Here is a 251,831-nt window from a genome sequence, read left to right as displayed (position 1 = left end):
AATTTCGCGTCTGTAGCACGTAATCTTCGTAGTGTAGCAATTTTAATGGCCTGTTGTGTATATAAAGGTTTCCGAGGTGATTATGTCTGAAAGACGGGGATTGACAGACTATGAGCGCAGAATGGTAGCTGGAGCTAGACGTGTGGGGCGTTCCATTTTAGAAATCGTCAGGGAATTCAACAGTCTGCCGAGAATACGAAATATCAGGCCTTACCTCTCACGACGGAAAACGCAGTGGCCGACGAGCTTCACCTAACAACTGAGAGCAGCAGCGTTAGTGCAGAGTTGTCAGTGCTAACAGACAAGCAACACTGCATGAAATAACCGCAAAAATCAAGATCGGACGCACGACGAACGTACCCATTAGGATACGGCGGCGAAGTTTGTCGTTAACGGTCTATGGTGGCAGACGAGTGACGCAAGTGCCTTTGCCACCAGCACGACATCGCGTGCAGCTCTTCTCCTGTGTTCGTGACCATATGAGTTGGATGTTAGACGACTGGAAAACCGTGGCTTGGTCAGCGGAGTCCCAGTTACAATTGGTTCAAATTGGCTCAAATTGCTCTGAGCACTATGGGACTCAACATCTGTGGTCATCAGTCCCCTAGAACTTAGGACTACTGAAACCTATAAGGACATCACACACATCCATGCTCGAGGCAGGATTCGAACCTGCGACCGTAGCGGTCACGCGGTTCCAGACTGACGCGCCTAGAACCGCACGGCCACACCGGCCGGCTTACAATTGGTAAGAGCTGATGTACGAGAGTGGTGCAGACGCAAGTAGCCATTGACCCATGATCTCAACAAGGGACTATAGACGCCGGTGGTGGCTCCATAATGGTGTGAACTCTGTTTACATGGAAGGACTGAGCCCTCTGGTCAAACGGAACCAATCACTGCCTGAAAATGGTTGTGTTAGGCTATTTGGAGACCATTTTCATCTTGAACGCTATTCGTCGACGAGACTCAGAGGGCCATAGACACGGGTTCCCAGGCAGATGCCATGTTTCTTGACTTCCGCAGTTCCCCACAGTCGTTCAATGAACAAAGTAAGAGCATATGGACTATCAGACCAATTGTGTGATTGGATTGAAGAGTTCCTAGATAACAGGACGCAGCATGCCATTCTCAATGGAGAGAAGTCTTCCGAAGTAAGAGTGATTTCAGGTGTGCCGCAGAGGAGTGTCGTAGGACGGTTGCTTTTCACAATACACATAAATGACCTTGTGGATGACATCGGAAGTTCACGGAGGCTTTTTGCGGATGATGCTGTGGTATATCGAGAGGTTGTAATAATGGAAAATTGTACCGAAATGCAGGAGGATATGCAGCGAATTGACGCATGGTGCAGGGAATGGCAATTGAATCTCAGTGTAGACAAGTGTAATGCGCTGCGAATACATAGAAAGAAAGATCCCTTATCATTTAGCTACAGTATAGCAGGTCAGCAACTGGAAGCAGTTAATTCCATAAATGATGTGGGAGTAGGCGTTAGGAGTGATTTAAAATGGGATGACCACATAAAGTTGATCGTCAGTAAAGCAGATGCCAGATTGAGATTCACTGGAAGAATCCTACGGAAATGCAATCCGAAAACAAAGGAAGTAGGTTACGGTACGCTTGTTCGCCCACTGCTTGAATACTGCTCAGCAGTCTGGGATCCGTACCAGATAGGGTTGATAGAAGAGATAGAGAAGGTCCAACGGAGAGCAGCGCGCTTCGTTACAGGATCATTTAGTAATTGCGAAAGCGTTACGGAGATGATAGATAAACTCCAGTGGAAGACTCTGCAGGAGAGACGCTCAGTATCTCGGTACGGGCTTTTGTTGAAGTTTCGAGAACGTACCTTCACCGAGGAGTCAAGCAGTATATTGCTCCCTTCTACGTATATCTCGCGAAGAGTCCATGAGGATAAAATCAGAGAGATTAGAGTCCACACAGAGGAATACCGACAGTCCTTCTTCCCACGAACGATACGAGAGTGGAATAGAAGGGAAAACCGACAGAGGTACTCAAGGTACCCTCCGCCACACACCCTCAGGTGGCTTGCGGAGTATGGATGTAGATTTAAATGTATATTCATGGGCTTAATGTTCCCAAAATACGATGGAATTTTTGTGAATGACAATGCGCCATAGCACTGGGTCACAGTTGTTCGTGGTCGATTTGGAGAACATTTTGGACAATTCGAGCGAACATTTTAGCCACCCAGATCGCCCGCATTAATCCCATCGAACATTTATGGGAGATAATCGGGAGGTCAGCTCGTGCACAAATTTCTTCATGGGCAACATCTTCGCAATACTACAGACGCAGCATGGATCAGTATATCTGCAGGGGACCTCGAAAAACTTGTTGATTCCATGCCATCTCGAGTTAGTGCCCAACGCCGGGAAAAAGGATGTCCGACGCGATTTTAGGAGATATCCCACGACTTCTGTCTCCTCGGTGTATTGTACTCTCCAATACACGACCATAAGTGTGCTCATATTATCACACCAGCATCGTCAATGATGATTGCACCGAATATGGGATCATCGGAACTAGGCCGTCGAACATTGGAAACGTGTCGCCTGGTCGTATGAACCATATTTCTTGTAACATCAGGTGCAGCAAGCAGAGAGACAGGTGAGCGTGGTATTATATGAAGGGAGGTATTCGCCTGATCTTCTGTGGTAGTAATCGAAGGGATCATGACAGCTGGGGAGTACGTAAACCTAATTTCTCACCACCTGAACCATTTTGTGCTTAATGTCTTTCCCGAAGGCGGTTACGTCTTGCAGCAGTATAACTGCCCATGCCGCAAGACCAAATTCGTTCTACAGTGTTTTTAGGAGCGTGATAGCGAACTCACCTTGGTGTCTCGGCTACCCATTCGCCCAACCTAAACATGACGGGGCACACGTGGGACTATTGAGATCCAGTTCCGAGGCCAAAACTACCGTTTCATGGTTGACGGCAGTTGCATTACGTGTCTGCAGACAACTCGTGCCACATACCCCAGGCAAAATATCATGGTCTTATCTAACCCATACCTCTTACGATCGCCGCTGAATTACGTTCCAAAGGTCGACCAATACTTTTATACGCTGTAAGCAGGTTTATTTAATCGTATGGCAGTAAGTGTCAGCACAATGCGCCTAATATGAAAAACGTGTGTTTTTTGGGTGTGTCCGGATACTTTTGATCACATATTGTACCTCCCATCTCAATATGGACGATGTAGAGGCGCTATGTCTGAATCATTATGTTTTGAATCATCAGCTTATGAAGTAAAAATAAATGCATTCAAATGGATTGAATGGATGTATTGGGATCAAATCAGTGAAAATGCGATCAAATGATGTGGTATCAGCTTAGCCGTGCTTAGGTAGCCGTTTTCGGGATAGTGAGGTATGCCGGCGCCGTGTAGAATCTGTCCTGCAGATAAACGACAAGGGTAGCTGCACCTACCAGTCAGGAGGCTGTTTTTAGGCAGTTTCCCGCATCCCACTGGGTTAATACCGGGCTGGATCACGTCTTCCGCTTCAGATACACGTCACGCCAACATATAACACTTGATCTCAGAATTTATACCCAGACAGATCAGGTAGAATACTTCTGTCCTGGGGGATAACTAGCAGACTGACGACCTACACAGTTTGGTCTCCTTAAACATTTACCCAACATCAGCCCTACTTGAGGAATACTGAACATGTTGTGTAATGGATGCGTAATAACTACTGAAAATTTATGGATGACCTTCAATTGAAAATATCTGAACAGTTTGTGTAATATCATTTCATGTCGGAATAGCTTCTTTGATTTCGTCCATGTCAATTCATTAATTTAATTTCAATGCATTTTACAATATGACGTCATTGAGGGTCCACAAAGAAAGTTGTGGCAGCGCTTAGCCAACCGCAAAGACATCCAGCTGGAAAACTGTGTGCACAACTTAAGCAGATATCACAAAGTTTTGTACCCAGTATGTGGTAAGTTTTTTTTTTTTTTTTAATGACGATGTGGCCTCAGGCATATGGAGCCTATGACGTGATGCAGCTGAAGCCACTGACGAATCATATCAGTGAGGATTCTGCTAATACTGGAAAGCTTCATTTTGGAAGATAATCAAGAATCCAAGTGACAGATGACTTTCGTCTGCATACAAACCACGATGGAAATTCAGATTGTTGTTTGTGATCTCTTTCTCTGGATTAGCGCCTTTGATTTTTAATCAAAACGTCCTCCGTCCCGGGTTCGAAACCCACCACCATTTTGATTACTAATCAGCAGTGGACGGCTGAAGACTTCCGGCATAGGAAGTCGCCCTCATTCTGCCAACCGCTTTGTCAAAGAGGGCGGAGAAACGGACAGGGGTGGGAAAATGCCCCTAAAGACGGAATAATCAGCAACGATCAAAGGCATGAGAACGCAGAAGATAATGGAAACCACTGCATTAAAGACACACAACGTGTATCCACAGGACATGTGACCTGTAATTGAAAATATTTCATGATGATCTCTCCATTGGCAATAGATTCCGTAGTATTCCCCCATTCGGAACTCTGGGCGGGGAGTTCGAAAGGGGAAGTGACTACGAGAAAAAGATTGAATAAGCAACGAAAGCATAACGTTCTACTAGTTGGGGCGTGGAATGTCAGAGGCTTGAACGTGGCAGAGAAGCTAGAAAATCTATAAAGAGAAATGCAAAGGGTCAATCTAGATATAGTAGGGTTCAGTGTAGTGAAATGGAAAGAAGACAAGGATTTCTGGTCAGATGAGTATAGGGTAATATCAACAACAACAGAAAATGGTGTAACAGGAGTAGGATTCCTTATAAATAGGATGGTAGGGCAGAGAGTGTGTTACTGTGAACAGTTCAGAGACAGAGTTGATTTTATCAGAATCGATGCAGACCAGCACCGACAACGATAGTTAAAGTACACATTCTGAAGTCGCAGGCTGAAGACGAAGAGATAGGGCTATTGAAAGAGTAATACAGTACGTAATCGGAGATGAAAATTTAATAGTCATGGGGGTCTGGAAAGCAGTTGTAGGGGAAGGAGTAGAAGAAGAGGTTACAGGAGAATATGGGCTTGGGAAAAGGAACGAGAGAGGAGAAAGAGAGAGTTCTGTAAAGAAAGTAATAGCGAATACTCTGTTCAAAAATCACAAGAGGAGGAGGTGTACTTGGAAAAGGCCGCGTGATACGGGAAATCAGATACTGGATTGTAAGGTGTACCCAGGGGCAGATAAGGCTCAGATCACAATTTAATAGTGATGAAGAGTAGGCTGAAGTTTAAGAGATTAGGCAGGAAGAATCAATAAGCAAAGAAGTGATACAGGAAACTAAGGAATGACGAGATACGCTTGAAGTTTCCGAACGCCACAGATACAGCAGCAAGGAATAGCTCAGTAGGCAGTCCAGTTGAAGAGGAATGGACATCTCTAAAATGGGCAGTCACAGAAGTTGGGAAGGACAACATAGGTATCAAGAAGGTAACTGCGAAGAAACCATGGGGAACAGAAGAAATACTTCAGTTGATCGATGAAAGAAGAAAGTACAAAAATGTTCAGGAAAATTCAGAAATACAAAAATACATGTCGCTGAAGAATGAAATAAACAGAAAGTGCAGGGAATCTAAAACGAAATGGCTGCAGGAAAAATCTGAAGAAATCGAAAAAGAGATGATTGTCGGAAGGACTGACTCAACACATAGAAAAGCGAAAACAACCTTCGGTGAAATTAAAATCATGGGTGATGACATTAAGACTGTAACGGAAATTCCCCTGTTAAATGCAGAAGACAGAGCGGATGGGTACAAACAGTTCATTGAAGGTCTCGACGAGGGGGAAGATTTCTCTGTTGCGATGGAAGAAGAAACAGGGTTCGATGTAGAAGGGATGGGGGATGCAGTATTAGAATCAGAATTTAAGACAGCTTTGAAGGACTTAAGATCAAATAAGGCAGAAGGGATCAGAATATCTAAAATCATTGGGGAAAGTGGCAACAAAACGAGTATTCACGTTTGATTTGTAGAATGTATAGGTATACCATTTGACGTTCAGAAATATATCATCAAAACAATTTTGAAGACTGCATGAGCTGACAAGAGCGAGAATCATTGCACAATCAGCTTAACAGCTCATGCATCCAAGTTACTGACAAGAATAATATGCAGAGGAATGGAAAAGAAAATTGAAGATGTGTTAGATGACGATCAGTTTGGCTTTAGTTAAGGTAAAGGCATCAGAGAGGCAAATCTGACGTTGCGGTTGAAATGCAAGCAAAACTAAACAAAACTCAAGACACCTTTACAGGATTTGTCGACCTGGAAAAAGGATTTTACAATGTAAAATGGTGCAAGATGTTGGAAATTCTGGAATAAAAAAAGGGTAAGCTGTAGAGGGGTAACGTATAATATGTACAAGAACCAAGAGGGAGCGATGTGACTGGAAGAGAAAGAACGAAATACTCGGATTACAAATGGTGTAAGAAAGGGCTGTAGTCTTTTACCCCTACTGTTGAATCTGTACATCGAAGAAGCAATGATGGAAATAAAAGAAAGGTTCAGGAATGGGATTAAAATTCACGGTGAAAGGATATCAATGAAACGATTCACTGATGACATTGCTATCCTGAGTGAAAGTGAAGAAGAATTACATGATGTACTGAATGGAGTCAACAGTCTAATGAAAACCAAATATGGATTGAGAGTAAATCAAGAAAGACGAAAGCAATGAGAAGAACCAGAAATGAGAACATGAGGACTGATGGTCACGAAGTAGACGAAGTTAAGGAATTCTACTACCTAGGCAGCAAAATAACCATGACGGACGGAGCAAGGAGGAAATCAAAACTAGACTAGCACTGGCAAAAAGGGATATCCTGACCTAGAGAAGTCTACTAGTACCAAACATAAGCCTCAATTTGAGGAAGAAATTTCGCAGAATGTACGTTTGGAGCACAGCATTGTGTGGCAGTGAAACATGGACTGTGGGAAAACCGAAACAGAAGAGAATCGAAGCATTTGAGATGTGGTGCTACAGACGAATGTTGAAAATTAGGTGGTCTGATGATGTGAGGAATAAGGAGTATCTGTGCAGAAACGGAGAGGAATGGAATATGTGGAAAACTCCGAGAAGGAGAACGGACAAGATGACAGGACATCTGTTCAGACATCAAGGAATGACTTCCATGGTCTTAGAGGGGGCTGTAGAGGGCAAAAACTGTTGAAGAGGACAGAGATTGGAATACATCCAGCAAATAATTGAGAACGTAGGTTGCAAGTGCTACTCGAGACGAGAAGGTTGGCACAGGAGAGGAATTGTATGTGAATTCGTAAGGGACCAAACTGCTGAGGTCATCGGCCCTTAGACTTACACACTACTTAAACTAACTTCTGCTAAGAACAACACACACAACCATGCCCGAGGGAGGACTCAAACCCCCGGCGGGAGGGGCCGCGCAATCCGCGACATAGCGCCTTAATCCCGCGGCCACTCCGCCCTGCGAGAGGAAGTCGTGGCGTCTTCGGTCAGAACCTGATGACTCAAAAAATTAGTTTGTCCATGAAGAACAAAAATTGTCAAGCACAGCTCTCGTTTTCCTTCATTTCTTCTGGAGTTATGTATGGTAACATTTGTGTATACGCTTATATTCTCCACTAGAGTTACAGTTTCAGAAAGTGGGCACCGTCTGGTCGACTTTGAAGCTTGTTACTCTTTTCGTGTCTACAATAAATAAAAATTGCATAAAGCGTACTATTTAGGGTCAGAAAACGTAATGAACGATTCAGTATCCTTGTTTGTATGGGTAGACTCAAGACATCTTATGGAATTCAGCTATTACAACTTTTATGGTTATACACTGCTGGCCATTAAAATTGCTGCACCAAGAAGAAATACAGATGATAAATGAGTATTCATTGGAAAATATATATCATACTAGAAGTGACATGTGATTACATTTTCACGCAATTTGGGTGCACAGATCCTGAGAAATCAGTACCCAGAACAACCACCTCTGACCTTAGTAACGGCTTAGATACGCTTGGGCATTGAGTCAAACAGAGCTTGGATGGCGTGTACAGGTACAGCTGCCCATGCAGCTTCAACACGATACCACAGTTCATTAAGAATAGTGACTGGCGTATTGTGACGAGCCAGTTGCTCGGCCACCATTGACCAGACGTTTTCAATTGGTGAGAGATCTGGAGAATGTGCTGGCCAGGGCAGCAGTCGAACATTTTCTGTATCCAGAAAGGCGCGTACAGGACCTGCAACATGCGGTCGTGCATTGTCCTATTGAAATGTAGGGTTTCGCAGGGATCGAATGAAGGGTAGAGCCACGGGTCGTAACACATCTGAAATGTAACGTCCACTGTTCAAAGCCCCGTCAATGCGAACAAGAGGTGACCGAGACGTGTAGCCAATGGCACCCCATACCATCACGCCGGATGATACGCCAGTATGGCGATCACGAATACACGCTTCCAATGTGCGTTCACCACAATGTCGCCAAACACGGATGCGACCATCATGCTGCTGTCAACAGAACCTGGATTCATCCGAAAAAATGACGTTTTGCCATTCGTGAACCCAGGTTCGTCGTTGAGTACACCATCGCAGGCGCTCCTGTCTGTGATGCAGCGTCAAGGGTAACCGCAGCCATGGTCTCCGAGGTGATAGTCCATGCTGCTCCAAACGTCGTCGAACTGTTCGTGTAGATGGCTGTTGTCTTGCAAATGTCTCCATCTGTTGACTCAGGGATCGATACGTGGCTGCACGATCTGTTACAGCCATGCGGATAAGATGCCTGTCATCTCGACTGCTAGTGATACGAGGCCGTTGGGATCCAGCACGGCGTTCCTTATTACCCTCCTGAAGCCACCGATTCCATATTCTGCTAACAGTCATTGGATCTCGACCAACGCGAACAGCAATGTCGCGATACGATAAACCGCAATCGCGATAGGCTACAATCCGACCTTTATCAAAGTCGGAAACGTGATGGTATGCATTTGTCCTCCTTACAGGAGGCATTACAACAACGTTTCATCAGGCGGGTGAACTGCTGTTTGTGTATGAGAAATCGCTTGGAAACTTTCCTCATGTCAGCACGTTGTAGGTGTCGTAACCGGCGCAAACCTTGTGTGAATGCTCTGAAAAGGTAATCATTTGCATATCACAGCACCTTTTTCCTGTCGGTTAAATTTCGCGCCTGTAGCATGTCATCTTCGTGGTGTAGCAATTTTATTGGCCAGTAGTGTACATTGGAAAACAAATGTCTTCTTTCAGTTCATGCCTTAAATAATTATTTCTCTAAATTAAAATAAAAACATTGCATATCCTTTTAATTCGAGATATTTTATTAAATATTTAAGGTCTTCTACATTCAGAACAATAAAAATTTCATAAAAACTGTTGCTTCATATTTGCACATCACTGAAATACAGAACTCATATATGTAAAAATGCAATAATTACGCAGATGGTTCCACCAGACGTCCGGCGAAGAGGATCGTCCGTCTGACGCGATCCAAGATGAAGATCATGAAGGGGTGGTCGGCTTTGAAGATGACAGGTGGTGGTGGTGGAAGCAGGGGAAAGCTCGCACCAAGAGGGAGGAGAACTGCAACAGCAGGAGCAGTCATTAGGTAACTTTTCTAGGAAATAATTTTATTAACGCTGTTCGTATACAAGACAGTTAAGAGTTCCGGGATTTCCAGATAGCGGAAGATGAGCAATGCTTACGAAATGCAGGAATCATATTTCGTGTCCTGCAACAACGTATTGCTTTAAATTACCATTATTTTGCCGAAAACATACGAAATTGCTCGATAAGTATGAAATGTGTGAGGCACTACCCGCACGCTGGTATCTCCAAAACAAACGTTTCTTCATTGGATGGTACGGTGGGTACCAACTCTGTGATAAATTACGCGAGATTAGTAGTGGTATGATCCGACTGGCTCCCTCAACAGGAACCAGTGCCCCAAATCTTCAGTTAGCCTCTTGTTATGTGTAACTGTACAAGGAAATTGAAAGTTTATCAGAGAAGAACAGTTCTAATTTTAAAGTTGTTTCAAACTTTCTACAAAACAGTTTGTGACACTTTCTACAGTTTGCTTCGCGTGTTTATTAATGTTCCAAAAATATCTCTTTGAAATATAGATGTACAAAGCTACAACATTTAATTGACAGAGGAAAATATCTTGGTGAGGGGGGGGGGGGGGGCGGGAGCGGGGGAGGGGGAGGGAGCGGGGGGGGGGGGGGGGGTAGGACCCATCAAACTGGCAAACTTGGGGCTGAAGAGGCACCACAGGACATTTTAATTTCCACTGCCTACACTTTTACAAATAAATTCATAAAACTTCGTCAGCATGGCCGTGAAGGATTCAGGATTCACACTCATAGCAGCGGAAGTTCACAAACAGCAAAATAAAACTTTTTTACATGTGAAATTTCATAATTTTTTTTCGCTTACTATTGGTTGCATTTGTTTCTATAGGCACACTTTTCTTCATAAGTAAGAGGAATTCTTCGATCAATTTTGCACAGCATAGAAAATATACTTCGAGATGTATGAAACTCTAGAATTTATTTAATGTATAAAAAAATGAATGAGCTGTTACATTTTAAACTTCATGTTGAAACCTTCCCGTCTCCTCTATATCTCTTTTGTTACGCAACCTTCCCTTTTACAATAACCTATGAAACCTTTACTTAGGATTTCTCTCTCTTGCTTAATAATAACAAATGAAATCTTCCCTTTCAAATTTATTCTCTTTCTCAATCATCGCATACAAATTTAACTGCTGCTTATTAAAAGTGATTTTCTGATTATTTCGACGAAACATAGAATGTGTCGTCGTCGTGTGGCCCTCAGTCGTTATCTGCAATAACCCAAAACTGTTCCTTACCTTTTTTACTGTTGCTGGATCGCCATCTGACTGCTACATCGAACTGCGACATGAATATACTTACTCTGGTTTACTATACTCTTTTAACTCCTGGTGGGCTGTCATAATAAGTGGCTGTGTTTATTACCAAAGCTGACGTTATTCTTTAATAGCAAAGCTGGCGTTATTCTTTAATTAATTTGACTGAAGTTACGTAATTCATAGGTACACTTTTTCTAGACAACAATAAAACTTTTGCAAAGTTTTACGTTGATGGTTTTTGGGATGGATTATAATCAGTAATGCACCATTGCTGGCAAAAATTAATTATATTCTGAAAACGTTTCTTCAAATATTTATTGCTGGTAATGAAATGATTTTACAAACGTTCAAATGGGACTTACTTTTTACAATAATCTTACAACTAGCGTTGCGCAAACGTACCTTCAGTAGTCTTCAGTTGCGCAAAGAAAATAATTCAATAATATTAGTTCCTCTTATGATAATAGTTAGCTGATGCGTCTGTACATCCGTTTATAATCTCTTGTAAATCATAGCTGGTGGCTGGCAGGCACACTGCTCCTCTCAACCTCTCGCTTCAGACCTGCTACCAACTCGCTTCACATCTCGCTTACTACTGACTTCCTACGAACGCTAAAGTGCTGTCTCTGCTGCCCACAATGCTTTCTAGTGCAGACAGTCCCTGCTACCATTACAAAATGTATCAGTGCGCGGTCTTTCCCGCTCTTTTCTTAAAATGTATCCATACGTGGTCTAGCCCCCCTTTTTAAAATTATATCACTTTGTGGTCTCTCTTGCCAACAATACTTTGGTGTAGACATTCCCTGCTACCACAATTATTTCCAACACGACAAATATTAATTATTCCTACTTAATCCTATTAATAAACATCTTTCAAAATTGTGGTTTGAAAATGGACAATAGAAATATACATGTCTTACAATATTTAGAAAAAACTCCAATTTTATAGTTAATTATCTCAATTTTTACCACAGTTTTTAATAGATTTGGAAACCAGGAGCTCCTTTTTACTAGGCGGGAGTGTCATCAAATGCGCCATACGGGACACAGTGTTAGCGCAACTGCCCAGACTATGTCGGCACGCCTCATGGCCGACCCACATTCCCACCGAGTGCCAGCTATCCGCAGTCCCTGTTCATTTCCTCCATGCTCACTACTGTGAGATTCCCGCAGGAGATCGGATGTACTTGTGCATCCGCAATGAAGAAGGTGTCCATTGCACATTTAGGCGAATCAATTATATGAATGCATGGTGTCCGTGCTTTTGGACATGTCCGAAAAAACAGACACCATTCATATAACAGACCGATGGCTGAAAATTTTACGACCACTGCCCGTGGTGATATTACATACTGGTTCGTGGTCCTGCTGGCACATGTCCCAGCGGGGAAAGTTGTAAGATGCCGTGGTCTCCTGACCTTCATTGCTTACACATTCCGCCCCCACAGTCAAATTCCACACATCAAGACGCTTCATTCGAACCCAATCTAGATAAGATAAAGTCAATGTTGTATGAATTCATGTAAACGATATGCAAATAACTAATAAATCGCAAGTGCGCACTGTGGTTGAAATACTCGAGGCTGGCGTACACACATACATTCCAGACACGACGGTCACAGGAGCTTTTAGTTCGAGAGAGGCAACCGCACGCCAGGAGGCCGGTCCCAAGTTTACCACGTCGGCCGGTGACCGCCCGTGGAGTGGACAGCGTTTGCCCGAGTGAAAGGAGGAACGACCCCGTGTTCGGCTTAAAAGCAAATTCCGCTACATTGTGTGGGAGCGCCCAGCCCGCACATTCTTTACAAACATAGCACGCAATTTCAGAGATTTTCACGGGGAGACAGCAAACGCCAAACGCCGATACTACAGATTTCTGGATTGGTCGCCTTAAACGAAACGTCATTCTCCCATTTTAGAAGAGCAATGCTGATTGACAGACCATATTTCTGACACCTTGAGCTGAAGAAGTAATGGAAGAGACCGAAAGATATACCCCTTCACGTCTGGCATGGAGAGGGGCCGTTCTGTTGTCGCTCTTGGAGCGAGAACACGTAACGAGAGCGTGCGCGCCCGTACGTGTACTCAAAGAGCGAGGAACAAGTCTCTCCTCAGTACTTCACTGGGAGAGCACCTCTGTCGGGAGCGAATCGAAGTGCGACTCTGTATTGAGTCCTTGCGATTAAGCGTTGTTCACTGTGTTGGCCGCCACACTTATTGTGTGGTGTGAACGGACAGAGTTATAGTTAAACGCCTGCGAGCGAATTTTTGAGTGGCATCGCGGTGGACTGGTTATCTGACCAGTGTACCACGCCAATAGTTAGACTAGGGGCCAGTAGGAGTCCTTGACTTCATCAAGGCGTAGGGAGAGTTTGGTTGGCGAAGGTTAATCCAGATAGAACGAGAGTTACCTTATTTGTCAGCAGCGAGTGGTGCAGACAGCTGTCATCGTAGCTTACGGTATTGTGCGCTACAGCTCTTGCGAGCCCCATATTTCCTCCACAACAGTACACTTCACTGCATTTCACACACGACAGCCTTGACCGTACCAAACAACATTCTAATGGATAATTATTCAAGTTGAGTAGGCGCAGCTATCAGCCTCTGCCAAGTCAATAACAATCTTAAACTTTGTGCAGAAATTTCATTAGCGAATCCTATCCTTGAGAGGTAACTTCACATTCCGAAAAGAACCTGGAAATAACATGTTAAATTCATAACTAAAAGTGCCATTGTGATTCCTCCGAATTTTTGGAAAAACAAATAATAATTTTCGTTAGTTTCATGTTCTTCTTACACTAACTAGCACTACTCCAGTATCCAAGTATCCCACTAGATACGTAAGATATTTTGTGAATTTTTGTGTCATTTCCTTACAGCGCACGACTCCAGAAGATATTTATTGCTGAAAGTTTTTCAGGCATTTCTCTTTAGAACGTTAGTAGCGTCTGTCTGATTTCTGTAGTAGTGTGGGGGTGGAAATTGCATCTTGCAGGAGCCACAGGGTAAAGTGTACATCTCAGATTAATCCGTTGCGCAGAATGACAGAATAAAAACCCCCGCCGCTCACAAAGTTTATAACCTGAGCAAAGACGAATGGGGAACCATTCTAGCGATGATAAGGATTGCAAATGGAGAAATCCACTGACTTAAGCCACTCTAACAAAGGACAGACTGTTATGGTCTGGCACCTGGATATCAGCATCTTGGATACGACAAAGTAGTTCGGTTGTTTGCATGCTGTTGTCGTGAGCGTCTGTGGAAGATGATTGAAGGACAGTCAAACCACAAGTAGGCGCCAGAGCGTTGGAGGTCCCTGCCCCAACACAGAACGTGGAGGTTGAAGGTTTGCACGGTATGTAAAGCAGGATGGACGGCGACCTGTGATAGACTTCTCGACACAGAATGAGGCTGCTGCAGCCACAAGGGCTTCAGAGAACACCGTTTAGCGCACGACATCATCAGAGATGATTACTGTAGGCACGGAATCGTCGAGACTGGACCATGGGTCAACGGAAACGTGTCGCGTGGTAGGATAAATCACGTTTCTTGTTACTTCAGGTCGATGAGCGAGTCCGAAAACGCTGTTATCCAGGAGAGCGGCTGCTCGAAAATTGCACTGCACCATGGACTGTAGTAAATTAACCTATAGTGGTAAGTCAGATCCAGTTGTATCTTGTACCTCTCTTACCGCTTAAAATCGTTGATATAATTTTCGCTATAGCACATACAGCCTCCTCCTTACCTTTGTTCCTCCGTCCGCCTTCCTGTAAAGCCGCATTTCTTTCTTACTTGTAATCGACGAATAGTAATGATAATATTTAAACCCATTTACACATCTACATCTACATAATAATTCTGCCGTTGACAATTAAGTACCTGGCAGAGGAGGCATCAAACCACCTTCAAGCTATTTCTCTACCGTTCCACTCTCGAACAACGCACAGGAAAAAGGACACTTCAATCTTTTCGCGAGAGCTCTGGTTTCTCTTATTTTGTTCTGATGATCATTCCTCCCTATTGACGGGCGCCAGCAAAATATTTTCACACTCTGAGGACTAAGTTACTAATTATGTGTTCAGTATTAGTGTCTGTTTAAGTTTTCTAATAACGTTGGGAAGGGATTGGTTTGGTGATGTGGTGTCACCGCCAGACACCACACTTGCTAGGTGGTAGCCTTTAAATCGGCCGCGGTCCGTTAGTATACGTCGGACCCGCGTGTCGCCACTATCAGTGATTGCAGACCGAGCGCCGCCACACGGCAGGTCTAGAGAGACTTCCTAGCACTCGCCCCAGTTGTACAGCCGACTTTGCTAGCGATGGTTCACTGACAAAATACGCTCTCATTTGCCGAGACGATAGTTGGCATAGCCTTCAGCTACGTCATTTGCTACGACCTAGCAAGGCGCCATTGCCAGTTACTGTTGATGCTGTAAAACAAGTACTGTCAAGAGCGATGTTCACCAATTATGGATTAAAGTTAAGTATTCCAGCAGCTACGTACGTTTTTTGTTAGTCTCATTTCCTTGACCTGTTCCAGACCTCACGCCAGCCTGCGTGAGCTAAAACGCGTGCCTTTCGGCTTCGTCTCATTGTGGGTTGGCTGTCTTGCCAAACCACAACAGGTGATATGTCAACTACGTGCCATCTGTGCGCCATTACATGCACATTTCCATTTTTCGTAAGTCGAACCTTGCAACCTAAACTTATTTGTGTAATGCACGATGTCCCATTGTATTATAGATCATATTGTATCGGTCTGCCGACACCAAGCTTTTTTGCGCCCCAACAACGACTCTGGATCTAAATAGAAAGAAAACAGGTATCACAGGAGTTTTAGAAAGTCATGCAGGAGATGCGAGTGTAATCAAAATGGAACTGATGGTGTACCTTTCTTTATTATGTTCCTCCAGTTGCCAGTGTGATGTATGACCCCTCTGGACAATTAACATTCGTAAGAATTAAGTACAGCATTATCAATTACCATTTCTTTCCTCTTTTTATTTTCATGAGGGATACATTACAAGACATAGTGAAGTGAGCACTGTATTATGATAAGAGAACATTCACCTGGGTTTCCTTCGGACTTGCATAGTCGACAAGGATACGGAGGTCGATGCGCAGTGACCAGTTTCAGTCCAAAGCGCTGGGTGAGCTCATTCGTTTGTTCAGAAGGGGAGGCTCACAAGTGTTTTCCACCTTTCGGCCGGTCGAAGATGACAGACGTTCTGCAGTCTTTTTCAAAAAATTTTACAGAAACTATTTGGTAAAATTTTTATTTTTGCTTTATTTATAGCTTTGTATGTCAGGTTTATGACGATGTGGCCATCATTTTGTTAATGGTCATGGTTATTGTGATATCTACGTGGAAGTAAAAAATGTCTCTGAGTACTATGAGACTTAACTTCTGAGGTCATCAGTCGTCAGTCCCCTAGAACTTAGAACTACTTAAACGTAACTAACCTATGGACATCACACACATCCATGCCCGAGGTAGGATTCGTACCTGCGACCGTAGCGGTCGCGCGGTTCCAGACTGTAGCACCTAGAACCACTCGGCCACTCGGCCACCCCGACCGGCCTACGTGGAAGTAAAACACTGCGAGAAATTCAGAAAAGTTTGCAATGAGAAACAGAGGTCGCTATGATTTTGCGTTTGGTGCATATTACATAATATATTGTTGCGTATGAAATTTAATAAGATATTGAATTTTTCTTTAGACTTGGGTAGAGGTATCTGTCTGTCATCAATCTTGAGAAAACTGATCTGATGTAGGAGACCCATTTGCGATTGCGCTGCACCAGCTATAAAGCTAGGATGAAACAACCACAACATTCCTCATATTTCATAAACGATTTCATATCTCGAAATGAGATTTCGGAAAATGATAGCGGGAAAAGAGGAAACTATTTTACGTTATTATGTAAAACGTCATTATCTACCGTATCATTCCACTAACTACAGATTTTTCGATGAAAGAATGTAATTTTTAAGGACCATTGATAGTTGGTGAAACGAGAAATGCTATGGGTTTTGGAACAACATGAGTGAAGACATTACACGTTTTTTTACCGAGGACGTGCTTTTTCATTAGCTAATGCCCTTTCCTTTCCTTCGTTCCTCACTTAATAAACCACTGTTTCAGAATTCTCTCACAGTTATCTCTGTACGACATATTAGTGAGCGGATACTATGTAAAATCCACTGTATTTTAGCAAAAGAAGCAAATTTTTAAAATGGCAACCAGAGAAATCTGTAGGTCTTACTCAAAATTCGCGACTGATGATGTTCGCTGAAAGTTGCAAATGGTTAACAATCTAGGCGAAAGTAAATCGCTGCATTTTAGGTGGAATTCTTTTTAGTTACTAACGAAAGCAAGGATGATAGTAGATCTTTCTGAATGGCCACGATGCAGCTGTGGGCATATGTACAAAACATGCGGGTGTAGGCTTCAGTTCAGAACGTACTTCTCCTCCGTTGCCCGGCTTTTATCATATAACGCCTGCCCATAATCTCCACCACTGTTCTCACCCCACATGCGCCTTGCTGTCTGTGCATCTACCGGCCATGGAGTTCTGTGCGGACTATAGTAGCTGAACCGTGGCATGGTCGACCCTGCTCCAGCTCTGATCTGGGTTTGTTATCTCGCGTTAAATCGCAGCTCGGATGGATAATCTGGCATGGCTAGTCTTAAATGGGCGCGCACGGTGGTGCTATTGGCTATTGGGATGGCAGGGAAGAACTCTGTCTGTGTGTGTGAGAGAGAGAGAGAGAGAGAGAGAGAGAGAGAGCGTCTTCGCGGAGATAAGAGGTGGAGCCATAGTGCAGAGCCGCTGTGTGTGATGTCCTGTGTGGAAGGGTGGTTGTATGTGCCGGCTGGGTCCTGCCAAGCTGAGTATGTACTGTCGCACAGTGTCTGCAAGCAGCGCGTGTCAGCTTGGCTCAGTTCCACGAGTGGACTGCACTCTCAGCATAGCAGTTTCTGTTGACTTTCCATTGAAGGCGACGTTCCGGAAATACCTTGTGGAACAAGTTATTGGTGCTAGTGTGTGCTAGGGCATTTCTCTAGTATCTGGACGTCATGAACGCGTAAGCGCATTTGTGCTGTTTGAAATTATAAGCACACAGTGTCATCAGAGATACTGTGTCGCCTGGAGGCTTGCTTAGACCATCTCTGCCTTGCAGGATCCATGGGAGATGATGCGCACTGTTGATCTTGACTAGAAGACACAGTAGTGGGCAGTGGTGTGCCGTCTGTAGTAGTACAACACAGGCCGAGTGGTACGGTTGCAGTTATATTGTGATGAAGAGGAACATGTTTGAGATGAGGAAAGAGATTCAAGTAGTGTTGAGAAGAATATTTTATTATGTTTATTTTGATCTACATCTACATCTACATTTATACTCCGCAAGCCAACCAACGGTGTGTGGCGGAGGGCACTTTACGTCCCACTGTCATTACCTCCCTTTCCTGTTCCAGTCGCGTATGGTTCGCGGGAAGAACGACTGTCTGAAAGCCTCCGTGCGCGCTCGAATCTCTCTAATTTTACATTCGTAATCTCCTCGGGAGGTATAAGTAGGGGGAAGCAATATATTCGATACCTCATCCAGAAACGCACCCTCTCGAAACCTGGCGAGCAACCTACACCGCGATGCAGAGCGCCTCTCTTGCAGAGTCTGCCACTTGAGTTTATTAAACATCTCCGTAACGCTATCACGGTTACCAAATAACCCTGTGACGAAACGCGCCGCTCTTCTTTGGATCTTCTCTATCTCCTCCGTCAAACCGATCTGGTACGCATCCCACACTGATGAGCAATACTCAAGTATAGATCGAACGAGTGTTTTGTAAGCCACCTCCTTTGTTGATGGACTACATTTTCTAAGCACTCTCCCAATGAATCTCAGCCTGGTACCCGCCTTACCAACAATTAATTTTATATGATCATTCCACTTCAAATCGTTCCGCACGCATACTCTCAGATATTTTACAGAAGTAACTGCTACCAGTGTTTGTTCCGCTATCATATAATCATACAATAAAGGATCCTTCTTTCTATGTATTCGCAATACATTACATCTGTCTATGTTAAGGGACAGTTGCCACTCCCTGCACCAGGTGCCTATCCGCTGCAGATCTTCCTGATGAGTAGTAGAAGATTATTTAATTTCAGGTAACTGATTTCGGATCTTGTTCTTCATTGTGGCAGTTTGTAATTACGCATTCCTGGTTCAGACACCCAGGGACTTGAGTATTGGGAAAGATAAACAGACATCCATAATTTACAATATGAATTTGGGGTTGGGATTAACTGTTGAATATTAGCTAAATGGCATTTTTATGAGTTGCATTTTTGAAAAGATGTCATGTGATGTTAAAGGTTACTTACGTTTGTCTACTCAAGAACTTTAACTTTTTTTAACGTGCGAAGAAATGAAAGAGATAATTATTCAATGTAGAACTGCTCTAATCAGAAAACTAATTACAGTTGCTGTAACAATTTGTCCCAAGTCACTGTCCGCATCCAAAGTTCTTGCCGGAATATGAATTATCATTTTGTACTTATTCATATTTATTATGAACCAAGTATCCTTTGCCTTTTTTTTTAAAAAAAAAAAAAGTGGAGAGCTCATTGCACGAGGAGGATCTCAGTAGTTGGTCGTAGCTCACAAATGTGAGGCGCTTTCAAGACAAGAGCAGTGTCACGACGTTCCCATTGTGCAGCAGGTAAGACAAAATAAAAAAATAAAAGATGGAAAAATTCATTTTTTTTTCCAGTGCCAGTTTATCAGTTCAACAGTTTAATACTTCACGGTGTTCAATTCAGACAGTACTCGTGCCACTGCGAATGTTTAAACATAACAGGGAACAAGAGTGGCACTTTAAAGTTACGAGGGTCAGTCAAAAAGTAATGCCTCCTATTTTTTTTTCTACGTTTAATTGTCAGGAAATTTAAATGCAATTACATAGGTTGAAAACCACAACATTGAGGATCATTTTGTCATTTTTCAATGTAATCTCCGCCCATCTCTACAGTTTTGGTCCATCTTTGAACAAGGGCATGTATCCCAGCACGGTAAAAATCACAGCTCTGCTTCCTAAGCCATTGACGCACGGATGTTTTGATGGCCTCCTCATCTTCAAAATGAATCCCACGATGAGCTTCTTTTAGTGGCCCGAACAGATGGAAGTCTGATGGTGCCAGGTCAGGGCTGTATGGGGGATGAGGCAAAACTTCCCATCCAATTTTGACAATCTCGTCAGAGGTGTGACGACTGGTGTGTGGTCTTGCATTGTCATGCAAAAGAAGAACATCTGCCATTGATTTTGTTGGGCGAACTCGCTGAAGACGTGCTTTAAGTTTGTTGAGGGTTGTGACGTATTGAACAGAATTTATTGTGCATCCCTGCTCCAAAAAATCAACCAGAATCACACCCTCTGTATCCCAGAAAACTGTTGCCATAACTTTCCCTGCCGATCGCACAGTTTTGAATTTTTTCTTCCTCGGCGAGCTTGTGTGACGCCACTCCATTGACTGCCTCTTTGATTCGGGTTCAAAAAAATGCACCCATGTTTCGTCCCCGGTCACAATTTTTTTCAGAAACTCATCTCCCTCCAAACGGAAGCGCTGCAAGTGTTGGGAGGCTATTGTTTTCCTTGCCTCTTTATTCTGATCGGTTAACATTCTTGGAACCCACCGTGCACAAACTTTTGAGTACCCCAATTGTTTAATAATCGTGATCACACTGCCTTTACTAAGAGAAATAATGCGACACACTTCATCTGCAGTCACCCGACGGTCACCACGAATGATGTCATCAACTTGCTGAATGTTGTGTGGAGTCACTGCACTCACCGGCCTGCCGCTCCGCTTTTCGTCAGTCAACGGTGTTTGCCCTTCAGCTTCCTTACAACGACGAACCCATCGTCTAACAGTGCTGACATCCACTGTCACAACACCATACACCTTCTTCAGTCTTTCATGAATGCGTATGGGCGTTTCACCTTCTGCATTCAAGAATTCAATCACACAACGCTGTCTCAAACGAACATCGATGTCGGCCATCTTACAAACTTCTGCTGTGCTGCCACCTGTTGACACAGAAAGTTACTACTGCAGTGGATTGCAGAAGAAGGTTTGAGGAATGGCGCCAAATTCAAATTTTTCACTTAACTTAATTTCTTTAAGTAGAAAAAAAATGGGAGGCATTACTTTTTGACCGACCCTCGTACTTTCTGGCATGTCAGATTTTGCTACACATTCTCACAGTCGATTTCTCATGTGCGGAGTTTACGTAACCTAACGGATAGCTTACACCGCCAGCAAGCAAAATTTTTGATGAAGTCATGTCATATTATTTGAATTAATATAACTTTCAGTGTGGGTAACATAATGGATATATAAAAAGGAATCGTCTGATTTGGCGCGTCTACGTTTCTGAAACTAATACACATTACAATCAATTTTGTTTTTTGATGAAGGGAAACTGAAAAAGTTACTTTTCATACCTCTTCATAGGTGTGCAATATGCCCCCTTGAGATGCACGACATATGTCAATGAGGTATTCGAATTTTTCCCACACTGCAAAGAGCATGTCTTGCGTCACAGCTTTCGCAGTTGCTGTTATGCGATGTCTCAGTTCATTTATTGTTGTTGGTGACGGAGGCACATAAACAGAATCTTTTATAAACCCCCACAATAAATAATCACATACATTCAGGTCCGATGACCTTGGAGGCCAGTAATGTAAGGCGAATCATTTGGTCCAGTGCGACCGATCCATCGTTCAGTAATCCTGATAAAATAAAATTCCCAGATGCCATTGCATCGGTGCCCAATTATGTTAGTAAATGACGTCGTTCGAATGACGTGGAAAAAGGAAGTTCTGAAGTATATCGAGATATGTACTTCCTATAACAGTGTTCTCGGTAATGAAAATGGACCATACGTCTTTTCCTGCGAAACTGCGCAAAAAACACTAAATTTCGGAGACTCCCTCTCATGTTGTAGAACTTAATGTGATTGTTCCGTACCGAATATTCACAATTTATGACGGTCCACTGTCCCATTTAAATGGAATGTTGCCTCATCACTAAACACTAAGCGTGGGAGAAAACTGTCATCCTCCATCTTACTAAGAACGAAATTACAGAACTTCTCACACGTTGTTCTTCGTCACCTTGACGAAGAGCTTGCAGTAGCTGAATTTTGGATGATTTAATGTGTAAACGTTGATGCAATACACGCCAGATGGACATCAGGGGCAGGCATGTTGAGCTGTCGAGCTGCACGGCGAACGGATTTCTGCGGACTCCTTGTGAAACTATGGCGGATGCGTTCGACGTATGTGTCAGACACTCTGGGACGGCCACCGATTTGCCATTTCACAGACGACCTGTTTCCCGGAATCGTTTATGCCATAGCCTAATGCTCTGTGCTGTAGGAGGATGTACACCATACCTAGTATGAAACCGAGCGACGTGGACTCGCATTCGGGAGGACGCGTTTCAAAACCGCGTCCGGCCATCTTGATATAGGTTTTCCGTGATTTCCCTAAATCGCTTCAGGCAAACGCCGGGATAGTCCCTTTGAAAGTGCACGGCTGACTTACTTGCCCAATCGGACGGGTCCGATGACTTCGCTGTTTGGTCCCCTCCCCCAGATCAGCCAACCAACCTAGTACGAAAGACACGCGAAACAGTTATTACTGACCCGCACTGCGCATGACGTAGAACACAAAACGCTTTCTGTTCTCCTGACACAACTTTACCAGAACTATAGTGGGCGCACACAGCTGCTACCTAGCGGGAACCATGTAAAACTCGAGAGTCTGCTCTTTCCAAAAGTAAGCTGTTCACGCACATATGTCAAATAACATAATAGTTACGATTTTTAAAATCGGATGATTGTTTTTGATACCCCCTGTATATGAAAATGGTATTGTAGGACTCGCGACGAAGGACGCGGTGATAGTTTTACATTTGGTAAGTACAGTACTTACGCAACCTTTGTGAAGGTCGCCATGCTGGTTGTCTGACATCGATTTGGATCCAGCGCCTGCGCAGTTACGCGACGCAAAAACGTCCTTAAATTTAAAGAGTGTAGTGCATCGGGCAAGTGAGGTGATGTTTATTCATATTTAAATTTGTCAGTCGAGTTTGCCTACCTTTTTTTCTTCTGACGTACATGTTTTGGTAATGTAAATTTCTTGCTTTAAATTTCACCAAGTAACTGAAATGCTGTGTTTGTTTTAATTTTTAAATTTGTCGGTCGGTTTGGCAATTAACTGGACTAGCTCCTTCTCTGGTTATGTAACAGTTTTTTGGCAAATTAACAGCCTTTTCTTTAAATCAGCTTTGTCAATCTCTGATGTTATTAAGGGGCAAGTTACTGTAAGCACTATATAGTTTCCGTGTTACAGCAGCTACCATAATTATGTGCGGAACTGTGTTGATGTAACGGTGAACTAACAGCCATAGAGGTGGCATGTTGAGTGGTACGGCCGACCACCTAATCTAAAGATAATCCGCCATGTAAACATCTTTTAGAAATGGGGAGCTTGACGTTCTCTTACTGCAAAAGGATTTGGCCTATTTGTAGTTGCATTGCTTACCTATCAAGTGATTTAATTTCTTGATGACTGTGAAAATTTGTTTTCCTAAAATTTATTGTTTAGCCAATGAAATTTTAAAAATCTTTGAAAGTTTAAAAGTTGATGTTTTAATCTCATTTAGAACTACTGAATTTTATTGACATTTGGTTTTATTGCAGAGTCTTGACTAGATATAAATTTAAATTGTCATGGTTTTGCAAACAAAGGAAAGCTTTACCTAGAGTCCAATATATGTCAGTAATTTTGATTTGAAATTGCCATCTTTTGGGTATTTAGTAAAATAAATAAGTTCTTCTTTTAGATAGTGCTTAACATTTCTTGTCCTAGCACCTCTCCTACACGACAGGGTTGGAACTTCCCATTTGGTTCAAAAATTAATTAGTATTTATCTGATTAAAGCTTTGTAGAATATAAATTATAATATATTCTAAAGTATGAGAGAATTAGAAATTGAAGGTATCACGACAATGAGGACAACGTGAATTTAATTGCTCGCTATATGTACAACTTCACGTTTGATTTGTTCTCTGATGGTGGAGACACCCTTCAGGAGAATAACTGTCATTGTCACAAGGCCAGAATCGTGCTACAATGGTTAGAGGAACATGGTAGTGAACTCACGCTGATATCTTGGCTGTCAATTGGTCGATCTGAAGACATCTGCGGCTGTCAGGCGTCAGATACGCGCCCACAATCCACCAGCCGGTAATTTATGGAAAATGTATGGCCAGTGTGAAGGCAGCTCATCCCATAAGCTACCGGAAAAACTATCATGGACTTGTCGAATCAATGCCCCAAATAATCGCTTCTGTTGCGCATTCCAAAAGTCGACCAATACGCTATTAAACAGATGGCCACAATGTTTTGATTCATCAGTCCGTGAAATAATTTAAATGCATTGAAATTAAATGAAAAGAAGTGCTGGGATCAATTCAGCAAAGGAGCAATAACATGAAATGGTATCGGTTCAAACAGTTGATGACCAAGAGCTCAGATGGAAAACTAGTCCCAATCAAAGAAAGGGAAACCAGAAAGGTGGAAGGAGTATATAGACGGGCTATATAAGGGAGATGTACATGCGGGCAATGTTATGGAAATGGAAGAGGACGTAGAGGAGGATGTGAAGAGAGATATGATACTGCACGAATAATTTGATAAAGCACTGAAAGAATTAATTCGAAACAACGTCCTGGGAGCGGGCAACATACCGTGAGAGCTACAGATAGCTTTGGGAGAGTCAGCCATAACAAAACTCTTCCATCTGGTGAGAAATGTGTATGAGACAGGTGAACTACCCTCAGACTTCAAGAAGAATATAATAATTCTGTTGTGTACATAGTTCCGTGTAGTCAGCACGCACACAACTTTCTCACTAGAGCGCGCCCCGCTAACCACAACAGCGCAGGCGCAGCGCTCGTCCATCTCCGCACTACGAGATGGCGCTGCCATAGAGACGGACCAATTCTGCTTCCGCCGATCCGTGTATTAATATGTAACGCTGCCAATGAGATTGCTGCTAACGTAGAACCTTTTCTCCTCACGGATCACACTCGCGCAGTGATACATGAACACGCGAGGTATTATAACCAGACCTCCGATTAGTCAGTCTGGACTAATCTGCATTAGTCTGCACCAGTCTATAGTCAAGTTTCAGTCTGCTTCTAATAAGATTATCATATTCCTGTACATAATCATGAACATAAATGTATAGACACTTTGTCAAGTATCAGAGATATGTGAGAATAAGATTAACGTACCAAGACCAAAGGAACTTCAGATTGTCAATTGTAAATAGCATCCAGAACCAAGTTAAGTAGTTTTTAGGCTTGTTATTATTTTAATAAATGTGTGTGAAAATTAATCAAGTTCTGTTCAAAGTTGGTCACCGTCAATCTGCTACTCTAAGCATGCAAGGTGGCATTTCTATCGTCTGACCTAACGGCAGAAGACAAACATGCCACGATAAGACGACGAGTCATATTGCTGACACTCGCCTACTCCGTTAGAGCGACAAGTCAAATAATCTGATGGTGTGTGTACTGAAGGTCTTACAGTACACTCATCACAAATTCCAATCCCAAAGAAAGGAGGTGCAGACAGGTGTGAAAACTACCGAACTATCAGTTTAATAAGTCACGGCTGCAAAATACTAACACGAATCCTTTACAGAAGAATGGAAGAAGTACTCGAAGCCGACCTTGGCGAAGATCAGTTTGGATTCCGGAAAAAAGTAGGAACACGCGAGGCAACACTGACCCTACGACTTCTCATAGAAGATAGGTTACGGAAAGGCACACCAACGTTTCTAGCATTTGTACACTTAGAGAAAACTTTTGACAGTGTTGACTATAATACTCTCTTTCAAATTCTAAAGGTGGCAAGGGTATAATAGAGGGAACGAAAGGCTATTTACAATTTGTACAGACGCCAGATGGCAGTTATAAGAGTCGAGGGTCATGAAAGGGAAGCAGTGGTTGGGAAGCGAGTGAGACAGGGTTGTAGCCCATCCCCGATTTTATTCAATCTAGCTGTAAAGGGAACAAAAGAAAAATTTGGAGTAGGAATTGAAATCCAGGGAGAAGAAATAAACACTTTGAGGTTTGCCGAGGACTCGGAAGAGCAGTTGAACGGAATGGACAGTGTCTTCAAAGGAGGAGATAAAATGACCATCAACAAAAGCCAAATGAGGATAATGGAATTTAGTCGAGTTAAATCAGGTGATGCTGAGGGGATTATATTAGGAAATAAGACACTTGTAGTAGATGAGTTTTGGTATGTGGGGAGCAAAATAACTGACGATGGTCGAAGTAGAGAGGATAAAAGATGTAGACTGGCAATTGCAAGAAAAGTGTTTCTGAAGAAGAGAAATTTGTTAACATCGAGTACAGATTAAGTGTAATGTAGTCTTTTCTGAAAGTATTTGTAAGGAGTGTAGCTATGTATGGCAATGAAACATAGACGATAAATAGTTTAGACAAGAAGAGAATAGAAGTTTTCGAAATGTGATGCTACAGAAGAATACTGATGATTAAATGGGTAGATTACGTAGCTAATGAGGAGATACTGAAGAGAATTGGGAAGAAGAGGAATTTGTGGCAGAACTTGACTAGAAGAAGGGATCGATTGATAGGACACGTTCTGAGGGACGAAGGGATCACCACTTAGTATTGGAGAGAAGCGTAGAGGGTAAAAATCCTAGAGGGAGACCAAGGGATGAATACAGTAAGCAGATTCAGAGGGATGTAGGTAGAGGTCGGAATGAGGAGGCTTGCACAGGACAGAATAGCATAAAGAGCTGCATCAAACCAAACTTTGGACTGAAGACCACAACAATAACCACAACACGAAATGGACATGCAGTAACAACTGAAAATTTGTGGCTGACTGGCTTCTTCAATTTCCAAATATCTAATAATTTTACCTGACATGTTGCATGTCGTAACCTCATTAATTTCACTACCTCACCCCATTAATTTAATTTCAGTTCATTTTATAATATCATGTAACTGAGGGTGCACAAACAACGTTTTGGTAGTACTTAGTTAAACACAAAGAAATCCAGCTGTCGAAATTGTTCACAACACAAGCAAATACCACAAAGTGACGTGAACAGTCTGTACTACAGCTTTTAACGACAGTGTGTAACAAGGTGTGTGGTGCATGTGACGAGCCACTATTGAAGATAGATGAGTCACACCCATGAGCACTCTGCTACATAGTGAAACCTTCAGCCTGGCAAATACTGTGTGTGTGTGTGTGCGTGTATTGTCGAACTGCTCACAACTTACGCCTGCTACTTTGTTCATGTCTACATGAAACAGAAAAAGAATTGTATAAAGTGTATTGTTCAGGACCAGCAGACAAAATATTCAAACGCAGGTACTTACTAGACGTTTCAACATCGTTGTTTGTCTGTATAGAAAAACATCTTACAGGATTAAGATATTTTAACTTTCAAAGGATATAAGTTGAGAAAGAAAAGCGTTTTTATTGTCGCACCATACAGATTTTCCTCAATTAAAAGAGAAATAGTTAAAAAATTTTGGATATGAAATATCTTTTATTAAATCTTTAAGGTCTTCCAGATTTCACCAGAATGAATAATAGCAATTTCATCAAAACTGTAGCTACAGAAGTATTTTCGCATCACTGGAATACACGACTCACATATTTCAAACATTCAATAATTGTCCAGAAGGTACAATACACAACTCACATTTTTCAAACATTCAATAATTACGCAGAAGGTTTCACTAAACGTCCAGCGAAGAGGATCGTCCCTGTGACCTCATCCACAATGAACAAGATGAAGGGGTGGTCAGCCTTGAAGATGACGGGCGGTGGGGGCGGAAACAGAGGGAAGCTCGCACCCTCTGTTATGAGAACTGCAACAGGAGGAGCAGACATGATATAACAGTCTTAGGAAACACACTGAGGTGGCAAAAGTCATGTGATATCTCCTAACATCGTGTCGGACATCCATTTATCCGGCGTAGTGCAGCAGCTCGACGTGGCAAGGATTCAACAAGTCGCTGGAAGTCCTCTGCAGAAATACTGAGCCATAATGCCTCTATGTTGTTGTTGTTGTGGTCTTCAGTCCTGAGACTGGTTTGATGCAGCTCTCCATGCTACTCTATCCTGTGCAAGCTTCTTGATCTCCCAGTACCTACTGGAACCTACGTCCTTCTGAATATGTTTAGTGTGTTCATCTCTTGGTCTCCCTCTACGATTTTTACCCTTCACGCTGCCCTCCAATACTAAATTGGTGATCCCTTGATGCCTCAAAACATGTCCTACCAACCGATCTCTTCTTCTAGTCAAGTTGTGCCACAAATTTCTCTTCTCCCCAATCCTATTCAATACCTCCTCATTAGTTACGTGATCTACCCACCTTATCTTCAGCATTCTTCTGTAGCACCACATTTCGAAAGCTTCTATTCTCTTCTTGTCCAAACTAGTTTTCGTCCATGTTTCACTTCCATACATGGCTACACTCCATACAAATACTTTCAGAAACGACTTCCTGACACTTAAATCTATACTCGATGTTAACAAATTTCTCTTCTTGAGAAACGCTTTCCTTGCCATTGCCAGTCTACATTTTATATCCTCTTTACTTCGACCATCGTCAGTTATTTTACTCCCTAAATAGCAAAACTCCTTTACTACTTTAAGTGTCTCATTTCCTAATCTAATTCCCTCAGCATCACCCGACTTAATTTGACTACATTCCATTATCCTCGTTTTGCTTTTGTTGATGTTCATCTTATATCCTCCTTTCAAGACACTGTCCATTCCGTTCAACTGCTCTTCCAAGTCCTTTGCTGTCTCTGACAGAATTACAATGTCATCGGCCAACCTCAAAGTTTTTACTTCTTGTCCATGAATTTTAATACCTACTCCGAATTTTTCTTTTGTTTCCTTTACTGCTTGCTCAATATACAGATTGAATAACATCGGGGAGAGGCTACAACCCTGTCTCACTCCTTTCCCAACCACTGCTTCCCTTTCATGCCCCTCGACTCTTATAACTGCCATCTGGTTTCTGTACAAATTGTAAATAGCCTTTCGCTCCCTGTATTTTACCCCTGCCACCTTCAGAATTTGAAAGAGAGTATTCCAGTTAACATTGTCAAAAGCTTTCTCTAATGCCTCTATAGCCGTCCATAAATGCGAAAGTGTTGCGAGTGCAGGATGTTGTGCACGAACTGACCTCTCCATTATGTTCCATAAACATTCGCTGGGACTGATGTCGGGCGATCTGTGTGGCCAAATCATTCGCTCGAATGGTCCAGAATATTCTTCAAACCAATCACGAAAAACTGTGGCCCAGTGACATGACATCGTTGTTTGGGAATATGACCCCCATGAATGCCTGCAAATGGTCTTCAAGTAGCGGAACATGACCATTTCCAGTCAATGATCGGTTCAGTTTTACCAGAGGACTCAATCCATTCCATGTAAACGCAGACCACACCATTAAGGAGCCACCACTAGCTTGCACATTGCCTTGCCAACCTGGATGTATATTTTTGCGGGGGGCTGCGCCAGACTAGAACCCTACCATCAGCTCTTACCAACTGAAATCGGGACTCACCTGACCATATCACAGTTTTCCAGTCGTCTAGGGTCCACCGATATGATCATGTGCCCAGGAAGGGCGCTGCAAGCAATGTCGTCCTATTAGCAAAGGTACACGCGTCGGTCGTCTGCTGCTATAAGCCAGATTAAGGCGTTCGATACAGTTCCCCACGCCGGCGGAAGTGGCCGTGCGGTTAAAGCCGCTGCAGTCTGGAACCGCAAGACCGCTACGGTCGCAGGTTCGAATCCTGCCTGGGGCATGGATGTTTGTGATGTCCTTAGGTTAGTTAGGTTTAACTACACTCCTGGAAATGGAAAAAAGAACACATTGACACCGGTGTGTCAGACCCACCATACTTGCTCCGGACACTGCGAGAGGGCTGTACAAGCAATGATCACACGCACGGCACAGCGGACACACCAGGAACCGAGGTGTTGGCCGTCGAATGGCGCTAGCTGCGCAGCATTTGTGCACCGCCGCCGTCAGTGTCAGCCAGTTTGCCGTGGCATACGGAGCTCCATCGCAGTCTTTAACACTGGTAGCATGCCGCGACAGCGTGGACGTGAACCGTATGTGCAGTTGACGGACTTTGAGCGAGGGCGTATAGTGGGCATGCGGGAGGCCGGGTGGACGTACCGCCGAATTGCTCAACACGTGGGGCGTGAGGTCTCCACAGTACATCGATGTGTCGCCAGTGGTCGGCGGAAGGTGCACGTGCCCGTCGACCTGGGACCGGACCGCAGCAACGCACGGATGCACGCCAAGACCGTAGGATCCTACGCAGTGCCGTAGGGGACCGCACCGCCACTTCCCAGCAAATTAGGGACACTGTTGCTCCTGGGGTATCGGCGAGGACCATTCGCAACCGTCTCCATGAAGCTGGGCTACGGTCCCGCACACAGTTAGGCCGTCTCCCGCTCACGCCCCAACATCGTGCAGCCCACCTCCAGTGGTGCCGCGACAGGCGTGAATGGAGGGACGAATGGAGACGTGGCGTCTTCAGCGATGAGAGTCGCTTCTGCCTTGGTGCCAATGATGGTCGTATGCGTGTTTGGCGCCGTGCAGGTGAGCGCCACAATCAGGACTGCATACGACCGAGGCACACAGGGCCAACACCCGGCATCATGGTGTGGGGAGCGATCTCCTACACTGGCCGTACACCACTCGTGGTCGTCGAGGGGACACTGAATAGTGCACGGTACATCCAAACCGTCATCGAACCCATCGTTCTACCATTCCTAGACCGGCAAGGGAACTTGCTGTTCCAACAGGACAATGCACGTCCGCATGTATCCCGTGCCACCCAACGTGCTCTAGAAGGTGTAAGTCAACTACCCTGGCCAGCAAGATCTCCGGATCTGTCCCCCATTGAGCATGTTTGGGACTGGATGAAGCGTCGTCTCACGCGGTCTGCACGTCCAGCACGAACGCTGGTCCAACTGAGGCGCCAGGTGGAAATGGCATGGCAAGCCGTTCCACAGGACTACATCCAGCATCTCTACGATCGTCTCCATGGGAGAATAGCAGCCTGCATTGCTGCGAAAGGTGGATATACACTGTACTAGTGCCGACATTGTGCATGCTCTGTTGCCTGTGTCTATGTGCCTGTGGTTCTGTCAGTGTGATCATGTGATGTATCTGACCCCAGGAATGTGTCAATAAAGTTTCCCCTTCCTGGGACAATGAATTCACGGTGTTCTTATTTCAATTTCCAGGAGTGTAGTTCTAAGTTCTAGGGGACTAATGACCACAGCAGTTGAGTCCCATAGTGCTCAGAGCCATTTAAACCATTTTAACAGTTCCCCATAGTCGTTTAATGAACAAAGTAAGAGCATATGGACTATCAGACCAATTGTGTGATTGGATTGAAGAGTTCCTAGACAGCAGAACGCAGCATGTCATTCTCAATGGAGAGACGTCTTCCGAAGTAAGGGTGATTTGAGGTGTGCCGCAGGGGAGTCTCGTAGGACCGTTGCTATTCACAATATACATAAATGACCTTGTGGATGACATCGGAATTTCAGTGAGGCTTTTTGCGGATGATGCTGTGGTATATCGAGAGGTTGTAACAATGGAAAATTGTACTGAAATGCAGGAGGATCTGCAGCGAATTGAGGCATGGTGCAGGGAATGGCAACTGAATTTCAATGTAGACAAGTGTAATGTGCTGCGAATACATACAAAGAGAGATCCCTTATCATTTAGTTACAATATAGCAGGTCAGCAACTGAAGCAGTTAATTCCATAAATTATCTGGGAGTACGCATTAGGAGTGATTTTAAATTGAATGATCATATAAAATAGATCGTCGGTAAAGCAGATGCCAGACTGAGATTCATTGGAAGAATCCTAAGGAAATGCAATCCGAAAACAAAGGAAGTAGGTTACAGTACGCTTGTTCGCCCACTGCTTGAGTACTGCTCAGCAGTGTGGAATCCGTACCAGATACGGTTGATAGAAGAGATAGGGAAGATCCAACGGAGAAAAAAATGGCTCTGAGCACTATGCGACTTAACTTCTGAGGTCATCAGTCGCCTAGAACTTAGAACTAATTAAACCTAACTAACCTAAGGACATCACACACATCCATGCCCGAGGCAGGATTCGAACCTGCGACCGTAGCGGTCGCTCGGCTCCAGACTGTAGCGCCTACAACCGCACGGCCACTCCGGCCGGCTCCAACGGAGAGCAGCGCGCTTCGTTACAGGATTATTTAGTAATCGCGGATGCGTTACGCAGATGATAGATAATCTCCAGTGGAAGACTCTGCAGGAGAGACGTTCAGTAACTCGGTACGGGCTTTTGTTGAAGCTTCGAGGACATACGTCCACCGAGTGGTCAAGCAGTATATTGCTCCCTCCTACGTATATCTCGTGAAGAGACCATGAGGATAAAATCAGAGAGATTAGAGCCCACACAGAGGCGTACCGACAGTCCTTCTTTCCACGAACAATACGAGACTGGAATAGAGGGGAGAACCGATAGAGGTACTCAAGGTACCTTCCGCCACACACCGTCAGGTGGCTTGCGGAGTATGGATGTAGATGTAGATGTAGATGTCTTAACAGATACGTTCGGTGTACGTCCCACATTGATTTCTGCGGTTATTTCAGTCTGTGTCGCTTGTCTGTTGGCACTGGCAACTATATGCAAACGCCGATGTTCTCGGTCGTTATTTGAAGGTCGTCGGCCTCTGCGTTATCCGTGGTGAGAGGTAATGCCTCAAATTTGGTATTCTCGGCACACTCTTGACACTGTGGATGTCGGTATGTTGTATTTCCTAACGATTTACGAAATGGAACGTTCCATGCGTCTGGCTCCGACTACCATTCCACGTTCAAAGTCTGTTAATTCGTGTCGTGGGCCATAAACACGTCGGAAACCTTTTCACATGAGTCACCTGAATAGAAATGGCAGCTGCTCCAACAGCTGCTCCAACGCACTACCCCTTTACACCTTGTGTACGAGCGCGATACTAGGGCCACCTGCATGTGTATGCATATCGCCATGATTCAAATTAGAGATGGGCAAACTAAAACACGTAACTGTTTCGAAACAAATGAAACAGTACAATGTAATGTTTCGATACGCTGTTTCGAAACAGTGAAACAGTTTGTGTTTTGTAATCTAATAAACCTACCACATTTTATCATCTTGAATGACACATTTTATCATCTTTAATGTCTACTGTATAAGTATGTCCACATAAACACAAATGAGTTGCGAGAGCGGTAATCATATCGCAGAAAGTATGAAATTATCACTTAGGCGTCTTGGCAGTTTCGTATTTCTGCAGAAAATGCGCTGCTTTCGTGTCGTGTGGCTTTCATACTTTTCAATTGGCTGGGGACAGCCATAGCTGAAGACAGAAAGGCCACCACGAACGGAACTGGAGGTGGGAGCAAACTGCAGAAACAACGGATATGCTACTGGGATTCCCACATTCCGTTAGTATGGGTAATACACCCATCCTGCTAATTGCCATGCACACAAAGGGAATCATTGAGGATAATAGGCACAGTGACTACAGACTCACAAATAACGCCAAATAATTCGAATAAATAACAAAATATAACAGAAAAAAATTTTGTCTTTCAAGGTGTTTCGAACCGTTACTATAAATTCACCATGCTTCCTAGTCCTTCCCGTTCACTATCACACTATCAGTGATATGTCAAACAGATTGCTTGCAATTATACCTACATCAGATTTATGTATATGCCTAATAACTGTCACTCTACGCCTTTTTTTATTCAAAATGTTGTAGGCTTACTTACGTTTCTTAATATGATTACTGTACATGAACAGAGAAGCGTATGTTATCAAAAAGTGTAATTTAACTAAATGATTTTCACGTATTTATTATTTTGAATGTGAATAGTATGCGTTGTTTATTGCTTGGTTAGTGTTTATAAAGCAGATGTTACGCCATTTCGGAATATGACAGTCAGCTAGAAACGAAGCTTTATTTTCGGATATCTTAAGCTTCATGCTATTGCTTGCCAAAAAGATTTTGACACTCTTGAAAGTGTTTCATGAAGTGGTATGTTAAATGTGTTTCAGTACCTGTGCCGAGCCCGAATCTCGTCCGACACAGAGGGGAATGAAACATCACTGTTTCGATACAATTAGTCCGTTCCAAGCACCGGTGGACTGAAACAGCCTTATTTTGAAACAACGATACAGTTTCTGTGTCTGGCTCGAGACCGAATCTGGCTCAGTTATCCGAGACAGGGGTGGAATGAAACACCACTGTTTCGAAACAGTGAGCCGTAGCCGTTCCGAAACACTGAAACAGTTCCACGTATCGATACACTGTATCGAAACATAGAAACAGTGGCCAAGCCTAGTTCAGATGGTTCAAATGGCTCTGAGCACTATGGGACTCAACTTCTGAGGTCATTAGTCCCCTACAACTTAGAACTAGTTAAACCTAACTAACCTAAGGACAGCACAAACATCCATGCCCGAGGCAGGATTCGAACCTGCGACCGTAGCGGTCTCGCGGTTCCAGACTGCAGCGCCTAGAACCGCACGGCCACTTCGGGAGGCCAAATCGCCATCCCATGGCTTTCGTCACCTCAGTGTAATTATATTATCAAACTTTTGTTAGTCCAACTTGACTGTAAAATCTCACACGTTAATGCCACGACCAGTCCAAGCCATTATACAAGCAACCTTCACCAACTAACTCATATCATCAGTGTGCCAAATGTATCACATAGATTTCTACCTTCACAGCACTTCTGTCGCAGTATATGTTGAACTAACCCACCTGGGTTAATTAATTTAACAGAAGGACACCCTCACGTTTTATAACTATGATAACTATAATTTTAAATATAAACTTGTATGCGCAACAGCGTGATGCTTTTGTTTTCATCGTCATAGTCAGTTTTGAGAGGAAAGAGGATTGTTGTATTTATAGCTTATCAACTTATGATTAGAATACCACTATGGAATCTGAATCCTCTCATTCACAGATTAAAACTATGACAAATACTGTCATTGAAACTACTATCCTCACAGGTCCAGCAGTTGGACAGAACTCTCCTGTACCCCTCATTTTAATGATCACAACGATTTTCTGCTCATCTTAAGTGACTTCATTTCCTAACCGATCTTCCGTTTGCAGTAACAGTAAAGGTTGAGGAGGAGATCGAGAGAGTTTGGGAGGGGGGAAAGGAGGAAAAGTACAAAGAGAGGGAAGAAGAAGAGGAGCTGGACAAAGAGAGCGGGAGGACGAGATGGACAGAGAGAGAGAGAGAGAGAGAGACGGGGGGGGGGGGGGGGGGGGAAGGAGATTAGGACGTATGTGTAATTCCCACACGTATTTAACAACTGCGAAGCGTTGCAGGATTCGTTAGTCTAATATATGTTCGTGGTCTTTGTCAGCATGCTGTGTCAGGTAATGTTTGCTAGGTTACATAACAACTACTACAACTAAGTTAGTTAGTAAACAATTTTGTGTAGCTTTGGAATAATATCCTGCCTCGATTTAATCTAATTAACTTATACATAGATTTTACGTAGCTGTAGAAAGAAATAACAGGCCACAATAATCTAATTATTAATCTTCTAAACACATATTTCTGCAGTAAGACTTAAATATCACCAAGTTGTCATGTCTCGACTTATCAGTGTATTTTCACGGCGTATTGACTCATCCATTATATTTCAGGCGTGCAGCTGCGTAAGCTCCATTTCTTCGACAGATATTTCGGTCAAATACTATAGTTCTACAGGTACAGGACTCGCATTTGCTACCTTAAAAACGAAAGTCGTGTTATTGCTCTTGCAGTCACAGAAAAGAGAATAGCCAGAGATGAAGCATGGTGGCAAGAATTTGTATGAACTAAATACGTAGTTAGAAGCTCGATTTATTCCGGGATATACGAGGTGTATTACTAGGACCTGTTCTGCAGCGATGTCTTTGCCAATTGAGCAAACAAAGTGGCTGATTGCATGATTTTTCCAGTGTGAAACTGCTATCTCTGTTAATTAAATCCTTTGCCAAACTAACTTACACCGTTTACTCACCACCGAGTCCCAGAATAAGAAAGCAGACAGTAGAATTTCGGCGTTGTCATTCGGCTTAGAGTGGTCAATGTCGGTTCACTGCTATGCCATAGCCGAGTAATGGGCTGTAAGAGCGGGGTATACTTTTGGTGCTCCGTGCATCCCTCCTGGAGCGTATGCGGCGTCTGATCAGCCTATAGAAGGCCACTTCAGCAGAGTAGCTCGTAAGCATCACATTATCGTTGACATTACCCAAAAGTGGCGCTGTCTTCTTTGGAAGGCGAAGAATCATTGTAACTTTATATGAACTATCTGAATTAATTTGACTATAAACTACTCATATATGATAGTGCAATTATGGATTTAAATTTTTCTAGTTCGTCTTCTCATTCATTAAGTTCACCTTCGGTGTTCAGGCTCGGTATTGATTATAGAATGAAGGCTTTCACGGCCGGATGACATAGCTTCTGGTAAATATTTCGGTATGTGAGGTCGTGGTCCAAGAAACTCTTCTGTGCCTGACGTTTCGTCCAAGACTGCGCTGGACATCCTCAGAAGCGCTCCTCCTCTGAGTCTAGCGACTGGCCGTTCGGACGTCCGAGAGCGACATATATACTGCAGGAGAGGGGTGGGGGGGGGGGGGTGGTCGAAGTAACGCGTGATGAGCAGAGATAATCCCTGTCAAAGCTAAAACTTAACTATCGATTGTTGTCTTGCCAACGTGTGGGACAGCGAGCGACAGCGACATCTGTTATTAGACATGTGTCCTAAATGAACGGCGGCGGCTCCACTTCCCTGTTTATGTGGTACAAGCAAGAGCGCAACACACCCAGTCTCGTTTACCCCTGGTAACCGCTACCTTAACAGAGAAGTACTGAGAAATGGCAGGTGCTGTGAAAAAGCAAAGGACGGGAGATCTATGTTCTCAGTCGTTTAAAAATTACTGGTAACTGCAATTCTTTTTTGTAGCCGTTGGTGAAAACTCACAGTGTTTGCTATGCCGCCGAATAATAGGCGGCCAGCGTAAGTTTTCAATTGAAAGACACTCAACAGTGAAGAACGGCAAGCAAAATTAAATGTCCTTAAGAAAATGGATGAGACACATCAACTCGATTATCATTTCTCATGGCCAGTGATAAACGTGTTTGGATTTATTCCTTTCATAATTAAAAATTATTGTTTACTAACTGTGTATTATTGCCTCATTCTGCTCCATGTTACATTATTATCAGGAAAGTTGGTCATTAAACCGATTGTTCCAATGTATACTTACATTTAGGGTTTTTTTTTTTAATGTGTGAAGGGGTACGCTCAGCTGAAGTCGATAAAACGTAACATTCATCTAATTGTCGGTTATTACGCAGATTTCAGACGGAACTGATGAAAGATGTAGCAATAATGGTATTGAAATAGCGGGTGATCATCGAGAGGTCTGCGGTTATCATTCTGTTCAGAGGTCAGTGAGACAGAAATTATGTGGGAGTAGCTAAGGGCACCGAGAATTAGTTATAGGAAACCTTGCATTAGTTTAATGTTATTTGAAATCATGAATAAGGTTCGTTGGAAGTCGCAAAGTGCTCTCTTTCTTAAATACTAGATCAAAAACATTACGCATATTTACGTGCCGTCAGTCAAGCTGCCTTAATAAAAACCCACGGTTGTTAACTATATTACTTGTCTTACTGGGTTAAACTGTTAACATAAAAGTAGACGTCTCAATGAGTAGACTGTTACAATATTTTAAATGTTTAATACACCAAATACCTTCCCATGGTTGGCTTGCAAGCTGTGGAAAGAGCACTAGAATGGGCCGGTACAGAGTATCCCAGCAAGTGGATAAAGCGATATCTGTGCGTAGAAACATGCACTACATGAACGCTGACGGCTGCGGCGTGCACGCTATGACCCGGAAGTTGCACATGTGCAGGAGCACCGCACGCGTGCAGAATTTCTGGCCGGCCCTGATGTAGCATAAGGAAGATCCCGTATTTTGAGCTGTGTGCCGTAAGCTGGCAAATCTCTTCTTGTGTCGGGGGACTGGCACACCTTGGAGGTGGGTGGGCTGGCCCGATCACGAGCGCCATAGGGATGTGGTGGCGGGAAGAGAGATGGGCTGGAAGGGGGTCAATTGGAACGAGCCCTCAGGAACACACATGAGCCCAGCATGATGTACGGCTGTTAAAAGGTTACCGAAAGGAGATGGCTGACAGATGGTACGCCCTGTGAATTTGAAGCATATTACCGGGTTGAAATCCGATGGTGTTTTGCACAATGATATACTGATACTAATGGCTTAAGGATCCGAAACAGCACAACTGTGGTGTACGGCTGGACACACAGGGGAACCAGTGAGTGTGCTGTTGTTGGTGAACATATTGCTGTTTATCGTACCTCGCCTTGCCTTGTTGGACGACCTGTGTATTCGAAACGATTCATAGCCACCACACATAATTTGTGTCCAGCGCCACGTTTTTATTAACGAAGTGCGTCAGTATTTGTTGTAGGTGCTTTTAGACAGCGGCGTTAATCTTTGTTCGTTCTTGCATTACGCTAGTTCGTTGGGTCACGTGCTTTTGTTGTGACCCTTAGGGCCCTGTTGCCAGCCTGTTATGTGTGCGCAAGTAAGCACCTGGATGTAGATAAGCTCGCACCAACCCTGTTATCATTTGTAGTAAACCTTACGGAGTTCAGCTGAGCTTTTATTGGTTCTTTTGTCGAACTGTTTGTTATTGTGCTGTAAGTGGCTACTGAGATCTGTCCCCAGAAGCTGAAATCTGGTTCTGGAAATTCTCCTAAAACTTTTGTTGTTTGATGAATGTTGTAACTGGTAGTATAGTTCAGGTTATAATTTATAGGTATATGGCATAGAAGTCGGCCAATTTTTAAATTCATGGTTTGGGTGTTAAAGGGAAAAGCGTTGGCACTATGAGCAAAGGAGTAGTTATTGAACGCTAATGTGGTCAAGTTTTAATATAGTTTCCGTTCCAGGTGAACCTGTTGTGATATCGTTTCTATTACTTGTGTCGGCCCGATTTCGGTGGCGTTCATGGACCGATACTTTCTATACAACTGAGGCGTCCACCTGCGTTGGTTGTGCTGTGTCGCCCAGCTGACTTGAGGAGATTACTATTAGATTAATTCATGTTACATACTGCGTATATGCCAACTAGCTCTGCAGATGACGAAGAAATTGATGAAATGTATGATGAGATAAAACAAATTATTCAGATACTGAAGGAAGACGAAAATGTAGTAGTCATGGGTGACTGGAATTCGATAGTAGGAAAAGGGAGAGAAGGAAATGTAGTAGGTGAATATAGATTGGGGGTAAGAAATGAAAGAGGAAGCCGCCTGGTAGAATTTTGCACAGAGCATAACTTAATCATAGCGAACACTTGCTTCAAGAATCATAAAAGAAGGTTGTACACATGGAAGAATCCTGGAAATACTAGAAGGTATCAGATAGATTATATAATGGTAAGACAGAGATTAAGGAACCAGGTATTAAATTGTAAGACATTTCCAGGGGCAGATGTGAACTCAGATCACAATCTATTGGCTACGAAATGTAGATTAAAACCGAAGAAATTGCAAAAAGGTGGGAATTTAAGGAGATGGGACCTGGATAAACTGACTAAACCAGAGGTTGTACAGTGTTTCAGGGAGAGCATAAGGGAAAAATTGACAGAAATGTGGGAAAGAAATACAGTAGAAGAGGAATGGGTAGGTTTGAGGGATGCAGTAGTGAAGGCAGCAGAGGATCAAGTAGGTAAAAAGGCGAGAGCTAGTAGAAATCCTTGGGTAACAGAAGAAATATTGAATTTAACTGATAAAAGGAGAAAATATAAAAATGCAGTAAATGAAGCAGGCAAAAAGGAATACAAACGTCTCAAAAATGAGATCGACAAGAAGTGCAAAATGGTTAAGCTGGGGTGGTTGGAGGACAAATCTAAGGATGTAAAGGCTTATCTCATTAGCAGTAAGATAGATACTGCCTACAGGAAAACTAAAGAGACCTATGGAGAAAAGAGAACCACTTGTATTAATATCAAGAGCTCAGATGGAAACCCAGTTCTAAGCAAAGAAGGGAAAGCGGAAAGGTGGAAGGAGTATAGACAGGGGTTATATAAGGGCGATGTACTTGAGGACAATATTATGGAAATGGAAGAGGATGTAAATGACGATGAAATGGGAGCTATGATCCTGCGTGATGAGTTTGACACAGCACTGAAAGACCTAACTCGGAACAAGGCCCCGGGAGTAGACAACATTCCATTGGAACTACTGTCGGCCGTCGGAGAGCCAGTCCTGACAAAACTCTACCATCTGCTTTCTTTACAGACGAAGGGAAAAACTGGTAGAATCCGACTTCGAGGAAGATCAGTTTGGTTTCCGTAGAAATACTGGAACACGTGAGGCAATACTGACCCTACGACTTATCTTAGAAAATAGATTAAGGAAAGGCAAACCTACGTTTCTAGCATTTGTAGACTTAGAGAAAGCTTTTGACAGTGTTGACTGGAATACTCTCTTTCAAATTCTGAAGGTGGCAGGGGTAAAATACAGGTAGCGAAAGGCTATTTACAATTTGTACAGAAACCAGATGGCAGTTATAAGCGTCAAGGGACATGAAAGGGAAACAGTGGTTTGGAAGGGAGTGAGACAGGGTTGTAGCCTCTTCCCGATGTTAAAATAATCTGTATATTGAGCAAGCAGTGAAGGAAACATAAAAACTCTGAGGTTCGCCGATGACATTGTAATTCTGTCAGAGACAGCAAAGGACCTGGAAGAGCAGTTGGACGGAATGGACAGTGTCTTGAAAGGAGGATATAAGATGAACATCAACAAAACCAAAACGAGGATAATGGAATGTAGTCGAATTAGGTCTGGTGATGCTGAGGGAATTAGGTTAGGAAATGAGACACTTAAAGTAGTAAAGGAGTTTTGCTATTTGGGGAGCAAAATAACTGATGATGGTCGAAGTTGAGAGGATGTAAAATGTAGACTGGTAATGCCAAGGAAAGCGTTTCTGAAGAAGAGAAATTTGTTAACATTGAGTATAGATTTTAGTGTCAGTAAGTCTTTTCTGGAAGTATTTGTATGGAGTGGGTGGAGGTTATACTTAACAGCCGAACTAAGTTAGTAATTGGCTCCTTCTACCGACCCCCAGTCTTCGATGATATAGTTGCTGAACAGTTCAGAGAAAATTTGAGTCTCGTAACAAATAAATACCCCACTCATACGGTTATAGTTGGTGGGGACTTCAACCTTCCCTCGATATGTTGGCAAAAATACTTGTTCAAAACCGGTGGTAGGCAGAAAACATCTTCCGAGATTGTTCTAAATGCTTTGTCCGAAAATTATTTCGAACAGTTAGTCCACGAACCCACGCGAATTGTAAATGGTTGCGAAAACACACTTGACCTCTTAGCCACAAACAATCCAGAGCTAATAGAGAGCATCATGACTGATGCAGGGATTAGTGATCACAAGGCCGTTGTAGCTGGGCTCAGTACCGTTTCTTCCAAAACCATCAGAAACAAACGCAAAATAATTTTATTAAAAAAAGCGGATAAACTGTCACTAGAAGCCTTCCTAAGAGACAATCAGCATTCCTTCCGAACTGACTATGCAAATGTAGACGAGATGTGGCTCAAATTCAAAATTATAGTAGCAACTGTAATTGAGAGATTCGTACCTCATAAATTGGTAAGAAATTGAACTGATCCCCCATGGTACACAAAACAGGTCCGAACGCTGTTGCAGAGGCAACGGAAAAAGCATGCGAAGTTCAGAAGAACGCGAAATCCCGAAGTTTGGCTAAAATTTACAGACGCGCGAAATTTGGCACGGACTTCAATGCGAGATGCCTTTAATAGGTTCCACAACGAAACATTGTCTCGAAATCTGGTAGAAAATCCGAAGAAATTCTGGTCGTATGTAAAGTACACAAGCGGCAAGACGCAGTCAATACCTTCGCTGCGTAGTGCCGATGGTACTGTTACCGACAACTGTGCCGCTAAAGCGGAGTTATTGAACGCAGTTTTCCGAAATTCCTTCACGTTGGAAGATGAATGGAATATTCCAGAATTTGAAACACGAACAGCTGCTAGCATGAGTTTCTTAGAAGTAGATACCTTAGGGGTTGCGAAGCAACTCAAATCGCTTGATACGGGCAAGTCTTCAGGTCCAGATTGTATACCGATTAGGTTCCTTTCAGATTATGCTGATACAATAGCTCCCTACTTAGCAATCATATACAACCGCTCGCTCACCGATAGATCTGTACCTGCAGATTGGAAAATTGCAGGTCGCACCAGTGTTTGAGAAGGGTAGTAGGAGTAATCCATCGAACTACAGACCTCTATCATTGACATCGGTTTGCAGTAGGGTTTTGGAGCATTTACTGTATTCAAACATTATGAATCACCTCGAAGGGAACGATCTGTTGATACGCAATCAGCATGGTTTCAGAGAACATCGTTCTTGTGCAACGCAGCTAGCTCTTTATTCGCACGAAGTAATGGCCGCTATCGACAGTGGATTTCAAGTTGATTCCGTATTTCTAGATTTCCGGAAAGCTTTTGACACCGTTCCTCACAAGCGACTTCTAATCAAGCTGCGGGCCTATGGGGTATCGTCTCAGTTGTGCGACTGGATCGTGATTTCCTGTCAGGAAAGTCGCAGTTCGTAGTAATAGACGGCAAATCATCGAGTAAAACTGAAGTGATATCAGGTGTTCCCCAGGGAAGCGTCCTGGGACCTCTGCTGTTCCTGATCTATATAAATGACCTGGGTGACAAACTGAGCAGTTCTCTTAGGTTGTTCGCAGATGATGCTGTAATTTACCGTCTAGTAAGGTCATCCGAAGACCAGTATCAGTTGCAAAGCGATTTAGAAAAGATTGCTGCATGGTGTGGCAGGTGGCAGTTGACGCTAAATAACGAACAGTGTGAGGTGATCCACATGAGTTCCAAAAGAAATCCGTTGGAATTCGATTACTCGATAAATAGTACAATTCTCAAGGCTGTCAATTCAACTAAGTACCAGGGTGTTAAAATTACGAACAACTTCAGTTGGAAAGACCTCATAGATAATATTGTGGGGAAGGCAAGCCAAAGGTTGCGTTTCATTGGCAGGACACTTAGAAGATGCAACAAGTCCACTAAAGAGACAGCTTACACTACACTCATTCGTCCTCTGTTAGAATATTGCTGCGCGGTGTGGGATCCTTACCAGGTGGGATTGACGGAGGACACCGAAAGGGTGCAAAGAAGGGCAGCTCGTTTAGTATTATCACGTAATAGGGGAGAGAGTGTGGCAGATATGAGACGCGAGTTGGGATGTAAATCATTAAAGCAAAGACGTTTTTCGTCGCGGCGAGATCTATTTACGAAATTTCAGTCACCAACTTTCTCTTCCGAATGCGAAAATATTTTGTTGAGCCCAACCTACATAGGTAGGAATGATCATCAAAATAAAATAAGAGAAATCAGAGCTCGAACAGAAAGGTTTAGGTGTTCGTTTTTACCGCGCGCTGTTCGGGAGTGGAATGGTAGAGAGATAGTATGATTGTGGTTCGATGAACCCTCTGCCAAGCACTTGAATGTGAATTGCAGAGTAGTCATGTAGACGTAGATGTAGAGCGTAGCCGTGTATGGAAGTGAAACGTGGATGATAAATAGTTCAGACAAGAAGAGAATAGAAGCTTTCCAAATGAGGTGCTACAGCAGGATGCTGAAGATTAGATGGGTAGATCACATAACTAATGAGGAGGTATTGAATAGAATAGGGGAGAAGGGGAGTTTGCGGCACAACTTGACTAGGAGAAGGGATCGGTTGGGAATACATGTTCTGAGGCATCAAGGGATTACCAGTTTAGTATTGGAGGGCAGCGCGGAGGGTAAAAATCGTAGTGGGAGACCAAGAGATGAATACACTTAGCAGATTCAGAAGGATGTAGGTTGCAGCAGGTACTGGGAGATGAAGGAGCTTGCACAGGATAGAGTAGGAAGGAGAGCTGGATCAAAGCAGTCTCAGAACTGAAAACCACAACAACAACAACTGTGTATATAGACGCTAACTGCGCTGGTAAAGATATGACTAAATGTTCAAAGAAATGCTTAAATTTCACATTGTTTTGAAAATTTATTTAATTTTTTTTTTTACTTAATAAATGCTTTAAAAGTTTGCGCTGCACTTATTGGACCCAGTTTCTGCTCCGTTTCTGCATGTGTAACAGTTGTGCCAACTATTTGTAATTAGTCACTACAAATGAATATTTGATTAAATAGTGAGTTACTTGTTTCATAGATGATCGAAGTGATGTGGAACGAGTCAATTTACAGGACACGATTAGTGTTACCATTAATGAACGCAACATCATTTTATTCCTACTCAAGCAACTTCAAAGACGGTGAAACTGACGGTTTCAAATGGCTCTGAGCACTATGGGACTTAACTACTGTGGTCATCAGTCCCCTAGAACTTAGAACTACTTAAACCTAACTAACCTAAGGACATCACACACATCCATGCCCGAGGCAGGATTCGAACCTGCGACCGTAGCAGTCGCGCGGTTCCGGACTGCGCGCCTAGAACCGCTAGACCACCGCGGCCGGCACTGACGGTTTCATCGAAGTTTCCATTATCGACATTTGAGATGCAAATTATATAGTGTGATATGTAGACCGAATTAATTTGATCTGAAAATAGTGTATTCCTTTATTTTCATTAAAGGTTGTACGATAGTGATTGCGAATACATGAAGTACTTGTAGGTGTTTTATTTCTTGAGAATTGCGTTTGGCGGGGCTGGGAGTCTCACACACAGACAACAGATCAAAGCATCACGACGAGCACCATTAACTTAACGCAGGTTGCAGAAGTGACGCCGATGCCAGGTAGGACAGCGTTCGGCTAAGGCTGTTGTGTGTACTGGACAGGGTGAGCTGACGCCCGTCGCGACCCGACACAATACTGACAGCAGTTATCGCAGTTGTTGAAATTCTGCATGAGATGACAGCCGCTGCCATGTTCCTAAAGTGTTTTTCGGCGGTGCGGACTTTGTGAAGTACAGTAAGGTCCCGGAAGGCGGGCAACAATGAGCCTTGGGCGGAGACTGCAGAGAAGACGGCGCCAGTCTGCCGACAGAAGAGCAATATACCGGTGGACGCTACGCAGGCTCCGTGAAAGCCACAGGTATTTATGGCTCCAGGCTCTCGGCAGAACAAGGCATGCAAGGTGTGAGGATTCTATAAAAGTGAGGCTTCAACTTTTTCTGCCCAAAGCATATAAAGCAGATACGAATCTGTGGTGAATCGTAGGAAACATGCTAACGCGTTCCTTTGAAGCACAGCTAAAACAAATACCTTTCCTTAGCTGTAGGGCTCCGGGCGTGAAAATGTGGGAATATCATCAGTCAGCCTGGTCTGACGTAGCTGTTTTGGAAAATTACTGAGAAGAAGGAGGATGCTACACGAGAATTGAGTCTTGTGATTGGATGACTGCTCGTGAGAGGCAAGGATTGGCTCTCGGAGATGGGCCGAATGCTACGAGGGAAGACAAAAGGAACTAAAGTGGCTCTTCGACCGCTGATAGCGAAAGAACCACTGGGAATTCTGCTCGCAGAAAGCGGTGTCAGAAGTACTCGTTTCACTTTGCAGATCCAACTGTAACTTGAAGTAAAGTTTGCGTCAGGTAGCTTTTCTGGATTCACAGGCACCGTCCGCAGTGGACGTCGACAGCAGCAGTGGAGGACAGCACAACGACGCTGTTAAACCGAGTGGTAATATCTGCAATCGGTTTAGACCTGTACAGGTCGCAATGTATTCACTAAACGTTAGAGTGTTAATGAGTGGGAGTATGACTTCCTTCTGGCATGCTTCGCTTTACGAACTCAAATTTTGGCAATCACTGTTGTCGGATCGCGAAAACAAATCAGTGTGCTAGTAATGTAGTAGCCTACCTATCGGTTCCCTGTCTTGAATCTCCCCTCGCGTTAGTCATTTGCAACTGTTTCATGTTCTTGTGATAATTTGTCAGTGGACAGGATATTGGTTCAAATGGCTCTGAGCACTATGGGACTTAACATCTGAGGTCATCAGTCCCCTAGAACGTAGAACTACTTAAACCTAACTAATCTAAGGACATCACTCACATCCATGCCCGAGGCAGGATTCGAACCTGCGACCGTAGCGGTCGCCCGGCTCCAGATTGTAGCGCCTAGAACCGCACGGCCACTCCGGCCGGCGAATAGGATATTACTAAACACGTTCGTTTATACTTCATTGCAACTATTGCATTCGTTTTGTGTAAGAATTTACAATAAACAATAGACCTTATAGCAACTTTGACTTTCATAGCATACGTACCTCACCTGGTCACAAAGTTAAATTACAGCCACTGTTCCATCACCCTTTTGACGTCTTCAGGGATATAATTTAGCCTTAATAAAAAAAACTGTGTAACACATGATAGTTTATAGTCTCTATTGGGCATATACATACCAATACAGGTTAAACATCTAAAGGTGCAGGCGGTGGGGCAGTACAAACTACACTTAAAAACAAGTTTTTTTTCTAATGAATATCGCGTGAGAATCAGTCCAGTGGGGTCGACATTAGACACCAGCAACACGACTAAAGGAATATCCTTGAGCGGCTGTTAACCATGTTCTGATTATGCATAATTTATTGTTAGACAGTAAAAAAAGCAAAACTGTATGTAAAAAATAGGCAAGTACCGCGAAATGATCTGACAAGATGGTATTCTTTCTTTTAATGAAAGAAGGCGCATGGGTCATATGGTCTACCACAGTTGTAAATGGCGAATCACGTCAGTGAGCTCTATGTTGCTGAGTGGAAGTTACATACTGGACACTAATTAAAGTGAGAGAGGACTTCATTCCGTATGCATACATTTAAAATGGTGATAGAATTACTTGCAATCTGCTTCACTTTACAGAACCTTGCAGTTCGTTATAAATGAACATTTTTGACTTGATTTTTCATGCAGAAACACGAACCACTAATATAAACACACCAAGGTTTCTAGCAATTTAAAACATGGTACTTTGTATTGGAGTTCATTCATAGCTAATTTACACTGCGGATCAGAGATGCATATACCGTAGCATTTATAAAATTATTTCTTTCTTTACAACATCTTATTAAAACTATTGCACTGCAAAATATATGGCAGTGACATAAAATAAAATAGATAACCTAAGAGAGAGAGAGAGAGAGAGAGGAAGTGGTACAAATATGGAATACCATTTTGCATTTTGTTTCTCATTCACAAATTTCTCCGTTTTTCAAGTTAAGAAAACAAAATATCTGTAGCACGTACTTTGGAAAATATTTTAATGCTCCCTATGTTTTCGAAAACATACTACATTAGGAACATTTCTAAATCAGGCTTAACCTAAAGTTTGACATTTTTGCCATTTTAGATTAGTCCATGTCACCCACACACACCCAAATTAACAGTCTATAGATCCATGTTGCACAGAGCACACACAATGCCATTAAGCAAACACAGGCTCCAATATGAAACTGAAGCCATCAAACAGATAGCAGCTGCAAATGGATTTCAACCTATACTCATTGAGAAAATATCTAAGAAAGTTAAGAAACGAATAGAGAGAAACATAAATAAGAACAACAAACAGACAGACACCAGAGCAGTATGCTTTCCCTACTTTGGTATCACTTTACAAAAAACGGCTAATGTGTTGAGACTATATAATGTAAGAGTTGTTTTCTCAATAAACAATAAATTAGGTAATAAACTGCCACACAATACAAAAACCAATAAAGATAAATTCTCCAACATAGGTGCATGTAAGATAAAATCCAATCTATACTCTATACACTATGCAGGTCAGACCAGCTGGAGCTTTCAAACTAGATTCAGAAAACACATTAATGCATTTAGATATAACACACCCAATAAATCAGTCATAGCTACACACATTCAGGACACAGGACATTTCTTTGACAACATAGAGGACAAACTAGTATTAATTCACAAAATGAACAAAGGTCACAAACTCAACATTTATGAAGAGCTGGAAATTTTTATTTCCAACAGAAAACATGGACAGAATGCTCTAAATGAAAAGCACTGAGACAGTGGCAATGAGCTTCTTTAAGAGTTTTGTAGGTGTACTACATGATGCATTGTAACTCTTTCTATCTTCTACTTCCCAAGTCGGTTATTAAAGAAAAATAAATAATCCCAAAGTACTAAACAGACGCAGTATATTCACAACTAAGTCAGTTATATATATGTATGTACTTAGTTTATCTATTTTATTTTATGTTCCTGTCACACGTATTGCAATACAGTACTTTAACAAGATGTTGTAAGGAAAAAAAATAATTATATAATTGCTATATGTATCTCTTATCCACAGTGTAAACTAGCTATGAATGCTCTGTGGGGCGAAGTACCGTATCTTTACATCACTACAACCTTTGGTGTGTTTATATTACTGGTTCATGTTTCTGTGTGATAAATCAAGCCAATGATGTTTTTATTTTATAATGAACTGAAGGGTTCTGTGCACTGGAACAGATTGTAAGTAACTCCATCACCATTTCAAATGTATGATCTTAGTGCTATATGACAACAAGTGCTTGTTATACTTTTCGTACCAAAATAAAAGAAAAAAATACTATTAGCTGCATTCAGATAACAAGTTATGCTGTTTTCCACCTGAAGATCAGAGATAAACTCTCAAAACGCGTCGTGGGAGAAAAAAAAGGCTGACCCAAAAACTGACCAAAAAAGACTGACCCCACTGACCCAAGATGAATTTGTTTTATTTGAACTTTTATTGTCAAAACAGTCGCAGTTTCCTCAGAAAAACACTCCAACATGGAGGACATAAAGTTCTGTTCCGACTGGTCAACTGCTACCTTAGGAGAAGCGATAAAGATCGTGGCACATGTGATTATCATGTCGCTAATCTCTACAGACGTTATTTTTGCAGATAAATCCAATTGGTGGTGCTGCTTCAGTACTGAAGCACTTGACCTCCCCACCTCATAAAAAAATCTTAGGAGTTAACAGGAACTGAACCGCGTTCTTTCGCTCCGAAGGCAGCGGCATTAACCATTTGTTTAACGAGGCGATGCGTTATAAAAACGATTATACAAAAAACGTCAAATTCGATATTGTGCTAACTGCATGGAGCAACTATAATGCTTCGAGTCTGCATCATGTTTCTGAATCGAAAGAACGACATTATGTCCATTAACAACAGTGATTTAGATGCATACATAATTCTTTTATTACTTCTTATTTTTTTCATAACAATATATGGTGACGCATATTCTGACACCCAACATAAGATGTCTCACCCAAAGTTTCTAACGACGACCAATCTATGGCGGAACCCACTCATGATTAGAAGGCTGTAATTATGTTTGTGTTTGGAGCAAATTAGAAAACGTTCTGACGTGAATTACCATCGCAAAGAGAGTAGTAAATATGGAACGTCCCCTTAGAAAAATTAATGAAATGACTGTGCTGATAAACCTCTTAGATTATTTGCTTTTCAAACAGCTGAGCAAAACTGAATGTACTCAGACATTACTCTATTTACTTATTCTGATCAACACTAAACTGACACACAATATTTTTAGCGCAACGCGATCTGTCTTTCAATAATCCCTACAAAAGAATGGCCCTGACTAACATTAACCTATACCCTTCACAAACCACTTACCTCACAAAAATCTTCGTTACTCGAACTACTGCAATACAGCGAGAGCCACTACTGCCAGCTAAATTAAAGATTCTAACTACTGAAGGCACTAACTACTGATAGGCATAGTTAGCAAATGAAAGATTTTGATAGAGAACAAACAATGTATTTACCTTAATATAGTTCAAAAGTCATAATATATATAGCAGTTCATGACATCCAGTCTTACAAATGTACTGTCTCTAATGGACACACGTCCAGATCATCCGCTCTCAAAACTCCGCCATTTCTCTCCCCACATGCACCACTGCTGGCGGCTCACCTTCAACTGCGCAACGCTATGCGCTGTTAACAGCCAACTGCCCAACACTATAATAGCCAACAACAATGCAAACCAGCCACAGATTGCACACAGCACAGCCAGTGATTTTCATACAGAGCGCTACGTGGCGTTACTAATAAAAAAAACCTAAACAGCCTGCTTACAAACAATCATTTCAAAATCTGACTCCCACTGGGAATTTTATCATCAGCCTTTGGATAGAAACACTTTTTCCGGAATTCAGGAATTACCGCTATTTAGGGGATGTAAGTTAGAAAACAAAAGTTTTCCTTGTGTTGGGCAACTGTTCTCAGTTTAAATAGAAATATTGTACATTCTTCGGGTATGAAAACACTTTTTATTAAATATCGTTTTTCAGCCAGATTTCAACACTAAGAAAAATAGCAATTTCACCAATTGTTTCTACAGGTTTCAGGATCATAAGAAATTAAACTTATACATTCTGACACCTCACTAATTATGCAGAAGGTGTCGCAACTCGTCCCGCGAAAAAAATCGTAGGGGTGACGTCATCCATAATGAAGAACAAGAAGGGGTGGTCGGCCTTGAAGATGACGTGTGGTGGTGGCGGAAACCGAGGAGCGCCTGCACCAAGCGCCACGAGAACTGCAACAGCAGGAACAGGCATTACTTTCTCTGTCCGAGGTGACAGTCCTACAACTTTTACTCGCACGCAAGTGTAAAACAGCATATCCAGGGCACTCAGACAGTGGGAGATAGAAAGATCGTTGCTCACGAAGCGCAAGACTCGGTGTTTGAGTCTAGTACAACACATTCTACTCACACAGTGGTGATGTATTCCAGTAACTTCAAAAATGGTTCAAATGGCTCTGGGCACTATGGGATTTAACTTCCGAGATCACCAATCCCCTAGAACTTAGAACTAGTTAAACCTAACTAACCTAAGGACATCACACACATCCATGCCCGAGGCAGGATTCGAACCTGCGACCGTAGCGGTCGCGCGGCACCAGACCGAAGAGCCTAGAGCCGCTCGGCCGCACCGGCCGGCAGGTTGTATTTGAGTTTAGGATAATGATGGTGGTGATGATGATGATGATGATGATCACGGAGAAATGAGGAGAGGCTCAAACCTTGTGCTGGCATAGAAGCCTAGAGCTTGCAACATTATGTGATTGCCTTATCATTTTAAATCATTCATTAATCGAGCAGTCGCTCGGCAACAGCTACAGTTAGCAAATAATGTTGCGAGAATGTACAAGGTGAACGACCTGTGACTTAACTTGTTTATTGTCGAAGCGCCGTCAGAGATGCTGTGAGTTATTGACTTTGAAAACCGCGGCGCGAAAAACGGACAGAAGAAGAACACTTTTTTACACATTTTTTTTAATGTATGAGATATTCTCGATGAACAGTTACTCATTCTTCTCTTGTCTCCTGTAACGTGTGTCGGACGCGCATGTCTTGCCGCCGTATTATTATTGTTAAAAATAATATTGTTCTAGTGTAAAGTAAATGTGTAATACTAAAAGTGCCTAGCAGTAGATTTATTGTGCGACGTGTATGTGAAAACGTCAAAGGAATTGTTTTCATTACGAGAAGTGCCAGTCAAAACGGCATCCATGTTAAATCCTTCATTGCAGTGTAAGTTCGTCTATTAATCGCCATAAATTCAGATTTAAATGGAACTGGTGTATGGACTATTTATTTAATATAGAATCTATGTCTCACTCCTTCATGAAGTTATTTAATTTTCTTTAGGTTTCTGCCAAATAGAGAGTTCACAGTCACGAATTCTTTCGTCGAAATCGGACGGAAGTTGTATGCGGCGAAACATTTTCTCCGCGCCATATTCTATTGGTAAATGCATGATAAACTACGGTCCCTTAGGAAATTCATGTTGAGCTATCCAAAAATAATTATATTTTGAATAGGCATTTACTCTCTTCCGCAATGCAACTTCCGACTGATCAGACGATCCAACAAGAAACAGCCGCACACGGTCGGCGTTCGCAAATATGTTTCCACCGCTGATTATGTTACAGCACAAAAGTAAACATATTGTTATAATTAGCGGCTACGAACGGGGACATTTATAACTGTATGTTTATGTATACACATTACGTAAACATATCGTTATAGGCTCTCGCATACAAGGCCGGCCGACCTTTTTGACCTCAACTCAGAGACAGTACAATAGTTTCTCTCCTTGAGCGAGGTATGTGATTCTATACAGGACATTGGTGCGTATTCTTATCTGCTGATGCTTCAGTACCCTTCCATCCGCTACCGTTGTCAACCAACATTTTCCATGAAAATTCGAAACAAACTTGTCCATCGTCTTCTGTCTTACCACCATCCTTCCGTCTCCACCTCGCTGCAGTCTTTCGCACGCAGCTATTCACTCTTTTTAACCACCAGTCTCTTGGTCTTCCTCTTCATACTTTTACTTTGCCTTTCACCTCATATATCGTTCTGGGTACCTTCTTCTCCTTCGCTGACACTCTTCATTCTTTAATCTTTCCGTTTTCGTCACTCCAATACTGTTTCTCAAGAATTTCACTCTCCTATTTCATTTTGCTTCTGTCTCTTCCTTTCATTATTCACATCTCCGAGGTACACATCGAGACTGGAACAGACTACACCCGATACATAACCATTTTATTGTTTTGCAGGACATCCTTGCTGCGTATCAGGCTGCTAATAATCTCCCAGAATGCTCTACTTCTCTTCCTCACTCATTTATTTCTTTATCGCTTCTTCCATTTTCCAGTACTAAGGTTTCCAGATACCTGAAGCTGTCCAATTTTCTCAGACGTCCTCACCCCCAATTCTTCTTCTTTGTTGAGATAATCATTTCACACTTACGTATGCTAAATTTCATCCGATATCCTTGTCCTGTTTGTTGCCAAACGTCCAACTGCCCCTGCACTATCTCCTTCTAGTTTCTGCAAATCATCAAATCCTCTGCAAACACCGTCGCTTTCGTGGAGTTATGTTCCATCTTGCAACTAATTGATAGTTTGTTTTTTGTCATACGCGTTTCGCTTCTTTCTTTTGTGAAGCATCTTCAGTGGTCTGTTCACATGCTTCTACTTCCAAAGTTACATTTTTCATGTTTTCTCTTGTTTTACAGATAAGGCAGAACTTTTGTAGCACAAGTTTCGTGAAGTTAAATTGCCTTTTGGTGTTACGATTTCCAGTGTTGCTATTCCACGTGTGAAGACCTGCAAACTTTCACTTTTCTTTGTGGGTTCAGTATGTGTGTATTTGCAATTTGTTGTGTTGCCAACTGTCGCTGGGTGTTTATTTTTCGTAATTCGTTTGTGTTGTGCATGTGGTTGGATATTTTATTTGTTTTGTTTTTGTCTGTATGTGTATGTGTCTGCTTGTGTGTTATGTTGTGTGTAAATGTGTCATTCCTGTTTTCTTTAAAAAATGTGTGGAAGCGTTATTCTTTGTGTGTGTGTATGTTTGTGTGTGTGCATGTGTTTGTGTGTGTATTTGCCATTCTTTGTGTTGTGTTAATGGAATAACCAAAGCCCTTAAAGTAATCACATCAAAAAATGACTTCCGATTTGGAAAGGATGTTTATTTACAAAAAGGTGGCCTTCCAATGGGATCCCCAATATCAGGATCAAAAAAATGGCTCTGAGCACTATGGGACTTAACATCTATGGTCATCAGTCCCCTAGAACTTAGAACTACTTAAACCTAACTAACCTAAGGACAGCACACAACACCCAGCCATCACGAGGCAGAGAAAATACCTGACCCCGCCGGGAATCGAACCCGGGAACCCGGGCGTGGGAAGCGAGAACGCTACCGCACGACCACAAGATGCGGGCCCAATATCAGGATCAATTGCAAACATATTCGTCAGCCATATAGAAAACGCGATCTTCGATACAGTCACCGCAAAGAAATATACAAAATTGTTTACTGGTACAAATATGCGGATGGTACGGTGGATGAACGAACAGAAAAAACAGATAAACTTCATACAGACATAAACAGTATACATGGAAACAGAATCACAAAAGCTAGTACATTTCTTGGATATGCCAAAAAGGGAGACAGCAATTAGCGCATATTTGACTTATTCAGGAAGCCAACAGCCCCAGATACAATCATACAGGCTACATTAAAAAGAGAAAAAAAAGAAACACATAACGCAGACTAAATAACATCCTACTCAGCAAAGAAAACTATGAAGAAGAATTACAAACAATACAGCTCATAGCCACAAACAATAGTTGTAACACCTATATAGTGCAAAGACTCAACCAAAAATTCAAAACACAGCTAAAGAAAATTGTAAACATGCAGAGAACACAAACGCCACAGAACCCCGCAGACACTACAGCTGACAACCAGAAACACAAAACAGTTACACTCATGGCATGACTGACTGAAGGAAACGGTATAATTTGAGCTAGAAACACATATCAACACATAGAATAGCAAATACACATTTTTTTTAAAAAAAAAGCAGTCTCACAAGGAATGACACATTCACGCATAACAAAACACATAGACAGACACATTCACACACACAGACATAACAAATGAAAATATCAAATGACAAGCACAACACAAACCAATGTCGAAAGGTAAACACACTACACACTGTAAAACACGCACGTTGAACACACAATGAAAATCGTAAGTGAAGTGTTATAATAAGTATGGGCGAAACAATGTTGGAAATCGGCCATCTGGGGTATGGGGACACGGACTAACAACATTGGAAATCGTAACACAAAACGATAATTTAATTTCACAAAACTTGTGCTACAAAAGTTGTTTCTAATCTGAAACACAAGAGAAAAACATGAGAAAACGTAACATATTTTGCACTACTAACTCTAAAGTATATACAGGGTGAGTCACCTAACATTACCGCTGGATATATTTCGTAAAACACATCAAATACTGACGAACCGATTCCACAGACCGAACGTGAGGAGAGGGGCTAGTATAATTGTTTAATACAAACCACAGAAAAATGCACGGAAGTATGTTTTTTAACACAAACCTACGTTTTTTTAAATGGAACCACGTTAGTTTTGTTAGCACATCTGAACATATAAACAAATACGTAATCAGTGCCGTTTGTTGCATTGTAAAATGTTAATTACATCCGGAGATATTGTAACCTAAAGTTGACGCTTGAAACATTGTCCCCACTTGATTGCAGGTTCCCAAACAGCTGCAACATACATCGCGTTTCTACAGAATGATCTGCCAACGTTGCTCGAAAATGTCCCACTGCAAACGCGTCGACGTATGTGGTATCAGCATGATGGTGCACCTGCACATTCCGCAATTAACATTAGGCTGACCCTTGACAGGATGTTCGACGGGCGTTTCATAGGACGCGGAGGACGCATAAATTGGCCAGCCCGTTCTCCTGATCTTACTCCTCTGGACTTCTTTATGTGGGGTAAGTTAAAGGAGAATGTGTACCGTGATGTGCCTACAACCCCAGAGGATATGAAACAACGTATTGTGGCAGCCTGCGGCGACATTACACCAGATCTACTGCGGCGTGTACAACATTCATTACGCCAGAGATTGCAATTGTGTGCAGCAAATGATGGCCACCACATTGAACATCTATTGGCCTGACATGTCGGGACACACTCTATTCCACTCCGTAATCGAAAACGTTTACCACGTCTGTACGTGTACCTCACCCCTCATCGTAATGTACATGTGCGTGAGTGAAAACAATAAAAAGGTGTTAGCATGTGGACGTAATGTGCTCTTCAAGTCTCTTCTGTACCTAAGGACCATCACCGTTGCCTTTGGATCCCTACGTAATTCGGTGCTCTCCGATACACACGATCGAACAGCGGAAGAGTGGTACTCAAGCGTAACTTTAGGTCACAATATCTCCGGATGTAATTAACATTTTACAATGCAACAAACGGCACTGATTACGTATTTGATTATATGTTCAGATGTGCTAACAAAACTAACGGGGTTCCATTTAAAAAAACGTAGGTTTGTGTTAAAAAACATACTTCCGTGCATTTTTTTTATGGTTTGTAGTAACCAATTACACTAGCCCCTCTCCTCACGTTCGGTCTGTGGAATCGATTCGTCAGTATTTGATGTGGTTTACGAAATATATCCAGCGGTAATGTTAGGTGACTCACCCTATATATATATATATATATATATATATATATACAGGGTTGTTTCAAAAATGACCGGTATATTTGAAACGGCAATAAAAACTAAACGAGCAGCGATAGAAATACACCGTTTGTTGCAATATGCTTGGGACAACAGTACATTTTCAGGCAGACAAACTTTCGAAATTACAGTAGTTACAATTTTCAACAACAGATGGCGCTGCGGTCTGGGAAACTCTATAGTACGATATTTTCCACATATCCACCATGCGTAGCAATAATATGGCGTAGTCTCTGAATGAAATTACCGGAACCTTTGACAACGTGTCTGGCGGAATGGCTTCACATGCAGATGAGATGTACTGCTTCAGCTGTTCAATTGTTTCTGGATTCTGGCGGTACACCTGGTCTTTCAAGTGTCCCCACAGAAAGAAGTCACAGGGGTTCATGTCTGGCGAATAGGGAGGCCAATCCACGCCGCCTCCTGTATGTTTCGGATATCCCATAGCAATCACACGATCATCGAAATATTCATTCAGGAAATTAAAGACGTCGGCCGTGCGATGTGGCCGGGCACCATCTTGCATAAACCACGAGGTGTTCGCAGTGTCGTCTAAGGCAGTTTGTACCGCCACAAATTCACGAAGAATGTCCAGATAACGTGATGCAGTAATCATTTCGGATCTGAAAAATGGGCCAATGATTCCTTTGGAAGAAATGGCGGCCCAGACCAGTACTTTTTGAGGATGCAGGGACGATGGGACTGCAACATGGGGCTTTTCGGTTCCCCATATGCGCCAGTTCTGTTTATTGACGAAGCCGTCCAGGTAAAAATAAGCTTCGTCAGTAAACCAAATGCTGCCCACATGCATATCACCGTCATCAATCCTGTGCACTATATCGTTAGCGAATGTCTCTCGTGCAGCAATGGTAGCGGCGCTGAGGGGTTGCCGCATTTGAATTTTGTATGGATAGAGGTGTAAACTCTGGCGCATGAGACGATACGTGGACGTTGGCGTCATTTGGACCGCAGCTGCAACACGGCGAACGAAAACCCGAGGCCGCTGTTGGATCACCTGCTGCACTAGCTGCGCGTTGCCCTCTTGGTTGCCGTACGCGGTCGCCCTACCTTTCCAGCACGTTCATCCGTCACGTTCCCAGTCCGTTGAAATTTTTCAAACAGATCCTTTATTGTATCGCTTTTCGGTCCTTTGGTTACATTAAACCTCCGTTGAAAACTTCGTCTTGTTGCAACAACACTGTGTTCTAGGCGGTGGAATTCCAACACCAGAAAAATCCTCTGTTCTAAGGAATAAACCATGTTGTCTACAGCACACTTGCACGTTGTGAACAGCACACGCTTACAGCAGAAAGACGACGTACAGAATGGCGCACCCACAGACTGCGTTGTCTTCTATATCTTTCACATCACTTGCAGCGCCATCTGTTGTTGAAAATTGTAACTACTGTAATTTCGAAAGTTTGTCCGCCTGAAAATGTACTGTTGCCCCAAGCATATTGCAACAAACGGTGTATTTCTATCGCTGCTCGTTTAGTTTTTATTGCCGTTTCAAATATACCGGTCATTTTTGAAACACCCTGTGTATATATATATGCGAAGACAGAACATACCTCCATGAATTTTTTAGCAACTAAGGAAGGTCGAAAAAAAGAAAACGTAACAACCGTTGCTTTCATCTATTCTTCACCAATTGCTTATGCCAATTTGGTCATTGCGTCATCCATCACTAGAAAGAAGAACAATGCCGAAAGTGCACGTCCCTGCCTCTAGGCATTCTTCTACTCCAGCCAATCTGTTCTCTCTTCCCAAAAGAGATTTTCACTCTGCAGCAGAGTGTGCACTGATATGAAACTTCCTGGCAGATTAAAACTGTGTGCCGGGCCGAGACTCGAACTCGGGACCTTTGCCTTTCGCGGGTAGCTCAGTTGGTAGAGCACTTTCCCGCAAGCAACAAATCGGATACATATATCATCACACATGTGGTACAATCCGAATTACTCACGAAGCAAAACAAGGAACGATATAGAACAATTTTACGAAACAACGGCAGTGGTATTGTGTGTCAGGCTTGTATGTTAAGATAAAACGTACAACTTAAGTTAACTACAGATCCTAATTACTGTTTGAGGTTAAGCTGAGGCTAATATGACACAGAGTACTCAGAGAAGATATAAAATTATGAAAGCTGAATGACATAACTGAAGAAATTAAGCCGAAGTGTTCTACAGGAGTACGACGCTTTTGCACAGCGTGTTATATTAGACAGACAGTTATCGGCAAATGTAAAAGTAACTTCAGGCTTTCCGCATGGAAGTGTAGTTTATCAGTCCTCGTAGTTGGTGAACATTAAGTTTTGAAATCACCCACCTGTTGCGGCTGCCGCTTCGGTGCCATTCTCGTTGACCTCTATGAACGCTTTGTGCAGGACCTTGCTTACTACAAACTTCTCATCGACGATGCCAGAGAAGTTCGCTTTGGCTGGATTAAACATGGACTCCATCCCGAGCTGAAATCGAAATTTGGAAATGCATGTAAATAAAAGTCTCTATTCAAGAGGTTATTTTAAACAGTGTTAAGACAGAACGTTCGCGGCGAACAGTAATACAATATTATTTCGTTGCTTCAAAGAATGAATTCACTTTGTGAAGCTACTAAAGATCACGTACGGTACTATTTACGTGTCTTCACCTGACTAATCTTTAATGAGGCGAATTATTCTAAACTAGTACGTGAAAAGCTTTCTTGAAAAATATTCTAAAGGCTGTATGACTTACGTCTTTTCACTGCTATTTAATGGAATTATTTTAAGCATTTCGTTTTATACAGCTATTACTAAATGCTTAAAATAATTCCATTATATTCAATTTTATACAGCTATTAAAGCCATTGATTGTGGTGTGCCGGCCGGAGTGGCCGAGCGGTTCTAGGCGCTACAGTCTGGAACTGCGCGACCACTACAGTCCCAGTTTCGAATCCTGCTTCGGGAATGGATGTGTGTGATGTCCTTAGGTTAGTTATGTTTAAGTAGTTCTTTAGTCCAGGGGACTGACGACCTCAGAAGTTAAGTCCCATAGAGCTCAGAGCCATTTGAACCATTTGATGGTGGCGCCATACACTATCATTAACCCGGCTCCAGGGTGGTTGGGTCCCCTTCCCTATTCCTCTAGTGGGGTAATTTCCGTTTGGGGCGTCCACGTCGCGGGGATGGGCATCCTACACTTCAACAGGCCAGAGTGATAAGATGGTTGAGTTCAGGCAGGGATCCAATCCCGTGGGGTATAACACGGAACCCTTGCCCAGCGTTACTGGTGAAGACCGTAATCGCAGCGACGGCGGAGAAGAAATACTTCGGAACGGCGTAGCTGGCAGATGAGGCAACCCTCCTTTCTGGGGATTAAATGAGAAGGGAACCACTGCCTCGTGGTGGAGGAGAAACTCCAAAGGCTAAGGGAGACAACCCCAACAGAAAATCCTTTCTTGCGTTAGGTCTGGAAAGCCAGTAGGAAAGGCTTCATATATTGCTTTCAAAACACAGACGAGCCTCGGAACGAACCACTCAGGATTTGACTCCATTGCTTCTTCAAGTACTCCTGGGAACGATGGGAATCCTGAGGATATTCATCAGTACAAGAAGATGAATCAAATGGACTAAAAAAATAGCCTAAATATTGGCACCCTTAATATATTAATCCTCAATGGAAAAATAGAAGAAATGACAGATGTACTAACAGGGAGAAAGTTAGATATTTTGAGATTAAACGAAACGAAGTGGAAGGGAAAAGATGAGAAGAATTTGGGAGGAGGAGGAAAACTGTACTGGAGTGGAAATAACAGGTTTGGAAGAAATGGTGAACAAGAATGTACAAAACTGTATTGAAAGTGTGAGATATATATCAGACAGGATCATAATCTTAAACCTGAGATTCCAAAAAGAAACACTAAAAGTTATTCTGATTTATGCGCCTCAATTGGGATGCAGCGAAGAAGAGAATATGGACTTTGAAAATGAGTTAGAGAACCATATAGAGAGTGCTAATATATAAATGTAATGTCGTGTGACTAGAGCGTCCCGTCGGGTAGACCGTTCGCCTGGTGCAACTCTTTCGATTTGACGCCACTTCGGCGAGTTGCGAGTCGATGGGGATGAAATGATGATGATTAGGACAACACAACATCCAGTCCCTGAGCAGAGAAAATCTGCGACTCAGCCGGGAATCGAACCCGGGCCCTTAGGATTAACATTCTCGCACTGACCACTCAGCTACCGGGAGCGGACGCTAATATACTGACGGGACATTTTAATGCACAGGTAGGCAAAGACAGAAAGGGATTTGAGCAAGTGTTGGGATGTTTTGGATATGGAGGCAGAAGTGAAGAAGGGGAAAGACTCCTGGATTTGTGCCAGAAGAATGGAATGAAAATAACAAACAGCTTGTTTGTGAAGAGAGAAAGTCATGTTATCACCAGATACAGTTGGGATGTAAGAAGCAAGAGTGCAAGTGATTATATTCTAGTAGATAGGAAATGGGGAGAGAAAGTAACAAATGTGAAGGTAATTTCAAGTGTGGGTGCAGATGGAGACCATGTATTACTGGTGGGAGAATGAAAAATGAATCAGTGTGTGAAAATTAGAAAACGGAAGAAAGTGATGAGGATACGGGATTGGAAACTGAAGGGGAGTGAAAGTGCTGAGAAGTATAGAGAGTTAATCACGCAAAAATTTCCAAAAGAAGTTTTCTGCGACGTAGAAAAAGACACTTTAGTTGAAGCAGCACAAAAGTAAGTGGTAGAACATTTGGAAAGAAAAAAGTAAGATAGACAAGTTGGTGGTATGATACCACAATCCAAGCAGTTAGAAGAACAATGAAGCATGAAGAAAGTGATGGAAAACTAAAAATAATGAGGACCATAAAAGATACATACAGGAAAAGAAGAAGTGCAAAGAAATAGTTGAAACAGCAAATAAAAAGGCATGGCAAGAGTTTACAAAAAAAACTTGAAGAAGATGTGAAGAGCAATAAGAATATGTTCTATAAAATGATGAAAAATAAAAGGAAGGCTTCTGAAGTACTAGTAAAGATGGAAACAGAGGATGGTACTGTAGATGAATATACAGGAAATATAAAAGATTTCTGGAAAGAACTTTTTAAGAAACTGTTAAACGCTGAGGAGCAGGCACACGAGGAGACAGCAAATAATGGAGAAACTGAGAGCAGTTGGGAAGCAGAATTAGGACAAATTACACGGGAAGAAATGGAAATAGCTGTGAAGAAGATGAATGGCGGGAAAGCCCCAGGATCTGATGTTGTATCAAATGGTACAAATGGCTCTGAGCACCATGGGACCTTAACATCTGAGGTCATCAGTCCCCTAGAACTTAGAACTAATTAAACCTAACTAACCTAAGGACTTCACACCCATCCATGCCCGAGGCACGATTCGAACCTGCGACCGTAGCGGTCGCGCGGTTCCAGACTGGAGCGCCTAGAACCGCATGGCCACTGCGGCCGGCCTGATGAAGTATCAGTGGACATGATAAGAGCAGCAGATCCAGTGGGAATGCAGTGACTGTATAGAGTTCTATTAAGTCTGTGGAGAACTAGTACAATACCTGACGACTGGAGAAGAGGACACATTTTTCCCATCTTCAATAAAGGCGATAAAAGCCTTTGTAAAAACTACAGAGGAATAACCCTTATGAGTCATACAGTCCGGAGCCGTGCGACTGCTACGGTCGCAGGTTCGAATCCTGCCTCGGGCATGGATGTGTGTGATGTCCTTAGGTTAGTTAGGTTTAAGTAGTTCTACATTCTAGGGGACTGATGACCACAGCAGTTGAGTCCCATAGTGCTCAGAGCCATTTCATACAGTCAAGATTTTTGAAAGAATTTTACTAAATCGAATGAGTGAAAAGATAGAAAAGGAGCTGAGTGAAGAAGAGCGACCGTAGTGGTCGCGCGGTTCCAGACTGAAGCGCCTAGAACCGCTCGACCACCACGGCCGGCGTCTAAGAATAGTTTATGGCAAGACAGCGTAAACAGTCTGTGCCACACACCTATTGGTATTTCATCAGCTGGCAAGAGCGAAAGACTGCTAATTAACTTAATGACCTCATCAATGGTATACAATAAAGTGATTAACTACACAGACGCACACAACAGCATGCAGCCGGCCGGAATGGCCGTGCGGTTCTAGGCGCTCCAGTCTGGAGCCGAGCGACCGCTACGGTCGCAGGTTCGAATCCTGCCTCGGGCATGGACGTGTGTGATGTCCTTAGGTTAGCTAGGTTTAATTAGTTCTAAGTTCTAGGCGACTGATGACCTCAGAAGTTAAGTCGCATAGTGCTCAGAGCCATTTGAACCATTTTGAACAGCATGCACTAGGGTAAAATGAAACTAGCTGAGGAATAGCTTTGAATCTTGCAGTTGCAATAGACAAGAATAAACATTTATAAATCAGGATCCTGATTAAAGTAATAACGGACAAACGATGTATGATGGAGTAATTGTGCACACACCAGTGTGAACAGAACGAAAAAGTCTGTGAGAGTAATAGCTTATGTGCCCATTTCGGGTTACGATTGTAAAGTTTCCTTTCTAGAATTTGTACACATCACGAAGTGCGATTCGTTTACTACACTATGCTTTTGGTAGTATTAATCGTAGAAAGAAGATAAAAGCTTGATTATAAAAGGCGCAGAATGACGCGTATTCTATGGTACAGATCAGCACTGTAGCCCATTTAGATTAGAGAATTAGATTAAAATTTGTGTATATTCGGACTATATCCAGCACGGCTAGAGTGAGGCAAGCTGTGGAAGGCTTCGGCGAGAAGGGCTCGAGATACGATGCATTCTACAGCTATCACTGTAGAGGCTGTTAAATGATAATTTAAAGTTCTATGGGAAAAACGGTGTAAAAATAATTGTAAACCAAAGTTCATCTTACGATAAACTGAGATTTTCTGGATTGTGAGCTGATTAACTTCTCCTCTTTATACAGAATATTTCAAGAGGAACTATTAATATTCAGGGATATGAACGGAATGGCCGTTCTGGTGAAAATATGTCTAGTAAACATGGTCTCTAAAATACGTACCCTAAGAGCTATGAGCACTTGTTGAGTTGAAGAGATCTGTTTCACAGTAACGAGGATGAACAAGCGCTTATACACTGAAGAGTGTGAGAGACGTCTACAGACGTTAAAGTAACCTCTGGCGTGCCACAGGGGAGCATTATGGGACCATTGCTTTTCACAATATGTATAAATGACCTAGTAGATAGTGTCGGAAGTTCTATGCGGATTTTCGCGGATGATGCTGTAGTATACAGAGAAGTTGCAGCATTAGAAAATTGCAGCGAAATACAGGAAGATTTGCAGCGGATAGGCACTTGGTGCAGGGAGTGACAACTGACCCTTAACATAGACAAAGGTAATGTATTGCGAATACATAGAAACAAGCATCCTTTATTGTATGATTATATGATAGTGGAACAAACACTGGTAGCAGTTACTTCTGTAAAATATCTGGGAGTATGCGTGCGGAACGATTTGAAGTGGAATGATCATATAAAATTAATAGTTGGTAAGATGGGTGCCAGGCTGAGATTCGTTGGGAGAGTCCTTAGAAAATGTAGTCCATCAACAAAGGAGATGGCTTACAAAACACTCGTTCGACCTATACTTGAGTATTGCTCATCAGTGTGGGATCCGTACCAGGTCGAGTTGACAGAGGAGATAGAGAAGGTCCAGAGAAGAGCGGCGTGTTTCGTCACAGGGTTGTTTGGTAACCGTGATAGCGTTACGGAGATGTTTAATAAACTCAAGTGGCAGACTCTGCAAGAGAGGCGCTCTGCATCGCGGTGTAGCTTGCTGTCCAGGTTTCGAGAGGGTACGTTTCTGGATGAGGTATCGAATATATTGCTTCCCCCTACTTATACCTCCCGAGGAGATCACGAATGTAAAATTAGAGAGATTCGAGCGCGCACGGAGGCTTTCCGGCAGTCGTTCTTCCCGCGAACCATACGCGACTGGAACATGAAAGGGTGGTAATGACAAGCCGGCCACTGTGGCCATGCGGTTCTAGGCGCTTCAGTCTGGAACCACGTGACCGCTAAGTCGCAGGTTCGAATCCTGCCTCGGGCATGGATGTGCGTGATGTCCTTAGGTTGGTTAGGTTTAAGTAGTTCTAAGTTCCGGGGATTGATGACCACCGATATTAAGTCCCATAGTGCTCAGGAGGTAATGACAGTGGCACGTAAAGTGCCCTCCGCCATACACCATTGGGTGGCTTGCGGGGTATAAATGTAGATGTAGGTGTAGATGTAGAAGAGTAAAAGAAACTGGTACACCTGCCTAACATCGTGTAGGGCCCTCGTGAGTGCGCGGAAATGCCGCTACACGATGTGGCATCGACTCGACTACTGTCTGAAGTAGTGCTGGAGGGAACCGACACCATGAAACCTGCAGGGCTGTTTATAAATCCGTAAGAGTACGGTGGAGTGGAGATCTCTCCTGAACAGTACGTTGCAAGTCATCCCAGTTATGCTAAATAATGTTCACATCCGGGGAGTTTGGTGGCCAGTGGAAGTACCCAAACTCAGAAGAGTGTTCCGGAACCACTCTATAGCAGTTCTGGATGTGTGGGGTCCTGCTGGAATTGCCCAAGTCTGTCGGAATGCACAATGGACACGTTGGATGCAGGTGATCAGACAGTATGCTTACGTACGTGTCTCCTGCCAGAGTTATAGCTAGACATATCAGGGGTCCCTTACCACTCCAACCGCACACACCCTACACCATTACAGAGCCTCCACCTGCTTGAACAGTCCGCTGCTGACATGCGGGTTCCATGGATTTATGAGGTTGTCTCCATACCCATACACGTCCAACCTCTCAATACAGTTTGTAATGAGACTCGTCCGACCAGGCAACATGTTTCAAGTCATCAACAGTTCAATGTCGGTGTTGACAGGCCCAGGCGAGGCGTAAAGCTTTGTGTCGTGCAATCATCAAGGGTACACGAGTGGGTCTTCTGCTCCGAAAGCCCATATCAATGATGTTTTGTTGAATGGTTCGCACGATGACACTTGTTGATAGCCCAGCATTGACATCTGCACCAATTTGCGGAAGGGTCGCACTTCTGTCACGAGGAACGATTATCTTCAGTCATCGTTGGTCCCGTTCTTGCAGGATCTTTTTTCAGCCGCAGAATTGTCGGAGATTTGATGTTTTGACCGATTCCTGATATTCGTGGTACACTCGTGAAATGGTCTTACGCGAAAATCTCCAACTCATCGCTATCTCGGAGACGCTGTGGCCCCTTCGCTGGTGCGCCGACTATAACACCATGTTCAGACTCACTGAAATCTTGCTAACCTGCTATTGTAGCAGCAGTAACCGATATAACAACTGCGACAGACACTTGTTGTCTTTTATGCAGGCGTTGTCGACCGCAGCGCCATATTCTGCTTCTTTACATACCTCAGTATTTGAATACGCTTGCCTATACCAGTTTCTTTGGAGCTTCAGTGTAGCTCTTAAGGTATGCACTTTAGAGCCCATGTCTACTTGACTTGTTTTTCTTCTTGCTTGAGTCTATACTACTATCTCTCAAAACATGCAGTAGAAAAGATTTGTTTCACAGTATCATAGCTGAAGAAGTGCTCATAGACTTCGTTGCAGGCCCTCTTCCAGTCTATAAAACAAATATATACCTCCTACTTCGTTTCCATCGCTTTTTCCCCAGTCATCTGGAGACAATCTACAGCATCTCTTGTTCTTTATCCTTTCTAAACACGAACTGGTCTAGCACAGTTTTTTCTTCAATTTGCTTTTCAGTTCTCCTTAGCTTAACTCTCGTTACAGCCTTAGTAAGATGTCTGATAAAAGTATTTGTCTTATAGTCTTTGCAGTCTTTTGCGTTGCACTATTAACGTAAAGATACTTGATGGTCTTAAGTCGATCTTGAACCTTGTGTCGTAAATTGTTTACTGTCTCAATCTGGCTATTGAATTCGGACCTAAGATTTCTATTACCTCAGATGGTATTCTGTGACAGTCCGATGCTTTCTTCTCCCACAGCTCCTGAACTGCATTCTCCAATTCTCATTGCACCTTCCAAAACTATTATGGTGTTCTCCCTCTGTGCACGATGTAATTCCTCCACACAACTCACCCAAACTGTCCTCTTTTATAAATACGATCCTCTTCCCATGTTTTTTAACATTCCTTCTTTGCTTAATTTCTTTACTACTCTTCTTGTTAAGTATATTGTGGTTTTGTACATTTCTTCCAATTTTCCTCTCTTTTTCAATTCTTCTATTTCCTCATATTGTGTTCTTATCCAATCCTCTCTAACCTGGTCATTTAACTTTTTTAGTTCATTGGTCAGTTTTCTTTGCTGTCTTATGCCTTCTTCTTAATTATCACTTCTGCATTTCCTGTTCTCATCCCTTTTACCCACTCTTTCTTAGTTCTTGTTCTCTTCACCTCTCCAGTCTATCTCTAATCCTTCAAACACTATGTTTCTAACGGTATTTCATTTTTGAGTGACTTCTACAGTTCTCCTTGCGTGTTCCAATTTATTTGTACTCTTACTTAAAGTTCTCATTCTTCAATTTCTCAGTGTGTCATTTGTTCATCTGCTGAGTTTTCTTAAAGTCCTTTAATCTTGTCCTTACACCTGCTGCGAGTAATTTATGATCTGCACCAACATCTGCACCTGTAAAGGGTTTTGCCGTCCTAATACTGTTTTTGAATCTACGATTGACTATAGCAAAGTCTATCTGGGCTATGCCAGCATATCTCTGGATACCGATATCAGAGAGCCTTGCCGCGAGTGTACTGTGAGGCTTGTTTTCTGCGGCCAAGGCGGAAGTGCAATAGCGTTGGCTGGTGCGGGTGTTCAGTCTGAGGTCGGCCTGCGAAAGAGGAATGGAACACACGGCCCGCTGGAGTGCTTTGGGTAGCAACCAGCCTGTGTACTGGAGCTGTAGCCGCGACCGTGAGCGGCGAGTGCGGGCTGTCTGTTTGTCTGCCACTTCTCAGAGGCGGGCGTGCTGTACGACACCCGTATGGATGTTGTTGTGTAACCAGTATTGTGGTTTTGTACATTTCTTCCAATTTTCCTCTCTTTTTCAACACGACGCTGTGACAGACGCTGGGGACTCACCAGCGACGAGTATAAGATGTCGACTTGCCATTTTCTCGCTGCTGTCGAGACTCTGTGTGGGCTGCGATGTACGAGTACATTCTACACCTGTCACGTACCTGTTGCTGTGGATGATACAGTGACAGAATCATGTTAGCCTGGTGCTCATCTGCCGCTACTAGAGGCCGACCATGTGGTGAGAGATGTAGTTTTGTCGTCCATTGTGGTTCGTACAGCATTGCGTTTTTTCTGGTGTCTTTGATGTCATGTTTGCCTAGTTCATTGAGTTGTGTTAGCGTGTCATGCTGTCCCTGAACTAGCGTTCTTGTTAAACTGTGTATCTCAGTGTGTGGGGTTTTGTACATGTGGGTAGTCTGTTTCTGAATATGAAACTTCTTTTCTCGTTTGCCCTGTTGGTTGAAGTTAGTGTCTAGCTTGGCTTCCCATTTATTTGTCCACCTGCGTCCTTATTCATATGTGTTACATGCTGCAGAGAACACTCATTCTAATACAGTTACAATTTTATTGCGGTGAGGTTGTGTGTGTGAAATTATTGACCTCGGGTGGGAAACCGTTCGATTTTACTCGGTTTAGTGCGCCAGTGGGGCAAGACTATATGAAGACTTTTATGGGCCTTAAATTATTTGATGTACATGTCGTGGATGTTCTTTTTCTGCGGAGTTTTGTACTGAATATTTATTCTAAATAATTTCTTGTCTGCTTGAAATGTTTCACCACTTACTTCTGTAAGGTTTATTGCCTGCCTTCTGCATCCTATACCGTTAGCTTCGTCGGGCTCGTAGGCATTTAGGAGTGCTTTCCCATGTCGAAGGCAAGGGAGTGCCTTCCAAAGAGGCTGTTGGCACTTGGCAGAAGAAGTCTCCATATACCGGGAGGTACTCAGCCCCTGCGCCGCGCTAAAGTTAATCTAACTGATATACGTGAGTTACATATGTTTTACTGAGTAAATTTTTTAACTGAACATTTATTTTAAAGTATTTGGTGATTGTTTGTAAATCCCTTTCACGATTCACAAGCAGAAAGTATCACTGGTTGCGAACTTGTAGTAACTGTAAATTTAAATATTCCTTACAACGATCTTTCTTTTTATATTGATCATTTACATTTAGTTTGTCATCATCTTTGGTTAAACAATGTGCCGTAATAGTATTGATCTTCGATGTTTATTGTGTTTTCTAGATGATGTACATGAAAAATTACAGCCACACACATTTTTCTATCAGTGGTAAGGGCGAATACTCATTTTCGTAAGTGTATTTCGACTTGAAGCCGTGTTGTTAACATTTCGTGCCTTATAGCCACATGTGATAAAGTATACTTTGGGATCAAACTTCTGTGATCAGCCAAGGTGAAGCCGCTCTTACAATTATGTTTAATGTTTGTATTTGGTCTTTTATTAATAAATGTTGACTTGAAATTTGCACAATAAAGCCACCAGCATCTGGTCCTCCCCCACTCCCACGTTTCTTGCCGCTTCACTATTTGATATCTATCAACATCACTGGAGTTTTCCAAGTGTATGATCTTCGTTGATGGTGCATAAACCTCGTACTAGCAACCCAGAGATTAAATCGTTCACAGAAGCTTATCAAGTTTTCTCCGATTTCTTTGGTCCTTTTCCATGTCTTAGTTTCCAACAACTTTTTCTTCTCTTCTTTTTTTCACTTTACTACTCGTCCCCCATGACAGTTCTTACTTATCCTTTCCCATTTTCTTCGTAGATTTCTTACATCTGCTCATGTATTTTGTCTGCTTTCTCTTCGTTTGTACCTGATGTTGACATAGAAACTTGAATAATCAGTGCATCCACAGGGTTACTGTTTAACTTCACTGCAGACACTCTGCCACTAGTGCAAACAACTTTGTGTTCTAATATGTAATTCCAACTCCGTTTTCCTTCGTTTCCGACCCAATGCAAATTACTTTGTATTGACTTGATTCAAATTCTTCTTCTCCTTTCCACTGAACTTCACTCAACCGTAAACGACTTAAGCTACGTCTCTCCAATTCTGCCTTCACGTTTTATAATTTTCGTTTACCGTCTTCACGTTCCATGCAGCAATCCTCAATAGAGATGTTTCCTTTTTGCTCCTTTTACCTTGATTTCAGCCCGCAGTTCTCCTGGGTATGAGCCCACCCGGAGATCAGATTGTGGGCCTATTGTGGAATATTTTTTTCTCAGGAACACCTGTACCTCAGAACACAGTCCAGAGGGACTAGGAACATTACGTGGGTCTTTAATACAGTGGTTTCCTTCTGCCTTCCGTATCCTATGCCATTGGCCCTGTCAGGCTCATCCGCATTTAGGAGTGTTTTCCTATTTCGAGGGCAAGAAAGGGCCCTCCAAGGAGGCTTTTGGCACTTGGCAGAAGGTGTCTCTTTACACCGGGAGATATTCAGTCCCTGCGTCGTTAGCCATTTGTGTGACAAGCGTTGCCCCTTATCATTTGGATGCTATGTCAGGATATCCTTTCATTGAGTTTATGACCAAATGTCTTCTCCTAGACTGGCTGAGAAGTATTGGCCTTAACGAACTAAAAAAGAAGTAAATCAAGGAAACAGAAGCCTAGGTGGTCACCGGGTAAAGTAATGTAGACAAACTAAATGATCAACTTTCATTTCATAGAATGGCAATAAAGGAGATAACGAACTTCAAAGTTCAGAGAGATCTCATGCTTAACTGTGGTCAATAGCCTTCCATGAATTTTATTCCTCTCAAGAAGACTGCGGATCGCAAAAACATTACTAAGAAACATGATGTGACCACACAAAATCAGACTAGAAAAATTGGACTGACGTTTCACTTGAGATTTCACAGGCGGTTAGCGCCACAATCCTGGCCGCTGCAAAACAAAATCACCGAGAGTAGAACGAAATCTGTGGCAATTCGCTGCCTCGAAGAAGAGTTGCCTGAAAAAACTGAGATTAGACCAAGGAACAATAAATCTTTGATGTTTTGAACAGCGAGGAGTGTTGCAGCCCGAGTGTTTCGAGCATACGAGAAATGACGCACGGAAATGGTCGATCGGGGTTTCTGTAAGAACAACATCAAAGGTTTTTATCACGCATTTTAGTCGATTCTAAAATGGTAACGACCTCCTAATTTGTGCTTTAGACATGAAATTGGAATGCTAAGCCTGAACACTTTTGAAAATAGCAACATTCTAGTTCCTTACTTCAGTAGGTTGCCTAAGTTAAATTTCATGGAGCCGCTCAGCAGTGAAGCGGCAACAGACTATCCACATCCCCTCCTGTTCAGTGTTTCTCTAACTTTCAGCCACCTTGTCACATGGAAACTGAACTAATCAGAGGTAACCTAAAAGACAATAAAGTAGCTTGTGGAGATTTTATTGTGTCGCAAGTATTACAGCTTGCGATTAATGACAACCTGTGCATACTACCTTGCCTCTTTCAAAAACGTTCGAGAACGGGTATAATCTTGGTTGAATAGCAGTCAAAAGCTAATCCATCCTCTCCATAGAAACGATGGCAATAAAGACGTCGACAGTTAAAGGGATATATCAGTCATGCTCGTTCTGTACAAGATTTTAAGCACATCTGTTTGGAATATAATTTCATCTTGATAAACAGATTGGCGAATACCGGCTGGTTACAGAAAATGCTGTCCTATCCAGAACAAATTTTGGATCTGAATGACATCATCAGATATATGTCAGCTGAGAGGTTTAACTGTTTGGTTGCGTTCGTTAAATTCAGAAAACAAAGGGCGTGATTAATCACGAGTCGTTATGGAAGTACGTGGGGTGGATGAGACGTTCATAAACGTGATTAAGCATACTGTCACTTACATAATAACAAAGATAAAATTAAAGAAAGAGATTTGAAAGCTCTTTGAGATAAAAATTGGGGTTTATGAAGGAATCTGAACGTCTCTGCGTCTTTCCAATAGTATCTTAGAACGTGTTGTTCGAGAATGGAGAAGTTCGCTATATAAAGTACAAAGGAAAGAAATCAGTTTCTCTTGGGTCCCAAACTCAAAGAAGCTTACGGGGACTATCTGGTTATCGCGATGATTTGGCCATTTTTGACAATTACATCGATTCAGCAATCAGGTAGATAAAAACTTAAAGAAACAACAAGAACGTAGAACAAATCTCCTATTGGAAAACGAAGTACATTATACATTTCAATGACGGGCCAGAATGGCTGATAACTGATCACTTGAAGATCACAAGGGTCAACAAGTGTAGGTATTCGGGTAAAGTATCCCAACACTATGGGCTAGAACAAGATGTGACTGGTATCCAGATCCGAAAACTAGAGTGAGAGTATCAATTGACTGAAAATATCTGTAAGAAGAATACGCTGAATATAGGAGACAAACTATTACAGCACTGTTATAAGATTAGAACGTTTGTAGGCGTGTGTGCTTCAGTGACACAGGGCTTGCACCGAAAAAGACAGTTACATAAAAGATGTTACGGAATATATTGGCGAGAGACGGAGTGTTTCGAATGAGATCTAGTAAAGAAGTATACGGCAAGAGGAAATTAATGACAATATCAGCTAAAATATTAATATTCCACGGGCACATTTGCCGCATTGCTAATAACAGTCTCGCAAGGAAAATCTAAAATTATCAAAATCTGATGTAATCTGAGCTAAGATGGTTGCAAGAATGTGAGAGAGATCTAAGAGAGACGGGCATTGTAGAAGGCAATATAACTGATACTAATGGTTTCGGAAAGATGGTAAAAGCTTTAAGGGTGATGGTGCAACCAGAATCCATAAGACGGAGAGGGCCTTTAGCTGAGGAGCAAAAAAAATGCGCTGATTGATGGGCTCGAAAGACATCGGTAGGATGTCAAAGATGGCCAACGAACAAAATTTAGACTATGAAAACGATATTTTTTACTAACAAAAGGAAAAAATTCGAAAAGAAAGACAGTCCGTCGGAAGTGGACATCTCTGTACATCTGTGAAATCGAAGTAAGCTGTTGGTTAATGCTCAGTATCATGTTGTTCCGCTTGTGCTTTCAACCACCACAAGGCGGCGAGACTTTCCCGCGCAAAACCGTCCTATTCTTGGATGCGATCTCTCGTGATATCATCCAGTATGTGAGGATGCCTCCAGTCACGATACACTGTAGATTTAAACTGGTCTCAAGTACGTTCAATCAGGTTCATCCCAGCAGATACCGGAGACTGTTTTGTTCGATTGATTACTTCATGTTCACGAAGTGGTCACAATACACTCGTGCACTACCGTCTTGAAAGACGAACCCATCGCCAAAATGTTTGACTGTAGGGGTCGACAGTGGTTGTACGATAGTGTTCCGATGCTGTGTAACCCTGATATCATTTTCTATCACGGCTAGAGATATCCAACTTTCGCACATTATATCGACACGAAACATGACTAAACTATCTTATACTCCCAACGTGCGTTGGTATCTTTCCTACGACAATCACGAGTTAAAAGAATCTTGCAGCCTTTGATTTATCTATTCTCGAGTCAGAGACATACGAGGGTGTACCCAAAAGAAACTGAACTCATATTTTGGTAGGCAGAGATTTTGTAGGGGCGCACAGAGCGAACATGGGTCGGAAAGCCGAGTACTGTTGCTGAAGAATGTCAGGACTAGTTTCGGCAGAGTTTATAGTGACAACTGTTTTGTGTAATTGTCGTTTTTGCAATGGCTGATTTTCATGAACAGCATGCGACGGTGAACTTTTGCTTTTTGCTCGAAAAAAGTGGAAGAGAAACACTTGAAACGTTAATAAAGGCGTACAAGGACGATGCTATGGGGAAAAGTCAAGTGTCTGAGTGGTTTTCCCGTCTAAAAATGGTAAAAGTTAGCTGATGACAAATCTCGTTCTGATCGTCCTTTCACGACCTGAACACATGAAAATGTTGAAAACATTGTTGCAGTCATCAATGAAGGTCGACGACGGACCATTGAAGAAATTGTAGAGCGGTCGGAAGTGACTTGGAGTTTGGGAATGTATAGGGTTGCTGTCAAATTCTTACTACTACTGCTGACTGCTTGAATGAAAACAAGGTCGTGCGGAAGTATGCTGTGCTTTGAAAGAAGAGTCCCGAAATGACCGAAACTTTAAAAAAAATTATCACACGTGACTAAACTTCGTGCTATGCTTATGGGCCTGAATCAAAGCAACAATAAAGCCAGTAGAACACTTAAAGTTCACCTCGCCCCAAGAAAACGCATCAGGTGAAATCATCATTAAAACCACGCTGATTTGTTTTTCCGATATGAGAGGAGCCGTCCATTCAGAGTTTGTTCCGCAGGGTCACACGGTTAACCAGGCTGTCTGCTTGGGAGTTTTGAAAATACTGTGCAACAATATGCGGCGGAAGCGGTCTGATTTGCGGCTGGGCGGTGACCCGTTTGTCTATCACGACAACGCCTTTGCTCACATTCACCTGTCTGTACGACAATTATTGACCAAAAATGGTGTTATACCTGTTTCTCACACCCATAATCACCCGACTTTGCCCCATGTGACTTTTCTTTTTCCTACAATGAAACAAGACATGAAAGGGAAGCATTTTGCAGGCATTGATGAGGTGAATAAAAAAAGATGGAGCCACTGTCTATCACCACAAAAGATGAATTTAACCAATGTTTTCTAAACTGGAATAAAAGATTAGAGAAGTTTATTATTGCAAGTGGAGAGTACTTTGAATGGTGCGAAAAGTGGCAGTTGACCCTAAATAACGAAAAGTGTGAGGTCATCCACATGAGTACTGAATGGAACTCGTTAAACTTCGGTTACATGATAAATCAGTCTAATGTAAAAGCCGTAAATTCATCTAAATACCTAGGTATTACAATTACCAACAACTTAATCGGAAAGAACACATAAAATGTTGTGGGAAAGGCTACCCAAAGGCTGCGTTTTATTGGCAGGACACTTAGAAAATGTAACAGACCTACTAAGGAGACTGCCTACACTACGCTTGTCCGTTCTCTTTTAGAATACTGCTGCGCGGTGTGGTATCCTTACCAGGTAGGACTGAGGGAGTACATCGAAAAAGTTCAAAGAAAGGCAGCACGTTTTGTATTATCGCGAAATATGGGAGAGTGTGTCACAGAAGTGATACAGGATTTGGGCTGGAAATCATTAAAAGAAAGGCGTTTTTCATTGCGACGGAATCTTTTCACGTAATTACAATCACCAACTTTCTCCTCCGAATGCGAAAATGTTTTGTTCACACCGACCTACATACGGCGGAACGATCACCACGATAAAATAAGGGAAATCAGAGCTCGTACGGAAAGATATAGATGCTCATTCTTCCCGCGCGCTTTACGATATTGGAATAATAGAGAATTGTGAAGGTGGTTCGATGAACCCTCTGCCAGGCACTTAAATGTGATTTGCAGAGTATCCATGTAGATGTAGATGAAGGGGACTGAAGGTTTGTGCATAAAACGTGAATTAAAAATTTCAGAAAAAGTACGTTCGCTTCCTTTAGGGCACCCCCTCGTAGAAATACACAGACTGACAATCAGATCAGAAAACAGATAACAGACTGGGAAAATATAACAGTTGTAGTGACCCTTTATCTTCACGTCACAACCTGTGAAGCGCTCAGCGTGGCATAGATTATCTCATGTTTTGTGCTGGATGTTTGGCACAGAAGACACTGAGCGATGCGGCTTATGGTTTACTCTTGCCGGCACCCAAAGTAAATGTCATCAAGTCCTATTTCTTCATACAGTCCTTGGATCTCCCCACTATGGAGGGTCATCCGTTTAGCGACTTCCGCACCTGCCAGCTCTTAATTTGCCCTCGGAGTTAGCTGCTAGGCTGCTATACCCACATGCGTCTTCCACAGTTCCAGTTTGCCTTTTACGGAGACTCGGTAAGCTATTTCGATGATCACAGAATCTGAACCGTTGAGGACGAGGGTTTGAGGCTGTGTCGATGCGACCAGTGGGCTCTGTTCTGGTCCACTGGAAGCCTCTCGTTATCACCACCAACTTCAGAAGGTGGCGCTAATCGAAGTGAGTAATAAGGTTTGTCGGAGTTGGCTTGAGGCAACCTGTAGTTAGCCTATATGTTTCATGTGCACCAGATCGGACAGGCATGTTCCACAGCAGAAGCACACAGCGCAGTCGTCAATGAAGCGATTGTTGAAGAGTGCTAGCCTCATATTTACCCTGCCTGTTTTCAAGTCAGACGTCCTAGTGTGGAGATTCCCATTTCGCTGTTCTTACAATGATATTGAATGTAAATGTTCTGTCAAGGTTATTCTCAGGTGCTTAGGAGCATAATAATACAGCACTCGGGTTCCTCCTCGTTCGGTATGTCGTAACTGCGACCGGGACGGTCGCGGGGTAGAAATGATGGAAAGCGCGGCGGGACCTGCGGAGTGGCCCGCGAACAACAACACAGCGCGAGACGACGGACACGACCAACGAAGGACAGAGCAAACAACAACGAGATCGAACAACGGAGTCACAAGGAAACCTAACAAACACGTCCACTCAGACACAGAACAAGTAAGTAAGCTGTCTAACGCGAGGCGATGTGTCAACAGACGTACGCGAGATTAGACTGGCTGGCTGAGCTTTTTTTTTCTTTCTTTATTTTGATTTTAAAACCTGTACAACAGGCAGACTGGCAGCAGCATTCTACTCTGCTCCTCAGCCGCAGAATAGACAATGAGAAAAAACATAAGAAATACACAGAAGTTACGTAACGGCGGATAATAAAACAGTAGACACATAAATACAAAACCACGGAGCCATTCACACTCGACGATAATCCACACTAAAAACTGTTGACACGACACACAAACACTGAAGATGTCGGTGGCACATGTGAACGATGGAATGTGACGGTGAACACTAAACACAAAACACGACGGCACACAAGAGAAACGGATGGCGATGATCTCCGGCGCGCTAATGTTCACGTAATGTGTGCGAGTTTGGGGACCTGCCAAGAGGGGGAGAAGGGTGAGGGGTAGGGAGAGGGGAGAGCAAAGATGCCAATGGCGGAGGAGATGGGAGGAGGAGTAGAGGGACAGGGGTAGGGGAAGCTCGGGGGAGGAGTGGGGAGATAGGGACGAGGGAGGGAAGGAGGAGAGAAGGGAGGGAGGGTGCCCAAAGGAAAAAAACACAGGAAGTGGGAAGGGAGGATCAAAGTTGATAGGAGGGGTAGATGGAGGGGAGGAGGGCATCAACAGGGAGAGGGAGCTGGCGGATGCCATCTTGGGAGAGGGTAAGGAGGTGGGGAGATGGAGACCGGGTGGGATGTGGAAATACAGGCGCGGCAGCGGGCGGGGCTGGGAGAGGATGGGCGAGACAAGCGGGTGAGGAGGATTGAGTTTGCGGGAGGTGTACAGGATCCGCATCCTTTCAAGGAAAAAGAGGAGGTGGGGAAATGGAATGAGATCGTACAGGATCTGTGTGGGGGAGGGGAGACGGATGCGATAGGCGAGGCAGGGCGTTCAAGGATTTGAAGGGATTTATAAAAGGTAGGGGGGGTCGGAGATCCAGGCTGGATGGGCATAACAAAGGATAGGGCGGATGAGGGATTTATAGGTGTGGAGTATGGCGGAGGAGTCCAGACACCACGTACCGCCGGAAAGGAGCTTGAGGAGACGGAGTCGGGAGCGTGCCTTGGCTTGGATTGTCCGGAGATGGGGGGTCCAGGAGAGTCGACGGTCAAGGGTGACGCCAAGGTACTTAAGGGTGGAGGTGAGGGCAATAGGACAGGCATAGATGGTGAGATAGAAATCAAGGAGGCAGAAGGAAGGGGTGGTTTTGCCTACAATGATCGCCCTGTTTTTGGAGGGATTGCAACTGGAAACACTCAACAGAGGAAAGACCACTGGACCTGACGGGATACCAATTCGATTCTACACAGATTATGCGAAAGAACTTGCCCCCCTTCTAACAGCCGTGTACCGCAAGTCCCTAGAGGAACGGAAGGTTCCAAATGATTGGAAAAGAGCACAGGTAGTCCCAGTCTTCAAGAAGGGTCGTCAAGCAGATGCGCAAAACTATAGACCTATATCTCTGACGTCGATCTGTTGTAGAATTTTAGAACATGTTTGCTCGAGTATCATGTCGTTTTTGGAAACCCAGAATCTACTATGTAGGAATCAACATGGATTCCGGAAACAGCGATCGTGTGAGACCCAACTCGCTTTATTTGTTCATGAGACCCAGAAAATATTAGATACAGGCTCCCTGGTAGATGCTATTTTTCTTGACTTCCGGAAGGCGATCGATACAGTTCCGCACTGTCGCCTGATAAACAAAGTAAGAGCCTACGGAATATCAGACCAGCTGTGTGGCTGGATTGAAGAGTTTTTAGCAAACAGAACACAGCATGTTGTTATCAATGGAGAGACGTCTACAGACGTTAAAGTAACCTCTGGCGTGCCACAGGGGAGTGTTATGGGACCATTGCTTTTCGCAATATATATAAATGACCTAGTAGATAGTGTCGGAAGTCCCATGCGGCTTTTCGCGGATGATGCTGTAGTATACTGAAAAGTTGCAGCATTAGAAAACTGTAGCGAAATGCAGGAAGATCTGCAGTGGATAGGCACTTGGTGCAGGGAGTGGCAACTGACCCTTAACATAGACAAATGTAATGTATTGCGAATACATAGAAAGAAGGATCCTTTATTGTATGATTATATGATAGCGGAACAAACACTGGTAGCAGTTACTTCTGTAAAATATCTGGGAGTATGCGTGCAGAACGATTTGAAGTGGAATGATCATATAAAATTAATTGTTGGTAAGGCGGGTACCAGGTTGAGATTCATTGGGAGAGTCCTTAGAAAATGTAGTCCATCAACAAAGGAGGTGGCTTACAAAACACTTGTTCGACCTATACTTGAGTATTGCTCATCAGTGTGGGATCCGTACCAGATCGGGTTGACGGAGGAGATAGAGAAGATCCAAAGAAGAGCGGCGCGTTTCGTCACAGGGTTATTTGGTAAGCGTGATAGCGTTACGGAGATGTTTAACGAAATCAGGTGGCAGACTCTGCAAGAGAGGCGCTCTGCATCGCGGTGTAGCTTGCTCGCCAGGTTTCGAGAGGGTGCGTTTCTGGATGAGGTATCGAATATATTGCTTCCCCCTACTTATACCGCCCGAGGAGATCACGAATGTAAAATTAGAGAGATTAGAGCGCGCACGGAGGCTTTCAGACAGTCGTTCTTGCCGCGAACCATACGCGACTGGAACAGGAAAGGGAGGTAATGACAGTGGCACGTAAAGTGCCCTCTGCCACACACCGTTGGGTGGCTTGCGGAGTATAAATGTATATGTAGATGTAGATGTAGAAGCAACCACTGGTTGCACCAAGCGGTGAACCGGTGAAGATGGGATTGGAGAAGGTGTTGGGAACGCTGCAGGGTGGGGGCAAGGGCAAGGAAGGCGGTGTCATCGGCAAACTGGAGAGGGTCGACGGGGGGTGACGGCGGCGGCATGTCCGCCGTATACAAAAGGTACAGAAGGGGAGAGAGAACGGAACCTTGGGGCACACTGGCGGAGGGAAAAAAAGTGTAGGAATCCGTGTTATGGATGGTGACGTAGGAAGGACGGTGGGAGAGAAAGGAGCCGATCAGACGGACGTAGTTAATGGGAAGGGCGAAGGTTTGGAGCTTGAAGAGGAGACCGGAATGCCATACGCGGTCATAGGCACGTTCGAGGTCCAGGGAGAGGAAGATTGCGGAGCGACGGGAATTAAGCTGTTCGGCAAGGAGATGAGTGAGGTGAAGGAGAAGGTCGTCGGAAGAGAAGGACGGCCGAAAGCCACACTGGGTAACGGGAAGGAGGCGGTGCTGGCGGAGATGCTGGTGGATGCGTCGGATGAGGATGGATTCCAGGACCTTGCTGAAGATCGAGGTAAAGCTGACGGGACGGCAGGAAGAGACGGCTGACGGCTGTTTACCGGGTTTAAGGAACATCAGGATGCGGGAGGTTTTCCACAGGTCGGGGTAGTAACCGGTGGACAGGACTACATTGTAGAGCCTGGCCAGGGTGGAAAGGAAAGAGACAGGAGCTTCACGTAGGTGGCGGTTGGTGACACGATCGTGACCAGGAGCGGTGTTGCGTTTTGTGCGGAATGTAGCAATGAGATCCTGTGTAGTGATAGGGGCATTGAGTTCCGTGTGTGCAATGTTGTTCAACTGGCTGAGCGAGAGGCAGGCGCTTAAGTATGCTATCGGGGGCGCCGCTATTGGCCGCTGGGACCACGTGTTCCGCCGTGGCGCCCCCACACTAAAAGCGGGCCAGGAGGCGCTCGCCGCCACAGCTTACGGCGCGATGGTGCAGAGACCTCTAGGGGTCTTCGATGTCCATGACGTGTAGCGCGGATTCAAATTCTGCTGCGCGCGGTACCAGACCGTATGTGGCTAACGACAACTTTATCTGTTCTGTAAATGATGCGCACTTCTCCCCACAGTGTCAAAGCTTTTCCGCTGTACAGCAAATGCTATGTCATCTGCATACATGAAGCTTCTTCTACCTTGAGTCGGCGATTGGTCATTCATGTAGATGTTGAATAGAAGATGAGCTGGAATACTTCTCTGAGGTAGGCAATTTTTCTGTGTTCTCTTGCAACTATGCTGTGTTTATAAGTCACAAAATCTTGAGATTTTTGTAGAAGGGCAATGAATAATTAAGTGAGATGGAAATCCTTGAGCAGGTTTAACAATGCTGCTGTGAATGTAAACGGACGCCATTGATCTAGGCAAATCAGGTATATTAAATCTTTTTCCGCTAAACCGTTGTTCGTAACAGGCGCCCAGAAAGCAAATTACACTACTGGCCATTAAAATTGTTACACCACGAAGATGACGTACTGCAGACGCGAAATTTAACCGGCAGGAAGAAGATGCTGTGATATGCAAATGATTAACTTTTCAGAGCATTCACACAAGACTGGTGCCGGTGGCGACACCTACAACGTGCTGACATGAGGAAAGTTTCCAACCGATTTCTCATACACAAACAGCAGTTGACCGGCGTTGCCTGGTGAAACGTTGTTGTGATGCCTCGTGTAAGGAGGAGAAATGCGTACCATCACGTTTCCGACTTTGATAGATGTCGGATTGTAGTCTATCGCGATTGCGACTTATCGTATCGCAACAGAGCTGCTCGCGTTGGTCGAGATCCAATGACTGTTAGAAGAATATGGAATCGGTGGGATCAGGAGGGTAATACGGAACGCTGTGCTGGATCCTAACGGCCTCGTATTATAGCAGTAGAGATGACAGGCATCTTATACGCATGGGTGTAACGGATCGTGCAGCCACGTCTCGATCCCTGAGTCAACAGATGGGGACGTTTGTAAGACAACAACCATCTGCACGAACAGTTCGACGACGTTTGGAGCAGCATGGACTATCAGCTCGGAGACCATGGCTGCGGTTACCCTTGACGTTGCATCCCAGACAGGAGCGCCTGTGTTGGTGTACTCAACGACGAACCTGGGTGCACGAAAGGCAAAACGTCATTTTTTCGGATGAATCCAGATTCTGTTTACAGGATCATGATGGTCGCATCCGTGTTTGGCGACGTCGCGATGAACGCACAATGGAAGCGTGTATTCGTCATCGCCATACTGGCGTATCGCCCGGAGTGATGGTAGGGGGTGCCATTGATTACATGTCTCGGTCACCTCTTGTTCGCAATGACGGCACTTTGAACAGTGGACGATACATTTCAGATAATATGACCCGTGGCTCTAACCTTCATTCGATTCCTGCGAAACCCTACATTTCAACAAGACAATGCACGAGCGCATGTTGCAGATCCTGTACGGACCGTTCAGGATTCAGAAAATGTTCGACTGCTGCCCTGGCCAGCACATTCTCCAAATCTCTCACCAACTGAAAACGTCTGGTTAATGGTGGCCGAGCAACTGTCTCGTCACAATACGCCAGTCACTACTCTTGATGAACTGTGGTATCGTGTTGAAGCTGCATGGGCAGCTGTACCTGTACACTCCATCCAAGCTCTGTTTGACTCAATGTCCAGGCGTATCAAGGCCGTTATTACGGTCAGAGGTGGTTATTCTGGGTACTGATTTCTCAGGATCTATGCACCCAAATTGCGTGAAAATGTAATCACATCTCAGTTTTAGTATAATATATTCATCCAATGAATACCCGTTTATCATCTGCATTTCTTCTTGGTGTAGCAATTTTAATGGTCAGTAGTGTATAGGATAGAGACTTGTATATTGCTTGAGTCGCTACAGCCTCCCCAGTTATCGTAAAAAGAAGAAACAACTGAGATTATGTAGTTCTGTTGTTGTTGTGGGGTGAACCTATACGATACGATAATTTGTAAGTGGCTGCCATCAGCAGGTGTTGCTGGCACAGACGACCCCTACAGGCAAATTCTTCAGGGTTTTGTAGAAAGTTGGAGTAATGTCGCTTCGAGAACACGGCCTCCTCCACGCGCTGGCAACACTTTTATTCCCAAAAAGCGACAATTCGTTCACACGCTGGTATTGACACGACCAGTCGAAGCATGTTGATAGAACAGCACACACAAGACGTACTGCCCTGTTAGCAACCACAGCGATTGCAAGTTTATTCTTACTTCCATTACACGTGTAGCTTTACGTAGTGATTCCCTGATGTCAAAAGAGTATGAAGAAAGCGGTTTCAGATTAATAAAACACGTCCTATGCAACAAAGGGTAGTGCGAACCACTTTCGGGCAGATTGTGTGACGTTATTACGAGGAAAAGTTTACGTTAAATATTACTTATTAAACATATCTGACTTACTATGAGTTTGAAAATATTAAACTTACTGTTATCAGAGTGTCTTTTAGAGACTTGGAGTATTCCATTTTGAATTTCGGTAAATATACAAAGACCTTGTTGTTGGTCATTCTCTTCAAAATGTCCGACACATCAACTTTGTCAAGATTTCTCTCGAGCTCTTGCAAACCATTCACTTCTTTTGGTAACAATACCACCATATTCAGATTCCAATCCTGAGGAAGAAAACGGAAACTGATTAGACCGAATTCAAACATAGTTGCAGCAAAATTTCCAAGCGATACAAGGAGATATTTATGTATTTTTACTCCAGTTACGGTTCATAAAATTTTTTTATACATCGAGTAAGTATTTCTGTCCACGATTACCATCTTCATACCCGAGTATACACAGTTTGCTAATCATATCGAGTCGGCATTGTGACTGCACCACTTTTACGTATGTCGGCTCGATATGATTAGGAAGTGTATGTACTCAGGTCTGAAGACCGTAATTATGGACCGAAATTAATTACCTGATGTCAAAAAAAAATTGTGATTCGCACCTGGAATATAATATGTATAAAATTGATTAGGTAATCAGAAAATATCTTTCCACTGTATCTTTTACTTGGGCCATGAAAAAAGATAATTTTACAATAAAAATTAAAATTTGTCCATTTAGAACTACAACATAAGGAGAAACAAGTTTCTAGTTGTGGGCATTTCCGTAACAGCTGCATATAACTTCCAGTAGTTCACAAGAGGAACGCCTTTTTTATTCTGAACATGAATTTTTTTTATTTAACTTAAGCACTCAGACGAGTTTCGCCTTAGTTACAATGCATCTCGAGAGAGCGACCTGGAACACAACACGATTTTTTTACATATAGGTTATCGTTTATACGTTCAGGCTATAGATTTAAAACTGTTCATTGAAGTTTTTACAGTAAAGTTTGCAAAAGGTGTTTTTCTTGTGGACTACAACAGTATAAGGAGTTTTCAAATGAAAAGGTACGCATTGTCGCAGCAACCAAACCAGCTGAAATTGACGTTAGCCGCTTTGGGATAACGTACTGAGACATCTATGGACGCGATGGAAGCGTCGTTACCTATCCCTAAAAAATTCAAAGTTGCGTTCTCAGCAGACAAGGTGCTGCTCTCCGTCTTTTTCGACGTCCGAGGTCTGATACTCATCGACTACATCGAGCTAGGAGAAACCATTAAGTCATTAAGAGTGACGTGTACTGTTAGATACTCCGTAGCCCACCCAAGTAATCAAGAGAAAACGGCCTGAGCTGCTTACCGGATAGTGACTGTGCTCGGAAAAAAAAGAAAAAAACAACTCAGAGAAGCCCTTCAACTCAAACGACGAACTGAAGGACACAGGGAACTCTTCGGCTCTTGAAAAAGTGAAATTGAAATTGTTGTGCTCAGACCCCTGTTGATTACTTTTCAATAAACACTTCAGTTATACCTACAGTAATGTTTCGTACCTTTTCTTTTGAACACACCTCATAATACTCATGAAATTTTTTGCAACTTAAAGCTCTGAAGTGCAAATGTAACTAGAGCTTGCGCTATAACCTCATTAAAATCCTGCAGGGTGTACAGCCTCGCGATCTTATGAAATGCTTAAAATACTGAAACTCTAAAATAACCTGCAGTTGCTTAGCACAAGCACTGAGAAGGGGTTTTAATGAGAGTGACACCGGCTGCAGAAACGTGGTTATTTTAACTCGTAACATTTCTGTCCTTTGAAATATTTATGCAAATTTTTATTTAATTCTCACTAGTAGTATTGCTCATTCCTAAAATTATATGAAGAATTAAATATGTGGAAAATTGTGAAGCAAATTACCTTGTAAGGAAGCATAAGCGCCTGCGTATTTAATTCAGTTAAGTCAGCATACTGGAAATCGCCCTCGACGTACATCATATCAACATCTTCCGTCGTTCCCGACGATAAATGGAAAGGTGTAGGCTTGGTTTCATCCTCGTAAAATACCTTAAGCCATGCACCCTTAAAGTAAATAGCGTTGACAAGCACCATGAGTGTTTCAGCATCCAAAACGCCTGTGAAAGTGGAACACCAAATGTAGAAAGGGAGAAAAATCGTTTTTATATTAGGATACAGGATTGCAACAAAAATTTCATTGATAATTTTACAAAATGGACTCGTAATGCATAAGAAATGACTGTTACAGGATAAAAACGAAGTACGATTCCATTGTTGTGATGTTCGCTCTACTAATAACATTTTTACTTGGACTCTGTCCAAATCATTGGTTACACGTGCCAACGATGGGAAAACATTTTTGCTGAAAATACCTTATTCTTATGTCTTTTAGGGCGGGAAATCCAACTATGATTCTTAAAAAACTGTATCAGCCACCATTTCTTCACATTCTACAGCTAAATTTATTAAATTAAGCGATTTTTTTTTTTAAAAAATTAACAGCTTTTATATAGTTAAAATAATTTTAAAAGGAGGTGTAATGAAGTAGATGACTTTGGCAGCACTGCTGAAAAACATTTTGTGGCAAAAAAATGTCAGTTATATTTCTGTGTTAACAGATGGTGTTTTGTTTACTGTCAGCCGAACCTCACTTTCCCGTTTCGTGTACCTGTGCTCAGTACAATGTGTAATCGTGGTTGTAAAAACTCTGCTGACAGTTTTTGTTGTATTTGTGGCGAATTTGTGATTACAAAAGACCAAAGAAACATTACAGACTTTGTGAAAAAGGTTTATCTATCATACTTTGGATCTAAACTTGGTGATCAAGAAAAATCTTGAGCGCCGCATAAGGTATGTTATGTGTGTGTTGAAGATCTGGTCCAGGAAGGAGAAAAAAGCCTTTAGATTGGCTGTTCATATGATATAGAAGGAGCCAAGAAATCATTCCGGTGATTTCTACTTTTGCATTGTTCATATTACTGGTCATAATTCGAAAAACAAGAAGGTAATAAGCTACCCTAACCTTCCGTCTGCCACCCGACCGGTAGGGCGTGGTGCAGATTTGCCATTTCCTGAACCACCAGATGATTTGCATTCTGTTCCAACAGAAATATTTTCTGACGTACAATGTGATTCAGATGAACCAGATAATGATGAATTCCATTGTAATACAGAAAGTGTAGAGCCCAAATTGTTTACTCAGACCAAGCTTAACGATTTGGTTCGGGATTTGGGCTTAACGAAATAAAAAGCTTAATTGCTTGGCTCTAGATTAAAAGAAAAGAAATTATTGACAGTTGGAACCGGCATATACATGTATAGAAGTGAGAGCAGCAATTTTCGAAGTTTTTTCAACAAGAAGGTAATTTAGTACACTGCTCATACATTCCCAGTCTGATGAATGAGTTTAGTATTGAACACAAAAAGGAAGACTGGAGGCTGTTTATTGATTCATCCAAAACTAGTTTAAAGGCTGTTTTATTACACAATGGTAACATGTATGCGTCTATACCTGTTCGACAATCTGTACATATGAAAGAAAGCTATGAAAACCAAGAAATAGTGCTAAATAAAATAGGCTACTCTGCTCATGGTTGGATGATATGTGGCGATCTAAAAGTAACATGCATGCTTCTTGGTAAACAAGATAGCTTTACCAAATTTCCATGTTTCTTGTGTGAATGGGATAGTTGGGCTAGGGATCAACACTGGTGCAGAAAGAACTGGCCTCAAAATATAAAGTTAGGCCTAATGAAACAGTTTCTAAAGGCTTTTGCCTAAAAAGGGACCAAGTTTTAAGTATCTCTGCCAAACGTTTCCACGCCTTTCAGAAGCTAAACGAAAAGAAGGCGTCTTTGTCGTATCTGACATTAGAAAATTGATGTTTGATGTTAATTTTGAATCCACAGTGACCTTAAATGAGAAAGGAGCATGGGTATCATTCAAGCAAGTCTTTGCAGAGTCAACTTTTTCATCTCATCTCACTTGCACCCTACATCCTCAATTATCTTTTGGATGTATTCCAGTCTATGTCCTCGCCTGAAGTTTTTATCCTCTACTGCTATCTAGTACTACACAAGTTATTCAGTGATATTTTAACACATGTCCTATTGTCCCTCCCGTCATCCTGTCAGTGCTTTCCATGTCTAAAAGTCTGGTGGTATTCCTCAAGTGTCATTTATTCTTCACTTCAACTTGAATAGCCGTTTGGTCCCCACTTCCACCAACGATTTTAGAAACTCCGAAGCAATATTATCTGTCCCTGGTGCGTTACCTGTGGTGTGCGTACTGTAAGACCTTCGGTACACACACCATCAGATTATTTGACTTGTCGCTCTAACGAAGTAGGCGAGTGTCAGCAATAGGTCTCGTGGTCTTATCGTGGCGTGTTTATCTTCTGCCGTTAGGTCAGACGATAGAAATGCCACTTGCACGCTTAGAGTAGCAGATTGACGGTGGCCAACTTTAAACAGAACTTGATTAATTTTCACACACATTTATTAAAATAATGACAATCATAAACCTTACTTAACTTGATTCTGGATGCTATTTACAATTGACAATCTGAAGTTCCTTTGGTCTCGGTACGTTAATCTTATTCTCCTGTATCTCTGATACTTGACAAAATGTCTATACATTTACGTTCATGGCAATGTACAGGAATATGATAATCTTATTAGGCGCAGACTGAAACTTGACTATAGACTGGTACAGACTAATGCAGACTGGTACAGACTGACGCAGACTGACTAATCGGAGATCTGTACACTCGTTATAATAACTCGAGCGTTCAGGTATCACTGCGCGAGTGTGATCCGCGAGGAGAAAAGGTTCTACGTTAGCAGCAATCTCATTGGCTGCGTGACATATTAATACGCGGATTGGCGGAAGCAGAATTTGGTCCGTCTCTAAGACAGCGCCATCTCGTAGTGCGGAGGCGGACGAACGCTGCGCCTACGCTGTTGTGCTTAGCGTGGCGCGCTCTAGTGGGAAAGTTGTGTACGCGCTGACTACGCGGAACTATGTACACAACATTACCTGATGCAGGTGTTGCAAACTCCGCCTCTAATACTGGATACCCTATGTCTTCTATATCAACTCACATTTATTGGTCTACCAGGGGATTTCTAAAACTAAGCTACATACATTATTGGATGATGAATTACGCTTCAGAATGACTCTGATACATTTCAGTGATTTGCAACATAGTCACCAAGTCTCTTTCAACGCAGATCGTAACAGTCTACCAATAGCTCATTTCCTTGACGATAGAAATCCGCGGCTTGGTTGGGAAACCATTCGAGAACAGCTATGTGAAGGTCCTCAGCGTTGAAAATTCTTTTTTTCTCTGTCCTGAAACATTCACTAGGCATTGTCGTTTGTGGTCGATGTCGACGGCCTTTCTTTTTTGTCCTTGCTTTCCGATCAGCAGCACCCACGTTCCTTCGGCCTAAGACAAAACGTTAGCGCCATTTAACGGCGGCTGAAAGCGAATCATAGCATTTGGTCCCTGTACCACCAGAATTTCACGACGATTTTGTGTGCAGTTTAGACGTTTTGCCAACAAGAAACGTACTGCTACATGTATTCCTACTTTCGAGTACGTTTCCAATTGCAGCACACATTCACTCGCACGGTGTGATGCTCCAGAACCTTGTCTGCAGGAAACCCGGAACATGTTCTCTCTTCTGACTACGCGCCATTCATATTGTGCATACTCGTAGCATGGGTCGACCTGAACACCTGATGTATCACGTCATTCGACCAGCCCAGCTCCATTTTCCACCGTCTTCCTCCATTACTAATATTTATTGGAAAGGAGAAATGTTCAAATGTCTGTGAAATCTTATGGGACTTAACTGCTCAGGTCATCAGTCCCTAAGCTTACACACTACTTAATCTAAATTATCCTAAGGACAAACACACACACCCATGCCCGATGGCGGACTCGAACCTCCGCCGGGACCAGCCGCACAGTCCATGACTGCAGCGCCGCAGACTGCTCGGCTAATCCCGCGCGACTGGAAAGGAGAATCACCGATCATTTGCTGTGGCATAAAATATTTTGTGGCGGACAGCTTTCATGAGCTTTTCCACTCCCTCATCTTGTTTGTCGACACATTATTTGAAAAGGATTTTAAAGCTATTGAGGTATCACAAGCAATAGTCGAAGTTAAAATACCACAGTACAGATAAATAATTCCAGCTAAGAGACGATATATGGTTAATATTAACTGATTGAAACACCAATACAAATGCATAGATGACTTACGAAATGTGTCAAAAAGATCTAGTCGAGAGTTGCAGTCTGTCAATTAAATCCAATATTTAGGGATACGTGTGTCAACCAAATTCGGGTAAAAAAAAAGTGGCTCTGAGTACTATGGGACTTAACATCTTAGGTCATCAGTCCCCTAGAACTTAGAACTACTTAAACCTAACTAACCTAAGGATATCACACATATTCACGCCCGAGGCAGGATTCGAACCTGCGACCGTAGCGGTCGCGCGGTTCCAGACTGAAGCGCCTAGAACCACTCGGCCATAAATTCGGATTGGAATGTAGACTGAAAACAGCTTTCAGCCATCTAAATTTCCGATTGTTATTTTATTGAGCAACCAGTTTCAGCGACGTACGAGATCTGTTCGAAAAGTTCCGGAACATTCGTAATTTCGCGCCAGTGGTGTGTTGAAGCGAAATGTGTTTGGCATCCCTGCTCACATTTGTGTTTAATGTGTAACTGCCGGAAGCTTCATCGTTGTATGTCTGTTAGTTATTTTTCAGTGCTGAGTTTGCCAATTTCGACATGGCAGAGTTACAAGAGCAACGCGTCTGAATTAATTTTTCGTGAAACGCAAGAAAACCTTTACAGAGACACGCCAAATAATGCAGGACGGCTACACTGATGAGTGCTCAAGCAGTATTCGGTTTTACGAATGGTTCACACAGTCCAAAAATGCCCGGACAGAATTTAAAGATGACTCTCCTTCAGGAGGTCCTTCGATGTCTTCAACGCTCATGTCATGACATCTTCAACTTTTGTAGTCCTGTCTTCCTCAGTTGCGTGTAATATTACGGTGTATTGATAATTTATACACACACACACACACACACACACACACACAGCACCCCCCCCCCCACCCAAAATAAAAAAAAAATACAAGTGCAAGAAAACTTCCACATCCAGAAAGCCATAGCAGAAAACAAACATGTGATAAATGAACAAACACACATGAGCACAGGCTCCCTACTACACTAAATAAAGGAAATGATAACATAAAACAAAAAAAAACTCTTGCCCACACCATCTGGACACACACACACACACACAGCCCCCCCCCACCCAAAAAAAAATTGTATAACACCAAAATACAGACAGACACACACACACACACACACACACACACACACACACAGAGCACAAAAATATATATATATATATCACATCAAAACACACACACACACACATACATAGGACAAAAACAAACAAAAAAAAAAACAAAAAAGCAAAAAAAAACAAAAAAATAAATAAATAAAATTAAATTAAATTAAATTAATATCACACCAAAAAACACTCTCTCTCTCTCTCACACACACACACACACATACACAAATGCATACACGAACAGACCACAGATACTTCAATAGTTACACTCATAAGGTTGGCAATAAGATTCGATCTTTGGCAAAAACATTTGACAGTCGGCAACAGAAACCAAAACATTGCATTAAAACAAGCGTTCAGTGCATAGTGCTGTGTAATGCGGAAAAAACCGCAAATTGGCGTTCATAAGAAGAAGAACAACACCAAAAATGCAACAAGAGCATAATATGTAAGAAACTGTCCACGCAACCTGTAAGTACAGTTCAAAACATTACTACTTAATAGGAAATACCAACCACCAGAACTGTTTATAACCTATAGGCACAGTGACAAAAATGTAAATAAAATAGCTAATATATGTACATATTCCAGGCCACTGATGATGCCTTACAGAAAATAAAGGCGAAACGCGTATGGCACTAAAATTGTGTTTTATTCAGTTGCTGTCAGACGGTCCATAAGTATAAATTATCAATATACCGCTCATGTCATGAACTTAAATGAAACAGTGCGTGCCAGTACGAAGACACATTGTCCGAAAAAGGGCAGAAGAATGTAACAATTCATTTGGATCATACCATGAAATCCTGACACGGCATCTTGGAATGCATTGTGTTGCCGCCAATTTCGTCCCATGGCTCATGAGTCAAGACCAGAAAGACCGTCGCCTCGCAATCTGTGAAGAAGTTTTGGTTCGCGCAAATGAGAACGAGATGTTCCTTAAGAGAATCATAACTGATAATGAGACGTGGTTCAACGGTTATGACGATAACACCAAGGTTCATTCTACACAGTGAGTCGGGAAAGGTTCTCCAAGACCAAAAGAGCTCGTCAGGTCAGATGTCAAAGCCATGCTGATAGTTTTCTTTGACTCTGAAGGATTAGTTCATCATGAATTCGTGCCACAGGAAAAACCGTTAATCTGTCTTACTATCGGGACGCGTTGCGACGCCTGCGAGAAAATGTGAGAAGGAAACTGCCTGAAATGTGGCAACTAATGGCTCTTGCATCACGATAACGCACTCGCGCATTCATCCCTGTTGGTAGGTGACTACTGCACAAAGGACGAAATCACTGTGCTGTCTCATCCTCCAGAACTCCCCCCTGCGGACATTTTTTTATTTCCAACGGTGAAAAGTCCGTTGAAAGATCCAAGATTTACAATGGTAGGCGAGATAAGAGAAAATTAGTAGACTGTGCTTCTTGCGATCCATCAAGAGGTGCTCCAAAGACTGCTTCCGGAAGTGGAAACGGTGTTGGGAGCGATGCATCAATTGTGCAGGAGAGTATTTCGATGGAGGCTATGCACAATAAAAAGCGTATAAAAATTTTGTGGACCACAAAGTTCCGTAATTTTTTGAACAGACCACGTATTACGCCATCTTCAGGCCCTCTGACCGACATGTAGGTAGATTCCCACCTCTGGTCCAATCAAAATGAGGGCCAGCATTCAATGACTGTTGTACGTAGGTTTTTGACACAGCGGTCGAAGGGACCGCTGTGTCAAAAATCTACGGATACCAGTCAATGAGCCGGCCGGAGTGTCCCAGCGGTTCTAGGCGCTACAGTGTGTAACCGCGCGACCGCTACGGCCGCAGGTTCGAATCCTGCCTCGGGCATGGATGTGTGTGATGTCCTTAGGTTAGTAAGGTTTAATTAGTTCTAAGTTCTAGGCGACTGATGAACTCAGAAGTTAAGTCGCATAGTGCTCAGAACCATTTGAACTATTTTTGAACCAGTCAATGAATTCTGGCCCCTATTTTGACTGGTATAAAGGTGGGAATCTGTTTACACGTCGGTCAGAAGCCGAAACTCGATGGTCAGTAAGATAACAACTGGAAATTTAGAAGGCTGAAAAGTGTTTTGTTTCGGCGTTCTGCGTTCTGTACAGAACAGCCGAGGTCCTGCAACCATCTGTGTAAAGATGGACATACAAAGACATTCCTCTGAGTTGTTGATTTGACCTTCCTGTACTGATTTCCGTACTTCTGTAGTTTTAAGCCTCCTATCCTCTAATCAACTCGTTCAAATTAATATACACCGACGGAAAAAATCCCAACACCAATAAATAATTAATGTACAGTAATGAAATTTCCGAAATAAATTTAAGTGATTAACGTTCCAAGTTCACGGCTTAATGTAAGTGCGAAATAAGCTATAACAAATGTGAAACGCTGGTACGATAATAACCGTTATAGCTGCCAGAATGCTCCGTGCATACGACGGCAAGTTAATTATTATCCGCAAAGTAGTTATAAAATTTTATTCTGATCAAATAGGAAACTTACAAGAACATCATTTTTCGACATGGTCTCCTTGTGTTTCAACGCATTTGGTCCATCGTTGTACAAGCTTCCTGATGCCCTCTTAAAAGAAGGTTCTCGGTTGAGCTGCGAGCCACGAATGCACCACATCTTTCACTGCTTCGTCCGAGGCAAATCGACGACCCCTTAATGCCTGTTTCAGTGGACCAAACGAGTGATAGTCAGAAGCGGCAAGATCGGGACTATTTGGAGGATGATCCAGTACTTCAAACTTGAGTTTCTCGAGCGTTTCAGCAGTGTGGGCAGCAGTATGAGGACGGACATTGTCGTGCAACAGCTCCCCTTTTCACAGCAAACCTCGGCGTTTGCTTCGAATTGCAGGCTTTAGCCTGGCAGTAAGCATCTCACTGTAGCGTACACTGTTTATTGTTGTGCCCCTTTCCCCACGATGTTCCAGTACTGCACCTTGTGCGTCCCAAAAAACCGTAAGCATCAGTTTTCCTGTGGACGGTTCGGTCTTGAACTTTTTCTTCCATGGGGAATTTGGATGATTCCATTCCATACTCTGCCGTTTACTGTCCGGCTCGTAATGATGGATCCACGTTTCGTCACCATTAATGATCCTGTCTAGGAAGTTGTCCCCTTCGTTACCATATCGACCCAAATGTTTTTTTTGCAGATGTCCAAGCGCGTTTGTTTATACAACCGTGTGATTTGTTTTGGAATCCATCTTGCACAAACTTTATGAAACCCAAGTCTCTTGAGGATGATTTCGTAGGCAGAACCCTGACTAATTTGCAGACGATGTGCCACATCGTCAATAGTTAATCGTCTGTCTAACGTAAGAGAATCATTTCACGTGAACGAACAATGGTTTCTTCATTTGTGGCGGTAAACGGTCGTCCGGCTCCTTCATCGTGCGTAAACTTTTGCGACCATTTCGGAATTTTTCAATCCATTCGTAGACACTCCGTTGTGGCAAAACACTGTTCCCGTATTGTACAGAAAGTCTTCGATGAATTTCGGCCCCTGATACGCACTCCGACCACAAAAAACGTATCACTGAACGTTGCTCTTCTTTGGTGCAAATAGACAGCGGAGCAGCCATTATTAATATCACGGCAGCGATAACGAAACTAACCTATCAGCTTGAGTATTGCCAACATATAACAACAAATAAATAAAGCATGCGTCATCAAAATAAAACGACAGTACTACCAAACCAAACAAAAATATAACTAAATTGCGGATAATAATTGACTTACCCTGGTACATTGTGTCGTACAGGTGCCAGATTTCAGATTGTGGAACGAAGTTTCGTGCCTGTTGCACATTCACTTACTCCGTCAATAAGGAGATCGTTAATGCTGTTTGTGGATGACGCTGGAATTGTCAAATGATTTCCCATACATGCCCGATTGGAGCAAACCAAGGTACACTACTGGCCATTAATATTGCTACACCAAGAAGAAATGCAGATGATAAACGGGTATTCATTGGACAAATATATTATACCAGAAATGACATATGATTACACTTTCACGCAATTTGGGTGCATACATCCTGAAAAATCAGTACCCAGAACAACCACCTCAGGCCTTAATAACGGCCTTGATACGCCTGGGCATTGAGTCAAACAGAGCTTGGATGGCGTGTACAGGTGCAGCTGCCCATGCAGCTTCAACACGATACCACAGTTCATCAAGAGTAGTGACTGGCGTATTGGTGCTCGGCCACCATTGACCAGACGTTTTAAACTGGTGAGAGATCTGGAGAATGTGCTGGCCAGGGCAGCAGTCGAACATTTTCTGTATCCAGAAATGTGGACGTGCATTATCCTGCTGAAATGTAGGGTTTCGCAGGAATCGAATGAAAGGTAGAGCCACGGGTAGTAACGCATCTCAAATGTAACGTCCGCTGTCTTCAAAGTGTCGTCAGCGCGAACAAGAGGTGACCGAGACGTGTAACCAATGGCACCCCATACTATTACGGCGGGTGATACGCCAGTATGGCGATGACGAATACACGCTTCCAATGTGCGTTCGCCGCGATATCGCCAAACACGGATGCGACCATCATGAAGCTGTAAACAGAACCTGGATTCATCCAAAACAATGACGTATCGCCATTCGTGCACCCAGGTTCGTCGTTGAGTACAGCATCACAGGCGCTCCTGTCTGTGATGCAGCGGCAAGGGTAACCACAGCCATGGTCTCCGAGCTAATAGTCCATGGTGCTGCAAACGTCGTCGAACTGTTCGTGCAGATGGTTGTTGTCTTACAAACGTCCCCATCTGTTGACTCAGGGATCGAGACGCGGCTGCACGATACGTTACAGCCATGCGGATAAGATGCATGTCATCTCGACTGCTAGTGATACGAGGCCGTTGGGATCCAGCACGGCGTTCCGTATTACCCTCCTGAACCCACCGATTCCATATTCTGCTAACAGTCATTGGATCTCGACCAACGCGAGCAGCTCTGTTGCGATACGATAAATCGCAATCGCGATAGGTTACAATCCGACATCTATCAAAGTCGGAAACTTGATGGTACGCATTTATCCTTACACGAGGCATCACAACAACATTTCACCAGGCAACGCCGGTCAACTGCTCTTTGTGTATCAGAAATCGGTTGGAAACTTTCCTCATGTCAGGACGCTGTAGGTGTCGCCACCGGTGCCAGCCTTGTGTGAATTCTCTGAAAAGCGATTCATTTGCATATCACAGCATCTTCTTCCTGTCGGTTAAATTTCGCGTCTGTAGCACGTCATCTTCGTGGTGTAGCAATTTTAATGGCCAGTAGTGTAATATGTTCTTAGTCTGTAGAAAATGTTGGGTCGCAGCAGCAGTAAGTTGGAAAACATCCCCTGGAACGCTGTTCATGAATAGCAGCACGACAGATCGAATCGCCAGACTGAAGTACATAGTTGAGGTCAGAGTGTGTGGGATAACCACGAGAGGACTCCTGCTGTCATATAAAATCACACCCCAGACCGTAACTTCAGTTGTAGGTCCAGTGTGTCTACCATGCACACAGGTTGGTTGCAGGCGCTTAACTGATCTCCTTCTACCCAACACACGGCCATCACTGGCACCGAGGCAGAACCATCTTTCATCAGAAAACACAACAATCCTGCACCCTGACCTCCAATGAGCTCTCGCTTGGAACCACTGAAGTCACAAATGGCGGTTGTTTGGTATCAGTGGAATGCATGCTATAAGGTATCTGGCTTACAGCTGTCCTTGAAGTAACCGATTAGTAACAGTTCGTTGTGTCACTGTGGTGCCAACTGGTGCTCAAATTGCTGCTGCAGATGCATTACCAATCGCCAGAGCCATACGCTGAACACGATAAGTCTACCCTCTCGGTAGTGCCACGTGATTGTCCGGAGCCCGGCCTTCTAGCGACCGTACATTCTCATGACTATTGCTGCCAGTAGTTACGTATAGTGGCTACATTCATGCAAAGTCTTTCTGCAGTGTCGCAGAAGGGACATCAAGCTTCTCATATATCTAGTATGTAAGGTGTCAGGCAAATCCAACACCTTCGATGAAAACCCTGACATGATAGCAATTCCGGCAGTATGTCACATAGCTCCGAATAAATCCTGACATTAAATTAACCAAAGTAATACGATCAACGAGTGAGCAAATGGAATACCACAGACTAACACAAGAACGTCTAAATGCATGTCATATCTTCCCACTGTGAAACAGACGCAGTTCCGAGGGAAGAAACGAGAACAGAAGCCGAGAGCAGAGTCGTGTAGGCTAGGAGGCCCTACGATAAGGGACGGACACTCACGTCGCCATCCGACCGCCAGGACCACCCCCCAGCCCATGTTAAAGGATAGAGCCCTCCAGAAAAACAGTATAGATCTTACGATAACACTAAAAGGACCACACCAGCTGAAAGTTTTAGCGTGAGACTATACGCGTCTCTGTTACATTGCAAACGTTAAAAACATTGCTCCACCACGGAAAGTATAATGTTTCTCATTGGATAGACAGAAGTTTTGTAGGCAGAGCTTAAGGTTAACATTGAGACCCTGATTGGTCAGTTGAATACACAGCCAGACAGCTTTTTTTAAACCAACTTCGGTAAATTGTAGTTAGGAGAAGTTAGGAGAGAGTTGCTTCCGAGACGGCGAGGTGCGTGGAGCTGCGCCGCCCGCCGTCTCCTGACGCTGCCTAAACACTGACAAGGTAATGAACACACGCGGTGCCGCCATAAGGCTTCACTCAGAACTGCAGAAGTCTGTTACATCCCCTTTTTACGTAATACTAGTGTCGATCGTCAATTAAACTTTGTGGTATTCACATTTGCTACTAGAAGTTAAAATCTGGAACGCGATGATTTTTCTGTTATATAATTATTGAGAAGCCACATCAGCCACTGTAATTTATGACAAGTGTACATAAGTAATTAAAGATAATTGAGGGTCACTGTAGACCATGTTGATAGTTTTCTCTTTTGTGAAACTTAATTTAAACCTAGATTGTAGATGTGATGTGGCACAGGTCATCCTTCGATCCATTGTAGAACTTGGAAACCCATTCAGGGAATATTCGTTCACATTTTTGTTGAACGCAGTCGGTTTTTATCATCCTGTATTAAAATATTTCCTTTTATCAATAGTGCAATTTATAAACAATGTTTTGTGAGTAGAATAAAAATTCCAATGGTAAATTTAACTACTTTTTCGACGTTATTCTACCAGCTAACTAAAAATAGGAAAGCCTTGAACCCCTTCCACTAAATTTAGTTAGTATTAAGATTCTTTTACAGGGAGTGCAGTGGAGCTGACGCTGAAATCATTAAGTATTTGATTATATCATCGCTAGTCTCACTGAACTCTTCTGAACTCTACATGCCATGTGTGGTCTGGCGTCTCCTTACCAGCAACAGGTCCCAGGTTCAAACTAGTCAATTCCCTAAAAAACACGCTCAGAGCGTCGTTGCGCGAAAGTCGCAGGGAGACACGACTTAGAACAAACAGACACCACGCAGAATGTTGGAAGTACACAATCTCGTACAAACTCAGTGAGGTGTTGCTTATTGTTTCTTCGTCATTTTAAAGTCATTATTAACTAACATTAATTCACTACGTTCAATCTCAAAGGTAACTAACGTTCGGGACCTTCACAGCCCGTGTTTAAAACAGACCTGATTTTCATCCTCATAATGACGGTACTAGCGAATTTTGAATGGACGTCATCTTTCAGTTGTAGAAACACATCTACCAACTTCCGTTTATTTCACACCATTCCTTCTTGGTGATGCACTTTTTTCCGTCAGTGTATTGTAAACACGATTTGAATGTGAAAAGTACTGGCAGTCTGTTAGGCGCCCTGATTTCCTTTCTGATCGACTGACTCACATCGAAATTTGGTCTTCAGCGTGACTAGAAATTATAAAAATGATAATTTGGTTCAAAAGAGAGTTCGTGCCTCTGACGTAAGGCTCGGTACACGGCACAAGACTGACGTCATACGCCTACGCTTGAAAAAAAAAAAAGCTACCACAGTTTTTATTTAGTTAAGTCGTTTGGACCGGACAGCTTCAGAAGGCACTTGGCACAACACTCCAAAAAATCATACTGAAAGCCGAGCAAATAGACAAATTTGTTGTCTGTTTTTTATTGCTCAGTATAATCTGAAACATCAGATGAATACTTAGACCTGCAACCCTCGACAAAGAAACGACTCCACAGCAATTATATTAAAAACGGCTCTGAGCACTGTGGGACTTAACTGCTGTGGTCATCAGTCCCCTGGAACTTAGAACTACTTAAACCTAACTAACCTAAGGACATCACACACATCCATGCCCGAGGCAGGATTCGAACCTGCGACCGTAGCAGTCTCGCGGTTCCAGACTGTAGCGCCTAGAACCGCACTGCCACTCCGGCCGGCGCAATTATATTAACGACAGTTGTGCACTTGAGCGACTAGTACTAGATGGGGCTGGATCTTTATGGCTAGAAATTTTTATATATATATATATATATATATATATATATATATATATATATATATATATATATATATGTGTGTGTGTGTGTGTGTGTGTGTGTGTGTGTGTGTGTGTGTAGTGGTAGCAGTAGCACACTGGCCTCGAAATGTTGGCATCTGGGCTAGAGTCTCTTTCCAGGATAGTATTTTGGTGCCGTACATTCCTCTTGTGCCATACTTAGAGCTATAACACATTTAATTTAATCCCCGTAATAACATTTCAGCACTTATCAAAGCTGATTTTAGAAGCTTCTGCTATCGCAAGAATACGAGGAGGCATTTAGAATGCATTACACGACTACAAGGAACAATGTAGTAATGAAACTACAAAACATCCGCTAATGAATGGATTCATTTTCTTTTGGTTTCCTAGGTGAGAGGTATTGTTAGGTCTTTATCACCTCCACTTAAATAGGCAAACAGTAAAAGTAAAATAATTTATAAAAATACGATTTTAAAAAAGCTCCATTACCCTCCTTAATTATATCTTTTATCTTTCCATTAGTTTTATTTTCAATCCAGTTGTTAATTGTTTTCCTGGCCTGTTCTGATTCGGCAAAGTTAATCTGCTCCACTCCAGCAAGGAACCTGTCAGCAGTTTTCTTGAATTCATTCTTGATTTCTGAACCAGTCCGAAGATATATTCTGTTCGCTATGTCAAGTAACACATTTTGAGATTCCTGGAACAAAAGTTTGCAATTTAGAACTACAAAAAAAAAGTTACTCAGTATTTAATAACCAGAATTTATTCGGACCTACTGATTACTGTATACAAACAATGACTACTATTATAACATCGATCGGAGTTAGTATTCAAGGTATCTGTATCTGTAATGACCTTCATTTATGTATAAGTTACTAACCAGCAGCAGATCAGTGTCGATGATAGCAATCAAGCGTTGTATAATAAAAGAAAAATTTCTCACTGCATTTTCCATTCTGTGCACAAGGTTTATTTTTGCTTGTCAAAGTGAGCTATTTGTGATCCGACCATTTGTTAACCGCGGTTGCTTTAAAACAAGGACGGCAATATTTTGTCTCACAGACCGTTACCGGGCACGAGTGCAAAGCACTCAGCCTCGCTGCCTCATTCCCCCCCCCCTCCCCCCCTCCCAGAACCAGGCATTTCTTTCGACAATGCCCGAGCGCGACGTGAGGGCAGAGAGAACGTTGAAGACATAATTTCTGTCTGGCACAAACTGCCAGCATATAGAGAGACGCAGACAACTTTACGATCAAGTAATCAAGTAATTGTGACTTATTTAGATTCATAGTCGAAAAAAGGTCTTTCACACAAATATACCCATCGAAATACACTCCTGGAAATTGAAATAAGAACACCGTGAATTCATTGTCCCAGGAAGGGGAAACTTTATTGACACATTCCTGGGGTCAGATACATCACATGATCACACTGACAGAACCACAGGCACATAGACACAGGCAACAGAGCATGCACAATGTCGGCACTAGTACAGTGTATATCCACCTTTCGCAGCAATGCAGGCTGCTATTCTCCCATGGAGACGATCGTAGAGATGCTGGATGTAGTCCTGTGGAACGGCTTGCCATGCCATTTCCACCTGGCGCCTCAGTTGGACCAGCGTTCGTGCTGGACGTGCAGACCGCGTGAGACGACGCTTCATCCAGTCCCAAACATGCTCAATCGGGGACAGATCCGGAGATCTTGCTGGCCAGGGTAGTTGACTTACACCTTCTAGAGCACGTTGGGTGGCACGGGATACATGCGGACGTGCATTGTCCTGTTGGAACAGCAAGTTCCCTTGCCGGTCTAGGAATGGTAGAACGATGGGTTCGATGACGGTTTGGATGTACCGTGCACTATTCAGTGTCCCCTCGACGATCACCAGTGGTGTACGGCCAGTGTAGGAGATCGCTCCCCACACCATGATGCCGGGAGTTGGCCCTGTGTGCCTCGGTCGTATGCAGTCCTGATTGTGGCGCTCACCTGCACGGCGCCAAACACGCATACGACCATCATTGGCACCAAGGCAGAAGCGACTCTCATCGCTGAAGACGACACGTCTCCATTCGTCCCTCCATTCACGCCTGTCGCGACACCACTGGAGGCGGGCTGCACGATGTTGGGGCGTGAGCGGAAGACGGCCTAACGGTGTGCGGGACCGTAGCCAAGGTTCATGGAGACGGTTGCGAATGGTCCTCGCCGATACCCCAGGAGCAACAGCGTCCCTAATTTGCTGGGAAGTGGCGGTGCGGTCCCCTACGGCACTGCGTAGGATCCTACGGTCTTGGCGTGCATCCGTGCGTCGCTGCGGTCCGGTCCCAGGTCGACGGGCACGTGCACCTTCCGCCGACCACTGGCGACAACATCGATGTACTGTGGAGACCTCACGCCCCACGTGTTGAGCAATTCGGCGGTACATCCACCCGGCCTCCCGCGTGCCCACTATACGCCCTCGCTCAAAGTCCGTCAACTGCACATACGGTTCACGTCCACGCTGTCGCGGCATGCTACCAGTGTTAAAGACTGCGATGGAGCTCCGTATGCCACGGCAAACTGGCTGACACTGACGGCGGCGGTGCACAAATGCTGCGCAGCTAGCGCCATTCGACGGCCAAGACCTCGGTTCCTGGTGTGTCCGCTGTGCCGTGCGTGTGATCATTGCTTGTACAGCCCTCTCGCAGTGTCCGGAGAAAGTATGGTGGGTCTGACACACCGGTGTCAATGTGTTCTTTTTTCCATTTCCAGGAGTGTATTATAGCACTTTAGCGAGCTCATTATGAAGACTTGGAAACTCTACGTGGGGAAAGCACTATACAGGGTGTTACAAAAAGGTACGGCCAAACTTTCAGGAACATTCCTCACACACAAAGAAAGAAAAAATGTTATGTGGACATGTGTCCGGAAACGCTTACTTTCCATGTTAGAGCTCATTTTATTACTTCTCTTCACATCACATTAATCATGGAATGGAAGCACACAGCAACAGAACGTACCAGCGTGACTTCAAACACTTTGTTACAGGAAATGTTCAAAATGTCCTCCGTCAGCGAGGATACATGCATCCACCCTCCGTCGCATGGAATGCCTGATGGGCTGATGCAGCCCTGGGGAATGGCGTATTGTATCACAGCCGTCCACAATACGAGCACGAAGAGTCTCTACATTTGGTACCGGGGTTGCGTAGACAAGAGCTTTCAAATGCCCCCATAAATGAAAGTCAGTAGGGTTGAGGTCAGGAGAGCATGGAGGCCATGGAATTGGTCCGCCTCTACCAATCCATCGGTCACCGAATCTGTTGTTGAGAAGCGTACGAACACTTCGAGTGAAATGTGCAGGAGCTCCATCGCGCACGAACCACATGTTGTGTCGTACTTGTAAAGGCACATGTTCTAGCAGCACAAGTAGAGTATCCCGTATGAAATCATGATAACGTGCTCCATTGAGCGTAGGGGGAAGAACGTGGAGCCCAATCAAGACATCACCAACAATGCCTGCCCAAACGTTCACAGGAAATCTGTGTTGATGACGTGATAGCACAATTGCGTGCGGATTCTCCTCAGGCCACGCATGTTGATTGTGAAAATTTACAATTTCATCACGTTGGAATGAAGCCTCATCCGTAGAGAGAACATTTGCACTGAAATGAGGATTGACACATTGTTGGATGAACCATTCGCAGAAGTGTACCTGTGGAGGCCAATAAGCTGCTGATAGTGCCTGCACACGCTGTACATGCTACGGAAACAACTGGTTCTCCCTTAGCACTCTCCATACAGTGACGTGGTCAACGTTACCTTGTACAGCAGCAACTTCTCTGACGCTGACATTAGGGTTATCGTCCACTGCACGAAGAATTGCCTCGTCCATTGCAGGTGTCCTCGTCGTTCTAGGTCTTCCCCAGTCGCGAGTCATAGGCTGGAATGTTCCGTGCTCCCTAAGACGCCGATCAATTGCTTCGAACGTCTTCCCGTCGGGACACCTTCGTTCTGGAAATCTGTCTCGATACAAACGTACCGCGCCACGGCTATTGCCCCGTGCTAATCCATACATCAAATGGGCATCTGCCAACTCCGCATTTGTAAACATTGCACTGACTGCAAAACCACGTTCGTGATGAACACTAACCTGTTGATGGTACGTACTGATGTGCTTGATGCTAGTACTGTAGAGCAAAGAGTCGCACGTCAAAACAAGTACCGAGGTCAACATTACCTTCCTTCAATTGGGCCAACTGGCGGTGAATCGAGGAAGTACAGTACATACTGACGAAACTAAAATGAGCTCTAACATGGAAGTTAAGCGTTTCCGGACACATGTCCACATAACATCTTTTCTTTATTTGTGAGTGAGGAATGTTTCCTGAAAGTTTGGCCGCACCTTTTTGTAACACCCTGTAGACACCGCGGACAGTTTTAACGTAAAAAGATTTGCAATTAAAATTGGAATTACTTTGTAGGTAAATCAGTTACATCCGCACATCCGCAGGGTCGCTTTCAACTGATTTGGCTAACGGCCTCGAAAACTGCTCGAGAACAGATGTAGGACTGATTATGTCCTCAAAATCTTTGTAACACCAACCTTGTAATTCTTTCAAGACCACACTCAATTCTTCAGACCTCGTATTTTCTTTAACGCTTGTGAGCTTAGGGATCTTTCTACATTTACATCCACGTGATTACTCTGCTATTCACAATAAAGTGCCTGGCAGAGGGTTCGATGAACCACCTTCAAGCTGTCTCTCTACCGTTCCACTCTCGAACGGCGCGCAGGAAAAACGAGCACTTAAATTTTTCCGTGCGAGCACTGATTTCTCTTACTTTATCGTGATGATCATTTCTTCCTATGTAGGTGGATGGTAACAGAATGTTTTCGCAATCGGAGGAGAAAACTGGTGATTGAAATTTCATGAGAAGATCCCATCGCAACGAAAAACGCCTTTGTTTTTACGATTGCCACTCCAATTCACGTATCATGCCTGTTGCACTATCTCCCCTATTTCGCGATAATACAAAACGAGCTGCCCTTCTTTGAACTTCTTCGATGTCATCCGTCAGCCCCACACGATGCGGATCCCACACCACACACCAATACTCCAGAATAGGGCGGACAAGCGTAGTGTAAGCAGTCTCTTTAGTAGACCTGTTACACCTTCCAAGTCCTCTACCCACAATATTATCTATGTGATCGTTCCAGTTTAGGTTATTTGTAATTGTAATCATTAAGTATTTAGTTGAATTTACAGCCTTAAGATTTGTGTGACTTATCGCATAACCGAAATTTAGCGGATTTCTTTTAGAACTCATGTGAATAACTTCACACTTTTCTTTATTCAGGGTCAATTGCCACTTTTCGCGCCATTCAGATATCTTATCTACATCATTTTGCAACTCGTTTGGGTCATCTGATGATTTTACAAGATGGTAAATGACAGCATTATCTGCAAACAATCTAAGACGGCTGCTAAGATTGTCTCCTATATCGTTAATATAGAACAGGAACAATAGAGGGACTATAACACTTCCTTGGGGAACACCGGATATTGCTTCTGTTTTACTCGATGACTTTCCGTCTATTACTACGAACTGTGACCTTTCTGACAGGAAATCGCGAATTCAGTCACACATCTGAGTCGATATTCCATAGGCACGCAGTTTGGTTAGAAGACGCTTGTGAGGAACGGTGTCGAAAGCCTTCTGGAAATCTAAAAATATGGAATAACTTTGACATCCCCTGACTATAGCACTCATTACTTCATGAGTATAAAGAGCTAGTTGTGTTTAGCAGGAGCGATATTTTCTCAATCCGTGCTGACTGTGTCAATAGATCGTTTCATTAAACGTACTTCATAATGTTCGAATACAGTATGTGTTCCAAAACCCTACCGAAAATCGACGTTAGTGATGTGGGCCGGCCGCGGTGGTCGTGCGGTTCTAGCGCTGCAGTCCGGAACCGCGGGACTGCTACGGTCGCAGGTTCGAATCCTGCCTCGGGCATGGATGTGTGTGATGTCCTCAGCTTAGTTTTAAGTAGTTCTAAGTTCTAGGGGACTGATGACCTAAGATGTTAAGTCCCATAGTGCTCAGAGCCATTTGAACCATTTGATGTGGGCCTGTAATTCGACGGATTACTCCTACTTCCCTTTTTGGGTATTGCAGTGACTTGAACAATTTTCCAGTCTTTAGATATGGATCTTTCTGTGAGCGAGTGGTTGTATATAATTGCTAAATATGGAGCTACTGTATCAGCTTACTCTGAGAGGAACCCGCCTGGTACACAATGTGGACCGGAGGCCCTGCGTTTATTAAGTGATTTAAGCTGCTTTGTTACACCGAGGATATCTACCTCTATGTTTCTCATCTTGGCTGTTGTTCTTGATTAGAATTCAGGAATATTTACTTCTTCTTTGGTGAAAGAGCTTCGGAAAACAGTATTTAATAACTCTGCTTTAGTGGCACTGTCATCAGTGACTTCACCGTTGTTATCGCGCACTGAAGGTATTGATTGCGTCTTGCCACTGGTGTGCTTTATGTATGACCAGAATCTCCTTGGGTTTTCTGCTAGATTTCGAGACAGTTTCGTTATGGAAATTATTAAAAGTATCTCGCACTGAAGTTTGCGCTATATTTCGGACTTCTGTAAAAATTTGTTGGTATTGAGGATTTTGCATTCTTTTAAATTTGGCTTGCTTTTTTCGATGCTTCTGCAACAGCGATCTGACACGTTTTGTGTACCATGGGGGCTCAGTACCATCACTTATTAATTTATGTGGTATAAATCTCTCAATTACATTCGATAGTATCTCTTTGAAATCATTCCACAACTTTTCTACGTTTATATGATCTGATGGAAGGGGTGAAGACTGTCTCTTAAAATGGCGTTAAGAGCATTTTTATCAGCTTTTTTAAATAGATATACTTTGCGTTTCTTTTTGATGGTTGTAAGTGTTACGGCATTCAGCCTAGCAGCAGGCCTTGTGGTCGCGAATCCCTGTATTCGTCACGATACTTATTATTTGTCCAGGATTATTTGTTGCTAAGAGGTCAAGTATGCTTTCGCAACCATTTGCGCTTCGAGTGGGCTCATGAACTAATTGTTCAAAATAATTTCCTGAGAAAGCATTAAGTATAATTTCGGATAACGTTTTATGCCTGCCGCCGGCTTTAAACGTATAATTTTTCCAGCATATCGAGGGTAGATTGAAGTCACCATCGACTATAATTGTATGAGTGGGGTATCGATTTGAAAGGAGACTCAAGTTTTCTTTGAACTATCCAGCAACTATATATCTTCTGAGTCAGGGGGTCGGCAAAACGATCCAATTAATAGTTTAGTCCGATGCTGTTTCGCAGGAACTACCTACTTCAATTTCACTACAAGGCAAACTACTTCCGACAGCAATAAATACTCCACCACCAACTGTATTTAATCTAATCTTTCTGTACACTGTTAGATCGTTCGAAAGAATTTCGGCTAAACGTATTTCCGGATTTAGCCAGCTTTCTGTATCTATAACTATAGCTTCAGTGCTTTCTATTAGGGCTTGGAGCTCTGGTTCTTTGCCAACTCAGCTAGTCAATTTATAGCTATAACACCAATCGTTTCTTCAACTACCTTACTATGTTTTACCTGCCCACTTTTAGACGGACGTCCCTTCTGTGGTTCTCTGAGACCCCCTAACCTAAAAAAACCGCCCAGTCCCTTCCACACAGGCCCCGCTACCCGTGTAGCCGCCTCCTGCGTGTTGTGGACTCCTGACCTATTAAGCGGAACCCGGAAACCCACCACCCGATGGCGCAAGTCAAGGTATCTGCAGCCTACACGGTCACGGAACCGCCTGGGCCTCTGATCCAGACCCTCCACTCGGCTCTGCACCAAAGGACCACAGTTGGTTCTATCGAAGATGCTGCAGATGGTGAGCTCCGCCTTAATCTCTCAAGGAAGACGCAATATTTACCGTTTCCGCTAGGTGCCCAAAACCAGAGAGAATTTCCTCCAGTTCATAGCGACACACATCACTGGTACCGACATGAGCCACCACCTGCAGTTGGCTGAACCCTGTACTCTTCGTGGCATCCGGAAGCACTCTTTCCACATCCGGAATGACTGCCCCCGGAATGCACACGGAGTGCACACTGGCTTCCTTCCCCTCCTCGACAGCCATGTTCCCAATGCGCACCTGACGTTGGAGCTCCAACTGTCAGCAAACCAACCCTCTGTAAATGCCCAGACTCTGTGTGCCGAGAAGCTTCCTCTGGAACAGAGTGGACGACTGCATCCGCCTCAGAGACATCGTCAGCCACAATAACGCCTGAAACCTGTTCGTCCAACGAACTGGGGAGGCCCTACGATCGGCCCCTCGGAAAGTCTTTCGCTGCCTGCCAGACTTTGGAATGATCTCCCACTCAACCACAGGTGAAGGGTCAACCTCAGTGCAGGCAGTACATGGGGCGGCCACAGCAATGGACCGATAGGGGGACACGTGGGACGTGCTCGATGCCCCTCGCATCCCCGCTTCTAATCCCCCACAGTGATGCCCCTTGGCAGCAGCCTCAAGCTGTGTGACGGAAGCCAACACAGCCTAGCTGTGAGCGAAGGATGTCCAACTCAGCTCGCATCTGTACACAGCAATCACAGTTCTATCCATTACTACAGTCTCCCCTGTTTGAAGCTCGTAAAAATATGGAACAAACGATTGGTGTACTCGGCTTATTAGCAGCAGGAATTCGAAGTGCTCTCTCACTAACGGTCTAAACGACACTGAGCTACACTATCCAAAACAAATAAAAGCCTATACGATACGAGGGTCGATAACAACGGCAGTACTGTACGCTACGATGTTATTAAAACAAAAGCTTGTGATTAGTAAGCACTCGAACATGCAAGAGATGACAAGAATAATCTGGTAACTACATAAGTACGTGTAAATAACTCGCTCCTGTTGGAAGCTCGTAAAAGTATATAACAAACGTCGTACTCGCCTTATTAGACTTTATTGTCTTTGTCAGAATGTGTCCCTCCTACAACAGGATTTTCTTTTTAAATGCATCGTCTCAGAAAGAAGTTACCTTGCAATGTATTACCGTGGGCTACCTTGCTGTGTACCATTTACTGGCGAATAGCCAACGCGGATACAAAAAAGACCATTCTTGTGAAGCTCAACCAGCTCTTTCCTCACGAAGTAATGAGTGTTATTGACTGGGGATGTCAAATTGTTTCCGTGCTTTTAGATATCCAGAAGGGTTTTACGCCGTTCCTCACAAGCGATTTCTAATTAAATTGCGAGCCTATGGAGTATCGTCTCAGTTATGTTACTGGATTTTTGATTTCCTGACAGGAAGGTCAGATTTCGTAATAACTCAACGGAATGACATCGAGTAAAAGTATTAGGTGGTGTTCCCCAACGAAATGTTATGGGCTCTCCGCTGTTCCTGATCTACATAAACGATTTAGGAGACAATCTGAGTAGCCCTCTTAGATCTTTTGCATATTATGGTATCATTTACCGTCATGTAAAGTTACCAGATGATCATGCGATTTATTTGTAGGACACTGCAAAATGTAACGTATGTACTAAAGAAATTGCTTACACTATGCCTGTCCGCCCTCTTCTGGAGCATTGCTGTGATATGAGGGATCCGAATGAAACAGGATTACCAGAGGACATCGAAAAAGTTCAAAGGAGGGCAGCTTCTTTCGTATTATCGCGAAATACGGGAGAGAGTTCCACGGATATGATACACGAAATGAGGTGTCAGTCATTAAAAAAAAAAAAAGGCATTTCTCACTGCGGCAGGACCTTCTCATGAAATTTTGATCATCAAAATTCTCCTCAGAATGTAAAATAGTTTATCGGCGCTCATCTACATAGCGAGAAATCATCATCATAATAAAAAATGAGAAATCAGAGCTCGTTCGGAAAGATGTAAGTGTTCGTTCTTCCTGCGTGCAGCTCGAGAGTGGGATGATAGAAAAGTAACTACAAGGTGGGTAGATGAATGCTCTGCCAGGCACTTACTGTCAATTGCAGAGTAACCATGTAAATGTAGATGCAGATCAACTCTTGCGATGTACTATACTAGACTGGGTCGCGGCCACTCGCCTGGAACCAAGTTGCTATCGACCGAGTTCATGTGATGGGGAGGTCGCGTCTACGTTGGTGTCTAAAGTAAATCTAACTTAGGTGGCTGGCGGGGCTATTAAGGCTCCTTACACCGTAGGTCTTTAGTCGCTATTGCTGATCACAGGCATACAGCACCTAGAAACGCATCCTTGCGTGTTGGCAACTGCAGAGGGCGCTGGTGCAGAACACCTGAGGATCAGTTTGTTCAAAAAAAAAAAAAATGGTTCAAATGGCTCTGAGCACTATGGGACTTAAATTCTGAGGTCATCAGTCCCCTAGAACTTAGAACTACTTAAACCTAACTAACCTAAGGACATCACACACGTCCATGCCCGAAGCAGGATTCGAACCTGCGACCGTAGCGGTCGCGCGGTTCCAGACTGTAGCGCCTAGAACCGCTCGGCCACCACGGCCGGCGATCAGTTTGTTGGTTTCTCAGAGAACATACAGCAGTTAACTTAGTGCTTTTTACACAGTTATTATATCAATACCGTGTGAAAAAATGAGTAAGCCAATAATAATAATAATACATGATCTTTAATGACTGCAAAAAGTGCCATTGTACCAAAACAAGCAATTATCAGTTTTCACAGATCTAATTTGTAAACAACTTAGACTGGTACTTTGTACTCACACTTAGCTGATGCATAAGGGCATTAATTCCATTGTCTGTGAGCTGTTTGTCGCGGGGAAGGTGCAAACCTCGCTCCAATTCGTCTGCTGTGTCGCCCTTTGCTCCGAAATACACCAGAGCGAGAACTACTTGGATGCTTAAGGGTGAGAAAAACAGATTCCCCGGTTCGTTCGCCAGCACCTGAAATCAAACGCACATCTAAGTGAAAATGCGGCATTAACGTTGTTGCTGAGTTATGGTCCATATGCCCAGGATCTCTTGCACGTGAATAGACGATGTGTAGTGATCTACATTGCTTCTGTATCTGGCGAGCAGTATCTTTAAAATTTGTACTAACCTTGTACAAATCCACAGTGAAGTTGATGTTTGAATGGGATATTGCATCGATAGCAGCTACGGCGTTAGCGTCTCCCATGGCGCCGTAAAATTACAGCCACCTAAAGAGAAAAGAGAAAAGAAAAAAGGCGGCAATGAGTGACTTGTGTGGAAGATACAGTTGCTTTACAAGGCCTTTCAGGTGCCGCCGGTAAATATGTGGAAGTTCACTAAAAAGTTCAATAACAATGTGTTGTATATCCAAGTTAATAACAAATCATTATGTACTTTAAACTGAAACAGTCACGAAACTTCTAGAGATATTCAATTGCTAACAGAATACAGCTAATCATATCTCTTTAAATTTTATTTATTTATTTAGTTTTCAATCTCGCTGGGACCATGCGAGCGAAAGATACTTGGTCATCGCACGAGTCAGTACACGGTTTACAGAGCGATGATTAGGAAATTGTCTGGCAGAACACGAATAAATAACACATTACAGAGATAAGTTATGAACTAACGTGAGGAACTCCAGAACAGAATACAAGGACTATGCAACAAGGAAACTCTCCAATGTGGATCTGAATACTTGGGGTTTGCCATGCAGTTCTTTCAGTTTGCTGAAAGACTGTTAAAATGAAACGTGCTAAATAGAGCTCACCTTTCTGTTCTGTGCTTAAGGAAGTGCTATTCAAGTGCATATCGTTTTTCCATCTGGTAAATGGAAGTTCCAGTTTCTCCTGGATGAGTCAGTGCTGCCAACAACAAATCCCATCATGCAACACCAGATCACGTAAGAAACGTTTCTTACGTGATCTGGGATGCAACATATGTACAGGAACGGCAGAGTTGGAATTCCGAGACACATGAACAACGGCCAACACGATGTTCGCGAACTGACACCGCAGGTCAATCTGACCACGTTTTCTGAGCTTAGGATATTCATGGTGAGTGCACGGAGTTGGCGCAAAGTATGTCATCATATGAGATCATAAACTAGAAGTAAGAAAAGTGAACAACACAATTTCTGTGTCAGAGACAGTGGAGATAACTCTCAAAGTGAACACAGCAGCATTCAGTTTATGTACAAGATCTTGAACGTGATACTACGAAGAAAGTTTTCCACCTAGGAGTTTAAAATGGTCGACTTCACTTATTAACTATTTTGGGGTAAAAACATTTAGCCTTTGCAAGAGATTCGCGTAAGGAACTGTTTCTGTTGTGAAACTTCCGGGCAGACTAAAACCATGTGTGGGACCAAGACTCGAACTCCCGATCTTTGCCTTTCACGGACACACGCTCTAGCGACTGAGCTACCAACTACAACACAGGGACTCGTCCTTACAGCTCTACTTCCGCCACTACCTCGTCTGCCAGTTTCATATCAATGCACATTCCGCTGTAGAGTAAAAATTTCATGCGGTTTGTTTTGTGTTTTGACGCAGTTAAACGTTAATCTGCTCTCTGAAAGCCGCATGCTGATGTTATCACCCTATTGGCTACCTTTTAGGAGAATATCTTTGAGTCATCAGTCTTCTTCAGTGGGACATCTCTGATATGCACTGAAGCGCCAAAGTAACTGGTACAGGCATGCGCATCCAAATGTAGAGATATGTAAACAGGCAGAATACGGCGCTAGGGTCGGCAATGTCTATATAAGACAAGAAGTGCCTGGCGGAGTTGCTGACGACACAACACTATATACCACTGGCCGTATCACTGACGCCGTCGTCGCCCGCCTCCAGCGACAGGTGGACGCCACAGTCACCTGGTCCCGGACAAACAAAATAGCCCTCAGTGCCGCCAAAACTACGGCAATGTATTTCACCAAATGGCGCCCAGTCCTCCACCACAATTTTCGATTGCGGGCATGCAGGTGCCCTGGTCCCGGACGACCACCTGTCAATGGGTCCAGATGGGTCACAAGTTACTACTCCACTGTCATGCAGAGTATGTCACCAACAAGGGGCAAATGCTGACCAGGGCTTTGTACCCCCTCTTCCGCATTTGGGGACTTAGCCTGCATACCAAGCTCCGCACCTGCCGAGCAATTAATTCTCTTGCCTGCCCTCACGTATGGTTGCACTGCAAGGGGCACGATTTAGTGTTACCAAGATGAGGACGTCGCAGCGCCTGCAGGACAAGGTTCGCCCGTGCAGCCTGCACGCCCTGCCACTCAAGAGAATCGTGACTCTCCATGAGGAAGCGGATATCGTCCCCCTCAAGACGACCATACGCAACAACGCGCGGTGGCTGTATGATAAGGTGGATGCCCTGCGGGACACTGTCCATGGGCTACACCACGTTGGGACGACACTTCCACGCCGCTGGCATCGACATAGGCTAACGATAGGCTTGCCACGCCCACCACGGATGCCTCCTTTGGTGGGACTAGTGCCCCATTCTACGTCCACTATTTTCCCACCCTACCTGCCCTTGTCGGACTAAGCTTTTATGCGTGACTGATGAGTACTGTCACCGTTGGAGGGTGTTACGGGACTTTAAGTTCCACCGCCACACCTCCAACGTGTATTGCAGTGACGCAGCTCACTGCCCTGTGGCTAAATTTACTGCCCCACCAGTTAGACCGCGAAAGACCGGTGATCCTGTGTTGCACCGCATCACTAAAAAAAATTAAAAAAAGGAGTTGTTAGATCGGTCACTGCTGCTACAATGGCAGGTTATCAAGATTTATAGTGAGTGAACGTTGTGTTATAATCGGCGTACAAGCGATGGTACACAGCATCTCCGAGGTAGCGATAAAGTGGGGATTTTCCCGTACGACCATTTCACGATTGTACCGTGTATATCAGAAATCCTGTAAAACATTAAATCTCCGACATCGCTGAGGCTGGGGAAAGAACTTGCAAGAACGGGACCAACGCCGACTGAAGAGAATCGTTCAATGTGACAGAAGTGCAACCATTCCGAAAATTGCTGCAGATTTCAGTGATGGGCCATCAACAAGTGTCAGCGTGCGAACCATTCAACGAAACATCATCGATATGGCATAAAATGTTCTCGGGTTTCCAACCGCGTCAATTGCTTAAAACTACACCAGCTTTCGGCCAAGCACCGTACAATGCGTGGCAGAGGCTGCTCTGTACCACGACTAGTCATTTCCTTTCCTCTTCCACTCGCAAACAGAGCGAGGATGAAACAACTGTCAATATTCTTCTGAACAGGGCCTAATTTCTCTTATCTTCGGAATCCTTAAGTGCCAAGTTGGTGGCAGTAGAATCTTGCTCCAGACAGCTTTGAAAGCCGATTCTCTAAATGTTCTCAGTAGTGTTCCTCGGAAAGAACGTAGCCTTCCCTCCAGGGATTCCCACTTGACTTCCCGAAGCATCTCCGTAACACTTGCGTGTTGTTCGAACCTACTGGTAACAAATCTAGCAGCCCGCCTCTGAATCGCTTCGATGTTTTCCTTTAATCTTACCTGGTATGGATCTCGAACATTCTCGTAACACCAGAGCACAGATCGTTCTAGCGACTTGTATGCAGTCTCCATTGCAGATAAACCACACTTTCCTAAAATTCACCTAATAAACCGAAGTCGACCATTTGCCTTCCATACCACTATCCTCAAATGGTCGTTCCATTTGGTATCCCTTTGTTACCTTACTCTCAAACATTTAAACGACGTTATTCTGTCAAACGAATGGTGTATCCGAACATTATGGCTTTGTTTTCCCTGCTTATCCTTATTAATTTATATTTTTCTACATTTGGAACACCAACTAGAAATTTTGTATAAGTCATCTTGTATCCTCCTACACTCACACAATTACGACAGCTTCCCGCACACCGTAGCATCATCAGCAAACAACCTGGAGATTAACGACGAGGAGCGGTGTGCTGGCCAGCCTGGATGTGGTTTTTAGGCGGTTTCCCACATCCGACTACGTAAATACCGGCCTGGTACACACGTTCAGCCTCAGTTATACGATTTGAGACGTTTAGAAAAAATGTTCGCACACTTTCAGGTGGGATAACACTACACGCAGACAATTGAGGTACACCAATTCCGTCCTGAAGGGGAAAGGGTTAGCGATACGAATGACGTTGGGCCAGCCTCCACCACTGACATTGCTAAATCCGAGAATTAACGTGCTGACCATCTCGTCAGACAAATAAAGGCCAGGAAAAAGAAGAGGAAGACATATGAAATTAAGAATCTGGAAATATCCTCCCGTAGAGCCTGCGAAGAAAAAGACTTATTACAGCATGTACAGGGACATTTAAGCAGTCATTCTTCTCAAAAAGAAATCCTAACATGTAGTACCATGCTAAGTAACCTCTTCTATGCTTTCACAGTGGCCTACACAGTGTGTACGTAGAGGCATGAACTCACTTAGGGACAGGTAGAGAAACAACAGAGGTGCCCCCAGCATACATACCTGGCCGCGGACCTTGGACGGAGCAGCGTTTGGGGGTGGATATGCTAGGCTCGGTCGGAAGATAGAACGGCAGATCGAATGATGTAAGCGGTCGGGACGGGCGGGGGGGGGGGGGGGGGAGACCAAAGCGCCGCTCCGGATTTCCAAACGGTCGGTTCACCAGCGCACCTGATACCTTATGATGTTAAAGTGGTCGCTTGGCGAAATATTATATCTGTTGGACAATGACATCCAGCTGATCACCTGTGGAGTGTTACGTCTGGGTCTGAAGAAATACATACGTAAATTTAGTAAAATGGGAAATATACAGACATCTATTACTGACATTCTTGAAGTTAAATTTGGAGACGCTGTTAGCTTTAGGCTGACTTATCAGGGCTTTATGTCGAGCCCAGAACTTACATGGAATTAAAACTGCCCGTACCGCCCCTAGATACACTACTGGCCATTAAAATTGCTACACCACGTGCTACAGACGCGAAATTTAACCGACAGGAAGAAGATGCTGTGATATCCAAATGATTAGCTTTCCAGAGCATTCACACAAGGTTGGCGCCGGTGGCGACACCTACAACGTGCTGACGTGAGGAAAGTTTCCATCCGATTTCTCATACACAAAGAGCAGTTGACCGGCGTTGCCTGGTGAAACGTTGTTGTGATGCCTCGTGTAAGGAGGAGAAATGCGTACCATCACGTTTCCGACTTTGATAAAGGTCGAATTGAAGCCTATCGCGGTTGCGATTTATCGTATCGCGACATTGCTGCTCGCGTTGGTCGAGATCCAATGAATGTTAGCAGGATATGGAATCGGTGGGTTCAGGAGGGTAATACGGAACGCCGTGCTGGATCCCAACGGCCTCGTATCACTAGCAGTCGAGATGACAGGCATCTTATCCACATGGCTGTAACGGATCGTGCAGCCACGTCTCCATCCCTGAGGCAACAGATGGGGACGTTTGCAAGACAACAACCATCTGCACGAACAGTTCGACGACGTTTGCAGCACCATGGACTATCAGCTCGGAGACCATGGCTGCGGTTACCCTTGACGCTGCACCACAGACAGGAGCGCATGCGATGGTGTACTCAACGACGAACCTGGGTGCACGAATGGCAAAACGTCATTTTTTCGGGTGAATCCAGGTTCTGTTTACAGCATCATGATGGTCGCATCCGTGTTTGGCGACAACGCGGTGAACGCACATTGGAAGCGTGTATTCGTCATCGCCATACTGGCGTATCACCCGGCGTTATGGAATGGGGTGCCATTGGTTACACGTCTCGGTCACCTCTTGTTCGCATTGATGACACTTTGAACAGTGGACGTTACATTTCAGATGTGTTACGACCCGTGGCTCTACCCTTCATTCGATCCCTGTGAAACCCTACATTTCAGCAGGATAATGCACGATCGCATGTTGCAGGTCCTGTACTGCCCTTTCTGGATACAGAAAATGTTCGACTGTTGCCCTCGCCAGCACATTCTCCAGATCTCTCACCAATTGAAAACGTCTGGTCAATGGTGGCCGAGCAACTGGCTAGTCACAATACGCCAGTCACTATTCTTGAACTGTGGTATCGTGTTGAAGCTGCATGGGCAGCTGTACCTGTACACGCCATCCAAGCTCTGTTTGACTCAATGCCCAGGCGTATCAAGGCCGTTATTACGGCCAGACGTGGTTGTTCTGGGTACTGATTTCTCAGGATCTATGCACTCAAATTGCGTGGTAATGGAATCACATGTCAGTTCTAGTGTAATATATTTGTCCAATGAATACCCGTTTATCATCTGCATTTCTTCTTTGTGTAACAATTTTAATGGCCAGTAGTGTAGATCTGTATTTTGTAAAAATTTTCGCGTGAACTTCCACATCCTGATAATAATCATAACCCCTCATGCTTATGGAAACGATTCACAATAAATATTATATTAAAGTTAAATCGGTACGCATGCGACAGCATGCCCTACGTAATATGTTCCAAAACGTCGCGTATAAAACCGGGATTCTGCCGGGCTTATACCTCGGGTTCTATTGGTGATAAGTAGCGTCAAGTGTTTTGGATACTCCTTGGGCTAGGGAGACGTTGTATACACAACAAAAATATCGTTTTAGAGTGACTACCATGAAGTACGGGGTCTAAGTATGAATATTACACACTTCCTCCTGCTTACGCAAAAGAAGCAAACCGTTTCGTTCCTTTTGCATTTGATGTGGTCTACGGTGGGCCTTAAAGAACTTATGGAGGCGCCAAAAGTTCATTGGCGGTTCCTTACAAAACAAAAACAGTTTATTTTCCATTTTTCTTACCAAAACCGAGGCGCGGGTTCCAAGACGACTATGCACTGCAAATGGCTGAAATTTTTACCATACATTCCTGAGATCTTGATCTCGAAATTTTATTGATTTCTGTACCGTTTTCCGAGATACAGAGGTTCAAACTTACGCTACTCCAACGCCTAAAACACGTTCGTAAAATCTGGTATGAAGTGAAATCTAAATAATAAATAATCGCAGCAAATTGTCCAAATTTAAACGCTATATTCCCTAGGTATGTATCTAGGACTGTTCCAGCTTTCAAAAATCTTTTTTAATTCATGCGTGGTTCCTTATAAAATCCGTAAAGAAGCATTTTTACAATTCTTTTCGTACCAAAACTGAGCCGCGGATTCGATGAAGGCTATGCGTACAAAATTGCCGAAATTTTTACTATGTATTCCGATCTCGAACAACCTTGTAAATTTTATTGATATCTTTAGGCACTTCCGAGGTACAGACGTTTAAAGTTCCCTTACGTGTACACGTAAAATACGCACATAAAATCCGGAGGCAGGTGAAAACGTAGTTTATATAGTGAAGTAACTAGGAGGAAAAAATGCTGCAAAGTGTCTTCATGATCACCAGAAGGGCTTTGGGAAACGCATGTAGTAGTACCGAAGCACAGGCGAAATTTTTGAGCTCGTAAACCCGACCAGAGGTGTAAAATTAGTCTTGCATTATTTCAATTTTACACCAGTAATGTAAGACTGTGATAGTGAGATTACAGAACGGAGGAGACCGTGGCTGTGAGACACGAGATAGTGACAGAAGAACACAAAGTGATAACGACAATGAGTTGGGCTGAATGAATGAGCGAGAAAGGGAAACTGGGAATGGATGGATATAAGCGAGTTACAGTGACGGATTAGTATGTAAGCGATTTACAGTTATGGGAGTTTGTGGGTGTGAGAGGTGATGCAGTAACTGCCGAGCGGACATAAAATTTTGACTGGGGAATATATATTAAACTCAGCGTGATTACAAATTACTGGACAAGTTTTACACGCATGATGAAATTTTGTTAGCAGATTTTGATCTAAATACGTATAATCCTTACATAACAATTTTTATCCTTTCTATCAGCAACATTTCGCGTGGGATAAGGCAAGATGCAGAAAAATGGCGTACACAAATTCACACCTGGAAGGAGAGGGGGAGACAGGATAGGCATCTGATCACGCTCTACCACTAAGACAGTCAAATCCAGAAGAACATGCCAAACCCGAGAAGATGTGGGATAAGCCAGTGGGAGACGAAGAAGAATAAGAAGGAGAAGAAGTTGTAACTAAAACGTGGTTTCAATATTACTCGTATTTCTGTTTAATTTACCAAAACACAACTTTTATATAAAACGGTATTCTGCACATAGCATGGTTTCATATAGAAAGCTCCTTGATTATAAAGTTCGCGCTAGTTAGCAGCTAGAGTGTTTGAAGTAAAAAGCTTAATCAGTAGTAACGCTACAGACATCACGGACGAAGCTGCAGAAGATTGCAGACTGCAGCATACATTGGGCGGCAATTATTAAACACGGCAGTCTAAACCATTAGGTAAACTACTAACTGATTAACCCGGTTGGTGGTCCAATGCTCTTGGTTCACGGTTCATATGTCCACTTACAAGTTGCCTATCTAACGCCTTCTAGGGGCAAAAAGAAATTCATTTTCAGTACTTCATATAATTGTCGGCTGAATTTAAAAATTTTAAATGCTGTCACAATCTACTCATTATGAGGCGCAATCAGTAATTATAAACGTAGGCTTCCGCGGCCATTGTCACAGTCAATAAAATTTTTCTGTGTTTGTGACCACATTGTCAATACGTAAAACTACCGACGTTTCGGTCACTGTTGCAAGTGACCCTGAAGAAGGTCACTTGCATCAGTGACCGAAACGTCGGTAGTTTTACATATTGACAGTGTGGTCACAAACACAGAAAAATTTTATTGACTACATTCAGTAATGTTATGCGTATGGAGCCGAGCTAACAGGCCGCCTAGAATTGGTATGAGGTGAATGGGTTTGTGTGGCTGAAATCTAGCAGGCCCATGAATGGGGACGCGGCACTGCCGGCTCAGCCAGACCACCGTGGCCGAGCAAGCTGCAGCAACTCCTCCAGGCGACGTCAGGTGCAAAGGCGTCAGCAAAGGGCCGGATGTAGGTAAATCCATTACGTGGGATTTGGACAGCTGTCACAGTTTTAGAAGAAGAGACGGTGCATCACCATTGGCGGAGTGTCAGACAATTATTTATTGAAGATGTCATTACTTTTGTGCCGGCCGCTGTGGCCGAGCGGTTCTAGGCACTTCAGTTCGGAACCGTGCTGCTTCTACGGTCGCAGGTTCGAATCCTGCCTCGGTAATGGATGTGTGTGATGTCCTTAGGTTAGTTAGGTTTAAGTAGTTCTAACAAGGGAACCTCCCCATCGCACCCCCCTCAGATTTAGTTATACGTTGGCACAGTGGATAGGCCTTGAAAAACTGAACACAGATCAATCGAGAAAACAGGAAGAAGTTGTGTGGAACTACGAAAAAAATTAGCAAAATATACAAACTGAGTAGTCCATGCGCAGGATATGCAACATCAACGAGAATGTGAGATCAGGAGCGCCGTGGTCCCGTGGTTAGCGTGAACACCTGCGGAATGAGAGGTCCTTGGTTCAAGTCTACCGTCGAATGAAAATTTTAATTTTTTGTTTTCAGACAATTATCAAAGTTCAGGCACTCACACATAATCAACTTCGCTCTCCAAAATTCCAGGACATGTTCAGATTTGCTTGGACATATGCAGGATTTGACGGTCTACACACGGAAAATTTTGAAAACGTTAAAAACATATGTTTTGATAGAGCACAGGCAAAACTGTGCGACTGTGAAACTGTTTCATTCATTTGTTGCAGTTTATGTGACAAACTCTTATGTTTTCATCACTTTTTTGGAAGTGATTATCACATCCACAAGAAAACCTAAATCGGGCAAGGTAGAAGAATCTTTTTACCCATTCACCAAGTGTACAAGTTAGGTGGGACGACAACATATTCCTGTCATGTGAAGCACATGCCGTCACCAGTGTCGTATAGAATATATCAGACGTGTTTTCCTGTGGAGGAATCGGTTGACCTATGACCTTGCGATCAAATGTTTTCGGTTCCCATTGGAGAGGCACGTCCTTTCGTCGACTAATCACACGGTTTTGCGGTGCGGTCGCAAAAAACAGACACTAAACTTATTACAGTGAACAGAGACGTCAATGAAGGAACGGACAGATCATAACTTCACGAAAATAAAGAAAGCAAAATTTTCAGTTGAGGGCAGATTTGAACCAAGGACCTCTCGTTCCGCAGCTGTTCACGCTAACCACGGGACCACGGCGCTTCTTGTATCACATTGCCCTTAATATTGCCTATCTTACGGATGGACGACCCAGTTTGTATATTTTGCTTATTTTTTCGTAGTTCCACACAACTTCTTCCTGTTTTCTCGATTGATCTGTGTTCAGTTTTTCAAGGCCTATCCACTGTGCCAACTTATAACTAAATCTGAGGGGGGTGCGATGGGGATGTTCCCTTGTAAGTGTAGGGGACTCATGACCTAAGATGTTAAGTCCCATAGCGCTCAGAGCCACTTTAACCATTTCCAATACTTCTGCCAGATATTTATTTAACTGTTGATCACAATTCCTATGCAAAATCATGGTAATTTACGAAATGTTCAACGTGTACTAGCTGACACCAATGTTGAAAAGAGAACCAAGAGACGCTTCCATCAAGCACACATAAAATTGTTTAAACGATATAAAATGAGCGCACTTGTGCAAAAATTCTGGGTTATTTATTTATGAACAAAGCTTTTCTTGTAATTATTCTGAACAGTCTGAGTGTGACCGCTAAAAAAATGGTTCAAATGGCTCGGAGTGCTATGGGACTAACATCTGAGGTCATCAGTCCCCTAGAACTTAGAACTACTTAAATCTTACGAACCTGAGGACACCACACACATCCATGCCCGAGGCAGGACTCGAACCTGCAAGCGTAGCGATCGCTCGGTTCCAGACTGTAGTGCCTAGAACCGCTCGACCACTTCGGCCGGCTGCGACCGTTAGTTTATTATACAGTATTTCTTTCTTTAAATATTGTTGCAATGTATTACTTTAGTGTGGGAAGTGAGTTAAGTTGAGTCAAATCATGCCTCTAGAACTTAAGAACGACATATTTTTGTTTAGGATGGCTTTCAGCCAATGGAGAAGCAGACAATGGCGGAACACCATTGGAGTCAAGTGGGGTAGGCTTTCTTCGATCGGTGCACTCCAGCGGGCAATTCTGGACAGTTTTCGTTTAGATCTTGAAGAAGACACTTTAACGTTTGCGGTGGAAGAAGGTAGACCCGCCTGTGGTAACGAATCGTATTTGATCTTGTAGGTAATAGTTTCAGGGTTGTGATGGCTGCTACGGGACTCTTTAACTTCCGACTGCATTACAGAATTGAGATTGGATGTAGGATGAGTTTCTACTCATTATCTTGTGTGAGTCAATTTGTAAATCATCATGTTTGAACTGCTTTGAGGTGGTGAATATTTCGTGTATTGTGATCACGAAATGGGCTTACTTTTCACGTGTCTTGGATGGCGTGTGTTAGCTCACACCACTGTTGAAAAAAGAAACATCCTTCTACCATTCTCATGATGCTCTCAACACAACTTTATTGCATTTCATAATGTTGTTTCCTGTTTGTATGTTAACAGTATATTGTAGGAGAACTTTCCGTTTATTTGAGATTTTATTTACTGAATAAACATTATTCGACATTTTGAACAGTTCTCGGGTATCCGACCGGGTAGCGTCGTAATTTCTCCACAATATTTCGGCAGACGTACACGCTGCCATCTTCAGGTGGTTCCTGACGAATGCTGTGCTGTTCACCTCGCCGCCGTATATATACTAGCCGTTACCCCCGGAGTAGACAACATTCCATTGGAACTACTGACGGCCTTGGGAGAGCCAGTCCTGACAAAACTCTACCATCTGGTGAGCAAGATGTATGAAACAAGCGAAATACCCTCAGACTTCAAGAAGAATATAATAATTCCAATCCCAAAGAAAGCAGGTGTTGACAGATGTGAAAATTACCGAACTATCAGTTTAATAAGTCACAGCTGCAAAATACTAACACGAATTCTTTACAGACGAATGGAAAAACTAGTAGTAGCCAACCTCGGGGAAGATCAGTTTGGATTCCGTAAAAAAAAATGGAAATGTCGTGTGGCTAGGGCCTCCCGTCGGGTAGACCGTTCGCCTGGTGCAGGTCTTTCGATTTGACGCCACTTCGGCGACCTGCGCGTCGATGGGGATGAAATGATGATGATTAGGACAACACAACACCCAGTCCCCGAGCGGAGAAAATTTCCGACCCAGGCGGGAATCGAACCCGGGCCATTAGGATTGACAGTCTGTCGCGCTGACCACTCAGCTACCGGAGTGGACATGGATTCCGTAGAAACACTGGAACACGTGAGGCAATACTGACCTTACGACTTATCTTAGAAGAAAGATTAAGGAAAGGCAAACCCACGTTTCTAGCATTTGTAGACTTAGAGAAAGCTTTTGACAGTGTTGACTGGAATACTCTCTTTCAAATTCTAAAGGTGGCAGGGGTAAAATACAGGGAGCGAAGGGCTACTTACAATTTGTACAGAAGCCAGATGGCAGTTATAAGAGTCGAGGGACATGAAAGGGAAGCAGTGGTTGGGAAGGGAGTAAGACAGGGTTGTAGCCTCTCCCTGATGTTGTTCAATCTGTATATTGAGCAAGCAGTAAAGGAAACAAAAGAAAAATTCGGAGTAGGTATTAAAATTCATGGAGAAGAAACAAAAACTTTGAGGTTCGACGATGACATTGTAATTCTGTCAGAGACAGCAAAGGACTTGGAAGAGCAGTTGAATGGAATGGACAGTGTCTTGAAAGGAGGATATAAGATGAACATCAACAAAAGCAAAACGAGGATAATGGAATGTAGTCAAATTAAGTCGGGTGATGCTGAGGGAATTAGATTAGGAAATGAGACACTTAAAGTAATAAAGGAGTGTTGCTATTTGGGGAGCAAAATAACTGATGATGGTCGAAGTAGAGAGGATATAAAATGTAGACTGGCAATGGCAAGGAAAGCGTTTCTCAAGAAGAGAAATTCGTTAACATCGAGTATAGATTTAAGTGTCAGGAAGTCGTTTCTGAAAGTATTTGTACGGAGTGTAGCCATGTATGGAAGTGAAACATGGACGATAAATAGTTTGGACTAGAAGAGAATAGAAGCATTCGAAATGTGGTGCTACAGAAGACTGCTGAAGATTAGATGGGTAGATCACATAACTAATGAGGAAGTATTGAATAGGATTGGGGAGAAGAGAAGTTTGTGGCACAACTTGACCAGAAGAAGGGATCGGTTGGTAGGACATGTTCTGAGGCATCAAGGGATCACCAATTTAGTATTGGAGGGCGGCGTGGAGGGTAAAAATCGTAGAGGGAGACCAAGAGATGAATACACTAAGCAAATTCAGAAGGATGTAGGTTGCAGTAGGTACTGGGAGATGAAAAAGCTTGCACAGGAGAGAGTAGCATGGAGAGCTGCATCAAACCAGTCTCAAGACTGAAGACTACAACAACAACACCCCCTCCACCGTTCCTCTCCTTGTGACTTTGGTGCGGCCGGCGCAGCGGCTACTGGAGGTGGTGGGGGAAGCGGCGCCTGGGTCTGAACTGGGGTCTGCAGTCTCCGTTGTTTTATTTATTCACAATGACAATGCTTAGACTACTTGACTGGACGATCACACCTACAGATTATGATTTTCAGTGATTATCTGGTGGGCAAAAAAGCAAATATGTGCGACTCGACCCTATGACTAAACTGAGCTGCTCGTTTTAAGCAGAGCCCTACATATCCTAGTTACCTAAAATAGGAGCAACATCAGCTAAAAAGTCGCAACTGGTTTACTTGTATGGAATGCTGGTTAGAGAACAACTACACAGCAGCAGAAGACCGATATGTAACACAGCAAGTCTTATGTCGTCGCTAAACACAGCAACACAAGTGTTACAGTTGGCAACAGTGTACGTGTATGTTTTGAGCAAACGTAGCTCATTTCACACGTATTACCCTGACTATATTTTCCATTATCTGAGGTTGAGAGCACTTAACGATTACCAGCAAAGTTTAAGCACAGTTTCAAAACTTTTTTACACTTCTTCTCCTTCACACGCTTAACGTCAAACATTTGACACATTCACTCATTTGCAAAGCAATCAAACGTTTGAAGCTTTTTATAAATGGGGTAATCGGACGTTTACAGGTGAGTTACGAGAGGTGTTTCTTAAGTAGTACCGTTTTGAAATTAAAAAAGACGTGCTAAGATATCTTAATAACTTTATTTTAACATGAAAGCCTGTACCTTAATCTACGCACTGACGCCGTTACAGTCTGATTCTTCCTTGTTTACGTTGTGTACTGAGTGTTTAAGATGCCTCCAATAATCGAGAGTCCCTCCGATTGTGAAGTACGGGCTGTTATAAGATTTCTTAGTGCTAAAGGCCTAAAAGCGATTGATATTCATCGTGAGATCTGTGCAGTTTACGGAGAAAACATTATGAGTGATGGAATGGTGAGAAAGTGGGTGAGAGCATTTAAAGATGGCCGCACAAATATGCGGTCGTTAATGAAAGTTTGGTGCAGGAAGTGGACAATAAGGTGAGAGAAAACAGACGCTCTACGATTTCCTCCTTGCGGGATGACTTTGCTTATGTTTCTCTTAGTGTTTTGTGTTGTGGTGGCTGAAAAGCCAACACCGTGTTACTAATGGAGGCCGAAATGCACGCGTTTTATCTCACGTGGGCTAGCGTGAGGAGGGAAGAAGTATACTGGCGTGAGGTTTGGAACATGACAAGGAATGAGAATTCAGAAAGCGGACGTAATTAGTTTCATACTTACCTTTAATCCATTAATGATGAACGTCGCTCTTGACGGTACATGATTCACATTATTATCTGTTCAGAATAGTAACTGAATATGGCGCCTTGCTAGGTCGTAGCAAATGACGTAGCTGAAGGCTATGCTTAACTGTCGTCTCGGCAAATGAGAGCGTATGTAGACAGTGAACCATCGCTAGCAAAGTCGGCTGTACAACTGCGGCGAGTGCTAACAGGGGAACCTCCCCATCGCACCCCCCTCAGATTTAGTTATAAGTTGACACAGAGGATAGGCCTTGAAAAACTGAACACAGATCAATCGAGAAAACAAGAAGAAGTTGTGTGGAACTATGAAAAAACTGAGCAAAATATACAAACTGAGTAGTCCATGCGCAAGATAGGCAACATCAAGGATAGTGTGAACTCAAGAGCGCCGTGGTCCAGTGGTTAGCGTGAGCAGCTGCGGAACGTGAGGTCCTTGGTTCAAGTCTTCCCTCGAGTGAGAAGTTTACTTCCTTTATTTTCGCAAAGTTATGATCTGTCCGTTCGTTCACTGACGTCTCTGTTCACTGTAATACGTTAATTGTCTATGTTTTGCGACCGCACCGCAAAACCGTGCGATTAGTAGACGAAAGGACGTGCCTCTCCAATGGGAACCGAAAACATTTGATCGAAAGGTCATAGGTCAACCGATTCCTCCACAGCAAAACACGTCTGATATATTCTATACGACACTGGTGACGGCATGTGCGTCACATGACAGGAATATGTTGTCGACCCACCTAACTTGTACACTTGGCGAATGGACAAAATGATTGTTCTACCTTGCCCGATTTAGGTTTTCTTCTGGATGTGCTAATCACTCCCAAAAAACTGATGAAAACATTTGAGTTTGTCACATAAACTGAAAATAAAAAATTAAAATTATTTATTCGAGAGAAGATTTGAACCAAGTATCTCTCGTTCCGCATATCTCGCGTTCTGCAGCTCCTCACGCTAACCACGGGACCACGGCGCTCCTGAGTTTATCCAAACCTTGATGTTACCTATAGTACACATGGACTACTCAGTTTGTATATTTGGTTATTTTTTTCGTAGTTCCACACAACTTCTTCCTGTTTTCTCGATTGATCTGTGTTCAGTTTTTCAAGGCCTATCCACTGTGCCAACTTGTAACTAAATCAGAGGGGGGTGCGATGGGGAGGTTCCCTTGTAAGCAGTGGCGGCGCTCGGTCTGCAATCACTGACAGTGGCGACACGCGGGTCCGACGTATACTAACGGACCGCGGCCGATTTAAAGGCTACCACCTAGCAAGTGTGATGTCTGGCGGTGACACCACATTTTGTATGGCGTCGTGACCGAGCACTTGAATTACCGAAAATTGTGCGCACGTTGGGTACCGACGGATGTGCACAAAACCAAACGCTTAGACAGTGCCTTGACCTTCCTTGAGCGGTACCACAACGACGGTGATGATTTCTTAAGCCAAACTGTTACGGGCGATGAAACATGGGTGGCCTACGTCATACCAGAATCAAAGCAACAGTCCATGGAAGTTGAGCAACGGCATCGTTTTGCTGCAAGACAATGCCCGTCCGCATGTGGCAAATCAGACCAAACATCTCATCACATCTTTTCAATAGGAAATCCTAGATCATCCTCCGTACAGCCCCGATCTTGCGCCCAGTGACTACCATCTGTTCATGAACTTCAAGAAACAAATGGGCGGTCAGCGTCTTCAACACGATGACGAAGTCAAAACAGTGGTGATGCAGTGGTTAACAAGTCAGGCGGCAGACTTCTGTGAGGAGGGTATTCAAAAACTGGTACAGCGTTATGACAAGTGCCTCAATATTGACGGAAATTATGTAGAAAAGTAGATTAAGGTACAGGCTTTCATGTAAAAATAAAATTATTGAGATATCTTAGCACTTTTTTCACGTTAATACGTGGCGTGTTTTTTAAGTAAGTACCGTTTTGAAATTTAAAAAAATTTCAAAACGGTACTTACTTAAAAAACACGCCACGTATTAACGTGAAAAAAGTGGACATACTGATGACCATTCTCTTTGGCTGGAAGAAAATAAAATATAAAGTGACCATATTACTAGGAGTCGAAGCTGGGACCTATTTTGTAGCGACTCACTTCTCGGAATGCGTCAATGCACTGTATACGTCTAAATGAATAATAGGCCAGAAATGTTAATACACTGATGGAAAGAAACGCAACATCAGAAAATAATTAATGTACAGTAATGAAATTTTGGGAATAAATTTGTCTAGGTAACATACACTCCTGGAAATTGAAATAAGAACACCGTGAATTCATTGTCCCAGGAAGGGGAAACTTTATTGACACATTCCTGGGGTCAGATACATCACATGATCACACTGACAGAACCACAGGCACATAGACACAGGCAACAGAGCATGCACAATGTCAGCACTAGTACAGTGTATATCCACCTTTCGCAGCAATGCAGGCTGCTATTCTCCCATGGAGACGATCGTAGAGATGCTGGATGTAGTCCTGTGGAACGGCTTGCCATGCCATTTCCACCTGGCGCCTCAGTTGGACCAGCGTTCGTGCTGGACGTGCAGACCGCGTGAGACGACGCTTCATCCAGTCCCAAACATGGTCAATGGGGGACAGATCCGGAGATCTTGCTGACCAGGGTAGTTGACTTACACCTTCTAGAGCACGTTGGGTGGCACGGGATACATGCGGACGTGCATTGTCCTGTTGCAACAGCAAGTTCCCTTCCCGGTCTAGGAATGGTAGACGATGGGTTCGATGACGGTTTGGATGTACCGTGCACTATTCAGTGTCCCCACGACGATCACCAGTGGTGTACGGCCAGTGTAGGAGATCGCTCCCCACACCATGATGCCGGGTGTTGGCCCTGTGTGCCTCGGTCGTATGCAGCCTGATTGTGGCGCTCACCTGCACGGCGCCAAACACGCATACGACCATCATTGGCACCAAGGCAGAAGCGACTCTCATCGCTGAAGACGACACCATTCGTCCCTCCATTCACGCCTGTCGCGACACCACTGGAGGCGGGCTGCACGATGTTGGGGCGTGAGCGGAAGACGGCCTAACGGTGTGCGGGACCGTAGCCCAGCTTCATGGAGACGGTTGCGAATGGTCCTCGCCGATACCCCAAGAGCAACAGTGTCCCTAATTTGCTGGGAAGTAGCGGTGCGGTCCCCTACGGCACTGCGTAGGATCCTACGGTCTTGGCGTGCATCCGTGCGTCGCTGCGGTCCGGTCCCAGGTCGACGGGCACGTGCACCTTCCGCCGACCACTGGCGACAACATCGATGTACTGTGGAGACCTCACGCCCCACGTGTTGAGCAATTCGGCGGTACGTCCACCCGGCCTCCCGCATGCCCACTATACGCCCTCGCTCAAAGTCCGTCAACTGCACATACGGTTCACGTCCACGCTGTCGCGGCATGCTACCAGTGTTAAAGACTGCGATGGAGCTCCGTATGCCACGGCAAACTGGCTGACACTGACGGCGGCGGTGCACAAATGCTGCGCAGCTAGCGCCATTCGACGGCCAACACCGCGGTTCCTGGTGTGTCCGCTGTGCCGTGCGTGTGATCATTGCTTGTACAGCCCTCTCGCAGTGTCCGGAGCAAGTATGGTGGGTCTGACACACCGGTGTCAATGTGTTCTTTTTTCCATTTCCAGGAGTGTATTTACGATAAATGATTAACATTGCAGTGTAAGCACGAGACAAGCCATAGCAGATATGAAATGATGGTACATTATAAACTGGTATAACCAGCAGATTGTTGAACGCAAGCATGGAAATGCGCATCCATTGTGCTGTACAGGTGCCAGATGTCAGCTTGTGGGCTGGAGTTCCATGTCTGTGGCATTTGGTGGGTCAATATAGCGACGGTTAATGCTGATTGTGAATGACGCTGGAGTTCACGTCCGATGACGTCATATATGTGCTTGATCAGAGACAGACGTGTTGATAGAGTAGACCAAGGCAACATGTCGACACTCTGTATGGAATGGTGGTTTACAACAAGCATTATCCTGTTGGAAAACACCGCTTGGAATGTTATTCTTGAATCGCATCATGGCAGGTCGAGTCACCAGATTTATGCCCAGATTTACACTCAGGGTGCATGGGATAACCGCTAGAGTGCTCCTGCTGCGATACGAAATTGCATCCCAGACCATAACTCCAGTGTGTCTAGCATGCAGACAGGTTAGTTGCTCTCCCTCAATTGGCCTCCTAACAAACACACGGCCATCACTGGCACCGAGGCAGAACCAGAATCCACCAGAAAATATAACAGACCTCCACCCTGTCGTCGAGTGAGCTCTAACTTGACACCATTGAAGTCGCAAATGGCGGTGACTTGTGGTGAGTGAAATGCACACTACAGGGCGTCTGGCTCGGAGCTGTCCTTGAAGTAACCGATTCATAACAGTTCGTTTAATCACTGTAGTAGATGCAGGACGATGCGCCAGAACCGTACACTGAAGACGATGACCTTCTCTGTCGGTAGTGCCTGGTCTTCTTGCGACCGTACATTTTCTTGACTACTGCTGCCAGCAGTCTTGTACAGTACATCTACATCTACATACATACTCCGCAATCCACCATATGGTGCGTGGCGGAGGGTACCTCGTACCACACTAGCATCTTCTCTCCCTGTTCCACTTCTAAACAGAACGAGGGAAAAATGACTGCCTATATGCCTCTGTACGAGCCCTAATCTCTCTTATCTTATCTTATCTTTGTGGTCTTTCCGCGAAATATAAGTTGGCGGCAGTAAAATTGTACTGCAGTCAGCCTCAAATGTTGGTTCTCTAAATTTCCTCAGTAGCGATTCACGAAAAGAACGCCTCCTTTCTTCCAGAGACTCCCACCAGAGTTCCTGAAGCATTTTCGTTACCTACCAGTAACAAATCTAGCAGCCCGCCTCTGAAATGCTTCTATGTCCTCCCTCAATCCGACCTGATAGGGATCCCAAACGCTCGAGCAGTACTCGAGAATAGGTCGTATTAGTGTTTTATAAGCGGTCTCCTCTACAGATGAATCACATCTTCGCAAAATTCTACCAATGAACCGAAGACGACTATCCGCCTTCCCCACAACTGCCATTACATGCTTGTCCCACTTCATATCTCTCTGCAATGTTACGCCCAAATATTTAATCGACGTGACTGTGTCAAGCGCTACACTACTAATGGAGTATTCAAACATTACGGGATTCTTTTTCCTATTCACCTGCATTAATTCACATTTACCTATATTTAGAGTTAGCTGCCATTATTTACACCAATCACAAATCCTGTCCGAGTCATCTTGTATCCTCCTACAGTCACTCAACGACGACACCTTCCCGTACACCACAGCATCATCAGCAAAAACAGCCGCACATTGCGAACCACTCTATCCAAAAGATCATTTATATAGATAGAAAACAACAGCGGAACTACCACACTTGCCTGGGGCACTGCAGATGATACCCTCACCTCCGATGAACACTCACCATCGAGGACAACGTAACTACATTCCTGCCAAGTCTTTTTGCAATGTCGCAGAAGGAACATCCAGCGTCTTGTAACCCTATTACAAGACCTCGTTCAAACTCACTAGGGGAGGCCGCCAATTGTGAAATTCAGATTCGATTCATACTGCGCATAATAAAAGCTCATGGCCAGAGGTGTAATGTGGCAAAGCACTAAGATGCACTTCTCAGCCGTTGTCGAGAAAACCGACAGTTAAAAAGAAACCGTTGCGGTGAAATATTCTCCACGATTTACGATTTTCTACAGCGTTGTGGCGCAGCGGTAAACGCTCGGGTTTGTAATCCGAAGGTCGCCGGATCGAATCTCGCGCCGTGCAACTTTTTTTTTAGTATTTGTTTTTTGTAATTCAAATGTGTATATATATATACACACACACATATATATAATTCCCGGCAATCAGTTGCAACAATTATGCATATAATAAGTTGTTGAAAGTCGTTTGTCGTGGAAAAACTGGCGACTTCGAACATCATTATGTTTTCCGCAAACAAAGTTGTATTTCACAAATGTTTTTAATTGTCTTCATAATGTTTACCACCTATAGTTAACGGAAGACGTAGAAACGATATTCCGAAACGAATACGTATAGCGTAAGTCAAACGTTCGAATTAGAATAGAGACCCCACGAACACAAATTTGCTGTGGCAGGTATGAAAAATAAACTCCGTTACTAGCTCGTTACACTTGATGGACAGATGTTGAATGGGCCGAAACGAGCCGCCGCATAACAGCGTAGTTGCCTGCTAACTTCGAAAGAAGGTAGATGCGGTCCCTAGCGCAACTTATAACATCGTCGAAAATCAGTGCGGGCGTGAGAGCTTTGGTACACCCTGTTAAACAAACGGAAAAATGGAGGCGGTACAATTGGAGAGCGATCCGCCTTCACCAACATGCATAAGCAATTCATTAATTCGCGGCATGCAACTTTTTTTATTACTAGTTTTTTGTAATATATATATATATATATATATATATATATATATATATATATATATATATATATATTTGAATTACAAAATTCCAATACTTAGTTTTTTAAATTATATATATATATATATATATATATATATATATATATATATATATATATATATGTATGTATGTATGTATGTATGTATATATTTGAATTACAAAAAACTAATAATAAAAAAAAGTTGTACGCCGCGGGATTCGATCCTGCGACCCTCGGATTACGAACCCGAGCGCTTACAGCTGCGCCACGACGCTGTAGAAAATTATTAACCGTAGAGAGTATTTCACTGCAACGGTTTCTTTTAACTGTCGATTTTCTCGACAACGGCTGAGAAGTGCATCTTGGTGTTTTGCCACATTACACCTCTGGCCATGAGCTTTTATTAGGCGCAGTATGAATCGAATCTGAATTTCACAATTGGCGGCCTCCCCTTGTCAGTGAGGTGCTGGTATTGGCGTCTTTGTCGCCGTAATGGCATTCTTGACTAACAACAACTCACCATGTCCAATCTCAGAGGTAACTAAGGCTCACGATCGTTACAGAGTGTGCTTAAAGCAAACATGATTTGCACCCCCACAGTGGCGCCACTGGCACTACTCTTATGCCACTGCCGCGAGTTCCGAGTAGACATCATCTTTCAGATGTAAAAACACGCCTAACAACTTTCATGTATGTCAGATAACTCCTCCTTGGCGCAGCGTTTTTTTTCCATCAGTGTATAAAAAAGATAATCTAAAACACAGGCCCATTATTGGTTTATTATTGTATAACTGCACTACACTTAAATCTTAAAAGTTACTTAACAGGACACAAGACCTGCTTAGGCAACTATGAGCCGTGACCGAGCGAGGTGGCGCAGTGGTTAGCACACTGGACTCGCATTCGGGAGGACGACGGTTCAATCCCGTCTCCGGCCATCCTGATTTAGGTTTTCCGTGATTTCCCTAAATCGTTTCAGGCAAATGCCGGGATGGTTCCTTTGAAAGGGCACGGCCGATTTCCTTCCCCATCCTTCCCTAACCCGAGCTTGCGCTCCGTCTCTAATGACCTCGTTGTCGACGGGACGTTAAACACTAACCACCACCACCACTATGAGCCGTGCTGCGGCTCGCGTTGGTGCTGTTGTACGTTTCCGTCCTTGTTGGAGGCCAGACTGTATCATTCAGTTGACGTGGTTGCGGTTGTTTGTATTCTTCTTGTGTTGACTGGCGCCACTAGGTTTCGCAAGCTTTGCCTGTCCGCTAGTGGCGGCAGCGGTGTTATCGATACGCAGTAACTGTGGCCCTATCTTTGGGGTGACTTCGTTGTTCTTCCAGGTCGTGTGAATAGGCAGTTCAGTTGGGGACTCTGGAGCAGCCAAGAGGGCAATGCGAGAACACACCGGGACCGCTGGTGGCACGCATGCACTGCCAGATGGAAGGGCTGTGGTCGCGAGGGTACACGACCTAGTCGTAAACCGGATCCAACAAACTTTAAGTTGAATGGATTTTAATCCTAGCAGTGATACCTCCTGTAATGTCTCTTGCAGCGGTCTCTCCGCGATATTTTCAGAAATTTTATAAATTATTTAACTCTGTACATATCTCGAAATATCTCCTCTTATCTTACCGATTCCTAAACTTTAATATACGATGATTATCAATGCAAAGTAGTTTCGAACCCTATTATTCCTTGGAGCGTCCATTTACTCCGTGGAATAGCTTCTCTGCTATCTATGTTTTCTCTTATGAAAAGAATGGTTGGGAGTGCTTGCCGATTAGTTGTGAAAGGAGGAGGATGTATATGTATGTATTGTTGAGCTAGTTGCCATCTTGATGAGATTCTGTATGAGAAGGAATTTAATACATGAACTAAACTAAAGTAAGTGTGTTCGCGTATTATTTAACTGATTATTATTGACAGTGTCTACTTACTACGCTGTGTTGCACGGGATCAGTGGGGAACGTCTGATTTACACTGGACGAACCTACCGTTTTGTATGCTCAAGATATACAGTTACTTCAAATAAATAGGCTAACACGGTCTTACCAGCAGATCTCCGGTCTTCCCCATGTGATCACCGAAAGTTAATAATTATTACAAATGTTTTCAGGAGATCGACTGACAATTTTCGTTGCACCGAGACTTCGAAATTGCTTCACTGCCTTATGGAATTTAAGTTAAGCTCAATTTAATCAGGATAGAACAGTATTGAACTGTGTGAATGTGATAAGCCTGCTTTGTAAATGAAAATTCCCTTAACATACGTATGTTTTTACTATCCTGATCAGTGAAGCTAAATCAGGCCGGTGTGAGAGAGGTTTTTAAATTTTTTGAATACCACAAAAAATATTAAACTCCACCATTGTGATATCTCGCGATTCTCCAGTGACTTGGGTTCGTGTTGCTGCTCGCACTGTCGCCAAGACGAAGAACAGCGAGTGGAGTGCTTACGGGAAGGCGGATCTAATTAGCTTTCCTCGACTGCTTGTTATTAATTGCTGCATTCTATGTGTTACTATCTGTTAAGTTCAACCAGCGGTATTTTTCCTGCCTCGTGGCCGCTAACGCTCCAGTGAACTGCCTTGTAAGTTAGAGTATGTAACGGCAGTGTACGTTTCCTCTCCTTGCCGCTACTGTCCAGTAAGGCGTGTAGTTTTGACAGTTTCCTTGATTTGTAGGGCGGTTGGTGTTTCTTCTACTCTGGTAATAGTGGTTCCTTTCTCCTTCCGGACTCTCTAAACACAGCATTCTGAGGATGTAGTGCTGACCGCTGGTTCCGGCTTTGGCATGGTGTTCCATCGTTGCATTGGTTATGGGACGTTAGGTAGCTTCAGCAGATAATCATTAGTCATTCGTTAGACTGCCACTAGTTTGAGTTACCACCTTGTGAAGTAAATGTAACTCTTGGCTGCCTTTCTGATCGCTCGCGAAAGTGTTTTTAGCCTGACCTACTCAGAGGTCGATTCCTGGAGCACCGTCTGTGACTAGCCGTTGTGTTTTATTATTGTGTTATTATTTTATCATTGTATTACCAAGTTACCGCCATTTGTTTCACCTGTTTGGCGATCAGTTGCTTGTCGTTTTGAATTAACCTTGTTATTATATTTGCTGTTTTGTTGTATGTTTCTAATGTTTTTTAATATAATTGCCATTCTTGGCACAGCAAGATTAAACGGTTGTGCTACCCAGTTTACTATCATTTTGTCTCACCTGTTTCGTGATCAGTTACCTGTCTTTGAAATTAACTTTAGCTATTTCTTTGCTGTTTGACTATATGTTTGTTAAATTTTTTTTTAACAGTTGCCATTCTTGGCGTTAAAGGCGTTCAGCCGTGACTGTCGCTACCTGTCCTAAAATTCTAATGTGGCAATTGTATTTTTAGCAGTTAACCTTTAAGACCTTGGTGATTTGTTTTCAGTATTTTAATAACTGTAGTTTATAAGTTGCAACAAGTTAAACAATTCTTAATTTATTGCCATTGAGGCCTTCAGCCGTGAAACAATTCTTAATTTATTGCCATTAAGGCCTTCAGCCGTGAGTGTCGTTACTTGTCTTAAAATTTTAATTTGGCAATTGTATTTTTTCAGCGAGCTTTAAGGCCTTGGTTACTTGTCTTTGTTATTTCAATAACTGTAAGTGTAATTTGCAGCAAGTTTAACCAATTCTTGATTTATTGTCATTAATGCCTTCAGCCGTCAAACAATTCTTAAATTATTGCCATTATTTTATTTTGTTGTTTAATTTAAGTAAATTGTGTGTGATTAAAAGAAAAGTCAACCAATAGTAACTGATTACGGCGCCGTCCACAATCGTAACGGAACCCTGCCGCCCTTGACTACCAGGTCTCAAACTACACACAGCCTTTAACTCTCAGCTGCTCATGCCCTGTAATCCTGTGATGAGTGAATTTTATTCAGCAGATCTTTGCCTCACTTTATGTTGAAGAAGTCACAGAATTCCGAACAACTGCTTTACAAACTGACTTTCACGATCAGTATTGCTTTCAAAGTCTCTACTTTCATTTGAGTTTCCTTAGATGCAGATATCGTAGTCATCAGAAGAAAAGACATGCTCTAGTGCAGAGTTTTTACTGAGAAAACGTAACAAACTGGACCAGAAGAAAGAACAGCCCAACTTGGAACAGGGTTTATAATAACTAGGGAAGTTAGGAAAAGCCTTCTAGAATTTGAACCCATAAATGAAAGGATGTGCAGACTCAGACTAAAAGGTAAATTTAGGAATATATCAATAGTTAATGCACATGCACCAACAGAGGAAAAAGAGGATATAATTAAAGAACAGTTCTACGAAGACTTGGAAAAAGTATGCTGTGCAGTACCTAAATATGACCTGATGCTAGTAATAGGAGATTTTAATGCAAAAATAGGGAGGAATGAACATCCGTATGGAGATTCTGGAAAATATTCACTACATGAAGAAAACAATGAGAATGGAGACTTACTATGCCAATTCGCAGCAAGGAATAATATGATTATTAAAAGTACCTGCTTTCCACATAAAAGGATCCATCTGGGTACTTGGAAGTCTGCAGCCAATGGAGTAGTCAATCAGATTGACCATATTGTAGTGATTGCACGCCACTCCACGTCAGTTACGGATGTACGCAGCTGCAGAGGACCAAACTGTGATTCAGACCACTTTTTGATAAAATCAGTCTTGAGAGAGAAACTGTCACTAACAAAGGGCAACAGAATGGGAAAGATGATGAAATGGAATACAGACAAACTGAACATCCCTGATGAAGTGAAAAATACCAAGTAACACTAAGCAGAAAGTTGAGCAATGAAAAGACCACAGTAGGAGTAGATGAAAGGTGGAACAGTTTTGAAAAAGCCATTAAGGGTGCTGCAGAGGAAATAATAGGCATAAGAAGGAACAGAAGAACCCAGGAGTGGTTTGATGAAGATTGCAGGTCAGCAATAGAGGAAAAGAACAGGGCAAGAACAAAAGTGCTACAGAGAGAAACCAGAAATAATGTGGAACAATATAGAGAATTAAGGAGAAGAGTTAACAGACTGTGCAAGAGAAAGAAAAGAGAGTGGAATAAGAAGAAATTTCAAGAACTAGAAGAACTAAAGGAACAGAGTGAAATAAGAAAGTTCTATCATGCCATAGGCAAAATGAAGAATAGATTCCAACCAAAAACAACGGCCTGTTCCAGTAAAGATGGGAAAATGATAAGGGAGGAAGAACAGATAGTGGGAAGATGGGCAGAGTATTTCAAAGATACCCTAAGCACCAGCCTAGAAGATGAAGAGACAGTTGCACAGGAGGGAAGAGTGGAGCTGGAAGTAGACAATGAAACCAATGAGGCAAGAAAGCCAACACTACAGGAGGTCTCCCAGGCTGTGCACAAGTCAAAAAACAATCGAGCCCTTGGGGAAGACAGCATAATTGCTGAATTAATAAAAACTGGTGGTGAAGCTGTAATAAAGGAACTGCACACATTAATATCAGATATATGGGAAACAGAAACTATGCCGGATAATTGGAAAATTGGAATAATAGTCCCCATTTATAAGAAAGGGGACAGAACAGCATGTGAAAACTATAGAGGTGTAACACTCCTAAGTACAGCTTATAAGATCTTCACAAGTATATGAAACGAAAGGATACAGAAGTGTGCAGAAGGCATACTAGGGGAATATCAGTGTGGCTTTCGACCAGGCAGAGGAACAACGGATCAAATATTTGTGATAAGGCAAATGATGGAAAAGTTCTATGAATATGATATAGATCTGCATTTCTTATTCATCGATTTCAAACAAGCCTTTGACAGCATAAATCGGCAAGAACTATACAGAGTACTGAAAGAAGTTGGTATATGTGCTAAATTAATAAGACTAATCAGAATGACAATGACAGAGACAAGAGCAAAAGTAAAGGTCCTTAGCAGAACAAGTGATAACTTTGACTTTAATAAAGGTGTGAAACAAGGGGATAGTCTCTCCACTGTCCTATTCAACATAGCCCTGCATAGTGCAGTAAATAAAATCAACAAAAGAGGCACCATATTTATGAAAACTAGCCAGATATGTGCATACGCTGATGACATTGCTACAGTAGGAAGAAATACCAATACACTCCTAGAAACATACCGGCCAATGGAAACAGAAGCCTTAAAAATTGGTCTCATAGTAAATGAAAACAAAACAAAATATATGGTAATGTCATAATCTGAGGCCAGAAGAACCCCTAAAAACCTAAACATCAATGGGAAATGTTTCAATGGAGTGTCCTCTTTTAACTACTTGGGAGCCCTAATAACAAATGATAACAGTATTGGAAAGGCTATAAGGGACAGAATACAAGCAGGAAACAGAGCTTACTTTGCAAATTTGCAGCTTTTCAAAAATAGCCTTGTTACAAGAAAAACTAAACTGCTAATATATAATTCCCTAGTCCGCCCAGTTATCACATACGGCTCAGAGGTATGGACGTTGACAGAACACGATAAAAATGCTCTAAGAAGCATTGAGCGGAAAATACTACGCAAAATCTATGGGCCAATAAGGCAGGAAGAAGGCTGGAGAATACGCTACAATGCCGAATTACAAGAGTTAATACAAGGCAGGGACAAAATTAGTGAAATCTCAGCGAATACGATGGCTAGGACACTTGGAGAGAATGGCAGAGGATAGAATTCCAAAGAAAATGATGAAAGGTATGATCCATTCAGTTAGGCGAAAAGGGAGACCTAGAAGAAGATGGATCGACGAGGTAATAATGGATATCACCAATATGGGAGTCCGGGGGTGGAAAAGAGCAGCAAATAACCGAGAAGTGTGGAGGAAGATCGTTGAAGAAGCCAAGGCTCACCAAGGGCTGTAGAGCTACTGAAGAAGAAGACGTAACACAAATTCCATTTCTCTATTTTCTGAGGTTTGAACTTCAAATTGAATGCATCATCAAGTAGGCCGTGTGAACGCTTTTCATAATATGGTGCGACACGGTATGTTAGATTAGGAATACGATATTGAAATAAAGTACAGATACTTTTACGGTGCTACAAATGTAAAAAGTTATACGTTGAAACCTCACATAACTAAGAATTTAGTTTTCTTTCTAAAAACCAGAACATTTAGGCATCTTGACACAACCTGATGGAGACAAGGAGTCTAGACCTGGTGTATGGCTAAAATATCTGGCTCTGGTCAATTAAAGGAAAAATCGTAATAGATCTATTAATAAAAGCTGTGCTAACATTTTGCGTAGGTCCAGAGTTTGAGTCTCGGTCCGGCACACAGTTTTAGTCTGCCAGGAAGTGTCATATTAGCGAACGCACCGCTGCAGAATGAAAATTTGTTCTGGAAACGTTCTTACTTATTTGTAAGCCTCTGTCGGTCAAACGAAACAGCCAGTTTTTTTTAACAATTACCCGTAGAATAAACATAAATCACAACAATGATTCACCACAACACACTAAACTACAAACGCACTAACATGTTTTGAAACATGGTGTTACATTAATAATGCAAATTCGTGGAGTTCCTTTGCACTGATTTTTTTTCATAGGTTGATATTGGAATGATGGGAGATCATTAATTCATTTATAAACCATGTTTAAATAGGAAGCTAATGTTTTTTAAACGCTGTAATTTCAGTGCAGTAAGACAGATACTGAAGTGGGGGAAGCGTTTTCTGAAGTTTGCTGTACAAGTATTCCTGCTCATTTCTGTACTTTTCGCATGTCAAAATAACGTGACTGAGATTGGCTGCTTGGAAAGCTTTCGCAGGATAATACAAGGAGAATACAGACCGCCTTTAGCTTTTATCCTATGGAGGTGGCTTGAATAACACGCACGTCGCAGGAGCGTCCTATTGATCGTTGTAGTACGTCTTGGAAACTGCCTTTCGTAACATTATATTTCACTAAAGCATCCACTGTTTCGTTATGCTGAGTCCCACAGTGAGCCTTTATGCATATTAACGTCTTGCTGCTTAGTTTTGGTAATCCAAATTACATTCAAAAGAACTATTACACGTTAACGTATTTGCTTGAGTCCACTTGCAGCGAAACACCAATTTTTGTGAGGCACTTCTACTTAGCACAGCAAAGTTTTAAACTTTTGAAATTCCATGTTTTATAGCTGCCTTGGTTGCCTGCCTCCTTAGCTGTGTGTATAGAGAGGCTTACTGAAGAGGGGAATCTATTTTGTACGTTTCTGGGCGGTAGTGATTTCACTGGTGCAGTTATCGCTGAATTTATGTCAGGTTTCTGAGAGCTTAATATGTATTCATACTGAAGAACTGGATGATAATAAACTTGTAAAGCAACCAGTTATAATGTAAGATATATCACCAAGCCTTCTATTTAGTAGATGTCCGCCGCTTGTGGTCTCGCTGTAGCATTCTCGCTTCCCGAGCACCAGGTCACGGGTTCGATTCCCGACGGGGTCAGGGATTTTGACCTGCCTCAAGGTGACTGGGTGTTGTTGTGTCGTCTTCATCATCATCATTCATACCCATTACGGTCGGAGGAAGGCAATGGCAAACCACCTCCACTAGGACCTTGCCTAGTACAGCGGTGAATGTCTCCCGCATCGTTCCCCTATGCAGTGTGAAGGAGTACGGGACTTCATCATCATCTAACTGGTAGATGTACTCGAGATGTTTATCTTCTGTTCCTCACCTCTTATGTGTTTGACAGATTCCTAATTATTACAAGCACAGAAAGATCTAATCGCTGTTATCAGCCAATGACAGATGTTAAAACACTCCACAAGCACGGCATCAATCAGTAAGGAATTTTTCGTTGTCGACGTTTCGACCTTGGAGCCGCCACCTCTCAATCAGGCAGCTTTTCGGCACCACGAACAAGGAAAACTCCCTGGCCGTACAGGGAATCGAACCTAGCCCCCCACACTAGGGCCTGTCGCGTTCACCACTCTGCTAGAGAGGCCGACCATTGCACTGAGACATAACTTAATTTCTCTCAGCTGCATTATGTATATTCCGCGTTAAATATATCGAGAAAACGAGTGATTCGGCTATCCGCAAAGAGGAGATGGAGGAAGAAGAGAAACTCGCCTGCAATCCCAATATTGGGCTCACTTCAGTCGCGAGAATGCAGTTTGCCACACAGTTTGTTTTGGCAAAGTTGAAAGCGTTATTTACAAAGGAGATTTATGCAAAACGCGTGTAGTACTTGTGATTCTCAGTAACTCATGGGATCGCAGATTAGAAACGATTAGCAAAGCTAAACTATGTATTCGTGAAGCACAGGCACGAAATATTTCCACACAACAAATTAAGTTTAGATATAAAGTGATTCGTTAACTCACTAACCAATTTCATATTAACATAATTTAGTTGCAGATGAGAAGCTACCACGACCACATACTATACAGAGGGTCCTGCATAACTGTACAATGTGAATCTAACATTAAGACAACAACAAACAAAATCAGTTTTAGACCTAATTTTCGTAGATTACTCGTCACTTGAACATCTTCACATTTCAGAGATTTGATTAAAGAAACGCCACTGACGATGGCACAAAGATGCTGAAACGTGTTTCGGTCTATATGAAAAACATGTGTTTTGCATGATAGGTAGACTCGATATCCAACAAATACTGCTCGGACTTTATCGTGCACTTAATTTCTCTCAGCTGCATTATGTACATTCCGCGTTAAATATATCGAGAAAACGAGTGATTCGGCTATCCGCAACGAGGAGATAGAGTAAGAAGAGAAACTTGCCTGCATTCCCGATACTGGGCTCGCTTCAGTCGCGAGAATGCAGTTTGCTACACAGTTTGTTTTGGCAAAGTTATGTCTCAAAGTTATGTCTCAACAGTTTAACTAACTTACCTTTACGCCATGGTGCGCAATGCCCGTGTGGTTAACAAGTAGTAATGCGGTGCTACGTAGCTATCAGCAATCGATAAGATTACTTACAAGAGAGGATACAGCGAAGCGGGAGACACCTCTCGGCACGAGCTGCGACTAACTGCCGTTGTGTTCTTCCCCGCAGAGTATATACCTGCTATTTTCGACGCCAGGAAGCTCTGACGTCATCTTGTAGCGCGAAACCCATTACCACATTATTTTCCTCGCATCGCTGCCGACGTCCTCTCCGCACATGCAGTCAAGGTCACTTTATGCAGTTGACAGCTCTGTAGCAATGTCCTACGACACGATTAACAAAACTGTTTCCTTGCTGCTGACTGCTGCAAAGAAGCGTGAGTGTGTTAACCAAAGAGAAATGTCTGAATAAGGTGCGAGTGGCTACGGTGAAACGAGAGAGGAAACGGACTAGCTTCACGTAGAACACTGCTACTGGTGACGTGCTAACAACCTGTCAAACTAATCTTACGGCAACTTATCATCTAGGGCAGGGCTTCCCAACGTGTGGTCCGCAGACCCCTTAGGGGTCTGCGGCCACCCTTCACCAAATCGTGTAAAATAATAAGTAGAATTATTGAATAAAAATGTGAAAATAAAATTCATCACTTTTTTTCGTGTGAAAAACATGTGTACTTTTACATCAGGTCGTATTCCCAAGCAGCCTTTGCGGTTTCCAAGTGAGAACGCATACACAGTTTAGTGCCAGAGAATGCGGCTTCTCTGATCGACTGTTTCGCAACAATATGGGGGTCGTTTGTGCGCCGGCTCACGGCACTAGATGCGCTGAAACCTTTTACGCAGGCGCGGAGCGAGCTTTGTCGACCAATCACAGCGTTCGCTGGCACGTGTGCGGCCCCGGGCCTCATTAAATCTTAAACTTGCTTTGTCAGTGCACTACCTATTTCATAAATCGATTTTTGACCTGTTTATTACTTCTAATATGGATCGGTGGCTGAAGTCAGAATCATTGAAGAAGGGTGCAGTTTCTCCATCGCCTCCCCAACAAGGGAAGTTTCCAATTGAAATGAATGAGGAGGGAGGACGACAAGAAGCTCCAAAGCCGGATTTATTATGTGTAAACGGTGCAAGTATTCCATTGGTTGCAATATCCTGTGGAAGTGGAATAACCAAGATGCGTAAGTACATCGAAAGATATTTAGAAATGGGCTTTGTGGAGACAAATGAGGGTAAAGATCAGTGTGTAATTTGTGCGCGAGTCCTTCCAAACAGTTCAATGGTTCCAGTTAAATTGCGCCGTCATTTTGAAGATACTCACCCGGATTTCCAGACTAAAGACATCGATTTTTTCAAAAGAAAGAGTGCTGAACTAGCTGCTTCTCACCATTGCATGAAAACTCATGCAAAAACAATTAACGAAAATTCATTAAAAGCTTCGTTCTTGGTTAGTTATCGAGTGGCAAAAACAGGCAAAGCTCATACCATTGCAGAAAATCTGATAAAGCCGTGTGTTAATGATATTGTTTCTTGCATGCTAGACGAAAAGGCAGTAAAGCTTGTATCTTCGGCCCCATTGTCAAACAATACTGTCAAGAGACGCAATGTTGACATGTCAAATGATGTGAAAGACACTCTTGTTTCTCGCATCCAACACAATTCATTTCTCTGCAGATAGATGTGTCCACTGATGTTGCAGGATTAGCGATTTTATTAGCTTTTGTCCGTTATGAATATTCTGGATGTTTTGAGGAGGACCTCTTATTGTGCAGACCAGTAGCTGCCAACACAACAGGTGCTGAAATATTCCGTCTATTGGATGATTTTTTTAAGGACTAACGAAGTTTCATGGTCTAATTGCATAGATGTGTGCACAGATGGTGCAAAAGCTATGACGGGTCCTACAGTCGGAGCGATAAAGAAAATAAAAGAAAACGCCATGATTTGCAGCACTAGTCTTTGTGCTCTCCACAGATACGCTTTAGCTACGAAACAAATGCCTGTTTCGTTCATGAAAGTTTTAGACGAATCCACTCAAATCATTAACTACATAAAATCATGGCTGTTGAAGTCAAGACTTTTAACAATACTGTGTGAAGATATGGGAAGCCTTCATCATTCCCCGCCTCTCCACACAGAAGTGAGGTGACTCTCACGTGGGAATGCATTATCTCGGTTGTACGAATTAAGATTGGAAGCTTTTGGAGCATAACACCAGATTAACAGACCTTATTAATGACGAAAATTGGCAGTGTATACTTGCCTATTTGTCAGATATTTTCTCCAAAATGAACGAAATGAGTATTTCACTCCAGGGGCAAAGTGAAACAAAGTTCACTGCTATCGACAAAGTTCGAGCATTCAAGAAGAAAATCAATTTTTGTGCAGAGAGTGTCGAGGAGGGGGAGGTTGAGTGCTTTCCTCTTCTGTAGGAGGTTTTGAAAAACAAAACATTGGCGCTTGGGAAGAGTTTGTTTCATCAAATCCTGGAACATCTCTGAAGCTTGATGTCATTGTTGGAGCATTATTTCCCAAAAGCTGAAGATGAGAAGCTGCAGAAATACGAATGGGTGGTCAACCCATTCAATGTATCCAAAAAGCCGAACATTCAATCATCAAATGAATATGAGTTGTTGATAGAAATTGCCACAGACCCTACCATGAAATCAAGTTTTGACATTGACGGTTACTCACACTTTTGGATCCGTTTGCATAACAAGAAATACTACCCCCTTGCTGAAAAGGCCAAACGTGTACTTCTTCCGTTTGCCACAACAAACATGTGTGAATCTGGATTCTCGATCTATGCTGCCCACAAAACCTAAGTACTGAAGCTGTCTAGATGCGGAACCACACATCCGTCCCCAGTTGTCAAGAACTGAACCCAACTTTTCAAAACTGTGTCAGCAGAAGCACCCTCAACCATCAGATTAGGGTTCCATTACTATTCCCACAGACTCATCTATAGTAAAGCAGAAAGCATTTTTCTTCATAGATGCTCAGTGAACGTACCTGAACTATAACTCTGTAGGAATTTTGTTTGTCTTCTATCATTTACAAAATAATTATTAATTGAATTCTGTTGGCATTGATATTTTTGTTACGAAAATTAAAATCATCTAGAAAGCGAATTTCTTTTCTTAATAATATATTCTGTCCTCTCAGTTAAAAATATGGCCTGCCTATACTTCAATTACAATTACTTGCTATTACTCCGACACTATATTGTGGCAACTGGCTGCGAGCGTAAACAAATGAGGACTTTTCACGTGCCACTTTGTAAAAGGCAAACCTCCTCTGCCAGAATTGTTTACTTTGAGATAAAAAGTCTTACGTTCTGTGAAATGATTTGTCTTCTTATATAGAAAAAAGAGAGTCTGTTTGTTTGTTTTCCTAATTTGTTTACAGTCGAGGCTGACTGCCACGATATAGTGTCAAAGTAGTAGTTGAAATTGTCAGCTGTGGCTAAACTGTTGCCACGCCGCCTGCCAGTTGCCAGCTACCAACTGACAGTACACTGTTGCAACGCCGCCTGTTAGCTGCCGGCTACGGACTGACACCTGCCGTTCAGTAGACACGCAAAGACGTAAGAAAACTAGACTTTTGGAGCTGTTTACACGGGCACGAAAATCGATTGTGGAACTGGAAAATGGCCGGCCGCGGTGGACGTGCGGTTCTAGGCGCTGCAGTCCGGAACCGCGGGACTGCTACGGTCGCAGGTTCGAATCCTGCCTCGGGCATGGATGTGTGTGATGTCCTTAGGTTAGTTAGGCTTAAGTAGTTCTAAGTTCTAGGGGACTGATGACCTTAGATGTTAAGTGCCATAGTGCTCAGAGCCATTTGAACCATTTTTTGAACTGTAAAATGGCTTCATAGAAGCAGATTTCCAGAATCGATTTTGAAGTGTTTACCTGACCAACCAAAAGCGGAACTGGGACATCGGTTTACGAAATCCGGTTTTGGAAACACATGTAAACTGGGTGAATGTATTCCCACACATTGCACCACAGATGTCACAATAGCCCTTTAAAGGAATTCCCTTGGCCTCTTTTCTTTCGTGATGTGTTTGTATCTCGAATCATGGGTCTGCCTCTTTTCTTCACAGCCGCACGGAATGGCCGTGCAATCTTAGGCGTCATGTCGTCGTGGATTGCGCGGCCGCTCCCGGAGGTTCGGGTCCTCCCTCAGGCATGCGTGTGTGTGTGTGTCTGTGTGTGTGTGTGTTTTGTCCTTAGCGGAAGTTAAACTTAGGTTAATAGTGTGTAACACTAGGGACTGATGACCTCAGCAGTTAAGTCCCATAGACTTCAGATACATTTGAACACCCAACAGCAGCCAAACGGTGGAAGTGAACAGACCACAAGTGGCAGCTTGTCAACAGCGAACAGTCTGGACGTGACGTTGATTGCTCTTGGAGGAAGGCAGCTCCAACTTGTGAAATGTCAATTACCAAGTAATTTTAATCAGGCTATAGTGTGTTGAACAAAGGGTGTAAATCCACCAGTAAGTGTCTGGATACAGTGGGAATTAAAATTGCATCGTTAATTTCAAGTTGTTTTCATTCATCTCTAAGCCAAAGACTATTGATACCTCGGGGGGGGGGGGGGGGGGGGAGCATGGCACTTGCATTAAGAAGCTTTCAGTCCCCATGGGTTTCGCTCTGAAATTTAAAGTTACTGTGCTCTTGGCTGACTAGGGGTCCACCATGGATTTTCAACTGAAGAAGGGGTCCGCCAGCTGAAAAGGTTGGGAAGCCCTGATCTAGGGTACTCGCAAGATGTCTCACCTAAGATTTCTCTAACGACTCTGAAAATAGTTCCGATTATAGCTACAGCCGACAAAAAAGAGAAAAGCAAATGTACTGATATTCAAAGCAATTCTTATTTATTCTTCACTCTCAGTTACACAGTTTTGATACATGACATCTCTGTGGATCAACTTTAGATCTGAAACAAAGTATGTAGAAGTATGTAGTGTTTATTATTTTACAAGCAGAAAAGAATTATACATAATTATAATATTTACTTACGTAGTTGCTTCAACAAACAATCGTATCTGTGTCAGAACCTCACGTGTTTTGCAACTGCTGTCAAGTTTTTAAGTTGATGTCTGGTCCGCCAGATACTGGTTTAAGACAATGACCACAGTTGCTAAAAACAGTACTCTGATGTGAGATTTTTCCACAGACACGTTAGGTTGCTGGCACAAATGTGTAAGTGAATTCCACATTTATGTACACTTGAACACCCCCTTCAAAGAAAGTTGTATTTCACAATTTCATAATTTTCCAGCAAATAAAAATTACTGGTGTTTTCCTTTGATACTATTTATTTATTATTTAAAATCGAGCAACGAAGTAAATGCTATACAATAGCAAAGTGTATTTTGTACATTTTACAATACTTAGAAAGGTATCTTAAAATCTGTGTAGCATTCTGCGTAAGAACGTTGTATATCTTGTAACAGTACGTTGTAAACTAAAGTTCAGTGTCAAAAAATATTAATTTTTTGTCACTAAGGCAAAAATAATGGAATGTATTAACAGAATATATTATCAGGCATATTAAAGTAATACAATGTATTCATTTAATTAACCTCCAAACTAAAAAAAGACAAGAATATTAACCTAGCGGAATTTATACAAAGGATAAATAGTTTGAACTGTTCACTCACAAGGTAAGTTCACATAAAATTCCCTGTTCTGTGCATCAAGGTATTTACATACAACAAAGAAGTCCTTTTTCGCTGTCGATAGAGGAAACAGCTCCTAACACAACACAGGAAATCCCATGAGTGATATAGGGTTGATAACTTGATTTCCTCTTTTGGTTTTAGCAGGACAGTGGCGTATCAAAGTTGACCAATATTTTGACCAAGCTGCACATACACTGCATTTGTGTCATATGCAGCGATATTCATCCATGTACAGAAATAATATATTGGTAGCATTCAACCATAATTTTTGTACACACACAACTCAACAACGCGTTTCGAGAGACGATGCTCTCGTCAATAGGTTCTATAACTTATCACATGAACTTGAAGCTCTAATACGTCTAACAGTTGAGCGTTCCCAAAATAAAATGGAACATGTGGTATCGATAGCAACGATGCCACGGCGATTTAAAGTTATTAGGTTGGCACTACGACCGACACCGACGACAGCGCCCTCTAGCCGGCGCTGTTGAGATCTACGAGCTCCACTGCAGTGTCCACCCATTTCATCCAGAGCAGCTGGCTGGGAAACTTCGCTTCAGCTTCGCACCTAAGGGCAAAGTTATGTATAATTCTTGTTGCTAAAGTAAAGGTGGTTTTAATTCACACTGCACTACCGAGAGATTTTCACCGTCTCTAAACATTCTGCGTGGTGTCTGTTTGTTCTATATCGTGTCTCCCTACCACTTTCGCGCAACGACGCTCTGAGCGTGTTTTTTAGGGAATTGACTAGTTTGAACCTGGGACCTGTTGCTGGCAAGGAGACGTCAGACCACACATGACATGTAGAATTCAGAAGAGTTCAGTGAGACTAGCGATGATATAACCAAATACTTAATGATTTCAGCGTCAACTCCACTGCACTCCCTGTAAAGGAATCTTAATACTAACTAAATTTAGTGGAAGGGGTTCAAGGCTTTCCTATTTTTAGTTAGCTGGTAAAATAATGTCGAAAAAGCAGTTAAGTTTACCACTGGAAATTTTATTCTACTCACAAAACATCGTTTATAAATTGCACTATTGATAAAAGAAAATGTTTTAATACAGGATGGTAAAAACCAACTGCGTTCAACAAAAATGTAAACGAATATTCCCTGAATGGGTTTCCAAGTTCTACAATGGATCGAAGGATGACCTATGCCATATCACATCTATAATCTAGGTTTAAATTAAGTTTCACAATAGAGAAAACTATCAAAATGGTCTACAGTGACCCTCAATTATCTTTAATTACTTATCTAACTTGTCGTAAATTACAGTGGCTGATGTGGCTTCTCAATAACTATATAACAGAAAAATCATCGCGTTTCAGATTTTTACTTCAAGTGGCAAATGTGAACACCATGAGCTTTAACTGACGATTGACACTAGTATTACGCAAAAAGGGGGTGTAACAGATGAGACTTCTGCAGTTCTGAGTGAAGCTTTATGCGCTGTTATGCAGCATCGCGTGCGTTCATTACCTTGTCTGTGTTCGTCAGGGGACGGCGGGCAGCAAAGCTCCGCTCACCTCACCGTCTCGGAAGCATCTCTCTCCTAACTTCACCTTACTACAATTTACCGAAGTTGGTTTAAAAAAAAAACTATCTGGCTGTGTTTTCATCTGACCAATCAGGGTCTCAATGTTAACCTTAAGCTCCGCCTACAAAAATTCTGTCTATCCAATGAGAAACGTTATACTTTTCGTGGTGGGGCAATGTTTTTAATGTTTGCTACGTAACAGAGACGCGAAAAAGTCTCACGCTAAAACTTGCAGCTGGTGTGGTCCTTTTAGCGTTATCCTAAGATCTATACTGTTCTTCTGGAGGGCTCTAGCTTTTAACATGGGCTGGGGGGTGGTCCTAACGTAACAGAGACGCGAAAAAGTCTCACGCTAAAACTTGCGGGTGGTGTAGCCCTTTTTGTGTTATCGTAAGATCTATACTGTTTTTCTGGAGAGCTCAAGCTTTTAACATGGGCTGGGAGGGGGGGGGGGGGGTGGGCCTGACGTAACAGAGACGTGTAAAAGTCTCACGCTAAAACTTGCAGTTGGGGTGGTCCTAGTGGTTAGCTGGCGACGTGGGTGTCCAGTCCGTCCCGTATTGTAGGCTTAACACGGTTCTGTTCTCAGCTTCTGTTCTCGTTTCCCCCTCGGAACTGCGTCTGTCTCACGGTGGGAAGGTAAGACATGCATTTAGGCATTCTTGTGTTAGTCTGTGGTATTCAATTTGCTCACTCGTTACTCGTATTACTTTGGTTACTTTAATGTCACGATTTATTCGGAGCTATGTGACATACTACTGGATTTGCTTATCATGTCAGGGTTTTCATGGAAGGTGTTGGATTTGCCTGACACCAAACAATTATGTCTCACCACGGACAACGCAGTGGCCGACAGCCTTCATTTAACAATCGAGAACAGGGAGTTTCCGTTGGGTTGTCAGTGCTAAAAGAAAAGCAATACTGCGTGAATTAGCACCAAAAATCAACGTGGGACGTACGACGAACGTATCCGTTAGGACAGTGCGGCGAAATTGGCGTTAATGGGCTGTGGCAGCAGACGACCGACGCGAGTGCCTCTGCTAACAGCACAACATCGCCTGCAGAACTTCTCCTACGCTCGTGACCATATCCGTTGGACACTTAACTCCTCTCGAAGAGTCCATGAAGGCCGGGCCGCCGTGTCATTCTCAGCCTATAGGCGTCTCTGGATGCGGTTATGGAGTAGCATGTGGTCAGCACACCGCTCTTCCGGCCGTATGTCAGTTTCCGAGACCGGAGCCGCTACTCCTCAATCAAGTAGCTCCTCAGTTTGTCTCACAAGGGCTGAGTGCACCCCGCTTGTCAGCAGCGCTCGGCAGACCGGATGGTCACCCATCCAAGTGCTAGCCCAGCCAGACAGTGCTTAACTTCAGTGATATGACGGGAACCGGCGTTACCACTGCGGCAAGGCCGTTGACCGTTGGAAAAATGGTTCAAATGGTTCTGAGCACTATGGGACGTAACATGTGAGGTCATCAGTCCCCTAGAACTTAGAACTACTTAAACCTAACTAACCTAAGGACATCACACACATCCATGCCCGAGGCAGGATTCGAACCTGCGACCGTAGCGGTCGCGCGGTTCCAGACTCTAGCGCCTAGAACCGCTCGGCCACCCCGGCCGGCAGCGTGGGTTGTGTTTACATAGAATAGACTGGGTACTTTGATCCAACTGAACCGATAATTGACTGGAAATGGTTATGTTCAGCTACTTGGTGATCATCTGCAGCCATTCAGCGACAGAATTTTTATGGATGACAATGCGCCATCTTGGACAGTTCGAGCGATAGATTTGGCTATCCAGATCGCCAGACGTGAATCCTATGGAACATTTGTGGTACATAATCGACAGGTCAGTTGGTACACAAAATCCTGCACTGGCAATACTTTGGCTATTCTGGACGGCTACAGAGGCAGCATGGCTGAATATTTCTGCAAGAGACTTCCAACGACTTATTGAGTCCATGCCATGTCGAGTTGCTGCACTGCCCACGGTAAGAGGAGATTTGATACGATATTAGGCGATAACCCATGACTTTTGTCACCTCAGTGTATTACTGAAATATATCTGCATCTCCTTCGAAAGTGCAATGTCTACAGAAATGCAGTGCAACCGGTATTTGCAAATACCTGTGAATCGTCATTATTACGGAATTGTTTCAGTTTAAGACTTCAGCTAAGTTGACTTTTGGAGCGCAGCCTTAAATCGTATTGAAACGCGTCCGATGAATATTATTAAGAAGACGAGAATACAGTCTTCAGAATGTGTTGGTGTAGCAGAATTCTATACATTAGGTGGGAAGAATGGATAACGAAGAACTGCTGACTGACTAATACTTTTTTATTCTATGGCGAACGGGCCACGTGCCTTATTCCGCTGCTTTCCAGTCGTTTGTAGTGTGCTCCCATACTCCCCACGCAATGATAAAGCACTTTTGAAACTATCCTAGGGACCTCTAATGTGTATATAGATGACTAGAGTAATGGTTCGAGCATCATCTCTCGGGTTGAATTGTGCCATAGAAACGCTGGGATATGTGATCTTGCGAATGCTCAAATGGTTCAAATGGCTCTGAGCACTATGGGACTTAACATCTATGGTCAGCAGTCCCCTAGAACTTAGAACTACTTAAACCTAACTAACCTAAGGACAGCACACAACACCCAGCCATCACGAGGCAGAGGAAATCCCTGACCCTGCCGGGAATCGAAACCGGGAACCCGGGCGTGGGAGCGAATGCTCAAACTAAGGTGTGAAGAACTTCACGGGACACTTCTTAGAAAATCGCACAAACTGGTTGAAATTCATCTACAACACAGAATTGCTATGGACATACACACAGAGCAGCATATTCTAATTGTTGCTACTCGTGAATGCTTTCATATCATTTGGCTTCGGTCAACTTAGTTGAAATATGACGAGTAGTAATCATCATATTGAAGTTTTGATCTCAATTCCCGTACTTGCAGAAAAATAATAATGAATTAAGGTTGGGTCCACCTTTTTACAAGGACACAGGTTATTCTTTGCCTTTAACAACCAAACATGTTTCACCACAATTGTGATATCCCCAGTGGGTTTTCTATTATTATCCTGAAACGCATAAATAAAGCTTATTTTTAGGTTAAGGAATATGATACATCAGATTCGGTTGTCATTTAAATAGTGTGTGCAGTTTACGTTTTATTTTACACTGCACGCGTCCTGTGGCTGTTAACCAAAATTAAAAACATGTCAAAGTTAGTACGCCATGTCATCTGCAAACGTGAGGAATGTTAAAAAGTCAGTGCAGCCATAGGTCTAAGTTAGGACACCACGTCATCTACAAACATGAGGGATGTTAAAAAATCAATGTAGATTTTATAACATCCCTCATATTTGCAGCTGACGTGGTGTCCTAACTTCGACCTGTAACTGATTTTGGTTGACAGCCAAAGCTTGCACACATTGTAAAATAAAACATAAAGTGCACACACAATTTAAGCGACAACAGAATCTGATGTATCATATTCCTTAAAATAAAAATAACCTGTATGCATCTACTTCAGAAAAAAAAAGAAAAATCCTCTTAGGATGCCACACCTGTCGTGAAACATTTTTGAATGGTAAAACAAAACAATAAATTGTGTACTTGCAGGAAGGTGTACCCATCCTTAATTCATTAAAACATTAATTAATTTTGCTCCATGTGCATTTCATGCCAGATATTGCGCGTTTCGTAGCACGCGCTGGTTCCATATTGTTTTCTACTTATTATTCTTTTTCTGTGCTCCTAACAAGTACCTTCTGCTGTTCCCGCATTTTTTAGCGCCTTATAGTGAGTGTCATTTTCAGGAGAATTCTGTCTGTACATTTTTAAAGATGTTGTATGCAGCAATAGTACCACTTTTTCCTTGTAAGCAGTTACCAAATGTTAAACAAAAATGTGTAACCTCATGACATGTCTGTCCTTATTACTGTTATGTGCAAATTTTAGAGTTTATTAATTTTATGTCAGTATTACCCTGAGAATACACTTTTTCAGGCATCCGATGACATACTGCTCGACATAGCTAATAGAATATTTCTGAAGGCTGGATTTGAACTACGGAAAGAATTTCTACAATCTGCAGATAAATTTATAGTGGGAGTCGAACAAGTGAATTTTCATCAATCAGACGTAGCAAGGAAAACGATAAATGACTGGGTCGCAAAGAAGACACATGATACGATACAAAACTTAATCCCTGCAGGTAAGAGACACAACTTGTGGAGACTTAGCTCTATTTGCAGTTAACCAAAGTCTACTTCAAAATTTGGTCTCCAACATCCCGCATATTATTTTTAACAGATACAAGTCGAATTAAACTAAAACTTAAATGCTGATTATCTAAGCTTTACTGCAGAACAGCCAATTTGTGCCTCACACCACTATTTGTGTTTCGTGTAATATGAAAAATTCCAGATGGCTCGCTGTGCTCATGAAACATTCTGTCTTGCTATTTATTTACTTCCTGCCATAGTTGCATAAATATTCTTTAAAGCTGCTTTATTTCGAATGTATGGATAACTGATGATGGCGTCCTCTTGGGTAAAATATTCCGGAGGTAAAATAGTCCCCCATTCGGATCTCCGGGCGGGGACTACTCAGGAGGACGTCGTTATCAGGAAAAAGAAAACTGGCATTCTACGGATCGGAGCGTGGAACGCCAGATCCCTTAACCGGGCAGGTAGATTAGAAAATTTAATAAGGGAAATGGATAGGTTAAAGTTAGATATAGTGGGAATTAGTGAAGTTCGGTGGCAGGAGGAGCAAGACTTTTGGTCAGGTGAATACAGGGTTATAAACCCAAAATCAAATAGGGGTAATGCAGGAGTAGCTTTAATAATGAATAAAAAATAGGAGTGCGGGTAAGCTACTACAAACAGCATAGTGAACGCTTTATTGTGGCCAAGATAGACACGAAGCCCACGCCTGCTACAGTAGTACAAGTTTATATGCCAACTAGCTCTGCTGATGATGAAGAAATTGAAGAAATGTATAATGGGATAAAAGAAATTATTCAGGTAGTGAAGGGAGACGAAAATTTAATAGTCATGGGTGACTGGAATTCGAGAGTAGGAAAAGGGAGAGAAGGAAACATAGTAGGTGAATATGGATTGGGGGACAGAAATGAAAGAGAAAGCCGCCATGTAGAGTTTTGCACAGAGCATAACTTAATCATAGCTAACACTTGGTTCAAGAATCATGAAAGAAGGCTGTATACAAGGAAGAACCCTGGAGATACTAAAAGGTATCAGATAGATTATATAATGGTAAGACAGAGATTTAGGAACCAGGTTGTAAATTGTAAGACATTTCCAGGGGCAGATGTGGACTCTGACCACAATCTATTGGTTATGAACTGTAGATTAAAACTGAAGAAATTGCAAAAAGGTGGGAATTTAATGAGATGGGACCTGGATAAACTGAAAGAACCACGGGTTGTACAGAGTTTCAGGGAGAGCATAAGGGAACAGTTGACAGGACTGGGAGAAAGAAAAACAGTAGAAGACGAATGGGTGGCTCTGAGGGATGAAGTAGTGAAGGCAGCAGAGGATCAAATTGGTAAAACGACGAGGGCTAGTAGAACTCCTTGGGTAACAGAAGAAATATTGAACTTAATCGATGAAAGGAGAAAATATAAAAATGCAGTAAATGAAGCAGGCAAAAAGGAATACAAACGTCTCAAAAATGAGATCGACAGGAAGTGCAAAATGGCTAAGCAGGGATGGCTAGAGGGCAAATGTAAGGATGTAGAGGCTTATCTCACTAGGGGTAAGATAGATACCGCCTACAGAAAAGTTAAAGAGACCTTTGGAGAAAAGAGAACCACTTGTATGAATATCAAGAGCTCAGATGGAAACCCAGTTCTAAACAAAGAAGGGAAAGCAGAAAGGTGGAAGGAGTATACAGAGGGTCTATACAAGGGCGATGTACTTGAGGGCAATATTATGGAAATGGAAGAAGATGTAGATGAAGGTGAAATGGGAGATACGATACTGCTTGAAGAGTTTGACAGCGCACTGAAAGACCTAAGTCGAAACAAGGCCCTGGGAGTAGACATTAACTCTACTATCTGGTGAGCAAGATGTATGAGACAGGCGAAATACCCTCAGACTTCAAGAAGAATATAATAATTCCAATCCCAAAGAAAGCAGGTGTTGACAGATGTGAAAATTACCGAACTATCAGTTTAATAGGTCACAGCTGCAAAATACTAACGCGAATTATTTACAGACGAATGGAAAAACTGGTAGAAGCTGACTTCGGGGAAGATCAGTTTGGATTCCGTAGAAATGTTGGAACACGTGAAGCAATACTGACCTTACGGCTTATCTTAGAAGAAAGATTAATGAAAGGCAAACCTACGTTTCTAGCATTTGTAGACTTAGAGAAAGCTTTTGACAATGTTCACTGGAATACTCTCTTTCAAATTCTAAAGGTGGCAGGGTTAAAATACAGGGAGCGAAAGGCTATTTACAATTTGTACAGAAACCAGATGGCAGTTATAAGAGTCGAGGGGCATGAAGGGGAAGCAGTGGTTGGGAAGGGAGTGAGACAGGGTTGTAGCCTCTCCCCGATGTTATTCAATCTGTATATTGAGCAAGCACTGAAGCAAACAAAAGAAAAATTTGGAGTAGGTATTAAAATCCATGGAGAAGAAATAAAAACTTTGAGGTTCGCCGATGACATTGTAATTCTATCTGAGGCAGCAAAGGACTTGGAAGAGCAGTTGAACGGAATGGACAGTGTCTTGAAAGGAGGATATAAGATGAACATCAACAAAAGCAAAACGAGGATGATGGAATGTGGTCGAATTAAGTCAGGTGATGCTGAGGGAATTGAATTAGGAAATGAGACACTTAAAGTAGTAAAGGAGTTTTGCTATTTGGGGAACAAAATAACTGATGTTGGTCGAAGTAGAGAAGATATAAAATGTAGACTGGCAATGGCAAGGAAAGCGTTTCTAAAGAAGAGAAATTTGTTAACATCGAGTATAGATTTAAGTGTCAGGAAGTCGTTTCTGAAAGTATTTGTATGGAGTGTAGCCATGTATGGAAGTGAAACATGGACAATAAATAGTTTGGACAAGAAGAGAATAGAAGCTTTCGAAATGTGGTGCTACACAGGAATGCTTAAGATTAGATGGGTAGGTCACATAACTAATGATGAAGTATTATATAGAATTGGGGAGAAGAGGAGTATGTGGCACAACTTGACAAAAAGAACGGATCGGTTGGTAGGACATGTTCTGAGACATCGAGGGCTCACCAATTTAGTGTTGGAGGGCAGCGTGGAGGGTAAAAATCGTAGAGGGAGACCAAGAGATGAATACACTAAGCAGATTCAGAAGGATGTAGGCTGCAGTAGGTACTGGGAGATGAAGAAGCTTGCACAGGATAGGGTAGCATGGAGAGCTGCATCAAACCAGTCGCAGGACTGAAGACCACAACAACAATTTCGAATGAGTCCGTTGATTTTCGAGCCGTTGAACGAAAAACTAAGGAAGATAGGAAGATTACCCTCCTTAAGAAATAAGACATAAACGTAATTACAATATTCATGTCTAGCGGACGCCGAACATGTATTTCTGGGGAGAAAAAACGTGAAGGATTTATCAAATATTCAAAAGAATTATAAGGCACTTGCCACATTTGTTTACGTAGAAGAAACGGCAAAGAAGAACTGACCATTTATCAGTACGAATATCGTAAAATTACTACGAAAGCTGACGGTGTTTAATGCCAAACCCAGCTTTTGGGTGTCAGTTAGATTCAGCAGAGTGTGTAGTAAGAGCACCGGAAAAGGTTATAAGAGAATGCGGGTGATAAACTGGTCGTATTTGGACAGCGAACTCCTCTACGAAGATATTTCGGCACTGTTCATGTTGAAGTTTAATACCTGTGGCATCAACGTTTCTTCGAATTATGTTCGGTTTCACACACTGAAGCGCAGAGGAACTGGTACTGGCATAAGCATTCAAAAACAGAGATGTGTAATACAGGCAGAACACGGCGCTCCGGTCGGCAACGCCTGTATAAGACAAAAAGTGTCTGGCGCAGTTGTCAGCTCGGTTAATTCTGCAACAATGGCGGGTTATCAAGGATTAAATAAGTGGTCTTATAGTCGGCGCACGAGGGATGGGACAGCATCTCCGAGGTAGCAATGAAGTGGGAATTTTCCCGTAGGAAGATTTCACGAGTGGACCTTGAATATCACAAATGCGGTAAAACATCAAAACTTCGACGTGGCTGTGACCGGGAAAAGATCCTGCAAGAAAGGGACCAACGCCGATTGAAGAGAATCGTTCAACGTGACAGCAGTGCAACGCTTCCGCAAATCGCTGCAGATTTCAATGGTGGGCCATCAAGAGTCAGCGTGCGAACCATTCAACGAAACATCATCAATACGGGCTTTCGGAGCCGAAAGCCCAATCGTGTACTCTTGATGACTCCACGACACAAAGCTTTACGCCTCGCTTGGACCCGTCAAGGCCGACATTGGACTGTCAATGAATGGAAACATGTTGCCTGGTCGGACGAGTCTCGTTTCAAATTCTATCGAGAGGACAGACGTCTATCGATATGGAGACAACCACATGAATCCCTGGACTCTGTATGGAGCGTGTGCAGTTGGAGTGATCCGTCTAGATACGACTCTGTCAAGTGACACGTACGTAAGTATCCTGTCTGATCACCAGGTACCTTTCATGTCAATTGTGCATTCCGACGGACTTGGGCAGTTCCAGCAGAATTGTTGCAGAGCGGCTCCAGGAACACTCTTCTGAGTTTAAACACTTTCGCTGGCCACCAAACTCTCCAGACGTTGAGATGCCTTCAACGCGCTGTTCAGAAGAGATCTCCGCCCCATCTTACGTATTTATGGACATCCCTGCAGGATTCATGTTGTCCATTTCTTCCAGCGCTATTTCAGACACTAGTCGAGTCCATGGCACGTCGTGTCGCGGCACTTTTGCGTCCTCGCGGGGGCCGTACAAGGTATTAGGTCTGTGTATCAGTTTCTTTGGCTCTTCAGTGTAAATAGTTGTGCTGCCCTTAGCCATTACCGTAAAGTGGACGCACGGACTGCGAATGCGCTGAGTAATCCTGTTACCAAATGGTTCAAATGGCTCTGAGCACTATGGGACTTAACATCTGTGGCCACCAGTCCCCTAGAACTTAGAACTACTTAAACCTAACTAACCTAAGGACATCACACACAGCCATGCCCGAGGCAGGATTCGAACCTGCGACCGTAGCAGTCGCGCGATTCCGGACTGAGCGCCTAGAACCGCTAGACCACCGCGGCCGGCAATCCTGTTACCCTTTATTGTTGTTGTACTAGGACAGTTGTGATATGTAACAACGCAGTATCGTTGTTGACGTCGTCACGACCTGTCCAGTGCACAGGTATCGAAATTATCCAGATCGTGTTTGAGAAGGACGTTTGAGAAACTTCAGAGAGGAGCTGTGCTCCAGCACCCACGAAGTATCGCAAGTTTTGAGCAATCATGCTAATTTGTAGAGTGTTTTTCTTGAACAACTGCAGGAGGTTCAGACTGTAGTAGTGCAGAACTACCGACATTTGGTCCACTTTGCGTAAATGTGTTTACAGTGCCATCTACAGCAGCCACAATTACCATCTTTGATGCTATTCATCGACAATTCCGTGTTCAGTAGTAAATGCATATTTAGGCACACGAAAATCAGTGCGTCGATGGTTAGAAACAATCAACGGAGGTTATGTGTGAAGGTATGGACGGGATAATTTTCATCGCATCGTCTGGTCATATCTAATATCAACCACATTAACAAGATCTTTGCACCTCATTCATTTACATCCACATGATTACTCTGCAGCTCACAATTAAGTGCCTGGCAGAGGGTTCATCGAATCACCTTCAAGCTATCTTCTACCGTTCCACTCTCTACCAGCGCGTGCGTAAAACGAACACGTAAATCTTTCCGTGTGAGCTCTGATTTATCTTATTTTATGGCGATTATCATTTCTCCCTATGTTGATGGTCGCCATACAATATTTTCACACTCTCGTGAGAAAAATGATGATTGAAACGAAAAACGCTTTTTTTTTTTGCCGTTGTGGGTCTGTGGCACTCTCACACCCCTGTTTCGCGATGATAAATACGAGCTGCCCTTCTTAGGATTTTTTCGATGTCCTCCATCAAACCTATCTCCTACGTATCGCACACCGCACAGCAATACTCCAGAAGAGGATGGACAAGTGTAGTGTGAGCAGTCTCCTTAGTAGATCTGTCGAATTTTCTAAGTGTTCTGCAAATACATCGCAGTCTTTGGTTTGCTTTCCCCACAACATTGTCTATGTCGTCTTTCCACTTTAAGTTGTACGTAATTGTAATCCCCAAGAATTTAACTGAATTGAAAGCCTTTAGATTTGTGTGATTTTTTGTGTAACCGAAATTTAGTGGACATCATGTCGATGACTTCATACTTTCATTTTTTAGAGTCGGTTACCACTTCTCGCACCAAACAGATATCTTGTCATGTTTCAGCTGGTTCCTATCATCTGACGCCTTTACGAGATTGAAAATTGCAGCATCATTTGCAGAAACTTCAGAAAATTGCTCAGATTGACTCCTGTATCGTTTATGTAGCTAAGGAACCACAGACGGTCTATAACAGCCGGCCTCGGTGGCCGAGCGGTTCTAGGCGCTTCAGTCCGGAACCGCGCTGCTGCTACGGTCGCAGGTTCGAATCCTGCCTCGGACATGGATGTGTGTGATGTCCTTAGGTTAGTTAGGTTTAAGTAGTTCTATGTCTAGGGGACTGATGACCTCAAATGTTAAGTCCCATAGTGCTTAGAGCCATTTGAGCCATTTTGAGCCTATAAGACTTCTTTGGGGAACGCCAGATATTACTTCTGTTTTACTCGATGATTTTCTGTCCATTACTGCGAACTGTGACCCTTCTCACAGAAATCACGAATCCAGCGCACAACTAAGACGAACTCCCGTAAGCAAACAATTTTATTAGAAGCCACTTGTGAGGAATGGTGGCAAAAGCCATATGGAAATCTAAAAATATGGAATCAGTTGCACATTATCTGTCAACAGCACTCATTATTTCGTGATATGACTATTGGAAGTGAGTGAGTAGAGATGATTCTTTGTCGGGAGGCAGTGTATCAGTCCACTCTATGTCAGTTTTCCTCGGAAGGATGGTGTAAGTAGGCTGTTTAGGTTTTCTTATTGGTAACGCCACGTAGTGCTCTGTATGAAAATCACTGGCTGTGCTGTGTGCAGTCTGTGGCTAGTTTGCATTGTTGTCTGCCATTGTAGTATTGGGCAGCTGGATGTTAACAGCGCGTAGCGTTGCGCAGTTGGAGGTGAGCCGCCAGCAGTGGCGGATGTGGGGAGAGAGATGGCGGAGTTTTGAAATTTGTAAGACTGTCATGAACTGCTATATATATTATGACTATTAAGGTAAATGAAATAAATTCTTTCATTTGCTAACTATGGCTATCAGTAGGTAGTGCCTTCTGTAGTTTGAATCTTTTATTTAGCTGGCAGTAGTGGCGCTCGCTTTATTGCAGTAGCTAGAGTAACCAAGATTTTTGTGAGGTAAGTGATTTGTGAAAGGTATAGGTTAATGTTAGTCAGGGCCATTCTTTTGTAGGGATTTTTGAAAGTCAGATTGCGTTGCGCTAAAAATATTGTGTGACAGTTTAAGCACAGTCTTGTATAATTGTTCAAAAGGGGACGCTTCAATTTTAGTGACCTGTGGTTGCCGGTAGGCGTAGTGTGGTATCCTAACATAGGTGGGAGAGTCTGCACTCCCGAGCGGTACAGAGCAGAAGGCAGAAGGACAATTCAGAGATAAGGCATTTGATTGTTTTCTTCTATCTGAGCCATCACTGGTACAGGCATTTACTAGAAATGCAGGTGGTGAGACTCGGTAGTGAACTCGTTGTGGAGATTCTTAGACAAACAGGGTTTTGAAATAGTTGTCTATTCCAGACAGGACTAACTAATATACTGGACGCTAGTTCTAGGGTTAGAAAAACCATGAATAACACCGTTACAACAGAAGCCAGTGCAAAAGTCCCAGGAGTGGGTGCTAACCACAGTAGCAAACACTAGAAGCATCCTAAGGCAACAACTCAGTTGCAAAACAAAACGTACTGAATGTGACACTGTTCACTGAGGCACTCCAAGCGAGAGAGCAGACTTACCCGGAGCTTGACCGAGGCTGGAGTCGACGGACGCGGATTCGGCGCCCAGATCGTCTGACTGAGAACTCCACCAAAATGCGGAATCTAGGGGTTTTAAAGAGTCACGTGGGGGCACTGTTTTTCCCACTTAAAGCCATCCAGCCAATCCCGTAGGTCTCTTGCAGGTGCCTGCCAACCACGGTTTAGTTAGGTCCCCTCTACTACTGCTAAGGCGGGGATGTTAATGCAGTTGCACTAACTAAGTCCGTATTTGGTATCAACATTGTTCAGCTGAAAGCTTGTAATGGTACTTGAATTACGTACCCATTACGGCACCTCACCTCAACCTCTCGATACTAGCAATATTCTACTGTGTTTCTGTAAAATAGTTAACATATTTCTGTGACAACATTCAGATTTGATTTCATTAATGTAGAGGTACTTCGATACATCGACGTTAATATATTGCAATGATATTATTCTTATGTGTATTCTTTCTTTTGTCACTATGATCATTGACGTACTTGTAACTCTGATTTTTGGGCGCGTAAGCGGCTATTAGAGAGTCAAGCTTTGGTCGTCATGTTAAAAAGACGCAAATTGTAGTCAGTTTATGAAATGTGAACTTTAACAGTATGTTTTATATTGTGAAGTGATGTTTTGGAACGAGCTACGTGATATTGCAACAAAAGTAATAAAAACGAAGTGTAACTTAAATTGGGAGTGCTGATTACTTTTTTACATCACCGTTGCAAAAGTTTAATCTTCAAGAATGGTTTATGAAACACATCTATAAAACTTTTGAATATCGCAGAATAACACCTAGGCCTCTATGCATCCGAGCTTGGAATCATCACTACCTAGATTTTCGACGATTGAGCCATGAGTTCACAACGAGACCAGCGTGGGAAACACGAAAAGATGAGTGCCTAGTTTATTCATTATTTCAAGAAATGACTTTATTAACTGTGCTCTAATGACACCTGCCACGTAATATAACTTTGTTGTTGCCCGACAATGCAATATTTAGCAGCGTGAGCAACACTACAATCATAATTAATTTTTGATCTTTGTTGTGGTAGGGTTGTTAGAAGCTAAACGTAACTGCTCTGCTAAATAAGGCTTGCAACATTATTGTTATACGTCATTTAGCCCCGCCCCTCGGGCTCCCCGGAGCGAGGACTGCTGGGTCAAAAGTTCTTTGGGCGTTTCCGCTCTCTTCCTAACCCTTGAGAGTCTACTGACGTTGCTGTTCTCAGGGCTGGTATCAAGCTGGCTTTATACACTGGTACGTGTCTGTTAGTTGCAAAGTTCTACGGTGGCAACCTACCACAGCCTCTAGACGAGATATTGTAGGGAAGCAGCCTACTTACGCCGTATAAAATTCACATCAGTCTTTCCATTGTGTGCCAGCCTAGTCCCTACTTTAAAAATCAAGTAAATAACCTGAAACGTTTCTAGCATGTCAGGAGTAATACTAAATCAATATGTGTTGAATGTCAGTTCAATAACTTTAACCATTTTCGAAATTTGGACGTTTTTCTGTAAAAATCATAGGCGCAACAGAAAAGAGCTAGAAACTTAAAAATTTATATTTAGATTCCTTTTGCATAATAATTTAGTAGAAACAGTATTCTGGATCTCATAAATTAAAATTTTAGTTGCAATTCATGATTTTCTGGTTTTTGTCTTAGAAATTAAGGAAGCAAGATAGATTAAGTAGGCTAATAAATAGGGCTAGGATGTTTAAATTTAAGTAAAAGGGAGATCCGCTATAATCATAAAGATGTGAGAAGTTTCAACAGAACAACTATAAAACTATAGCTATAGCGTATCTCCAAAGAGCAAGTTCAGAACTCGTCTACTGCGCGTAGTGTAATTAAATTAATTCTCTCGCCCAAAATATTTGACTTAGCCACGTCAGACTTTTATTATGATTACTTATCTGTGTGCTGAATGCACATTTAAATTGAGAGCTTCATCAGCCATCAGCAAATGAAGCAATGATTTATTCGATAACTTAAAGTGGTGCATTACTAGCCCAGCGGCTAGTCGGGAGAGCGGAATTGATCAGGCGTTCCCTTAGCCGTCCGCACCGCGGCTATATACACTCCTGGAAATTGAAATAAGAACACCGTGAATTCATTGTCCCAGGAAGGGGAAACTTTATTGACACATTCCTGGGGTCAGATACATCACATGATCACACTGACAGAACCACAGGCACATAGACACAGGCAACAGAGCATGCACAATGTCGGCACTAGTACAGTGTATATCCACCTTTCGCAGCAATGCAGGCTGCTATTCTCCCATGGAGACGATCATAGAGATGCTGGATGTAGTCCTGTGGAACGGCTTGCCATGCCATTTCCACCTGGCGCCTCAGTTGGACCAGCGTTCGTGCTGGATGTGCAGACCGCGTGAGACGACGCTTCATCCAGTCCCAAACATGCTCAATGGGGGACAGATCCGGAGATCTTGCTGGCCAGGGTAGTTGACTTACACCTTCTAGAGCACGTTGGGTGGCACGGGATACATGCGGACGTGCATTGTCCTGTTGGAACAGCAAGTTCCCTTGCCAGTCTAGGAATGGTAGAACGATGGGTTCGATGACGGTTTGGATGTACCGTGCACTATTCAGTGTCCCCTCGACGATCACCAGTGGTGTACGGCCAGTGTAGGAGATCGCTCCCCACACCATGATGCCGGGTGTTGGCCCTGTGTGCCTCGGTCGTATGCAGTCCTGATTGTGGCGCTCACCTGCACGGCGCCAAACACGCATACGACCATCATTGGCACCAAGGCAGAAGCGACTCTCATCGCTGAAGACGACACATCTCCATTCGTCCCTCCATTCACGCCTGTCGCGACACCACTGGAGGCGGGCTGCACGATGTTGGGGCGTGAGCGGAAGACGGCCTAACGGTGTGCGGGACCGTAGCCCAGCTTCATGGAGACGGTTGCGAATGGTCCTCGCCGATACCCCAGGAGCAACAGTGTCCCTAATTTGCTGGGAAGTGGCGGTGCGGTCCCTTACGGCACTGTGTAGGATCCTATGGTCTTGGCGTGCATCCGTGCGTCGCTGCGGTCCGGTCCCAGGTCGACGGGCACGTGCACCTTCCGCCAACCACCGGCGACAACATCGATGTACTGTGGAGACCTCTCGCCCCACGTGTTGAGCAATTCGGCGGTACGTCCACCCGGCCTCCCGCATGCCCACTATACCCCCTCGCTCAAAGTCCGTCAACTGCACATACGGTTCACGTCCACGCTGTCGCGGCATGCTACCAGTGTTAAAGACTGCGATGGAGCTCCGTATGCCACGGCAAACTGGCTGACACTGACGGCGGCGGTGCACAAATGCTGAACAGCTAGCACCATTCGACCGCCAACACCGCGGTTCCTGGTGTGTCCGCTGTGCCGTGCGTGTGATCATCGCTTGTACAGCCCTCTCGCAGTGTCCGGAGCAAGTATGGTGGGTCTGACACACCGGTGTCAATGTGTTCTTTTTTCCATTTCCAGGAGTGTATATAAGAACGCGGCGCGGGAGAAAAGGGCCCCAGTTGTCTTCAGACGCTGAGTAGCACACCACCTGCGCCGAGAGTCGCGTCGTGTCGGTATCATTGCTGTAAACAGCCTCGGATGCCGTAATGAGTTACTCGGGATACGAGTAACCATGAAATCGTTTTCGAGTGAAGTATTAATTCTGGGATGACTTTAATGATCTATCTTCAGCTTGCGTATGTCGTATTTTCACGTGCCGCCGCGGGACACATTCTACCATTATTTAGCGTGGCGTTTGATGAACATTATCATCAAATTATGGCGAGCATTCACTTAAACATTTAATTTGAACAGTTATAATTGCATCAGCGCATTAGACTCTGAACTGCTCTGGTAGTTGGATTGTGTGGATTCTTTTTCGTCTGTGACTTTCAGAATATAGTGAACCTTTTATAGAGAATCGTTTTTGATTATGAATCCCAGACAATCTCCTAATTCCTCAGAGCTATAAGCTGTAGCTATAAGTGTATTTCTCAGATGGAGTGGGCACTAGGAATTCTAATTACAGGCTTCACGTTTTGCTAATCACTTTCTGGTTGCCAATATTGTAGTTAGAGAGCCAGTGTTGAGAACGGCAAAAGACTGCATAAATAATAGGAACATTTTTATAACAATTAATTCCACACGCCGCCCCACGTATGGTTAATCGGCCGGGAAATGTATCTTTCTACATAACATTCTACATTTAACAACAATAAATTCCACCCGCCGCCCCACATATGGTGCATCGGCCGGGAAAAACAAAACAACATAATATAACAATTAAATTCCACCCGCCGCCCCACAATATGAAGTTACATGTTAATTCCTTGAAGAGTAACTAACGCCCTGAGACCGTGTCTGGCGGCGTCTGCATTTTCGCAAGGTTCTCCCGTTACGGCTTCATGTAACAATATCTCTCCTAGTTTCGTCTGCCGTCAGCATCGCCTCTGCTTCCGAGCCTTGGAGCGCCTTTCCTCCTTTCTCACAGCTTCAAGGTAACACCACAGAAGCAAGGAATAAAAGAAGATTCAGAATTAGTTATTTATTTCCATACATGTAGCGTCGTGACTCGTGGCTGGCATTGTCTGTCAATGCCCGATGAGGAATTGCGCTGTAAGCGGCCTTCAGCCCGCTCGCGGCAGCTGACACGGCACACTTCGTTCCCGCCGACTGCTGCAAAGGCGGGTCGCAGCTTGCGATGGCTCCGGTCCCGACTGCACCGCGACGGCACGGCAGTGAGTGACTGCGGCGCGTGTATTGAACTCAGTCACGCTTGTATCGGGAGGTGCTCTGTCCCCTCCCGCTCACCATCCTTCTTCGTCATCCGCCTAACCACGATGACGGTTCCCGTGAAGTTGTGAAGTTCGACGACTTTGGCCCTATTCAGTCTGCTGGTGTTCTGATGGTGGTGGGAGAGAAAGACCACCAGGTCCTGCCTTCAGCGACAGAGGCAGACTGTGGTGCTGGACTCTGCTATTGGTGATCATGGCGAGGCAGCCATCTCTCCTAGCAGCGACTATTGTTGTCCGCAGCGTGTAGGAAATCTGCGACGGACTTGTGCCAGACATTACTTCGCTGCAATCAAGGAATCGAGTGAGAACGTCATGTACGCCTTCAACCCTTCTGAGCGACTGCCTTACGAGCTAAATTGCTGTGGTATTAATGGAGCGACGTAGAGCCTAGTGTTTTGTCGTGACCGCATAGGGCTTGCTGTTACGTAGGTATCAGCAGTTTTGTCTCTGCTGTACATGCTCAGCGAGGGTTCATAAGAGCATTTCACAAGTTTGCTGCATTCGCCTTAGCCTTTCTTTCGTCACATAACGCAGGTGACGCGAACCTGTTTAGTTGCTCTGACCCATTACATTCCGCTGACATCTGCTTCCTGGCTCACCACAAACGCCGATCTTTTGTTTCACCCTGACGAAGTCTCGGTGGAGAAATGCTGTCATTGCAGCAGCCTCGTGTCATGAAAATGAAAAGATCGTATGGCGTTGTTGGTCGGGATGTCCTACTCGGGTTCGGCCGCCAAGTGCAAGTCTTATTTCATTCGGCGCCACATTGGGTGGCTTGGGCCGATGATGAGGATGAATGGTTGGTCATAATACAGTGAGATAGCTTCGCTCTGGGACTTTGAATGTTTTACCCGTTTTACTGCCCTATCCATGGTTGGCATGCAACAGTGAGGAAAAAGAGCCAGTTACGGTTCTGAAGGACGATATTTTCTGAATCCGTGTTGGCTTTTGCTCAATAAATGATTTTCTTTGAGGTAATTCATGATTCTGGATCACAGTCTACATCGAGGTGACAAAATTCATGGGATAGCGAAATGCACACATACAGATGGGGGTAGATCGCGTACTCAGAGGCAGTGCATCGGCGGAGCTGTCATCTGTGTTCAGATGATCCGTGTGAAAAGGTTTTAGACGTTGTTGGGGCCACATGACGGGAATTAATAGACATCGAACGCGAAATGGGAGTTGGAGCTAGACGCAGGGACATTTCATTTCGGAAACGTTAGGGAACTCAGTATCCTGAGGTCCATAGTGTCTCACCACGCGCAACGCAGTGGCCAATGGCCTTTACTTAACGACTGAAAGCAGCGACGTTTGCGGGTAGTTGCAAGTGCTAGAAGACAAGCAACACTGCTTGAAGTGTCCGCCTGCTTAACTGAGTACTAACGTGCTTGGGGCCCATGCAGCGGGCCCGGGTTCGATTCCCGGCCAGGTGGGATATTTTCTCCACTCGTGCACTGGGTGTTGTGTTGTCCTCATCATCATTTCATCCTCATCACCGGCACGCAAGTCGCCCAATGTGGCGTCGACTGAAACAAGACTTCCACTTGGCAGCCGAACTTCCCCGGATGGGCCGCTCGGCCAACCATGCCACACGCTCATTTTATTTCACTGCTTGAAATAACCCTATAAACCAATGCTGTACGTACGGCGAACGTATCTGTTAGGTCATCGCTGCGAAATCTGGCGTTAATGTGCTACGGCAGCAGACGAGCGACGCTAGAGCCCTTGATAACAGCATGACATCGCCTGCAGCACCTCTTCTGGGCTTGTCACCATATCGGTTAGACCCTAGACGACTGGAAAACCACGGCCTGATTAGATGTCCCGATTTCAGTTTTCTAATAGCTAATGCTAGGGTTCGAGTGTGGCGCAGACAACCAAGCCATAGATCCAAGATGTCAACAAGACGTTGCACAAGCAGGCGGTGGGTCCGTAATTGTGTGGTCTGTGTTTCTATGGAAAGGACTTGGTCCTCTGGTCCAACTGAACCTATCATTGGCTGGAACTGGTTATGTCTGCTACTTGGAGACCATTTGCTGCCATTCATGAACTTCACATTCCCAAACAAAGATGGAATTTTTATGGATGACAATGCGTTATGTCACCGGGCCCTAATCATTCGCAATTAGAAGAACATTCTTGACGGTTTGAGCGAATAATTTGTCTACCTAGATCGCCAAACATGAATCCCATAGAATAATTATGGGACATAATCGAGCGCTTAGTTCGCGCTGATAACACTTTCGTAATTATGGACAGCTATAGGGGTAGCATGGCTCAGAATTTCTGCAGGGGACTTCCAACGATTTGTTGAGTCAATATTACATCGAGTTGCTGCAACTACGTTGGACAAAAAGAAGTTTGACATGATATCAGAAGGTATTCCATGACTTTTATCACCTCATTGTGTGTTCCAAATACCTACTGCAAAACGACGCTAGCGTTATGCGTCTGTAATTCAATGGACCAACCCTATTTCCTTTTTTGGGATTGGGGTGACTTGCAGTCTTATGTGATTGCTATGTATGGAGCTATTGTATCAGCATAGTCTGAAAGGAACCTGACTGGTATACAATCTGCTTTCAAGTGTTCTAAGCTCCTTCGTTACAACGAGGATATGTACTTCTACGTAAATCATGTTGGCAGTTGTTCTTGTCTCGAATTCTGGAATAATTACTTCGCCTTCGTTGGTGAAGTAATTTCGGAAAACAGTATTCTGTAAATCTGTTTTTGTGGCACTGTCATCAGAAACACCAAAATTTTCATCATGTGGTGAGGGTATTGATTGCGTCTTGCCGCTGATTTTCTTTAAATGCGACCAGAATCTCTTCTGATTTTCTGCATGATATTAAGATTATCTCGTCATAAATTCCGAGCTTGTTTAATACCTCTCCAATCTTGGAGTTTTGTTTTCTTTTACAAATGGTTCTGAGCACTATGGGACTTAAGTTCATCAGTCCCCTAGAACGTATAAATACTTAAACCCAACTAACCTAAGGACAGCACACACATCCATGCCCGAGGCAGGATTCGAACCTGCGACCGTAGCGGTCGCGCGGTTCCAGACTGAAGCGCCTAGAACCGCTCGGCCACCCCGACCGGCTTATGTAAATGATATGCCCTCTAGTATTACGGGGACTTAAGTTCAAGACTTTTAGAAAATAAACTAATGCTAAATCACAGTAAGACTTAGTTTTTAGAGCTTCTAACACATAATTCAACAAAACCTCACGTTTTAATTTCACATAATGGGCATATGATTAGTGAAACTGAACAGTTCAAATTTCTAGGTGTTCAGATACATAGTAAACTGTCGTGGAAAGCCCACGTTCAGGATCTTGTTCAAAGGTTTAATGCTGCCATTTTTAGCATTCGAACGGTGATCGTTCGATACGAAAATTAGTCTACTTTGCTTATTTTCATTCCCCTTTGTCGTATGATATTATATTTTTGGTTAACACTTCCTACTCTAAAAGGATATTTTTGGCTCAGAAACGGGCGGTTCGGGCAATAAGTGGAATAAGTTAGCGAACCTCTTGTCGACCCCTGATCACGAGTCTGGGTATTTTGACATTGGCCTCTCAGTATATATATTCCTTATTGCCATTTCTTGTTAACAACATTAGCTTATTCCCAAGAATAAGCAGCTTTCACTCACTTAACACTCGGCAGAAATAAAACCTGCATTTGGATCGGACTTCCTTAACTCTTGTGCAGAAAGGTGTGCAGTATACTGCTGCATCCATATTCAATAAGCTACCACTCTAAATCAAAAATCTTAGCAGTAATCCACGCGCTTTCAAATCGAAACTGAGGAGTTTCTTCATGGATCACTCCTTCTATTCTGTCGAGGAGTTCCTTCAAAAATTAACCTGATTCTTGTTGTATTGCTGATTGCGTTTACTTAAATTATGGATTAAATTTTTCGGGTTCATAAAATTTTTATTTTTATCTGTTATTACTTCTATGTTTTAATTTCATATACTGACACGTTCCACGACCTTGGAGATTTGCTCCTCAATTTGGTTCTAAGGATCTTGACGTGTAAATAAAAATAAAAAATAATGTTTGTACCCGTCATGATGCTCACTATTTGCTCCTTATTATGCGTTGCTAAAGTGGTCAAGTATGTTCTCCCAACTATTTACACTTCCAGTGGGCTAATGAACTAACTGTTCAATGACAAACTGCCTATTGGCTTCTGTCTCGGGTTCTTCGGCCGACGTTCATCTAATGATTTTTCTGACGTTTCGCCAGCACGAGTGGCTGGTTCACCACCGGCAATGGAGGGTGAAGCTTTGACAATGCCAGCCACTCGTGCTGGCGAAACGTCAGAAAAATCATTAGATGAACGTCGGCCGAAGAACCCGAGACAGAAGCCAATAGGCAGTTTGTCAACAAGTGGCCACGAAAGCCTTAACAATTTTGTAACTGTTCAATGTAATTTTCTGAGAAGTACTGTTTCGGACGAGTTCAGTGCCTACCACCGACTTTAAACGTGTATTTTAGCCAACATATCGAGGGTAAACAGACGTCACCGCCAGCTATAGTTGTATGAGTGGTGTACCTACTTGAAATGACACTCAAGTTTTCTTTGAACAGTTCTGCAACTGTATTACCTGAATCGGGGGGAGGTGGGGGCGGTGAAATGAACCAATTACGCTGACGGACAAAAAATCGCAGCACCAAGGAGTTGTGCGACATAAACGAAAGTTGGTTGGCTGTTTCTATGTATGTAAGATAATATCTATTCAAATTTCACACCGAGCGAGGTGGCGCAGTGGTTAGCACACTGGACTCGCATTCGGGAGGACGATGGTTCAATCCCGCGTCCGGCCATCCTGATTTAGGTTTTCCGTGATTTCCCTAAATCGCTCCAGGCAAATACCGGGATGGTTCCTTTGAAAGGGCACGGTCGACTTTCTTCTCCGTCCTTCCCTAATCCGATGAGACCGATGACCTCGCTGTCTGGTCTCCTCCCTCAGAACAACCCCTCAGATTTCACACTAGTCGCATTAGCATGGCAAAATCTGGTTATCGTTAACGGTCGTAAACACTTGTTACCTTTGAGATCGAACGTGGGGAGTTGACGTTAATCAAGAATGCCTTTAAGGTGGCAAAGATGCCATTATCAACGTCTCACTAAGTTTGAACGAGGTCCTTAGTACGCCTACGACATTCAGGGTGTTCTTTCTGCAGTATTGTAAAAAGACTTGACAGGAATGTACCCACTGTACATGATTGCTGGCAGCAATGGTCACGAGAATACACGATCGCCAGAAAACCAGGCGCTGTATGGCCACATGGCATTACAGAAACGTAAGACCATCGTGTTGGACGTATTGCTCTGGCGCATGGTAACTGCATCTGCAGCAGCAATCTGAGCAGCTGTTGATACAACAGTGACACAATGGACCGTCACATTCCGTTGCATTTTCTCATAAAAAGGTCAGCTCTGAGGCAGACACCCTGTAACGTCCGTTCTATCGACCCCAAATCACAGCTATTTGCAACTTCATTAATGTCAAGCGAGAGCTCTTCGAAGGGCAGGCTGTAGTTCTGTTGCATTTTCTCATGAAAGCTGGTTCCGCTCGGTCCCAGGCATGGCCGGTTGTTGGTTAGGGGTGTAATCTTCCCACAAAATAAAATAAAAGTAATAAATATTAAGGATAGTTATACTAAGCCAAGTGTAACCTCCCCACAAAAAATAATAAAATAAAATATTATGGATAATGATTCTGATTTTTGCGTAACCTCAGAGCAAAATTGGTTGCCATTTATAACCTCCATACAGGAATTCATTCACATTTAACCTACACACAAAATTTGTTTCCCATTTAATGTACCCACAAAATTCTTTTCTCATTTAATGTAAGCTCGAAACAGAAAAATTCCTAAACCTCGTAATAAAAAATAAATTCAGTAACCCGGTAAATTTTGGACGACAGCAGTGCTGCGTCATGGCCTTGTAAGATCATTCTGAATAAAAAAGCAAAAATTCTTACCACAATAAAAACGGCGAATATATCTGCTCTTACTTAAAATTTTTCCGGCACAGCTCTATGCAATGCTGGCCGATAGATTTGTCATGTATTAAAGGAAGCAACTGATTTTTCTTTTGCAACAATAGGAATGATCATGGATTGAAGAAATTAGTAAATTCTTTAAATTGAAATGAATGTTTGTTAGAAAATACTTAATATCACGAAAATTATTATTAGGACATTTTTAAAAGATTTACATGGGAGTTCACATAACATTACTAGATATGCGCGAGGCTGCTTTTTACCTTATACAATAATACTCAGGCTCCGGCATCGCTGCACCGCGACTAGGCAGCCAACACGATACACCAGACCAGAGCAGACCACAGACTAGCGCAGACTAGCGCAGACTCGCAACCACTAGCAACTTACTGCTACAGCTACACAGTACCTACTCAGTCAACACTGCTCTCTGGTCAGCGATTCTCTTATACCTTGCATATCGCAGGCAGCGCATGAGCAATACATCGAAATTACATCTGCTCGGACCTCTTACATAAAATTACATCTGCTCGGACCTCTTACACAAAATTACATCTGCATTACATCTGCTCGGACCTCTTACAGGGGGAGGCCAGATGAGGGCCTGCTACAAACCTTTCTGCGTGCTAGACACACTGGACCTAAACCTGGAGTTATGGTCTGGGGTGCGATTTCAAATGACAGCTGTAGCACTCTCGTTGTTATCCCACACACCATGACTGCAAATCTGTACATGACTCTGGTGATTCGACCTGTTGGGCTACCATTACGAACACCATTGCAGGAGGTGTTTTCCAGCACGTTAACGCTCGCCCACCTACCGCTGATGTAACCTAAAATGCTTTACAGAGTGTCGACGTGTTGCCTGGGCCAGCTCGTTCGCCAGATCTGTCCCCAATCGAGCACGTGTGGCACATCATCGGGCGACAACTCCAGCGCCATCCACAAACAGCATTAACCGTCCCTATATTGACTTACCAAGTTACAAAACGCATGGAATTCCATCCCACAAACAGACATCCGTCACCTGAACAACGTAGTTCATGCAAGTCTGCGTGTTTGCATTCAACATTCTGCCTGTTACACCGCTTGTTAATGTACCAGCGTTTCGCATTTGCAATGGTTTATCTCGCGCTTATATCACCCTGTGATCTTGCAATGTTAATCGCTTAAACATCTTACATAGATAAATGTATTCCCAAAATATCATTACTCTACATTAATTATTTTTGTTGTCATGACTATTTTTCCGTGAGAGTATTAATTGATTCCAGTTGTTAACTGTAAGCGCTGCCCATACTAAGTCTTAGGAACTATCTGCTTCAATTTCCCTACATGGGAATCTACTTCTGACAGCAATGAACACTTCATCACTAACTGAATTTAATCCATCCTTACTGGAAACTGTCAGGTTTTTTTGTAAAAAATTCGGTTGAAGAAAGAAATCCACTACAGTACAGCACTATTAATGACAAACTGCTGGAGACAGCGTCTGCGGTGGAACATGTAGGCGTAACTATCCAGAGCGACCTTAAGTGGAATGACCACATAAAACAGATACTGGGAAAAGCAGACACCAGACTCAGATTCATCGGAAGAATTTTAAGGAAATGTAACTGATCCACAAAAGAAGTGGCTTATAAGGCGCTCGTTCGTCCGATTCTTGAGTACTGTTCATCTATCAGGGATCCCTATCAGGTAAGACTGATAGAGAAGATCCAACGAAGAGCAGCACGTTTCGTCACGTTATCTTTTAGCTGGCGAGAGAGCGTTACGGAAATGCCAAACGAACTCCACTGGCAGACGTTACAAGAGAAAAATGGTTCAAATGGCTCCGAACACTATGGGACTCAACTGCTGTGGTCATCAGTCCCCTAGAACTTAGAACTACTTAAACCTAACTAACCTAAGGACATCACACACACCCATTCCCGAGGCAGGATTCGAACCTGTGACCGTAGCAGCAGCGCGGCTCCGGACTGGAGCGCCTAGAACCGCACGGCCACCGCGGCCGGCCGTTACAAGAGAGGCGTTGTGCATCACGGAGAGATTTACTTCTGAAATTTTGGGACAGCACTTTTCAGTAGGAGTCGGATAACATATTAATTCCCCCCACATACATCTCGCGTATTGACCACGAGGAGAAAATTCGAGAAATTAGAGCCAATACAGAGACTTATCGACAATCATTCTTCCCACGCACTATTCGCGAGCGGAACAAGGTTGGAGGTATTAGATAGTGGTACCGAAAGTCCCCTCCGCCACACACCATTAGGTGACTTGCGGAGTGTGATGTAGATGTATTTCCGAATTTAGTCAGCTTTCCATACTTACAACGATTTGAGTTTCTATTAGTGCTTTGATCTCTGGTTTTTTCCCAACACAGCTATGATCGTTTACAACTTCAATACTGATTATTTCTATGTCTACTTTCCTGTGTTTGCACAGCACGCTTTTAAACCGACGATCTTTCTTTAATTTCCTGAGACCCTCTAACCTAAAAATCCTCTCCTCCACGCAACGCCCACTACCCATGTATCCGCTTCCCCTGTGTAGTGGACCCCTGACCTATTAAGAGAAAATACAAGCCCATCACCCTACGGCGCAAGTCACCTTCACACAGCCCCCACTACCGTGTAACAACTACTTCCTCTGTGTATTTGACCCCTAATATACTAAACGGAACATGGAAACCCACCAGACAATAGCGCAAGTCGAGGACATGGTGGTAGAACCGCCTGAGCCTCTGATTCAGACCCCACACTTGGTTCTGTAAGTTGCACAACTGGTCCTGTCGACGATGCTATGGGTGGTGAGCTCTGCCTTCATCTCGCAAGCAAGACTGGCAGTATATACCACTTCATCTAGCCACCTGGCACCAGAGAGAATTTCTTCCGATTCAAAGCGGTACACTTCGTTAACATCGTTATATCCGATATGAGCCACCGTGTGAGTTGGCTGCGCCATGTGCTCTTCGTGGCATCCAGAAGCAACCATTCCATGTCTCGAATGACTCCCTCCCGATATGCACCCAGATTGAACACTAGATTCCTTCCCCTCTCTGGTAGCCATGTCCATTAGTGGCCCCATTATCTGCCTAAACGCTCTAGCTCTCAGCTACCAGCAATCCCACCCTCTGTAAATGCTCAGATCTTGAGGACCGAGAGGCTTCCTTTGCAACAGACCGAGTGACTGTGCATGGCTCATGGACTTCTTCAGCCTCAGATTGCGCCCGAAGCCTGTTCTCAGACTTAGTAAGAAGGCCCCCTGATCTCCCCCCAACTCCCCCCTCCACCCCCCACCCCCGGCGATTCTTTCCTCGGCGATGTTATCCCTCAGCTGTTGGATGCTATGCCACTAGGGATCAGTCAGGTAATGTAGATGCCTCTCAGCACTGGGGTGCTTGATTTCGGTGAGTATCCATGGCAGGTGAGCCTGTCACTATCACTCGATGGACATTTTATCTTATTAAAACGGTCGTGGTTTGTATTCCTCCGGCAGCCGCTAGAGTTAGGTCGGTTGGATCGAAACACACATCCAAATCATTCATGTAATATGCTTCTAACATCAGTCATGTATTTAATTTCTATATCCAAGAGAATTTATGTTCTAAGACGATTTATGGACTCACTCGATCTAGACGTAACTATAAGATAAGATAAAACCTTATATTCCTGCTACATATATCTTCATCTACATCTGCATGGTTACTCTGCAATTCACACTTAACTGCCTGGCAGAGGGTTCTTCGAATCATTTTCATACTACTTTTCTACCATTCCACTCTCAAATGGCGCGTGGTTATTCCACTCTCAAATGGCGCGTGGTTTAACTGCCTGGCAGAGGGTTCTTCGAATCATTTTCATACTACTTTTCTACCATTCCACTCTCAAATGGCGCGTGGGAAAAATGAACACCTAAATCTTTCCGTTCAAGCTCTGATTTCTCTTATTTTATTGTAACGATCATTTCTCCCTACGTAGATGGATGTCGACAAAATATTTTCGCATTCGGAAGACAAAGTTGGTGAATGAAATTCCGTAAATAGATCTCGCCGCAGAGAAAACCGCCTTTGTCTCAGTGACTGCCATCCCAACTCGCGTATCATATCAGTGACACTCTCACCCCTATTGAGCGATAACACCAAACGAGCTGCACCTCTTTGCACTTTTTCGATGTCCTCCGTCAGTCTTACCTGGTAAGAACCCCACACCGCGCAGCAATATTCCAGCAGAGGATCGACAAGTGTAATGTAGGCTGTCTCTTTAGTGGGTTTGCCGCATCTTCTAAAACACAGTCTTCGTTTCGCCTTCCCCACAATGTTATCTATGTGGTCTTTCAAATTTAATTTGCTCGTATTTGTAATTTCTAGGTATTCAGTCGAATTGACAGCCCTTAGATTTGTGCGATTTGTCGTATACCCAAAATTTATCGATGTCTTTTAATACCCATGTGGATGACCTCGCACTTTTCTTTGTTCAGTGCCAATTGCCACTTTTCGCACCATACAGAAATTCTCTCCACATCATTTTGTAATTGGAATTGATCGTCTGATGATTTTACTTGACGGTAAACTATAGCGTCATCTGCAAACAATCTAAGGGGACTGCTCAGGTTATCACCTAGATCATTTATATAAATTAGGAACAGCAGAGGACCTATGACACTACCTTGCGGAACGCCTGATATCACTTCTGTTCTACTCGATGATTTACCGTCTATCACTACGAACTGTGACCTCTCTGAGTCACACAACTGAGACGATACTCCACATGCACGCAATTTGATTAATAGTCGCATAAACGTAGAATAAAACGTTATATAAATGTAATGTCAGCAAAAAATGGAAGATACGCCGAAATAAGCTTGTCGTTAACCTATGTAATCAATAAGAAATAAACAATTAGCAACTAATTCTGTCAAAAGTGCAAAGAAGATGTCATATTGTGACTTAATGCAAGCTGTGGGCCCAGCACAGATGAACTTTGTACTTTTATTGTACAGTGAGTGTACAACGACTCTTAGAGACACGATGTTGGTTGGCTGAGGCGTGTTCTGAACGAAAAAAAATTTTGAGACGCCAAGGTAATCTTTACACATACACTATTGGCCACTGAAACTACATCACTGGGAAGGATAACAAGTAACGAAATATTACTTGTTGTGCGTATATTGTGTAGCATGAAAAATACGATCTTAAATCTCCAAGTGATTTGGCACACAGAGTGCGACAATTAAACCTCAGAAGCGCTGTCTCGGACAGCAGAATGCCTCTAACCCCAGCTGGGGTTTGGCTCGAATTGAGCTTAGATGACAGGAACGGTCACGGCATTCTACGCTGCTTCAACTCATCAACAGCTGTGGCCAGTCTCACAGAAGCCCATGACCAGATGTTTTGTCAGTGGGCCAGAGACCTGGACGGCGCGCTGGTCACGGCAACAGTCGAACGACTTCTGTGTCGAGGTGGTTCAGCACAGCTCGCTGAAAAACCATTCTTTCAGAGACAGTGCAGACGGCATTACTGCAGTTACTATGAAATTCTACGCACCTGCATACAGTTGCAATTTTGATGGCCAGAAGCGTACTCCACTCAGGATAATCAGTGGAGAAATCAGAAAGTTATCGGAAACGGTGAAAAGTAGTGACTTTATAAACATTGAAATTTACCCCTTTTACGGTGTTAAACTTATAGCGTCCGGCTGAGACATTATGTCGAAATTGCGCTGGGCCTTGGCAGCTGTATGTGCTCTCTGCCTATTTCACTTACGACTTTAGCGATGTTAGGCGAGTGGGTGCAATGCTCATTGTACATTAATTTAAACAAATTAATCAAAATCTCCAAAGCCTGAGCATACCGTCACAGTGAGACACCAAATTAGTTACGCAAGTAACTAACTGTCTTTATTATTTACGAGTTTCCTACCTACGATTAGTTGTAGGGCAGTCGGGTTTATAACTGCAAAGCAAGGATTCACTGAAGAATATCGGTTTATTGTGAAAAAAGTTCTACATGAACCAAAGATAATTAATACTACGCAGTTACTGTCGTGAATAATCAGTTCTCTGAACATTAACGGAGAACGCCGCTAGAAGCTTATTTCCACCTTAATCTATCCCCCACACATCCGTGGCTGCGTCGTATTTAACTGGAAGACTATTTGGGAAACCCAGCAAACTTTCGCAGTCTGCACATCTCGCAAAGTGCAAAGTAATCGAGTGCAAGACTCGTCAAATAAGTAATCAAGCAACCCAATCTGCGCTGCGAATCCCGAAGATTGTGAGCTGCTCAGATAATGGACATCTCTAAATGCGAAATGCGAAACTTATTTAGAAATCGGCGCATATGTACCCCAATGCAGTCAGCACCGGATGCAAAATGGCTGAGATGGCGGCCGGGAATAGCTGCAACCGACCTTGGGACAGGTCCAGACGTCCTCTCCACGGCAGGTCCCGAAACGCAATCCTCGTTTCCAACTGCCTCTCTGAATCTCGAAAGATTCAATCCGGAGGGGAGGATCTCCAGGAATTGCCAGTGTGACCAGCGATAATCTTGAGTTCTTCTCCAGAATACACGGGAACTCTGCGCAAATTTACCATTCTTGACTTGCTTAATGCATTGTAGTGCACATAAGGTTGGTACTGACTCCCAGCTAGGTTCCACTCATTGGCCAAGTCCTCCGCACCAAATCACGGTGTCGGACGAGATTCACATGATTGGATAACCGGATTTTGGAAGGAAGGCAACGAGTTTTCCAACATTAGGCTAGCGGCTGCGGTGGCCGAACGGTTCTAGGCGCGTCAGTCTGGAGCCGCGCGACCGCTACGGTCGCAGGTTCGAATCCTGCCTCGGGCATGGATGTGTGTGATGTCCTTAGGTTAGTTAGGTTTAAGTAGTTCTAAGTTCTAGGGGACTGATGACCTCAGATGTTAAGTCCCATAGTGCTCAGAGCCATTTGAACCATTTTGTAGACTGGAAGGTGAATTCTTTACGAATGGCAATTCTCTGGGGCCTAGTCGGCAACTGCTTTGAAAGGAGAAAACTGCATTCGCAGCCTTAATGTACGTCCGGGGGCTTTCTACAGACGCTTCCGCGGAAAAAAAAAAAAAAAAAAAAACCTGTTCAGATGTGTGTGAAATCTTATGGGACTTAACTGTTAAGTTCATCAGTCCCTAAGCTTACACACCACTTAACCTAAATTATCCCAAGGACAAACACACTCACCAATGACCGAAGGAGGACTCGAACCTCCGCCGGGACCAGCCGCATTCCGCGAAAAGCAACACCAATGAGTCCGGCCCCCTTCCACCAGAGTGTTTGTGACAAACCTCCTGGGATCACTCAGTGATCTCTACACGGCCACTCAGCCCATACACTTTCCTTCACGGTAAACCGCAACCTTCCTCCATAGCTACCCAGCCTTGTGTATTCCTCAAACATGATCAAAATGAGCAAATAAAAAGATAAAATTCGCACACAGACTTGTGAATTCATCGTCACAGCACACTAAGCTACGATACCTTTCAGCATATCAAATTGCGAGGTGACACAGTTGACCCAGCCACATAGTTGGAAGAAATGTCAGAAATCAGGCTGGGCAATATCTCGCACACATTATCTAACTGGAGGACGGAGAAGAGACTCGTGCAAGTTAGTTTTTGGTTTTTGCTGACATTTCATAGAATGGAGAAAACAAAATGTGACTACATTAAGTCCGTGCTTTCTTCTAGGAGCTCTGGATGGTCAGACCCTGATGGTGCTAGTCAATGCAGTCTACTTCAAAGCAGAGTGGCAGAAACAGTTTAATAAAATGAACACTGCGCCCAGACGTTTCTTCACGGATGCTGGCCCCGCGACTAATGTTGATATGATGCAGATACAGAGCAAATTTAAGTACGCAATGAGGTACGATCTGGATGCACAGGTCCTCGCCCTTCCTTATAAGGTATTGTGCGGAAGTAATCATTTATGTTCAGACAAAATCTGAACCTATTATGTTATGAAAATATTATTTTGGGGGGTAACGTTTTGTAACTTTAAACCTGCTATTAAATGCAATGTTTCTGAATTAGGACCTTATTACCTTGGGTCATGGGAAACTCTGATTGTAAAATATCTGAAACAGATTGAGTAGCCTCTGCTAAGAAAAATGTCGAGAGTAGTTTTAGAACTTTTTTTTAACTACTGTAACTATTTTTTATTACGCTGTGCATGATCCTTTAACGTTAATGATGTTATTTTAGTAACAATGTATTTGCTTTTTGTACTGTCGAACGTATGCATCTCCTGCTAAATTATTTTACATTCCTCTCTTCTTGATCAAAACAGGGAAACAAATTCATCATGCTTGTATTTCTACCAAGACAAGCAGACGGTTTGAGGAACCTTGAGAGTAAACTTGCAGAGTTAAATCTGAGAGATGTCACCAGTAATATGTACGAAAATGATGTACTTGTCTTTTTACCTAAGTTCAAAATGGAGTATAAGAAAGAGCTTAATGAACCATTGCAACAGGTACGTATTACCCATTTTTTTTCTTCTAAGTATTGCGTGTAGTTTTTAACATATGAGCAAGGTTGTTGTGTTGAACACCAAGGAACTACTATGAACGACATAGTAAAACTGAAGAGAATATGTCAATTTATAAGTTAATTTTACAATGGCAGTAGGAAATTGAGTGCATACCTATGCCGACATCACATCGTCAGTTGCGTTAGCCATCCAGAAAGTTACGAAAGCACAGGTCATCTTAGTTCATTGCTTATGTAAAATGGGAACATATGTTGGTTGCAGCACGAACCTATCGGGGCTGGAAGGTGACAATGCGGCTGTGAAGGAATGTGGGCTGTCAAGGTCGTTAGTTAAATACAGGGTGTTTCAAAAATGACCGGTATATTTGAAACGGCAATAAAAACTAAACGAGCTGCGATAGAAATACACCGTTTGTTGCAATATGCTTGGGACAACAGTACATTTTCAGCGGACAAACTTTCGAAATTACAGTAGTTACAATTTTCAACAACAGATGGCGCTGCAAGTGATGTGAAAGATATAGAAGACAACGCAGTCTGTGGTTGCGCCATTCTGTACGTTGTCTTTCTGCTGTAAGCGTGTGCTGTTCACAGCGTGCAAGTGTGCTGTAGACAACATGGTTTATTCCTTAGAACAGAGGATTTTTCTGGTGTTGGAATTCCACCGCCTAGAACACAGTGTTGTTGCAACAAGACGAAGTTTTCAACGGAGGTTTAATGTAACCAAAGGACCGAAAAGCGATACAATAAAGGATCTGTTTGAAAAATTTCAACGGACTGGGAATGTGACGGATGAACGTGCTGGAAAGGTAGGGCGACCGCGTACAGCAACCACAGAGGGCAACGCGCAGCTAGTGCAGCAGGTGATCCAACAGCGGCCTCGGGTTTCCGTTCGCCGTGTTGCAGCTGCGGTCCAAATGACGCCAACGTCCACGTATCGTCTCATGCGCCAGAGTTTACACCTCTATCCATACAAAATTCAAACGTGGCAATCCCTCAGCGCCACTACCATTGCTGCATGAGAGACATTCGCTAACGATATAGTGCACAGGATTGATGACGGCAATATGCATGTGGGCAGCATTTGGTTTACTGGCGAAGCTTATTTTTACCTGGACGGCTTCGTCAATAAACAGAACTGGCGCATATGGGGAACCAAAAAGCCCCAAGTTGCAGTCCCATCGTCCCTGCATCCTCAAAAAGTACTGGTCTGGGCCGCCATTTCATCCAAAGGAATCATTGGCCCATTTTTCAGATCCGAAACGATTACTGCATCACGCTATCTGGACATTCTTCGTGAATTTGTGGCGGTACAAACTGCCTTAGACGACACTGCGAACACCTCGTGGTTTATGCAAGATGGTGCCCGGCCACATCGCACGGCCAACGTCTTTAATTTCCTGAATGAATATTTCGATGATCGTGTGATTGCTTTGGGCTATCCGAAACATACAGGAGGCGGTGTGGATTGGCCTCCCTATTCGCCAGACATGAACCCCTGTGACTTCTTTCTGTGGGGACACGTGAAAGACCAGGTGTACCGCCAGAATCCAGAAACAATTGAACAGCTGAAGCAGTACATCTCATCTGCATGTGAAGCCATTCCGCCAGACACGTTGTCAAAGGTTTCGGGTAATTTCATTCAGAGACTACGCCATATTATTGCTACGCATGGTGGATATGTGGAAAATATCGTACTATAGAGTTTCCCAGACCGCAGCGCCATCTGTTGTTGAAAATTGTAACTACTGTAATTTCGAAAGTTTGTCTGCCTGATAATGTACTGTTGTCACAAGCATATTGCAACAAACGGTGTATTTCTATCGCTGCTCGTTTAGTTTTTATTGCCGTTTCAAATATACCGGTCATTTTTGAAACACCCTGTAGTTTGACATCTATAAATGGAATATTCGTCTGAGGGGATTTAGAGTGTAGTCTACTTTGTTCGGGATCTTGAGGAGTGTCCGTCACTAACAATTATCTAAAACAGTCATCAAATGACACTAATATGAATCAGTCTGGTGCAGCAGCACTGGACATCACGTAGGACGACACCTTAGCTGTTATCTCTTCTGATTGTAGCTAGTGATGCATGTCACTTTATAGACAATTGAGCAGTCGCAGACCAGGTATTATTAAACGTTTGAGAGTGTACCAGTGTGCATTGCTGTAAAGGATGAAGAAAGCTAATTATTTGAGTCGCAGCAAACGGTAATCTTCAGCTTTCGGATGAAGGAGAATACTGTTTCTAAAATGGTAACACCTGTGAGTTGTTCGCATTCCTCTGAACTGGCAGCGAATAATGTAAGGTCTAAAGAAACCACTGTGTATAGCCACTGACCTAAATAAAGTATTGCGTATAGTCAGTGCGTAAACTGCGGAACTTACGAGCATTTCGGCAATAATTTTCGGCGTTCCCAACTACGTCAGTGTATCAGAGACAGCAGAAGTGGAACAGGTCACCAAGTAAATCACCTGAAGGTTAATGGATATGAAGACTACGAAAGTAGAAGTCGCTGAAGAAACAATACCACATAACAGGCAATTATGACCAGTCGATTAATAAGAGTCATAAATGAGGTATTATTTACCAAACTTCTAAACATTTGCTCGAAAATATAAGCGTCATAAGGTTCATACATTTCCCTTAATAGAAGTTGTACATTTTTCCTTATTCTTTTACTAAGCGTACATGTGGAATCCCAATGAAGTGGATTAAAATACAATGGAATGGAAAAGTAACGCAGACTTGTCGAACGCAAGATCTGGATATACTACACTACAGCCCAATGTCAATATCCTTAGTGACCACTTTACGCAAATCTTTGACACAAACTGTTCCATTCTGCTTGACTGAAATTCAGCTTTTCCACTTTGATGATAAATAACGGAATAATGCACAACAAGAAAGCAAGCTTTGTTTAGGGAAATATGAAAATGTAAGTAATGTCAGAGACAGCAAAGGACTTGGAAGAGCTGTTGAACGGAATGGACAGTGTCTTGAAAGGAGGATATAAGATGAACATCAACAAAAGCAAAACGAAGATCATGGAATGTAGTCGAATTAAGTCGGGTGATGCTGAGGGAATTAGATTAGGAAATGAGACGCTTAAAGTAGTAAATGAGTTTTGCTATTTGGGGAGCAAAATAACTGATGATGGTCGAAGTAGAGAGGATATAAAATGTAGACTGGCAATGGCAAGGAAAGCGTTTCTGAAGAAGAGAAATTTGTTAACATCGAATATAGATTTAAATGTCAGGAAGTCGTTTCTGAAAGTATTTGTATGGAGTGTAGCCATGTATGGAAGTGAAAAATGGACGATAAATAGTTTGGACAAGAAGAGAACAGAAGCTTTCGAAATGTGGTGCGACGGAAGAATGCTGAAGATTAGATGGGTAGATCACGTAACTAATGAGGAGGTATTGAATAGAATTTGGGAGAAGAGGAGTTTGTGGCACAACTTGACAAAAAGAAGGGACCGGTTCGTAGGACATGTTCTGAGGCATCAAGGGATCACAAATTTAGCATTGGAGGGCAGCGTGGAGGATAAAAATCGTATAGGGGGACCAAGAGATGAATACATTAAGCAGATTCAGAAGGATGTAGGTTGCAGTAAGTACTGGGAGACGAAGAAGCTTGCACAGGATAGAGGAGCATGGAGAGCTGCGTCAAACCAGTCTCAGGACTGAAGATAACAACAACAACAAGTACTTCATGTTTTCCAAGTAACCGTTTACCATTTTGCCATATAATATCCCATTTATGATTATCATGAATCTGCTATTTGTCTACTACATGGCATTGTCATATCAGAGACTTGTGCATCTTTAGATTCGATAACCTTCAAATATTTATGCAAAATGTACAGGACGCCGACGCGACTTAAAAACTTCTTGGTCCTTTTTGTGATCTTTTCCAGCTGCACCGACCCAGAATCAGATCGCTCCCCATGAACTCCGCTGTATAACTGAATTTGTCGCACACTGGAGCACGCAATGAGAAAATATATGTACTTGCAAATGAGTTACCGTTTACAGGGGTTAGTTACCTATCTACTGAATTGACAACACTGGTCCAGATTAACACCAATTTTATTTATTGTTTGGGTTCGCCCACACAAAAAGGAAGCATACATTAATGAAATTGATAAAATACAAAAGCCAGTGGGAATACAAGCCGTGAACATCAGGGCAAAGTAATTGAGTCGTTGATCTGCTTGAAGCGCCCACAAGGCATGGATAACAAGAGTGGCAATCACCTCAACAGGTTGTCCCCCTAAAACACATAATCACTCCTTGGTGCGTAATTGCTCCGGTCCTAGCAGGAAAGCCGGCCGTGGTGGCCGAGCGGTTCTAGGCGCTCAGTCCGGACCCCGCGCGACTGCTACGGTCGCAGGTTCGAATCCTGCCTCGGGCATGGATGTGTGTGATGTCCATAGGTTAGTTAGGTTTATGTAGCTCTAAGTTCTAGGGGACTGATGACCACAGCTGTTAAGTCCCATAGTGCTCAGAGCCATTTGAACCATTTTGAACCTAGCAGGAAGCAAGGTATTGGCTCCACAGGCAGACATGTAAACCGCTCTTGGATGATCCCTCTGCTGCAAAACGAAATATAAAGTCACTTCCAATGAAGGTGAAAAGAAACAAACCCCTAATCATTCTCCTCACACACTACGAGCTGCTCTCATCAGAATCGACAGAGCGAAAAGACCTGCATCCCCCATGCCCAACTGGCAGCAACAACTCATCAGTCATGGATGATGATCTGAACCTTCAATGCAGTTCAGTATCTGTAGTACCTAAAACCAACTGCGGGAACGCCTTGGGCTGCGGATCGGAGCCGCCAGGATGGGAAGCCGCCGGCGGTGGAGCACGCACCACCGGGTAAACACAGGACGAGTCGGACGACAGACCAACGACAACCGACAACAACCGACGACGACCGACACAACAAGGAAGAGACGCACAACGGAGGCTCGTAGAAACCACAACACCAGTAAATCCACTTGGAACCAGAGCTAGGCAAATGTCAACAACGAGCAACATACGAAACCGGAGGGAGCGGCTATTGGCCGCGGTCTGCACGTGGTGCAGCGATGGCGCCCTCGCTGCGCGGAATAGCCGCCGCGGAGGCGTAGCCCTCTATAAGCTGGCCACGTCCATTTGTTCTGGCGCGTGTTCGACTTCTGCGGCGGGAGGTACTAGAGTATCCCTCGCCCACGTCTTTCAGTCGAGTGTCCTCCTCCACATCCCCTAAATAAGTCTCTCTAAAAATGTTCTGTACCTCTCTGCTACAGAGTCTCTCACTATAGTCCGTGCAGACTATGCTTCACCGGTGGGAAAGCTCTGTGAAAGATTCTTCAGTGAAATTTTAGAAAACTCGAACATCCCACCTAGTAGGTACTTTTTAACCCAGCCAGTGAGGTGCTTTCTCAAGTTTTGAGAGAGAAACTTGTTTTTGACATTATTCAGAGTCTGGATTGCGCTATTCCTACTCCTGCAAAAGGAAGAAAAATTTTGAAGCCACCCACTCATGGGCCAATCAATCGACCAACTGCCCCAGTTGAGTTGGTCTGCCCCAACATGTAGGCGATTTGTTAGTGGCTGTGTCGGTAGTTTGGGTGCGTCGTCTCCGCTACCTGTTGCCCACAACTGCTACCTGTCACCCCATGTCCGACCTTTTCCCTTCTGTTTTGGCATGGGCAAAGCTGTTCGACTGGGAGCAGATAGAGTCCACCATGCACTCTAAGTGTGTCCACACACTGTGAGATAGGTCAGCGACCCACTCAATCCACTCAGCGGGTGTGAGGGAGGGGGGGGGGGAGGGGCAGGAGGAGGGAACTACCACAACGTAGCTTTCCCACAAGAGAACAGCGTGGTCTCTTTCTTTTGCCCAGGATATCTCCCTCAAATTTTTTCAGCCTGTCAGCAAAAAGGTGCCAGCAAAAGGTTTTCTTTCACAGGGATGGTGGCCCATTAAAATTTTATTTTGCTTTTTCTGGACGCACAACATAGTTCCCAAACCAAATCTTTTAGGGAGTGACCACAGTCGTACCAGAGGAAGTTCACAATTCTAAGGACCTGGAGTTGTATGCGACCTGCCACCACCACTGAGATAAAGTGGCGTGGCTGACAGATCCTACCTGCCGATTACTGGTCAGAGCACTGCTCTGTTCCTAGGTGGTCTAAAGATACAGACAACTAGATAATTAGTTAAACAATGAAATATGATGGGCGTCAGCGTCTCGATCCTCACAATCATTACTCATGACACAAATACAGAATTTTGTAAACTGACTCAATTATCACACAGATTGGTGCAACAAAACTGAAATATGAAACATGGCTAGTGATTTTCAGGCGTAAAAAAAAAACAGATGTGAGGGTGGTGGCATACTTAGGTAGACCTTGGTGGGAAATAACTAATCACGTTTGTATAGGGCCTCCCTACCTCAAGACAACGGAATAGTTTGGAAACTGGGAGAATAGCCATGCCAAAGCATCATTAGCTTAACAAAAATCTCTCACTTAACCCAAGAGCTACCAACACATACTCACCCTTACTGCTGATGTTTTTACATAAAGGCTTTATTCCCATTTACAAAAAAGAAACCATCTAGCACATCCCATTCACTCTTTTAAAGAAACCTTATAAAGATAGTCATTTTATTTCACAGTCTCTCTTTCACACTCTACAATCCGGCACATTTGAATTCCACAGTCATTCCTTAGACACCGTCAACAGCCTCGTCAAGGCCGCATTGACTTCCAGATTCGTACCATTATTGTTATTACAATTAAAAATTGATTCCATTCATTCACTAATTCGTTTACTGCGATCCCCTTCTCTTAACTCTGTGACCCCATTCGAGAGCACGATGAAGGCATAGCAGGCGATCCTGAACTCACGAAACGGTAGAATGTGTAGTTTATCTACAGATATTTACCACACAACGGCCTCTCGGTTGCTTCAGTTACAAGATTACACCACCATTCCTGGAAATATCGGAAACGCGAAGTCAGAAGCAAACAGTGAAAATTTGGCGTAATAAATTGCGAAATCATTTACTAATTGTACAATCTGACTTCTTTGTCAAGCAGTCACATGCTGAATCACACTTTAGGCACCCGATTCACTCTTCACCTAACATGGAATGGTCTGCTGGAAACACTTCTCATTCTAACCCACACAAAATTTCATCGACGTAAGGTAAACGATATACACTTTTTTTGGAACAGAATGTAGGAATGTAGGAAACACAAACAGACAAAGCAAGGCTGAAAGTCCTCAAAACGAATACAACAAGGTCAAACAGAAAACGTTGTCATACGTCGTTATTGAACACTATACAGAACCGTTTGACATACTGAGAGAACTCGCGTGATGTTTCTCGTGTACAGTTATACATATCCAGTGTTTATCTCCAAGACACCGTTATTTACGAAACTGTAAATAAAAATTTTTCTGGGGAAAGAGACAGTGATAAAAGATGTCACAAAGTATTCCCATGTGGATCATTGTAAAAAATTGTGTGAAGTTCAGTTATCGTTTTGTTTTATGGGTTATCAGTCTTCTCACTGGTTTGATGCTGCCCACCACGAATTCCTGTCCTGTGCCAATGTCTTCATCCCAGAGTAGCACGTGCGACCTACACCCTCAGTTACCTGCTTTCCTGTATCGTTCTTACCCTCTACAGCGTCCGCCCCAGGTAGGTGAGTGGTCAGCGCGACAGAATGTGAATCCTCACGGCCCGGGTTCGAGTCCCGGCTGGATGGGAGATTTTCTCCACTCAAGTACTGAGTGTTGTGTAGTCCTAATCATCATAATTTCATCCCCATCGACGCGCAAGTCGCCGAAGTTGCGTCAAATCGAAAGGCTTGCAACCGGCGAACGGTCTACCCGACGGGGGACTGTTCAGGAATCTTATGGCAATGGAGAGGTCATCATAACGAAACCCTATCCTCTTATACTGTTTTCTGCTGATGCCGTTCTTATCTTACACTCCTCTGATAAGAAATCCTTGTCTTTTTTTCATTTGGCTTCAATGATCACCACTATACCTATATTGAACTTTAGCATCTCCATTTTCAGATTTTCTAGTTTCCGTAGCACGTTCAAACTTCTGGCATTCCACGCCCCATCTCGCATCACGTTATCCTTTCGTTGGCTCTTCAGTCTTTTTCTCATGGTCTCCTCGACCTGGGCAGTCTCTCCTGAAAATCCGAACGGAGACTATTCAGGAATCTTTTCCCAATGGAGAGATCATCATGACAATTTTCAGTTACAGGCCATGTATTCTATGGATACACAGTATGTGTCTTTAATGCAGTGGTTTCCATTGCCTTCTACATCCCCATACTGTTGATCACTGTTGATTCTTCCACCTTCAGAGACAGTTTCCCACGCCAAGGTCAACTAGGTGCCCTGAACCTCAGTCCGCTTCTCCAACCTCTTTAAAAAGGCCGTCAGCAGAATGAGAGCGACTTCTTATTCTGGATGTCTTCGGTAGCCGTTGCTGACGATCTTTATCAAAAACTTAAGCTGGGGCGGGTTTTTATTTAGCTGTCAAGGCCAGTATCTCCAGACCACGGATTATTGCTATGCCGTTAAATAATGTAAGTGCGAATTAGGTGTGACCCAAGTTTTACACAGCAAGTTTAAAAACAAAGGTAAGAAAATACATACCTATATATGTGAATCACAATTTTACACTCTTTTCTAATAAAGTCCAGCTGAAATGTAATGAAACACTAATAGGACACTCCTATGCACCCTGCCTGTTACCAAAAGTACGTTCTGAACGTTGTTCAACCAAGATGCGACACATGTCCATAGTTCACACTCCCCGACTTCCAAGTCCGAAAGTTTCAACAATGCGTTGATATTTTCTTGCATTTGCTTCATTAGCATCAGGAATTCGGTACCAAAGCTGAAGCTCACGACAAGCCTATCGTAGAGGAGACATAGCCAAGGACCTTGAAAATGGTGTGTCGGCACCGCGACCGAAGCAAGAAGAGGTTCTGTGACCATTCTGGCAGTGGTCAGCAGCTCTGAATTCTCAAATACAGAAAATATCATGCGTGGTATAACTCAGTCAGATGTAATAGGCTGTACCAGACCTCCTTATCCCCAAGGAGAGAAAATATTATGTGTGGCACAACTCTACCAGATATAGTAGTGTGTACAAGGGCTTTGATTCTCAAGAAGAGAAAACATGATGTTCGGTACAACTGTACCAGGTGTAGTAGCCTTACAAGGGCTCGTTAATCTCAATAAGAGAAATTGCCATTATGATACTCTATTGCGCTTAAAATGTTGTAGAGAGGCATATGTGGGAGAGAGAGGCGCCTGTGATACCCGAGTGGCGGACATCCATTTTGGATTTACTTGCGACAAGATAGGTTAACGTGACTGCTCTCTGTTGTTGCGAAGATTTAGCAGACATGACTTTGTCTGTGGCACATGCCTCAGAGCCACTGAAAGAGCTGCAGTCGCTGCACCCATGGCTCACCAAGCACCCCCTGAGAGACAAGTGCATCCGTGATATTACCTTGCTGGCTGAGGTGAACCGCTTGCCGCATGCACGGCCTACTGAGGAATTCGTCAATGAAGGACTGTTGCTCCTTTAAGTCTCCTCTTCTATATGGCAAGCTGTCTGGGGGCTTATTTCCTTCGTGGAAAGTGAGAGTGCCCAGTCGCCATTTCTTAGTGTGGCTGGTTTCCCTCTCCGAGGATAGCCAGAGGCAGCCCCTGACCCACTTGTGGTGGGGAGTCTTGCAGTGGTGGTGTATCCCACCTGCTGTCAGTTGTCGATGCTCCACTCCCCCTTGCCTCGTGTCCACGTCTGTCACACAGGGCCCCACTTCCAGTCCTTGTCCATACGTGTATCACTTGGTATCCATGCATCTGCATATAACTTTTCATTGCAAAAACTAACATTGTTTATTTTTATACATCGAACAGTCAGGAATCTCTCTAACGAACAAACAGTGTATGAAACGTTGCGGCGGCGCGGTTCTTTCCGTCCCTTTACGACGGACCTGCACCTACCTGTGAACATTGTCTCAGCAGATCATCAGTAGGAAAGCCGAGTGAAACCTACTGTACTTCGACGTGAACCAGGCTGCAATTAAAGTCACTAATCTACGTTTCGGGAGAAAGTTTTCACACAAATGAAAGGTTGGAAATTTTGTCCTCAATTAATATATTCTGAAACTTAGGTGAACAAGTATCACTGCCAAGCCCGTGCTAGTCTTAACACAGTCACTCACAATCCCTTTCACTCACGTTAACAAGTTTATGGTGTTTCATTTGCCGAAAACGAAATAGCTACAAAAATACTGATTGCTTTTGATTGAGAATGCTCGCCAAATATTAAGTCTGTCGTTACCAAATGCATTCACAGTTTTTAGCCACTGACCTGCTCAATACACCACGCGGAACATATGTCTTTTCTCGTCACAAAATTCACTTAAAAATTCCGAAATTTCTACACACCCATCGGAATAATTGTGCCGTCTCTTTACCACACTTTTGATGTATGAAACACTGCTGGATCTGGCACCTTATCGTTTCCACCGGAACTACTACTACACACGTCCGAACTCTTTCATGGCTAGGCTCCCACCTTCTCTAGAATACTCTCAGTGTTCTCTACCAGCAGAGAAGGGCGCGCGAAGAATATTGCTTTACCATTGGTCAGTTTGCTCAACAGCCAATAGCAAAACAACATTCTCCCGCGTCAGTCCGCGCTTTTCACCAATAACCAATTGCAAAATAGTAAACCAACGACTCCACTTTTTACCGACGTAATTATCTAATATGCTGAAGTTTTGTATAAAGTTATTTACTATTGTTATTTATACCCGAATTAACTTTCCCTTTACCATAAAGTAAATCCTACTACATAATCCGTTAAACAATTATCTTCATATTAACCTTAAACCACACTCACGCACCATTCATACTGCTAAAACATATTTATAGCATTTTACACAAAAAGACATAACACTTTATGAAAATACTAGAACAATTTACGAAAAACATTCTATTACTTTAGAGCACTCTAGTGGGCACAATCGAAACTAAATCAGTCCCCTATCCAATATTGTCCTCTATCGGCTGATACATGAACTACGTGCGCGTCCAGTCTCGCATCACCATCTGTCACTATCCAGCTCAGAGACACATCTCCCACTTAACCACCTCCAAGGCAGGATCGGTATACGGCGCTACGCCTCAACGTGAATAAGAACTTATCTATTCAACATGACCGTTTGATTACCAAAATTATTATTTACATATAATTCTGAAAGAAAAACAGAAAAACTAATATTCTTGGCACTAATTTTGGTGATTTGTCTACATACTGTATATACCTTATACTGGCAAAAATAAAATAGTTATACTTGTGATGTGACAGATGGCCTGATACGCTTTACAGGGAGAATTTTAATACAATTATCTACATCAACGATCACAAAAAAAGTTTGTTACGACCACACATTCATCATTCAATGAAAAAGAAACGCCGCGCAGGATTAGCCGAACAGTCGGCTTTCAGCCGTGTTACCGTGCGGACGGGCTCGGCGCGCCGGGCAGTGCTCCGCAGGTGTTGTTGTTTACCCGCTAGCGCGCGGTCGCGTCGTTGTCTTGCCGTATAGTACCTGTACCGACCCGACTTGGCGTTCTCATATCGAAAAGCTACAATCAAACTAACGTTCAACGCATCGTACACGAGACCGAAGGCCCATGAAATTGAACGGTTTCTACGAGACATCATGCACATCGAACCACAAGAACTGATAGGAATTCCTCAGTCTATTGTAACCAGCACAGTGTACCTCACACTGATTGACGAAGCGGCCTGCGACATATTACTCCAACGATCTGCAAACGGCTTTCTCTTCTGTCACGCAGACGGTAACGTGAGCGTGGTAGGAGTTGACCATGCTGGTCTGGGGGTGCGTACCGTGCGCATCTTTGAACTACCGTTCGAAGTCCCTGCCAACCTAGTCGTTGATGCGCTGCGGCCATACGGCACAGTTCTGAGCCACACAGAGGAGAAATGGAACACATTCGAAACGTACCCTGTCCTTAACGGGGTACGACAAGTGCGCATAGAACTTACGAAGCACGTTCCATCGTATGTTTTCGTTGGTGGCTGCCGCGCAATTGTTATATATGATGGACAACCGAGGACCTGCTCGGGCTGCGGCCAGGAGGGCCATGTTAGAACTGAGTGTCTGCAGCGCCGCCTCGTTCAGGTGCCCCGCAATGAACTTCCCCAACGATCCATTATGACCTCTCTCCCGCTAACATATGTGGAGGTGGCACGACGTGATGTGACGGATGATCAAAACCTGCTACCTCCTCAAGCCGCTGCCAGCTCAGTTGGAGAGTCAGCGCCGTCGACGACGCCGCAGCCCAACGGTGCAGAGGTTCCTACAGCCTCCGCCCATCGCAGCGTCGTGGGCACCCAGCCACCGTCACTGTCGGGATCAGACACAGGGGTTCCTAGCGACCGAGACTGTGTCGAGCCCCGCCCTCCAGTGGATGTCGAGTCTCGGACCCGAAAGCAAAAATCACCCAAGCGACACAAGAAGAGGCGATTGTCAGCTGACGAACAGGACAGGAATGTGAAGCCGGCGGAAGACATCGACTTCGTTGACTCGCCCACAATTGCAACGGACTCCAGTGGCATCATTCACCAGAAGGTGCCTGAAGACAAGGAACACTCTCCTAAATCTGGTGGCCCAGAAAACGAGGCGCACTGCGTCGACTCCCAAAATGTGGGCTCCTGTGAAAGTGTCCAGCCCCCGATGACATCACAATCGTCTCTTGGTGATTGGGCAGACGATATGGAGGCAGATGATGCACAGCAAACATCGATATCTCCACCAGAGCCCATGGCTGACAATGAGCCCGGAGGGTTCTGCCAGTCAGGGACTTCTACGGCACAGTAATGCACAGCATGCAGGTGGATGGCTGTGTGGTGTGTGGTGTGTGAAATCACTGTGGGGTTGCACCGGCACACTGCCTCCGCCACTTGATATGTCTCAGTCATACCGTGTGGGAACAGTCAACGTAAATGGTGTCCACTCCACTGTCAAGACCCGCATGTTACACGACATGATCAGAGCGGCAGACTTGGACATTGCCCTTCTCCAGGAGGTCCGTCCCGAGCTGTGTTTAGACCTATATGGCTACACCACGTACAGCCTACCTGTAGGTGATGGCGCAGGAGGAACGGCCATCCTTCTCCGAGATGGCATAGACGCGACGGACGCGACGTACTTGCCGAACGGGCGAGGCATCGCACTCACACTTGGCGCAGTGCGCCTCATTAACGTCTACGCTCCCTCCGGTAATTCGCACCGCGGTGACAGGCATGTCTTCTATTCGGAGGAGTTGGCCCCACTTTTGAAAGGAAATATGGACCATTACATAGTGGGCGGCGATTTTAACAGTGTTCTGCGGCCCGAGGACCAGATACCGCATTACGTCCCATGCCCCGCTCCACAAGCATTGATACGTGACCTCGCGCTCCACGACACATGGCTCTTGCATCATGGGACCCAGAGTGGATATACGCACTTTACCAGCCATTCTGCCAGTCGTCTGGACCGGATATACGTCTCGCGTGCCCTCCGCACAGCAACCCGTGATGCAGAACTCTGGCCGACGGCCTTCACGGACCATCTCGCGTACATCTGCACTGTCACCTTGCCCCCGACAACTCACAAGACGCAGCAGGGGCCCGTGGACGCTAAACGTCTCCCTCCTTCGCGAGGAAGCGTGTCGGCGAGCAGTCACTGACACGTGGCGTCGATGTATCAGGCGCCTGCCTATGTATGCTTCCACGTTGCTGTGGTGGCTGGGATGTGTCAAACCTGCCCTCCGAAAGACCTTGATGGCCTACGGGCGTGACAGATCGAACTGGCAACGGGCAACATCGGAATTTTACTATACAGCGTTACGTGAACTGGCGACGCAACCGCCGTCTCCCGAACGTCAGATGTCCGTACAACGCATCAAAGCTCGTCTACTTCGCATCAGGACAGAGCAGCTAGACGGTGTCCGCATCCGTGCGCGAGTGCAAGACTGTATCCCCAACGAAACAGCGTCAGTGTATCACATTGTGCGCGAGAGGCGCCACCGCAAACGTCAGCTCATTACAGCGGTAAACACGGAGGACGGCGGGCGCGCAGTGACACAAACGGACATCGCGCACACGTTCGCCAGACACTATGGGACCTTGTACATGGAAGATCCGCGAAATGTACGTGATTATGACGGGCTGTTGCACGATTTTCCCACCCCTCGGGACGTGGCACCCGATGATAGTCTGCTGTTGCCCATTACACCCGACGAGCTGACATCGGCCTTGGCACGCGGAGCACCGAACAAGTCGCCTGGACCGGACGGTTTACCCCTGGAATTCTACCGCACATTTTACCACCTTATGGGTGACAAGTGGCTCCAAATGTTTCAAGACCTGATCCGCCCTGATTTCACTGTCCCCACAGAATTCACAGAAGGCATCTTGATCCCAGTTCCGAAACCGAATGGTGGTTGTAGGTGGCAGGATTTTCGCCCACTCACACTCCTCAACACCGACTACAAGATCTTCGCCCGTATCCTCCGCGCGCGTCTCCACACCGCTATCGGGAAAGCCATCCACACCGATCAGACATGTTTAGGTGGTGTCAGCAACATTCATACGGCGTTAGGAGCATACCGCGACGTAATTGCTTTGACGGCGGCCTGCAAAATACGAGGCGCCCTTGTCGCCGTAGATTTTGACCACGCATTCGACCGCGTCGATCACGGCTTCTTACGCGCAGTTTTGCATCGCATGGGCCTCTCTCCGGAGTCTGCACAGGTGGTCCTTCGACTGGTCCACGGAGCGCGCTCCCGCATGATGGTCAACGGTTATCAGTCTGGTCACATTGTTGTTGGACGGTCAGTGCGACAAGGGTGCCCCCTGTCGGGAATATTATTTGCTGCAGCACTTGAACCAGCTTTACATGGTCTACGGCAGCGATTAACGGGTATCTCCTTGCGGGACGTGACCTTTTGTTGTGGTGCATTCGCCGATGACGTGGTGTTCCTGGCCAGATCAGAGGATGAAATGCATATGGCGCTACAGTGGCTACGCCAGTACGGGGCGGTCGCTGGGAGCGTCATCAACGTGAAGAAGACAAAATACATGGATGTCGGAGGGGGGATTTCCCACACAACGGCGGTGCCCTTTGACAAGGTGCCCGTACTCAAGTGTTTAGGAGTGCAATTCTATAGCAATGTCCGCCGCACGGCGGCGGCTACGTACCGCCGGCTCCTACACCAGACACGTGCTCTGCTGCAGGACAACAAACTGCGTCGCTTGGATATGCTCCTCAGAACACGTTACGTCAACACCTATCTTGTCTCAAAACTGAACTATTTTGCGCATATCCTTCCCTTGACAGCTACGATGGCCGACAGATTTCAAGCAGCATATGGACATTTCGTAAGCACCGGTCTGGTTTTTAAAGTCCGATACGCCACCCTGACACTGCCGCAGCGGGCGGGAGGTATCGGTTTAATTCACGTATATAACCGTGCGCGATCGCTTTATCTCAACACTATGCGTCGCACGTGGACCTCTGCCCACGCCACTCTGACGGGCACCCTGATAGCGGAAGTGGCACCACACTCTCTGCATCCCCCGGTTTCTGTAGGACACATTTCACCGGCACTCACCCACATCAGAGACTTATTTATTGACTTCAGCTACTTACGTTCAGAACCGACGACACGGAAGCCCAGCACAAAAGACTATTATCGCCTCTATCAGCAGCGGCTACCTGTAAATAAGGTCACCCACAGACACCCTGAAGTTGCCTGGAACACGGTGTGGCGAGCGGTACACACGCCTTTTCTACCTACGACGGTGCGTTCATTGTGGTACGTAGTTGTGAATGGGAAGTTCGCTACTCGTCAGAGGTTACATTCCATACATCTGACGGACGACCCCTTGTGTCCGACATGCTCAGTCGCTGACTCGGATGCACACCGTCTGACGTGTGCCGCGACCAGCGAGTGCTGGCTACTGACGCAGCGCATGCTGGCATTACTCTTGCGGCGATTGCCGGAGTCTATCTCCCCTGATGACGTATTGCGCCCCGACGTCGTATACTTTCCATCAACCAGAACGAACGCCGTTAACTGGCTAAAGGGCATGGCCGTTTACTACATATTTTGCGATGCTCCCAAAGGCACACTCGACTTTTGGTCCCTATTGATGACGACACATGCAGCTTTCAGCCGCCACCCGAAGTACAGAACTCGTTTCGCAAATTATTTAGGTTCATTATTTGCGGATCCTCCTGCTCACTGGGGCGTTCCGGGTATGAGACGCTGAAAATGAAGAAGAATCCTGGAGCATATTGATCCTCTACGGACGGAATAGGGGGGAACCCCTCCCAACAGACGAGAAGACGACTCGGACGCTCGGCTACGGCAGTTGTAGGATCTTTCTTTGTAATGAAACAAAAATAAATCTATAATACAAAAAAAAATGTTATAAAAATTAAAGAAATAAATAAATAAAAAGAACAACATCGACAAACCCACTCCATCCTCTTCCTGATCCTTCGATCCTCGAACTCGAACACGTTGCTTGGGCGTGGCGGCGGGTTGGCCAGGCTTCGGGTGTCGACCCCTGCCCTACCCGTCGTCCTGCTCCGGCAGCGGTTCATTATAAAAAAAGAAAAAAAAAAACGGTCTAAGGCGCTGCAGTCATGGACTGTGCAGCTGGTCCCGGCGGAGGTTCGAGTCCTCCCTCGGGCACGGGTGTATATGTTTGTCCTTAGCATAATTTAAGTTAGATAGTGTGTAAGCTTAGGGACTCATGACCTTAGCAGTTTAGTCCCATAAGATTTCACACATATTTGAACATTTTTTTGAAAGAGAAATCATGTTACATGATTAATCAATCTGTTACCAAACTACTTTCTCCATACTTCATCCCTGATAACAACATGTTTTCATATATATGAATTTAAGCAATATGATACTCAACTGCTACAAAAACAAAAGAGAACCACAACGCAGACTACATCCATACATTTCTGAAATCGGAAGAATTGATTCCTCTCGACTCACTGCTTCCATTTTCCTTTCTAGATTCTCATTCTCTGCCACTTTTCCTCAAATGCTTCTATCCAGTTATTGCTTGATAAGTCCATTTCCCTTTCCTCTTTCGATCGTCCTTATTTCTCCCCTTCGGCATTTTGTATTGTGTTTGACAGTGTCATTATACCAGAGCAATGTAGAACAATATTGGAAAATTAAATGATTGGTAAAAAAATCTATCTGCAAAAACGCAACATATTTAGTAGCCTAGATTCACATATAGTGGCCACAAACAAAAACGTCTAAAGAAAATCCTTACATTAACATGTTACTTAGATACTCATATGGTATTCCTCAGACATTTATTCTTACTTTTAACCCTTTCATAGTTACTTTCTTTTGTTTTGCGGTATTTCCTTTCATAGACTATTTGTACTATAATCCATGTACTCTTCAATGTTATTCTTCCACTTACGAGATTGGACCTTCAATGGTTTTGTTACTTTTTGGCTTGGTGGCTGTCCAAATAAAGCTACTTAGAGAGAAAAACACGAAGACTAGTTGGACACAAATCACCGCTTCATTTCCATTATGTTGTAGCTATAGACCATTTATTGATTTCCAAATTATCTGCTTTGCGGCTATCCTTTCACATTCCTGCATGGCAAGAACATAGCTCGCAAATATCAAACATGGTCAAAAAAATGGCTTTGAGCACTGTGGGACTTAACATCTGAGGTCATCAGTCCCCTAGAACTTAGAACTACTTGAACCTAACTAACCTAATGACATCACACACATCCATGCCCGAGGCAGGATTCGAAACTGCGACCGTAGCGGTCACGCGGTTCCAGACTGAAGCGCCTAGAACCGTACGGCCTCAAACATTGTCACTTATTCAGTGCTCCTAAGCCATTTTTCCATAGTCTAGGGTCCAAATGTGCATCCACTGTGAACATCAATGTATCTCAAAATCCTCCCCTAATCCATCCAATGATACGGTGACAATGCGCATCAAACATGGACAGTAATGCAACCTGCGGTCCAAACATGCATCCAACATGGACATTAACATAATACAACCTCTCTATTTCCTGAATGATGATGATGTAACAACTCTTACCTCCACGTAAGAACATTACAAAACAAGAAAAATCGAGAATCCTATACAATATTGAGAGAAAACTTCACCACATTCACAATGGTTTGACTGAAACAAATTCCAAGTTCCACCTGACTACTTCCACAAAACATGAAAAATCACGGAAGACCTTCACCTCTCTCGTCAAGTCTGTCACAAAATATCCACTTGGGATTAAAACTGTCACAAATAAACATATATTACATTGTCCACCCTCCTTTCCTTGTTTACCAGCCTTAGCAATATCAAAGGGAAATGTACTCTTCACTAAAACGTCTTCCCATGTCACTTGTCCTAAACAGAAAGCAAAAGCTTACCAGAAAACACACTTTGCACAGAACGGGAAATGCAGTGAAAGTCTGTCCCTCAGTGATATAATAACTTATTACAGATCCAATCACAAACTGATTACCAAACAAACTCTTCCGGAAAGAGAAATAAATTCTATACTCCAGAGACAAATATAACCCATTTCAAAATTTAATTTTTTGTTGTCCCACCATCTTAGATGCTTTACTCGATAAAAGGTTTTTCATTACTGATGTGATGCACCCCGTATGACTTCCTTCATTTGCTTGTTTCCACTCTGGCTATGTTCACACACACAACCCTTCGAATCTGTAGTACCCCAATGAACAAGGAGAAGAACTTGTGGCACAACACATTTCGCTTATTTGATAATCTCTGCGATCTTACTGAAATCTTCTGACCCGCTTTGTAATGTCTTATGGTTGCCATCAGCTCAGTACATTCCTTCTTGTTTCCTGGGGCCTGTTTAATGTGAAGGAGGGCGAGAGGTATCACATCCTTATGGTGTAAAGACCGTCGATTCCAAGACAGATGCAGTTTGGCACAGTGTAATCTATACAGGCTGCCTAGCAAGCCTAATCCTCGCCACAAGGTCTGAATACCAAGTTACCTTCCATTAGGAATGTGGGTGCACTCAACGACTGTGATCTGACTCTCAAATGATTGCAACAATCAGGTTTTATTAGAAAAATTTATGTTTCGGCTAGTGTCTAGCCATGTTTATATGGACATATGGACATATGGACAACAGGTCAAAATGAAGACTGGTTTTTTATCGTGTGCCATTTCAACATCGCCCTATCAGCATGACCAAACCTGCAGTTCATGATCAGGAATCATCTTATCCACACAGTCTTTTTTAAAAAAACTTCTCCTAAAATGCTTCTGCCACAGTCCTAGCAGTGGCCTTTCACAGCGGAGCCAAAGTTGCAGAATTTAACTCAACAGCCACCGGGCTATAACAGAAACCATGCGTCACTCTCAAAAGGGAGTCCATGAAAACAGTTGCCTCAAGTGGCATAATTTCACAGGTACTATGAGAAAAAAAGGTGCCTGGTTTGATGTGGTGCAGGGCTTTGGCTTTCGACAGGCTTTGCAGATGAACAACACTTTGTGACTCCTTTGCTAAATATTATTGAAATGACAGGTCGCCTGCAACTTCAAGGAAAACTTCTTCAGCACGAAGTGAGCACAGCTTAGGTGCATGCACCATTTAAGTTTGTTCACCAACCCATCTGTTGTACACAACAACTAGTGACTCGTCCAAATATCTGTGACGAAACATAGCCTCTTTTCCTGCCAAACTGCAATTTGCTCTTTATCTCTACATTTGTTTTCCAAATCCAGAAAGGCGGGGGTTTTTGTCCTATTCTCTTGCTGTTTCTTTGAAACAGGTAGATACTTAATTTTCAAGCACAATGTTTTAGAGGTAGTATAGTACGAAATGGTTTTCTTAGAGATCTTCTTCCATCCTCTCAACAAGATTAGTAGGCAAGCATGATAGTGTGTCCACTACAATATTAACAGTGCCTGGCAAATGTGTGATTGTGAAGTCGAATTCTTGGAGATGTAATAACCACCAGATGAGGCATCCATGTACGAGTTTTGCCTTTGGTAAGAACAGTAATGCCTCATGGTCAGTGTAAATTTCCGTTTTGCCACCAGATAAGAAGTACAGAAACTCTGGAAGCCTAACACGATGGCAGGGTACTCCAACTCAGTAATGGAGTAGTTCTTCTTCTATTTTGATAGCACTCTGCTACTAAAGCGACAGTTTTCATTATTATCTGTCTTCTTCGACATCTTGAAAAAAAAATCATGCCTAGACCGGTTTTGGTGCTATTTGTGGTCATGCACAATTCACATAATAAATCAGAATCTACTAAAATAGAGGCAATCACGAGTGCATGCTTTAGTGACAAGTTAGCATTCGGCTTCCATATCCCAAGCTCAGCTCATCTTCTTTCCTGTCAGTCCGTACAAGCAAGGTGCTGACAACGTCTCCACATTGATGAAACACCTATAATGTGGTGATTACTGGAAGCAAGTTTTGAGTAAGGCGCTCCCATTCTTTTTTAAAAGTAATTTCCTTACCTTGTCATATTCTGTCACTGGTTCTGAGGTCTTTCATGGGCTCTTGCATCTCCATTCCCGTGTCAGACTCCCGCCATAGTGGTGATTAATTCTCCGTATTGTGTCTGCCTTACTGATCAGGAGAGCGAATTTCAATGATCTCAGCCTAAGGTCTAGATCCATAATGTCCACTCAATGCGAGCCAAACCAATGACCATTGTTGCATCGTTCGTTGTACGCGCTACTTCTGTTGTGCTATTACGGTCGGAAGCGCCCGTCACCTTACGATCAGAATCATTGTGACACAGTTTTCTCATCTTGGCCACACTTCAGCTCTCACAACAAACCTTTGATAGCTTCAGCATCCTCCTTACAACGCCCAAAAAGAAACAGTTTGCTTCTTATAGCACGACAGTATAACCTCTGCAGAGGTGAAAGATGTGGCGACAGTTTTTTTTTCCTTAACATTGCCTCGAAAAGCTTCATTGGACTTAGACTCGTCTAGATTCCGGCTTATCATTATATCCCGTGAAATCTGGCACTGCACTAGACAAACAAATAGCTAAGTATGGGTCCGTAAATTTCCTATACGATGTACACTATAATGCTACTCGTCGCATACACATCGCTGTTCCGCCCTCGAGATATCCACACGCAATTGATCAGTCCAAGACTTCAAGTGTACTGGTTTCCATCATTCCTAAGAGCAGGAAATTTTCACACCGAAAGGAAGTTCTTGTAGTCAAAAGATTCACCTTCTTGTGGTCTTGTTTGACTGTTGATTGTAGAGTATTCTTCTTCCTCGTGCTAGCGTGAGGCTTCCTGTCCACAGCTGATTCCTGGACCAACACATCCAATTCCATACGCATTGCTTTATGTGGACGACACACAAGTATGTGGTGCACCATTGGCGCCTTCTCGCCAGTGTAACACCTTTGTGACTTTTGCCTTCAAATCTCTGATATCGTTAGTCATAATCTCGCTCCTTTGACACTGTCATTGATGTAAACCTTCTTGTCGCTGTTTAAATGCGAGGAGCAATTGTACTTCCTCGGTTTCCGCTGCTGGTACTGGACATGGTACTCTTGCAACCTTCACGTGCATCTCTCACTTGCTGCTCTTCAGTTGTTTCATTGCCTCTCAAATTTCCCATGTTTCGGTATCATCAATATCTTCTCAGTATCTTTCGGTATCTGAAGTCACTCCTCTTCCATATTTAATCGTTTTTTCACGCTCTCAACACGATCCACTTGCACCACTTGCCGACATTCTACACATCTAATCTGTTGCTGCATTATCCAGATGTGTTCAAGTTGGGGCCCAAGTTGAAGCAAACTTTCTTCCTGTTTACTCAACATTTCTTATGTTTCGTCAATCGTTTTTACTATAACCTCAAGTAATAAATCAATCTGATCCTTCTCTTCAAAAGGTTTTCCCTATGCTGAGCTGGGCTGGTTCAACTGAGGATCAGTAGAAGTGGTAAAATTTGGGCTGGTGTTATTTTTACATCGGAAATTCCACAATCATGTCTGCATTTTGTGACATTGCCGCATTATCATTTGTGCCTTCACGTTTCTATTTTCCCTCTGCAATCTCTATAAACTAAGAGCATCTTCTCGCTCAGTGCCATCTACACCTCCTGCTCTTGTGCTACCGCTATTTTTTCACCATTACGTGCCATCCTCATATTTCTTATATAGTCTCCTCTTTGTAACTGTCCTTTTGCCCTGTTCTGACTCCTCGTCTGCATTCACTGACATTTTATTACAAGAAGTAATTTTGTCCTCACTATACTCAGCAGTACATGACATATCCTCTGTCCTTTTCCTGGGCTCCCTCTCCCCCGCCCCTTCCATCCTGTTTTTTCCTCACCTACCCTCTCTCTGCCTCCCTTCTCTCCCCCAAGTCCTTTTGCGTTTCCCTCCTCTGCCTTTCCCCATTCCCTCTCGCGTCTGATCTGGCTCCCCCCCCCCCCCCCATTATGAGTCCTCTCCCTTAGTCGATCCCCCCCCCCCTTTTCGTTTTTCCTCTCCTCCTTCATTTTTCCCCCTCATCTGTCCAGATCCCCCCCCCCCCCCATCTGCCCTTTGCTGTGTTGTGTCATCTTCGTGACGACTTTTTAGTGCAGTGTTTCCAGTCTTGTTAAGTGCTGTGCATCTTTTCCAAAGTGTTGCGAACAGACATCATGCTGTCACTGAGTGTGGTTTTTATATCTCTTGCGAACAACCAGACTGTCTCAGTTTTTTTTTAATTGTCTGTCCAACATTTTACCTGTCAGATTCCTGTGTATTTTATTAGCATCGCCCCTCCCCTTTGTTTTGTTTTATTGTTTTAATTTTCCACAATTTTCCGCCGTTTTACAATTTACGTCACCGTCACCGTCTCTTATCTTATGTCTTACAAATTCTGTAGGCTGTAGAGGAGCATACTAAGCTGCTGCCAGCCCGCCCTCTTCGAGGGGAATCGAAATTCAATAAAGGAAAAAAAGAACAAAGGCACTCTGTAGTCGGTCTCTCCTTATCGTTGAGTACAAAGTCGTACACAATGAAGCTTGACCAATATTGTCAACCCAGTAGATAGATAACGTACCCCATTTATTAATCATTAATGATTTTGTAAGACTTGACACCCAGAAGTCACTTATGAGGGCATGCCTTTGTTCATTATGCAATCCATTGCACAACAAATTCAATTATACGAGGGCGGTTCAGAAAGTAACCTCCGATTGGTCACAGTGCGGGTTGTGGGGGGAGTAGCGACGCCATCTGTGCATTCACGCACTCAACAGGTCAGTCGGCATCAAGCCGTGGTAGAGTGAACGTCGTACCTGCGCTAGTTTAGTTTTTGTGGCAGTTTGAAATGTGTGCTGCAATAGAAAACCCCGCCAAATGTGAAGTGCGTGCTGTCATAAGGTTTTTTACAGCCAAAGGATATTCTGCAGCAGCTATTCATCGTGAGCTTTGTTCCGTGTACGGACCAAGAGTTATGAGTGAAGGAGTTGTCCGTGAATGGGTACGTTTATTTAAAAGTGGACGAGAAAACGTTCATGATGAAGAGAGGAGTGGTAGACCATCATTGGTGACTGACGAACTCGTTCAGACAGTTGACGCAAAAGTTCGTGATAATCGACGTTTCTCAATGTCGGAGTTGTCTAATGGTTTTCCACAGATTTCTAAGACTCTCTTGTACGAGATAGTGACAGCAAGATTGGGTTACCGTAAGTTCTGTGCACGATGGGTGCCCAAAATTCTTACTGATCACCACAAAACTCAAAGAATGGCCTCTGCATTAGACTTTGTCACGTTATGAGGACGAAGGAGAACCATTGTTAAACAGAATCGTGACCGGTGACGAAACCTGGATTAAGTATGTGAATCCTGAGACAAAAGAACAATCAAAGATGTGGGCACATTCAAATTCGCCTACCAAACCAAGAAAAGCCTCGCAAGATTTTTCTGCCAGAAAACTGATGGCAACGGTGTTTTGGGATGCCAAAGGGGTGTTGTTGGTTGAATTCATGGAACGTGGTACGACCATTAATCAAGACGTGTACTGTGAAACAACAAAAAAGTTACGACGGGCTATACAGAATAAACGCCGTGGTATGTTGACTTCCGGTATCGGTTTTTTGCACGATAACGCCCGTCCTCACTCTGCTCGCAGAACAACGGCCCTTCTTGAGTCCTTCAAGTGGGACGTTATCAACCATCCACCTTACAGCCCAGACCTGGCGCCAAGTGATTATCACCTCTTCATGCATTTGAAGAAATGGCTCGGGTCACAGCGGTTTGATGACGACGAAGAGCTCAAAGATGCGGTCACAGGCTGGCTCCAGGCACAAGCGGGTGATTTTTATGCAGAAGGAATTTCAAAGCTTGTGAAGAGATACGATAAGTGCCTCAATCGCTATGGAGACTATGTAGAAAAATAGTGCAAAGATGTAGTTGTAAGATGTATATATTAAAATATTTTTATTTAACTTGGTGTATTTTTTTAAATCAACCGGAGGTTACTTTCTGAACGGCCCTCGTATATCTGAAGCTCATGGGTAGCGATCTGTCCCTCAGTCATTCCACTCACAACACGCCACAAAAATAACCGAAAGTTTTGTTAAATCGAGTCGGTGTCTTACTTAAAATGGCTACCCTGCACAGGAGTCGCTAATTTGAGATACTCTGATGGGTAGTCGGAATATGCATTTTTGTCCAAAATCTCACGCAGCAGGATAGAGCATTCGTCAAACAAATACGCTGCCGTCGATCTAGCAACCGCTGGCTTTTGAACGAGAAGAAACTAATTTAGAGTCGTATCCTCGATAGATAAAACAAAATTGAATAACTTTAATTTAAGTAGCTGACACATTTAACTAAACCTGTGTTGCTCTCTTTCAGCACTTTTTTGCATCTTTCCTATGTCTCATTTTTACTACTGGGTTGTTTGTCGTCGTTCAAAAGTTTTGGTAAGGTATTAGTGTATGGTATGTTTGGGATACAGTGTTGATATGTCATGTATTGCTGAGTATAGTGAGAACAAAATTACTTCTTGTAATAAAATGTCAGTGAATGCAGATGAGGAGTGAGAGCAGGGCAAAAGAACGGTTACAAAGAGGAGACCATATAATAAATATGGGGATGGCACGTAATGGTGAAACCGAGCGAGGTGGCGCAGTGGTTAGACACTGGATTCGCATTCGGGAGGACGACGGTTCAATCCCACGTCCGGCCATCCTGATTTAGGTCTTCCGTGATTTCCCTAAATCGCTCCAGGCAAATGCCGGGATGGTTCCTTTGAAAGGGCACGGCCGATTTCCTTCCCCGTCCTTCCCTAATCCGATGAGACCGATGACCTCGCTGTCTGGTCTCCTTCCCCAAAGAACCCAACCCCCGTAATGGTGAAAAAGTAGCGGTAGCAGAAGAGCCGGAGGTGCAGATGTCACTGAGCGAGAAGATGCTCTTAGTTTATAGAAAATGCAGAGGGAAAATAGAAACGTGAAGGCACAAATGATAATGCGGCAATGTCGCAAAATGCAGATGTGATTGTGGAATTTCCGGTGTAAAAATAACGCCCTTTATACGATGCATATCACAATTAGTAGCGAAAACTGGAATGAATGAAAGTGTAGGAGGGAAAAGGGGGGGGGGGGGAGGGAGAGGAGTGGCGCCAAATGATATGCCGATTCTGTGGAAAAATGTTTTCGAACTGGTCCTATGGGCACTATGTAACTCTGAGAGTCTATTTTCTTCGTGACAATGGCTCCTGTGTTAGTCTCTAAATTTCACTGCTGCGCTACCTTTAAAACTGATTAAAACTGAAACTATTGGCCTGATTTTGAGGCTGACTGCACTAATAAATGTAGTATTTTATGTTTCATATTATCAGCCATAAGGAACTTCATTTATTACATAATCTTAAGTTACTACAACAATTGGCATTCGGGAAGGAGATTGAGACGGAAAATGAAATAACTCTACCATATTTTAAGTATCAGACAAGAAGTTTTCCTCCCATACAATAGGTTAGCCATTGATATTTGCAGGGTACATCCTCGTTATGGCTGTACAGGTAATATTGCACGTATGGGTTTTCAGCTTGGTATGACCGACATGTTCAGCGAGCTCAAGGCGAACTTCACTGGAATTACCAGAAGTGAGCCGCTACACGTGGACATGGTCTTGCACAAGGCTTTCATCGAGGTCGGCGAAGAAGGAACGGAGGCAGCGGCTGCTACAGGTGAGTTAATTCACTGGTCTGAGTCACTGGTGAATGGTGGTGGGGACTAATTTGTGCTGCATGAGAGGACTCACCCTAGTTATGCCCTGTAGCATGAGTCCAGACCACGTGACGTTTAATATATGTCCATGCACTGAACATGTTTCTTTTGCTTTCACCAACGAGAAGAACCCAAGATGAACACCTATTCCATTTGCGTAAGAACGGAAATAATCATCTACCATAACATCTCTAGACTGTGGGAAACCACAGTACAGACAAAACAATAGCAGAACTGCACAGCTGCTGTACTGCCACTAAACAAGCAGCCACTAGCTGATAAACCAATGACTTCATTTGATACGTTTCGGATAGAACCCATCCTCAGATTGTTTGCAAACCAGAAATACACAGCAAATATCGTCGAAATCAAACAGCTGAAACACACACCATATACATCTTGGTCATCAGATCTATAAAGGCAGTATCTAACAAAGAAAGCAAATTAACTGACTAGCTACAACGCGATAACCAGGAAGACGAATTAGGCCACGAGAGGGCGGTGATGAATACAAAAGTAGTGCCACGTAATGACAAAACAGAAACCTTTTTGTTCTTTTCCATAAGAAATGTAGCATACAAAATTAAACTTTTACAACTGTTAGCAGAGTGTTAGTCTTAGCCGGCCGCAGTGGCCGTGCGGTTCTAGGCGCTTCAGTCCGGAACCGCGAGACTGCTACGATCGCAGGTTCGAATCCTGCCTCGGACTTGGATGTGTGTGATGTCCTTAGGTTAGTTAGGTTTAAGTAGTTCTCAGTTCTAGGGGACTGATGACCTCAGATGTTAAGTCCCATAGTGCTCAGAGCCATTTGAAACATTTGTTCGTCTTAAGATAGGGCAAGAACTCAAACTTTCGCTAGATTAGGCGAAGAAGATCGTGCAAGTGAAACTCGTCAAAAGATAAAATAATTTAATAATGAAAGAGAACAGGAAAGCAAAGAAAAAAAGGGTACACAATAAAATTTCCAAATGCATTAGGCTAAGTGGTAACAACAAACAATTCGCTACGTCATCAGTAGTTGTAATATTAGATATCAAGGATGTCGGGGACTCGAACCCACAAAAAATGCGTGTAACAAAACTGATAAGTATGGGGAGCAGCTGCATGGAGATAGAGATAGAAAGACTTGGATAATACAAATGGAATGCTTGAAACTACAGGCCCAATACTTCACTGAACATTTTGGAGAACCACTTGCGTCTAGAAGACAAAAATGGTTCAAATGGCTCTAAGCACTATGAGACTTAACATATGAGGTCATCAGTCCCCTAGACTTAGAACTACTTAAACCTAACTAACCTAAAGACATCACACACATCCATGCCCTAGGCTGCATTCGAACCTGCGACCAGTAGTAGCCGCGTGGTTCCGGACTGAAGTGCCTAGAACGATCGACTACAGCAGCCGGCTCTAGAAGACAGCTGTTCGTTTAAAATCAAAGATGGTTGCGCGACTGGTTTATAAAGATTTCTGATTCCTCTAATATATCCAGCCCTCGGTTTTTATGCTCAACATGGGGTACATGAAATCCTCTGTCCACGGGTAACATAAGGCGCACCTCTTGTGATAAATGCCAATCAAGGGCAGAATCATATTTGTAAGTGTGTTCCCGAAACCTAGAGACAAAGTTTCAACCAGTTCGACCCAAGTGAACTGAATCTGACTCAATTGGTTCATTAAAATATTCACTGAAATATTGGGCCAGTAATTTAAATTCTTCCCATATGCGTTACTCCAGACTTTATAACTCTACCTCCATGCAAATGTTCCTCACATTTACCAGTTTTGTAATAAATATTTCTTGATGTTTGGAGTCTCCGGCAACCTTGTCATCTAATATTACAATAAATTCTCATGTACAGAGTAGGCTGTTGTTACCTCTTAGCCAAAGGTTTTTGGAAACTGAATTATGCCCTCTAATTTCCTTTGCGTTCCTATGGTCTTTAATTATTAAATTATCTTGTCTTTTAACGAGTTTTACTTGCAAGATTTCTCTCGTTTCAGCTTGCCAGAGTTTGAACCCTTACCTTCCTATTCATAACGAATCCTGTTCCCATTATACCATTTGCTGCTGCTGTTGATATTACCCTACACTCATCTGAACAGAAATCCTTAGTTTCTTTCCATTTCATTCACTGGCCCCTACTGTATCTAGATTGAGCTGTTGCATTTCCCTTTTCAGATTTTCTAGCTTCCCTACCACATTCAAGCTCCTGCCATTCCACGTGCCATATCATAAGAATTGTTCAGTGAGGTACTGTGAGCTCCTCTAAGTTGCGCAGACGTATGTGAGGCCTTGAGTAGTCATGGAGAAGGAGACGTTGGTCTTCATTTTTGTGGCGATGAACACAACGAAGTCGTTTCTTCTATTTCCTGAAGATAGCAGAATACACTCCCGAGTTGATTGTTGCACCATGATGGGGGATATCAAACAGTATAACACCTTCATAGCTCTACAAGACCGTCGCCATGACTCTCCTGGCTGATCGAGTAGGGCTTTAGACCCTCTTCTTCAAAGGAGAAGTGGTTTGGAGCCACTATACTATATGGACTGCCGTATTGTTTTCGGTTCGAACTGGTGAACCCATATCTTATCACCTGTGATGATGTTCGACAAAAAATGTCATGATCATCCTCGTAACGAGCGAGTAATTACGCACATGTAGCCCTTCGTTGCTGTTTATGGTCTTCTATTAGACGGCGAGGAACCCAGCGAAGCACACACCTTTAAGTACCCAAGCTAGTAGTCGAGTGTATCAGCACTGCCAACGGAGGCACTGTTTGAACAAAATTAATAGATACTTATATTGTTTTTCAGTTGCAGAGCGTTTGTGGATCATCTAGTAGTTGTTCGACTGAGTAGAAATTTGGCAAATAGACTGGAACAGGATTAGCGGGTGGGGGCAGTAAAATTTCAATTTTTGGAAAAAGGGCTACGCTAAAGCATATATTACATATTTTTTTAAGATTCTGGTCCGGCCCACTATGATCCTGCTGAGCAGGAAGAAAATATGGCATGCGAGAAGATTTAAATACCCTATATCACCAATAATTTCAATTTATCTCATGGTAAGTTTGTAAGTTGGCAGTATAATTTTGCCCTTAACATACCATTTTAAATATAGAAACGTTCACACATGCTCTAGTTCAAATAAAGTGATACTAATCTGCATAGTACAAAGAGTAATCATCATTCATACATGGTATGTTATCCCTTCCTTTCTGTGGTTATTAATTATTATTATTATTAAGTGAAACGCAAGAAAGGGATAATATATATATATATATATATATATTGATTTGTAGGTGGCCAAAGATAAATATTAAATTATGTTTCAAAAGAGCGCCAGGCTCCCTACAAATTATTTCAAATGCTTTCGGCGAAATGTAATGCAGGCTAAGTTCACTGACCTAGAATAAATGGTATCTTTGAAAGTATGCATTTCTTTGACGAAATAAAATTAGTGAAGCTTTGCACTTCAGTTAATTGAAGAACTTGAAATGATTCCTTCTGCTCCGGCTGTGGTGATATGTTACACAAAAAAATAAAATTTAAATACGCCGCGTAATGGCGGCCAATTGTCGCCAGTCAAAGATCACCGCTGCTTGCTTCGCAGAGACTGAGAAAATACTAAATAACTTCTTACAATTATTAATTCAGGGAGAATTTTTTGCGTGGGTTCTTTAAGTAACACATTGAACTTACTTTTTGTAAATATATTTCCACTAAGCACAGAATACACACTTGAATTACTTGCTACGTACGAGAACAAATAAAACAAAAGCTACCGGTTTACAATAGAAAGGGTACCTTACACACAGCAAAAGAAATGATCTTACTCGAAGTGATTTTAAATATCTTTTTTCTCTTATATATAATGACAAAGATAATGTTAGTTTCGAGAACGTTATGCACTATGATCTCATCTAATATAAATAATGTATTTTTATTACATCGCAATCGATGTAGTCTTTCTTTGAAGCTAATTTAATACATTTTCATAATTAATTTTGTCGTTTATGTCCATATAATATTATTCAGGGTCCTTTTATTAGTTACTTCAAATATATCGGGTTGAATATGTCAAAAGGGGCACTATAGTGGCCGACATGAACTCGATACTAACAAACATTTCCTACCTTGCAGGTTAATAGTCACGTAGTATCGCAATCACTTTGAACTGAAGTGGATGCAGGGAGTTCCCAGCCGTCGAGAAAAGTAGAACACGGAACGCATTTCTAGAGGGGCCATAAAAAAAGCCGAACCTTTGCAACGGGCAGGCAGGCACCATTAGCTAACAATAAGCCATTAAGCGAGCTTCTCTGACTCACGCCTGCGTGGAACGGAAAGAAACATTTTAGCATAGCAGGGGGCCGCTTGGCCGCTCTTGGAGGACCAATACACTGAACTCGCATTTACGAAAAATGTTGAGTCGCACAGAAAAAAGTTAACAGCGGGCAAAGACGGCGGAACAGAACATGCGTAGAAAGACCACACCTGATACCTGGGGAAGCTTCTAGGAAACGAATGCTTTCAGAATCACAACGGGAGGTCTCTGAAAAGCACGGGCCGGCCGGAGTGACCGAGCAGTTCTAGACGCTTCAGTCTGGAACCGCGCGACCACTACGGTTGGAGGTTCGAATCCTGCCTCGGGCATGAATGTGTGTGATGTCCTTAGGTTAGTTAGGTTTAAGTAGTTCTACGTTCTACGGAACTGATGACCTCAGATGTTAAGTCCCACAGTGATCAGAGCCATTTGAATCATTTTTGAAAAGCATGAAAAATATTGTCGCTATGTTTCTTTTTTCTTAAAACAGAAAACAGGCCACAGTGGAAAGCACCGCTATTTTTAACAAATACTAGCATATCACGTAATGAAAGAGTGGAGAACACGAGGTTGCACATGGACACCTCGCATATGGACGGAGTCTGAGAGTATAGGAGCGAAACATGAATGCTATAGGCCAGAAGGAAAATAGTTTCCACCCGCAATACGCTTCTCAAGCTTCATTGGGCCAAAAAACGACGCAAGTCTCACCACAGTCAGCATCGGCCGCTACGATTTGTGGTAGGGGATGAACGCAAGGTACAGTGGGGAGAACAAAAAAGATATACAGAGTTGGGCCGTGGGTAGAAGGGAGGGAGGTCTCTTCAGACCAGGGCCAAGGCAGACGGAGCACTTGCTGTTCTGTCAGCCTAGAAGAGTTTTTAGTGAACACTTGCGTTGACAGGGTTCGAAACTCCTGTAACATCTCTGGAGTGGAGATTATGGATTTCGACCCGGGTTAGGTACAATTAAAGAGGTCAGAGGTGTATACGTCGCTACGCCAGAGCGAGTGGACATTGCCAATATTTTAGCTAGGGAAAAACAAAGATTTTCGCCTTACGAAAACGGGCAGTTTCCGACAGCTGATGCAGTCAAGGCCAGAATAGTATTGAGGTTTATAGGTCCGCACAGAGTCAACGCGCCGCCGTCATCATATCCCACTACCGACCACAGCAGCCGCCTGTAAAGCACGGTAAATACCGTGTTTTCTCAGGCGCTCAGTAAGGGAGTCGCTAGCTTGTGTGTGCACTTCAGTTCTATTGGAGATTGGAGTTGTGTTACGTATTTTCTTCTCATTCCCTCGTGTCCACCAGGAAGAAGATGCTGTGATATGCAAATGATAAGCTTTTTAGAGCATTCACACAAGGTTGGCGCCGGTGGCGACACCTACAGCGTGCTGACATGAGGAAAGTTCCCAACCGATTTCTCATACACAAACAGCGGTTGACCGGCGTTGCCTGGTGAAACACTGTTGTGATGCCTCGTGATGCGTACCATCACGTTTCCGACTTTCATAAAGGTCGGATTGTAGCCTATTGCGATTGCGTTTTATCGTATGGCGACGTTGCTGCTCGCGTTTGTCGAGATCCAATGACTGTTAGCAGAATATGGAATCGGTGGGTTCAGGAGGGTAATACGAAACGCCGTGCTGGATCCCAACGGCCTCGTATCACTAGCAGTCGGGATGACAGGCATCTTATCCAATGGCCGTAACGGATCGTGCATCCACGTCTCGATCCCTGAGTCAGCAGATGGGGACGTTTGCAAGACAACAACCATCTGCACGAACTGTTCGACTACGTTTGCAGCAGCATGGTCTATCAGCTCGGAGGCCATGGCTGCGGTTACCCTTGATGCTGCATCACAGACAGGAGTGCCTGCGATGGTGTACTCAACGACGAACCTGGGTGCACGAATGGCAAAACGTCATTTTTTCGGATGAATCCAGGTTCTGTTTACAGCATCATGATCGTCGCATCCGTGTTTGGCGACATCGCTGTGAACGCACATTGGAAGCGTGTATTCGTCATCGCCATACTGGCGTATCGCCCGGCGTGATGGTATGGGGTGCCATTGGTTACACGTCTCGGTCACCTCTTGTTCGCATTGACGATACTTTGAACAGTAGACGCTACATTTCAGATGTGTTACGACCCGTGGCTCTACCCTTCATTTAATCCCTGCGAAACCCTACATTTCAGCAGTATAATGCACGACCGCGTGTTGCAGGTCCTGTATGGGCCTTTCTGGATACAGAAAATGTTCGACTGCTGCCCTGGCCAGCACATTCACTAAATCTCTCACCAATTTAAAACGTCTGGTCAATGGTAGCCGAGCAACTGGCTCGTCACAATACGCCAGTCACTACTCTTGATGAACTGTGGTATCGTGTTGGAGCTGCGTGGGCAGCTGTACCTGTACACTGCATCCAAGCTCTGTTTGACTCAATGCCCAGGTGTACCAAGACCGTTATTACGGCCAGAGGTGGTTGTTCTGGGTACTGATTTCTCAGGATCTATGCACCCAAATGGCGTAAAAATGTAATCACATGTCAGTTCTAGTGTAATATTTTTGTCCAATGAATACCCATTTATCATCTGCGTTTCTTCTTGGTGTAGTACTTTTAATGGCCAGTAGTGTATACATTATTGTCCAGCTAAAATAGCATAGACAATAGGGTACATTGGAGTATTGTGAATGTAATACTTTGGAGGGAAAATTGCTTTGTGGTCATTGTATTGTAAGTTACTGAGCCATGTGTGGCTCGTGCTCTTGCCGTTCATAACTTGGTGCCTTATAATGGCGATAGTGGCGTCTCGTTTCCTTCTCGTGTTAATGGCGCCACTGAGTTTGCTAGTATTGTTTCTCTGCGAGTGGCAGCAGCAGCAGTTATCGATAGCCAGCACTGTGGCACTATCTTTGATGCCACGGCCAGTATTTCCGGGTCATCGTGTGTGTCAGGCAGTTCGGCATCAGACGGACCAGCGAGGAGGTCCTTAGTGTGAGGGCAGGCCGGGACCGCTGGCGGCGTGCAGGCACTGTCGGATCGAGGGGCTGTAGCCGACAACCGAACCCAGGACGTTTCAAGTTGAGTGAACCTTATCCAGTAGCGAAACCTCCACTGTTGGAGAGCTCACTGTTGTTTGCATGTTGTTGTTCCCAGGGTCGGTGAGACCAGTTGCAACACGTGGAGTCTGTCAGGTTGGCAGAAGCTGTTAGCCGCCTTCTACCACTTGGTGTTACTTTGGATTTAGTGTTATTATTACTGAAGTGCAACTTACTGCCTAGTGGCTGCAAACGCCTCAGTTACCTGCCCTGGAGGTTACCGTATTTTGCGGCAGTGCATTTCTTCGTCTTACCGATGCTGTCTTGCGTGGCATGTAATTTGACAGCTTCCTTGATTGGGATATGGATAATTGTTTCCTTTGTCTACCTGAGTTATAGTGGTTCCTTCTACCTTTTGATATTTTAAACACCGGATTCTGGCGACGCAGTGCTGTCTGTCACTTCGCTCTCGCCTGAATTATTGCACCTTTGTACTGTTTATCTGGCGTTAGGTGGATTTGCTAAGAAGGTTGATTGACGTTTAAACCGTCTCTAGTTTGAGTTGCCCTCCTTAGGGGAACATTACTCTTGGCTGCCTGTCACACCGCTTACACAGCTGTAGTGACCTTCCCCAGGTCGAATCAGGGAGCACTGTCTGTGGATCACTCCATCTTACTTGGTCAAGTTGTCATAATTGTTTAAAATTTACCCTAATGTTATAACATGTAATTGCCTTCCTCACTTGTAATTCACGCCTTCAGCTGTTAATTGTTTGTAACATTGCTTGTGGCTTTCAGCCGACAAATAATTTTCAATTCTGTCTTAATAAGGCCCGCAGCCTTCACTATAGCCTGTTACAGTTGGTTAAGATTGTTTAAAAAAGATTTTAGTGTTTTTAACATGTTATTGCCTTTCTTACTTGTAATTCAGGCCTTCAAGCCGTTGAGTATTCTGAAATTGCTTGTGGCCTTCAGGCGATGAATAATTTTGAATTTTTTTCTTAATCAGGCCTTCAGCCTTTGATTGAGTGTAACATTGCTTGTGGCCTTCAGCCGGCAAACAATCTGCAATTCTTTCTTAATAAGGCCATTACTATAGCTTGTTACAATTTTTTGATTGTTTAAGAAGAAAATGTCTAGTAAATGTTAGTATGTAACTGCCTTCCTCACTTGTAATTCAGGCCTTCAGCTGTTGAGTATTCTGAAGTTGCTTGTGGCTGTCACCTGACTAAAAAAAAAAAATTGAATTATTTCTTAGTAAGGCCTTCAGCCGTCAGTGTAGCAAAATCTTTTAAAATGACTGTTGAAAGTTATTTCTTCAAATAAAGTGTATGTGTTTACTGCAGCCAACGGTAGCTGATTATGGCCCCATCCACAATCGTTGCCTTATCCTGCCTCTCCCTGACTACCAGATTACAGTTACACTAGGGGTTCTTTTCTCATGTAGAAACGCTTTTGAAAGTTTGTTACGTGTTCATGTTTATCACGATTACTTTCGTTTAGTTTGTGAATTCATTGTCAGGATCTTCCTACTTATAGAGGATTTTCCAACGTCCACCAACTACACACTTGACCCCAATGTGTATGGTGATTCTGTAGTAAAAAGATTTAGTACAGGTAACAGTTGTTTGTGTATTCTAGAGTAGAGATTACCCCTTCCTCACTGAAATATTTGAGGGCATATATGACGAATGTTATTCTGTTTAATCGTGACTTCATCCGGGATCTCCTTACCTTGCAGGGCCTGGGTTCACAGGCACTTTAATCTGTCAGATATCTCCGTGCATGGCAAGCGGCAAGGACGGGTCATAACGACTGGGGGAATACGTTAGAAGTTAGTGATATTTTTAGCAAACAGTTTTCTAGCATATGAACTGATCAGCACACCACTCCGAAAAACTCGACAGCTTTGGTAGTATATTAAGGATTTCCCTTTCTCGTGCATTGATTAGATGTTTCTTGGCGTACAACAGTATTGGAATATCCACTTAGTAGGAAAAATTAAAAAAAATACGGCTCACAAGACCTAACATAATTCTCTAAAATCACTCATCGAGTTTTGCAGTGGTTCACTGCTCGCTCCCTATCCTGAGACTTAGACACGACCGGCAGAAATCACGATATATATGTTTAGAAAAGAAATGCAGAAAATATCACAAGCAAGCACTCATTGTAACGATATAAAACATAACATCGGCGTCGATACTTGTAAAACATTTGAGGTGGCCTACTTGTGTGATGCAGCCGCAGCCGGCCGCGGTGGCCGAGCGGTTCTAGGCGCTTCAGTCCGGAACCGCGCAACTTCTACGGTCGCAGGTTCGAATCCTGCCTCGGGCATTGATGTGTGTGATGTCCTTAGGTTAGCTAGGTTTAAGTAGTTCTAAGTTTAGGGGACTGATGACCTCAGATGTTAAGTCCCATTGCGCTCAGAGCCATTTGAACCATTTGATGCAGCCGCCATGTGTTTCCTATATACCATGGTATCCTAAACGAATGAGATTGTTTAATTCCTCTATTCTTTTCTCTGCAGTTGTTAGTTTCTCATCAGTCACATCTGTGGGAGGTGGGCGTTCGGAGCAGATCGTGTTTAAGGCCGACCACCCCTTCCTGTTCTTCATACTGCACGAGCAGACGCGACTGGTTCTCTTCGCCGGACGTTACTCCTCGCCGCCTCCTTAACTACTCAATAATGGCTGGTAAGCTTCTCCAGTGATCATAACGTACCAGTAATTTACTTGTAGAAAAGGAAGTCAGGCCCACTAAACGGTAGGTAATATTATTAATTAATGATCACTCTTTGGTGTTGTGTGCAACAAAAGGTTCCTCTACACGGGAAGACACAGCGCCACAGGACAATATCTCATTGTGTTGGCCATGACGCCCGTTTCGTTTAAGCGCGTAACAAGACATTGTTAGCTCTGCAGGTCGATGATAGTTGTAAAGGTAAATATAGACGTATCAAACTTAAAATCACTGAATTCAAACGCCTACTCAAAGCGTAGAATTTTGAGCCAAATGCTAATGGCTCTGTTCTAACTAGATTGGTTATCTGGTTGCAGGAGCGTGAAATGTTACATGAACTGAATTGACATATATAAAAACATTCATTTGATAATAATGATCCAAATAACATCAGTATACTATAAGATCATTGCCACAAGAAATAGGGAATCCGAATAGAAAATAACCAAAATACACTGAAGCTCCAAAGAAACTGGTAAAGAGATTTGTAAACAGGTAGAATACGGCGCTACGGTCGGCAACACCCATGTAAGACAACAAGTGTCTGGCACAGTTGTTAGATCGGTCACTGCTGCTACAATGGCAGGTTATCAAGATCTAAGTGAATTTGAACATGGTGTTACATAGTTCGCGCACGAGCGATGAGACACAGAATCTCAGAGGTAGTGATGAAGTGGAGATTTTCCCGTACGACCATTTCATGAGTGTACCGTGAATGTCAGGAATCTGGTAAAACATCAGATCTCCGAAAAATCCTGCAAGAACGGGACCGATGACGACTGAAGAGAATCGTTCAATGTGACAGAAGTGCAATCCTTCCGCAAATTGCTACAGATTTCAATGCTGGGCCATCAACAAGTGTCAGCGTGAGAACCCTTCAACGAAACATCATCAATATTGACTATCAGAGCCGAAGGCCCACTCGTATGCTCTTGATGACTGCAAGACACAAAGCTTTACGCCTCGCCTGGACCCGCCAACACCGAGATTGCTCTGTGATGAATGGAATGAAATATGTTGCCTGGACGGAAGAATATCGTTTCAAATTGTATTGAGTGGATGGACGTGTACGGGTATGGAGACAACCTGATGAATCCATGGACCTTGCATGTCAGCAAGGGACCGTTCAAGCTGCTGGAGGCTCTGTAAAGGAGCATGTGCAGTTGGACTGATACGTCTAGATACGACTCTGACAGGTGACACGTATGTAAGCATCCTGTCTGATGACCTGCATCCATTCATGTCCATTGTACATTCCAACAGAGTTGAGCAATTCCAGCAGGACAATGCCACACGCCCAGAATTGCCACAGAGTGGCTCCAGGAACACTCTTCTGAGTTCAAACACTTCCGCTGGCCACCAAACTCCCCAGACATGAACGTTATTGAGCGTATCTGGGATGCCTTGCAATGTGCTGTTGAGAAGAGATCTCCACCCTTTCGTACTCTTATGGATTTATGGACAGCCGTGCGGGATTCTTGGTGCCCATTCCTCGACCACTGCGTCAGACATTAGTCGAGTCCATGCCACGTCCTATTGTGGCACTTCTGCGTGCGCGCGGGGACCCTATGCGATGTTAGACACGTGTACCAGTTTCTTTGGCTCTTCATTGTAATATAAGAAACACAGGTTGGTAAATCAGGAAACAAGACGTTCATTCAACAGTACTCAAAATCTTTCCTTGCCGATTTTTTTATTGTGTAACACAACACATCATTATAAATAAAATACGTTTGGTATATACGAGGGTTGGAACTTTAATAGTGGCAACTATTTATTTACAGCTCGTCTCTAAGCTGGTAGCAGGTTGTGTTCCAAAAATGAACAGCATAGAGACAATAGTGATGACACTTTCTGCAGGAACTGACCATCATTTTGCAGGACAATGCTCAAGCACGTACAGTGCAAGCTGTTACTAATTTGTTTGACTTATGGGGCTGCTGAGTGCTATACCACCTACTGCACTCCCCTGACTTAAGCCCTCGTGAGTTCAACTCGATTTCTAAACTGAAGGAAACACTTCAAGGCATTCGCTTCAGAACTGCTACAAATTCGTCGGGCTATAGACCGCGCCGCTCGAACTGTCAACACAACTGGCACTGCTAAGAGTATCCTACGACTTCCACATCGCTGGCAACGGGTTATACACAGTGCTGGTGACTACTTTGAAGGTCAGTAAAACTTTGAAACACGTGTCTATTTTGTACGATCTGTAAATAAATAGACGCCACTATTAAAGTTCCAACCCTCGTATGAAGTCGAATTTAACGGTCGGCAGAAATAGTTGTACCGTCATATTTCGGTTCTTAGAGGCCCCTCTGCCTTCCTGTGGTTTTCGAGTTCCAGCAATGGGCTGTCGAATTGTGCCAGTTTTTTTTTTTTTTTTTTTTTTAAGGCAGTCTGTGGATGTGCACCTTTACCTGATAGGCATATCGTCTTTAGGAAGTCTTGATAAGGAAGTCTTGATACAGACCCATCCGCATGGGCAAGGAAGTGAGAAGTATCCCACGTTAAACATACCTTCCAGTTGTCTGTAATTCATTATATAGACCTTTCATTTTCACGTTCTTTATTCTTCAAATTCCAGGTGATAAATTCGTAAATAGGAATAGGGAAAAATATAAAAGCTTTTAATAATACGTTTTCTGGCTAAAGGACATGACATCCAGTACCAAAGAAGCCCATTTGTTGACTCAAGGTACATGACGTGGCTGAACGATGCTGCATGGCCGAGACAATCCACTAACCGAAAAATTATTAATGTATTGTAACGAAATTTCGGGAATACATTTGTCCAGGTAACATATTCAAGATCACAGGTTATTGTAAGCACGAGGTAAGTCATTGCAGATGTAAAATGCTGGTACATTAATAACCGATGAACAGTCAGAATGTTGAGTGCAAGCTTGCAAATGTGCATGCATTGCGTTGTGTGGGTACCGGATATCAGTTTGTGGGGGGAAATTCTCTGCCTGATGCACTTAGTCGGTCAATACAGGGACGGTTAATGCTGTTTGTGGATGACGCTGCAGTTGTCGTCCGATGATGTGCCATATGTGCTCGATTAGAGACAGGACTGGTGATCGAGCAGGACAAGGCAACATGTTGGCACTCTGTAGAACATGCTGGGTTACAACAGTGGTATGTGGGAGAGCGTTGTCCTTTTGGAAAATAGCCCCTGTTTCATAAGTGGTAGCGCAACTGGTTGAATCACCTATAGTAATTTTCAGTCTGGGAGCGTGGGATAACCACCAAAGTGCTCCTGGTGTCACGCGAAATCACACCCCAGGCTATAACTCCACGCGTAGGTCCAGCGTCTCTAGGACGCAGACAAACTGGCTGCAGGCCTTCAACTGGTCTTCTCTTAACCAACACTGAGCCATCACTGGCACCGAGGCAGAATCAGCTTCCATCAGAAAACACAACAGACCTCCATCCTTCCCTCCAAAGAACTATTGTCTGACACTACTGAAGTCTCAAGTGGTAGTGGTCTGGGGTCAGTAGAATACACGATACTGGCTCGGAGCTGCCCTTGAAGTAATCGATTCGCAGTAGTTCGTTGACTCGCTACGGTGCCCACTGCTGCACTTATTACTGCTGCAAATGCAGTACGAAGCACCAGCGCCAAACGCCGAACACGATGGTCTTGCCTCTCGGTAGTGACACGTCACTGGACGGGAGTACGGTCTTCCTGCGACCGTACATTCCGTGACCACCGTAGCCAGCAATCAGATACAGTGGCCGCATTCCTGCCAAGACTTTCTACAATATCGCAGAAGAAACGCCCAGCTTCTCGTAGCCCATTTACATTACCTCGATCAAGCTAAGTGAGGTACCTGATAATGGGGTCTCGGTCGCCTTAACGCACTCTTAACATACACTCACTACGTCCAATCTCAAAGGTAACTAACGCTCACGACCGTTACAGAGTGTATTTAAAGCTAACCTTATTTGCATCTACCACTCTTATGCGACTGATAAAAAAACTGACGGATGTAGATAGACGCCTACCAACTTTCGTTTATGTCGCACAACTCCTTCTCGGAGCGATTTTTTTCCGTCAGTGTGTTTATGTCACTTCGGACGCTAGACGCATCGTGCTGTTGAGACCATGCGTGATGTTATGACTCTCCTGAACCCGTCGATTTCAGTTTTGCATGACAGTCGTGGATTCCAAGCAACCCGAGTAACAATACCGCAGAACGGTGAAGCACATTCTCAATAGCCGATGATCCTGTCGCTACAGGGTTAGTATACGCACTGGTAGACACTTACGCTTCATACACGAAGCGCAGCACAACTTTCTCACAAGCAGGCAACGTTAAAACGCGGGTGTTGAATTAGGAACTCGTTTCTTAATCTTTCCCTATATAAACAATGCAGATGGCCTTTTACCTGCCTACTTCGTAAGATTTCGCGGCACTGCAAATAATTTGTGTGGCCAAGCATAAACTACACTTAACGTCAACTTGACGTTTGTTGGATTGTCTAAGGTCTAAATAATGGACACGGATATTTTATATTAAAAGATGTAACATGTGGATAGTTACGTCAGTGAACATTGATGCAACTGATAGTACCACCGTCTTCAACGTACACTCAATGGCGTTGCAATTAGTGGCCAGTAACGTACATCGAATTAGTGCAGTCTGTACTTGAATTAGAGAACAGCTAGTGACTATGTCGATAGAGAATCAGTTAATGATGTTCAATTCAGTTTCATTCAATTTCATGCAGTTTGCTAACGTTACCTTTACCTGTTTCAGCTTATCGTGTCCTGAAGAATTTTCTTACCCGAAGATCTCTAGCATGGAGGCGGCCAATCTGCGTGGCTAATTTGCGTAACTATCTGAAAGTAAATCGACAAACACTGTTCTCAGTGTGGTGCCTCTTTGTATATCCATTTTATATGTATAATAACAGATTAAAATGCTGCCGAATTACAAAACACTGTATTATTTTCGTACGTCTATATCCTTGACTCATTATTTTTCAAGCATTGTCAGAGAAGAAACAAGGTAATTGGAAGTGTTTTATTTTGTCACTTTCCAAGTGGAAAAGCCTGATATGAGCGATATCTGCGCGATATTTCGATGGTCGTAAATGTGAAAGCAAATACATTTATAATGAAACGACACATTTTAGTTATCTCGTTTTCTTTATGTTTCCTTTGGGTCACCTTTTTATATTTTAGTACTCTTGTGAGTGAAATCCTTAACAGTCCCTAAGGTCTAAATAGTGGACATGAATATTTTACATTAAACGATGGATAGCTCGTCAGCGAACTTTGATGCAAGTGATGATAATACTGTTTCAATATACACTCAAATAAGTTTCGCCGTCACTATCTCAGAATCACTATACAAGTACACTGTTTCATCAAGATTTTGATTTTGATGGCTAAGATGTCTGTGATGAATGTACGCTAATGTAAGTAATAACTGGAAGCCAGTAAAAGGTACTAAGAGATGAACAAAGTGACAATAGAATATTCTTACAACTTTAATGTAACGCTAATTTAAAGAAGCGTTATACACTGATATCTGACGGAAGTACTTAAGTTAACTATCCAGCATTAAGTAGAAGGTGTATGAAAATATAACGACAGAGCTTCGCCTAATCACAAACTCATCATCATCTAGATACGCAAAAGTGGGTTTCATCTGATAATCTATTGTAACTGAGCGATTATTATTCTCGAGGACTATCAATCGTCGATTGCGGAGACTTCTGTTCTTCATTTCTCATTTGTTGTTAACAAATTTAAAAATCCCTATTCTTTAAAGTCACTATCTGTGTGATGTGAGAGATATTTCGAAATGGTAAGTATCGTAAGTATCATGGACCATTTTACAAGTCAGTTATGTATGTGTTTGACATTGAGCAATCAGAGCATTTCAAAATTCATCTACAGCAAAATTGTACACGAGATTAATTAGAAATTTTTATATTACTACATCATCAAACATTCCATAAGTTTAAGTAAATCGTAAAGAATTAAAGGTAACGCTTACGAACGAGCTATGACAATTTGATGTGTGCATTATCGCAGAACTGGAGGAAATAGAAGCAAGCCATCATATTCTTAACGCATTAGTCCATTGCGAGGCTGAATTAAGCCATAATTGAACTCGGCGATTTACTTGAGGAAATTTAAACTTTATGCAAGAGATAAATTAATTATTTTTCTTTTACTATGAATGTTCCTGTTCTTTATAAGCTATATCCAATGGTTTTTTTTTTATTATTCCACATGAAAAGTTTAGTTACACAACGAACTTCTTCTTCTGCTTGTGCCTTTATCCTGTGGTGTCGCAGGGTGGTCACAGTTAGGTTCAGATTTAGCAAGGTTAATGTTAAGGGGTGGCCAGATGCTCTTCTTACCGCCACCCCACACCCCCCCCCCCCCTCCTCCCTGGGACGAAATTAGTGTACCCCACCTGTCTGCCTCTAGTGTAATCCAGGGAATAGTGTGAATGTGTTCAAATGTCTGCGAGTTGTGTAGCTGAGTTGGGATGCGGGACCAGCCTGGTATTCACCTAGTAGGATGTGGAAAGCCGCCTAAAAACCACATCCAGGCTGCCTGGCACACCGGCCTTCGTCGGTAATCCGCCAGGCGGATTCGATCCAGGGCCGTAGCGCCTACCCGAGTCCAGGAAGCAGCACATTAGTGCTGTCAGCTAACCTGACGGGTCAGTTACACGATGAACTATTACCTACTTATTATTAACGGAATCTTTTCAGACAGAATAAAGAAATAAGCAGCTCTTTGAGGGTTCTGTACAAACTTAATTATGTTTATAAATAATAATAATAATAATAGTAGTAGTAACTTGGTCGAATTCAGCAGGATATTCAACCTTAAAATCATATCAACGTATTTCAAGAAGAAATTATCAAAACAAATGACATGGAGATCACCCAACTCACTCATTGATGAATTCCAAATTGACCATGTACCAATTTCCTATCCAAACCACAGAGAAATCATGAATATCCAAGTAAGAAAGAGTGCAAATGTAGACTCATACCAATACATAACGAAAATCAAACTACAGTTAAAGCGTCAGAGGCTCACAGAAAGGAAGCCACTAATTCCGTAATTTGACACTAGCTGGATCTAATCATCTTTCACAGAAGAGTTAGAGAAAAAGCCCTCCAACAATTGGAAGCAACTCAGAAGCAAATTAATCGAAACCGCACAAACGCTGATACCTCTGAAAAAAATACTCTTGGTGGAACGAAGAATGTCAACAAGCAATCCAATCTCGACAGAAAGCATACAGTAATTGTGACAGCAGAAAGACTGAGAAGAATTACAAAACATTCTTGGCAGTGAGGAAAGAGATAGCCCAATTAATCTGAAGGACACATCACGCGAAATATTTACAAGAATTTCCAAACAAAACTCACAGGATATTAGCTGCAAAGTCTTTGCTTCAAGAAAGGAAATGGGCAATTTGCACTGAACAACCAAGAAAATTGCGAAGAACTTGCAAGATATTTTGAAAAACTGCTGAACTGCCCAGAACCAACACAAAGATTTCCGCCTCAGTACCCTGAATCCACAAACCCAGACTCATTATCACCAGATGTAGACGAAATCACCAAAAAGATCAAACGACTTAAAAACAATAGAGCTGCAGGTGAAGATGGAATCGTAGCTGAAATCTTCGTGTCAGCAGGCCCAAATACTATACAAGAAATCACCGAAATAATACAAGACATTTGGCAAACAGGACGAATTCCGAACTACTGAAAAAATGCATTAATTCACACTCTACACAAGAAAGGAGATAGATTGGATGTAAACAACTATAGGGGAATCTCATTGATATCAGTAGCTTACAAAATTATATCCCAGTGCCTTCTCGATAGAGCACAACAACAACTAGAAACAAAAATTGGAGAATATCAGGCAGGATTCAGACCAGACCGTTCATGTCGAGAGCAAATTCTGAACTTAAAACTAATCTTAAGACATCAGAGAATAAGTGACAAAGATGTAGTTAGCACACTTGTTGACTTTAAAAAAGCCTACGATTCAGTTGATCGTCAATCATTATTCCAAATATTAAAAGAACAGGGTTAAGATGTGAAAACACTTGCAATCATGCAACAGACATTGATAGACACAAAATCTAAAGTCAAATTTATGGGGGAAATCTCTGAACCTTTTCTGATCAAAACAGGAGTAAGACAAGGAGATGAACTCTCTCCACTACCGTTCAACTGCGTCTTTGTAAAGGTGGTACAAGACTGGCGCAAACTGAAATCAGTCCTCAAGATTGACCAACCAATTCTCTCGGCAGAGGAAAATTAACAATAGATTGCTAAGCATATGCAGACGTTCTAGCCATCTTAACTCGCGATGTTTCACCAGCCAAAAAACAGATTGAACTCCTGAAAGAAACTGCGGAAAACGTTGGCCTGCAAGTATCTTTTGAAAAGACAGAATATATGACTTGCAATAAACAAGCACCAAAATTCATGGAGACAAAATATGGCAAAATATGGCAAAACTTATAGATGAACAGTATCGACTTAGAGGCAAATAGGAAATCAAACAATAATATTCACAGTGACATTAGAAAACGCAGATTAAGATTCTATGGACACATCAAAAGAATGAATCCGGACAGACTTACAAAGCAAATAGTTGAATTCTATGAAACCAGGAGTAAATCTAAAACAAACCAGGAGTAAATCTGTGAGTTTTGTTTGGAAATTCTTGTAAGTATTTCACAGACCCGATGAAATGGATTTGCGAAATCAAAACAGTTCTGAAACAGCCGGCCTCTGTGGCCAAGTGGTTCTAGGCGCTTCAGTCCGGAACCGCGCTGCTGCTACGGTCGCAGGTTCTAATCTTGCCTCGGGCATGAAATGTGTGTGATGTCCTTAGGTTAGTTAGGTTTAAGTAGTTCTCAGTCTAGGGGAATAATGACCTCAAATGTTAAATCCCATAGTGCTTAGAGCCATTTGAACCATTTTTGAGATCTGAAACCAGCAGGAATTACACTAGAGGATATCCAAAACAGGGAAATCTTCAGATCCAAAATTCACGAGTGGCAAGTTGACCAAGAGGAGAAACCAAAGAAGAAGACTGGAACACCGTGGTCTCAAGAAAGAAAAGAAGCCCACAGCAAAAGAATGTGAGAAGCGTGGGCACAAAGAATATATAATAATGAATATATAATAACTTCGCCGGCCGCGGTGGTCTAGCGGTTCTAGGCGCTCAGTCCGGAACTGCGAGACTGCTACGGTCGCAGGTTCGAATCCTGCCTCGGGCATGGATGTGTGTGATGTCCTTAGGTTAGTTAGGTTTAATTAGTTCTAAGTTCTAGGGGACTGATGACCACAGATGTTAAGTCCCATAGTGCTCAGAGCCATTTGAACCATATAATAACTTCGTCTGGCTCAACAGCCTGGTGCAAGCTTTCCTACTGGATGACATTTCGGCGACCTTCGTGTCCCCAACCTACCCCAGTTATCCGCCAGTGGATGTTAAGGATTGTGTTACAAAGTTTACCATCATCTTATTTCACCCGTTTGGTGATCAGTTGCTTTTTTTAAATTAACCTTTGCTACTGTATTTGCTGTTTTACAGCAGGTTTCTAAATGTTTGCCATTCTTGGCATACAAGGCCTTCAGCCGTGTTTGTGGTCACTTGCCTTAAAATTCTAATTTGGTATTTGTATTTACGCAGTAAGCATTTAAAACCTGATTTATTGCCATTCCTGGCGTCTGATGCCTTCTGCTGTGTTTGTGGCGACTTGCCTTTAATATTTCAATACCTGTAATTTGTAAGTTGCAGCGAGTTTTAAGCAATTCTTACTTTATTGCCATTCCTGGCGTGTAAGGCCTTCTGCCCAAATCACAGTGGCTTGCTTTCAAAACATTATCTGCCGTATCTGTATTTAATGGTGACTTGCTAAATTGTAACTCACTGAAAACAATGTTATTTACACAGTTGTTTATTCCTTCATTAATAACGAGTGTTATTTTTATTTATTGTTGAGTCTGGAATTACTGGTTTAAAATAAATTGTGTGTAACTGTAAAAGGCAACCAGTAGTAACTGATTACGACCCATCCACAATCGTAATCGAATCCTGCCTTCCCTTGACTACCAGGTTTCACATAAATACAACTTTCTTGTTTGTTAACAACACTTCATTAAAAAGTGTGTAGACTGTATGTGTCCAAACATTTCTTACAGTAACATGTAAAATTTTGAAGTCAATCGAATGATACATTTTGAGAATTTTGGTAACAATGTTTAACAGTTGAATGTTCTATAGAAACTTCAAACAAATTGCTCAAGAACTTTCGGAGATTAACGATTTTGAACAAACCAAATTTATATTTTTATAGCTTTTTTATGTATATATTACATATATCATTGCAAGAGGTATAAAAACACTTGAGTATTCGAACGAAACGTTGTTTCAAAATTGCAAAGCAGTCTATGAAGAACTTCTGGAGATTTGAGATTTTGAAGGCACGAGATTTGTCCTTACACTGTGTGATCAAAAGTATCCGGACACCCCGCAAAGAATACGTTTTTCATATTAGGTGCTTTGTGCTGCCACCTACCGCCAGGTACTCCATATCAGCGACCTCAGTAGCCATTAGACATCGTGAAAGAGCAGAAAGGGGCGCTCCGCGGAACTCAGTGAATTCGGAAGTCGTCAGGAGATTGGGGCGTCAATTGTGCCGTACGTCTGTACGCGAGATTTCCACATTCCTAAACATCCCTACGTCCACTGTTTCCAGTGTCATAGTGCAGTGGAAACGTGAAGGGACACGTACAGTACAAAAGCATACAGACCGACCTTGTCTGTTGTTTAACATAGACCGCCGACAGTTGAAGAGGGTTGTAGTGTGTAATAGGCAGACATCTATCCAGACCATCACGCAGAAATTCCAAACTGCATCAGAATCCATTGTAAGTACTCTGACAGTTAGGCGGGAGGTGAGTAAACTTGGATTTCATGATCGAGCGGCTGCTCATAAGCCACACATCATGTCGTTGAATGCCAAACGACGCCTTTCTTGGAGCCGGCCGAAGTGGCCGTGCGGTTAAAGGCGCTGCAGTCTGGAACCGCAAGACCGCTACGGTCGCAGGTTCGAATCCTGCCTCGGGCATGGATGTTTGTGATGTCCTTAGGTTAGTTAGGTTTAACTAGTTCTAAGTTCTAGGGGACTAATGACCTCAGCAGTTGAGTCCCATAGTGCTCAGAGCCATTTGAACTATTTGACGCCTTTCTTGGTGTAATGAGCGTAAACACTAGACGATTGAACAGTGGAAAAACGTTGTGTGGAATGACGAACCACGGTACACAATGTGACGATCCGATGGCAGAGTGTGGGTGTGGCGAATGACCGGTGAACGTCATCTGCCAGCGTGTGTAGTGCCAACAGTAAAATTCTGAGGCGGTGTTGTTATGGTGTGGTCGTGTTTTTCATGGAGGGGGCTTGCACCCCTTGTTGTTTTGCGTGGCACTATCACAGCACAGACCTACATTGATGTTTAAGCACCCACTGTTGAAGAGCAATTCGGGGATGGTGATTACATCTTTCAACACGGTCGAGCACCTGTTCATAAGGCACGGCCTGTGGCGGAATGGTTACATGCCATTAACATCTCTGTAATGCACATGCCTGCACAGAGTCGTGACCTGAATCCTATAGAACACCTTTGGGATGTTTTCGAACGTCGACTTCGTGCGAGACCTCACCGATCGACATCGATACCTGTCCTCAGTGCAGCACTCCATGAAGAATGGGCTACCATTCCCCAAGAAACCTTCCAACACGTGAATGAAGGTATGCTGCGAGAGTGGAAGCTGTCTTCAAGGCTAACGGTGGGCCAACACCTTATTGAATTCCACCATTACCGATGGAGGGCACTACGAATTTGTAAGTCATTTTCGGCCAGGTGTGCGGATACATAATGTATATCGAAAATGTAGATTTCTTGGAAAGTTTTCGACTGATTGCTTGAAATTTTGGTGCAATGTTCAACGGGTGTATATAGTGTTTTTATTTGTCTGTTTTTAAATATATGTAATACATAAATTTATATACACTCCTGGAAATTGAAATAAGAACACTGTGAATTCATTGTCCCAGGAAGGGGAAACTTTATTGACACATTCCTGGGGTCAGATACATCACATGATCACACTGACAGAACCACAGGCACATAGACACAGGCAACAGAGCATGCACAATGTCGGCACTAGTACAGTGTATATCCACCTTTCGCAGCAATGCAGGCTGCTATTCTCTCACGGAGACGATCGTAGAGATGCTGGATGTAGTCCTGTGAGACGGCTTGCCATGCCATTTCCACCTGGCGCCTCAGTTGGACCAGCGTTCGTGCTGGACGTGCAGACCGCGTGAGACGACGCTTCATCCAGTCCCAAACATGCTCCATGGGGGACAGATCCGGAGATCTTGCTGGCCAGGGTAGTTAACTTACACCTTCTAGAGCACGTTGGGTGGCACGGGATACATGCGGACGTGCATTGTCCTGTTGGAACAGCAAGTTCCCTTGCCGGTCTAGGAATGGTAGAACGATGGGTTCGATGACGGTTTGGATGTACCGTGCACTATTCAGTGTCCCCTCGACGATCACCAGTGGTGTACGGCCAGTGTAGGAGATCGCTCCCCACACCATGATGCCAGGTGTTGGCCCTGTGTGCCTCGGTCGTATGCAGTCCTGATTGTGGCGCTCACCTGCACGGCGCCAAACACGCATACGACCATCATTGGCACCAAGGCAGAAGCGACTCTCATCGCTGAAGACGACACGTCTCCATTCGTCCCTCCATTCACGCCTGTCGCGACACCACTGGAGGCGGGCTGCACGATGTTGGGGCGTGAGCGGAAGACGGCCTAACGGTGTGCGGGACCGTAGCCCAGCTTCATGGAGATGGTTGCGAATGGTGCTCGCCGATACCCCAGGAGCAACAGTGTCCCTAATTTGCTGGGAAGTGGCGGTGCGGTCCCCTACGGCACTGCGTAGTATCCTACGGTCTTGGCGTGCATCCGTGCGTCGCTGTGGTCCGGTCCCAGGTCGACGGGCACGTGCACCTTCCGCCGACCACTGGCGACAACATCGATGTACTGGGGAGACCTCACGCCCCACGTGTTGAGCAATTCGGCGGTACGTCCACCCGGCCTCCCGCATGCCCACTATACGCCCTCGCTCAAAGTCCGTCAACTGCACATACGGTTCACGTCCACGCTGTCGCGGCATGCTACCAGTGTTAAAGACGGCGATGGAGCTCCGTATGCCACGGCAAACTGGCTGACACTGACGGCGGCGGTGCACAAATGCTGCGCAGCTACCGCCATTCGACGGCCAACACCGCGGTTCCTGGTGTGTCCGCTGTGCCGTGCGTGTGATCATTGCTTGTACAGCCCTCTCGCAGTGTCCGGAGCAAGTATGGTGGGTCTGACACACCGGTGTCAATGTGTTCTTTTTTCCATTTCCAGGAGTGTATATTGAATAATAGGAACACGTTGTTACAAAAAAATCTCAAAACGTTACATATTAAAGAACTAGGTACCTAAAAGCACGCAGGTACTGGAAATAAAATTTGTGTCAAAATTTTAAAGCAATCGGCAACGAACTGCCGGAGATACGCGATTTTGAACTAACCAAGATTTACATTTTTATAACATTTCCCCTTTCATTACATATGTATTAGGTAAGTACCAGATGGCGTTACGGTAAGTATATAATAGGTATATAAAATACGTGAGTACTCGAATGCTATGTTGTGTGAAAGTTTTAAAGCAATCCGTGAAAAACTATCGGAGCTTTGAGATTCTGAAGAAACGAACATCTACGTTTGTACCTATAGAGAAACTGTAATGTTCCCAATCGCAAATCTCCGAAAGTCTTTGACCAAATGCTTTGAAAGTTTGACACACTATATTTTTTTATAAATTTAATAATAGAGAAACATTGTTGAAATATTATATATCCCTTTCAGACCGTATATGCACAGTTGTGTGGGTACATTTTTTGGCAGATTACAGCGACATGGTTAAAGCGCGACCGTTGAGACCTGCCCACACAACAATGCATCTTTCATAGAGTGCGCTACAGTCCATTTTTGTCAGTATTTCTTCCACAGAGCTGCGCTGTGTAGCAGTTCGTTTCAAGTTCTCTGACAATGGCGGCCTTGAGACAACGTCACGGAGGTATTGTTAATTTTTACTATATTCTACTTGCTTTCAGAGCACATAAAAATTTATAAGTACAGTTGAATGATGAATGAATCAAATTCAGTGCATAAAGATTGTTTGTTCAACACTGTTTCCACATTAGTTGCTTCGATAATCAAAGTAACACAACTGTGTGGGTTAGGCTTTTACTCCATTTGTTTTTACCGATGTCAGTTGTTGAGTTTAATAGGTGTCTCTTCTAGTTACACTGACAGATACAGAGACTGAATACCTTCTCGTTCAGTCAGATGTGGAGGACATTAGCAGTGATGAAGACATTGTTGATCAATCCTGGAGGCCATCACCTAAGAAGAAAATTGCTGAAAGTAGTAGTTCACCTGATGAATCCGATGCCTCCGAGGAGCAGCCCCTACTTCAGAACCAGCAGCTAGAAAATTTAAGTGAAAGATAAGAGCAAATACAAAACGAGCAGCTATCATAGTGTGCACAACAACTGAATCTAGTGACAGCGAGAAAACATTTCTGGAGGAAACGTCGTTCCCCTTTGCGAGGCCCAAACGAATTTTCCTGATTAATTTTCTGAGCTTGCAACCACATACACGAACATGTTATTTTTATCTAAAACAGTACACGTTTCAGGAGTATAAAAAGTTTTTGGAGCACTCATTCTAATGGGTAACACCAAATACGCAAGTATGAAAATGTATTGGCAATATGGATTTCGACTTCCATTAATAGCAGACAATATCACAAGGGATCGTTTCTTTACTGAAGTTGTTGCTTGTTGTTAATACAAATCGTTTTCCAGAAGGGAACGTGAAGAATGCTCTCTGGAAAGTACAACCTGCAATAGACCGTGCGAAGGATGCCTGTGTTAAATTGCCACAGTAGAGGCCATTACTATGTCGATGAGCAGATGATACCTTTTACTGGTCGTTGTTCCTTGAAGCAATATGTATCAAACGAACCACGCCCAGGAGGTTTAAAAAAATTTGTTTTAGCAACGAGCAAAGGATCCTAGATTTTGAGATTTACCAGGGAAAATCAACATCTCTGCCTGAAAGCTACTCCGGCCTAGGGCCTAGTATTGTGCTTCGACTGATGCAGACACTAGGGAGAGATTGTTGTCTGTTCTTTGACAGATATTTTACAACCATTCCGCTGTTGGAAGTCCTGCGAGAAAAAGGAAGGTGTGGAACAGGAACAATCACGCGTAGTAGAATTAGAGAAGTGCACGGTACTGAGGAGAAAAACATGGCAGAATTCTGCAGGGATGACAACAATGCTGTCGTCATTAAATGGACAGACACAAGCAGTCCTATTGTCGTCAAAAGGTTTTAGATGTAATCCAGTTACAAATGTAGGACGGTGGAACAAAAAGGAATTAAGTAAATGTCAATGTTTCTTGTCCATCAGTTGTTACAAAGTATAATATGAGCATGGGACAGAACATTTAAACAAACAAGGAAGTGGGCTCTGAAACTCATGGCATGCCGTCGCATTAGATACTTTAACAATTGTGGTTGTAAAACATCTGTCAAAGAACAGATAAGAATCTCTCTCTAGTGTTTGAATCAGTCAAAGCACAATACAATTGTAGGGACTCTGAAAATATATGGTTGGGGACTTCGTCATAAATTCAACATCTGAGACGTGTTGTGGAGCTGAACTTCATGAACTGTTGGTGTTGGGAAATCTGGCAAAGCCAATCGATGTGTTCTCCTCAAATCCTACCTTCATTATACAGTAGTCTTGAAAGGACTGTGACAGAAGCCCGAACAACAGGGGAATTACGTACTAGAACATGCGTTGATACTATGAAATGGTGCATTTATAAGGGCTAGGCACTAGCCGAAATGTAGATTTGCCGAATAAAACCTTGAAGAAAAGAAAGACTGATTGCTGTGCTCTATAACCTGAAAGTCATAAAACAGTCGTTGAGTGCAGCCATGTTCCTAATGGAAGGTAACCTGAATCTGATACATTTTCATGATAATGCACTACAGCAAACTTTACTGTGTGATTTATTTTATTATTAATTATTTAAATAATTTATGGAGGATCATCACTTTTAATTATTTCCAAGGGCTACTGAATGAATTAAACAATCATTTCAATTAAAATCTTATTGGTAAACTATATCATTTAACTATGACATGACTCGATATGATTTATTTTATTTAATGCTGCCAGTTGCACATTATTGTACTTATTATTCGCAATGACTAGTCCGTGTCTAGATAACTAGGCTGTAAGATCACTGGCAATTGATGTATTTTCGGAGTCAGGCTACCGCAGACAGTTCAAGCTGATGTGTGTGACTTCAACAGTAGTGAGCCAAATACCTATCTAAGCCTCACATTGCCCAGTACCGATCTTCATTATGTTATTTTCCAGTTAGTTGCAAATGGTTTGTCTCCATCAGTATAATCAAATGCGATCTATTCCACTCTTTTTACGAGAGCGTCGCACGTTGGAGGCTGGTATCTGGCTTGTTATGAGTTTGTTATGGTTCAAGTCTCGTTCACATCGTGGTCGTTGGCGATAATCTTAAGCCGACGAACGTTTCCGTTTGTCAGTGCCACGGCCGATGTGCTCTTATCCAAGCGAAAGCTCGTAACAGGCTGTTGTTTGCATACCTTGTTCCCTCCTTGTTATCGTACTTCGGGCTATCTTATCTGAGCTCTCCTTACGTCACGCAGTCGCAGTCTTAGGGAAGGGCTTTAGTGTTCAGCAAGCGGCACAGCAGAAATGACGTGAGTAGACAGCTCTCGGGCTGTGGTCTGAGATCCACCAGCCAATCTGATAATGTGTGCCTTATTTATCAGCTTACATCTGCTACGTAAGTTTAAGCTCGTGCCGCGGTTGCTTTCAATCGCTGACATAAGAATGATGACGACGCCCACTCGATTGTTAACGGTGTTCAGCAGTCAACTCACCTACTTGTAGGTGTGTGAAGGAGCTATCACTTGGTTGTGGAACTGAACGAGTCTCTTTACAGTCAGATGAATGACACAACGATATACTGAGGGAGCTCAAACGTAGATCTCATCGAAGGTTTTGTTATCAGAAGAGTGTATCTGAATGCTACTGGTTTCCTTTTATCGTTGCTGTCGTTCTCATACCAGGAATAAAATTTCAGATAGCACATGAACTGATCCACATGCTCTAGCATTTCGGGTCATAAATTTCCAGTAGGCAGTTAGTCAAATTAGCAACGGGCAACATTCTGAACGAGGGGCGTTTAATGTGTAGTGCATCATATTTTCTTTTCTTGGCCAATTTCAGTTGAAAAAATCCGGAAATTGTTGTGAGACATCGTGCAATATACCTGCTTCAGCCCCTATAGTTTCGCCCGATTCGTCGTGGCGCTATGCGTGGCCTTCAAAATGGCGTTTGTAATGGAGGTGTGTTCCAAGCAGACAACTGTCACTCAGTTTCTTCTGGCTGAAAACCAGAGCATCGTAGATATTCATAAGCGCTTGCAGAATGACTACGGAGACCTGGCAGTGAACAAAAGCATGATGAGTCGTTGGGCAAGGCATCTGTCGTCATCGCAGAAAGGTCGCGTAAACCTGTCCGATCTCCCGCGTACCAGCCGGCCACACACAGCTTTGACTCCTGCCATGTTGGAACCTGCGGACACCCACGATTGAGGTGATCGACGCATCAGAATCAAACACCTCGCCCCACAAATGGACGTCTCTGTTGGCAGTGCTGACTCACTCATCCATGAGTTGGGGTCCTCAGTGATGTGTAACCGCTGGATTCCTCGCCGCCTAACAGAAGACCATAAAGAGCATTACGAGCCCGATGATGCCAGCTTTTTGTCGAACATCGTCAAAGGTGATAAAACATAGGTTCATCACTTCTAACCGGAAAAAACGGCAATCCATGAAGTGGCACCACACTACCTTTCCTTTGAAGAAATAGTTCAAGGGCGTACTCTCAACCGGTAAAGTCATAACGACGGTCCTCTTGGACCTTGAGTGGGACATTCTGTGTGATGCCTTCCCTCATTGTGCAAAGATCAACTCGGGAGTGTAACGAGCTATCCTCAGGAAATTGAAGAAACGACTTCAGGGTGTTCGTCGCCATAAAATTGCAAACGAACTTCTTCTTCTCCAGAACAACGGACTGACACATGTCTGTCCAACCGAAAGGAGCTCAAAAAACTCCATTGGACATTCGTTCTTCATCCACCCTAAAGCCCGGTTCTCGCATCTTCCCACTTCCATCCTTTGGTCCAGTGAAGGACGCAATCCACGGGAAGCTGTACGTGGATGATGGGAAGGTTAGTGGTTCAGCTTGACGTCGGCTCCGACGTCGACCAGAAGGGTCATGAATAAAGTCAACCTGCTTTCAGGAAACAATGTGTTGCGTTACTCATTGAACGCGCCTCGTAAGAAATAGAATGCCGAGAGAGCAACCTGGCTACAACTTGATAGCAATCTTATTAAAAACATTGTTGTTATTCAAAATTTATCGATAATATTTTACAATAATTCTCTCTCAACTATCACAACGCCAGTGAAAACAAAAAAGGTTACATGAAGTATTAACGTTTTGTGTAGGCGGTATTAAATAGCTTTAGTAGGAACTGTATCGTGAAATAGAATGCTGAATTTTATTCTATTTTGACAATCGAATTCGGTCGCAGTCTGATCGCCCTCGTATCATCTGTAACAAGGTTACAGTTCTGTATTGCATGGTACAGCTGCTAAAATTTAAGTATTATTTGGAAATTATTTCACACAAATTATGCGATGCCCACCTTTCTCTCTCTGCTATTTCTTCACTTACATGAATCTGATTCGTTTCAATACTGCTTTCCGACATCTTAGTTTCCATTTTTCAGGTGGGGCGTAACGTATTCTTAACAGTGGTCTGTACCGGCGTAAAAAAAATATCACTTTAAAAAGAACTGTAGTTTTATAACTTACGCTTCTTCGTTCAGTTTTCGTCATAGTCGTCTTTGTACCATTCAGACATTACTGTCACAGCAAAAATACATACTGCTGAAGACAACGTTGCGTGGCCTATGTATTACGTGCCACGGTTTTTCACAATCTCCTGGACGTCGAGCTGTTCCTCAACAGTCCGCAGCTCGTGGTCGTGCGGTAGCGTTCCCGTGCCCGGGTTCCCGGGTTCGATTCCCGGCGGGGTCAGGGATTTTCTCTGCCTCGTGATAACTGGGTGTTGTGTGCTGTACTTAGGATAGTTAGGTTTAAGTAGTTCTAAGTTCTAGGGGACTGATGACCATAGATGTTAAGTCCCATAGTGCTCAGAGCCATTTTTTTTTGTTCCTCAAGAAGCTTCATTGATATTAATGTAGTCTAGCGATAAGTTATTTTGAACTAGCAAATAGTTACCCCTTCACAGACATACGAAGTAAATAATTGTGGTTTGAATAACGAAGGCAGAAAGTAAAGAATGGGGGAGGGGCAAAGGAAAGCTTCTGCCTGAAAAATCTGTATAAAATATTTTTGTATTATTCTTTAATCTCGTTATAGTCATGGAATTGTAATGACCAAGAGACGAAAGTGTATAAAGAGCACAGAAAACTTCAAAAATCGAATTATTTTTAAATATATTATCTACGAATACACAGCCCTCGCATCACTGTGTAAGGCGTCATCACTTATGGCTTCATTTCACAACTAGCAGACATTCAAGAAAGTCTGAAGGCACAGCAGTACGTCACAGACATCCTGCATCCTCAGGTGTTACCTCCCATGACACTATCAAACCGTCTCCCAACGACACCTCGGCAGACCTAGTCTGTGAAGCGCCTGCGAGATGTTGGAAGTACCGCACATCTGTTCTCAATGGGATCTGTGTGCGACCAGCTTGGACGTCACCTCAATCCCTTTGTTAATGACGAGGATAAAGATGGCTAGTTACCAAAACTTACATCAGAAGGGGATGCAACCGCTGTATGATCATCTTCGGAACAAAGTCTCTGGGTACATCCAGGCCCAAGAGAGTGAAACATCTCGGTGAAAACAGATCAACGTTCGTACTGTCAATTTCGATATTCATTTACACTGCACCGCCAAAGACATGCGTATTCAAATACGGAGATATGTAAATATACGGCGTCGCGGTCGGCTCACTGATCTGGCGCAGTCTTTAGATCTGTTACTGCTGCTGCAATGGCAGGTTATCAAGACTGAAGTGAATTGAACGTGGTGTTATAATCGGCGCACGAGCGATGGGACACAGCATCTCCGAGGTAGCGATAAAGTTGGGATTTTTCCTTACTGTCATTTAACGAGTTTATCGTGAATATCAGGAATCTGGTAATACATCAAATGTCTGACATCGCTACGTTCGGAAAAAGATATTGCAAGAATGGCACCAACGACGACTGAAGAGAATCGTTCAACGTGACAGAAGTGCAACCCTTCCGAAAATTGCTGCAGATTTCAATGCTGGGTCGTCAACAAGCGTCGGTGTACGAACCATTCAACGGAACATCATCGATATGGGCTTTTGGAGCCGAAGGCTCACTTATGTACCCTTGATGACTGCACGACACGCCTCATCTAGGCCCGTCAATACCGACATTTGACTGTTGGATGACCGGGAACGTGCTGCCTCGTCGGACGAGTCTCGTTTCAAATTGTGTCGAGCGGATGGACGTGTACAGGTATGAAGACAACCTCATGGACCCTATATGTCAGCATGGGACTGTTCAAGCTGGTGGAGGCTCTGTAATGGTGTGTGACCTGTGCAGTTGGAGTGATATGGGACCCCTGATACGTCTAATCATGACTCTGACAGGTAACACGTCTGATCACCTGCATCCGTTCACGTCCATTGTGCATTCCGACGGACTTGCGGAATTCCAGCAGGACAATGCGACACGCGACAAGTCCAGAAATGCTACAGAGTGGCTCCAGAAACACTCTTATGAGTTTAAACACTTCCGCCGGCCACCAGACATGCCAGACATGAACATTATTGAGCGTCTCTGGGATGCCTTGCAACGTGCTGAGATCTCCACCCCTCGTACTCTTACGGATTTATGGACAGCCGTGCGGGATTCATGGTGTCGATTCCCTCCAGCACTGTTTCAGACATTAGTCGAGCCCATGCCACGTCGTGTTGCGGCACTTCTGCGTACTCACGGCGGCCCTACCTGGTATTAGGCAGGTATACCAGCTTCCTTGGCTCTTCGGTGTAGAAATGTAATGACAAAGAGACCAAAGTGTATAAAGCAGAGAGAAAAATTTTAAAAAATCGAATTATTCTTAAATATATTATCTGCAAATACACAACCTCCGCATCACTGAGTAAGGCGCCATCACGTAGGGTTTCAGTTCAGAGCTAGCAGTCGTTCAAGGAACTCTGAAGGCACAGCAGTACGTCACGGACATCCTGCATCCCCAGGTGTTACCTCTCATGACACTATTAAGCCGTCTCCCAACGGCACCGCGGCACACTTGTCTGTGAAGAGCCTACGAGACGTCGGAAATACCCCACATCTGTTCTCACTAGAACCTGTGTGAGCAGCTCCGACGTCGACTCCATCCGTGTGTTAATACCGAAGATAAAGATGGCTAGTTGCGAAAAAAGTGAGCCAGCTTACATCAGAGGGGGTTGCGACCGCTGTATGACAATCGACCCAACAAAATCACTGTGTACATCCAAGCCCAAGAGAGCGAGACAGCTTGCTGGAAACAGACCGCCGTTCGTACCATCAATTTCGATATTCATTTATCTCGATTTTGTGATCAGTGCAATAAAATTACAAAAGTTCCATTTCACTTCCCCCCTCTCTTTATCGGTTATTATCTCCAATTTACATACATCTGACAAAATTACAGTTATCATTATTATTGGGTTGGCGCATAAATTCGTAGCGTTATTCCATAAGTTTAACCAACACGACAGATACACGTAACAATGACTTTAGTAATCAATAATATAGTCTCCTTCAGTATTTACAACCGTCTGCCAACGCTGGGGCAACTTTTCGATACCGCAACCGTAAAAATCAGGTGATTTCGAGGCGAAGAACTCGTCGAGCCACGTTCTGAGCGCATTTTCATGCGGAAAGGAAGTTCGTTGAAGGATGTTCGATAGACAGCGGAAAAGGTGAAAAATATGAGGTCGAAAGTTCAGGCGAACAAGGTGGGAGCGGAATGATTTCCTAGCTCAGCACCTATATAGTGACTTTTGTCAGTCTAGCAGAAAGCGGGCGGACGTCATCGTGAAATAGCATCACTTCATGTGTCTTCCCACTCGTTGTTCTTGGATTGCTTCTGTAATACGTCTTAGTTGCTGACAGTAAATGTCAGTAGTTATGGTTCGACCACATCGTCGCTGCTCCACCAGATGCATAACATTATCTTTTGTGGATGCGCGCAGGTCTTTGTACTGGGAGATGCTACTTTGTTTGGGCTCAACCGTTCCTTTTTTTTCATTACGTTAGCCGTGTGAGTGGACATGTGGCCTCTCCTTCAGCAAGGTCCGAGCAGGCACACGGGGGGAGGGGTTTATTAGTTATTGGGAGCTCCAACGTTAGGCGGGTGATGGAGCCCCTTAGGGAAATAGCGGAAAGGTCGGGGAGGAAGGCCAGTGTTCATTCTGTCTGCTTGCAGCAGGGTCTCATCCGAGATGTTGGAGGAGGCCCTGCCGGCGGCGATAGAGAGCACTGGGTGCACCCGACTGCAAATTGTTGCTCATGTCGGCACCAATGACTCCTGCCGTCTGGGTTCAGAGGTCATCCTCAGTTCGTACAGGCGGTTGGCGGAATTGGTGAAGGCGGAAAGCCTCGCTCGCGGGGTGGAATCGGAGCTAACTATTTGTAGTATCGTTCCCATAACCGATCCCGACCCTCTGGTTTGGAGCCGAGTAGAAGGCTTAAACCGGAGGCTCAGGCGATTCTGCGGAGATCTGGGGTGCAAATTTCTCGACCTCCGCTATCGGGTGGAGAAATGTAGGGTCCCCCTGAATAGGTCAGGCGTGCACTACACGCCGGAGGCGGCTACAAGGGTAGCGGAGTACGTATGGAGTGCACATGGGGGTTTTTTAGGTTAGAGAATTCCCTCCCTAGGCCCGAAAAGACGCCTCCTGAGACGCGGCAAGGTAGGAGTAGGCAAAATGCAACAGGGAATAACAATATCAATGTGCTAATAGTAAACTGCAGGAGCGTCTATAGAAAGGTCCCAGAACTGCTCTCATTAATAAACGGTCATAATGCCCTTATAGTACTAGGGACAGAAAGTTGGCTGAAACCAGAAGTAAACAGTAATGAAATCCTAAACTCAGATTGGAATGTATGCCGCAGAGACAGGCTGGACAGTGAAGGGGGAGGCGTGTTTATAGCGATAAGAAGTGCAATAGTATCGAAGGAAATTGGCGGAGATCCGAAATGTGAAATAATTTGGGTGAAGGTCACGGTTAAAGCAGGCTCAGACATGGTAATTGGATGTCTCTATAGGCCCCCTGGCTCAGCAGCTACTGTGGCTGAGTACCTGAAGGATAATTTCGAAAATATTTCGAGTAGATTTCCCCACCATGTATAGTTCTGGGTGGAGATTTTAATTTGCCGGTTATAGACTGGGAGACTCAAACGTTCATAACGGGTGGCAGGGACAAAGCATCCAGTGAATTTCTGCAAAACATATTAGACTTCTGCTGCCAAACAGACCCGAAGTATTTGAAACAGTTAACACAGAACAGGGAATCAGCGATCATAAAGCGGTTACTGCATCGATGATTTCAGCCGTAAATAGAAATCTTAAAAAAGGTAGGAAGATTTTTCTGTTTAGCAAAAGTGACAAAAAGCAGACTACAGAGTACCTGACGGCTCAACACAAAAGTTTTTTCTCAAGTACAGATAGTGTTGAGGATCAGTGGACAAATTTCAAAACCATCGTACAATATGCGTTAGATGAGTATGTGCCAAGCAAGATCGTAAGAGATGGAAAAGAGCCACCGTGGTACAACAACCGAGTTAGAAAACTGCTGCGGAAGCAAACGGAACTTCACAGCAAACATAAACATAGCCAAAGCCTTGCAGACAAACAAAAATTACGCGAAGCGAAATGTAGTGTCATGAGGGCTATGCGAGAGGCGTTCAATGAATTCGAAAGTAAAGTTCTATGTACTGACTTGGCAGAAAATACTAAGAAATTTTGGTCTTATGTCAAAGCGGTAGGTGGATCAAAACAAAATGTCCAGACACTCTGTGACCAAAATGGTACTGAAACAGAGGATGACAGACTAAAGGCCGAAATACTAAATGTCTTTTTCCATATCTGTTTCACAGAGGAAGGCTGCACTGTAGTTCCTTCTCTAGATTGTCGTACAGATGACAAAATGGTAGATATCGAAATAGACGACAGAGGGATAGAGAAACAATTAAAATTGCTCAAAAGAGGAAAGGCCGCTGGACCTGATGGGATACCAGTTCGATTTTACACAGAGTACGCGAAGGAACTTGCCCCCCTTCTTGCAGCGGTGTGCCGTAGGTGTCTAGAAGAGCGTAGCGTTCCAAAGGATTAGAAAAGGACATAGGTCATTCCCGTTTTCAAGAAGGGACGTCGAACAGATGTGTAAAACTATAGGCCTATATCTCTAGCGTCGATCAGTTGTAGAATTTTGGAACACGTATTACGTTCGAGTATAATGACTTTTCTGAAGACTAGAAATCTACTCTGTAGGAATCAGCATGGGTTTCGAAAAAGACGATCGTGTGAAACCCAGCTCGCGCTATTCGTCCACGAGACTCAGAGGGCCATAGACACGGGTTCACAGGCAGATGCCGTGTTTCTTGACTTCCGCAAGGCGTTCGATACAGTTCCCCACAGTCGTTTAACGAACAAAGTAAGAGCATATGGACTATCAGACCAATTGTGCGATTGGATTGAAGAGTTCCTAGATAACAGAACGCAGCATGTCATTCTCAATGGAGAGAAGTCTTCCGAAGTAAGAGTGATTTCAGGTGTGGCGCAGGGGAGTGTCATACGACCGTTGCTATTCACAATATACATAAATGACCTTGTGGATGACATCGGAAGTTCACTGAGGCTTTTTGCAGATGATGCTGTGGCGCATCGAGAGGTTGTAACAATGGAAAATTGTACTGAAATGCAGGAGGATCTGCAGCGAATTAACGCATGGTGCAGGGAATGGCAATTGAATCTCAATGTAGACAAGTGTAATGTGCTGCGAATACATAGAAAGAAAGACCCCTTATCATTTAGCTACAATATAGCAGGTCAGCAACTGGAAGCAGTTAATTCCATAAATTATGTGGGAGTACGCATTAGGAGTGATTTAAAATGGAATGATCATATAAAGTTGATCGTTGGTAAAGCAGATGCCAGACTGAGATTCATTGGAAGAATCCTAAGGAAATGCAATCCGAAAACAAAGCAAGTAGGTTACAGTACGCTTGTTCGCCCACTGCTTGAATACTGCTCAGCAGTGTGGGATCCGTACCAGGTAGGGTTGATAGAGGAGATAGAGAAGATCCAATGGAGAGCAGCGCGCTTCGTTACAGGATCATTTAGTAATCGCGAAAGCGTTACAGAGATGATAGATAAACTCCAGTGGAACACTCTGCAGGAGAGACGCTCAGTAGCTCGGTACGGGCTTTTGTTAAAGTTTCGAGAACATACCTTCACCGAAGAGTCAAGCAGTATATTGCCCCCTCCTACGTATATCTCGCGAAGAGACCATGAGGATAAAATCAGAGAGATTAGAGCCCACACAGAAGCATACCGACAATCCTTCTTTCCACGAACAATACGAGACTGGAATAGAAGGGAGAACCGATAGAGGTACTCACACACCGTCAGGTGGCTTGCGGAGTATGGATGTAGATGTAGATAAATACACAATTTCTCGTTACCAGTAACGATACAGAATAGGAATGTTCGGTGTTGTTTACGAGCCAAGTGATGATGAGTGAGCAGAGAGCGATATATGGCCCACCTATTGACCTTTGTAATTTTGACTTACAGCTCGCGGTATCCACAAATCCGATTCCTGAACCTTCCACATTTCACGCAAATGTCATTCTATGATGGAATAATGATCAGAGTTCGTCACATTTGCCACTTTTCGAGCGCACTGACATGGATCATTGTTGTTGAATACGTTTAAACGATCTCCATCAATCCACGAACCTTCTTTAACCGAGAAAACCATTTTCTTGCCGTGCTGCGTCCAGTGGCTCTATTCTCATCCACGGTGCAGTTGTTTCTGGCTCCCCCATTGCTGTCACCCCTCCACTGAACTCAAAGAGAAGAAAGAATATGTCGGAATATTCCAATTTCTCCACTTGGTACTCCATTTTTCCAGCGTCCGCAGCTCCACTGACTATCTCCAAAAGACAGAATTACTATATGTAAACTTAAATAGCCATAGAGAACTACAAATGTAAAATAAAAACGCTACGAACTTACGCACCAACCTATTATTATTATAATCAACACGATCCATTACATAAAGTAATATTACAGGTATTGGTTTACTTAATTACAAACAGAAAGTTTTGCATAACTTCTCTTAAATGAGTGCTGCCTTAAATTAGTACAAATTTTACACTCCTGGAAATTGTAATAAGAACATCGTGAATTCATTGTCCCAGGAAGGGGAAACTTTATTGACACATTCCTGGGGTCAGATACATCACATGATCACACTGACAGAACCACAGGCACATAGACACAGGCAACAGAGCATGCACAATGTCGGCACTAGTACAGTGTATATCCACCTTTCGCAGCAATGCAGGCTGCTATTCTCCCATGGAGACGATCGTAGAGATGCTGGATGTAGTCCTGTGGAACGGCTTGCCATGCCATTTCCACCTGGCGCCTCAGTTGGACCAGCGTTCGTGCTGGAAGTGCAGACCGCGTGAGACGACGCTTCATCCAGTCCCAAACATGCTCAATGGGGGACAAATCCGGAGATCTTGCTGGCCAGAGTAGTTGACTTACACCTTCTAGAGCACGTTGGGTGGCACGGGATACATGCGGACGTGCATTGTCCTGTTGGAACAGCAAGTTCCCTTGCCGGTCTAGGAATGGTAGAACGATGGGTTCGATGACGGTTTGGATGTACCGTGCACTATTCAGTGTCCCTCGACGATCACCAGTGGTGTACGGCCAGTGTAGGAGATCGCTCCCCACACCATGATGCCGGGTGTTGGCCCTGTGTGCCTCGGTCGTATGCAGTCCTGATTGTGGCGCTCACCTGCACGGCGCCAAACACGCATACCACCATCATTGGCACCAAGGCAGAAGCGACTCTCATCGCTGAAGACGACACGTCTCCATTCGTCCCTCCATTCACGCCTGTCGCGACACCACTGGAGGTGGGCTGCACGATGTTGGGGCGTGAGCGGAAGACGGCCTAACGGTGTGCGGGACCGTAGCCCAGCTTCATGGAGACGGTTGCGAATGGTCCTCGCCGATACCCCAGGAGCAACAGTGTCCCTAATTTGCTGAGAAGTGGCGGTGCGGTCCCCTACGGCACTGCGTAGGATCCTACGGTCTTGGCGTGCATCCGTGCGTTGCTGCTGTCCGGTCCCAGGTCGACGGGCATGTGCACCTTCCGCCGACCACTGGCGACAACATCGATGTACTGTGGAGACCTCACGCCCCACGAGTTGAGCAATTCGGCGGTACGTCCACCCAGCCTCCCGCATGCCCACTGTACGCCCTCGCTCAAAGTCCGTCAACTGCACATACGGTTCACGTCCACGCTGTCGCGGCATGCTACCAGTGTTAAAGACTGCGATGGAGCTCCGTATGCCACGGCAAACTGGCTGACACAGACGGCGGCGGTGCACAAATGCTGCGCAGCTAGCGCCATTCGACGGCCAACACCGCGGTTCCTGGTGTGTCCGCTGTGCCGTGCGTGTGATCATTGCTTGTACAGCCCTCGCGCAGTGTCCGGAGCAAGTATGGTGGGTCTGACACACCGGTGTCAATGTGTTCTTTTTTCCATTTCCAGGAGTGTATTTTATAGTTGGCAATTGAAATTATACACTTAGAAATTAGATTGGATTACAAAATTTATAGGACTACTTTAAGAAGCGTATTACCTGTTCATTCTTGCTAGATGGCAAATTTCCATCTTTAATATTACACTCTCCAGTAGTATGTTCCCTTGCCTGCTCACGTTGCTCCAAGGTGCATCTGAAAAACCGATGAACGGTCTCAGAGATCAAATGAAACAAGAGTTACAAGCAAAATACCTTTAATGACTTTCAAAATAATCATCATTAGCTGCAACGCACCACTGGCATCGGTTGTAAGGCTTTTGGAGACTGTCAGCATATTCTTCTTCTTGAATCGCTCGTAGCACCGTCTGCGAAGCTTAAGCTTTTCAGTGTTAATCTAAGGTGGGGAAAGGAAAACAAGGCTGCCAGCGCCAAATCTGGAGAACAAGGAAGGTGCTGTAGAACAGTGCCTTGCATTGAGCGAGAAAGGTGAGCACGCAGGCGTTGCGGATATAGAACCCGTGACCACTGTGCTTCGAGCGACTCCACAAGATGCGTTTACTGGCAGCTTCCAATAGCTTTACAACCGATGTCAGACGTGTACTGTAACTGATGGCGATTGCTTTGAGCCTCAACAGATGCATCTGTTTTCTGTCCCTTGTTTCCTATATGTTGTGAGACAATACACAGAACTATATAGGCGCACCTTGTACATTCCAGTAACATGTGGTCCACTGTCTGGTTACCACTAGTCCATGGCGACATGGCGCCTGTAGTTATTCTGAATCGATAGTCTTTTCCCGTTAACATCTCTGAAATTAGGAGAGATTGGTTATCTGATCGCTAGTCTTTGGTGCACCGCTAGAAAATATTATTTTGTAATGATTCCTTTTGTAGTCTGTTGCCATTATTTCTCCCAGTCTTCCAGAGATGCTTTCCGTGACATTTGTTTCACGAAGCTTTTGGGACGTTTGATAAATCTGACTTCCTCTTGTCGTCTGGATGCCTATTTTCCCACATGTTCTGGAAGTTCATTTCTGTGTGAGCTTTAATTCACGTAAAGTCTATAACCCCTCTGTTTCTTTGCGACGTTCTTATCTCTTTTCTTAGTTATTGAATTAGGCTATGGTGATGGTTTGGTTTCCTCGATGTCTGTAATGTTCCCAGAATGAGATTTTCACTCTGCAGCGGAGTGTGCGCTGATATGAAACTTCCTGGCAGATTAAAACTGTGTGCCGGATCGAGACTCGAACTCGGGACGTTTGCCTTTCGTGGGCAAGTGCTCTACCATCTGAGCTACCCAAGCACGACTCACGACCCGCCCTCACAGCTTCAATTCTGCCAGTACCTCGTCTCCTACCTTCGAAACTTCACAGAAGCTCTTCCCGTGTTCGAGTCTCGGTCCGGTACACAGTTTTAATCTGCCAGTAAGTTTCGTCTGTAATGTTATTATAGTGTCGGTCTGTATCAACGTCGTTCTTTCTAATCCATCTAATGTGTTTAGCTTTTCTACAGCCTTTAAAATGGCAAAGTACTCTGCTTGACTGTTTCAGCATTTATTTCCCAGTTTGTATTTCATATGGTATGATGGCTTCTCATTAATGAAAAGTGTGATGTCTGATACTACTCCTTGTTCAGTTTTACTCCTGTCGATGATAATCTCTATCAAGTACTGTCTCTGTCTCCTGTTGTTTCTTTAAGAACGACAATATAATCCGGATGAACAGTTTTTTGAGGAGCGGCGTTTTCTAAGATTTGTCAAGGAAAAAATTTGGATATTGGTGGTGAGGTTTTATGGGACCAAACTACTGAGGTCATCGGTCCCTAATCTGACGCACTGCTTAATCTAACTGAAACTAACTTACGCTATGGACAACACACACACCCATGCCCGAGGGAGGACTCGAGCCTGCGACGCGGGGAGCCGCCCGAACCATGACAAGACGCCCCTGACCGCGCAGCTACCCCGCGCGGTCCATTTGTTAAGGATTTCCATTTTTTGTTTGTTGTCTTCATTCGCTGTTTCCTTTAATTTAATAATTATTTGTGTTAGTCCCGATATACTACACAGCGCTTCGTTTGATGCCCTTCTATACGCTTTGAGAATCTTAATGTTAAGTAATCGCTGTGTTCGTATGTCTTAATGCAGTTATACTGCCTGCTTCGAGAGACAACCCATACTGGAGATCCATATGATAACGTAGGTAATACTGCGCCTCTGAGCCTCAGAACCAAGTTCCGATTGTGTCTTGATGATACTGATAAGGCGTGTATTAACTTTTATATTTTACTTGGTCAAGGCGCTCTAACTGTTTATAGTTAAAGAAAACGGTGACTTTGTTTCGTATCTTTTTCCTTTCTGGTTATTACTAGGACTTCCAATTTTTGCTAAATGAAATGAATTTTGAACTCACTCTTCGTCCTTTCGCATTTCAATATTAGAAACGCTCTCAGCTGCTTCCTTTCGTCACTATTAACAAATCGTCAGTGAAAGTGATCGTTTGGTTTCTGCTGAATAATCTCAATCAAGCAGTGAATTGTACTGTATGTTACACAAACCTGGCCCGCAACAGAAGCCTTGGTGCCGTCGTTTTGTTATTTTCCTCTCACTCTTGACATCGCTGACAGACAAAAATGCCATTCGATTATCAAAATACGTTTTTCCTTTTTAGGACACTGAAATTCGTGTAGAGCAGTGGCTACCTAACCTTTTATCTGTGCGGGCCACGTATTATGTAAAAAAAATCTTGGAGGGCCAGTAACTTAATACACAATATGTTCAAATGTAGAAACTCACGTACACACTTTCGTTTGTGTGACGCACAACTCCTGCTTTTATTGCGAAATTTTTCAGTATATATACAGGGTGAGTCACCTAACATTACCGCTGGATATATTTCGTAAACCACATCAAATACTGACGAATCGATTCCACAGACCGAACGTGAGGAGAGGGGCTAGTGTAAATTGGTTAATACAAACCATAAAAAATGCACAGAAGTATGTTTTTTAACACAAACCTACGTTTTTTTAAATGGAACCCCGTTAGTTTTGTTAGCACATCTAAACATATAAACAAATACGTAATCAGTGCCGTTTGTTGCATTGTAAAATGTTAATTACATCCGGAAATATTGTAACCTAAAGTTGACGCTTGAGTACCACTCCTCCGCTGTTCGATCGTGTGTATCAGAGAGCACCGAATTACGTAGGGATCCAAAGGGAACGGTGATGGACGTTAGGTACAGAAGAGACTGGAACAGCACATTACGTCCACCTGCTAACACCTCTTTATTGGTCTTTTTCACTGACGCACATGAGGGGTGAGGTACACGTTCGACAGGCGTTTCATAGGACGTGGAGGACGCATAAATTGGCCAGCCTGTTCTCCTGATCTTACACCTCTGTACTTCTTTCCGTGGGGTACGTTAAAGTAGAATGTGTACCGTGATGTGCCTACAACCCCAGACGATATGAAACAACGTATTGTGGCAGCCTGCGGCGACATTACACCAGATGGCTCAAATGGCTCTGAGCACTATGGGACTCAACTGCTGAGGTCATTAGTCCCCTAGAACTTAGAACTAGTTAAACCTAACTAACCTAAGGACATCACACACAGCCATGCCCGAGGCAGGATTCGAACCTGCGACAGTAGCGGTCTCACGGTTCCAGACTGCAGCGCCAGAACCGCGCGGCCACTTCGGCCGGCTTACACCAGATGTACTGCGGCGTGTACGACATTCATTACGCCAGAGATTGCAATTGTGTGCAGCAAATGATGGCCACCACATTGAACATCTATTGGCCTGACATGTCGGGACACACTCTATTCCACTCCATAATTGAAAACGGAAACCACGTGTGTACGTGTACCTCACCCCTCATGGTAATGTACATGTGCGTCAGTGAAAAAGACCAATAAAAAGGTGTTAGCATGTGGACGTAATGTGCTGTTCCAGTCTCTTCTGTACCTAAGGTCCATCACCGTTCCCTTTGGATCCCTACGTAATTCGGTGCTCTCTGATACACACGATCGAACAGCGGAGGAGTGGTACTCAAGCGTCAACTTTAGGTTACAATATTTCCGGATGTAATTAACATTTTACAATGCAACAAACGGCACTGATTACGTATTTGTTTATATGTTCAGATGTGCTAACAAAACTAACGGGGTTCCATTTAAAAAAACGTAGGTTTGTGTTAAAAAACATACTTCCGTGCATTTTTTTTATGGTTTGTATTAACCAATTACACTAGTCCCTCTCCTCACGTTCGGTCTGTGGAATCGATTCGTCAGTATTTGATGTGGTTTACGAAATATATCCAGCGGTAATGTTAGGTGACTCACCCTGTATACTGAAAGCTGAAAAACCTCGCAATAAAAGCAAGAGTTGCGCGTCACACAAACGGAAGTGGGTATGTGTGTTTCTACATTTGAAGGATGATTGTTCAAACTTCAGGCCACTTGGAATAAGAGTGTCGCTGGTAGTGTGCTACCTACGAGGATGTAAAATCAGGTTTACCTTATGTGGTGTCACCGCCAGACACCACACTTGCTAGGTGGTAGCTTTAAATCGGCCGCGGTCCATTAGTACATGTCGGACCCGCGTGTCGCCACTGTCAGTGATCGCAGACCGAGCGCCACCACACGGCAGGTCTCGAGAGACTTACTAGCACTCGCCCCAGTTGTACGGACGACTTCGCTAGCGATGCACACTGACGAAGCCTCGCTCATTTGCAGATCAGATAGTTAGAATAGCCTTCAGCTGAGTCAATGGCTACGACCTAGCAAGGCGCCATTAGCCTTACATAGCTTGTATCTAAAGAGTCTCTCTTGTCTCGTCAAGAGCGATGTACAACAATGATGGATTAAAGTTAAGTATTCCAGCAGCTACGTACTTTTCTTTATAGCATTCATTACGTATCCTGTTTCAGACCTATCTCTAGCCTGCGTGGGTTAACGCGTGCATATCGGCTTCCTCACTCAGGTAGTGTTCGTATGTTGGCTAACTGCTAACACTACACCTTACATACACGCTGTAACGATCATGAGTGTTACTTACCGTTGAGATTACCCTTGCTGAGTTGATATTAAGGAAATAATGCCTTTAAGACGACAAAGTGGCCATTATGAACACCTTACTGAGTTTGTATGCTGTTGTGTAATAGGGCTTCGAGAAGCTGGACTTTCCTTCTGCGATACTGCAGAAAGACTTGGCAGGAATGCAGCCACTGTGTACGACTGCTGGCTGCGGCGGTCACAAGAACGTACGGTTGCAAGAAGACCGGGCTCCGGGCGGCCATGTTGCACTAGCGAGCGGGAAGACCCTCCTGTTCAGGATATGGCTCTGGCGCATCGTACTGCATCTGCAGCAGCGGTCTGAGCACCAGTTGGCACCACAGTGAAACAACGAACTGCTACAAATCGATTACTTCAAGGATATCTCCGTGCCAGACACCGTGTAGCATGCATTCCACTGATCCCAAACCATCGCCATTTGCTGTCAAGCGAGAGGGTATTACAGGTGACGGTGGAATTACAATGTGTTATCTTATGTTTCTGCCTCGGTGTCAATGATGGCTTTATGTTGGTTAGAATGAGGTCAATTGGGGCCCTGAAACCAACCTATATGCGTGCTAGACACACTGGACCGACACCTGAAGTTATGATCTGTGATCGATTTTGTGCGACAGCAAGAGCACTCTCGTGGATGTCCCACGCACCCTGACTGAGAAACTGTGCGTCAGTCTGGTGATACGACCTATAGTGCAGACGTTTATGAACAGAATTCTATGGGGTGTTTTCCAACATGATAACTCTCGCCCACATACCGTCGCTGTAACCGAACGTGTTCTACAGTGTTGACATGTTGTCTTGGCCTGATCCATCACCAGATCAGTCTCCAATCGAGCACATATGGGACATCATCGGAGGACAACTGGAGTGTCATCCCCAAACAGCATTAACCGCTCCTATATCGAACGACCAAGTGCAACACACATGGGGCTGCGTCCTACAAACGGACATCGGGTACCTGTACAAAACAAGGCATGGACGTTTGTATGCTTGCACTCAATATTCTGGTGGTTTCACGGGTTATTAATGTACCAGTATTTCACATTTGCAATGGCTTATCTGGCGTTTACAATAACCTGTAATCTTGCAATGTTAAATGAAGTAAATATCTTGCCTAGACAAATGTATTTCCAAAATTTCGTTACTCTGCATTCATTACATTTTTGGTGCTGCAGTATTTTTCGTCAGTGTATATCACACGCACTTACACTGAAGTGCCAAAGAAACTGGTATAGATATGTGTACTCAAATACAGAGATACGTAAATATTCAGAATACAGCACAGCGGTCGGCAACGCCTATATAAGACAAGTGTTTCGCGCAGTTGTCAGATCGGTTACTACTGCTACTGTGGCAGATCATCAAGATTTAAGGGAGTTTGAAAGTGGTGTTATAGTCGGTGATCGAGCGATGGGACACAGCACCTCCGAGGTAGTGATGGAGTGGGGATTTTCCCATACGATCATTTCATGAATTTACCGTGTATATCACCAATCCGGTAAAACATCAAATCTCCGACATCGCTGCGGCCGAAAAGAGATCCTGCAAGAATGGGACCAACGACTACTCAAGAGAATCGTTCAACGTGGCACAAGTGCAAACCTTTCACAGATTGCTGCAGATTTTAGTGCTGGGTCATCAACAAGTATGAGTGCGAACCATTCAAGGCAACATAATCGATATGGCCTTTCGGAGCCGAAGGTCCACTCGTGTACCCCTGATGACTGCAGGACACAAAGCTTTACGCCTCGCCTGAACCAACAACACCGACACTGGACTGTTGATGACTCGAAACATGTTGACTGGTCGGACGACGCTCGTTTTAAGTTGTATCGAGTGGATGGACCTGTACGGGTATGGAGACAACCTCATGAATCCACGGACCCTGTTTGTCAGTAGGGGTGTGTTCGAGCTGGTGGAGGCTCTGTAATGCTGTGGCGTGTATACAGTTCGAGTGATATGGGATCTCTGATGCGCCTAGATAAGACTATGACAAGTGACATGTACGTAAGCATCCTGTCTGATCACCGGCATCCATTCATGTCCATTCTGCACTACGACAGATTTGGGCAATTCCAGCACGACAGTGCGACACCTCACACTTCCAAAATTGCTACAGAGAGGTTCCAGGAGCACTCTTCTGAGTTTAAACACTTCTACTCTCCACCAAACTCCCCAGACATGAACATTATTGAGCATATTAGCGATACTTTGCAACGTGCCGATCAGAAGAGATCTCCACCCCTCGTAGTCTCACGGATTTATGGACATCCCTGCAGGATTCATGGCGTCAGTTCGCTCCAGCGCAACTTCAGACATTAATCGAGTCCATGCCACGTAATGTTACGGCACTTCTGAGTGCTCGCGGGGGTGCTACACGATTTCAGGCAGGTGTACCAGTTTCTTTCGTTCTTCAGTGCATATCAGTAGACCTAATTAGTAAAAGATATTGTACAAGAAGAATTCAAAAATATTTACTTTAATGGTATTCTTATTTTGCAGCTGCAAACATGACTGTATTCAATACACTGGTAGTTGTTGTTGTTGTGGTCTTCAGTCCTGAGACTGGTTTGATGCAGCTCTCCATGCTACTCTATCCTGTGCAAGCTTCTTCATCTCCCAGTACCTACTGCAATCTACATCCTTCTGAATCTGCTTAGTGTATTCATCTCTTGGTCTTCCTCTACGATTTTTACCCTCCACGCTGCCCTCCAATACTAAACTGGTGATACCATGATGCCTCAGAACATGTCCTACCAACCGATCCCTTCTTCTAGTCAAGTTGTGCCACAAACTTCTCATCTCCCCAATCCTATTCAATACTTCCTCATTAGTTATGTGATCTACCCATTTAATCTTCAGCATTCTTCTGTAGCACCACATTTCGAAAGCTTCTATTCTCTTCTTGTCCAAACTATTTATCGTCCATGTTTCACTTCCATACATGGCTACCCTCTATACAAATACTTTCAGAAACGACTTCCTGACACTTAAACCTGTACTCGCTGTTAATAAATTTCTCTTCTTCAGAAACGCTTTCCTTGCCATT

General features: G+C 43.6%; 2 protein-coding genes across 5 annotated transcripts; one reads left to right on the top strand and one right to left on the bottom strand.

The window, feature by feature from the left end:
• Window positions 1–9,339: 9,339 nt before the first annotated feature.
• LOC126456704 (leukocyte elastase inhibitor-like) lies at window positions 9,340–140,320 on the bottom strand. 4 transcript variants are annotated; one of them, XM_050092440.1, is made up of 8 exons: window positions 140,254–140,320; window positions 109,159–109,258; window positions 108,822–109,001; window positions 98,554–98,761; window positions 84,097–84,311; window positions 82,287–82,472; window positions 58,698–58,836; window positions 9,340–9,618 (listed from the first exon to the last, which is right to left on the bottom strand). In XM_050092440.1, exons 2-8 carry the CDS (start codon window positions 109,234–109,236, stop codon window positions 9,470–9,472), a joined length of 1,155 nt encoding a protein of 384 aa, XP_049948397.1. In that variant the 5' UTR covers window positions 109,237–109,258; window positions 140,254–140,320; the 3' UTR covers window positions 9,340–9,469. The 4 variants fall into 4 exon arrangements, with proteins under 4 accessions (XP_049948397.1, XP_049948401.1, XP_049948399.1 ...); XM_050092444.1 differs by having other exon boundaries at window positions 140,167–140,288; XM_050092442.1 differs by lacking the exon at window positions 9,340–9,618 and adding an exon at window positions 27,691–27,932.
• A 4,166-nt stretch (window positions 140,321–144,486) lies between these two features.
• On the top strand, window positions 144,487–220,477 carry LOC126456637 (serpin B3-like; the record flags this gene model as incomplete). Its single annotated transcript, XM_050092380.1, has 7 exons — window positions 144,487–144,537; window positions 151,418–151,625; window positions 178,203–178,417; window positions 178,801–178,986; window positions 205,234–205,375; window positions 215,318–215,483; window positions 220,296–220,477. Coding segments are annotated over 6 exons (951 nt in total), but the record flags the coding sequence as incomplete, so codon positions are not given.
• Between the last annotated feature and the right edge of the window lie 31,354 nt (window positions 220,478–251,831).

This window comes from Schistocerca serialis, chromosome 2 (assembly GCF_023864345.2).
Source record: "Schistocerca serialis cubense isolate TAMUIC-IGC-003099 chromosome 2, iqSchSeri2.2, whole genome shotgun sequence".
Lineage (NCBI taxonomy): Eukaryota > Metazoa > Arthropoda > Insecta > Orthoptera > Acrididae > Schistocerca > Schistocerca serialis.
This window is presented reverse-complemented; position numbering and strand designations above follow the sequence as displayed.

What these genes read in the sequence shown, in the direction of transcription:
- LOC126456704 (XM_050092440.1), bottom strand. Translation starts at nt 109,236, where the DNA reads ATGGGAGACGCTAACGCCGTAGCTGCTATCGATGCAATATCCCATTCA. An exon ending in TCACTGTGGATTTGTACAAG is followed by an intron (nt 109,002 to 109,158) that starts GTTAGTACAAAT and finishes GTTTGATTTCAG; the next exon opens with GTGCTGGCGAACGAACCGGG. An exon ending in CGCTTATGCTTCCTTACAAG is followed by an intron (nt 82,473 to 84,096) that starts GTAATTTGCTTC and finishes TTTCTTCCTCAG; the next exon opens with GATTGGAATCTGAATATGGT.